At 40.5% G+C, this 288,358-nt stretch overlaps 1 protein-coding gene across 1 annotated transcript; it reads left to right on the forward strand.

Moving 5' to 3' along the window:
- The first annotated feature begins 25,071 nt into the window (after positions 1-25,071).
- On the forward strand, positions 25,072-238,943 carry kctd16b (potassium channel tetramerization domain containing 16b). Its single transcript, XM_060836615.1, has 2 exons — positions 25,072-25,915; positions 238,495-238,943. The coding sequence occupies exons 1-2, from the start codon at positions 25,072-25,074 to the stop codon at positions 238,941-238,943; spliced, it is 1,293 nt and encodes a 430-aa protein (XP_060692598.1).
- The last annotated feature ends 49,415 nt before the right edge of the window (positions 238,944-288,358 follow it).

A 288,358-nucleotide genomic window follows, 5' to 3' on the forward strand; every position in this document is an offset into this window, starting at 1 on the left:
AATCCATATGTGACAGGGAGTGCCCCTTAGCACACAAGATCAAATTGCTGTGAAAACACCAAAATTGCTGACTTTACCATTCAAGAATATAAATAGTATATACAAAGAGAACAGCCACAAGTTCTGATGTTCCGATCTATGAAAAACTTTCATGTCACAACTAACAATCTTAGAGGCAAGATCTGATTTTGAGGGATTCTTATTGCCTTTGAGCATGTACACTTTGAAATTTTACTGATCATCTGCTTTATATAGTCACATAGAAATAACATTACAGTCATAAACAAGATATTAAATTCAACTGAACTGCAATGGTGCTGAAACTTCACAAGTCACCTCTATTTCCAAGTACCTTATCACAGACTTTCAGCATATTTCTCTTCTTCATTTTTTGCCATGTGTTTTCTAACTTCTTTGAACACGTCTAAATTACTTGTCTCAACCACTTCTTGAAGGAGCAAGTATCACATTCTAATTAATCTCATGAGTAAAACTATTTCTTTCCTTATTGGACATAATAGTAATCATATATTTATGGCCTTTTATGCAAAAAAAAAATCATTGAGATCCCCCTCCTTATCTGCTGGTCATTATGATTCTCATGCTGCAGGTGGGGAACAATTGCAAACATGAACGCAGGTGCAAGAGTGATTGGAACAGAATTATTTGTATAGACCTTTTGCTTTACTTTAATCTTAAATCAATAATGGAAAGTAGTTAAACTAACAGCAATTTTGACAATTTAACTGTTTAGTTTGTTAGACCATGGAAGAGTAGTTAACTGTATCTGAAAGATGGACAGTGGTTGTCATGAAGTTAGAATGTAGGTTTTGTATACTAGTTGCTGATCTAATTGGCTGAGGATAATTGCTGCCTTAATTTCATCGTGGGTTTGGAAAGAGAAGCATAGCCTTGTAAGTATTTTTAATTAAATCAACTGATGATTTCTCAGGGAGACTGTGGGAGGAATGAAGTATTCAGTTACTTGGGAAGCAAAATGTGGATGATGTGTAGGCCAACAGTGGGAGGTGTGAACTTATAGTGGGAGATGTCAGCAAGAGTAACAGATGCCAAAAGGCAGATGGGTGCAGGCAGGTGACTGGAGTCAGGAAGAGGAAGACTCTACATAAAACAGATAGATCAAAGATTTTGAATTGTAGATGGTCTGCAGAATAGTAACAGTTGTAATGTAGAAACTGAATACTAAAAATCCTGGTTGTGAAGTTAAAAGTAGCAGATATGAAAGGGCTTGGATCAAAATATCAGTGGGATGGCTTATTTCCAGTGCCAAATTCATAGAACTGGAACAGTTCAGACACAGAGGGTCTTATATAGGCTAAGTGGACTTCACTGGAGCAAAGCTGGGCTGAATGTACTAACTTGCGAGAGTAGCTAGTGCTGCTGATTTTGGGAGGGAGGGGTCAGAACAGAAAAAGGTTTAAATAATATATTGAGGTAAGAGGACACTATTTGTAAATCTGGGGACAAGTTCTCAAAAACCAAACAATTTGGAATGAAGAACTTGAGCTTCTTTTAACATAAACAAATTGTCAATCTCACTAGCAGAATTATTCAACTCTTAATGGTTCAGTGTTCCTTACAAAACCCCTAGGCTGACTATGGTGAGATTTGTGCAAGAATTAGATGTGAAGTTTAACAAGGCTCATCTTGGTGATGGGAACAATTTGCTTAATCTTTTATGCTTTTCACAAGTGGTGAGGCAAGTTTCTAGCTAGACAGTGTTGAGCTGCTAATTAAGATGATTATTGCTTGTTAAATGCATTGATAATGCTACAACTTGCCTTATTCATATTCAATTTTCTATTTTTATCAAACTCACCAACAAGCTAGACATTATGACAATTCGGTATGGATATCTCAGGAATTCAGCTCTCCACGTGCTGTGAAGAACCTCCATGTGCATGTACAACCCGCTGCATCTAAGGGAATGATACACAGGCAGCAGTTGCATGCATTTGACCACAAACATTGGCCATAGAGCATCTGCCAACCCAACACTACCATTATGTCAATTCTCTGATTCACTGGCAGGCTGCTTACAAAGCATAGATTTGCATTGCCAGGAATACCAGCAATTAGTACTAAAAGACTGCTCAGGATGCCTTCAACACATGGACAGTGACCCAGAACAAAGATTAAACAAGGCTGAACTATAGGGCTGCTCTCTTGCTCTCCTAGGGCTTGCACAATTAGAATCTACCTTCTGCTTACACCATCCATACGTTGCATTGTCTTGACTTGCCATGTAATGCCTATTAGCATGTTGGCGCTTCACCAGAGCCAAAGACTGTCAGTACTGCTGTTTTGAAGGCTCCTTTGCATTGACACATGGACAGCCTATTTGTTATGCTTGTCTGCAGGAATCTGCCTGGCTGGGGTCTGCCATGGTTACATATTGGTGAGTAGCATACCAACAAGTCAATGTGACACTTTCACATTTCAGCACCCTGAGCAGCATATACACTGCATTCAACCAACTAGCCTTATCAGGAACAGGTGCTAATCCTCAGTCCAGTCAAAGGGATGGCTGCTGTCAGTCAGGGTGTCCAAGTACCATCAGTCAAGGGCACATTCTGCACAATGTCAGGGTCTCAAAGACAGTTTCTTTCAGCATGCTTATGGTCAGCAGAGCTGTCCAAGTCCGGTCGAGGGAGTGAGTAGTGGTAGTACCAGCACAAACAGTTTGAATCATGTTCCATCAGTCAGGGATCTGGTCTCTTATGTTTAGCGGTATTTTCGAGGTCAGTCAGTGACTTGGGATGAATACTGTCCAGGGTATCCTTCCATTAGCCTTTAAGGAGGATTCAGGAGGGGGCTATAGAGGCAGTGGGGATATCACAGCCAGAAGGGGTGTGGGAGTAAAGGCTGGGAAGCAAAACAGTGACAGTGGTAGAGATGGGAATAAAAATGGTAATGGGGTAAACTCAAGAAGATTGGGGAGATATGCAATATTGCACAGGGCATGTTAGACAACAGGAGGCGAAGTAATTGGAAGTGATCACTACATGGCCTCCACTTGGGAGAGCATAGTGGGCATCATTAAGGTGTAATGCCAAGGTTCAGGGGTCAGGGAGGGCAGTTGTAGACAGAGTTCAATATGATGGGTCTCCATATTGGGAGGATGGGTAGAAATAAGCTGTTGGAGTAGTGCGAGGCAACAGGAGGCAAAGAGGCATTGGGGGTGCATGCCTGGTGGCCAAGTGAAGCCTGGTGCTTAGGGTGTCCTTCACAAGCTGTGTTCCTTGCCATCTCTTTCTATTTTCTAGGTATGAGGTACTACTAGAACAACTCCCAGGGTGGGAGAATTAAATATCAATTTGAAGGGTGAAAGCACAGGATCCAAACTTACTGGATGTTACATCGATATCACAACAAATATGTGAAGCAGCTGCTTGTGAAGTGCAGCTACATTTAAGCTGCAATCATTTCATTGCCCATTTGCTATGCGTGTAGAGCGAAAGTGTTCAGGACGCAGATGCTGGTCAAAGACAATTTGAAAAATGCCATTGGTGATTGCAAGTTGAACTTTGGCATCTCAATAATGTGGAAGATGGCCACAATAATGCTACAAAATGCCAATGCTGGTTGAAGGGGAATTATTAGATTGCAACTTCTAAAGGTCCTGTGTGAGCCATGCACCATTGCTATTTCATTATAATGTAAGTGTAGCAATGATCTACACTGAATGCAGTGATCATTTGACATGCATCTTGAGTAGGTCATGAGTCAGACCGCTGCAGGCACTGCCTTCTTGATAACACTGGGCAGACCATCAATTGCTTCACCACATTCCTGCACACACAGCCTTAAGGTGGCTGGATGAAGGGTACATGTACTTGTTATCACGGTTAGCATATCTCATTATCTAGTGAAATGCTCTCAGCCATTATCTGCAAGCTATGCCATCGATGACAGCACTGAAATCTAAGAAACTCTTTCAACCCTTCTGTTCCCACTTGTGGCCCTTTCCACCAAGAACAATGGATCCTGCTGCTAGTGGAATGTTGCTCACTGTGGCTGTCTGCCTAAGAAGGCAATGAAGGCCAGGACTGAAGAGAAGCAAGGGCAGCAATAGAGCCCTATGGAGGATGAGTGAAAGAGAGAAAAACACCTAGCTCAGAGGCACATGAAGATGCGTCCTTCAGGATTCATGGGGTGCGCAGGAGGCTCAGAGTTTTCTGGCCATTTCCTAGGGATGAGGTAGGCACACTGTCAGCGCAGCCCAATATATCTCAGGACACTGTGATGAAACTTTGTTGGATGCTGGACCAGGACCTGAGGGCTGCATGAATACGAAGCTGTCCCCTCCCAGTGGCTGTGAGGGACACTCCTGCTCTGAACCTCTCTGCTATTGACTCCTTCCAGGCAGTGACAGGCGACCCATGTAGCATCTCTCAATCGTGCACCCACAATCCATCAGGACAGTGAGTGATGCTACTTGTCTTTCTGGTTCATTTCATTCTTCTGTGACAATATTAGTGCTGAGCCTGAGCAGAAGGATTTAGGAAATTCGTTGGCATTCCCCAGGTGCAGATTGCCATTGACTGCACCCACCTGGCACTGAGATGGCCATATCAAACCACTGCAGAATTCATCACAAGAAGGAATTCATTTTGATTAATATTCAGGTGATCATTGTTCCCACTTATTGAAGGTGTGTGCCCACAACCCTACATATTGGAAGAACCTCACATACCTGCTGCATTTGAGCATTCCAATGCATTATAAGGCTAGTTCCTGGGGACAAGGGCTACCCACTGCGACTGTGGATCTTGACACTATTGTGCAACCCCCTGACTGATGCAGTATATGAGTTTAATGTCACCCATGCCTCAAACAGGACCATGATGGAGAGTGTGAAGCCACCTTATTCCAAACCCGCGCAAAATAAAAAAAAAATTCTCTGCTTCCTTTTTATTTTGGGCAAGAATTGTTGGCGGTGAGTCAGGTATCATTCATGGAGAGCAATCTTGCACCTTTACTCAATGAGCAAAGGGTAAAGGACTATAATGAGCAGTTAATGAGGTCTGCTTCTTATAAAACTGAATTTTAAGACAACTTGACTTCTAACTGAACATTTCCTGCAAAAAAATTGCTCCAAAACTTTGTTTATATCTGTAAAGAACATATAAATGAAAAGTTTTCTGATTATTTTACAAACCTTTGCAGGTTACATGAAATCATGTTATATGTTATGGAGTCAATGGAACTGTGCTTTAACAATCGCAGTCACAGCCTCTGCAACCCTCAGGCATGCCAGGATGTTAACTTTTCTTGGTGCCCTACATTGAGTGTTATCAATGTTGTCTCTCTTCTCTTGCCTCTTATGATACCTCTTCCTCTGTTCTGACATTTGTGGTGCCAAAACTTTTGTCTTTCAGGCAGTAAATGTTTTTTTTCCCAAAACCTGCTAATTTTTGTAACTTTGTCATTTTATAGACTGCCCCATGCACATTCTCATTTCTATCAAAGCTTCAAAATTATTTCCACGATTCTACTAACTCCCCAATGTCATTCTTTGAAAGACTGCTTCTAATCCCTCAGCTCTTCTGCATCCAACACATTTCCGCATTGTTTGCTCCTATAGTGCACAGCATAGTACACCAGTGTAATGTAGTACTCTCCGTCCAGCACACACTATACCCCAGGATTTCCCCACTGCAGACTAAGCAAAAGGCCCAAATCTTCAACAGCCCTATACGCTGCACCATTGGGGCCCTATTTGAGGCATGGGTGACATTAAACCAATACACTGCATCAGTCAGGGGGTTGCTCAGGGGAATATTTATTACTCACAATAATGTAGCCTTTGTGAAGGAATGAAGAGTGCCAGACAACTGGTGGGCATGTCTTTGGCAAATGTGGGGGTTAGATCATGGCGTTGCGGAGGACACCAGGGGCAGTGAAGTGGTAGCTGTCACAGACAGGATTTCCTTTTATGCACCCATTTTGTGAGTGATGCTCAGACACAAAATTGGAGGTGTTGGGGGAGGAGGTTTCCTTGCCTTTTGTTTTCCTGTTAGTTATGGTGGCTTTTCTTTATAGATGTGTGAACCATGGGCCACTATTGCCTCCAAGTCACAAAGTTCCCACCCCAGGACTTGAGCACAAAAATCAATGATAACACTCCAATGGCATTTCAAAATACTGCTGCACTGTTGGATGCGCCATCTTTCGGATAAGGTGTTCAACTGAGACTCCATCTTCATGCTTGGATGTATGTAAATGAACTCATACACTGTTTTGAAGAACAGCAACAAGTTACCTTTGGTGTCCAATGTTCATGCTTCAATTAACACAGGGTAAACCCCCCATGCTTAATTTAAACCAACAACACAGAAAAGATTTATCCCATGCAGTAATCTGTGAAAATTCAAGAGGCCAACACCTACTTAAAGTAAAAATTAACAACTTTATTTCTTAAAGTATAACAGAGAATAATTAACTAAGAACTACTTACAACTCCTTCCTCTAACCTATCTTTTACTTTCCCTTCTACAGTCCAAGACCGATAAAACTCTCGATTAAGATTTACGAAAAATTCAAATTTCAAAACCAGCCAGCGGTTGAATCTTCTTTTTACATCTTCCTCTGTAGATGTGCTCTCCAGTTCGGTATTGATGTTTTTCTCTGTGTAAACCCCTTCTTAAACTGATTGGCCTAATTCAAATTTGTTCTTATCTCCAGGCAACCAGCTACCCTAGCTACTGGACCACATGTTACATAGTATCTTGTTCAGAATGCTCGGTGCTGTCAGGTAGATCTGCTAGCTTTTAACTCTCTTAAAGGTACAGTACCCCCAAATCTTCATAACAAACGTCATAAAGAATGTGATTATATGGGCATTGTGACATTACTGCTTGTGGGAACTTGCTATGTACAATTTAGCTCTCACATTTCCTACATTACACAGTGACTAAATATTAGAACTATGCTATTAAGGGAAAATGCTTTGGGGTATCTAATGGCAATGAAACATGCTATATAATGATTGATTGAATCATTTATTGTTATATGTATTCAATATAAAATACAGTGAAAAGTTTATATCGTCACCATGCATCGGCGTCACTCTCAAGAACCTAAAATAAAATAAAAAATAAAGATAACTTAAAGAGAGACCAACTCTTGCTTCTCCACCCACTCCATTCCACTGCCAGAGACCAGGTTTGGGCTTCACCAGACCATGCCATGCCAAAGCAAGAATGCCAGCCTGGGCTTCACAGGTAATCACGCTGCCTCTGAAGTTGCCGCTATGCTGAGCCCACCGAGGCTGCCTTCCAACAAAAGAGCCCTTTTTAGAAGTTAAGTATAAGCAAAAACTAAAAAAACTGAGAAAAGGGAAGGGGAAGAAAGGAAAAGAAAAGAAAAAGTTGACAAAGAGGGCAAGCCCAGGCACAAAAGTCAAACGCTGACTACTCCGCCACCGCCATCTTGAATGTTTTTATTCATTCACTGGATGTGATATCACCAGCATTTGTTGCCCATCCCTGATATCCCTAGACAAAATGGTGCTGAGCTACCTTCTGGAACTGCTGAAGTCCTTCTTTCATTATTTTTATTTGTGTTCTATTCATTAAGTCAAAGGATCAATCCTGGTTCGATAAAACTGCAAGAAGTGATGTCAGGCTTAAAACTGAGGTGTCAAGCTGGTAATGCTACAAACAGGACTATTATATAGCTAAAGTAGGCAAAGTAGTCCTGAAGAAGAGTTATACCTGAAACATTAATTTCTCCACCTTTTGATGCTGCCTGATTTTCTGTATTCTCTCAGTTTCCTGTTTGTCTACTTTGGATTCCAGCATCTACATTTTTTTTTGTCTCTAACTATGATATAGCTAGAACTGGATTCTATACAGAGCTAAGGATCAGATCAATGATCTGTAATCCTGCAACATGACAATTGAACAATTATGAAGAGATGATGGTGGAGTGGTAATGTCATTGGCCTAGTAATCCAGAACAGCAGGCTAATGTTCTGAGGACATGGGTTTCAATATCACAATGATACATGGTGACATTTAAATTCAATAAATAACATTCTTATAACTACTGTTATTTGTTGTGAATACCTATTTGGATCTTTCAGAATGTCCTTTTGGAACTGAAACCTGCCTTAGAGACAAAGGGTTGAACTTAAGAGGGAAATTGAGAGTAACTGCCTTTGACATTAAGGAAACATTTGTGTCCAGATCCATAATAATGTGGTTGATTCTTAACTGCCATCTGAGCAATTAGCATGAGCGAGAAATGCTGGCCTATCCAATGATGCCTGCATCTCATAGACAAACAATTAAAAAACACAGGAGAAGGAGGGTCCACAAATATGTCTATACTCAGTGATAGAGGAGCTCAGCACACTAGTGTGAAAGACTATGTAAAAGACCACATCTTTTTATTTTTGGTACTATTATTTGATAGTTAACTGATTCCTATAGTCCTGGAAAGCCAGGACTGTTTCACAGCTTGAAAATCATTTTTTTCAAATTGTTGAGCTGTGCAACACAATATTACTTCACCTTTTAGAAGCAGGACAAGGGAGAATTTGAGATTGAATAACACCAACAGCCGTTCAAGGTAAGGCAATTCTGCCTGACAACAACTCTGATTGACTGAGCTACAGAGTTTTACATATTTTACATGCCCAGGAGCAGCAGAATGGGAGAAACATCCACAGCTGAGCCTGCAAACAGAAGGCATTCAACTCTTCTGCTTCCTCAATCTGTGTGGGGAAGGGCAGAAAATCCAAGAAAGTTTACAGGAAAGTATTCATACAAGGAAAAAGCATCAACTTACAGAAATCACTAAGCTGTGAGGAAAATAATTTACCAACTTGGTTATAGACCTTTATTCTTCGGAAGTTTGTTTAGCCTGTCTGAATTATTTTTGCAACTGTTGTGCATGTGTAAAACCATTTGTCTTTTCCCGATCTTAATTGTGATTGAATGTGCGTGTGTTGGGGATTTGAAGGGGTATTGTTTACATTACGTGAACTACAAATCCTCTCTTTTCATTTTTGTGGTCAGGTAAAGTGTGTCACAAAACAACAGTTTTTCTTTTCTGTTACTGAAGCAACCTTTGTATGAATAGCTTTTTTTCAGGAATATCAGTCAGTCAATGAAATTGGTCATTTTAGTGTTTTCATTGGGGTTTTCCCACATTTAAACATTCTGTGTTCTGTGATGATTTATGGTACAGTGAGGCATGATGTTTGGTGTACTCTTCCCAGTTAAGTCACAACACTAACCTGAAGTGATTGCAGCAATATTCAACATGAGGTGTTAGGTGTATGATATATCTCTGCCTTTTTCTGAGTTCCACATACACAGATGCCAATCTTTAGCCAAATTGATTTACTCCATGTTTTATATCAAAACATGGCAGGAGGCAGTGGAAACTGCAAAGACTATGGGCACTGACAACATTCTATTGTTAATGAATAATGCTGAATACATGTGTTCCAGAATTAGCTACTCTTCTAGTCAAGCTTTCAAGTACTGACATCTGTCTGGCAGTGTGTCAAAACTTTTCTGGGTACATTGTGTCCACAAAAATCAAGACAAATCTAACATGGATAATTACTGTCCCATCAGTCTACTCTTGATCATCAACAAAGTGATAGAAGCTGTCATTGACTTAGTTATCAAGTTAATTAGTACTAAACTCTTCATTGATGTTTGGACTCTGCCATTTGGCTTCTGATCTCACTACAATATTTGTTCAAATAGAGACAAAGGCTTGAACTTAAGAGAGAAATTGAGAGTGACCGCCTTTGATGTTAAGGAATTATTTGATGAAGTATGATACCAAGGAACTTGAGTAAAATTGGGCGGCACGGTGGCACAGTGGTTAGCACTGCTGCCTCACAGTGCCAGAGACCCGGGTTCAATTCCTGCCTCAGGCTACTGACTGTGTGGAGTTTACATGTTCTCCGTGTCGGTGTGGGTTTCCTCCGGGTGCTCCGGTTTCCTCCCACAGTCCAAAGATGTGCAGTTCAGGTGAATTGGCCATGCTAAATTGCCCACAGTGTTAGATGAAGGGGTAAATAGGGTCTGGGTGGGTGCGCTTCGGTGGTTCGGTGTGGACATGTTGGGCCGAAGGGCCTGTTTCCAGACTGTAAGTAATCTAATCTAATCTAAAATTGAACTCAGCAGGAATTGGGATAAAACTTCCAATATTTGGAGTCATTCCAAACACAAAGGAAGATGATTATGGTTGTCGGAGGTCAATCTTCTCAGTCATAAGACTTTTCTTAGGGTACTGTCTTGGGCCAAACTGTTCTCATTTGCTTCATTAATGATTATCCCAATGTCAGCAGGTCAGAAGTGAGGTGGTTTGCTGATGATTGCTCAATATCTAGAACCGTATGCAACTCTTTAGATACTGAAGCAGTCCACATTCTTTTGCAGAAAACCCCTGATTATCTCCAGGTTTGGTTAAGAGGAGGCAAGTACTACTTGAGCTAAGTAAGTGTCAGGCAATAACCATTTACAACTGGAGAGAATCTAATAATTTCCCCTTGTCATCCAATTATATCACCATTATAGAATCCTGCATATCAATATTGGGCTGGTTCAATTCTTCTGAAAATGAACTGGAAGACAGTGAGAACTGCAGATGCTGGAGATCAGAGTTGAAAAGTGTGGCACTGGAAAAGCACAGCAGGTCAGGCTGCATCCAAGGAGTAGGAGAGTCAATGTTTTGGGCATCAGGAATGCGGTGGGGGCTAAGGGGGCTGAGAGATAAATAGGAGGTGGAGGTGGGGCAGAGGGGAAGGTATCTTGGAAGGCGACAGGTAGATGCAGGTGGGGGGTGGTGGTGATAAGGTTGGAATGGAGGGTGGAGTGAATAGGCGGCAAGGAAGCTGGAGAGGTGGGACAGTTCAAGAGGGTGGTGTTGAGTAGAAGGGTTAGGTCTGGGATGAGGTGGAGAATCCCATGACCTGATCTGCTTGACTGTCTTCATCAAAGTGGAAGCAATATGAAGAGCTGTGATCTGGAGAAAATGGCATCAATAACACCCCAATAACATCCCAGATATTGATTGGGAAATGCAGCACAAGACCCCAGTTCTTCTTTGAAATGAGATGCTGGGCAATAGTGATGATGGTGGTTACCACGATGTGTTTGCCACCCACACCTTTTGAGCACAAGTCCTCCTCCGGCCGATGGTACCTGTTCAGAGATGTATGACTAAAATATCTTGAATCAGCACCTGCACTGTCTTTCTGACAGCTGTTGGAAATTTCAGCAAGGCCTGGTAGATGCATGGCCTTATAAGACACCTCTGTGTTCTTGATAGATTTTCACTTCCTGTTTCTCCTTCTGGAGGCTATGAGGCAGCAGCTGGAGAAAACTGTTCCTGCTTTACTTGCTGACACAGTTGTAATCACAGTATTCTTCTATATTGCCTCCAGAACAGTGCCAAAGCCACAATTACTCCAGTGACTGCATTCTCCATATGAGCTCTGTGTCAGATAGATAACTCAATTTTAATTAAGGAATTTCTGAGCTCTCATATCCATAATAATGTTATATATTACACAGTGTGGTGTAGTGGCTTCCCAGGGAAATCATCATTGTGTCTCAGTAAGGAAATCTGAGGATGGCACATCCATGCCTTCACCACATAAAAGCAAAAATTACGTTGACCCTATCTGAATCTCACTGCTGGAGCTCCCAGTCACCTCCTATTCATTATGACATATCAATTTGCTGACTAAATTGTCCCTCTCACTGTCATGATTCCCTCAGTGAGCCAGTACAATGGTGTCAATCTCAGACTTGTCCATTTTTCCCAGGACTCCTTGAGATCTCCTGGGTAAACCCCATAATCATTAGTGACCAAACCTTCAGGACTGACTATGGTCCACCCCATACACCCTTGTCTCAGCATATGCAAGGGCATGGATCACCAGACTCTAGTAGAATCAAGCTTCTGGACTGGAATAGAACAAGCCCCTTGACTGTGGCAACACCCCTGTCTAACTGTAGGTCTTTTTCACCCCAGTCCCGTGTGACTTTCAGACCTGATTATTCGTTTGCCATGTAAGGTGCTGACTAATGATACGGGTCTTTTGTTGGCATAGCAGGTATTGCATAGTAGTATGTGCACTCCGTATCTGGCTGCTAGACTGGCAGTTCAATGCTTCCTGCTGTTACTCGCTGCATGTCTCTTGCTCTGCTTTAAAAATCAATGCAAGTTATAGATGCGGCAGCCTGAAATGTAGCACTAAAGATCCTATATGCTCAAGAACAACGTGACCCACACAGAGGCTGGCAACACGCAAGTCTGGTCTTCCTGCTACAGGAAAGATGTTGTTCAACTTAAAAAGGTGCAGAAAAGCTTTACAAAGATGCTGCCAGGGTCAGAGGGTTTGAACTATTGGGAGAAGCTGAATAGGTTGGGGCTACTTTCCCTGAAGCATCAGAGCTTGAGGGGGAACCTCATGGAGGTTTATAAAATCACAAGAGGCATGGATAGGGTGAATAGCCAAGGTCTTTTCCCTGGGGTGGGTGAGTCCAAAACTGGAGGGCATAGATTTAAGGTGAGAGGTGAAAGATGTAAAAGGGATCTAAGGGACAATTTTTAAACACAGAGGGTGGTGAGTGTATGGAATGAGCTGCCGGAGGAGGTAGTGAAGACTGGTACAATTACAACATTTAAAAGGTATCTGGATGGGTACATGAATACAAAGGGTTTAGAGGGATGTGGGCCAAAAGCTAGCAAATGGGACTAGATTAATTTATGATATCTGGTCAGCCTGGACGAGTTGGACACAAGGATCTGTTTCCATGCTGTACAACGTAACGGCTCTAAGATACTAAGTCAGTGAGTGTGTATTAAGAAAGCAATGTTAAATATTCAGAGAGTGGTGGTCCCCAAGTAAGTAATGATGTGATTGAGAGCCAAGAAAGCTATGAGGTGCAACCTGTGCACATATATGAAATGTGTGTATCTGTGTCTGTATGCAAAGCAACTTGGCAGAATCATGTAAGTCCTGGATGTTACTGAACTCCAAAGTAAAGTGTTGAAGGGCTGAGGTAGTGTGTGAATTAGTTTGAGAGCAGACACAATGACATAGTAAGGTCGGTGGTTTGCCAATGTGGCTGCTCTGATTTACTTGCTGGGAATTTGCCCCACCCAATTTTTTTGGTGGAGATTGAAAATGACATTTTATCAAGTTGACATTTTAAGGAGCTGCAAATAAGATAGTCTAAACTCAATGGTGAGGTTCTGAAGTTGCCACCCATTTATGGATTAGGGGAGAAATCAGGGAGACTTTTCACAGTCCAAAGATGTGCAGGGCAGGTGGATTGGTGTGTTTAATTGCCCATTGTGTCCAAGGATGTGTAGGTTAGGTAGATTTGCCATGGCAAATACAGGGTTACAGGGATGGGGTGTGGGCAGGGAGGAGGTGGGGGATGTTCTTCGGAGGGGCAGTGCAGTGGGCCAAATGGCCTGTTTCCACACTGTAGGGATTCCATGATTCTATGATTCAAATTGAAGAATCTAATTTTTTTTCATTCACACTGCATTTTACCACCTTTTCAATATTACCCAAGCCACACCAGGAAGGGGAAATTCGGGAGCATTGTTAACCTTTTGAGTTTAATGACTTTTATTCAGAACTAATTTGTAGTTCTTGCTGAAGTCACATCCCTAGCTAAGGGAGGTGAAAAAGCAAATAAAAAATAAGCAAAGAGGGATTACAAAAAAGGATTGACATCTAACAAACAGGGAAATCCCCAAATCTTCAATAAACTCATAAATATAAATGGGTGTTAAAAAGGAATTGTGTTGATTAGGGGACTAAAATGGGACTTGCACATGGATCTAGGAGGTGCAGCATAGTGCTTTTAATTTTATACTTTGTGTCTGCTTTACTTATGAGACAGATATTGCCCAGGATGTGGTATCAAAGGAGGAAATTCAGTCACTAGAATGGTTTAAAACCGATAAGGTAGAATTAGCTGAGTTGTTGTTATAGAGAGCTGGAAAGGACAAAACGTGCCAAATAGTCTCCTGTGCAGTAAAGATTTATGATTTTGGAGAAGGTACATGTCAGAAGCTGTTATCTCAATATAAGTTTTAATCATGCATTTTTCACCATTTGTATTTCAAAACTATAAAATCCAGGCCATAGTAATTCAGGTCAAATTTTGATACTAGTAATAAATTTCCTGCAATTTGTTGACCCATTACTGAACACTTTGCCAATCTGACAATTTGGTTCCATTCGCTTAAACAATTATAAAATATCGTAAACCCTCATCAAAATAGTAAAGGCTTGAATGTAAATTATCCTCTACCATCACTATCCTGGTTAGAACAGACAAGTAAAAGTCCATGTTGCTAAAGTAACTGAGACTACTCTGAGGACTGGTTGGGTCATTTGGCTGGACAGTTTGGTGCCACCACCACAGGGCTTGATTCCTATTCCACTGAAATCCACCTCTTTGTCATGCCCATGGTGGAGTTCATGATGCAGTGGATCCGACCTTCCTTCAGGCATAGAACTGAAGAAGGAAGTGTAAAGCTTGCTTTTTTACTGGCAGAAATTAGTGCAGATATGTAGCCTACCTGTAAGTCAGTACTTGTATCCCAATTAGATGCACTGGGCCCAAACTGCCATAAACTAGACAGAACCCATGTGTGATACTAGAGGAGGTGCATCAGGAATGGGGAGTTGTACCTCATGCATGCTTTTATATTTAAGTTTAGGAATGAAAATACATCAAACTGGACTAAAGAAAAGTCAATTAATTTTAAAGTGAGGATATGAAACCCCATCCCATTCACCTCAAAATAGAGAGTTTATTCATTTACAATAAAAAAAATTTTCTTGGTTGTTTTCCATTTTGTTGTTACAGAATTTTATTTTAATCATTAACCCTCTGTAGTACTTCTCCTTAAGATCTTGAGAGATATTAAACTTACAGACTCCAATGCCTATTCTACCCTTTGGTTCCTGTTTGAGAGAACATCTTCAGTCACAGAAGGAGATATGAGGACAAATGACTTAAATCTTAGTCTAAAAGGAAGCTTAAGGAGTTTTATAAAAAGGTGGAAAGTTTTGTAGAGGAAAGCCTAGAACTTAAAGACTAGCCTAGCTGCCAATGGTGGGAGCGATTAAAATTGCACAGATACACTGGGTAAATAAATAGTCAGATGCAGTCTCCACAACTTGTTCTAAAGTTATATTTTGTATTGAAACATTAATTAATATTGTGCTGGTTAGCTGATGAAAATACATATGCAATTTAAGCCTCTGTCAGTAGCAAATATCAATGTTTAAATATTTTAATATCATAGAGAGTCCAGGTTCAGTGTTGGTTGTATCTCAAATGGGAGAAAGTGAGGACTTCAGATGCTGGAGATCAGAGTTGAAAGGTGCGGCACTGGAAAAGCACAGCAGGTCAGGCAGCATCCAAGGACCAAACGAATTGACGTTTTGGGCATAAGCCGGGCACATTCCTGGTTATGCCCGAAACATCGATTCTCTTGCTATCTCAACTGAGGCTCAGCTCCATTCACCTGAGATTCACAAATGGATTTAAGTGAAGTCAGGCCAGCATCAGCATGGGACACTGCTGGTCACATTGTTGGCAGAAAGCTGTGACAACCACATCTTACAAAGAACTCTGTTAATCTGTGAGAAATTCCTTTTGAATTATGTTGAATTGCGGTGATTCTTCTGATTAACTATTTTGGAACAGTCTGTCTTTATTTCATTTTAAAATAATTCTTAGAAATATAGTTGGTTAAAACATGCATTTGAATAAAATTCTGTGGCCAGAAGGGGGTGGTGTTAACAGCAGTTCAAACACGAAACATGAAAAACATATAGAAATGAGTCAAGGGTGTTAACAACAGTTCAAACATGAAACATGAAAAACATAGAGAAATGAGTCAAGGGTGTGGCAATAGTATTACCATATTGAAGAAAAACAAACCAGATAAAACGAGATTACAATTGAAGGAAAGGGATTACTGTGAAGATGCACTGAGCTTGTAGTGAAGAAAAACTGAAGTTACAGGAATATGGAGTAAGGAATTAGTATGCTGATGGGTGGATAAAGTTAATAGTGCATGCACATTGTTGTGAGGTCTGATATTGTGAAGTGAGAACTTAAATGATGGGATTCATTTAAAATGGGCAAGTCATCAAACTAAGCATTGCTTTTACCATTGAAAATCAGGAAGAATAATCATTTTCAAAGAAGTGGCCACAGCAAGCAGATCACTGAGAATACAGTAATCATTTTAAATTAGCCATTTAATTGAAATTATTTGGTAATTTATATTTTATGCTAAATTTCATTTTCCTAATATATCAAATAGTTAATTCAAACTTTGAATAATCTGCTTTTTTTGGAGGAAAATACACTTTCAATGATCAAATCTAAACTGTGTTCAGAGAAATTGATCCTTCAGGATCAATCAGAAAGAAAATCACAGATTCTGGATCTGTACTAGCAGCATTTAATGTAAATGAAAGGGGATTGAATCATTAACTAGAACGGAACTGCTGAAAATGCAGATTTTGAAAATGTTGTCACACCTTTTCTCTGTTCGTAAAAATGGGATCATACACTGCTACATCTTTCAGACTTGATCCAACAATGAGGAATGACATCCCCTGAGGTGAGTACCAATGCTTTTCAAATTGTTTCCAACTGTAGTATAACATTGGACTGATCGTAGGCTCTTCACACAACAGAATGATATTAGTCATAAGCCTACCAAGTTTTGCAATATGTACATGCTCCCACCTTAATATGTAGGATTCTGCAAGGACTTCAATTTTGCATTTAAAAAGAATGTGCTACATTTAAACTTTGACCAGAAAAAATAACCACTTGTCTATAAAATTTGATTTCAAATAGAAATGGTGGGGGCTTCATCAGCAATCTCATTGAAATTCACTGTTTAAAGTTTGCACACCCAGAATTTAGGTTTCTTTGGTCCAAGCAGATCTGATGGAGACGGAGGAATTGGGAAAACAGGATGGATATTTTACAGGATATTACAGGGAGGAGGTGTAGTCCAGGTAGTTATGGGAATCTGTGGGTTTATTGTAAATGTTGGCCTCTAAACTATCACCAGAGGTGGAAATGGAGAGGTCAAGAAAGGGGAGAGAGGTGTGTCTGAGATAGACCATGTGAATTTGGGGGCAGGGTGGAGGTTGTTGGCGAAATTGATTGACCGCTCCGGTTTAGCCTGGATGCAGGTTGTAGCACTGATGCAGTTATCAATATAACAGTGGAAGAGTCGGGGAATAGTACCTATATATGTACTGAAGAGGGACTGTTTGACATAACCAATAAAGAGGCAGGCATAGCTAGGGCCCATGTGGGTGCCCATGGCCACCCCCTGGATTTGAAGAAAATGGGAAGAATTGAAGATAAAGTTATTGAGGGTGAGGAATAATTTGGCAAGGCCAAGGAGAGTATTGGTGGCTCTGTTGGAGAGTAAACAAGTGAAGCCCTGCAGGTCATCATTGTCGGGGATGGACATAGTGGAGATGAAATGTTGGGGGCCAGGGAAATAGAAGTTCCTGAAGAGCTGGAGGGTGTGGTTCTGCTTCCAGATCTAGGTGGGAAGTGTCTGGACCAATAGGAAGAGAATGGATTCAAGGTAGGAGGAAGTGAGTTCGGTGAGGCAGGAGCATGCAGAGACAATGGGTTGGCCAGGGTAGTTGGACTTGTGGATCTTGGGTAGCAGTTTTAACTTAACTTTTGCAGGTCTGAGGGACTATGAGGGTGCATGCAATGGAGATGAGGTCACTGGAGGTAATGGAGTCATGGACACTGTGGGAGATGGTGACCTGACGGGCCATGGTGGAATCATGGTCGGGGGAGATAAGATGTAATGTGGAGAGCTGGTGTTTGGCCTCTGCAACATAGAGGTTTGTCTTCCAGCCTTTGTCAGCAGATTTAATAGTGAAATCAGGATTGGTGTGGAGAAAGTGGAGTGCTACACATTCAGAGAGGGTGAGGTTGGAGTAGGTGAGGGGGTGGAGAAATTGAGGAGCTTGATGTTGCATTGGTAGTCAGCAATAAAATAGTCTAGGGTGGGTAAGAGACAAGGAGAGGGTGTCCAAGAGGAAGAGGAAGGTTGGAGGCTGGAGAAGGTGGTCCTCTGAGCATGGTTGGGAGTCTGTATCAAAGAAGGCATGGAGGTGGAGGCAGTGGAATAGGAATTACACGTCATGGTGGCTACAGAACTTTGTCTCTAAATTCAACTGTTCAGTGTATGTATGGGGGTTTATGATTTTGTAATAATCTATCATTATGCTGTTATAAATTTCAATTATGGATACGTATGATTTAAGAGTAGAAGGAAGTCATTCAGTCCATCAAGCCGGCACTGACATTCAATAAGATCATGCCTGCTCTAATTGGGTTATAAATTCCACATTCTCAGCTATCTTTGATAACTTTAGATCCGGGGTAGGCAAACTAATCAATCTATTTCTATCTTGAAAATATTAAATAACCCTACTTCCTTGCCTTCTGAATTAGAGAGCTCTGAAGTCATACAAACCTCTGAGAGAAACAAATTCCATCTGCCTCTGTCCTAAAATGGTGACCCCTAAATTTAAAAATGCCCCACAGTTCTGGACTCACCAATGAGAGTAAACATTGTATCCATATCCACCTTATGAACAGTATTCAGCATCTTATGAAATTCAGTCAAATCTCATTATAGTCATCTGAACTCTGGTGAAAACAAAAACAAACTACCCAATCTTTCAAGATAAGCTAACTTGCTTATTCTAGATATCAATCTGGTAAACCTCCTCTGAAATGCCTTCAATACATTTACATCTTCCTTCAATATAAAGGCCAAAAACTATTTATTGCACATCAAATGGGGGTATCATTAATGTCCTGTATAACAGAAACTGAACACTCTTACTTTTATGTTCAATTCTTTTTTAGAACAATAAATTCCACTATCCTTCCTGATTACATGCCGTATTGTGCATGCTAACATTTTTTGATTTCTAAACAAGAACACCTCTGCACCTCAGAATTCTGAAGTCATTCTCCACTTAAGTCATATTCTGCTTTCTTATTCCTCCTGCCTGTGAACACCTTCATATTTTCCCACATTATACTCCCTTTGCCAGATTTTTGCCCACTCATTTAACCTAACTATATTAGTCTGCATCTTTGTTATGACATTTTTGTAAGATTCTTTATTACCTGCCTTTGTGTCATCTGTGAAATTAACCACTATTATTTCAAACTCTTCATCAAAGTCATTGTTATAAATTCGAAAGATTCAAGGGCTCAATATAGTCCCATGGTGGATCCCAGATGTCATGTGTTGACAATGCGAAACAGACCTATTTATAAATATTTTCTGCCAGCGAGTAAATCTTCTAATATGTTAACCCTATACCATTGGCTTCTTCTTTGTGTAATAACTTCTGTGTTATGTTGAAATGCTTGCTATGGGTTTTTACATTTCTAGCTAGCTTCCTCTTACACTCTAATTTTTTGTCCCCATTCTTTGTATTCTGACCAGTCATCAGATCTGCAATTAGTATTTGTAAAATTAATGCATTTTCTTTAAGTTTGAAGGTCCCTTTCATTCCTTAGTTAATTACAGATGGTGGGAGTTCCCCTTGGATTTAAAAAAATATATAGTTGGAATGTACTGATTCTGAGTTTTCTGAAATAACCCCATAAATGTCAGCTACTCCTTCTCAACTGGTTTATTTGCTAACCTAAAATCCCAGTGCACATCAGCTAGCCTGGCTTTCATACATTTCAGCTAGCCTAGCTTTCATGCTTACATAGTTACCCTTTTTTAAGTTTAACAGATTATCTTAAACTCACCTTTCTCTTCAATTAGATGAAAAATTCAATCATTTTATAATAACTGCTCCTAAAGGTACCTTTACTCTGAGGTCATTAATTAATCCTGTCACACGAGACTTGCCAAGTCTAGTTTAGCCTATTCTCAAGTCAACGTAGAATATGCTGCTCTAAGAAATATCTCAAAACCATTCCATATTCTCTCCATTGAAGCCACTAATATAAATTGATTTTTCCAAATTATTTGTAGATTAAAATCATTCATATTTATTGCCATCCCATTATCACAAACATCCAATATTTATTTTTGTATGATTCATCCTACATTATAGCTTGTAGATCTCTCCAGCCAGGGACTCTTTCCCCCTATTATTCCTCATGTCCACCAAAACTAATTCTAATCCATGATCTCCTGAACCAAGATCATCTTTAACTATTGTACTACTTCCACTTTTGATTATCAGAACTAGCCCTCTATCTTCACCTAGATTTTTATTATTCTTGAATGTCAAATACCTCTTAATGTTAAGAATCTAGCCCTTGTCATCCTACGGGAGGCAGGGTGTAGTGGCAAAGTCACTAATAATGATCTAGTCATAGATGGTTAAGTTTGAATTCAATAAAGATCTGGAATTAGAAGTTGGCCTAGTGACGACAACTTAACCATTGTCAATTAAACCATAAAAATAACCCAGCTGGTTCATTAATGTTTTTTTGGGAAGGAAGCCACGTGTCTCTAGACCTACAGAAATGAGAGTAATTCTCTGGGAAGTTAAACATGGGCAATAAATTCGGAGTGGCATAAAGATATGTTAGGTCAGATGGCCAAAGGTATAGTTATAGAGGTAGAGAAATGTCAAGTGAAAACTCCAAAGCTTGCAGCCCAGAGTCATGGCCAACAATTATTGGAACAATTAAAATTGAGGATGCTCCCGTAGCTGGAAGAGATTAGTGTAGATATCTCAGAGGATAGAGGGACAGGTGATTACAGAAATTGAAATGGCCAATCCACAGACAGATTATTTGAAAACAAAAAATGGTAAAATCCAGGTGTTACATGAGTGGGAGTCAAAATAGATTACTTAGCACAGGGATGGACAGGACATGGTATGAATTAGGACACAAGCAGCAGTATTTTGGATCATTTCAAGTTTATGGGACCCAGCATTAACCTAGCTATTGGACAACAGCCCCATGATGTTGGTTTATTTCTACTAGCCATATGTACTGTCTTGAGAAAGTATGTTAATTTATAGATAGTTTATTTTGTGGATTGATAACAACTGGCACTGGTTTTTGACTGACCAAATACTTTTCACACAGGTCCTTATTAATTGCAGAGAGAAACTGTGGCTTTAATTAAACTTTTTGTCCTTTATTATGGCACAAAAATAAAACATGCAAAAGCCATGTTCCTAAGCAATGTACACCATACTCTGATTGTCACAGTGTAGCTAATGTCATAACTTATCAATCCGTTTCCATTCTGAATATGGAATTAAATTTCCTGATAACATTCTGACTTTTTTTTCCCAAAACTGAAAAAATTGATCATTTGTGAAGGTTTGTATCTCAGGTTGAGGTTTAGGGTGTAGGTTTGCTCACTGAGCTGTAGGTTTGATATCCAGACTTTTTCATTACCTGGCTAGGTAACATCATCAGTGGCGACCTCCAAGTGAAGCGAAGCTGTTGTCTCCTGCTTTCTATTTATATCTTTCTCCTGGATGGGGTTCCTGGGGTTTGTGGTGATGTAATTTCCTGTTCGTTTTCTGAGGGGTTGGTAGATGGCATCTAGATCAATGTGCCAGAGAATTCCTAGAGGCCTGGTACTCCAACCACAACGCCATAAACAAGCACATAGATCTAGATGCCATCTATCAACCCCTTAGAAAATGAACAGGAAATGACATCACCACAAACCCTAGGAACCCCTTCCAGGAGAAAGATATAAATAGAAGGCAGGAGACAACAGCTTTGCTTCACTTGGGGGGTCACCACTGATGATGTTACCTAGCCAGGTAATGAAACATCTGGATATCAAACCCACAGCTCAGCGAGCAAACCTACACCCTAAAATTGATCATTTTCAGATGTATTCAGATGCATTGTTAAAAGAAACGCTGAGATGAAAGATTGTCAAAAGATAATGTGTTAAGTAATTATTTGATTTTCTAAAGATGGAAAATGTTGTTATCCAGTTTTGTAATCAGTAAATACCACAGCCCCATTGATTTGGGAAGTTACTGGTTCTAGATCCTTAACCGACATTATCTGGCACAGATCTTCCCTTCAGTGGTGAACACAACCAATAAAGTGATGTTTTAATGTAAAGCCAATAGGCAGGTTATCACTTGGAAGTTAGTAGTTGTCTTGTTTAAGTCAAGTAAGTTGACTTACTGATGGAGCGATGCATAAGTAGAATTACTATTTTGCACTGATTGCATTGTGTTCAGTCATAACTATTGTTTTTACGCTCAGTCTCTATTTGTGAAATAAAACAGCTATAATTATTTGTTGCAGCCTTGACTTACCAAAGTATAAATGGCCCACTGCCCTGAGATGTTGGAAAAGCACACATGAGAGCATGTGTAAAAATATTGTGTCCAGTTCATGTATCAAGGGGGCCACATTCTTACACCCCTAGGGTCACGCCATCCAACAGATATTAAACTGTGAGAGTTCACTTGGTAGTAAGCGTATGGAATCTGCTAATGCTGCCATTGAATCTAATAAGACATCCATGGAAGATCCAAACTGTGATGATATTTATGACATTACTCAATTGACAAGGATAACTGATAGAATGGACAAATAAGAGCTGTTTAACATACAGAATTATAATTAATATGTTTAGAAGGAAGATGGTGAAAGGAAAGTACAGTCTGTATGGTACGATATTAAATGGTATAAAGGAGCAGAATCTCTTGACTTTGAAATATACAAATCAAATTGTATTTTACCTAAACAAAGTTATAAAATGGACAAATAAAATATTTGTTTCAGTATATATAGAAACTGACGTAGGGATTATAAATTTACTCTCGTAGTTCTCTATCACTCATACATTCTGAGCTGACAAATGAGTTTTGATAACAAAAGCGTAGCATCTTGGATGAACAAATACAACGGTGTAAAACATGCACTGACCTGATGATATCTTAAATCCTTATTCCTTGTGACATGTTAATAAAAAACATGTAGGCCAGTAAAGCTAAAAGGTTTGTGTGTCTAAACCGCAGGGTATGTGGAGTCCAAGGGACCTTTGTCTCTAGATTGTGACTATATGACAGTAATTTGCCAAGCTTCTGGCAAGTCGGGATGCAATCATTGCTTCTGTATTATGTTAGAGCTGCTACTTATAAACTTATCTTAAGACTATATTTACTTTTTAAAAGAGCGAACAGAAAATACTAGATCGGGATAGCAGGTCCAATACTACAGAGAGATAGAAGTAAGTTAACATTTAAAACGACTACTGGCAAGTGCTAAACGCAATATTGCGACATGTAGATGACTTTCAACATTTTCTGATTTTATTCCAATTTTGAGTAAGCGTTTTTGGTCTCTTCTGTAATGTCACCTGTGGCAGTATAAATAGCATCACCCTGAAATAGTTCTGTTCCGATAACATAAAGAGCCTCATATGGTGTGTGCGTGTCCCCTCCCACAAAGCTGTTTCACAATAATATAAGAAATGGCACCCATGGAGAATGGTGACTGGCGTTGAATAAAAGGAATATGAAACCTGACTATCCTTTTTACGCACTGACATTAACCACAGCAATCATCACTTATGAATAGGCTATTTTGTTAGTGACATAGTTTGATTCTGTAAGAAGAAATGCCATTTTATTTACATATTTAGTGATGTTATTTTTAGTGACGGCCGTGTGGGATTACTGGTAGGTGTATGTATTAGGCACTGTTTGCAGAATTTTCGGAACCCTTTGCATACCAGTGATGTTCGGTAATAATTCGCTGTTGGTATATTTATCCTCACTATGAAGTACATCCCTGTTTATTGATGCTAATTCGAGTTACGGTGACCGCATATGTCAGCAATAGTCCCCAACTTTTAGTTCATGCATTATAAGCGGTCTCTCCAGACGCCAGCACTCGCCCTCTCTCGTACCGCTGCTGTTTCTCTGAATCGCTGGCAGCAACTGATTCAGATGTGGCTCCGGGACTGTGTGGATTACTGGGTCATCTTATCTGCACACTTCCACTTAATTATTTATTCCACAGTCCTAAAATACTCCATCGCCTCTCGACGGATTTGAGCCCCCGACAACCCCAGAACAGAATGAAATGACAAATGAGGAAGGAGACTGCTTGGAGCTTCGGCGTTTTACCCCAGGGGGAGCCGACTAGCGTCCAATGACAACTTTGTGTCTGTGATTGACCCCCCAGGGGACAATTATTTCCCGTCTCGTAGGTTTCCGCGAAACCGAGGGAGTTGGGGCGGATGGGGAGGGGGACGTGAAAAAGAGAGAGAGAGAAAAAAACACCACACACAGCCCAGAAGCTGGACAGGCGGAGCCTGGAAGTGGTGGAGTCTGAAAGTAGCCGAGAGCGCCACAGATTCTTGGCGAGCTGCAGAAGCGAGTGAGGAGCCCGGGGAAGCGGGAGCTGGCGTTTTGTTTCTCTCTCTGAATCATCCCGCCCCGACTCTCCAAGTTGGAGAAGTGGAGCTCGGCAGGAGGCGGTGTGTGTGTGTGTGTGAGAGAGATTCTTTAGGGGGAAGATGATGTAAGAGACGCTTTGCCAGCTGCTTTCACTCTCCCTCTCCCTCTCTCCCTCTCTCTCTCTGGGAGATGTGACAAACCGTGAGCTGACAGCAGTCTGTCCGGAGCTGGGGACCAGGAGCATCCCCTAGGGCGGAGGCAGGGAGGGAGGGAGGGAGGTAAACCACCGGGGAGGGAGGGTGACTCCATTCCACGGGCAGAGCCCCTCCCTCCTCTCTCCCCCTCCCCTCCTTACCCCCTCTGAGAGGGGGGGTGGTCGGCTTTTGCCCCATTTACCCCCTCCCCCTCAACCCCCCGTGAGTGTGGAGGAGCTGGAGTGGGGGGTAAGCGGAGCTGCTGGCAGCTTGCCGGTGTCCCGGGCTGGCCAGGCTCGGGGAGGCTGCTCTCTGAGCGAGTGCCCTGCCCCTCCGCCCGGGGGAAGGGAGCAGGCGGCCTCGCCCTGCTGGCCCCAGCTTGGCTCGGGGCTCCGGGCCATGGCACTGAACGCGAACTGCAGGCCGCCGGTGCCGCTGGCGGCCCGGGAGAGCGGCAGCGGGGGGCCCCCGGGTCTGCCCGAGGTGGTGGAGCTGAATGTGGGCGGCCAGGTGTACTTCACCCGCCTGTCCACCCTGACCAGCCTCCCGAACTCGGTGCTCGGCAGGATGTTCGGCCACAAGAGGAACTCGGCGGGGCCCGAGCTGGCCCGGGACAACCGCGGGCGCTTCTTCATCGACCGGGACGGCTTCCTATTCCGCTACATCCTGGACTACCTGCGGGACAGGGCGGTGGTGCTGCCCGAGCTCTTCCCGGAGAAGATGCGCCTCCGGCGGGAGGCGGAGTTCTTCCAGCTGCCCGAGCTGGTCCGCATGCTGAGCCCGGAGGAAGGGCAGAGCCCCGGCCTTGAGGAGCCCTCACACAGCGACCTGGACGAGCTGTCCCAGGGCAGTGACCTCCCCCGGGCCGGCAGCCAGGCGGCGGAGCGCCGCGCCGGCTTCATCACGCTGGGTTACCGCGGCTCCTGTGTCCTGGGCCGGGACAGCCTGCAGGGGGACGCCCGCCTCTTCCGCCGGGTCCCCCGCATCCTCGCCTGCGGGCGCATCGGCCTCCTCAAGGAAGTCTTCGGAGACAACGTGAACGAGAGCAGGGACCCGGACCGGACCCCGGACAGGTACACGTCCCGCTTCTACCTCCGCTACCGCCAACTGGAGAGAGCCTTCGACACCCTGGCCGAAGCTGGCTTCACTCTACTGGGCAGCAACTCGTCTCTGACAGGCTCAGTGTGCGGACAGGCGATTGACGACAGGGCATGGAGCAGCTACACCGAATACCTCTTCTACCGTGAGTACTCTCCTGTTTGCACTCGCACATTGCCTACACCACTCTCCAACTCCTGTAAGTGCACACCATCTATTCCCCATGTCCCGATGAGCACTCATTACACAACATCAGCTCCAGTCCCCGATGCCAAAATGCTGCCCATATCTGGTACCAGTGCCGAACCCCAGTCAGCACACACTATCCACTATGCACCCACTGCCCAGCGCCCAACTGCAGTGAGCACCCACTATCCAGCGCCCAATTGCAGTGCGCACCCAATATCCAGTGTCCAATTGCAGTGTGCACTCACTATCCAGCGCCCAATTGCAGTGAGCACCCACTATCCAGTCCCCAACTGCAGTGAGCACCCACTATCCAGCGCCCAATTGCAGTGTGCACCCAATATCCAGTGTTCAATTGCAGTGAGCACCCACTATCCAGCGCCTAATTGCAGTGAGCACCCACTGCCCAGCACCCAACTGCAGTGAGCACCCACTATCCAGTCCCCAACTGCAGTGAGCACCCACTATCCAGCGCCCAATTGCAGTGTGCACCCAATATCCAGTGTCCAATTGCAGTGTGCACCCAATATCCAGTGTCCAATTGCAGTGTGCACTCACTATCCAGCGCCCAATTGCAGTGAGCACCCACTATCCAGTGTCCAATTGCAGTGTGCACCAACTGTGCAGCACCCAACTCCAGTGTGCACCCACTATGCAGCGCCCAGCCACGGTGGAGATCTCCTGTGCAGCGCCCAAGTCCGATCCACATCCACTATCCAACATGTTGCTGTGAGCTGAGACGCATTAGTTTAGTATCGAGTACATTTCCGTCCTCAGGCAACATTGAGCCGCCAGCATGCATTTCGAACCCAAACCGAGCACTGAGCACCCTGGCAGCACCGACTGTGCACTGAAACCCTTTGCTGAGAGGGAGCTCCAAGCCCCCTGCTCCTTTTTATGGAGAGAAACTAAAATAATAATGTTACAGTAAATAATATTCGATGGTGAACAGGACAAACGCTACTGTCACAGGAGCAGGAACAGGAGGTAAGGGTTCAAGTGATCACGGAAGCTGGGCAGGGATGCTGTACTCCGCGCATACACCTAGCGTTTCTGTGTTAATAGCCCAGGGGAAAGAGCCCGGTAGCCGCCCGACGCTGAGTCTGTGTGGAAGGGGAATCATTAGCGGTACAGCCGGTAAAGAGGTACAGTGCAGGAATGAAGTTGTAACAGTCCTTCCCGCTCCGAGAAAGAGCTGTTCAGCACCTGGACAGCGACTACCTGTCACCGTGCGGAATGTAACACGTTCCCTGTAGTAACAACTTGCGAAAGTGTAATCCTGCCCCATGTGTCTTGCTCGCTGCACTTTCCTGCGGCGGGAACGGCTAATTTCTGACTGGGCTGGGAAACCAGCAGTTTCAGCAGCTAGCAACACTTCTCCCAAAGTCACTTTGTGTCCCAGGACTGCGAATGGAGTTCAAAGCCCCGAGTGGCTTTGATCAACAGCCCGGCTCATTAACAGGAGGCAGTAAGGAGCTGTGTTTTCCGCTGGCCAGGGCGGGTCAGGGTCTGTGCAATCCTCGGACTCACAGAAAGCGAAAGCCAGGATGAGATTCCGTTTCGGGAAAGTGATTTATGAGTATGATTATTGCGAATATGGGAAGCTAGTCATGAACAATTGGGACACAGTCCACTGGAAAGATTAGAACTTTAAATCTGAGGGGCATGACTGTAGCGTGAAAAAGAAATACTGCTCCGCAAGTCCTGGTGTTGTCGGGCTGAGGCACGGGTAACACACACTTTTGCAGGCTTACGATTAAAAAAACACAGCGCGCTCAATCATACGCGAGAGTTTCAGATGGCAGCCTTCACAATGTCACTGGCAAACACTTCCTAATTCATCAGGTCTCTTTAATCAGGACATTTTTTTTAAAGCTACAACGTTTATCTAAAGCAGTCGTCATTTACACGTCTTAGAACGCCCTGAAGTATCTGCAATGAAGGAAATAATGAAAAAGCGGTTTCTAGCTGATAAACCAACAAATATCGGAATCGGGCAGGAGGGACAGCTTGTCTATTCAAGGGGTTTACAAATTCGAGTGCACATGGTCTTGTTTAATGTGTGATCCCTTTGGTCCTGCCTTGCTGTATTTTGATAAGGTATTATTGATGATCTAGCGATAAATTGTATGAACCGGGATAGGGTCTGTTGTATTCCTTTTTCGTTTTTATCTTTTATAGTAGAGGATTTACCAAAGGGATTGTAAGGCTTCTCGCTCTTTAAACAATTTGTGTTATGTAGTTACAGGAGCAACAAATTTGGTGCAACAATAGCAGAACAAGGCTAACGTGTTTTCAATGTCAAATATTGATTAACAAATGTCCAGTCATTGCAGTTGAAGATTACATGTTGTACTGAGGGCAAGCTCTATCCTTTATGTTACAAACTTAGAATTGTTCATATTTCTCTCTTGTAAGTGATATCAGCTGATGTTAATTGCTGTATGGAGGCCGTCTCAACCTGAGAGTACTGGGACAATACGATGGCCTCTTAATGGCCCATGTCAGCATGACCTGACTCTTTCCATGAAGTCCAAACTATCTGTTTGAGCCTTTTGAATGTACTTCAGTTTCTTTGTTGCTTAATGCTCCACATTAAAATCGTAATGTCCAATAGACATGATAGTAGTTCTCTTTGTCTACTGCACAGATATTATTAGTTATTCAAGTAAAACAGGTCAGTGAAAGGACTGAAGCTGTCAAATGGGGCAGGGGGCTATAGTCTGGTCTCTACAATTTAATATTATCATGGTGTTTACTTGTAAATTATTCAATGGTTTAATTTTAGAATAAATGTAGGGTGAGTAACCAGCGATTGTATCTTTACAGATGGTTAGTCAAATCAGTATTTGAATCTGTTGATTTAATATACAGAGTAAAATTACAATTGAGTGCAATGTTAATAGAAATACAATTATTAATGAAACAATCTAAAAATAATAATCCCAGGCTGTCAAATCTGAAGACTTTTTAATCATTCCACAAGTACTCATCATTGCTTTTTGTTCACATAGAGACATTTTTATGTTGGACTTTGGTAAGATCTGCTGACAACCTAGCACCACTAGTGATATACCAGTAGTCCAGTAACGTTTGAAGTGTTACAGCTGCTATTTGCACATTCCCCCTTCCATCCTGAACAGTTGTACATAGTCATTGGTTAAGTAAAAAGACAATTTATTCGTTTTGAAAACCCCACTGTGCACCACCAGGAGTCAACAGTAGAAGGCATGCTGAATGATCAGTAAAAAATCAATGTAATCATCTCAACTTAATAACAGAGCTCATTGTGCAATATAAAATAGTTGGGGGGTGCTGTCACCTATTGGCTCTGCCTCAGCCAACAGTTAGTTATTGTGATGGTCATGCTGCAACTAATACAGGACAGTGGCTGGGAGTTTGCAGTTATAATAATGCATCAACATCATTACTCTTCTGAAATTGACAAAAACCTCTGGAGTAAACTCTCATGCAGTTAAATGTGTAAACCTTGTAGGCAGTCTTGTAATGCAATGGGTGGTGTTTCTGCCTCTGAACCAGAGGCTCAGGGTACAAGTCCCATTCTAAGAACTTGATGACAACAGAATTATGTTCATGACACATCTAAAAAGGTTGATTATCAACCTGTAAATTCTTCTACTATCCCCATATTAGATGGTATAAGATCCTCCTGATCAGCCAGAACCATGTTGTAGCTATAACGCAACAGCCTTACTATATTAAAAATGATTGTGTTCACGTTCTTATCATGCAATGTATTTCATGGCAAACATCCTTCTCATTTCAAAGATTTACCAGAAGAAGGAAATCCAGTCGTGATTGTGCATTTTTTCAATGGGTGTGCTTTGGAAGACGGCATCACCCCAGCCCCAACTGTATTAATTACAAATCACTGAGCTAATGAAACTTAGTGTTTTAAACTATTAGTTTAACTGTAATTTTAAAAAAAATGTTGCATATTGTTGCATAAGATGGAGCTGGATTGTGAACAGAGTAGTATGTTTATAATTACTAGTGAGCAAGTACCTGGGGTACTTGTGCATGAAATGCAGATAGCAAGTACACTGGTACAGCAGGTAATCAGGAATTAATGGAATGCAGGTCCTTATTTCAAGGGGGTTGAAGTATAAGAGTAAGAAAGTGTTACTGCAACTGTACAAGGTGCTGGTGAGACTACATCTGGAGTGCTCTGAACACTTTTGGTCCCCTTACTTAAGGAAAGATTTCATATTATTGTAGGCAGTTCACCAAGATGATCCTTGGTATGGAGCGATTGTCATGTGACCAAAGGCTGAACAGGTCAGTGATGAATTCTTTTGTTTTTTTGCTGACCTGAAAATCTGGGCCACTATTTTCCATCAGAAGCAAAATGGGAGTAAGAAACAAGTTCAGTACTGGCATGATGTATTTATATTTTGGCATATCTACTGTGGCTATGACGAAGAGGGAGACATTTCTTCAGACACTGTTGGTAAAAATCCTAGATGATTGCTCCCTATAATTTGGGTGGAAATTCTCTTTGCTTTTCCCATCACAGAAATGATGGATTCAACCCACATCCAAATAATATGTTATGAGTGTTGTGTGGTATAAAATGTTCTTTAATAATTTACTGTCTAGTATCACCTACAATGCTGTTACTTTATGGCATATTTATTGGATATTGGTCTATAGGTTAGATTACTTACAGTGTGGAAACAGGCTCCTCAGCCCAACATGACCCTCCGAAGGGCAACCCACCCAGACTCATTCCCCTACACCTAACACTACAGGCAATTTAGCATGGCCAATTAACCTAACCAGCACATTTTTGGACTGTGGGAGGAAACCGGCGCACACAGAGGAAACCCATGCAGACACGGGGAGAATGTGCAAATTCCACATAGATAGTTGCCTGAGGCAGGAATTGAATCCAGGTCTCTGGTGCTGTGAGGCAGCAGTGCTAACCACTGTGCCACCCACGTAAGATATATTCTTGTATCTTATTCCAGAACAATTGCCCTAGAATGAATGGATGCCTGACTCTGTAATGACTCACTAATGCTTTCTACTCAGCCTTAGAGACCATCCTGATGATCCAATGCAATTCCAACATTTTAAAACTGAGAATGACTTCATAAGTTACTCTAAGATGGAAATTGTAAGTTGAGAGCTGGCTAATATGTTTCAGGACTTTGTATTTATATGTTATAGAAAGGTATTCATAAATTTGATTTAAAAAAATGCTTTCTAGTAATTCAAGCTGCTCATCAACATTAACTAAAATTTGTATCTTACTCTGTGCTGAGAAATGATTAGTTGTATAAGATTACTCTTCAGGTTCTATAAAGTATAGTATTGACATTTGTTCACTGACCTCTAAACACACGGTAATCAATAATCTGCTGTCCATTCTTATTTCAGAGTTGGACAGAGTAGGGTACCATTTATAATTAACAATGTTAAACAAAAAATTTTAAATAATTTTTAAGTGGGATCTTTCATTTATCCTTTCAAAAATTCTGAAATACCAGTACACTGCAACATCTTTTACTTATTTTCAGTGAATGAACATTACTTTCAGTTTATAGACAAATAATAATTCCCTTGAGTGGTTAACAAAAACATTGGCTCACCTGAATGAATTTTACCATTTCAAGGTTCATTGTCAGCTGGCAGTGTTTTACAGAACTGTAGACAGAAGAGGGTGCAGTGGCACAGCTCATGACTTGAAAGTATTATTTTTGTTACAAAGTCAAAATATTGGCTACAAGTTGACCTAAAATCAAGTGCAATCACATTTTTACACAAGATGTGTAACTGTTGATTGCTAAAATACTCCAAAAGCTGTAAACAATACAAAACAAAACATTGTCACCATAGGACAGCATCTCTTTAATACTGCAAAACCAATTGTACCTTTCATGAAAATATTGTATTACCTTTGCCCATTAGCACTTTCTGTATACAAATTTAAATCCTTGACTAAAGAAGATATAGTGATAATATTGTATGGATGTTGTGTAACACTGCATTTATGAGAAAGTCACAAAATATTTCACAAAGAAGAGAAATATAAAGCAGCCAACAATTTCCTGCAAATTATTGACTGGACTATAACTATCCTTCTTCCCTTTCAAAATATAAAAAGCCTGCCGATCCGTGCATTCCACTGCCCCACGTACTCTGATTATTTTACTGTAGCTAAGATTCTAGTTAACTATAAATATTGTTTGTTCACTTCTTCAAGTCTTATGGCTAACAGTTGTCTTGAAGAAGGCAGTGAAACTTCTTGACTAAGAGTGGTTTTTAAGATAATGGTGTTCCCATGATGGTGTTAAATAGGAAATTCCAGCATATTAAATAGTGACAATGACTGTAAGTGAAGGTCTCTTGTAGTGCAGTGGTAGTCTCCCTATTTAAGGATGGTATGAATAAAGAGATCTTGGAGTACAGGTTCATAGCTCCTTGAAAGTGGAGTTGCAGGTAGATAGGATAGTGAAGAAGGTGTTTGGTATGCTTTCCTTTATTGGTCAGAGTATTGAGTACAGGAGTTGGGAGGTCATGTTGTGGCTGTACAGGATATTGGTTAAGCCACTGGATTGGAGGATCTGAGCTACAGGAAGGGGCTGAACAGGCTGGGGCTGTTTTCCCTGGAGTGTTGGAGGCTGAGGGGTGACCTTATAGAGGTTTACAAAATTATGAGGGGTGTGGATAGGATAAATAGACAAAGTCTTTTCCCTGGGGTCGGGGAGTCCAGAACTAGAGGGCATAGGTTTAGGGTGAGAGTGGAAAGATATAAAAGAGACCTAAAGGGCAACCTTTTCACTCAGAGGGTGGTACATTTATGGAATGAGCTGCCAGAGGATATGATGGAGGCTGATACAATTGCAACATTTAAGAGGCATATGGATGGGTATATGAATAGAAAGGGTTTGGAGGGATATTGACCGGTTGCTGGCAGGTGGGAGTAGATTTGGTTGGGATATCTGGTCGGCATGGACGGGTTGGACCGAAGGGTCTGTTTCCATGCTGTACATCTCTATGACTATGACTCTATGTGACTTAGATAAGAACTTGGAAATGTTGGTACTCCTATTACATTTGTAACAAGCACTCAGGTCTACAAAAGTATTTTAAAATGGTACAATTACAATATTTAAAAAGCATATGGATGGGTACATGAATAGGAAGGGTTTATGGGCATACGGGCCAAGAACTGGCAAATGGAACTAGATTAATTTAGATATCTGAACAGCTTGGACAAGTTGGACATAAGGGTCTGTTTCCATGCTGTACACCTCGATGACTCTATGCTGCCAGTCACCTGGGGAATATGGTGGCAGTGTTGTGAAACCCTTGCACAAATATGGGTGTAATTCTGACATTCAATTGTTAGAGCAGATTTGCACTGATCCTTGAAACTAACTGAGATATTCCATTTGAAATACCTATGGTGGAAAATGTTCTGCACTAACTGAATACTTGACAGAAGAGTAAGGGTATGACTGTGCAACAAGAATTACGTTGTCACAGAATTACGTTTCCAATAATTAAAGGTTAGTCTCCAATTACAATTAGAGTTCCTAATGGGCTGAATTTGTGGATTTGCCATGAAGTGTCTTGTCTGACAATCTCCTGCTTTACAAGTGTTCCCTTACTATTTGAGTGACACTGAATTGGGATTAGGTTTTTTAAATAAATTAATGAGGGAATCTGACCTTTTCTTCTCCCATTATTATGCTCACTAGTGTTCAAAAATAAACAAAAGTGATTGTTCAATTGATCGCTCCAACATTTCATCCTCATGCTTAGGAGGATTGTAAAATAAAGCTCTTCTAATGACAGATACAAATAAATCTGAAAATGTTACAATTGCAACATTTGAAAGGCATCTGGAAGGATACATGAATAGGAAGTACATGAATAGAGGGGTATGGGCCAAGAGCTGAGAAGTGAGACTACATTAATTTAGGACATCTAGTCGGCATGGATGAGTTGGACCCAAGGGTCTGTTTCAGTGCTGTCTTCTCACTCAAACCTTCAACCAAAGGCAGTTGTTACTATAATCACTGTTCGCAGATATTCTTCCCATTTTTGGCAAATTCCCTTATGCTGCTGTTTTAGATATCGAGCTGAGACATAACTAGAATTCAGAAGACTCTCCCTCATGTCCATCTTTTTAAATTCTGTCATAAGCTACAACAATCTATGACACCTGTCTGTTATGGTATAGTATTCAAGGAAGTGTGGATGAGTATTACACTGGCACCTTTTTGATTAATATATTTTGTTGGTTCCCTCAGCTCCCTCCCCACAACAAAAACAATTGGTCTAATGTCACAATTGTGGGAGAACTCCACCACTGGCCATTTGATTGGAGCCCTCTTTGGAAAGTCTGTGTTGTCTGGGGCATCTGGCTGGGGGTAGTTAATGCTTTCCTTTATATTACCTATGTGGGTAGAACAGGCTGTAAGACATCAGGCATCCTTTAATCATTTGATTCTTTCCATTTGGTCTGACTGGGAATTGTGGGCATTTCTTATACTGTGATGTTTATATATGTAAGGGGCTTTCTTTGTGGTGATTGTTGGCTTCTTGAGTCCTGTTGTGATCTTTTGTAAGATGGCCTGATGCACCACAGGAAAAGCCAGTTACATTACTGTTTGAATTATGTTTCCAGGGCACCCATATTAACTGATGTTGCCTTGGCTCTTTATACTGCAGGGACTTGTTTTGTCACAGGGGCTGACTCTAGTTTGATTGGGGATTCTGATAAGGATGGCCATTACTGCAGCTCTGGCATTTGATTTAGTTGTATGCTGATGCTCCTCATTTTGGGTTAATTCCCAAAGTTGAGTTAACTTTCTGGTATTAAAAATGTCCTTTTCAAATGAGTTTGGTTCTTTCCTTGTGTGAGGTTTTGGAGTTGTACATGTTGTGAGTCTCATTAGCAAACCATACAAGCAGGTAGCAAATAACACTGGCAGTCTCCCCAAGGCATTGGAGAGTTTCATTCATTTTCCTCTTTCTGAGACCATGCAGCATCTGGGCTATCACTTCTGCAGATGTAGCTCAATCAAAAACTGCAGTGTTGATATTTTCCTTTAACACTCTCGAACAATCAGCCATAAGATTGCTTTAATTCATTGTTCCCCAACTTGCTAATGGTCCGACATTTTGTTTAATTTGAGGAGATCATTTCCTCCACTAATTACATCTATTCTGTATACAAGCTTGGGCGTCATAATGGGAAAGAAGGGTAATCTACTCTACAGTTTGCATCTCCTGTTCAAGCATTTAGTTGTTTGCCATACTCCTGAAATAGGGGCTAATCTTTGTTTTCCTGGTTGTTGGTTATTATGGGGTGGCCCTCCAGTCAATAATGAGGCAGGAACTCTGAGGGTATTAGGGACTGAATGAGGCAGACAGGAACTGCTGCTGGAGAGCTTGTGAGTGTTTGCATTGACGTTCCCAGATTCACTGGGACTGGGGAAGTTGTGTAAGCTGGTGTGGCCAGAGTGACATTGTTCATCACCTGGGGACTTGCTGTGTTTGTAGGCACTGATGGAGCTGCTGCATTACACAGAGCATTACTTTTTTTCTGGTGGAATAGAACCAAGTTCCTCCTGGTTCTGTCAACCTGATTGTGAAGATTCCATTCAAATTCTAATTCTGGTGCCAACATTCCATATAGGCAATAGGCCATTTGGCCCTTTTCACCTGCTCTGCCATTTAATATGATCATTGCTGATTTGACTATAATATCAACTTCCTGCCTAACACTGACAACTTTTCACCAGCCTCACCTCCCCCCCCACAACCCCATGCCCTCACCATTTGCTTAACAAAATTCTGTCCATCTTTGCCTTAAAAGTACTTTAAACTTTTGCTTCCACTACTTTTTAAGGGACAAAGTTCAAACAATTTATGACCATCTGAAGGAAAAACAAAATCAAATCGGGCGAGTCCAGAACTAGAGGGCATAGGTTTAGGGTGAGAGGGGAAAGTATAAAATGGACCCAAGGGGCAACCTTTTCACACTGAGAGTGGTGCGTGTATGGAATGAGCTACCAGAGGAAGTGTTGGGGATTGGTACAATTATAGCATTTAAAAAGCATCTGGATGGGTATATGATTAGGAAGGGTTTAGAGGGATATGGGCCAAGTGCTGGCAAGTGGGACTAAATTAGGTTAGGAATCTGGTCGGCATGGACTAGTTGGACTGAAGGGTAAGTTACTGTGTTGTACGTCTCTATGACTCTGCCTTAAATGGTGACTCCTTATTTTTAAATCCATGATCCTTAGTTCTAGATGCTTTCATAAGAAGAAATATGCATTTTGTATCCACCCTGTCAAGACCACTCAGGATCTCAATTGTTTCAATCAAGTCACCTCTCACTCATCATAACTCCAGATGATATGAATTTAAACTTTCTGAACTTTCCTCATAAAACAACCTGCCTGTTTCAGCTATTAGTTTAATAAACAATTCTCTGAACCATTTCTGATGCATTTATATCTTTATAAGGTGATCAGTACTGTGCACAGTACTCCACATGTTGTTTCTTAAATGCCCAATATTCTCCTCACCACCTGTTCTTTTAAATTGGCTCATTAGTGCTTTCTGATATTTTACTGCTCCTTCTAACTCAAAGAAGTTTCCGTAATGTGAGATATCTGCTTTTGTATCTCCATCATATGCTGTCTCTCTTAAAGCATATCTGATGTCCTCAAACTGATGGAGTAAATAACTTCTCTCTTGCTGCTTTCTTGAAATGCATTTTATAATGATTTACTTCTTGAGCGCATAACCCTGCTTTTCATCTTACCGTATTTTCCTGACAGTATAATATGGGAGCTTTTAATAATTGTTTCATGATTATGGATACAACTCTCTCAACTCCTTCCCTTTATTGGTGGCATTTACATTATCATTTCATTTACAACTCTCCAATGGCCTCACCATCTCTACATACAAAATGATACACAGTATATGTCAAAAGTTCCTGAGCCCATGATGACTTCTAAGTCTTAAGTTTCATCTCATTCTGAACATAAGCAATGATACCCCTATAAAACTAATACTATTCACAACTAGAATGGATCAAGTTCTCAAAACTCCTCTCTGGAGAAGCACTCTGGCTTCTCTGTGTACTGCTTGGAGAGAAAAAAAATGTTAATCCCAGGATTAGGTATAGAAGGTTCTAAGAGCCGTTATTATTTCATCTATCTTGAGGCCATTCCTGCTTCAGACTGAGATTTAGATTGATTTAAGTGAACCTAATTTCTCAGGCAATTCTCATAGGCAGATCCTTCTGTCTGTGAACCACATTCCTGATCTAGCGCTTTCTTTTATCTCAGGGAAGGAAAGATTTCCTGTCTATAAGCTGAATTCTGATTGGCGATACAGTTTAAAGTTTGTTTGGATGCTTCTGATGAGTATAAATTTCTGTACCTGTTAGTCAGTTAAATAGTCCTTAGTTCAGGGCTTCCAATAATGGGGCTTAGTACCTAAGGTGGGGTCCCGAGCTGAGATTTTGGGTTTATGAGCCTCAATGCAGCAATTGAAACGTAGAAACTAAAAGCAGGAGTAAGCCCTTTGGCACTTCGAGCCCTGCCCCACCATTCAATATGATCCTGCAGATCCTCTATCTTAATATCATATTCTTGTTTTCTCTCCATTGTTATCCTTGCTGTTAATATCTTTAAAAAAATCTATCAGTCATTTTCTAAAATGTACTGTGACCCAATCTCCACTCCCTCCTGTGGTATTGAATTATTTTGTTTGACCACCCTGTGTGTGAAAAAATGTTTTCTCATCTCAGTTCTTGAGACTTTAACCTGACTGAGTTTTAATAGCTGCATTCCCACTCAAACAGGTGAGCTTTCTTCACTCTCAAAGGTCTCTCTCCCTCCCCTATCCCTCACAGTTCTCCCTTAAGGGTAGCAACTATTTTCAAGTCTCAAAGTCAGGTCATAGTGAGAAAAGGTTTGGGAAGCACTTCCTCAGTTGTTAGGTGGGTCTATTGATTTATTAGTCTATGCGTAAGACACTGTCCTAATCATGGGGTCAGATTTAAAAACTGAACAAAATGGTTTGGAGGGCTTGCTTTAATACTTTTAATTAGGCCTGTGCAATCAAATTGAATTAATCTCAATTATTTAAGCACCTTCTATCTGGCAACTACAAAATGACAAAAATTAAAAGCGAAAACACTTGAATTTTGAAGTTATCATGAGTTTAAAGTAAATTCCATTGGCTCATTTGAAAAGAAAAAGTTAAATAGTCCAGAGGCAAAGTAGTCATGCAAAAATTCAGCTGGCTGGGACAGCTCTTAGCTTGTTCTCCTTCAATCTATCTAATCCTAACTAGAGAATCACTTTCAAAGGCTTCCCTACCTGCTCCTGCAACATTATCATTTTGAGCTGTTCCTTTGCCAAATCTTCATGCTGCCCTTCAGTCAGATTGTCTGAAAATATTGTGTTAATTTTCAAACATATGCAAGTGACACCCAACTCCACCTCGCCATTACCTCTCATGACCCCTGCATTGTTGCTAAATTATTGGAATGATTGTCCAATATGCAAATCTGGGTGAGCAAAACTTCCTTTCTATTAAATATTGGGAATAACTGTAGCCATGGTTTTTGGTCTTGCTAACAACATGGGTTCCTAGCCACCGACACTGTCTTCTCCCTGGCAATAGTATGACATTAAGACCATGTGTTCACAACCTTAATGTTATGTTTGATCCCAGGATAGGCTACTGATTTCACATTCCTGTATCACTAAGATTGACTTTGTCTACTTCTGTTTCATAGCCCAGTTTCCCCTATCTCAGCTCATCTGCTGCCTGAATGCTTGTTCGTGCCTTTATTTCCCCAAGGAGTGACTATTATGATAGGAAACAGGCCCTTTGGCCCAACCCATCTATGCTGACCAGGTTTCCTAAATTGAACAAGTCCCATTTGCCTCCATTTGGCCCATAGCCCTTCAAACTCTTCCTGTCCATTACCTGTCCAAATGTCTTTTAGATGTTGTCATTGCACTGGCCTCTACCACTTCCTGTGGTAGATCATTCCATACATGCATCATCACTTTCTGAAAAAGTTGCCCCTCAGGTCCCTTTTAAGTCTTTCCCTTGTTAAACCAATGCTATCTAGTTTTTAACTCCCCTACCATGGAGTAAAGACCCTGGCTACTCACTTTATTTATGTCCCTCATGATTTTATGAAACTTTATAAGATCATCCCTCAGTCTTCTATGCTCCAGGGTAAAGGTTGCAGCCTATTTAGCCCCTCCTTATAACTCAAACTCTCCAATGTTGATAACATTCTTGTAAATCCGTTTTACATTCTTTCCAGTTTAACAACATCCTTTCTACAGAAGGGTGAGAGAATTGTATGCAGTACTCCAAATATAGTCTTACCAATGTCCGTGCTCAATGCCCTGGCCGATGAAGGCAAGCATGCCAAATGCCTGCTTCACCACCCTGTCTACCTTTGACACTACTTTCAAGGAACTATGTACCTGCATTCCCAGGTCTCTCTGTTGGACAGCAATCCCCAGGGCTCTACCATTAATTGTCTAAGTCCTGCCCTGGTTTGTCTGACCAAAATGCAACACCTTGCATTTATCTACATTAAACTCCATCTGCCATTCCTTGACCCACTGGTCCATATTTTGCTGCATTCCTGGCTGGTGTCCCACATTTTAGTCTCCATTAAGATGAGGTCATTCAAAACTCTGCTGCTTGTACCCTAACTGTCAGTGATCCAATTCGCATTCAACTTGTGCTTGCTGACCAACATAAACTCCCATGCCGAAAATTCTTGATATCAACATTCTCATTCTTGTTTTCATATCACTATGGCCTTGTGCTTTTCTGCCTCTGTGATTTCCTGTTACTTCAGAATTCTCCAAGATATTTGTACATCTCTAATTCTGGACTTTTATGCATTCCCAAATTTAATTGCATTGGCTGCCATGCCTTCAGTTGCCTAGGTCTCATGTTCTGCAACAACATTCCTACACCTCTCTTCCTCGGAACTTCTTTTTCCTCCTTTAATGCACTCCTTAAAACTGGTCTCTCTGATGAAGCATTTGATCATCTGCCCTTTTACCTACTATGTGGATCAATATCATTCTTTGATTTATAAGATTCCTGGGAGGTGCTTTGAGTCATTCCATTTCTTTAAAGGCACTGTCTAAATATAATTTGTTCTAATTTAGACAAGTCATTCTGCAACCAATGCACTTCTTAACAGTCAGAGAGCCCAGCAGGACCTCAGCAGATCTGGAAACAGGTAATCCATGACCATTTGATCATCCATAAGCCTGGAAGGACCATAATGCAGACTTTTTTTTTAGCAAGACATATAGGTAATTTATGTTCATTTATGATCTGGAAATACTGCAGCCAATTGAAAAGCTCTTACTGTTGTCCAGCTGAGAATAGCCATTTTAACACACATCCAAAGTAAAACTGGAATCTTCCTGGTATGTGGTGCTTAGTAATGATGATGAACTGAAAAAGGGCAGTTCAAGAGACATTCCCAGTTCATTTTATGCTTTCTCTGTTTGATTAATTATATGTTTGAATGTGGCTGTGCTGGTTGTTGGGGATGTTTATTTACAATTAGCTCCCACTTGATAATCTCTAATTAACAATATTGAAGAGAAGGGCATAAATTAATAAAGCCATGTCACCATTTACTTTGCCATTGTTAACTTCCTAGTTACATAAACACTGAAATTAATTTAATCATCCATATTTTTGGCAAGTGCAAATATTTTAGAATAATTACTTGATAGTTTTTTTTGGAAAACCTACAAAACATGCACATTGAGGTGAAATCTGAATCCAAACCCACCATGATCTACAACTTTAGAAAAGCTATACAGAGGAATGCTGTAGTAATCAAGTAAATAGGATTTGGGACGTAATATGGTGATTGATGATTGATAAATGATTCATAGAAAAAGAACCATTCTTTGCATTGTGATGTTATGATATTGCGTATCAATAAATGGCAAGAATATTTTCCATTTTAGTGCTTTAATTTACTTGCAAGTTCACTTTGTTTTTCGTCACCGTATTCAGGGATGTTATGATATATCTCTGAAATAGGTGGTACATGAACTGAGGTATTCTGGCCCAGAGGTAGGGACACTACCACTGTGCTGCCAGAGGGCTCTAAGCCCACTGTTTAAGTGCATGATGTTTTTATAATAATCACAAGGATGTAAAATGGAAGGAACAAACCCATTCAGCTTTCAACCAATTTTCTCTGAGTTGATTGTGCATGGTGATGCAACTAAAGGTGGGAATCTTTTAAGAAAACAATTCTGCAGACCTCTGAGACACTAAATACACTACTGTTTTGAAATTAACTCCAGATTATTTCTCCACAAACTTCTCAAATTTCTATCCATAAATTGTCACTTGGTCACAGAAACTGACATATATCAGAGCAACATAACTGAAATTGCAATTGCCATTCTGGCAGATAAATCAACAAGAAACAAACAAAGCAAAGGCAAATATTGTTAATGAGAGTCTTGTTTGCAGCTTGCTTACCGTGCTTAGCTTCAGGACCAAAAACATAGTTGAATTGTAATTCAAAATGTCCAGTGTTTGATGTACAGCACAAAGTAAAAGAATGATTTTGCAGCCTTAATCTGTTCCTAGCTTTCATTTTCATAGCCTCAAGCTAATCAGAGGTTCTTGATTAGATTACAGCTGAGAATTTTTTCCCTCTCTGCTTTCCTATTATTATGTATATTTTCTTCACCACCAGGAAAACAACCATGTTAACCATGTCAATTGAAGCAAAGCCTGTTTAACAGCAGTGCGAAAAACACAAAGTGAGAGGCAGGGGAGTAGGGAGACGGAGAGGGGGAGGGGACTAAATCAAAATGGAGTTGGAAGAGGAAGTATAGCACTGTATACCCTGCAGGGCCCACCTCTCTCAAAAGGCATTGAGAGTATTTTTGGATACTGTGTGCTCCCTCTCCAGTGACACCCAGGCATTAAAGTAATCACAGAAGAGGGGCCGGTGATTGGCTGAGATGAGCCCCTCACAGCCGCTGCCTGGATCTGTTTATAATCAGTCTGGCCAGGCCCATGAGGATGACATCCTTCCCATCATCGTGCTACATTGTTAGATTATGCACAGCTGTTAAGCCAAATAATTCATTAAGTCGCAAACAGGTTTTACAAGTAATTTTTATTTTGGAATTCTTATCTATAGTTGCTTTCTCAAATACTTAATCTCTCAATACTTAAATGATTGGGGAAAGTTCACAATTATGCAAGCGAATATTGCATTAAATTTTGCTGGACTGAATTATATTTTCTTCTACCACATTTTGATATCTTAGTTTTTCTTAGTTACTATCACATCGTCAGGAAGTCATGGATGGCTATGCATGTATTAGTTTTCCTGATAAGCCTTTTATTTCTTTATTCTTTTCTTATAATGTATCATTGTTTGCTGCCAACCTCTAATTGCCCTTGTACTCAATGGTTTGCTCAACCATTTCAAGGGGTAATTAAAAGTCAACCATATTACTGTGGCTCTGGAGTTATAATAGAAGTAGACCAGGCCAAGTAAGACTGTTGGATTTCCTTCCCTAAGAGATGATCGTGATTATAAGAACTAGTGAAGAATCAGATTGGTTTTTATGCCAAGCAGAGATAGTTTAATGGTCACTAATAATGCAACAAGCTTTTTGTTTCAGAGCGATTGATGTAATTTAAATTCTAGAACTGTCAAGAGTGGAATTTGAGGACATGTCCAGAAAACATTTTTAAAACTATTCTTTCATGGGATGTGGGAATTGCTTCAAAGCCAGTTTTTGCTGTCAGTCCCTGATAGTCCCTGAACTAAGTGGCTTATTAGGCTTTTACAGAGGGCAATTATTAGTCAATTACATTATTATGGTTTGCAGCCTATAGGCCGGGCTGGGTGAACATGGTAGAGTTCCTTCCCTAAAAGGCATTAGAGAACCTGATGGCATTTGTTGATTGTTGTTATGGTCACCATTATGGAGTGTAATTTTATACTTTAGATTTTAATTTGGTGGGATTTGAACAGTCCCCAGTTCATTGGCCTCTGGATTACTAGTCTGGTGACATTGCCATGATGTTATGTCCTATTGTTCCAAAGTCTTTCAAAATTATAGTTTTAAAGGATTTTTTGTATTAGTTGCAGGAAATCTTGTTCTGAGTGCCACATTATTTATTATTTGCAACAATATTCCCATGCTGTAACACCATCGCCTGAACCTAGTGTTTTTGATCATTGTCAGCACTTTCTGGAGTTGTAACACTTTATATCAAAAAACGCTTTTTTTGTTTGGAAAATTTTAAAACAGCGTCAAAACTTGGATATTGGTAAATCATCTTACCTTAGCTGATGTGCATAAACCATAATCTATCTTGTTTCGGTCTGGCTCTGTTGAATGCAGATATACCTGTTCAATGATTCATTTCTTGGGTAGTTGGCATATTGACTGAATATAATTCAAATAATTAGTGAAGTATAATATCACTTTGTACTGTACAAAAGACTGAATGGACTTTTCTCTGTAACTGGAAATTAATTTATGATTCAATTGTGGCTCACTGTCAAACACTGCAGATGATAATCAACTTCCCTCTTGCTAAATGAACTCGTGAGCATCCTTGTTTTCTAAATTAGAAGAATTGGTTTATCTGCCTATGTTCCCCTCACTTCAGACTCAGACCTGTCTCTCTCACCTTCTTGAACTGTTTCCTTTTATTTTCTCAACTGCTTTCCCACATGTGTTTTATCCAAATTCTTCATCTCTGCATATGTTTGTTAACATTGCCATTCTCACATACCTTCAAGTCCTTTTCTCTTGCCTTTGAAGACTTCTTTTATTAGTTTCACCATGCTTTCTGTCCTTGAAAACTTACATTTGAAATACCTTTCTTTCTAGTCTTTGATGACATTGTAGTAACTCACCTAACTACACATCTTCCTTGCTAGCCTTGTTCAATACACTGAAATCTGGGCTTTGACCTTCTTTAGTTCTTCAAATATTCTGATTAATGTCAGTAATTGCATCCTGTATACCTGCAGCCATGGTTTGTGGTTTCGTCTGACTTTTTCAACGTTTCTGTTACTTTTCTGTATCCTGTTAAATATGGCACTACTCTTTCACAGGTCCACCCCAATCTGTTTCAATGCTGACACTACATTTCCACCTCTTACCCTGCCCAAATAGTCATTTCCAGTCAGTCTTAAGATTTCATTCTTGAAACCCTTCTGTTTGATTATCTACAGAGCGCTGCTACTGCAAACACGGTTCATCTTCACATGTACGCAGATGAAATCCACCTTGCATCTTCCTGTTATCACCATTACCCCCAAGACTGTCACTCTGTTATTCAATGCCTTTTTGACATTAAATGGTGGATGCATCAAAACATCTTTCAGCTGACTGTCGGCAAAGCTGAAGCCTCCTGTTTCAGCTGTTGCCAGCTTTGTGCCTTTGTTACTGAAGAAGGGCTTATGCCCGAAACGTCGATTCCCCTGCTCCTTGGATGCTTCCTGACCTGCTGCGCTTTTCCAGCAGCACATTTTTCAGCCTTTGACATACCAACCACTCTGATTTCATGCTGTGGCAAATTTAGTGATATAACTTAGACAGTCAGCGTGACCTGAGCTAACCTCTCTGCCCTACTTCTAGTGTAGCTTTACAGTCACTTTTGTTTCCACTTTAGAACATTGTTAGCTGCTTCATTTTGAAACTTTCAATCATGTGTTCTGAAGCCACTGGACCTGAAATGTTAACTCTGCTTTTTCTGCATGTTTACTGGACCTGCTGAGTTTTTCCAGCAATTTCTGTTTTTCCTTTTGTTTATGCTTTCACAATGTTTGTTCCAAAATGAAACTCTTACCAAATTGCTGTCTCCATTACATTTATGACCCTAGACTATTCAAAATTGTGAACAACAAGTGATCTCCCATGCAAACCACAATTGGCATCATCATCTCTATCGTTTCTTATCCTTCACTAGCCCCAAGCGTATTGACAGTCTCTTTCCTTTTCTCATTGCAGTTCCCCAATGATCATACATCATCCTGTTGAAAAATGTTCTTCTTTGTACATTCCAGTTTTATATTCCCTTAACTTTGGATTACTACTTGCCCTTCCACATTATAGCTGGAGACTGCCATTTATATTCTTATATCTAGTTTTATGAAGCTCTTTTTCAAACAGATTCAACATTGCTGTTTGTTATTTTTGCCTTTTAAGCCTCCTGTTAATTTACTCGTGGCTTCAATCTCCAAACCAAATTCTTTCATCTTCTGCTCAATATCCACCCATTCCTTTGAAGGGTGCTGTGAGATTTCCTTCTTGATGGGAACCATACATTACGAAATACATGATTAAATACAACTTGAGGCAGTTTTATTTTTCAGACAGCCCTCAGGATGTTACTTATTGATGATATCTTCAACAGAGTAACAGTGCATTATATTCTAAAAAAAATCTTTAAAGAAATGAAACAAGCATTGAGGAGCAAAAAAAAAGTGGAAAAAATGACAGAAATCTAGTTATATTTGGGAAAGCGAAGTGTATCTTGTTTTGTAAATTTCCATTAACACATTAAATTTTCTGCCAAATTCTTGAAATTGATTGGCCCTCTTGCTATAGAATGACCCATTACAACACCAGTCTAGCACCAGGAATGCTGTTTCTTTTTCTTTGTGCTATTTAATGTTGTGAAGAGTAACACCAGTGTGGGAGGTCTGTGTTGTTTAGCTTGAATCCAAAATTCTTTATGGAGTAAAATGGAGATCAGCCAAGGTCAAATTGCAGGAAGGTACAGGATCCTGTAGCTCAACCATTTACTCCCTCTTTATGTTGATAAATTTGGAAATGTTCAATTCATAAATAAAAGGGCAACTTGGATTTGCAGAAGTGATGTCGACCTGCCTAGTTCTACTCCTGCTCTTGTATGAAGGAGTAGAAATATTTTCATCTGGGTTCTTCAAAATGCATTGTTCCTGCTAGATTTATCCTTAATTCATCAAAATTCATTTGAGTGTATTTTCATTGCTTGAATAAAGTTGGAATGAATGTTGTCTGACTCTATACAACTGTGTAAATAAGGCAAAGCTATTTTAGATTTCTAATCTTCTGTACCCTGCTTATCTTATAGGAGCTGCAGTGATTTAATAGCAATTAGCCCATTCATTGTATCCATTAATGTTTAGGTTTCTGTAATTTTGACAGTATAGATTCTCAAGTGCATTGGTAGTTCTGGAGATTTATGTTTCTGGATAAGCAGTTCACTTGTGATACAGCACTGTTTGTTGTCTGTTAATTTTAGTAGAGACCTGTGTTAAATTGCAGTGGTATCCATCATTTCCTGTTTTGACAGATAACTTCCTAATTACTTGTCATGCGATTGTTCAGTATTAGGAATGTATATTTTGACTGAGGTGATTTGATAAATTGTTAATCTATTGGCATTACCCAATCTTAGACAGTTTGTTTTTATTCATTCAGGGGATGTGAGCTTCTCTGACTTATCGCCTATCCCTAGTTGTACTTGAGAAGGTGATAATGAGCTACCTTTCTGGATCAGTGGTGCTGGAAGAGCACAGCAGTTCAGGCAGCATCCAACGAGCAGCGAAATCGACATTTCGGGCAAAAACCTTTCGCTACTCGTTGGATGCTGCCTGAACTGCTGTGCTCTTCCAGCACCACTGATCCAGAATCTGGTTTCCGGCATCTGCAGTCATTGTTTTTACCACCTTAATGAGCTACCTTTGTTAACCACTGCAGTCCATTGGTGGACTGAATGTTAGTGGGGGTTTAAAAAGTTAAAAATCACACAACACCAGGTTATAGTTCGACAGGTTTAATTGGAAGCACACTAGCTTTCGGAGCGCTGCTCCTTCATCAGGTGGTAGTGGAGGGCTCAATCCTAACACACAGAATTTATAGCAAAAATTTACAGTGTGATGTAATTGAAGTTATGCATTGAAAAATTGATTGTCTGTTAAGCCTTTCATCTGTTAGAATACAGTGATAGTTTCACTTCTTTCATGTGTAAATCACAAAACCTTTTTTAATATAAAAAGAAGTTGCATTCTCGGGTTAGCTGTTAACAATGGTGATAGCTAGACAATATGTTGAAGGTGTTGGCCCCCTGTGTTCTCTGTCTGTGGGGGTTTACTCATGGTAATGCAATTGAATGACTAGGGCTGATAGTTAGATGCTCTCTTATTGGAAATGTGTATTGTCTGGTACATGCGTGGCATATGATTTACCACTTGCCACTGGATATTGTCAGTTCTTGTTGCACATAGACTGTTTCAGCACTTGAGCAGGTGTGAACATTGTGCAGTTATCAGTAAACGTTCACCCTTCTGATAATCTGATGAAGGTGAGGCCATTGATGAAGCAACTGAATATAAGTGATCTGAGGAAACTACCTTGAGAAACTCCTGCAGAGATGTCCTGGAGCTGAGGTAACTGACATCATCAACTATATCCACCTTTCAGCTGGGTATGAAGAATTTTGTCCCTGTCTCTAATTGACTCCAGTTTTTCTGGGCCACCCTGATGCCATACATAGTCAAATATTGCCTTGATATCAATGGCAGCCACTCTCACCTCCTGTCTGAAAGTTATCTCTTTTGTCCATATTTGAATTAAAGCTGTAATGGGGTCAGGAACTGAGTGGCCCTGGCCAAAACGAAACTGAGCATCAGTGAGCAGGTTGTTCCTAATCAAGTGCTGCTTGATTGCACTCTTAATGACCTTTTCTGTTGTTTTATTGATGAGCCAGAATAGACTGATTGGACAGTAATGGGGAAGCAGTGGATTTAATACATTTGGATTTTCATCAAACATTTGACAAGGTACCACTTGTTAGATTACATGATAAGATAAGAGCCCATGGTGTTGGATAGAGGATTGGCTAACCAATAGAAGAGAGTGAGTGGGGGTGGGGGCATTTTCAGGATGGCAACCTGTAACTAGTGGAGTGCCAGAGGAGTCAGTGCTATGCTCACAATAATTTACAATATATTAATGACTTTGATTAGGAAAATGAATGTACTGTTGCCAAACTTGCAGTTGACATAAAAAAAGACAGGAAGATAAATATTGAGGTTGACACAAAGAGTCTGCAGAGGGATATTGAAAGTTAAGCAATTGGCCATAATCTTGGCAGATGGAAGATATTGTGTGAAAATGTGAAGTAGATTAAATAGCAGAAAGAATAGATGAGCTGAATATTAGTTAAAGGGAGAAAGACTGCAGAGAGCAACAGAACAGTAGGATTTGGGAGTCCTTGTACATCAATCACAAAATACAGGCGCCCAAATTCAGCAGACAATAGGGATCACAAATGGAATGTTGGCCTTTAAGTTTTGCTAACAGCTGGAATTATGTGAACAGCCTTGGACCCCTTCTCTAAGGAAAGAAATACTGGTGTTGGAGGCAGTCTCAAGAAGTTTCACTTGGCTGGAGTCACTTTCTTAAGAGGGGATGATAAATTGGCTGGGTCTATATCCATTGCAGTTTAGAAGAATGAGGTTGCTACCTTATTGAAACATTCAAGGTTCTTAGAATAATTGATCAGCCACATGTGGAAAAGTTGTCTCCCTTGGTAGAATCAGAGTGCATAAATGCAGAATAAGGGGTCACTCATTTAAAACAGAGAAAGGGGGGGGGGGAATTTATTTTCTCTGAGAGTAGTGACGCTGTGAAATTCTTTGCTGCAGAGGGCTATCAAGGCACAGTCATTCAAGGCTGAGATAGGCAGATTTTTAATCAGCAAGGGAAGCAAGGTTTATAGGTAAAAGGTAGGAAAGTGGAGTTGACGAGTTTCAGATTATCATTATCTCATTTGATGGTAGAGCCGACTCTGGGATAAATGGCCATTTCTGCTCCCATATCCTACGGTCTTAAAAGGACTATGTGGAAGTTATTCCTACTGCTTTGGTCAGATTTATCTGTGGTAGGCAGATTGGTGACCATGACTTTGAGTATTGTTTTCAATCTTGTTGCTACCTTCACCAGCTGCTGCCCACCCTGTCTAGCAGCTATCTCCTTTAAGACTCAATCAGCTCAGTGAGTAATGGCACTGATGAGCTGCTCTTGGTGATGGACATTGAAATCTCCTACCCAGTGAATTTTCGGTCCCCTTGACACCCTCAGTACATCTTCCAAATAGTGCCCAATATGGAGCATTGTATCAACTGCTAAGGGGGGTCAGTACACAGTAATCAGCACAAGATTTCTTCTGTCATTTTTTACCTATAACCATGAGGCCTTTTGGGATCCAGAATTGATTTTAAGGACTCCCAGGTCCTTCTTGATTGTATAGCACTGAACCATCACCTCTATTGAGTCTGTCCTGTAATACTGAGGGATTGTGCTGGTGGTCTCTGGGACTTTGTCTGTCAGGTGTGATTGAGTGAGTATGACTATGTTGGGCTATAGCTTGACTAGTCCATGAGACAACTCTCCCAATTTTTTTATTGAATCCCTACAGTGAGGATGCAAGCCATTCAGCCCATCAAGTCCACAATGATCCTTCGAAGAGCGGCCCACCCAGACCCACCACCCCTACCCCTGTAACCCTGTATTTGCCCAGGGCTAATCCACCTAGCCTGCACAGTCCTGGACACTATGTGGTATTTTAGCATGGCCAATCCACTTAACATGCACATTTTGGACTGTGGGAGGAAACCAGAGCACCTGGAGTTAACCTATGCAGACACAGGGAGAGCATGTATATTCCACATAGATAATCCCCAGATGTTAGTAAAGAGAAGCTTGCAAGAGTGACAGGGCTGATATACATTTGTTATTTCTGGTGTCTAAGTTGATGGCAAGTGACCAGTCTGATTTTGTTCATTTTTTGAGACTTTTCAGCAGTTTGATTCAAATGGATAGCTTGCTTGGCCATTCAGAAGGTGGTTCAGAGTTAACCATAAGGCTGTTGGCCTGAAGTCACATTTAGTCATCACCAAGTTACGATGGCAGGTTCACATCCTGTTTGTGAATAGCTGTGTTTTCCTAATGACCGACTGATCATTTCATGGTCATCACTAGACTTTTCATTCCCCAATCTACACCAGAATTTAATCATTCAAGTTCCTGTTTTACAGGAAGTTGGGAACAGATGGAGGTCATTTCTCCATTCAAGCTGTTCAGCCTTACAATTAGATGATGAATGACTCTATCTTAACTCCCACTTACCTGGGGGGAATTAATACTCTTAGTATCCTTTTCGAGCAAAATTCTATTAATGTGACTCTGGTATTTTCAATTAGCCCCTGTCTTCAGCAGGATTTTGATGATGAGTTCCATATTACCACTACCCTTTCATCAAAGTAGAGCAATCTGAAAGGCCTTACTGTAATTTGCAGGTTATGAACCTTTGTTTTCTACTCCCTCTCCAGAGAAAATAGTTTCTCTCTAACAGTCAAATCCTTTGATCACCTTAAACAGCTCAATTATAATTTCAAGTATTCTTTTACCAAAACATATTTAATGACTGTGCTTCTTTGGCAGCAAGGAATTTAACTGAAGAGGTGAAGGCAGACTAGTAGAGTATTTTTCACTTCAAACTGTGTTGCAACATACATGAGGACTCAGTGCGAACTGGGACATCATCTCCAGTAGGAGATGCAGAATTTTATCTGGGTAGAGCTGCAGTGTGGTTTACTGATTGTGATTCTGCCGTAATGTATTGGCAAGCTTTCCTTGGCACCCTTGTGGCTGAAATCTCAATTAGTACAGTTTCCTTGACAACAGTAAAATTGTATAGCAGCATGTAAGGTTTATTCATGCACAGATGGAAACCAAGGTTCAAATAGAACTCTGCACACTCGTGCATCCATAGTAATTGGGAAGTTTGTTCCCAACTAACTTGAGATTTGTCAGAGAAGTGTCAAGTGCTGTTATCAAAGCCATGTTTATGTTACAAGCAACGTGGAAAAAATGATTTATAAGCCGTAACTGTTCAGAGAAAAAAATATGGAAAGCTCAAAATAACAGATCCCAAGTGAATTGGTCTCAGCAATGCTCCGAGGGAAGGAGGCTTTAAAACTCCATGGAGCTTGTACACTTCTGTATAGTATCTTAAAACATGTCAATAATGTTGACCAAGAATGCTATATATTTGTGCCTAGAATTCCTCATTTATATTCCTAGCTGAAAGAATGCTGACTGTGGTGATACTTATGTTTTTTCCTAATTTATGGTATGGGAGTGTTTGAATCTTGGTTTTACTGATACTGTATAGACGTGTTGAAGATTTATGCACTTATTATTATGGCCGAAATAATTTGTATGATATTAATGGCACCAATGAAGTGAAGTCTCAGAAACAAAGGGAGAATATTTATTAAAATAGAAAATTTTGATTTGACGAGTGTGTGCAATGATCAGATTCTAAGTAATTAGTACCATACTTTCATTCTATGATTACCATGGCCCATTACCTGGGGTTGTCAAGGCTGCTTTGTGTTCCAACAACCAACATTGTGTTTTTTCTCCTGTTGGACACTGATAATGCAGTTAAATTTTCTTCATCATGCAAAATACTCCAGCTGGCAGAAGAGATCATGTGAAAAATGTAGAGGAAAGCCTAATTGAGCAGGCACCTTCAGAACTCTATCAAATAACTGTTTAAGGCAGCTGGTGATTCAGGATAAGAGGCATTGAGTTAACAGAGTGAACCTAAAGCCAAATATGTTTACAGATTTAAGAAATGTGTTTGAGGTCAGCTGCCTAATTCAGATACAGTTCAGATTGTTTTTTGTTAATAGTCGATGGTACTGTTGCTATGTTCTCCTTTACACAGACGTTTTTTGAATGCTTTTTTCATCAAGGTGAGAAGCATATATGCAAAGTATTGAAATATTATTGCATTTTCCATTTTTATTATTGTGAGAGGAATACATCCATGCATCAGCGTTGAATTAATATTACAAAATGTTAACTCCAATACATAGAATGTTTGAAAATTAAATTTCACAGTAAGCATAATATTTATTCTTTGCATTCAACTTGATGTTAGACATCCATTAGTGGGATCTATAACATCCTTTAACAAAGGATATATAATATAGACAAACCAACTCAACTTTCTTTTTTGAAATACAATGAAGACAGTAAAACGACTGCAGATTCAATTACTGTGAAAGGAACTGTGATGAACATAATGATTGTACAGCATGCTATGAATGAATCTGAGCTAGCAAAGCAATGGTGTTACAAAGTAAAGCTAAATGTTCATCCAAGCAGTCCAATTTATACTATCTGAAAATTATGTAATTTTTATATAAATTGCTTCTAAATAAAGTGTTCCTCAACTCATAAATCAAAAACTCAAATTTACAAGTTGTATACAAATACAATTATATTGTATTGTACAATTCATCATCTGGCAAGGCAGATTTGGACAGAGAACAAGATTGATTTATTTGTAAGACTTCACAATTATGATCAAATGAAAATAATACCATAGGTTTACAAAGTGTCTCTGTTGTCACTAAACCTCAAAATGGATATATATTTAATTGCATTTACTGATTGATTTCCTTGTGTGATGAGACAGGAACATGCAAATTGCATCAAGCAGTTAATGTTACTTCCACAAATAGATTTAGTGCTACAACATGGTGGCTCTTATTTCCAGTTTGCACGACTGATGTTTTTTGTGTCCATTATTTGTATCCCTTCCATGTGGGATCTTGTCAAAGGCCTTGGTTAAGTCCACATAAACCACATCAACTGCATTACCCTGATCAATATACTTAGTCACCTTAAAAATACTTGATTAGTTTAGTCAGGCAGGATTTCTATCCTTCAAATCCATGATAACAATCTCTGAATATTTTGGCAAGAAAGTAATTATTTTTCTCTGATTTAATACTACATTTAACTTTTCCTGTTAGCTTTTTTGGATAGTTTTTACTTTAGGATTTTTAGTCTTTAAGCAACTATATATTTATTGCAAATTTTGAGTTCATATGCGCTAATGCTTATCATGTTACATACCTTAATTTAGTTTTCCAATTGACATTATCCAACTCATCTCTCATACCTACATAATTTGCTTTCTTCTGATTTAAGATTTTATTTTTTGATATAATGCAATCATTTTATATAAAACTCATTGATCTAGAAACAATTGTGTATGCATTCTGTCAACTCTTTTTTTCATACTATTACTTCAAATTTGATGTGCCCAATCTTTATAAAGTTTAAAGTGTCTCTGATTACTGTATACCATTATTACATATATTTCTATTATTAATCACATCAGCATATGATAGTCAGTTTCTTTGGAAATAAAAATTTTAAAAACATCTAGTTGGTTCCAATAAGCGCCCTTGCATTCAAAGTAAACTGAAAAGACTATTTGAAACCCTGAAAGCACACATGATTAGCAGAATCTTGAGTAGATAACTAACTCGATCAGAATTAGTTACTGATAGTGAATATAGCATTCTGAGAGCATTCTGTTAAACTTGTTTTCATTGAGTAGCTTTGGAGAGTGGAAATATAGTCAAGAGCATTTTTGAAAAGGTGGGACATTGAACGTTTGAGTGTTAGTGGCAGATAGCAACCACATATTAAATAATTTCTGGAAACAAAGCCAACACTGTGAAGTGTGATGGATGGGTTGACATAGAAAGTTAGAATACTCCAAATTTAGCTCCCAAGATTGTGAGGCAACATTAGCACGGCATTCTGGAGTTCTCTCAATTGTTAATCCCTCTCAGCTATCATCTTAGTTACTCCTGACTTTTTGCATTTAAAATGCACTTAATCTGCTCACCACAAAACACTTGAAAAATAAACGTGATATTAACTTATTCCTCTGTAAAAAACAGAAGTCTGGGCATTAAGTTTTTAATTTTAGCCTGAAGGTTTCTAATAATATTCTCAAAGTGTGCAATCTTTCTTCTGCCTCTTTATGAACTCAGCACAGCTGTTGAGAAGTACGGATTTCTAACTCACTGCCCGCTGTCTACTCTCTTCTTTTTGTACCATGAAGTACAGTGATGTATTCTGCAATTGTTGCTATAGCAACAGATGGCATGGAAGAAAACATGTTTCTCTTGAGGATAAGCTGATGAAAATGGAAAATCCTTGAATGGTATTTTGGAGCTAGTGTAGTAAAGGAGGTTAGGACCTGGAGTTCCCATTAGGCTGCACATGTATTTGCCTGAAATTGACAGAACCATTGCACAATGTTGACGAATTTGAAGTGCAAATTGCATCCAGATCAAATTGAGATTTAGTTATTCTTTTGCACTGGTTAAAAAAAAATCTTGTTAAGAACTGCTTCCTCCCACAAGACTGGTCACACTTTCTGATTGAGTTAGTTACCTACTCAAGTTTCTGCTAATTATGTGTGCTTTCAGGGTTTCAAGTAGTCTTTTCAGTTTACCTTTAATGCAAGGGCACCTATTGGAACCTACTAAATGTTTTTAGAATTTTAATTTCTGAAGACACTGACTATTAAATGCTGATGTGATTAATAAAGGGGTCTCTTTTTAAAAGTCAACTTTGTTAAAAATTAAGTTCCTCACAAATGGTGGACAGAATTCTCATATTTCCAAAACTTTGGCTGTATTAATAAAACTAAACCAGGTGACCACACTTAAACTTTTTGTTAAGCAACATGATTTAATGCAGAATTTAAAACATTTGTTGTTAAATGTTAAAAAAAACAGAAATTTCTGCAGAAAGACAGCATTTGTGGAGAGAAAGCTGAGTTAATGTTTTGAGTCAGAGTCATAGAGATGTACAGCACAGACCCTTCGCTCCAACTCATCCATGCTGACCAGATATCCTAAATTAATTTAGTCCCATTTGCCAGCACTTGGTCCATATTCATCAAAACCCTTCCTATTTTTATACCCATCCAAATGCCTTTTAAATATTGTAATTGTACCAGCCTCTACCACTGCCTCTGGCAGCTCATTCTGTATATGCACCACCCTCTGCATGAAAAGGTTGTCCTTTAGGTCCCTTGTCAATCTTTCCCCTCTCACCCTAAAACTGTCCAGTGACCATTGACAAGTGAAGTTCTTTGTTTTATTGTTCTTAAATGTTGAGTGATTGCATTGTTTCCTGGTAGAGTAATATCAGTGCTGTGCAAATGATCTTAAGAAATAAGAGCTGGAGTAGGCCATTTCATAGAGAATCATCGAGATGTACAGCAAGAAAACAGACCTTTCAGTCCAACTCGCCCATGCCGACCAGATATTCTAATTAATCTAGTCCTATTTGCCAGTACTTGGCCCATATCCCTCTAAACCCTTCCTATTCATATACCCATCCAGATGCCTTTTAAATGTTATAATTGTACCAGCCTCCTCCACTTCCACTGGCAACTCATTCCACACATGCAACACCCTCTGTGTGAAAAAGTTGTCTGTTAGGTCCCTTTTAAATCTTTCCCTTCTCAGCCTAAACCTATACCTTCTAGTTCCACCCCAGGGAAAAGACTTTGTCTATTTGCCCTATCCATGCCCCCCATGATTTTATAAACCTCTATAAGGCCACCCCTCAGCCTCCAATGCTCCAGGGAAAACGGCCCCAGCCTATTCAACCTCTCCCTATAGCTCAAGCCCTCCAATTCTGGCAACATCCTTGTAAATCTTTTCTGAACCCTTTCAAGTTTCACAGCATCCTTCCTGTAGGAGGGAGACCAGAATTGCAACCATCAATACTGTTCCACCATACAGTAAGTTCATGGCTAATCTGATTGGGGTCTTATATTTATTTTCCTGCCTGCAGCGTACCCTGTCCCCTTTACTTTCCCATAACTCTAATTCTCTTGAAATAACATCACAGAAGTCTTATGGTGCAGAAAGAGGCATTCAGGCCTACATTGCCTTTGCTGTCTATTCAAACAAGCATCATTCAAATCTCCTACTTATTCTCCACACCTTTCTACATTATCTTTATCCAAGTAATCATTAAATGTGTCTCTGAAAGCTGCAATGAAACCTACTACCACTGCAGTGCATTTCAGATTCTAAATACTCTCTCAGGCAAAATGAACTTTTTCTCATTTCACTCTTGTTTTGTAAATTACTTCAAATCTGTACCCTTTATTACTGCCCCTTTTCCAAATGTGAACAGTTTCTCATTATCTACTGTATCCAGCTGCGGCTGATTTTGAACATCTCTATTAAATCTCCAGTTCGCCATCTTCTTTCCAGGGAGAACAGTCCAATCTTCTTCGATCTATCCTAGTAAATGAAGTTTCTTATCCTGGAACTGTTCATGTAAATCATTTCTACAATCTCTCCAGTGTGTCCACATCATTCATACAATGTGATGCTCAGAACTGTTTTCAGCACACCAGCTGAGTTAGAACAAATTCTACATCACTTCCTTGCTCTTATGCATTATGCTCCTGTTAATAAACCTGAAGATGCTGCATGCTTTGCGTACTGCTCTCTCAACCTGTCCTGTTGCCATCCAGGATCTGTGCACATATACATCAATGTTCCTCTGCTCTTGCACCCTCTTTAGTGTTGTACCCCTTAGGTTACGTTGTCTCTCTGTGTTCTTCTGACCAAAATGCATCACATGGCAACTTCTCTGCATTGAAACTTAACTGCCACCCTATTCACCCACTCCACCCCCAACTTTTGGAATTCCACACAGTCCATCTCATAATTTACAACACTTCCAAGTAGACCAAATACCTGTCTAATTCAATCTTGAATATATTTAATGGCCCAATCACCACTGCTGACTGGGGAAGAGAATTCAGAAGACTTATAATTTTCTGAGAAGAGAAATCTTTCATCTTTGTCTTTAATGAGTGCGTCCTTATTGTTACATTGTGCTTCCATTCCCTCCCCTCCTCCAGTTCTAAGTTCCCCATGAGGGTAAACATCCTATCAGCATCTCTTTATTAAGTGCCCTCTGTATCCAGTAGATTTCAATGAGACTACCTCTCAATCTTTAAAGGCTCAACTTTTCCAACCTTTGCTCATAAACAAACCCTTCATCCAGAATGAACATCAATGAACTGCTTCCAATACAATTGTATCACTCTTTAAGGAGACCAAAATTGTACACAGTGAACCATGTTATGTAGTCTTACCAAAACCCTGTGCAGTTGTAGCAAGATTTCCCTAGTTTTATCTTGCATATCCTTTACAATATAGACCGACATTCCTAATTACTTGATGGGCCCTCATGCTCGCATTTTATAATTCATCTGCAAGGAGTGGCACTCTACTAATTACAATTTGCCAACCAAAATGACTCATTTATCAAGTCTGTCCAATTCCTGTTATTTTGACTAACTTCTATCCACACTTAAAGATCAATTCTAACCCCATGAGCTTTTAGGAACCTACATATTGTATCAAATATATTTTGGAATTCCAAATATGCTACATCTACTGCTTCCCCTTTACCCAACCTGCCTGTTACTTTCTCACACAGCTCTAATGAGTTTGTCAAGCACAGTCGTCTTTCACAAATTCATGTTGACACTACCTGGTTGTATTATGATATTCTAAATGTCTTACTACAACTTTCTTTGCCATGAATTCCAGCATTTTCTCAATGACAGACTTAGGACAACTGGCCTGTAATGCTTTGCTTTCTGTCTCTGACCGTTGTTGTGATTTTCCAACTCACTGGAGCCAGAGGATACTAATATTTTGTATCAGTATTCACAAAGAGTAGGTGTTAGGTGTTTTGAGGAGCGTTAAGATAGATAATGAATTCATGGGATCTGTCCTAGAATGCTGCTGGAGGTAGGTGAGGAAGTTGCTGGTGCCTTGTGCAAAATCTTTATATCCTCTTTAGTCACAGGAGAGGTCCCTGAGGACTGGAGAATAGTCAACATTGTTTCTATATTTAAGAAGGAAATAAGGATAATTTCTGAGATTACAGGCTAGTGAACCTTATGTCAGTGACAGAGGAATTATTGGAGAAAATTCTTATGGATAAGATTTACTCACATTTGGAAAAATAAGTCTTATTAGCAATAGGCAGCATTATTTTGTTTAGGGAAGTTTGTGACTCACAAACCTGATTTAATTTTTGACAAAATGACAAAGATGATTGATAAAGGCAGGGCAGTAGATGTTGTCCATATGGTATTTTGCAAGGCCTGACAATGTTCCTCAGATACAAAATGATCAGGCTGATAGAAAAAAATGGAGTCACATGGAATCTGTGATAAGCTGGTAAGATGGATACAGAACTGACTTAGTCATAAAAGACAGAGTAGTGGTGGAAGGGAGATCTGTGACTGGTGGTATTCTGCAGGGATCAGTATTGTGATTCCGGTTTGTCATACATATATATATATATATATATATATATAAAAGATTTGGAGGAGATTGTAGGTGGCCTGATTAGTAAGTTTACAAGGATACAAAGATTGGGGGAGCTGCAGATAGTGAAGAGAATTGCTAAAGGATACAGTAGGATATAATTAGGCTGGAGACTTGGATGGAGAAGTGAAGTTTAATCCTGACAAATGTGAGGTAATGTATTTTGGAAGATCTAATGCAGGAAGCATGCAGATAGTGAATGGCAGCACTCTTGGTAGCATCAACATAGAGAGGGGTAAAGACACAGAGGTCTACAGATCCCTGAAAGTGGCAACAAAAATGGATAATGTGGTCAAGAAGGCATTTGGTATGCTTGCCTACTTCTGTCAGGGCATAGAGTGAAAAAAGCTGTATAGTGTTTTCATTAGGTGAAAGTGAAGGCTGCAGATGCTGGGTATTAGAGTTGAGAGTGTGGTGCTGGAAAAGCACAGCAGGTCAGGCAGAATCCGAGTTTTAGTTTGGCCACATTTGGAATATTATGTACAGTTCTATTTTCCACATTACCAGAAGGATGTAGAGGCTTTGGAGAAGGCACAGAAAAGGTTTACTAGAATGTTGCCTGATTTGGGGTATTAACTATGAGTGGAGATTGATCAAACTTGGTTTGACTTCACTTAAGCATCGAAGGATGAGGAACAACCTGACAGAAGTTTACAAAATTAGGAAAGGCACAAATAGAATAGATACCCAGGGTAGAAATGTCAATAACTATGGGACATAGGTTTAAAGATGTGAGAAGCACATTTTTTACATAGAGGATGGTAAGTACCTGGAACACATTACCAGAGGGCTTGGTGGTGTTGGATACAATAGCAATGTTTAAAAGGTAATGTATGAAGAGACAAGGAATAGAGAAACATGGACCATGTATAGCCAAAGGGTTTTTCGTTTGGAAAGGTATCACGTGTCAATGCAGTCTTGGTGGACTGAAGGGCCTGTTCCTATGCTGTACTGTTCTTTAATCTTGTTCTATAATCAACTAGTTCATAGAGTCATAGAGACGTACAGCTTGGAAACAGACCCTTCGGTCCAACCCGTCCATGCCGACCAGATATCCCAACCCAATCTAGTCCCACATGCCAGCACCTGGCCCATATCCCTCCAAACCCTTCCTATTCATATACCCATCCAAATGCCTCTTAAATGTTGCAATTGTACCACATCCCCTGGCAGCTCATTCCATACACATACTATCCTCTGCGTGAAAAAGTTGCCCCTTAGGTCTCTTTTATATCTTTCCCCTCTCACCCTAAACCTATGCCGTCTAGTTCTGGACTCCCCGATCCCAGGGAAAAGCTTTTGTCTATTTATCCTATCCATGCCCCTCATAATTTTGTAAACCTCTATAAGGTCACCCCTCAGCCTCCGACCCTCCAGCGAAAACAGCCCCAGCCTCTTCAGCCTCTCTCTGTAGCTCAGATCCTCCAACCCTGGCAACATCCTTGTAAGTCTTTTCTGAACCTTTTCAAGTTTCACAACATCTTTCCGATAGGAAGGAGACCAGAATTGCACGCAATATTCCAACTTTATAGTACTCTCATTTATCCAGATAAATGGATAACTGATAGCTATTCAAAGTTAACATTAACATTAATTGTGTGATCAAGATTGAGTGTTGTTATGTCTAGGATTGACGGTAGGTAGCAATGTCTAAGAACAAAGAGTAGATTGTTCATTTTTAACTGACATCTAAATTTTCCTTTATAATGGTGCAGTATCAAACATGCAGCAATTTCCTGGAGTAGAGCTCATGTATCAGGCACCACAACTCCTGAAATCTGTTGTTGGATTATTGTAAAATTCATAGGTTTGAAAAGTGTACAGCTCCAGGTCCTGATGTGCAGATAATGGACAGGGAGCAGAGACCAGGGATAAATGGAACATTTTCAAGTTGGCAAGCTGCGACTATTGGGTTGCCATAAATGTCAGTGCAGAGATTTCAGCAATTCACAATCTGAATTAATGATTTAATATTGATTGGACAGAGAGACAGAGAATAACATATCCAACATTTGCTAATGACACAAAACCAGATTGGAATGATAGTTGTGTGGAAGACATCAAAGAGGCTGTAAAGAGATGTACACAGGCTAAGTTAATGAGCAACAGCATAGGAGATGGGCTATAATGGGCAGTGGAATGTGAGTTTTGTTCACGTTAGCCATCAGAATAGAAAAGCAAAATAGAACATAGAACATAGAACAATACAGCACAGAACAGGCCCTTCAGCCCACAATGTTGTGCCGACCATTGATCCTCAAGTAAGGTAAACCTAATGTACGAACCCTCAAATTTTTGTGACCATATGGATGTCCAGCAGTCTCTTAAATATCCCCAATGACCTCGCTTCCACAACTGCTGTTGGCAATGCATTCCATGCTCTCACAACTCTCTGTGTAAAGAACCCGTCTCTGACATCCCCTCTATACTTTCCGTCAAACAGCTTAAAACTATGACCCCTTGTGTTAACAATTTCTGCCCTGGGAAAAAGTCCCTAGCTATCAACTCTATCTGTGCCTCTCATTATCTTGTACATCTCAATTAGATCCCCTCTCTTCCTTCTTTTTTCCAACGAAAATCGTCCGAGCTCAGTCAACCTCTCTTCATAAAATAAGTCCTCTATTCCAGGCAGCATCCTGGTAAACCTCCTCTGAACCCTCTCCAAAGCATCCACATCTTTCCTATAAGGGCAACCAGAACTGGTCACAGTATTACAAGTGCGGTCTAACCAAAGTTTTATAGAGTTGCAACAAGATCTCACGACTCTTAAACTCAATCCCCCTGTTAATGAAAGCCAAAACACCATATGCTTTCTTAACAACTCTGTCCACTTGGGTGGCCATTTTAAGGGATCTATGTACCTGCACCAAGAGCCCGCTGTACCTCCACACTGCCAAGAATCCTGTCTTTAATCCTGTACTCAACTTTCAAGTTTGACCTTCCAAAATGCATCACTTCACATTTAACCAGGTTGAACTCCATCTGCCACCTCTCAGCCCTTCTCTGCATCCTGTCAATGTCACGCTGCAGCCTACAACAGTCCTCTATATTGTCAACGACACCTCCAACCTTTGTGTTGTCTGCAAACTTGCTAACCCATCCTTCAATCCCCTCCTCCAAGTCATTAATAAAAATTACAAAGAGTAGAAGCCCAAGAACAGAGCCCTGTGGAACACCACTCACCACTGACTTCCAGGCAGAATACTTTCCTTCCATTACCACTCACTGTCTTCTGTCAACCAGCCAATTCTGTATCCAGACAGCTCCATTTCCCTGTATCCCATTCCTCCTGACCTTCTGAATGAGCCTATCATGGAGAACCTTATCAAATGCCTTGCTGAAGTCCATATACACCACATCCACCGCCCGACCCTCATCAACTTTTCTAGTAACATCCTCAAAGAAGTCAATAAGATTTGTGAGTCATAACCTGCCCCTCACAAAGTCGTGCTGAATGCATTTAATCAAGCCATGCTTTTCCAGATGGTCATAAATCCTATCCCTCAGAATCCTTTCTAACACCTTGCAGACGATAGATGTGAGACTGACTGGTCTATAATTGCTGGGGATTTCCCTATTTCCTTTCTTGAAGAGAGGAATTACATTTGCCTGTCTCCAGTCCACAGGTACGACTCCGATGGAGAGCGAGGATGCAAAGATCTTCGCAAGTGGTGAAGCAATCGCATTTCTTGCTTCCCAAAGCAGCCGAGGGCAAATCTGATCTGACCCTGGGAATTTGCCAATCTTAATGTTTGTCAAAATTTTCAGCACATCAGCTTCCTCAATCTCTATCCATTCCAGCATGTTTACCTGCTCCTCAATGGTTTCATTCACTACAAGGTCCTTTTCTTTAGTAATGACAGAAGCAAAAAACTCATTTAGGGCTTCCCCTACCTCCTCAGACTCTATACACAAGTTCCCTATGCTATCCCTGATCGGCCCTACTCTTTCTTTGATCGTTCTCTTATTCCTCACATATGTGTAAAATGCCTTTGGATTCTCCATATTCCTTCCTGCCAAGCCTTTCTTGTGCCCCCTCCTGGCTCTCCTCAGACCATTTTTGAGCTCCTTCCTCGCTTGCCTGTAATCCTCGAGCTGAGCAAGACCTTTGCTTCCTCCACCTATCGTAAGCTGCCTTCTTTCTTTTGATGAGAAGCTCCTCTGCTCTCATCATCCAAGGTTCCTTTATCTTACCCCTTCTTGCCTGTCTCAGAGGAACACATTTATGCATCACTCGCAACAACAGTTCCTTAAACAGTCTCCACATTCTATAGTGCCCTTTCCATGGAACAATTGCTCCCAGTCCATGCTTCCCAACTCATGTCTGATAGCATCATAGTTTCCTTTTCCCCAATTAAATATCCTCCCATTGTGCCTGCTTCTTTCCTTCTCCATAGTTATGTAGAATGTGAGGCAGTTGTGGTCACTATCACCAAAATGCTCTCCCACCGCAAGATCTGACACCTGCAAAATATTTTTTAAAAGCCGTGGGGTGTGTAAGTATTGATGTTCAAAGAGACTTGGGTGAGCTTAGTCAAAGAATGCTGAAGGTTACCATACAGGTACAGTAGACAATTAGGAATGCAAAATGTGTATTGGCATTTTTAACAAAGGAATTGAGGGACTAGAATAACGATGTCTTGCTAGAATTTTTCTGGCTGTGATGAAACAACAACTAGAATACCCTATGCATTTTGGTCTCCACATTTAATGAAAAGTAGTTATTGAATTAATGCTTTTAACATATTATGACACACCTCTGGGATAGGTGGGACTTAAACCTACAGATAGGGACACTCCCTTTCACAACAAGATTACTAACATCAGTCTGTGATATTGGATTATGTGTCTAGTGACATTACTACTATACTGTCTGAGTTCTTTAGTCAAACTGTTTGGACACATTAGAACAAACCTCCAGGGCAGATGACATGAAGCTAGACTTTCTGGCCCAAAGGGATATTAGTACAAAACCACATGTCCCTCCCTTAAAACTCTGTGAATCAGAACATGTGCATTGAAGGCTGTCTACTGAAAGTTCACTGGATTGATCCCTGGGATTAGTGTTTGTCCAATGATGACAGGCTGAGTAAATAAAATTTATGTTGATAGGTGATTGGTAGGATAGAATTTGTGGATTGCTGAAAAATGACACATTTTGATTAAACTTTTCATCTTGCACTCAACAGGACATTCATAAGAATATAACTTCAGAGGGAAAGCTGACATTTATACTGCATGGGAGGAGAGTGCTGTTGGTTGATGAATGTACTCTGATTAGTAGAGGCGTGAAAGAGAATGTGTCCATTTACTTTGATTGACAGTTAGCTATCAAGCTTTGTTTAAATTTTAAACCTTGCATATTGATTGGGAGGACATTGCTCTGTTAAATGAGCCAGCAATTGGTTGTCACCTGCTTTACTGAGTTGAAACTGGTGCAGTATGCAAAGAATAGGGTCCTGTGTTTTACTATATGTAGTCTCCAGGGCATGCAATGTTGTAAGCCCAGCTGACTACACTTGGTTGAGTGTCAGCGTATTCTTCACATACACAAGATTATCCAGCAACTGTCGTCCAATTTCACTGTTGCGGGTTTTTGTGAGAATGTATTGGTTGGGTATGTTTGGGACTATCTCATTGAGGTAGTCAGTACATTAGTAATCATTTTCCAAGATTCCAGAAATTGTGAAATGATTCCAACAGATTGGAAGCAAATGTCACTCCACTATTTAAGAAAGGAGCAAGGGGAAAAAAAAACAGGGAAAAACAGATCTGCAGATAATATCAGTAATCGGAAAATTGTGAGAAGCTATCATTAGGGATCATGATAAATGGACATTAGGATATTGACAGTTTGGGCATAGACAGTTCGGATTTACAAATGGAAAACTTATTTACAAACTTAATAAAGGGGAGTTGATAGATAGATAGTACATTTCGATTTTCAGAAGGCGTTTGATCAGGTCACCCAGAGGAAGTTATTTATCAAAATTAAAGCGTATGATATACTGGCAATAAAAGATAGTAATGTACTGGCATGGACTGGCTAACAGACAGAAAACAAAGAATATAAACCAATGGGTTATTCTTGCATTGTCAGACTGCGATTAGTGGTTTATGAAAAGGATCAGGGCTTGGGCCTCAACTATTCACAATATCGATCAATGATTTGGTGGTGGGAATGAAATGTGTTTTTCAAATTTGCAGATGATACAAAGCTAAGGATGAATGTGTGTTGTGAGGAAGATTTAAAGCATTTTCAGGAAGATTTGGACAGCTTAGTGATTGGGCAAGAACATGATTGATGGAGTATATCATGAAAAATTGTGAGATTATCCACTTTTATAGGAGAAACAGATGTGCATAGGACAGTGAAAGGCTACAAAGTGTAGACATGCATATGGATTTGGGTGTCCTTGTGAAAATGTCACTGAAAATGAACATGCAGAACACCAATGTGATAGGATGGTGAATGGAATGTTCACTTTTATCATGAGAATTTGAGTACAGGAGAAATGATATCTTGCTTTATTTGTGTTGTTTAGATTATACCTGGAGTGCTGTGCATACAGTTTTTGCAAATAAGTAGCAAGTAACATATGTGCCAAATGCAACCATCTCCAACAAGAGATAACCTAACCATTGCCCTTTGATGTTCAATAAGATTATCATTACTGTATTGCCCCAATCAATATTGTGAAGGTTTTAATGACAACAACAGCAGATCAGGGACTAGGAATTCTGCATTAAATAGTTAATCTCCTGACTCACAAATGTTTTTCCACTACAATGTATGAAATATTTTTTTCCTTTTTGTGGTTTCCTTTTGAGATTTTCTCAAAGCTATTCATTGACGTTTTTGGGAGCTACTTGGTTTTCCTGCCTTATTCTCATTCGTTTCTTTAATAATGATAGTCATGCAGTAATATGACCTTCTGTATTTGTGTTGAAATATGGAATATTTGGACAAACAGATGCAAAATTAGAAGAATTCAACAATATCCTCAAGTATCATTTTTATTCATTTAAACAAAAAGTCATAACACATAAGCAAAGCATAAGTTCAAGTAACAAATTGTCATTAGTTAATACTAATAAATGAGTAGGCATAAGTGAGCATCAATTTATTTTCAAAGTAAAGGATACACACGCCAGTATATAACGAAACCTCACTATAAACATATTGGGAGATCTGCTTTCTAAAGACTGAGAGGATCATAGATAAATTGTTGGAAGTTTGTCTCTCATAAAATCACTGCACTAATTTTAGTATGTGAGTTCCTTTAGATGCAGTATGTTATGAAGATGTGAGTGTATTGTGCTTTCAAGAAAGTTAAAATCTGACAGAACAACTGGATAGCACCAAGTGTTCCCAGCAAAATGCAACATAGCATGTGGTCCAGCAGTTAGTGTAGCTGGTTGCCTGAAGACAAAAACAAATTTGAATTAGGCCAATCTGTTTAAATTATACCCCCCAAAAAACCAACTTGCAATAAAAGTTAAAATGAGTATATTGACAATCTTAAAAGCTAATTACACAATTCAATGCTTTGGGAGTATAAGACTGGGGAAAATTAACAGTTGAGAGGAGAACTGCCATGTCACCAGTATGTAGAGGCTGCACAAAATATTGCTTTCTTAAAGATACCTTTATTGATCCGTGACCGGTGAAACATAATCCCTAAGAAGAAGAAAAGAAGACACAAGGAGGATCAAATAGAAGGTTTGATAGCTGGCTGGTTTTGAAGGCTTGAATTTTTGGTAAACCTTAATTGAGGAGTTTTATTGACTAAGTATTATAGAAGGGAAGATAAAAGAAAGGTTAGAGGAAGGAGTTGTAAATAGTTGTTAGTTAATTATTCTCTGTTATACTTTAAGAAATAAAGTTGTTAAGTTTTACTTTAAATAGTTCTTGGCCTTTTGAATTCTCAAAGCTTATTGCACAGGATAAATCTTTTCTGTGTTGCTCATGAAAATTAAGCAGAAGGGTTTACTCCGTGTCATAACAAGTAAAACTTCGGGCAGTACAGTGGTTCAGTGGTTAGCACTACTGCCTCATAGTATCAGGGTCCCAGGTTCAATTCCAGCCTCAGGCAACAGTCTGTGTGGAGTTTGCATGTTCTCCCTGTGTTTGTGTGGGTTTCCTCTGGGCCCTCCAGTTTCCTCCCACTGTCTAAAGATGAGCAGGCAAGGTGATTTGGCTATGCTAAATTGCCCATAGTAGTAGGTGTGTTAGTCAGAGGGAAATGGGTCTGGGTGGGTTACTCTTCAGAGGGTCAGTGTGGACTGGTTGGGCTGACGGGCCTGTTTCCACACTGTAGAGAATCTAATCTTTAAAAAAACTCTTTCATGGTTAAATTATCCAATTGCAAGTGTTTACTACAAATATTAATGTTTGTACAATATAAGTTCCTTTTGTTGAAATGTTCAAAACTGCTCTCTCCCCATTGCAGCTACATCTGCCCCTTTAAATTCCCTCCCATTTTGCAACTCATCTCATTTCCTCGCTTTGCTGCCCCTCTCTACCTGACCTTTGCTGCCCCCACTCCACCTTTGCCCATCTCTACCCAATCATAAATGGCCCCTCTCTCCCTTTGCAATCTTTTCTGCCTTGCCTTTCAGTCCTTTTCTGCCTCTGTCTCCCCCAACTTTTGCTGAATCTCTCTCTCTCTGTCTCTCTCCCTCCTCTCTCTCCCTCTCTCTCTCCCTCTCTCTCCCTTTGTGAACTGACTTCAGTGTCCACCACTGCCCTCCAGCCCCACTTTTGCTTGGTTGCATGCTCTAGCCTTGCTGTCCTGCCTTGCTCACTGCCAGCACTCGCCCCCTCATTGCATTTCTGCTGAGCAAACTGAGTATCACATCAAACACAAGACAGATCAGACTCTGATTTGATTAACAGCTTTTTGAAGATTCTGTGCATTCCGATACAGGGGGATTTTTCTGTGAGTAAATCTTATGGTCGATTTCGGGGGTTGATCTGTCCAACAACCCACCATGCAATGTCAGTGTTGGTCTACTATCTACAAAATACGAGTCATGTGTGTGGTGGAAAACTGTCCATTTGCTTGGATATGTATGCCTTCAATAACAGGCGAGCTCAACAGCATCCAGGAAAAACCAGACTGCTTGATTGACACCCATCCACCATTTCCATCATTCACTCCCTCCATCACTGATGCACAGAAGCAACAATGCGTCGATGAGTTGCATTGCAGCAACTTAACGATGCTCCTTCGGTAGCACCTTCCAAACCCATGAGCATTACCGTTGATAAGGACAAGGATAGCAGATAGAAACTCACCATTGCTTTCAGTAGGACAATAAGTAATGGGCAATAAATGCTGGCCTAACCAGCAATATCCACATTCCCTGAATGAATAAAAATGGCACAATCATAGTCTACAATATGACATATCCTGCTGTGGCTACTTTCAAACCCAGCACCCTGTCCTTCACTTTGATTCACTGTGTTAATTTGAAATTTCATGAGGACTACAGTGATCTCCTGGCTGACAACTCAGCCTTGACCTGCAGAAACATAAGTGAACTAAACCTGATTGGTAGAAAATTGTGTTCAGGTAATGCTCACCTCTGGCATACTCCAAGGAGTATCTGACCCATTTTTATTTCAGCTTCAACCTGCTGATGCAATCACTTATTCAAAAAAATGTGAAATGTGCTGATGGGTTGGTGTTTTTGAGGTGTTATTAGGGTTGCTGTGAAAATGCCAGAAGGTGTAAAGATTTATTGGAGTCCTGTCAACTGTGATGGCTCTTCGTAGTTGATTTGATAATCCCTTCCAGAGCATTAATATTGTATCAATCTGTCAAATGTAAAACATTTGAAGTCGTGGTTAAAAACAGGTATTAATATTTTAGTATGACATTGAAATTCTTGGAGAATTTATACTTCCTTGGTTTTTTGCAAACATTTTTGGTTTCATTTTGGCCTTGCATAGAATAGCATCACACTCTCAATCACTTACAATATTAATTTCTTTATTTTTTTAATTGGTACTTTTTTATGGCCAATGATATACTCATGACAATTGGTAAATGTCAACACTAGCTCATTGCCTCTCAAGTGCAGCATGGGTTAGATGATTGAAGGAGTTGTGTGATTAAAAAATAGACTGGAAAGACTGGAGCGTAGGAGGTTGAGGAGTGACCTTGTTGAGGTTTATAAAATCATGAGGGGTATAAATAAGATGAATAACAAGGGTCGTTTTTTTCCTGGGGTGTGGGAGGTGAGTTCAAAACTAGTAGTCATATCTTTTAAGGTGAGAAGAGAAAGCTTTTCAAAATAACATGCAGGGAATCTGTTGTACACAGGCAGAATGGTTCATGTGTGGAATGTACTGCCAGAGAAAGTGTTGGACGCAGGTATAGTTACAACATTTAAAAGACATTTTGACAAGTTCATGAATAGAAGAGGGTTGGAAGATTACGGGCCAAGCACAGGGAGGTAGGAGATCTTCAGTGTGGACTGGTTGGACTGAACGGTCTGTTTCCATGCTGTATGACTCCATGATTGGGAATAATGTACAGCAGGATTGGTAGAAAGAGTTGAGTAAACCTGATTGAGACAAGAAAAGTAGAGTAATAAGGACCAAATAAAGGATCATTTAAAATATGAAGGATTTTAAAGTGATGGCTAGCACGTTTTTCAATTTGCTGAAGTTTGTGGAACCCAGTGAAAGAATAATGGGTGGGAAATATTTTACAGATGAATTGTGATAGTCTGTAACCTGTGATGACTGGTCAGGACTGCAAACCTAAAGGCAATTGAAAATTAGTTTATGTAGCAGAAAGAAGAGGTGGTGTTACAAATTTGTGACATTAACAAATCTGCCTTCCTCTATTTTTATAATGGATTTGATGTGGGGACACCTAGCTTGGGAATTCATAAGCTACAAGTGTATTATATCTCTGGGCTATGCCTGGTGCCATTGAGAGAGAAAAGACCCAAGCTACATTGGAGCCCATAGACACCAAAAAGGATTGTCTTAGTTTTCTAATAGACCAGGTGAAGTTTTGGATTTTCTACTTTTCTTTGTCAGATAAGATGTTGGTAAATATGTGAACAGCCTCAGGGTTGATGAGAAGACAGGAGTGTAAAGTTGAGGGTCGCTATATGTTAACCCTATCCTTTCAGATGATATTAGAGAAGTCAAACATTGATAGAATGCTGAGATTGATCATAAATGACTACTTGGGAATTGGAGGAGAAGTCATGCTGGGATGTAATACTTTTAGTATAAGAATGGACCAGAAGAGAGAGTGCTTTAGATTTCGAGTAAGATAGAGAGATCACAGTGTTACAGTGAACAGACATGTCAAGGAGGATCAGAAGAAACAGCCCGGTAGTTAGTAGTTGGTAGTCTCAGTCACATTCACATGGATAGCATTGGTAATTTTAAGTTGTGTGGAGTGAGTGAAAGAGCTACGTTGAAGCTCACCCACGCTCCTTGCACAGCACCTTCCAAACCTTCACTTCCATCTACAAGGACAAGGGCAGCAAATGCATGGGAACATCGTCATCTGCAAGTTTCCCTCCAAGCCACTTACCATCCTGATATGGAAATATAATGCCATTCCTTCAGTGTTGCTAGACAAAATTCTGGAACTCTATGGATCTACTGACAATATATAGACTTGAACATCAGTTCAAAAATGCAGCTCACCATCACCTTCTCAAGACATCTAGGAATGACCCAGCCAGTGACGCTCACGTCCCATGAATGAATAATAAAAAAAAAAGAGTACTTGAATGAGGACTGGTGATAAAGTTAAGCTATTGTTACATTCTAGCAACCTGAAAAGGAAGAGAGGGATGAACATTGGGGATCAAAACTGCTGGGTGTCAAAAAGAAAAGCAAGGAAGGAACCAACAAGGAAAAAGGCATGGTACAAGGACTACAAATGTGGAATAGATTACAGTTCAACTGGGTCTCTATTATAAGATCTTGTTCCTTGTGCCCTCTTCCCCCTGCCCTGATATTGTTCAAAGAGTTGGAACAAACACAGTGATGACAAAGATCATCTTTCCTGCTTATTTCCTATAACCATTGGTTCGCTTACCTGTCTATCTCAGACTTGAATGTTCTTAACGACCTTGCTTCTATGGCCCTTTGTGGTCAAGAATTCCACAGACTCGCTACTCTCTGAGAGATGATCTACTTACTACATTAATGGAATTGGGGGCTCAGTGCTCATTTTCCAGTAGAAGGTCTAACAACTTGGGAAAGTGGTAACTGTGCACTTGAGGCTTATTTCAGCATTAATTTATCAATGATCATGATAGACAACCCATTGTTGCCGCAAAGTGAGAATAGAGACCCAGTGGAATGTGCTCCATTCTGCATTTGCAGCATTTCTGCCATACCTTCTCCTTGTTGTGGCTTCTTCCTGGCCCTTCTAGGCCGAGCAGTTTTGAGTCCCTGATTTTCACCCTTTCCTTTTTTTCTCCAAATTCCTGGAACTTTACCGAACTTACTCATTCAAGGACTCTTTCTATCCATTCACGGTATGTGATCCTTTGTCTTGACATTCCTGCACACTAACCCATAAGCACACCATTCCATTCCCTGTAGGCAGATACTCTATTGGTGTAATGGTTCTAGGTGCCTTTTTATTTTAATCAACTTGTACCTGGAATTCAGAACCAGGTCAACCCGATCACAATGACAGCTGCAAGTATATCTGACAGCAGAATGTGGCTGGAGGAAATTTGTATTTAGAGCTTAATAAGGAGTTTGAGTTTTTTTTAAGTTAAAGGTTATCTTAGTGATGTAAATGGGATTTGAGAACTGAGTTTAGAAAAATATATTGAGGAGAATTCTAAAATTTAGTTTGTGACTGCAATAAAAGGTTAAAATTCCAAAATATTAAGATATGGAGTTGATGCTGAAGAATAAATAATATAAAATATCAAATTAATGTATCCTGAATGTATTCACCATAGATGACACAGTGATTTACCATGCAATTTTTATAGGCTACTGAATATTGTAGAGGATATGGAGCCTGTGTGCCATAAGTTACAAATGGTTAAAAGAAACCTGAAACTTTCTGCTCCAGTGGGTCAGTTGGCTTTTTTGCTTTGGGATCTGGATAATTAGGCAGATGTTCCAGCCCAATTAGCTACCATCAGGAAGGGCCATTATCTGCTGGCAGTGCCACAATCACCGGGAAGACAGAACAAATGCCTCACCGACACTCCCAAGTTCATGTCTTGCTTTTGGTAATGTACTTGTTGTTTGTTTGGAAACTAAGGACAACACTTTCGGAACCAAAACATAAATAAATGTAAAGAGAGTAAGTGAAGCAGGGGAAATAATTATCACCAGAATTTACTGAATTATTCATTATCTAGAAATAGTGTAGATAATGAATTCTGCAAATAAAACTGGCAATGCTATGACAATAAACAATGATAACGGAAAGAAAAAAATCAAATTGATACATTTATGGTGTTTACCTACAGTTGTTGCAATGCAGCATTAATGAGTACTAATTTATGGAGCGAGATTCAGGTGACAAATGTCTGCTCTTTAAAAATAAAACTAAAACCCAACATTCATTGTCAATTGTAATATATGCAGCATGCATAAACAGTATTTGAAGAAAAGTCATTACTACAAATTATTTTTCTGAATCTTAAATGCCGGAATATAAAATCAATCTGCATGTCATACAGATTTAAAATGCAATACACTGTTTTGTAGCATTTGGAAGGTACTAATGTTTATTAACTTAGTCCTTATCTCTGTAATCTGCAACTCCATAACATTTGAAATGACTATGTTTTTTAAATTCTGAATTTCTATATATGATTGTGTAGCCTTGCTGACCATATCTTCAATTGCTTAGATCCCAGCTTCAGACCTTCCCTCTCTATAACTTTCCATCTTCCAGACAAAAGCTAAGTACTGCAAAATTGCTGCAGAATCATACTGGGTTATGAAACATTAATTTTGTTTCTCTCTTCATAGATGCTGTCAGACGTGTTGAATTTCTCCACCTTGCTTTCTTATTCAACTTGCCTAAGACCATAAGGCTATAAGACATTGAAACAGAAATTAGGCCATTCAGCTCATCAAGCCTGCTCAACCCCATTCTCCTACATTCTCCCCATAACCCTTGATCTCCTTGATAATCAAGAACCTATCTATCTTAGTATTAAATACACTCAATGACCTGGCCTCCACAACCTTCTGTTGCAACGAATTCCATAGATTCACCACTCTCTGACTGAAGAAGTTTCCCCTTATTTTCATTCTTAAAGGTCTTCCCTTTACTCTAAGGCTGTGCCCTCAGGTTCTAGTGTCTCCATTGGAAACATCTTCCCAACATCCACTCTGTCCAGGCCATTCAGTATTCTGTAAGTTCCAATTAGATACCCCCTCATCTTTCTAAACACCATCAAGTATAGACCCAGAGTCCTCAAACATTCCTCACATGTGAAGCTTTTCATTCCTGGGACCATTCTCGTGAACCTCCACTGCTCTGCCCCGGAGCTAAAATATCCTTCCTGAAATATGGGACCCAAACTGCCCCAGATATGGCCTGACCAGCCCCTTACAGAGCCTCAGAAGTGCATCCCTGCTTTGATACTCAAGTCTTCTCAAAATAAATGCCATCATTGCATCTGCCTTCCTAACTACTGACTCAACCTGCAGGTTTACCTTGAGAGAATCCTGGACTCGAACTCTCAAGTCTCTTTGCATTCAGACTTCTGAATTTTCTCCCCATTTAGAAAATAGTCCATACCTCTATTCCTCCTACCAAAGTGAATGATCTCACAATTTCCAACGCTGTACTCCATCTGCCACTTCTTTACCCACTCTCCTCACCTGTTCAAATGCTTCTGCAGCCTCCCCACCTCCTCAGTGTTACCTGTCCCTCTACTCATCTTTGTATCATCTGCAAACTTAGCCAGAATGCCCTCAGTTTCTTCATCTAGATAGTTAATGTATAAAGTGAATAGTTGTCCCAACACAGAGCCTTGCGGAATGCCACTTGTCACCGGTTGCCATCCTGAGAAGAACCCTTTTATCTCCACTCGCTGATTTCTGTCAGACAGCCAAGCTTCTATCCATGCTATTACCAGTTTCATCACACTTTTGATGATCTGACTTGATATCTTCTTATGGGATTCGTTGTCATATTTTGACTTATAATGCTCCTGTGAACTGCTTGGAGTCATTTCAATACATCGAATATATGTTACTAGTGTTCATCAAGAAGTCCCTAATTTCAATTAAGTGAGCAGCTTGTGTTTTGATTCTGGTTTGGACTTGGAACATTTTATAACATGGCCAACAATACTCACCTGGAAAGGCTAAGAACATTTTTGTATAATCTAGAGCCAAAAGCAGCCAGGCAGAAACCTTTGTTCAGTACACATTAAGAAGGTTACTTCCATTTAATGAAAGCACATTTCAAAATCATCCCTTTCTACTCAGTATAGGTTATAATTTACAAATTTAATGGAACCATAAACCGAAAGGATGGGAAAAGGCTACATCATCTATCAAGTGTGCCCTTTCTAGAAATAGAACAATCACACATGTTATTGATTGCACCTCCAAACTCCTTTCCTCAGCTTACTGGTTTCTCAAAGAGTCTCTTTGTTGTGAAATCCTGATTGTCCTTCTGAATGGCTGAAAAACTTCTCAGTACTGTATCTCGGGAACAAATTGTGTTTGCCAAGATCCAGAGATAACTGCTTATAGAGCATAAAGCATAGAACATAGCACATTACAGTGCAGTACTGGCACTTCGGCCCTTGATGTTGCACCAGCCTGAGAAACCTTTCTGACGCCCACCTAGCCTACACTATTCCACTTTCATCCATATGTCTATTCAATGACCATTTAAATGCCCTTGAAATTGGCAAGTCTACTACTGTTGCAGGCTACGTTCCATGCTCCTACTACTCTGAGTAAAGAAACTACCTCTGACATCTGTCCTATATGTATCAGCCCTCAATTTAAAACTATGTCCTCTCGTGCTAGCCATCACCATTCAAGGAAAAAGTCTCCCACTGTCCACCCTATCTAACCCTCTGCTAATCTTCTATGTCTCAATTAAGTCAAGTCCCTCAGCCTTTCCTCGTAAGACTTCCCCTCCATACTAGGCAACATCCCAGTAAAGCTCCTCTGAATCCTTTCCAAAGTGTCCACATCCTTTCTGTAATGCGGTGAGGATCGTGCCAGAGTTTTGTACAGTTGCAACATGGCCTTGTGGCACCAAAACTCAATCCCTCTGCCAATAAAAGCTAACAATCTTATGCCTTCTTAACAACCCTATCACCCTGGGTGGCAACTTTCAGGGATCTATGTACACGGGTACTGAGATCTCTCTGCCATCTACCCTACTAAGAATCTTATCATTAACCAAGTACTCTTTATTCCTGTTACTCCTTCCAAAGTGAATCACCTCACACTTGTATGCATTAAGCTCCATTTGCCACCTCTCAGCCCAGTTCTGCAGCTTATCTATGTCCCTCTGTAACCTTCAACATCCTTTGACACTATCCACAACTCCATCGACCTTATTGTCATCCATAAATTTACTAGGAGACAGTGAGGTTTGCAAATGCTGGAGATCATTGAGATTTGTTGCTGGAAAAGCACAATAGGTCAGGCAGCATCCGAGGAGCAGGAAAATTGATGTCCCAGGCTGGAGCCTTTCATCAGGAATCTTTTCTGATGAAGGGCTCTGGCCTGAAATGTCATTTTTCCTGCTCCTCGGATGCTGCCTGACCTGTACTTTTCCAGTGACACACTCCGCAATTTTACTGACCCATCCTTCTATGCCCTCATCCAGGTCATTTATAAAAATAACAAACAGCAGTGGCCTCAAAACAGATTCTTGCAGTACTCTGCTAGTAACTGAATTCCAGGATGAACATTTCCCATCGCCTACCACCCTCTGTCTTCTTTCAGCTAGCCAATTTCTTATCCAAACCACTAAATCATCCTCAAATGCATTCTACTGTATTTTGTCCAATAGCCTACCATGGGGAACCTTATCAAACAGCTTACTGAAATCAATATATACCACATCAACCACTTTACCCTCATTCACCTGTTTGTATCCCTTCTCAAAGAACTTAATAAGGTTTGTGAGGCACAACCTACCAACACATTACTCACAACTAAAGTAAGGCTCACTGGTGTGTAATTACCAGAGTTGTCTCCACTCCCCTTCTTCAACAAGGGGACAATATTTGCTATCCTCCAGTCTTCTGACACTATTCCTGCGGACAATGACAATATAAAGATCAAAGCCAAAGGCTCTGCAATTTCCTCCCTGGCTTCTCAAAGGATCCATTTGGTCCAGGGGGCTTATGTATTTTTACACTTTCCAGAATTGCTAACACTCCCTCCGTGTGAACCTCAAACCCATTTAGTCTAGTAGCCTGTATCTCAATATTCTCCTTGACAGCATCATCTTTTTCCAGTGTGAATTTTGCCAAAAAATATTCATTTAGTGCTTCCCCTATCTCCTCCGACACCTCACACAACTTCCCACTACTATCCTTGATTGGTTCTAATCTTTCTCTAGTCATTCTTTTATTCCTGATATACGTATAGAAAGCTTTAGAGCTTTCCTTGATCCTATCTGCCAACAACTTCTCATGTCCCCTCCTGGCTCTTCTTAGCTCTCTCTTTAGGTCTTTCCTGGCTAACATGTAACTCTCAAGTGCCCTAACTGAGCCTTCGTGTCTCATCCTGACATAAGCCTTCTTCTTACTTTTGATAAGAACTTCAATTTATTTAGTAAATCATGGCTCCCTCGCTCGATAACTTCCTCTCTGCCTTACAGGTACATACTTATCAAAGACATTACACGTGGCAACACCAGAATGTGTCCGTGTGTATGTTTCTCTGATTGTTATGGGTTATTTTAGAAATTAAATGTGTCACCAGTGTTTACATCTTCACTGAATAGGTTTTTTTATTTCATAGTATATCAATAATTTTGTTTACTAAAGAAACCTGGTTGATTAACCTTTTTTTATTTTAATTGTAATGTAAATGAAACATACAAGCTTGTATCAGGGATTTGGTAAAACAATTAAATTCATCATATGACATGTTGGAGTTGGGAACTAGAGAAAGATAATGCACTCTCCATCTGGCTCATAAATTTGGGCAGAAGAAATGTTAAGGTGACTAAAGCTTTTGTCATTGATTCTATAAATGGCTGTAGTTGAATGGCACTTCTGTGAAGTTTAAAGATGAGCAGATCTTTCTGAGCATCCCTGGAATGAGAGGAGGATTCTGGTGTGGAGGTGGATTGGGCAAAAGGCCTGCCTTTGTACATTGACAGTGGATTGAAGTTTCAAAGAAAATGAATAAAAAATAAAACACATCTCCAGACTTCACATTCTGTTGTATCCCTCACAATTCCCTCATGCCAATCCATGCAAACTTCGGCCTTGGATCCACTTTCATAGCTGCTGATACCACCGGTGCCAACCCAAAATTTGTGCCTTCTCCCATATTCATCATCCTTTGTCCTTGCCTCCATCATAGCAGCACACTTAATATCAATCATAAAGTGATCTTATGCTCAGAGTCACGACAGACTCAAAACATTAACACTGTTTCTCTCTCCATAGGTGCTGCCAAAACTGCTGAGTTTCTCCAGCATTCTCTGTGTTCATTTCAGACTTCCTGCATCCCCAATATTTTGCCTTTATTCTTTTTCAAAGATTTAGGGAGCAGTACTTTTAAATTCTTTGGCAGCTTGACACCTCTTCTTAACGCCTTGACAGTCGCGTTTGAAAGTTCCGACACGTTTCACAGTTTTCCAGTTCAGAGTTAATGCACTTTTTACAAACAGTTATGCCTATATTTAACAATTCCAAAGGTCACCTTACCATCCCAAAAGGTCACCTGCTCTCCCTCAAAGGTGGTTCAAGACCATACCAAAAGGGTATCTCACTCCTCCAAAAAGGTAGCCTGACTTTCCAAACAAATCACAAAGAATAGACCTGCTCAGAGCAAGGTACACTGTTTTAAACTAAACATCCATCAGGTTAGACAGTCCCCAGTAGACACTATTACAGAAACAAAATCAAATGGTCAATGGAAGTCAGCAGAACTGGAATGGAAAACTCTCAAAATATCATTACACAGGGTTAAGATGCATCCTAGCCTCTATGATGTTTCTAGAGGCCTCTATTGTAGACATCACATAATCCCTGTTGATGAGCAGACGTAACCACAAATATTCAGGTATTATGAGTCCCTCAACTGTCCACTGCCTGAACCTGTTGATGGGCACTTTGACCAGCACCATGAAAAGGCACACGCAAAACTCTCCAATTTGCCTGCTCCACTCCTCCGCAGTGGGTTGCCCATTGATGATTAACATGGGCCTTAAGTGCAACCAAAAATTTTAAAAGCAGCCTCTTTTAAAAAAGGCTATACAGAGTTGAAGACCGAAATGTGGAATACAATTTAATCCAGGCCCCAAAACTACACGTTATCTGTTAACTTGTGAATCTCCTATTAACCTCCTTTTGATCTTTCTATAACCTCCTATTGCGTGGGATTGCTGCATTCAGCACTTTCCGCTGTGGATAAATAAGGAAAGAACTGTTTCTAGAGGAAACTCCATTGAGGTTCTCTGCCAGTAGTAGGTGAGGTATTGTGCCAGGTTATATGAGAGTGGAGGACAAAGGTGAGGAAGTGGAGAATGTGCAGCTGCGGCATCTGGCCCCTCCAATCAGATCTATTCTGTGCACTTTATGTCTCAGACACTCAGGCCACCAAATTCAGACAGGATGGGAGTCAGCCACTGATTTCCCTGTACAACTCTCTCCATGAAACATGACCAACTCCCCGACTAATCGCCAGCATTTCTCATCTTCTTTCACCAGCACTGGTTCACGTTAACCACATCCAATCAGATCATTTGAAGACGAAGCTGAAGTCCAATAAATATAGTAACAATCAGGAGTACACCCAATCAGAAGCTAAGTGCCTTTTTTTTTGTTGTGCACAAACTTGGAAACTTAAAATGAGCTTGTGGTTTTTAAAGATCCTAACTATTGTAGAGTTAACCAGCACATTTCCTCCAAAAAGGCATGATGCTAAAACACCTCTAAAACCTTTTACTTACTTCATAAGTAACATATAGAATATGTCTGGCTGTCATTAATAATGGCTAACTTTGCTTCCTTTCAGATAAAGTGGATAAGGTGAAATCTGACTTTACTTGACAACCCTGTCACTACATCCATATAGCTGCAACAAGATGTAGAAGTAAAATAGTAGGAATTAGGTTGGGAGTGATATTTAGTTAAGAAAAACATTCTGATAATCTTACTCACATTGCAGGATGCTTAAGAAAAAGAAATTGGAATAATCAGATCTCAAACAAATGGCTAGGGAGTGTTCCTCATTATCCACAGCCCTTTATAAACCTCAACGGCTCCTGTGACTTTATGTACTGCAGTACTTAAAGAAGATAACAGTATATATGCTGCTGAGTTTTAGCATGCTCACACACCAATGCACTTGGGTCTAATTCATTGGGCCAGATCTCCCAGTCAGTGGTGAGTAACAGTGGTCAGGGCATTTCCTACCTTTGTGATTCTGTAACTGGCACCTTCACCCAATGCACATTATTTTGATCTCTATGAAATATAAGCATGCAGACTTCAGCTCTTCTGCTTTCCACAGCAGGCATGAGATGGTGATGAATTGGGTGGGTGTTGAGATGAGATGTTTAGAAGACCCAGCTTGGTTCTCTGAAACATCTACTTCATGTTGTCTAATTTTTTGGCCATTGTGGGTGTTCCCATGCATCTGCTGCCCTTGCCGTTCGAGGTGGTAGATATTTGTGGGTTGTTGGAAGGTGCCATCAAAGGAGCCTTGGTGAGTCACTGCAGTTCATCTGTGATTAATCAATTAGGTTACAGTAGAAATCATTGATTATAATAACAAGCTTGAATGTTAGAAGCAGAATGCAATCTTAAAACATTATCATTTTCAATAAATTGTGTTTAAACCATATTTGATACTTTCTTCCTGGTTTCAGGTAGTTTCTGGGCAGTTGGTAGCATGGTAAAGAGACCAAATATCAGCATTAGGACACTTGTTGGTCAATTATTGTGGGCACTGATTGCCAATGCATCTCCTGTCCTGGACACATGAGAATATTTATACTCGGAGAATAAATTTATAACAGTGATTGCATTACTGAGAAATCTATCTGCTTGTTTGGAATTTCATTAGGCAGCACATATATTGCAATAATCAAAAGATCTCATTTACCATGTTGAGTTACAAGATGTTTCTTCTCAATGAAATTATCTGATCTGCTGGTGTCATATGAAGAACCATATATTTCCAGGGAGACTGCAATGATGTGGGATGTACCTTGTCTTGTTTTCCGTTGTTCTCCTTTCCTTCATTGAATACAGAACCATGTTGAGATATTGAGCTATGACGACAAACAACTGTCATGCACCTAGAGCCCTAACATCATTTTTTTAAAGTGAATGCAACCTTTTAAATAGAACTGAGAAGAGCTTGTAACTTGTGTCTTAGGAGGATGGTGAAAGGGAGGATGTTGCTATCTGATATCATGGAGGTACTTTTTTCTTGAATCAGACGACAATAATGGAGAATTCCTGTTAGTTACTATGGCATGCAGTAGGGACGGGGGCTAAATTCTGGTCCTGAGGGTTGGGAAACAGGAGCTGGGTTCGCATTCAGTTCTGAAATTAGCCTTTGGTGGAAAACTAATTGATGTTTAGTTTTCATGGGGGTGAGCCTTTTAATTAAATCGAGACAGGTTTCCTGTCCACTTTACTTAGTGGGCGGCGCGGTCGCACAGTGGTTAGCACCGTTGCCTCACAGCGCCAGAGACCCGGGTTCAGTTCCCGCCTCAGGCGACTCTGTGTGGAGTTTGCACATTCTCCCCGTGTCTGTGTGGGTTTGCTCTGGTTTCCTCCCACAATCCAAAAATGTGCAGGTTAGGTGAATTGGCCATGCTAAATTGCCCGTAGTGTTAGATGAAGGGGTAAATGTAGGGGAATGGATCTGGGTGGGTTGTGCTTCGGCGGGTTGGTGTGGACTTGTTGGGCCGAAGAGCCCTGTTTCCACACTGTAAGCAATCTAATCTACTCAGTGAGAAGAGATCCAGGACATGTGAAATGTGGGACTTGTACTGGGTGGTCACAGATGGAGTTGGAACATATCAGAGTTCAGGCCAGCTAAAGACTGGATGGTATGGTACAAAATTGAGTGAATGGTCACCTTAATTGTGGACGTAGGTTTGCTCGCTGAGCTGGGAAGGTTCGTTTTCATCGAGCTAACCTACATTCAGAACCTCAACCTGAGCTACAAATTTTCTCAAATCCCAGTTACCTTAATTCTGCAGCTCAATGCAGTGGAGAGTCTCCGTGCTTGGGAACAGCAGGTTGAGACTAAAATGACTGCTGATGAGCTAATTTGAGCCAGTAATAAAGTCCAGGACCAAGTCTCTGTGGATCTGCCCAGAGGGTGAATAATTTCAGTGTGCGAGGCTGGTCAGAAAAGGACAGGCACAGATCCTCACCAGTAATTTGCTGCAACAGTGCGTATAATATGCCACACAGGGATCATTTACATTGTCAATAACCTCAATAAAAATACTGGAATTGAAGGCTAAATCATGTGCTGGAGGCAGACTAGCTGAAAAGCGGACTGTTGGGGTCAAAACCAGGTGAATAACCACCCAACTTGGATGCCCAACTATCACCTTCACTGAGGCTTCTTGGTGATGAGTGAGATATCTGTGGTTTGTGCCAAAGCCATCCATAGTCTTAAATGGAAGTGAGAGGTCCTAGGAAAGCTGGGAGCCTGGCACCAGGGGCAGGGTGATGCCTCACTTCATGGGTGTTCTGGGATCTGATTCTGGAGAGATAAAGGAGGAAAGTCTTATTCCCAGAGAGTGACACCTGCAAACACCTTACATCGCAGCAGGCACATATCATCTCTCCTTGCCTCCAATTGATTTTTTTCTCATCTGTCAACTCCAGCTCCTGCAACTCCTCCAATCAAGTCTGTCCTTAATGGGCCTCTCTGGTCCAAGCCCCTCTGAGGGTGCATGTAATGAGACTACAGCAACAGACCACAATGATCAAGATCCTTACAGGACAGTTATCACTCAACCAATCCAGATACCTGAATCATATCTCCGGAAGAGTAATGGCAATATAACAGTTGTGCTGATAAACAGGAGCTTCAATTGTATTGCTTTTGTGTCTTTAACTGGGTCCAGTGCAAAGGCATCAATAGCTATCTCTTCAAGGTGTCTTCCTTTCCACTTGGATTAATTCAGGTACTTTTGTGATCTAAGACACTGTGGACTGCTAGGGGATGAAGGAGGCTAGACAGCTGCTGGGAAAGTGAGTGCTAATGCACAGGAAGCTGTTGATGTGGCTGGAGACCAGTTGAATATTGAAGGAGTGGAAGCCCATCCTGTTGAAGGATCTCACTGGGTGATCACTTAATGCCTTGATGACCCCATGGTGCAATATATGATTTCTTGCATTTGAGAAAATGCAGGGATGGAGATGAAACCCAATGCTATCTGACTCTGTTGAGACCATGTCTCTCATTAAATTAATGCCCTTGACAGCTTTGGCCAAGGGAGACTGGGGAGATGCAGTGGTGTATTCCTTCCCCATCCCTATCAGCATTCGGGAGAGACCACTCCCTCCGCGACTCCCTTGTCAGGTCCACACCCTCCACCAACCCAACCTCCACTCCCGGCACCTTCCCCTGCAACTGCATGAAGTGCAAAACTTGCGCCCATACCTCCCCCCTCACCTCCCTCCAAGGCCCAATGAATCCTTCCATATCCGTCGCAAATTCACTTGCACCTCCACACACATCATTTACTGTATCCGCTGCACCCGATGTGGTCTCCTCTACATTGGGGAGACAGGCCGCCTACTTGCGGAATGTTTCAGAGAACACCTCTAGGACACCTGCACCAACCAACCCAACCACCCCATGGCTGAACACTTTAACTCCCCCTCCCACTCTGCCAAGGGCATGCAGGTCCTTGGACTCCTCCATCGCCAGATCCTGAGCACATGACGCCTGGAGGAAGAGTGCCTCATCTTCCGCCTCGGAACCCTCCAACCACACAAGATGAATGTAGATTTCTCCAGCTTCCTCATTTCCCCTCCCCCCACCTTATCTCAGTCCCAACCCTTGGATTCAGCACCGCCCTCTTGACCTGCAATCTTCTGCCTGACCTCTCTGCCCCCACCCCCTCTCCAGCCTATCACTCTCACCCTCACCTCCTTCCACCTATCGTATTCCCAGTGCCCCTCCCCCAAATTCCCTCCCCCTACCTTTTATCTTAGCCCGCTTGGCACACCAGCCTCATTCCTGAAGAAAGGCTTATGCCCGAAACGTCGATTCTCCTATTGACTCCTCTTCCCTTGCCAGACATGGTCAGCTCAATACATTTCATGCAAAATAGGTTGTCCGTACATGAGTTTTGAAATAGGCATTACTGCTCCTCCCATCATGATTTGTAGCCTCTATACTGTTATCCTAATGAACTTGTTCACTTTATACCAAATATGACAACCTTCTTTTACTGTCCTTTATCTCAAGTCCATTCCATCCGATAATTTATGGATTCTCTATTTTCCTGTGTTCCTATAAGACATTTTATTTTACAAGTAAACTCAGCTGCTGAGCTTTTAAGCACTTTATTTTGATGGTTAGCATTTATTTGTTGATGTCCAGTGTTATAAATCTTATGAGCCAAATTCAGTCCATATGCCGTTGTGATGTAGCTCAATTTCAATGACAGCAAGTGGGTTAATGCATTGGTTACACTACACCAAAGGTTCCAACGCTTGGTTAGTAGCCAGTGACTCCTGAAAGGTTATGCATTTTTGCAAATGTGACTGACTGATATCTGTTGAACACAGCTAAATAGTCTTGTTTGAAGAGTAGAATTTGTGTGAAATTTTTGCTTGCTCCATCTGAAGTGGACTGACTTTGTGGTAGTTTCTGGGGTTAGCCTAAATGAAATATTGCAGTTAGAATGAAATCTTGGTGACAGCAGGCTATTAGTTCACTGGGTAGGAACAAGGACGCAAAGGTGAATCTTCCTGAATTGCATTTACCACATTAAGATGGAAAATTCTTTCCTGAAGTGGCTTCAAGCTAGTTTGTATTTTCTTTACTTTTAGGAAACCTGGAACAGTTAATCTTTTGTAAATTAAGTTTATGGGATGGGAAAAATTATTTTGTTCAGACATGTCTTGTTCTATAGCAATGATCATATGTTCACAATATGAATTCTTAATGTGTATAGAATAATATTTCTCAATTTTAAATGCCAGTAATGTGTTTGACATTAGCATCAGGTTCAACACAATGGCAGTGCTGTTATCATTAAGAAGGATGTCAGTATAAGCTACCCTGCAGAACCTTCTGTCCAGGATCACTGTGAATTACAATATGTTGTGTAGTTCTGTCAAATGTCCTTAATTAGTATTTAGAATATTCTGTTAGAATGTAATGAAAATCAATCTCACAGATGTGTGATGGAAGTGTGGCAGTGCATTGCGATAGGCAGTCAGTACTCTTCACACTTCCCTTCATTGTTTCTGTTTTGCTCTCACTCACAGATATGTGAAACAAACTGAAAAGTACTTAAGCAGCAGGTATTTCATTATAACTAAATAATTATTGAGATTGTAACTGCAGGATGTTATGTCAATCAACTTACATTCTGATTTAACAACATTCCTCTCTTTATTTTCTCATTTGATTTATTGACCAATGAAATTTTGTCAGCTTATGGAAATAAATGTCCAGTAATCAGTTAACAAGGTTGTTTCACACTAGAAGCAAGAAATCTGGCCCCATCAAATGAATGGTTGCTCGTGTGTGTGAGACAACATACCTAAATATTATAGTGTACCACATCGCTGCATCTGATGACAGAGTTGCAAATATCACTTCATTTAGAAATCTTGAACATTTCAAAGTAGTGAGCATTGCAAAGTTAAATTCAGCATTTTACTCAAATGAGAGAGAGAGAAAGAGACAGGGAATGGGAGAGAAAGAGAGAGAAGAAGGGAATGGGATTAATTAGCTGACATTAAGAGGAATTATCTTCTGAGATTTCTACTGATTGAAGACTAAATAGCGCCCAACTCGATGCCATCTTACCTTACATTAATGCAGTGCATTGCAATGGCTTTGAAATTATGGTCTCAACATTAATCAACGAGCATTGATGTGTTTGTGTAAACTTGCTCCGTCTGGTATTTTAGCAGAGGTATTCACCTAATTAAAGCAAATAATTCTGTGAAAATGATGGAGAAAAGAATTTGAAACAAATTGAATATCATGTATCCACTATTGTCGCATGGTATAACTTCAGGGTATAATGTCACATTGCACCAGTTGACAAAATTACATGAGATCACAGAACAGGAAAAGGCCATTTGCTTCATGCTCTCACAGAGAAAATTAAATGATCTACTTGCTTCAATCCTTATTATCCATTTTTCTAGCACTTTTAACAATTTGGAAAAACATCCTTTTTTAAAAAAAATGTAATTGCTCCCATTAGTCTGTATCATGGGACACTAATAGAAGTGTGCTAACTAATGTATCTTGAAATTTCTCTCGACTGTTTCAATGAGGCATTTCTGCTAATTTGTTTAACATTTCTGTTAAATCTATGGGAAAAAATATTATTTTTTTTAATAACAATCCAGCTCTGCCTCTCAGTTAATATCTATGGTAAAGTGCATTGTAATACTGTGCACTAGCAATAACGATTCTGGTAATCTAGCATTGTTACTGAATATTCTTTGATGTACTAGTGTCTTTTTGTAGATACATATAAAGATTTTCTGATCGTTAAAAGCTTGTATTGCATTGGGGGATTGATGAGTAAAATAACGCACTGTTGCCGTTTTTAATTAATCTTGCAAAAAGCATTTTGACTGACCTGGAGTGGTCTCAAAAAAGAGTAAAAACTTCACTGAACATTAGAACACATCTGCTTGAAATTTAGTATGATTCTCCATCTGTTTAGGCTGAGATTGAACTAGATGCTCACTTCACTGATCTGCAAGGGCCTCAGGGAAACTTAATGAATAATGAAGCTGTTTAAACTCTGGGCTTTTAAGATTTTTCTTTGATTTAAAGTGTATTTTTAATGTTGCATCATTATTTGTTGGCAGTTTTATACAAAGTTCTGTTATATTTTTTGGCGCATTTTTTCTTCCTGTTAACTCTTCACTGTAGAATCTGAACTAAATGAATATTGTCTGTTGTTCTACCATAAAGTTGACTGTAATTGAAATATTCACAAGCAAGACGGGGAGAATGAGGAGAATGACGAAGAGTTATTATACGGTTTCTTGATGAAGCTGAAGAGTTATTAGGAAAACAAATTGAATGTTGTCATTTATTGTAAAGGAGGTGAAATACAAAAGTAGGGAAGTCTTGCAAAAGCAGTGCAGGGTTTTAGTTAGACCCAGTCAATAGATAATAGACAATAGGTGCAGGAGTAGGCCATTCTGCCCTTCGAGCCTGCACCATCATTCAATATGATCATGGCTGATCACCCTTAATCAGTATCCTGCCTTGTCTCCATAACCCTTGATTCCACAATCCTTGAGAGCTCTATCCAACTCTTTCTTAAATGAATCCAGAGACTTGGCCTCCACTGCCCTCTGGGACAGAGCATTCCACACAGCCACCACTCTCTGGGTGAAGAAGTTTCTCCTCATCTCTGTCCTAAATGGTCTACCCCATATTTTTAAGCTGTGTCCTCTGGTTCGGCACTCACCCATCAGCAGAAACATGTTTTCTGCCTCCAGAGTGTCCAATCCTTTAATAATCTTATATGTCTCAATCAGATCCCCTCTCAGTCTTCTAAACTCAAGGGTATACAAGCCCAGTCGCTCCAGTCTTTCAGTGTAAGGTAATCCCGCCATTCCAGGAATTGACCTCGTGAACCTAAGCTGCACTCCCTCAATAGCCAGAATGTCTTTCCTCAAATTTGGAGACCAGAACTGCACACAGAACTCCAGGTGTGGTCTCACCAGGGCCCTGTACAGCTGCAGAAGAACCTCTTTGCCTCTATACTCAATCCCTCTTGTTATGAAGGCCAGCATGCTATTAGCTTTCTTCACTATCAGCTGTACCTGTATGCTTACCTTCATTGACTGGTGTACAAGAACACCCAGATCTCTCTGTACTGCCCCTTTACCTAAATTGATTCCATTTTGGTAGTAATCTGCCTTCCTGTTTTTGCCACCAAAGTGGATAACCATACATTTATCCACATTAAACTGCATCTGCCATGCATCTGACCACTCACCTAACTTGTCCAGGTCGCCCTGTAATCTCCTAACATCCTCATCACATTTCACCCTGCCACCCAGCTTAGTATCATCAGCAAATTTGCTAATGTTATTGCTAATACCATCTTTTATATCATTAACATATATTGTAAAAAGCTGCGGTCCCAGTACTGATCCCTGCGGTACCCCACTGGTCACTGCCTGCCATTCCGAAATGGAGCCGTTTATCACTACTCTTTGCTTCCTGTCAGCCAACCAACTTTCAATCTAAGTTAGCACTTTGCTTCCAGTGCCATGTGCCCTAATTTTGCTCACTATCCTCCTATGTGGGACTTTATCAAAAGCTTTGTGAAAGTCCAGGTACACTACATCTACTGGATCTCTGTCGTCCATCTTCAGAGTTACATTCTCAAAAAATTCCAGAAGATTAGTCAAGCATGATTTCCCCTTCATAAATCAATGCTGACTCTGACCTATCCTGTTACTACTATCCAGATGTGCCGTAATTTCATCCTTTATAATAGACTCCAGCATCTTTCCCACCACTGAGGTCAGACTAACTGGTCTATAATTTCCTGTTTTCTCTCTCCCACCTTTCTTAAAAAATGGTACAACATTAGCCACCCTCCAATCCACAGGAACTGATCCCGAATCTATCGAACTCTGGAAAATAATCACCCTGGGATGTAGACCATCAGGCCCCGGGGACTTATCAACCTTCAGATCTAACAGTCTCTCCAACACCAATTCCTGGCAAATATAAATTCCCTTAAGTTCAGGTCCTTCAGCCACTGTTACCTCAGGGAGATTGCTTGTGTCTTCCCCAGTGAACACAGATCTGAAGTACCAATTCAATTCTTCTGCCATTTCTTTGTTCCCTGTAATATATTTCCCTGTTTCTGTCTTCAAGGGCCCAATTTTAGTCTTAACCATTTTTTTGCCTTTCACATATCTAAAAAAACTTTTACTATCCTCCTTTATATTTTTGGCCAGTTTACCTTCATACCTCATTATTTCTCTGCGTATTTCCTTCTTAGTAATCCTATGTTGTTCTTTAAAAGCTTCCCAGTCCTCAGTTTTCCCACTTATCTTTGCTATGTTATACTTTTTTCTTTTAACTTTATATGTTTCTTAACTTCCCTCGTCAGCCTCGGCTACCCATGCCTCCTCCTAGGATCTTTCTTCCTTTTTGGAATGAACTGATTCTGCAGCTTCTGCAATCCAGAGCTTTGTGTCTCATTTATCATCTCTATACTTAAGAAAAGATAAATTAGGTTATAAACAGTTCAGAGAATGTTCACTCAAATGGTTCCTGAGAGGAAAGGGTTATCTTATGATGAAAGATTGAGAAGGTTAGACCTGTACCCACTGGGGATTACAAGAGTGCCAGATGATCTGGGCGGCATGGTGGCACAGCGGTTAGCACTGCTGTCTCACAGCACCAGAGACCTGGGTTAAATTCCTGCCTCAGGCAACTGCCTGTGTGGAGTTTGCACATTCTCCTTGTGTCTGCATGGGTTTCCTCCCACAGTCCAAAAATATGCAGGTTAGGTGAATTGGCCATGCTAAATTGCCCATTGTGTTAGGTATAGGGGAATGAGTCCGGGTGGGTTGCTGTTCGGAGGGTTGGTGTGGACTTTTGGGCTGAAGGGCCTGTTTCCACACTGTAAGTAATTTCATTGACTCATATAAGATGGTGGAGAGAGGATTTGACAGGGTGGATGCTGAGAGAAAGCTTAACCTTATGAGGAAGTCTAGAACCAGGGACCATAATTTAACAAATAGGACTCTCCAATTTAAGACAGAGGTGAGAAAGATTTCTTTGTGAATTCTGTGGAGTTCTCTTCCCTAAGGAGGAGTGGAGACTGGGTCTTGGAATTTATTCGAGGCTGAGTTGGATGGATTTTTGATTGACAAGGGAATTGAGGAAGATGGAGTTTGGCAGGAAAGCAAAGTTGAGGTAGTAACTCAGTCAAAGCACAGCAGGTTAGGCAGCATCCAAGGAACAGGAAATTTGACGTTTCGGGCCAGAGACCTTCATCAGGAATGTAGCGACGCATGGCTGCAAGGGTGGAGCGGAGGATCCGGAGGGAGGTCTGTTGCTGGAGGCTTCGGATTTGTTGTAGGTACAGGTTGGCCTGATTGGGTCCAAATTTTGTTAGTTGGAATGTAGTCCGGAGTCTGTGTGGGATCAGCCGGTTCAGTAGGCAGGTGCTGAGGAAGGAGATGTGGCTGTGGTAACGATTCTGTTTGAGAACGTGGCTGAAGAGCTTCTGTGCAGAGGAGATGACCTGGGGGGTGCAGTGAGAGAGAGACTCACTGAAATCCTTGTAGAGGGAGGAAGAGAGCTTCTTCAAGGAAGGCATCCTTGCAAGAGGATTCGCAGTAGGTTAAAATCTTCGAGTAAAAAGTGAGATCAGACGTTTCGGGCCAGAGCCAAATTCCTGATGAAGGGCTCTGGCCCGATAAGTCGAATTTCCTGTTCCTTGGATGCTGCCTAACCTGCTGTGCTTTAACCAGCAACACATTTTCAGCTCTGATCTCCAGCATCTGCAGACCTCACTTTTTACTCGTAGTAACTCAGTCAGCCATGATTTTATCAAATTGCGGAGTGGACTGAAGGTGCTGAATGACCTCCCCCTGCCCCTAATTCTTGTGACCAGACTAGATTGGAGGTTGTTTGTGAAGTGCCCAATCTCTGTGTTTTTTAAAGTTTGGATCTATATAGGGTGAAAGCAGGGATCTGGGTTGGATTGCTTGCATGAGCAATTGTGCACCAAACCCATCTGCTGACCCTGGTAAACAATTCGGTGATAAGCAAGGACAGCCACTGGAGACTGCGGGTGAACATCAAGGCAGTTGCAGATCTGTGCTAATTAAAGTAAGGATGTTCCCACACAAGTCACATTGTAATTATAGTGCAGTTTAAGACCATTTCCCCTCTGCCTTTTCACTACCATAATCTGCTTAATGGTGTTCCCAATTTGCACCTCAAATGTGTTAGTACCTTCAGTTCACCAATTATCAAACAGGAAATCAGCAATTGCCAGGGCCACTGAAGCAAATAATTAATTCTGGTGACTAGTTGTGTTCTAACCTGTGGGCCAAAGTGGCACAGTAGCTCAGTGGTTCACACTGCTGCCTGACAGCATCAGGGACCCCAGTTCGCTTCCAGCCTTGGGTGACTCTCTGTGTGGAGTTTGCTCATTCACTCCTGTTCTCTGCAGCTTCTGCTGGGTGCTGTTGTTTCCTCCCACTGTCCAAAATGTACAGGTTGTGTGGATTGGCTACATTGTCCAGGGATGTGCAAGCTAGGTGGATTAGCCATGCTAAATATGGGGATAAGGTTGGGGGCTGGGTGGGATACTTTTCAAAGGGTCAGTGTGGACTTGTTGGGCCAAATTCCAATCCACAGCAAGTGGACTGCAGCAGTTCAAGAAGGCAGCTTACCATCACCTTCTCAAGGGTAACTGGAGACAGGTAATAATGTTGGCCTGCCAGCTATACCCACATCACACAAAAATGAATTTAAAAAATGGCTGTTTCTTCACTGTAAGGATTCTATGACTTGTGTTAGGTTAAACAAAATCTTCTACTTTTCTTTGTAACAAAAATCAGAAAGTACCCCATTTTCAGTTTTATGCTTCTCCAAGCTGTAACTCTTTCTTTGCAAAACTGCTGTCTGAAATACGTATCAAATACCTCTCTGTTTGTGTAATTTATGATGATTCTCTTGATAACACTAATATTGATCCTGATAAGTTTGTGTAAATGTGTTAATTTAGAATGGGGTGTGTACAAAACATAGGTAGATTATAGTCATATACTCAGTGATGATATTATATTGAAACGATGATTATTAGACTAATGTTTGCTGAAGTAGGGATCCGTGGTGCACTTCATTGGTTAGATCATTTTTCTTCCCTTCAGTTTGCAAATACTTTACACCATGAATTGCTGGATGTATGAGCCGATAATAGCACATAATTCTCGCAGATCATCTGGGACTTTAGAGTGTTGATCCACTCTCTTTATCCAGTGACATTTAGAATTGGAGAAATATAGAGGAATGACAGAATGAGTTAGAATTAAAGTGAGTGCAGAAAGAATAATGTATAAAGTGAAGGAAATTGGATTGAGAAAGTGAAGGAAGACAACTTCCAGGCCATTACCTCAATTTTTCTTTTAAAATTGGATTAGATTCCCCTACAGTGGGGAAACAGTCCATTTGGCCCTACAAGTCCACACCAACCCTCTGAAGAGTAACCCACCCACACCCATTCCCCTACATTTACCCCTTACTAATGCACTAGAGGCAATTTAGCATGGCCCATTCACCTGATGTGCACTTCTTTGGATTGTGGGAGGAAACTAGAGCACCTGGAGGAAACTCACACAGGCACGGTGAGAATGTGCAAACTCCACACAGACAGTGGTCCAAGGGTGGAATCGAACCTGAGTACCTGGCACTGTGAGGGAGCAATGATAACCACTGAGCCACCGTGCCATCCATAATGTATTGAAACACAATGTAAAATAATCATTATTGGCAATTACTCGCTAACAAATATGATTTTCCTCCTTGAAAATTCTGCATCACTGGTTATGAGTTCTGTTGGTCTTTGTGTTGCTAATGAGCCTGATCCTAGAGTTACCTCGCTGACTACACATTTGGTCAGTGTTTCTGGGTGGTTGAAATGGTCTTTGACCTCAAAATCATTGACATTCCTTTCTCGCATTCCTTTGCCGCACTTCCTCTTGCCACTGAGTGTTCTCAAAGAATTGTGTATATGCACACAGGAATTTTTTCAAAGTTGGTTACTAATGAGTAAGGGCATCCCATGCATTGAGATCTATGTTGCATTTCTTGAGGTAAGCCTTTAGGGAGTCTTTGAAGTGCTTCCTTTGTCTTCCTCTTGTTTGAGTCCCTTCCTTGAGCTGGGCAAGATTTTTATTAGTAGTTGGAACTCAAGCATCCGAAACACGTGTCTGTTCCAGCGGAGTTGGTTTTCGATGATCATGGCCTCAATGCCTGTGCTATTGGCTCCTTTAAGGATGCTGATATTACTATGCCTTTCCTCCTGTCTGATGTGAGAATCCATCTTGAAACATTGATGGAACTTCTTCAAGACCTGAGGCAGAGGCTATACGTACATCAAGTTTCACAGCCATATAGAAGATTTTGAAAGATAATTGTCTTGTACGTAAGGATCTTGGTATGAGTACAGGTATAAAGGTCATCAAATACTCTCATTCTGAGGTTTCCGAAGGTGGCACTCGTGAATTGGATGTGGTTTTTGATTTCTGCATTGATGCCAGCCTTAGATGAGAGGTGGCTCCCCAGGTAAGGGGCTGCGGGGAGAATGCTGGTGAGTGGAGTTGAAATGCCCATCAGCCATGATTGAATGGCGGAGTGGACTCGATGGGCCGAATGGCCTTACTTCCACTCCTATGTCTTATGGTCTTATTCCATGTTCTGTGGGAGTTTGAATTTCTCTTGGTAGATGCCTTGTGTAGGACATTTTTTAATATGGGAACACTGTTGCACATCATCACACACATGGCCCTTGACAGAAGGTAGATCTAATTCCAATAGCAAGGAAACCTTGCTAATGAGGATTTCCTCACACGGCAGTCATTGATATCACATGAATATCTTCCAACTAAATCCCAGTTAAGGACTTGTTTTGGATTGCACTTTGTCTGGTTCCATTCTCTCCAACCTTGCCATCATGGGTGGCCTTCCAGGAATTGAGAACACTTGACAGCATCGCGCTTAGGATCAATGGAACAACTGAGCCTCTCCACCACAGCAAGGTAGCAATGCACAGAAAAGGTAAGATGATATCAGTCAATCTTTGATATTAATTGGTTAAGCAGTAGGGCCCAATAATTGCAAGAAGCCTAAACAACTGGTGAATCAGGCCTGGATTTCTTGATTGTTTTTTCCCTCTCAGCATACGATCAAATTACAGTGTACATTAATTACACATGCTTCTCCAGTGACTTGAAGGTTCTGAAATAAAATTGGTTTGGATTGTTTAATCTCTTTTTCCAGTGGATATAACAGTTCTTTCCATTACTGCTGGTAAGTCCAATTCATTGACCTGAGTAAAATCAATTCTTTTTTAAAATATAAAAAGCCTTAATAAATTGTCTAAACCTCTAACTGCTGAGGTAAATTGTCTTGGATGGAATTTAAATGCAGTGTGTGTATTTGAAGCAATGTTTCAGCTGAGACACACAGAGGACACAATTAAAATTCCAAAATCAACATTTGAATGGAGTATACTGCTGGATTTACAGCATTGTGTTAACCAAGCACGTTGCTGACATTGATTCAACATAACCTAATTGAACCACATCTCTGCCTCATTAACTCAATTAGAATTTGATTCTACACTTGACCTTCTAAAGCCTAGTAAGGCTCCTCAACCTGATGATGTCTGTCCTGAATCAGAAAAGAACTGGCGCTTGCATTTGTTTGAATCACCATTCTTAAAGCAAGATCTTCATTCCAAAGGTTATCAGGCCACTAGAAGCAGTTAGAAATTTCAGGTTAAATCTTAAAACACTGCAAAATCTTCATTTATGGGAATAATTTCGAAGTTAGAATTTTGCAAACTATTCATTACAATAGTCAAAAAATGCAGGCAGTACATATAAGGAATTTACATGTGTTGCAGACCAGTGAGACATATTCCTCACTGGAAGCATATTTGTAATATTGCTATTATTATTTAGTATCACTGCTTGTAAACCAATTTTATCAGTGGAAAAAATCATCTTTGACATGGCTAGGTGTAAACAAGGGAGGTCAAATTCTCAATAAGTGTTAAGACAAGTTCAGGATATAGAGATTGGCCTTGAATCTAGACTAGAGACAAATCGTTTAGTTATCATTTCCATTTGACAAAGTTGAGATTTATGGATAGTCTCAAGAACTATCCCGATACAAAAATTGCTTTATTTTCTGTTCTTAATTAAAGTCCTTTCAGCTTTTAAAGATGTGGATCATGTGAAATTGTGCTTGTTGCCTTCATATCATGGACTACTTGTGCTTTTGTTTCTTTTTATTCTACTAGAGGGGCGGCACAGTGGCTAGCACTGCTGCCTTACAGTACCAGGGACCTGGGTTCGATTCTCAGCTCGGGCAACTGTCTGTGTGGAGTTTGCATGTTCTCCCTGTGTGTGTGTGTGGGTTTCCTCCCACAGTCCAAAGATGTGTAGGACAGGTGAATTAGCCATGCTAAATTGTCCATAATCTTAGGTGGATTAGTCATGGGTAAATATTGGGGAATGGGTGGGTTGCTATTCGGAAGGTCGGTGTGGACTTGTTGAGCTGAAGGGCATGTTTCCACACTGTAGGGAATCTAAATGTAATCTACTACTGTTATGCTCATTTGCAGGAACAAATCTTAGCTTTTTGACCTCCTTTCTTAATTGAAATGTACCTTTGGCCGATCAAATCATGCCATACATTACAATGTTAAAGGTGCTAAGTAATGATGTTGCCACTGTTGTTGTCTACCGTAGGCCTCCGTAACATCCATACTCAAGTTAACCACTCAAGTTGCCCTGCTGCTTTTGGTTAGGTTTTGGTCCTGGAGACATTTACATTCGGTTTATTTTTGAGAACTGCACAAATTTGGGTGAGGTTGTATATCTAATTCAGCCAGACTCAATTACTTACCACACTGGGAGCGAGGAAAGCTTAGTGAGGTGCTTATTGAGAGAGTGTTGTTTCCCTTTAGTGTTTTAGATTTTGTTCTTGAGGTTTTTCATAACTTTTTCATAGGTTTCCCTGGGAAAAGTTCTATGAAAGCCAGTATCCCGTCACCAAGTGACCCTTTATTTCCATATGCAAAGTACAAGATACTGACCCAGCTAGCTCAGAGCCAGCGCTCAAAGTGAACTGAACCTCTGACACTCCTGTTTATACCTGTCAGCCAGGGCTCCCTGTTTGGATCAGGTTAACAACCCCAGTCAGGAACTCATATTCCATAATATCTGCCTGGCTGACCTCATTCCAATCACTACATCTCTCTCACAATCTCAGAATGCTGATTGTAAAAGCCTTGTGACCAATGTTCAAAAAATATAAATGACAGGAAACACAGTGTGTTCTCATTTGCATTCTCCTTGTCATGTGGCAGTCCAGAAATAGAAGTATGGAATTATACAATGGAGTCCACACTTGAATTGGAAGGAAGGATGCAGGCAGACAGTCAATGGGTGACCACCAGGCAGATAGCACATGAGTGCTCTGAGCTCCTGCTGAAGAATTATTTTTCCATTCTGAATGCTGGTGAGGGCATTGGTTCCTCAGGTGAAAGCAGCAAGAGCAGGACTATGGCATTGCTGGCAAGCCCAGGTATTCAGGGCGGAAGCAAAAGGTGTGGAAGAGCACAAGTGTGAAAGAAGAAAATCTGCAGCATGGTTGATACCCTGAAGTGATATGTTGTCTCCCTAGTGCCAGGTCATATGTCACAGGCTGGCTGCTAGAAATTCTTTGGGGAGAAGCTGATCAGAGTGAACTTGTGGCCCATGTTGCTGTCAGCTTGAAAGGGAAATGCATTTGCAGTCGGAATTTTGGAGCTAGGTAGAAAATGAGAAAACACAGAACCTCAAAAATAGTCACCTCTGATCACTACTAGTAACATGGTAGATTATAGAACTAGGAGGATAAATCAGATTACCGCAGGGCTGGGAAGGTGGTGCAGGAGGGAGAGCTTCAAATACCTGGGACACTCTGGACTTGATCCGGAGGAGATGGCAACTGTATAAACCAAAAAGGTTACACCTGACCAGGGCCAGGATTAGGTTCCTTGTAGGACATTTTGCTCGTGTTGTTGAGGACTCTGCAGGGATGTGCGAATTAGAGAAGAATATTACAGAGTAATACGGGTGTGTGTAAAATTCTGGGAGAGAGATATAACACTAACATAGACAATAGTCAATTAGTGGATGGAGTCAGAGCAATGGAGATATTAAACATTCTTAATCAGGCTTACACATGGAACTACTAAGCCACACTGATAAATTCAGTGAATTGGTGAACTTGTAGTCCCATTCGCCCCCATTATGTACCAACAAAAGGATCAATCTAAGTACTGGTGAGAATGGTGAGAAGCTAGGAATGGAGGACTAAAACTTCTTAAAAGACCAAGTATACAGATCACTAAAATATGTTAAGTACAGCAAAAATCAAGAAGGTGAGTGATATGCTAACATTTATAATTAAAGGGCTAGAATATGAATGGAAAAGACTATTGCAGCAGCTGTGCAAAGTTGGCAACAGTTCTGGGCACTTTACATTAAAGAGTAATGGCTTTGATAAATCTATGCTGCACTCTTTTCAGAATATATCCCGTGTTCCAAAGATTAGGTAATCAGGAGTAATTACATAAACTAAATGTGTAGAATTCTCCAACAAAAGCAGCAAATCTGAGCTTAATTAATAATTTTAAATTCGAGTCTGATAGCTTTTTGCTAGAAGAACATATCAATGGCTTTAGAGTTGTTACAGATCAACCAGACCCTGACTGAATGACACAACAAGTTCCAAAGTGCTGAATAGCTTGGTCCTTTGCCTATGTTGAGAAAGTGAGGACTGCAGATGCTGGAGACAGAGGTGAAAATGTATTTCTGGAAAAGCGCAGCAGGTCAGGCAGCATCCAAGGAACAGGAGAATAGACTTTTCGGGCATAAGCCCTTCTTCAGGAATGAGGAAAGTGTGTCCAGCAGGCTAAGATAAAAGGTAGGGAGGAGGGACTTGGGGGAGGGGCGTTGGACATGTGATAGGTGGAAGGAGGTCAAGGTGAGGGTGATAGGCTGGAGTGGGGTGGGGGCGGAGAGGTTAGGAAGACGATTGCAGGTTAGGAAGGTGGTGCTGAGTTCGAGGGATTTGACTGAGACAAGGTGGGGGGAGGGGAAATGAGGAAACTGGAGAAATCTGAGTTCATCCCTTGTGGTTGGAGGGTTACTAGGCGGAAGATGAGGCGCTCTTCCTCCAACCGTCGTGTTGCTCTGGTTTGGCGATGGAGGAGTCCAAGGACCTGCATGAACGTTTGAGAGAACACCTCTGAGACACCCGGACCAACCAATCCAACCACCCCGTGGCTCAACACTTCAATTCCCCCTCCCACTCCACCAAGGACTTGCAGGTCCTTGGACTCCTCCATCGCCAGGCCAGAGCAACACAACGGTTGGAGGAAGAGCGCCTCATCTTCCGCCTAGTAACCCTCCAACCACAAGGGATGAACTCAGATTTCTCCAGTTTCCTCATTTCCCCTCCCCCCACCTTGTCTCAGTCAAATCCCTCGAACTCAGCATCGCCCTCCTAACCTGCAATCGTCTTCCTGACTTCTCCGCCCCCACCCCACTCCGGCCTATCACCCTCACCTTGACCTCCTTCCACCTATCGCATCTCCAACGCCCCTCCCCCAAGTCCCTCCTCCCTACCTTTTATCTTAGCCTGCTGGACACACTTTCCTCATTCCTGAAGAAGGGCTTATGCCCGAAACGTCGATTCTCCTGCTCCTTGGATGCTGCCTGACCTGCTGCGCTTTTCCAGCAACACATTTTCACCTTTGCCTATTTTCCAAAGAAAACTGTTGTAACTGCTTAAAACATCACACTTCAGCTCTGTGTACCATTTTGTGGAACTGTGATTCTGCAATATAATATGAAAAGATACCAGCTTATTTAGGATGAGAATTAACCATATTTTGACATGTCATCTTTTGGGTCCACTTATAAAGATTACACCAGACAGCCTCTTAAAAAAGCTGGCATCAAAGGACAGTACTAGATGCATATACAGTTACAAAATATTCCAATCTGTGGAGTAGAAGTCATTGTATTAAATTGTTGGATGTTCAATTAAGTTACACTTTCTGCAATTTCTTTATACCCTATCTTGTGTTCTGATTTTATTCCAGATATGTTTTCAGCTTGAGCTTTGTGGGCTAATCTCTTAGGTGAACATTTATTTCATATCATTCAAGTTGTGCTTATTATCCATCCAATATCTAAATCATTTGCAGAAATCCAGGGATGAACAACAAAATGTAATTGCTGTATTTTGATTCAACAATTATATCATGAATCTTCAAGTAATTCTCTTTGGCTTAGGAAGGAGATGGAATAATTACTTCAATAGAGTAGGGCTTATGTTATAAGCTACTCAATGGATTTATAAAAAGATAAATGGATGAGTGAACAGAAACACTGAGGATTTACAGCAGTTACAAGTGTCCTGAATATTAACCTTTATGTGGCATTTTGTTCCCACTTATGTATACAATTTGGGCTGAGTTTTCACTCACAAGTTATGAGTAAAGAGTCAGGACTATTCTTGGCTCCACAAATCTGATCTGGGAAAACGTGCTCAAGGGATTTGAGTTTTCATTCTGTGGCGGAATGGGGTGAAATGTGAATCAGGTGAACCATTGCCTGGAATAGATTGGAAGCAGCCATAAGAACTGGGGTATGGGAAGGTAGACTAATGAAAAGGCCTGCATTAGTGCTCTGACATGCGAAGAAAACACATTCATTTATCTCAAACCCTTCCACATATTCCCCATGCCATTCCTTCAGTTGCCCTATCATGTCAACTTTACCCATTCTCACAGTCCTTCACGCCCTTTATGATATCTATAGCCTCTACTCCTCACATAGCCCTTCATAGCTCCTACACAAACTTGGGGGCAACTCACACTAACCTATGCTTTCCTCACCTGCCATCCTTTGGCCTTATACTCTCCAAGTCAACTCATCTGGCATTCACATTGGCATACCTCAGGATTCATTCTGAAATTAAACAAAGTTTTTACATGTTTTGATGTGTTCTCTATTAAGACCACTTATTTATTTTTAAAAACAGTTAAATTAGCTTCTTTGAAATTTATAATCCCTTATAACAAGCACTAATATTCATAATCCCACTTTAGAGAATTTGTAAGCATTCAGAACTGTGAATCAACTGTAAACAGGCAGGCAGTCCACTGTGATAATGATAAGTTGTGAGATCAGTCATGCAGTGCTTTTCCTTTAATGATTTAGTCCTCACTTTATCTCAACAGACAGAATTGGTGGTTTACGTCAACAGACAGTGGGAAACAATGCCTTTTTAACAGTACACATCATTTTTAAACATATTGAAAGGATGGGTATTTAAATGAAATGAGCTTAATAGTTCTCTTGACAGTTTGAATAATTTTATCTATCTTTTATATACATATAGCTACTTTTAACAATCCCAAAGAATTCCTTATATCTCCTAAATGGCACATGATCTCTTCAATGATATTCCAGACCAGTTGTGAAAGGGTACAGTACCTCACCAAAGTGGTGCATTACCGCTCCAAAGAACTTTGGTTGACTTTTAGATCTTTCCATACATGGTTTAAAATGCAAACTTGTGTTTTGGATATCTCTATAGGCAAAGATCAGATCTGACTAAAGGCAGCTCAGATACAAATAATTTCGTTGGCTGTTTGAGATTGGCTCAAGGTTGTTTTTTCATTCTTATTAACCTCTTTATTAGGTGATACAATTATGTGTATAATATTAATAATAAGGATTCCAAATGAAATCGTGGACAAAATTGCTGGTGGGTTTTGCAGTCAGGAATAGTGCTTCTTCTTCACTACGCTAACTGTTGTCCACACTCATCTTACTAACCTTTGAGCAGTACATTGCCCTCCACAGGGGCATCTGTTGCATCTGTGTACAGAGCAAAGAACAGCAACACCTCTTCAACCAATTTAATTAAAACTGTAGGAAGAATAATTTGGATTTAACTTAACTACAGAAGACAAAATGAAGATTGGAAAAGTAAAATGTATTCAAGAGAAAGGTAAAAATACATAGAAAAGATAAAAATTAAAAATATTTCCACTGTTAATCAAATTCTGAAGGAATGTGAATCCACACTTGTAAAATTATGTATCAGAACCTTAGGATTTTGGCTGTAATTATGTAAATACACCTGGATACACCAGCTCTAGATTTCACTGGTATGTGTATTGGATCAGCAATGGTTAAATGGCAGAAAATCATACCCTTATATAGATTTTAATATTGAGTGCATTGGTGAGACAGAATAAAGACACAACCGATAAAGGATCAGGCTAACTTGGACCGCAATTTCCAGTATCTGCATTTGTCAACATTTGTCTCCATTCTAGGGATGAATGCTCAATAATAGAGTGCCTCACCATTATTCCCATCGAAATGTAATGTCCAGAGGATGTCCTCATTGAAAAGCAGTTAGGTCCCAAAATTAATGATTAAGACATGAAAACTTTTGTATTTAGTACACCATGATAGGTACATAAGTAAAGATTTTTCTTTCTGTGCCAAGGTAACGAGGTGGAACCTTACAAGGATAAATACATAGATTAAATAAATATATCAAATTTTCAGCCAACAAATTTGCAAAACTTTTCTTACTCAAGACTTTTTGGAACAGTGTGTTATTTTTTGAGTTTGGGAAAATACTATACTCAATTTGAGCATCGAATTTTCATTTGTTCTGCATATTCATTTGTTTCTATGAGTATTCAATTCTTAACAATGCCATCGATTTGTTAATTGTGCTCACAGATCACCTTAAATTATTAGTGGGGCTGTAGATATTCACTAACAGTGGCATTCTTTGTCAATACAGTGAAAAGCCCCAGATAGAAAATTGTGAATGTACCTCTGAACATTCAGCAGTCTAAAAGCACACAGAACCTGACAGCTTCTGTGCAAACAGCAGCCCACAGTAAAAGCTGTAGGAGCTGTAGCATGCTTGTAGATGCTCAAATCAGCTGGAAACAGTGAAAAATATTGAAAACGCTGGTGAAGAGCAATCTGAGTCAAAGCTGTAAGGAGAAAAATCAGAATCAGAATCAGAGACCAATATCAAGCATCCATTGTGAATAAAAGTCCAAAAGAGAAAATGCTGGAAAATCTCGGCAGGCCTGGCAGCATCTGTAAGGAGAGAAAAGAGCTGGCATTTCAAGTCTAACTGACCCTTTGTTAAAGCTGCTTTATCGTACAAATACCTGTGAATAAAAGCCCAGTGTGGAAGGTGGAAAAAAATTTGCTTTGAATGGAAAATTCTCACCTCTGAATCTAAAATAAAGTTTAAAATGAAGTAAACAAGAATTGATATAATTCTGTAAAACTTGGATAAAAAACAACTGTGAGGAATAATCTTTGCATAAAAGATATTACTGTTTGGAAAATAGCAGTTATTCAACTGAATGTGGAAAATCTGAAGGAGGAACAGTTTATTATTAGCAATGTTTTGAAGGGAAAATAGATTCTTGTTGTTCAACCATAATTGAGAGATCAACACACTGTTTTTTGCAATGTCAAAGGGCCAAAAAGCTCGAAGAAGCCGAAGGATGTGAATAGAGTCATTGAGTCATATAGCATGGAAACAGACCCTTCGGTCCAACTCGTACATGCCAACTGGGTTTCCTAAACTGAACGAGCCCCATTTGCATGTTTTTGGTCCATATCCCTCTAAATCTTTGCTATCCATGTACCTGTCCAAATGTCTTTTAAATGGTGTAATTGTATCCACCTCTACCACTTCCTTTGACAGCTCATTCCACATGTGCACCACCTTCTGCATGAAAAAAATACCCCTTAGGTCCCTTTTAAATCTTTCACCTCTCACTTTAAACCTATGCCCTTCAGTTTTGGACTCCCCCATCCTGGGGAAAAGACCTTGGCTGTTTACCTTATCTTTGACCCTCATGATTTTATAAGGTCACCTCTCAGTCTCCTACACTGCAGTGAAAATGTATGCACTGTCCCAGAAAAAGTCACAGTGATGAGGTGCAGGAAAGCCATTTGCTTGTGTGTGATAACACTTCCAGATGTAAGAAAGAGGAAAATAAAAGCAGACCCAGGTCTTTTAATACTTGGAATGCCTTTAGAGAGAGATGGGCACTGCAGGGAGTACAGCGCTTTATTTCCCCCTTGAATTTCATTTTGCTTTAGCCTTTTCCCTCTGTCCCTATCTCCCCTCACTCTTGATGGTTTGCATTGCTTTTAATGGGCGTTATTTACAAAGATCCACCTGGCTACATGAGTATTTTCCTAAAGGTGGTTAATAGGTAGTTAATAGTTAAAGACAAAAAAAATGGTGATTTGGCAGTGGGAAAGCTGTGTTAGTTGTGTGTAATAACACTTACGGATATAAATAAATAAAGTGGACCTAGGGATCTTGTGGTGCTCAAATCCCTACTCTGAACGCAGAGGTCTGGTTTCAAGTTCCACTTGTTCCAGAGTAGGGTAGTACTATTTTTGAATATGTTAATCAGAAAGTATAAATAAAGCAGATCCAGGGATTGGTCTACAGAACTGTTTGTCCCAGGTTGTGACTTGCCTTTGCACACCATAAGGATTGGATATTGTGGTGTTCAGCAATAAACAATATTTCTTTCCTGAGTCTTCTGGAAGCCTTGAAATAAGTGAGCCAAGTGTCATTGAAAGGTAGTGGATGCCTCATTAGTCCTTTTAAATCAAGACACAATTACTGCAATTTGACCCTGAAGCAATTTTGAAATGCCATAGTTAGAGCACATGTTGTACATGATGGGCATTTGGTGACCTAACCAGCAGACATTAAAATGGCTGCTTAGAAAGAGTCTTCAAAATGTTCTCAGGATTGTCATGCTCCATGTCTGCAGACCCATGCACTAAGCCTGATGTCTGTGGCTGTTTCCCAGGACTCTTTTTAACTTAAGTGGATTGGCTTGACTCTGTGATGAAACACCAGATATTCTTTCTCTTTAAGCTGGAGAGCAATTCCACATGTCACAACTCACTGGGATGGTGCACTGAAAGTTAAACTCCATAATTCACAGAATTGTCACAAATGTGAAAAGAATTAATCAAACTATCCAAAGTCCCCAGCTCTCTACAGGACTGATAAAGTGAAGTTAAAAGGAAACACTCATTGTGTTTCTGAACTTAGGAAGAAAATGATTATTTATTGCAAATAGATTGCTATTAACCAGTGGCAGAAAAGAAACATGAATTACAGATCCCATAATCCTCGTAACCTAAAGATTAAAGATGACACTCAAATGTTATGGATGGTGAAGAAACAAAAAATATCAGTGAAGCACATTTCAGTTTCTGGTCCCTTCTGGTCCCTTTCAACTTTTTGAGGAGGTCACACTAAACTCATAACCTTTTATTTACCAATTGAGGATTTGCCCTTTCAGTGTGTCTTTTACCTTTCAAGACTCCTTCTACTGAATGAGGAGCAGTCCAAAAGCTTGTGATTTCTGACCCTTTCAAGAAGGGAATTTCAGCAAGAGAGTGGTTAGTGGCTGAGAATTTCATATCTGCACTTGGAGAAGGGAGAGTGAAAGAGACTGAATCTTTCTGCTGCATTGTCTAAACACAAAGCTGTAGCCACTCACCAGGAATCTAGCAAGGAGTTGTCACAATGCTAAGTATCACATGCACACCTGCCTGTCTAGCACTCTCTCCCTCACCTGCCCAACCACTCCCTCCCACACACTCCCACACACACATCAATTCTCACACACCACATACACTCTCCCACACATACTCCCACACATACGCCCACACGCACATCCATGCATACACCCACACTCCCACACCCAAACATACTCGCCCACACATACACCCACACCCACACACTCCCACGCTCCCACATTCCCACAGCTCCAAAATGGGTGCTGATTGAAAAATTGATCGGAATTCTTTTTCTGGACACAACATCCCTGAATACACCCACAGAGCTGAGGTGTTGTACATCAACCCCTATTGCTTGACTATGTTCACCATGTAAGTACAACATACAACAAATTCTGGTAACTTTTTTTTAAGAAATGCAACACCATCGTCCAAAGTTCCTTGGTTCAAAGTATTATTTTTTCCCATTATTAAATCCGCAGTGCAGAAATAAAGTGGCCTTTGCATGAGGTGTCAGCTGCTCACTGACAGAATGGTAATGGAAGTGAGAAACAAAAACAGAAATTGCTGGAAAACTTAGCAGCTCTGGCAGCCTCTGTGGAGAGACAGCAGAATTAATATTTTGGGGTCCAATGTCCATTCTTCAGGACTGATTGTAACTACAACAGTAGCTAACTGATCCAAGCTGCGATTAGTTCTGAAGAAGGATTACTGGATCCGAAATGTTAACTCATTTTTCTCTCCACTGATGCTTCCAGACTGCTGAGTTTTTCCAGCAATTTCCGCTTTTGTTTCTGATTTCCAGCATCTGCAGTTCTTTTTTTTTGTTTTGGTAATAGAAGTGGTTATTTCTGGTCCCAAGCTGCTTCCATTGTAATGGGTGCTCTCTGTAATCGCGTCCCTTGCAGCAGCCCATTTGATAAAAGAGGCACATAAAAATTAATCCCAATGAAAAGAACCTGCAAACACCAAAATACTACAATCTAAACAGAAAGGAATCAAAAAGCACAGGAAGGCTGAGAGCATCTGGAGGACAAAGGACAGATTATCCTTTCACTGCTTCTCCTTATAAACTTCATTTGGACCATTTTCTGTGTTCATTATTTGTAATGCTGTTGTACCTATATTTGGACCTCTGGTCTGAGTGACAAGATCTTTCTGTTTATTTTAGTGGTATGATTCTTTTATTGTCACCTTCAATCACAGTCCCAAAGTTTGGCATCTCTTGAGCTAATCAAATTCAGCTATCATGTTTAATAAAGGTGAGATAGTGCTTAATACCTATTCAAATCTTGTTTTATTTTTCAACTCTTCTTATACTGAATTTGACATTTTCTAACCCAAGGCTGCATCTTCCAAGGAGACTGAGGAGTAACTGGTACTTTAGAAATAACTTTAATAATGCCTTATTACATGCTAAAATATTTTGAAAGCTTATCAGAATAAATTACTTTTGAACTGCACTGACTGTTTTGTATTCAAACGATGCAAGTCTTTATTAGCAGTGTTAAACAAAAATCCAGAGAAACCCAACTGGTCCACCAGCATCTCTGGGGAGTGAAATTGAGTTAATGGTTCAAGCCCAAGTTCTCATTATTGGATCCCCTGAAAACTCATGTTGATTGAAGGTCTTTAGGACTCAAGTTGCTGATTCTTCTTTGGGCTTGAACGAAGGTAGAAATGTGATGGGTTTTGTGCTATTGATAAAAGAGAGGAGCGAATGGAATAAATGGCAAAGGGAAAGGTAATGCTTGTAGTGAAGGCTGTGATTTTCCATTTTGTTGTAATTGGCTTTCCAGCCCCATCACTGAGAACGCCCAGTGATCCAGAGAGTTATCGGCTTGCTGAGACCTGACTAGAGAGCTTCTTAGTTATTGCAGGCCTTGCTAATGGACCCCTGCCTCCCCAGAAGCTGCCAGTCGAATGGAGGCCAGCAACTTCTGAGTCTGAAAGACCTTCAGTCAATGTCTGGTTTTCAGGGGATCCAATAATGAGAAGATGCTGTTTATCAGATGAAGACTGTGTGTAAAGGTGGTTGGAGCCAAGGCAAGAAGGTGTTTTCTAGAGGACAACTCCTGTCCTCACATGTGTCTCTGATAGTCTGCAGACTGGGCCAAACGGAGCCCCACCCTATAATATGGTTGTCAGGTCACCTTAGTTTCCCAGCTGCCTTTTTTGCTTGTCAGGATGATGGGGAACCTGGTCAATGGTGATTTGAGGTCTGCGGTAGCTCATTAAGTAGTATGGACTTCAATTGCTGGTGAATTGAGAAAATCTGTACTTTCTTTCCACCACTTGATTGGTGAGATAGCAAGAAGGAGTCAAATATCTCTCTGGCATCAACTGGCCCAATTATTTTTCCTTCTCCCCAACTTTCTTGCCACCTCCAGGGCTGGGAAAATTCCACTCAAAGAAACAAAGCATTGGTCCACAATATGTGGTCATGGCAGAATAAAGGTCGGCTCTGACGGAAAGCAAATACATGAAAGTAAGCTACAGAGACTGCAGGAGTCTCCCAGATAGGGAAGGGGTGAAATATCAAAAGAGGGGACAAAGGTTCTCTGAAGTTGTAAAACTCGTTGTTGATCCCCGAAGACTGTAGCGCAACAGATCTGAAAATTATGTATGGTTTCTCCAGTTTGTATTAGATTTTGAAGGAAAACTGAAATTATTCAGGGATATGGGCCGGGTGCTAGCAGGTGTGACTAGATTGGGTTAGGATATCCGGTCGGCATGGTCAGATTTGACAGTAGGGTCTGTTTCCGTGCTGTACATCTCTATGACTCTATTCTAGGATGGAAATGTGAGTATGAGAGCTGACTAGTGAATGGAAATGGCAAGAGACCAGAGTGTCAGGGATATGCTTGTTGACTGAACAGAGGTGTTCTGCGACTTTGTCAACCAGTCTGTGCTTGGTCTCCAAATAGAGAGGAGACTCTGTGCTGTGAACAGCAAATGCAGTAGACTAGAATTTTAATTGAATCAGAGTGATGCATTGACTTATCTTTTATATTTGACTTCTTTCATATTCCTAGAACCTAGAACAACCTAAGAAATTGAACTGAGATTCATGGTCAATTTTTAATTCTGTGCTAGTTTTGAAGTAGTAATCCCAGTGATAATATTGCAAGAAAAGTTTGAAGAGACTGCCAAGCTGAGTTTATTATTTGTGCATTCAGCACTCAGAAGGTTTCTGCCTTCATTTCAGTTAATAAGCTTAGCATTTCTTTGGCAAAAGTGAGGACTGCAGATGCTGGAAACCAGAGTTTAGATTAGTGGTGCTGGAAAAGCATAGCAGGTCAGGCAGCATCCGAGGAGCAGGAAAATCTACATTTCGGGCAAAAGCCCTTCATCAGGAATGGAGGCAGGGAGCCTCCAGGGTGCTGTCCACCTTTTCCAGCACCACTCTAATCTAAACACTTAGCACTTCTGTGGTTTGAAAATTACAAACACAATGCAAATATGATTGCATAAGTAAAGCAAGCAATAATTTACCCTGTAACATTATCCTTAGACCAAAGATAGATCTATCCCATTTTCATTATCACAGTGTAGTTTTTAGTTTTTTTTTTACACAGCGTATTGATACTCCACAAAAGAATTACAAAATAAAATATTAAATCACAAGAATCAATTTTCCAGAGCTTCCTGATGGATTTAAGGTTTTGCAATTGAACAGTGCATAATTACTAAAAAACATTTAAACACCAATACAAAAATTGGACCTTTTAATTTTTAATATTGGAGATGGTTTCCAGTACAACTAACCCCTTGGCAGGTGCAGTGTGGCTTTACCATGAGATTGTGATTTTGGTTTTATTGATATTGCGTACTTTGCTGGTGACAATAACTGAAAACTTTCCAAAGAATTTGCAACCATGTGTGTCTGACGATACAAACTAAATCCCTACGCCCTCCATCACCCCAACAAGTATAAACTTGGCTCTTAAATAATGTGTCAGTTATATGAACTGTCTCTTTAACCAAGTAAGGAAACAAAGAGGATGACATTCTAGTTGAATCTGAAAATTGTCAGTCATGGATTGGACAATCATATATCTTAACTAATCTTGCTTCGAATTGACTCTCAGGAGGCTGGAAAAACACAGCAAGCCAGGAGTGAGAGAAGTCAACATTTTGGGTATAACTCTTCTTCAGGGCTGGGGGTGGGTGGAAGGAGAGCAGCAGATAAAGGGGGTGGGGGGGGTGCAGGGTGGTGACGAATGAATAAGTGAAGACAGGTAGAGGTTATGACCTGGTTGGTCGATGGGGGGAATAAATCTGGTTGGTGCCAAGAAGAAAGGGTTGATGAGAGGAATGGAAGGGAGGTGGAGGGCTGAGAAGGCAGTTGAGTGATGGGAAAGGCAGTTATTTGAAATTGGAGAACTCAGTGTTGAGTCCTCCGGCTGTAGGCTGCCCAGGCAGAAGATGAGGTGTTGTTCCTCCAATTTGTAGTCTGATTCATTGTGACTTTGGAGGAGGCCAATGACGGTCATGTTGGAAAGGGAATAGAAAGGGGAATTAAAATGGGCAGTGACTGGGGGGTCTGGTCAGCTCCTGTGGGCCTGGTTGAGATGCTCGGCGAAATGTTCCCTTAATTTACATTTGGTCTGTACGATGCAGACAGGACCACATCAGGAACACTGGATGCTGTAAACTAGGTTGGAGGAGAGGCAGGCGAACCTCTGTCTCACCTGAAAGGACTGTTTGGGGCCCTGGATGGAGGTGAGGGGGCTGTGGTGTGCCGACAGGTTTTACATCTTTTCTGGATGCAAGGGAAGATACCTGCAAGTTTGGGGAGGGTTGGTGGGGTGTGTGGCACAAACCAAGGATCGGTGGAGGGAACGATCCTTGTAGAAGGCAGACAGGAGTGGGGAGGGGAAGATGTTGGTGGTGGGATCTAGTTAGAGCTGGTGGAAGTGTTTAAGAATGATACATTAGATGTGGAGACTGGTGGGGTAGTAGGTGAGGACAAGGGGGACCCTGTCTTTATTGCATTTGGAGGGGGTGGGGTTTGGAGTGGTGGAACAGGAAATGGAGGAGGTGCGGTGGAGGGCTGTCTGGATGATATGGGGAGTGGAAGGAGAGTGGAATTGACTATCGCTATTTTGCACCAGTGCTGAATTAAATTTCATCTTCAAAACTGTTGTCGTCAAGACTAATATGATTTGAAATTATTTTATCACACTAGGTATCCCTGATACATTGTTAGTAGTTTCTTTGATTGGTCTGCAGCATCAGTTCTCTCTGTCATTCTCCAGTCAGTTAGCTTAATTGGCTGGATGGCTGGTTTGCAATGTAGAGTGAATGGGTTCAATTCTTGTACCAGCTAAGGTCACCATGAAAGTTCTGCCTTCTCAAACTTGTCTCTTGCTTAATGTGTGGTGACCCTTTGGTTAAACTCACCACTAGTCATCGATCTCTCATGACAGAGCAGTCCTCTGGGAATATGGTGAATTTATATTAGATTAGATTACTTTTAGATTAGATTACTTACAGTGTGGAAACAGGCCCTTTGGCCCAACAAGTCCACACCGACCCGCCGAAGCGCAACCCACCCATACCCCTACATTTACCCCTTACCTAACATTACGGGCAATTTAGCACGACTAATTCACCTAACCTGTACATCTTTGGACTGTGGGAGGAAACCGGAGCACCCAGAGGAAACCCACGCAGACACGGGGAGAATGTGCAAACTCCACACAGCCAGTCGTCTGAGTCGGGAATTGAACCCAGGTCTCTGGCGCTGTGAGGCAGCAGTGCTAACCACTGTGCCACCGTGCCGCCATGCTGAATGTGTGTCAACTTTGTTTGGTTTATATATTTGGGATCTGTAATTGCAGTTACTTATGTGTCTTTCAGACATTTAGCCCTATACCTATTTGGTACAACCATTATTGCTGCATAATGTCACTTGTACCCACTGTGTTGGCTGTCCTAACTTTGCAAAGGATTGATATCAGCTCATTCCCTTTTAACTGCAGAAGCTATATCAAGAACTAAATCACTGTGAGGATGGTGCAAAGATATTAAAGCTTTCACCTTTTATTCACTTATCTAACTTGCACACTGTAGAAAAACACATGACAAGGGTACATTTTTCATCTTCAGTACAATGAATGCTGACACGCCTGTTCTCTGGAAACTCTGAACCAAAATTGGATTCAGCAGTGCAGGATTATACTCAACATCATGCAAGCTTTCAGTTGGCTACTTGTTCCATGTTGGGTGTAAGCACTGTGTCAGATTCTTGGCCATTATACAGCTTCCAATATCATAGCAACACTTGCTCACCTTTAACTGTGCCAAGTGAACCGTTTCTGATGAGGTGGTAACTTTTTAAAAACTAAATGTTTTGCCTTTTCCCTCACAGAATTAGTATTTCCTTCTTCCCAAATGAAGATAAACAAATTCTGTGATCCTAACTTTAGCACCTGGAACATCCCATGAGTGTATTATAGAGTGATAGTGCAGGCAGAGATCAGTTACATTGGAATTAGATCCAAAATACAAAGGATATAAATTTCAGTGAGTAGAAATGAATGGGTACGTCCAGTAGAAAAGAGCACAGGCTTGTTATTACATGGAACTGCAGCAGAAGTGTTGACATCATTGTCTAATCTTTAGGTTAGAAGTACATTGATTTGTAACTCCTCCATTTAAGTAATATGGCCCAGATTTCTAGGCTGCATTTGATACAAAGCTGTTCAAAGCAAATGGCTGTACTTTCAGTTTTCCCCTTTATTACTTCAAGGTGTTATTCTTCTCTTTCATTAGAAGACACCCAGATCCTACAGTTTTCCTCCTTTGGTGGTAATATCATTAAAAGTGTAACAGGGTGGAAACTCTGCCTGTCCAAGTCATAGGCTGTTAATCACAGTGAATTTCCTGGTGTCTATGCTGTCAACACTTGAAGTGCACCTCCGGAGTAGTTGGTTAATAAGTAACCTTGGGCTTGGAGGTCAGTTGTGGTAAAAAGTTGGCAATACATTGGATAAAGGAGAAGGACTTCTGTATGTACAGTACCCAACTGGATTAATTTGATCATACAACAATCAATTTCACTCATTTGAGAGCATATTTAAAATTGAAATGCTCTTATGTTGCTCTAATGCTGTATGCCAGTAATATCCTGGCATTACCGGCATTCTGTATTAATATTGTGTTAATGGCTGATGATGTGACTTCACTATATCATTGCCAGCTACTTGACTGTGCCGAATTATTCCCTGGTGTCAGTTCAGGGAGAAATTCCTGTAAAGGGTAAGAATGTGTTTGGGAATGAGCATAGTTATTTCTTTTTATCATGGTGGCACAGTAAATGGAAGATTCATCAGGGAAACTGCTGTTCTGTGTAGCAGTACAGGAGCTATTTGTGGGAAAGTGTAGTGCAGTGAAATCCTTTCTGGTGAATAGCCACATTACACCATTTTAGGTTGCGTGTGATTGTTGTGTAGAGGATATCAGTCTTGTTATTCATAAGTAGTAATTTCATTGTATAACATACCTAAGTGAACTCATTGCTGTGTTTGCGACTTGGCCTAAAGAATGATTCTGCTTCTAGTTAGATGGATTGCCACTTCCTGCCATATCTTTTCACCCATCTTGCATGTTCTGCATGGACCACCCTCAGTGAAGACCATCTGAATTTTCTGTTACTGTCAGAAAATTTCTATAGCCCCATCAGAAAACTAGGTTACCTTGCCCGGCTGCTGATTCACATTGCTGCAGGGTGAAAATTGTCAACTTCAGTTTTGCCAAATCCTGCTGTAATGCTCTTTAAAGTACTACTGAACTGATGCAGCAAGCGATTTTTCCCTCACACAGGGAAGGCCTGACAGCCAGATTCATGTAACACATCAAAGGCTGAGGGCATTATTGGCTTAGTGTGACGATGTGATAGAGGGGATTGGCAATTGTTAAGGTGGAAAGATTCCACCCACTGTGAGCCCCCTAAAGTCTGGTGATAGGTGCAGTGGCCTTTGACTTCAGTGGTTGTCACTCATCCCTATTCAATCTAAAAATGATCAATTCTAATGGTATATTAACAGTAAATGTACATATATATTCGGAAAAGAAACATTGTTTTCTCAGGGCTCTTACTTTGTAATAGTTGTAGTGCTCCTACCTCTAGACCAGATGAGGGGCTCTTTTCCGAAGCGTTGACTCTCCTGTTTCTCGGATGGTGCCTGACCTGCTTTGCTTTTCCGACACTACACTTTTCAATACTGACTCTCCAGGATCTGCAGTCCTTACTTTATCTCCAGGCTGAAATGCCAAGCTTCAAGTTCCACCTGCTCCAGAAGGGTGTCATAACATGTAGTTATAGTGGAATGCTTCTGGCACAATTCTTGCTTTCGTTTATTAGGAATGTTAGTCTATTTTTGGTAATTAATTTGTACCTGACCAAGACCTTATAAGGTTGAAGCAAGATTCAAAATAAATCCATGGCAACTAAAATGTAATACTTAATTGCCTTTGTTATTTTCTGGTGATTAATTTTCTAGTAAATTGCCTTCAAACACTCATGTAAATGCAAAGTGAAATATCAGGATATGTAAATATATTCAGCTAAAATTATTGATATTTAATATTACCATCTAGATTCTCATTTCTGGGTGATATCCAAGAACAGGACATTGGTTAGGCCATTTTTGGAATATTGTGTGCAATTCTGGTCTCCTTCCTATCAGAAAGATGTTGTGAAACTTGAAAGGGTTCAGAAAAGATTTACAAGGATGTTGCCAGGGTTGGAGGATTTGAGCTATAGGGAGAGGTTGAATAGGCTAGGACTGTTTTCCATGGAGCGTCGGAGACTCAGGGGTGACCTTATAAAGGTTTATAAAGTTATGATGGGCATGGATCGGATAAATAGACAAAGTTTTTTCCCTGGGGTGGGGGAGTCCAGAACTAGATTTATGGTGAGAGGTGAAAGATATAAAAGAGACCTAAAAGGCAATTTTTTCACACAAAGGGTGGTATGTGTATGGAGTGAGTTGCCGAAGGAAGTGGTGGAGGCTAGTACAATTCCAACATTTAAAAGGTTTCTGGATGAGTATACGAATAGGAAGGGTTTGGAGGGATATGGGCTTGGTGCTGGCAGGTGGGACTAGATTGGGTTGCGATATCTAGTCGGCGTGGACAACTTGGACCGAAGGGTCTGTTTCTGTGCTGTACATCTCTATGACTCTATGAGTCTAAGATCAAAGATTAACATGACTTTGCAACATCAAATGTAAGAACTACATGTTAGATACAAACACCAAACTGATAAAGACCTTGTGGTTATTTCCAAAAATTTAAGCTGTGGAGCACAAAATGAAAGGTTCATATTTCCCATTAACCGAAGGAATATTTTAATGTCAAATGATTGAGCAATAAAGGCTATATTGCTGGCAGATTGGAAATAATTTAATTGTTTTTTTTATATACACACAATGAGGAGTTGACCCTCATTGAGAAATCATTAGTTGTTGGAATTATTCCTTTTTCATTTCTCTTCTGCTCCTTCAAGTGCTTCTGAAATATTTGTTCATTCTAATGGGTATGTAAATATTCATAGAATTAGATGCCAGCAATGATCCTTGAAATTCATCTTCATTTTGAATTACATATCCACATTAGCAGCCTTGAGCACTGCTGTCCTTAGAGATGCGAAGTGCATTGGTCATTGCTTTCTGTTTGTTCTGCTGTTGGTTATGAGTCCTGTGGGATCTACTGCTGTATCCTTGTAAGATAAATGTACTGGGGCAATAAAAAATTCTCTTTATCAAGCAGCCTGACTCATTGTTCAATCATTGCACTCACTCTGAAAGAATTTTGAGTCTATTCTTTGCAATCAGCACTTTCTCTCAAATTCTTTAAGCCAGTGCTTAAGTACCAGGATCAGCCCACAGAGCATGTGAACTTAATATCTTAAGAGTTACTTTTCTATTAACTTAATTGAAAGAACTTAACCGTTTTATGATTGTGGACATGATTTTTATTATGAAGCACAGTATATTCTTTAAGGACAGAAATATTTTGATAGTTTCTAAGTTTAAACTGTAAATGATATTTTGTGATCATTCAATACTTATCAATTAAAACTAAAATAATGAACTTAGTGACTTTAATAAGCCCAGAAATAGATGGAAATTTCTTGCTGAATTGTAATGACCTGTTTTACATGACAGCAAATTGTGGAATAAATGATTGATGCTAATTATCATTAATATTGATCATATCTCCACTTACCTCCACTGAAACCAATGGTAATGAAAAAAACTTCTGAATTGGTACTACTTTTCTCGCAATTGAAACTTGGACCAGGAAACAATGGCTCTGTTGGGCCTCGATGACCTGTTTGCAGCAGGAGTTATTGATTTTATGAGTCTGTGGCTCCATGCTATTTGCTATAAGGATTTTTTTTTATGTAACCCCAAGGCACAAGAAGGAAATGTGCATGCGGTTTTAATTAAGTTTTCAAAATGGAGAACTTGGCATTTGTTCAACATTCTGATGTAACCTCGTTACAGGCCTAAGGGATTGACCACACTGCCCTGTTGTATTGCAGCATATTTGTATTTCAGATAGGTCAAAAAGTATTTTGAGTGGAGTAAATTTTTATATTGTTGTTTAAAATATTACTTTATGATTTGATAAATGCAAACAGATTCATAGACAAGATGTTATGAATAATGCAACAATTTTTAGTAGTTGTAGATTTTAGTTGCATAAATCAATGGAAATTCTTGTAAAATCTAATTTTAACTGAATTGCACTAAGGTAACTGAACAAAATAATGTTAATAAATATCAATTTTCAAAAAAAAATGTTGTTGTATTTTTGGGTAAAATCTATATTTTATGATGACCTGCTGGTCTGAAAGAGAAGCTATTGTAAGGCATGCTGCTTTCAGAACCTCAGCAAGACCAAGATGCCTGGGAGATAATTGATAGAAAAGGGCCAATTGAATGTTATTTATGGGAGTTGTGTGCATTGTGGGTGTCAAACAGATTTTGGTGTCAAACAGTTTTTAGGTTTTAGTTTTAAAACAATCTAGTTAGATTATGGGGAAAATCTCTTTCCAATAGGAAATTGTGTGAATTTGCTAAAACATCAAACTCATGGCAACTGGAGAATTCTACAAAGATTGAGTTGGACTTCTGGGAAAGCCAAACCTGAGAAGAAAAAACTTTAGATGCAAAAATTTCAGTGTTAAAGAATATCAAAACCAGGAGAGTTCTGACATAAAGTGGCTACACTTAAGATGCTCACCATCCCTGTATTAAATGGGGAGTTAACATCCTGAGGATAGTTGGAGAAACATTGAAGAAACATCATTGCCAGAAGGAGCAGAAAGCCCAAGAAATCTCAGCCCTTGTATGAACCTTTAAAACTGTATTTAGACCTAATAGTTAACCTCCCAATTTTTGAGAGATCCTTTAGCCCACATAGCCAGCAAGTTGCAATGGAAGATCCTAAACTAGATGCTAACTAAGTATTGTTTGGTTGTCCTGATCCTTGCATCAGGCAAATCCTATGGCTATTCCAATGGCTCTGTATCCATTTTAGGTGTAAGTTAAGGTTCCACCCCTTCTTCCATAACTGTTTCAAACACATTTCTGAAACCAAGGTGAATCTAGTGTGTAGGATTGAGGCCTTAGGTTTTCCTGCATAGTATTGTAATCAATCACATCATGAGTTGACTCTGAATAAAATATTATGAATATATCTTAATATATAAACTCTTTCAAAGAAGGGAATTTGGTAGAAATCCAACATCGTTTAAATTTGCCTGTTGATAAATTGATTTAAGAATGATTTTGACAGTATTCATTGAAGACATTTGCATGCAAAATTCTCTTATGAATTAGACCACGTTGCCCTGTTAAGTGAAGAAGGTAGTGTTATATGAAGGGAGAACTGGGATGTGCAGGAAAAGGGAATGACAATAACATTTAAATTATCCTAGAAAATTGGCAGAAGCATTATTTGTTGGGAAGAAATATTTTGAATCACAAAACAGAAATGTCACCTTTTAAATGCTATGATTCAAAAAGTGTCACATTGCATCAATTTGTTAATTGAGATATGGCAGAATTCCATTAATATTGTCATGTTTTCATGAAAGTGTAAGATTCTACAACTTGGTAAATGCAATCTATTAGGATCTTGCATAATCGCTCTCGATAGTTCTCTTGTAATTATTAATGAATAACAATTGTTACAATAAGTGAGAAACAAGGTTTGATTCATATACATAAAGTAGAATACATCTTGATTCCTTCTGAAATTATGAAAGCTATAGTCTCAACTTCCAAAGTATATTCATGGCTGACAATCCTGAATTAACCCTGAAAATGAACAAATATTGAATTGAAGCTCAATTTTCTAAATTGAGTGCAAATTTCAATAGCATATGTTTTTAATGTTGATTGCCAAAGTTTCACTACCCAAGTATCTATTGGTATGTATTGCATTGATCAAGAAAATAAATGAGTATTCAATCTATAGATTTTGTGACCACAATGACTGAATGAAGGAAGTTGACTATTTGTAAGAAATTTTCAGGTAGTAAATGAAGTTTACTAAAAAGAAGCAATTTTAGATGCAATACATTATTTAATTAGAAAAAGAAAGGAAATATACGACTCGTGACAGATGGCAACATTTTATTAATCCCAAAGCTGATCGGTAGAATGGAGAGCCAGAGGCAGTGGACCTCTATGGTTTGGGATAGTGAGGTGCTTGTCTCCGTGGTTCAGTTTTTGATGGCAGCAGTCTTTGTTCCTCTCTCAAGCTGATTTAGAGAAACTCCTGGTCTTCCTCCCAAAATGGTGCTAGCTTGTACCCTGAACCCTCTTGAACTCACTTTACCCCCATCCCTATTAATAGTTTTGGACTGGCAATCTATGCTATGAGGGGAAGGAACTGGTGTTGGACCAGGGTGGACAAAGTTGAAAATCACGCTCCAGGTAGCTACCTGATGAAGGAGCAGTGCTTCGAAAACTAGTGCTTCCAAATAAACCTGTTGGAATATAACTTGGTGTTGTGTGATTTTCAAATCTATGCTGTGTCACCTCTTTGAGCTGGTGACTACCAGAAAGTTACTCATGAATTATTGCTGTGTATTTCCATTTGCCCAGCTTCAGGTGAAGGTTAGATGTCATTCTTTCGATGAACAAAACCTTTCTTCCTAAACACCACAATGATAATAAGGTACATATGGCAGCAAGTAAATCTTTGACATCAGTTCAATTGAGCATCATGATCTCAGTGATCCTGGTAATTCTTGTGAGGTTTCTTGTACTTTCCTTTTGTCTTTATTTACCAGAAATTGTTTACACTTTGAGGAAGGCTAGTAATTACCATAATAGCAGTTAAATTAGATCTCATACTACCCAGAGAAACTCAGGTTTAAAGGTACTTCAATATCCAACATTTCTGATCACCAACAATGCAAAGTAAAATATGAAATTCAATCTGTACTTGGTTTGCTTCATATCTTGATTGCAAAATGGTCTGCATAGCAATGAATGAACTGATCTTTAGCATAAAAAAAATTGTCAACCATCATATTTGTATCTGTGTCCAGTGCAAACAATAATTTTAAATGTTAAATTATGATAACCTAGCAAACTCTTATTTGACTTGAATGTTTAATAACAGTGTGATTATAGTTGATTGATTTGTGGTATATTTAGCACCATTAGGAGCTAAACAAAATATTTTTACATTGTTTGAATTAGTTAATTCTCTGATACATTTCTTATTTCGTGGAAAGGTGGTACAGTAGGGGGTGATGGACAGACAAGTGTAGGAGAAGAACCAAGTCAGTAGAGAAGGCAGTGCAGATATAGACAAGTTAAGGTACAAGGGAACCTGGGAAGGTTGATGGTATTTATTTTCATGCAAGGAGCCTTGTGTGAAGGCTGATGAATCAAGGGTGGTGATTAACATTTTAGGATATGACATCATTGCTATCATGGAGTCCTGGTTGATGGAGGGAAAAGACTGGCAGCTCAATATCCCGGGGTATAGAATCCTCAGGCTGGATGGGTGGTGGGATAAAAGAAGAAGTGATGTTGCAATATTGACTAAGGAGTCAGTTCCTGAAGTAAAGAGGGATGACATCTTAGAAGGGGTCTGCAAATTAGGCCACGTAGTTAGAACTTACAAACAAAATGGAGGAATCATTTCATTGGAGACACTGGTTTGTTACATCTCCAAACAGGCAGGGAGAGGTGAAAGGACAAATATGTAGGCAATTCTCAAAGAAGTGTCAAAATGATAGAATAATAATAGGGGATTTCAATTCCCCAATATAAACTGGGATTGGCCAAGTTGGAAAGAGGGAGCATAATTTTTTAAAAGTGTCCAGAAGAGCTTTTGCGTCAGCATATAGAAAGCCCTAAAAGAGAGGGGGGCAATGCTGGACCTAGTTTTAGAGAACAAAGGCAGGCAAGTTGTTCGTGGGGGAGCATTTCAACTATAGTGACCCCAAGTCAGTAAGTTTTAAGGCAGTAATGGATAATGACAAAAAATGGACCAGAAACAAACATTTTGAGTTGGAGGAAGGCTGCTTTTAATAAGATAAGATGGCATCTACCAAAAAGGACTAGAAGCAGCTAGTCGCAGGAAAATCCACATCAGAGGTGTGGAAGAAATTTAAAAGGGTAATAGTGAGAGTACAGGGTCAGCATGTATCTGTAAAGGTGAAGAGTGGATATTCAGGCGTGTGATAGATACCCAAGGTTCAAAATAATGGATGCCCCAGATAAGCGTTGAAAATGCAAGGATTGCTCAAAAGATACATTAGGTGAGCAAAGAGGGGCCATGATAAAACACTAGCTGGTAACACTAAAGAAAATCCAAAGGTGCTTTATAAGTATATTGAGGGTAAGAGAATAACCAGGGAAAAATTAGGGCACATCAGGGACCAAAGTGGTAATCTATGCTTGGAACAAAGTTTCAAATTAATATTCTACATTTAGCAATGGAATTTAATCCTGAAAAGTGTGAATTGCTGCATTTTGGGAAGCCTAATGAGGCAAGGGAGTACACGTTGGATGGTGGGACTGCAGAAAGTACAGTGGAGCAGAGCAAATTTGGTGCGCATTTTCACAGATCCACAAGTCACAGGACACAAAGTTAAGATGTTAGGAAAGCATATGGGATACTTCACTTTGTTAGTCAAGACATTGAATACAAAAACAAGGAGGTTAGAATGGAGCTGTATGTAAGATTACTTAGGTCACAACAGGAATACCATGTGCAGTTTTGGTCACCACACTATAGGAAGGATATGATTATGCAAGAGATGAGGCAGAACATATTTACCAGGATGTTGCCTGGACTGGACTGACTCAGCTTTGAGAAGAGATTTGTTAGTGCAGAAAAGGCTGAGGGGGATGATCTTATTGAAGTGTAGAAAGTTCTGCGGGACATAAACAAGTTAGATCGGGAGAAATGTTTCTCCTTAGTAGATGAATAAATAATGAGGGAGTATAGTTTTAATGTTAGGAGCAGAAGTTTTGAGTGGATTTGAGGAAATTAACTTTCACTGACAGTTGCAGGTATCTGTAACTCACTGTTTAAAAGATTAGTAAAGGCGGGAGCCCTCAAGACATTTCAGAACTGTTTCAATGAGCACTTGAAATACCACAGCATACAAGGCTACCGGCCAAGTCCTGGAAAATAGGATTAGAATAGATGGATGTTTGATGACTGACACAGTGGACTGAAGAACGTTTTTCTGTGCTCCAAAATCTCTGACTCTACTTGCTCTATTACACCACTATCATTAATCATTATCCCAGCTGAAATTTTCAGCAAAATACTTTTCATGTTTAATTTTGCTAATGGATATTTTGTAACAGTGCCCAGAGGGAAAGTTGTGTTCCTGGCAATATTGAACATTGCCTTTGTGTGTGTGATGCTGTTGAATTTCGGAAGGAGAATAGTTGTGGAACCTTGGTTGTCAATATAGTGACAATCACTTCTGAAACTTTGAAGTGCGTTTACATGATGGTGGTTACTATGGAGTGAGTATTGATTCTCCAAAAGTCCAACGGATTGTTGATTTCATATATTGCATCACTTTTATTGTGAATACATTCTTCTTACTCTTGTCCCCAAGTTATGAAATTTGAGCTAATTCCTGAGCTATTCAATTTTTTAAAAAATCCTCATAATAATGAAGCAGATAAAAAGGAACTGAAAAGTTCCTCTGCAAACTAAAATTTGATACAAATATATGTTAGCCCCAATGTTTGGCCCAACACAGTTGCAAGTAACCAACAATGAAAATGTGCTGTGTAGCATTGCAGAACATGTGCAGCATACAAAAAAAACAGTTCATCGTATTCTGCCCAAAGTTTACAGATCCATCCTCTTGTCTTTTGTAGGTCTGCCAACCACTCTGTGTGCACCTCTGTGAAGCAGAACAACTGGACTGTCCTGCTGGTTCAGCCTCTGCCCTAACCACCAGCTCTGGACAAGGAGGAGCTGTCATCTGGGCCACCATCTCCTGCATACTGGCCGCTAGCAGTTTCAGGGGACTCCGGTGGGATGCTACCAGATCGCACATTTCCTCCTTGAGCTCCTTTAATCCTTTCTGAATATTTTTCCTTTGAGTTGCTGAAACTCTTGATGGATGTTTACTCTAAGTGTATACATCTTCTGCATAGTCCCTAGTATCATCTGGTTGGTGGAACTGTTCATATCTGTCCAGTTTACTTTTGGGATTCTTTCTGGTGCCCTGCTCTCCTGAGCAGAATATTTCCTTGAGCAGAGGGAATCTACTTGAAGGGCCAAATGGACTATTCTCGCTGCCTAGGGCTACCATCATTTGGACGACTTCATCATTGTCTCGGTGGGACATGAGTAAAAACTGGAATTGTATTGAAAGTATCATTTGGCAACGGGAAGTGAATCATGTAAAGAGATGTAAAAGAAAAGAGATTATGTAATCTGCAAGATGTTACTGTGATTTATGCATTACATATTTGCCACGTTATGCTTAAAATGCCAAACTATAGATGTCAAGGTGCAAATAGATGCCTTGCAAAAGAAAAAACTGCATGCTGTAGTTATGTTGATCCTAATTGTGAACTTTCACTTGGACAGACTGACCCTATGCTTGCTACTTGTCACAGGTATTGGTTTGGATGAATGAGGTGCAGTACTGCTGATTATGGTTACTCTGGATTTGTTTATATGCTAGTGATTTTATATAGCCTCCTGAGACTTTTGGGTTTGCTACAATGCCTGGATATGACAAAACATAAAGAGTAGTTGCTGCTTGAATCCATGCCACTGGACCACACATGACTGTTATTAGATCTGATATCTGGATCAGGGTTATCAATTTTTGATTGTCCCCTCTCGAATAGTGCCAGGCTACAATAATGATGTGGCGCCTTAAGATTATTTTCTTCCTTGATGCTATCAGCAGCCTGCTCTATAAGCAATGTAAAAGACCTGTAATGGGAATGGGGGAAGAGTTACAATCCATTGATTGATTGCCTTAGTAAGTTTGGCTAGTTTCTCTTTGTGCAGACTTATTCTCTTATTGGGCTGTACTTTTCTCTGGAACTTCATCCAAAAACAGGGTGGATCACAGCAGACAATGTTGGGAAATTTAAGCAGTGAAACTAATCATTACCAAAACTGCATTTCCCTCCCCCAACCAAACCATCTTTGCTGGTGCCGCTGATGGCATTTCCTTGCCTGCTTGCTGCATGCAAATTGCAGTGACCTCTTGTGATGCTGCAGCCTGACTGCTTCAATGGCAATATTTCCCTCAGGGTCAATGGCGAGCTCCCATCTTGATTATGGGAATCCTGGCTGGGAGCCTAGCATATGTGAGAAATCACTTCTTAACGGGCATCTTCCTATACTCTCTCTTTTCTGGGTGAAAACAGACACTTATTTGGATCCCTAGAATGTCTGATCTATAGTGATATTACCTCATTTCTATAATTTAAATTGTTGGGCAACTGGGTTTAAGACATTCCTTTCTTAATGTCAGTCTGTGGTTTGATTCAATCTTAAAAATGTATGTTCTTTCCACTTAGCAGAATGTGTTAACATGACATGGCATTGACTAACTGCTTTTGAAAAGCTTTTATTATTTGTCAACAAAGGTATGGTAATAAAATGGAGAAAACTGATCAGTCTAGGGCATTTAGTTCAGAAATCTAAGCAACAACTATTACACAAGCCCCTCTGACTGATCCTGAATGAAGTAAATTAGGTCCATCAATTCAAGTCTAGCTCATAAAGCATAATGGATTATCTTATTTAGAAATGTAAAGCTGCTGTAATGATTTAGAATTGAAATTTTGAATTAAGTTTCAGGTGCAGGAGTTGCCATATTTCAGAGTTGATCCTGTTTGAATAAATCTAATTGCTTTCTCTATAATTTGTTTTGACAAGTGAGATTTATATGGTTCTATGTTTTCAGAGAAAATATCTAACAGCATGGGATATATGTAAGAGCCATGGAGAGAGTGAACAACATAGATTATGAAAATTTCACATACTGAAAATGGTTTATTTTCTCACACTTCATAGAAAGGGAAGTTTCACTCTGTTCAAAGTATGGTTCTAGGAAACAAAAGTAAAATGTACAATAGTTCATGTTTCATATTTCATGTTTCCCAAATCATCCCATAGACTTACTTGCTTGAGTGAGTTAATGCTTTTAGTGCATTAAAAGATCCATTCTAATCAGCTTCCGTAATTTGAATCTCTTGAGACCATTCAGGTGAAATGATCAATCTTTAAACAAGCCACTTTGACATTCCCGAAACTGGGCATGGAATATGCATATAAGAGTTAAGCTTAAAACATTCAAGAGAATAGTGTTAGGTAAGGGGTAAATGTAGGGGTATGGATGGGTTGCGCTTCGGCGGGTCGGTGTGGACTTGTTGGGCCGAAGGGCCTGTTTCCACACTGTAAGTCTAATCTAAAAAAAAACCTGTTCAAGTAGCACCACTTCTGAAAGTATTTGTAATGATTCCTCAGTGTCAGATAGTACTGCAGCCACTACCTGTAGTTTGTGTGGCTTTCTTCAAAGTTAGCTATGTGCCCCAAGGAATCAACATAAATCCTGAAGCAGTGCTGCACGTTAGACTTCTCCTCAATGTATTGTATTAAGAAAGAAAAGGTATCACTTACAAAGTTAAAAAAGCTACTGCTATATGCTACAAATGCCAGACCTAAATGCCGTTTGCTTTCACAATCAGATTTTGTTTTTGATTAACTGGAAAAATGCTGGCTGTAGAAGTTACCCATAGTCAGAGTGTTTCTGTTGTGCTGTCTGCTTGATAGGTGATAAACCATTGGAAATTCTGTATCAATGTTTCTTGTGCCACAGTTGTTAATGAATGTTCTGTAAAACGATTTTTTGAAAAGTATATAAAAAGATAAGCATAAATTAGTACGTATAGACTGCTGCTTGTGAACACCTCAAATTATCAGAGTTAACAGAATCACTTCATATTTTACAGGGTGGGAAGTGAAAATATTGAGATGATAGATAAATTTTGGTTGATTTGTAATATCAAGTTTGTCTGGTGCATTCATTCTGTTATAATCGAATTTCTTTTTAAATAAATGGTGTGGTTGTTCCACATTAAGGATATCCTGATTTCAGTGCCCTACATTTTTCATGTCATTTTACTGTTTGTTTTTCTTCTGCCATTCACCAAAGAATTGCTATTTGATTCCCTTACCACATTCTTCATTTTACTGTTTATTTCTTTCCTTGCTTTTTTCTCAATTATATTAGTTTCTTTTTTTTTGTTACATTGAGGTGTCCCCCATACCTCTTCCTTCGCTGCCATCCTACTCTGCCTGTTCTAACAATCTGAAGGATTGAAAGGAGCGTGAAAATGAAAATTTTCAAAGGAAAATTAAAAGATAACAGTGAAGAGAAAGGGGGAAACCATCCTTCAAAATAAGTTGAGAAATATTTAAATTGTAAGAAAATAAAATTGAAAAAGAAAGCAAAATGTAAGCACTACAAAAAGAATAATTAAATTCCCTCTCACTCTGTCCCCGTGATGTTGACTTCATGTCTAGTTGTGATGATTCAAATGCAGTTGTGAGCATAAGATATGAAGCAAACTGTATTGTTGCAGCTTTGATATTCAAAGTGCAAATCAAAGTGTCAGGCTGTATAAAAGCATATATCTTAAGAAAGCTGTTTGCATAGGATAGTAAATTTCTCCTAGTTTTGTAATGGATGTTGTGATATGCATAAAATGGTAGAATCTTATTTGAGAAAGCAATACTGTTCACATCCTTGGTTGTACAGTGAGTTCTCATGTAGCTATAGTGAAGCTCAAAAATTAAAGATTTTTGTCACATTTGTTTTGGAAAGGTCTTCAATGCTATAATCTGCACCACAAAAACTCATTATATCACTTGCAGCTCTCTTACATTTACAACCAGATAGATACTGAGAATGGACTGGATACAAATATTTTGTTAACAAAAGATAATTTTCTTTTCACAAATTAACAACTTTGTGAATAGAATAGTCAAACAAAACTGAAGGTGAGGAACTCCACGCTGCTGTAAAATGTATATGAGCATCTAAACATCTAGGGATGTAATGTAGATACCTAAAAATTGCAAAACTCACACGAGACTAATGAAATAGAAATGGACAGACTTTAATAGGTCCATGGATACTGGAAAATTGCTAACATGACACCCCTGTTTAAAAAGGGAGTAAGGCAAAAGATGGAAAATTACAGATTGATTATCCTAACCTCGGTTATTGGTAAGATCCTGGAATCCATTGTGAAGGATGAGATTTCTGAATGCTTGGAAGGGTGTGGTAAAATAGAACAAAATCAGCATGGTTTCATCAAGGGAAGGTCATGCCTGACAAATCTGCTAGAATTCTTTGAGGAAATAATGAGCAGGTTAGACCAAGCAGAGCCAATGGATATTATCCACCTGGACTTCAAGAAGGCCTTTGACAAGGTGCTGCACAGGAGGCTACTGAGTAAGATAAAGACTCATGGTGTCAGAGGCAAAGTGCTCACATGGATAGAAGACTGGCTGTCTGGCAGAAAGCAGAGAGTGGGGATAAAAGGGTCCTTCTCAGGATGGCAGCCGTTGACAAGTGGTGTTCTGCAAGGCTCTGTGTTGGGACCACAACTTTTCACTTTATACATTAACGATCTAGATGAAGAAACTGAGGACATTCTGGCTAAATTTGCAGATGATACAAAGATAGGTAGAGGGACAGGTAGCATTGAGGAGGTGGGGAAGCTGCAGAAGGATTTGGACAGATTGGAAGAGATGGCAAAGAAGTGGCAGATAGAATACAACACGAGAAAGTGTGAGGTCAGGTATTTTGGTAGGAGGAATAGAGGTATGGACTATTTTCTAAATGGGGAGAAATTTCAGAAGTCTGAATGGAAAGAGACTTGGGAGTTCTAGTCCAGAATTCTCCCAAGGTAAACTTGCAGGTTGAGTCAGTAGTTAGGAATGCAAATTATGGCATTTATTTTGAGAGGACTTGAATATAAAATCAGGGTTGTACTTCGGAGGCTATGTAAGGTGCTGGTCAGGCCACATTTGGAATATTGTATGCTGTTTGGGCCCCTTATCTCAGGAAGGATGTACTGGCCCTGGAGTTTATTCAGAGGAGGTTCACGAGAATGGTCCCAGGAATGAAAAGTTTAACATATGAGGAACATTTAAGGACTCTAGGTTTTACACAATGGAGTTCAGAAGGATGAGAGGGAATCTAGTTGAAACTTATAGAATACTGAATAGCCTGGACAGAGTAGTTGTTAGGAAGATGTTTCCTTTGGTAGGAGAGACTAAGACCAGATGGCATTAGAGTAAAGGGAAGACTTTTTAGAACGGAGATAAGGAAAAACTTCTTCAGCCAGAGAGTGGTGAATCTGTAGAATTCATTGCCACAGTGGGCTGTGGAGGCCAGGTCATTGAGTATATTTGAGACTGAGATTGATGGGTTCTTGAGTATCAAGGGGATCAAGGGTTATGGGGAGAAAACAGGAGAGTGGTGTTGTGAAACTTATTAGCCATGATTAAATGGCAGAGCAGACTTGATGGGATGAATGGCCTAATTTCTGCTCCTGTCTCTTTTGATCATATGGTCGAAATTTGTTCTATTACACATTTATTGCAGACATCCCCAACTCCCTATGATGGACAGTTTGGAATTCATTACAACCTGGCTGCTTCACTAGATTTAATAGAGGTGCAGTTCAATACCAGTGGGAAAACCATTTTCCAGTGTCAGAGGTTTAATTATTATATGCAGGTGGGCACTGACAGGCATAATTACCATCCTCAGGAGATGTTGAGGAAGTGCTTTGAAAGTATTTTTTAAATTTTGCTCTGAATTGAACTTGTGCAGCATGTGTTCCTGGAGCATGGGAACTTTCCCTGGGAAACAGAGGTCCGTCTGAGTAGCAATTCAACCTGTCATTGTTATATCTGTGTAAAAAACTTACTCAATGCTGGTGTCTCCATTCCCTTTGGCAGAATATTTGAATAGATACATAGTTTTCCAATCCTGAAGGATTTCAACAAGGAAAGACCAGGATCAGAGGCAGATTAACTGTGTTTAATAGCACAGCAGAAGAGGGAGACTATCACCACTTACAGTGATATGTCGGAGTAGGATCAGCACATGTGTAGGCGAGGAGGTGAGGTTGCAGGGGGCACTATTCAAGTACAGTTTCTCTGGCCTTTTGGAAGAGCTGCAATTCTGCAGACTTAGGTTTCCTTTTCAGATGGAGGCAGTTTCCTGCAGGAAGAGGATGTCCTGAGGGCCATGCATAATTATCAACATCAAAGAGATTACATCTTCTAACATTTCTGCTTCAGTATCTATCCTTTACCCTAATCTGAGTCATGTCAAGGATCTCCCAGTTAAGTAACATCAATCCATGTCTGACTTGTCTCAGGAATTTTTGCCAGGATGACAGATTATTTCCCATATGGTGGCAGTGGAAGGGCAGGGCACTAGAATTCACTCTCTGGTTGGGTACTGGCACATACTGGGTGCCATCAATTGCATCCTGTGTGCAAGCCAAGGACTGCCATGGCAAGCAGGAATTTTTTAACAACCACAAGGCTTATTTGTCCATCAATGTTCAGCTGGTATTCAGCCACAAGAAGAGATTTATGCAGTTAAAATAGGAAATGTTCAAAGGGTTCAGCAGGTTACACAACAGTGGAAACAGAAATAGAGTTAATACTTTGCTTTAATCTGAACTGGTCAGTGAGAATGGATTGGTTGGCCAAATGGCCTTATTCTGTGGCCTATATGCTTTGTAAACTCAGGTGGAAATCAACTTGGAACATGGTGTGGAATTGAATGTTCCCTGATGAACGTGCATGCAATTGGCTGTGGGTGTGGTCTTGAGCTCCTTAATGGGACAGGAAAGCTCAGGGCAAACAAACTGAAGATGAGGAACTCCATGACGCTATAAAATGTATATGAGCTTCTAAATACCACTGCAAGTCCTGTGACTGCCCACTTTTAGAAGGCACATCAATGAAGTGTCACCACTCCACAGAACAATTACTATGTGCTGCTGGCTGAATCTCCCTTCATTCCCTCTCCCAGGCTTCAACTCATCTGTAGTAACTTCCCCCACTTCTTGAAGAGACCGCAATGTAAATAGCATTCACAATGAATATCAGGTAACGTTCTTTTAAAAAGTGCAGTTATCCTTTCCACAATCCATGGCTTTTAAAATGATCCATTTCCCACTTTTGACCACAATCAAAACATATAGAAACTTAAGATGGTCTTTACAAGTGAGAATGAGGAATGATACAATCGAGGAAATTGAGTAGGATAGACTGAAAACAGAGGGGTATTAAAATGAAGAATGCAGTTGAATTTAGAAAGTATGCTTTTATTTTACTTTGTCTTTTCGGATTGAGTTAAGGCATTAATCCACTTTTTACATTGCATTCAAAGTCAAAGGTCTGGATATTATCCTGCTGCTGTTCACCTCCTCAGCTTTCTTCACCAATTAGTCCTTTTTGATGAGAGTTGCAGTTTTCTTCCTTACATTGCTGGGATGTATTTGCCTTTCCTGTTCCTGATTGCACCCAGCAATAAGTCAAATGGTGCGTCATAAAATTAAAACCCTTGCTCTATGTCTGTCAATCATTTCAAACATCTTCAGCTTCTATTTGTGCAGTTTCCTTTTAATTAAGGTTGATATTGCAGAATATGGTGTAAACCAGGTCCAAAATGTAGCTTGAGGATGAAGATCACAGAACTCAAAATTAATTGTCCAACTGAGTTGCAAGGGCTGATTCTGACCAAGCATTGTCCTCGCAATTCCTCTAGCTCATATATCACCATAATATTAATGTCAGGGCTTTTAGCAAGGGGGTCATCTAATTATTTAATGCATTAAAAGATGCAGAATCTGAATTGATATAAAAGCATTGCAACCTTGCATTCACCATCTAACGAAGATTAAAACCATCAGCAATTTTCTAGCCTATAGAGGTTTAATAGTCTGATGGACATTTTTTATGTGTGAAGTAAATAACTCTCTGCCTTTGTCTAATTTAAAATTTGCATGACACTCGGTTTAGAATCTGTAATTGTTTGAAATGGCCATAAGCAAATAAAAAGGAACTTGATTTAAAATGTAATTACTTTCATAAATTGGTTCTGCAGTAATTTTCTTAATTTTTTTTTACTGGGTTACACACTCTCATCCTCTTCTGACAAGATGAATTAAAAATAAAATATAATCATATTTGGAATTGTCTCTGTTATAAAAAAATAAATGTTAATGTCTGGATCTGGAGCCAACAATGTGCCAGGGGTCACATGGATTATTCATTATTCTGAGCAGATCAATACGTCCAGCGCATAATGATGAATTATTCAGGCTGCAGCTAATGTTAGCATTCTCGTCTCGTGAGTTAAAGTGTTGTGATTTCAAGTCCAATGCTGAAACTTGGAGCTGCGCTTTATGTGAGGGGACAGGTCCCTGCCGCAGGGTGCAGAAGTTGATGCTAGGTCCACCTGTGCATTGCACTTTTCGTGGCAACCATTGAATGACCATTAGGCCTTTAATTGGACTGAGGTTAGCCTTCTAGTCACATCGGCGAAGAAGCTGTGCCTCCAAGAGATGATGGACAATCAAATCACTGGGACTTTAGTGGTGCAGCCAGGAGTAGTGGTGCTGGTGGTACTGCAGGTAGTCCTCCCAGACAAACAGCTAGTAGTCTGGATTCTCAGGTAGGCTGGAGTCTATGTCAGTAGGCCCTGTTGAGGGTTGTGAATGTGTAGGAGCAAATATCTTAACTGGGGACAAGATGTTCCAATGGGCATGGGCTGTCTGACCAGATAACAGTCTCCAGCCCAGAAACAAGGCTTGCCTGGATACTTTGTGCTGGTCTCCCATGCTAAAAAAATCACAATATACTGGGAGTAGGCTTTTAATGGCCATTAATTGACCCATAAGGTGATTTGCCCCCAGATTTTTCACCTGAAGCTGTCAAAATCCTCAGTGAGGTGTGTGTGTAGGTGGTAGGTGAGGTGTACTGTTATGGCACGATTGCCCCTCACTGCCAACTTGCACGTAGGCTCAGCTATAACTTGCTCACTGATCTCATTACAGCCTCGGTCCAAATATAGACAAAAGAACTGAACTCCAGAGGTGAGGTGAGAGTGACTGCCCTTGAATCAAGGTATCTTGTGATCAAGTGTGGCATCAAGAGGCCCTGGCAAAATTGGAGCCAATGGAAATTGGGAACGATCTCTCTACTGGTTAATGTCATATCTGGCAGAAAGGAAGATGGTTGTGATTAATAACAAAATCAGAAATTGCTGGAAAAGCTCAGCAGGTCTGGCAGCATCTATGAAGAGAAATCAGTGTAAATGTTTGAGATCCAGTGACCATTACACAGAACTGGACCCCAAACATTAACTTTGCTTTGTCTCCACAAATGCTGCCAGACCTGCTGAGCTTTTCCAGCAATTTCAGTTTATCTTTCTGATTTCCATCATCCACAGTTCTTTTGGTTTTTTATTGAGTTGTGATTAATGGAAGCTAATCTTCTCAGCGTTAGTACATCTCCTCAGCAGTTCCTCAGTAAGTATCCTAGGTCCAGTTGCTTCATCAACAACATTCCCTCCATCATAAGATTAGAAATGAAGATGCTTGCTGATGAATGTGCAATGTTCAGTACCATTCTTGGCTCCTCAGATACTGAAGTAGTCCATGTCCATGTTTAACATGATTTGGAGATGCCGGTGTTGGACTGGGGTGTACAATGTTAAAAATCACACAACACCAGGTTATAGTCCAACAGGTTTAATTGGAAGCACCAGCTTTTGGAGCCCCACTCCTTAATTAGGTGGTTGTGGAGAACACAATTGTAAGACACAGAATTTATAGCAAAAGTTTACAGTGTGATGTAACTGAAATTATACATTGAAAAATACCTCGATTGATCTTTCTAACAGATGAGAGACTCAATAAACAATCAAGGTGATTTTCAATGTATAATTTCAGTTACATCATACTGTAACCTTTTGCTATAAATTCTGTGTCTTACAACTGTGTACTCCACAACCACCTGATGAAGGAGCAGCACTCCAAAAGCTAGTGTTTCCAATTAAACCTGAGACCATAAGACCATAAGACATAGGAGTGGAAGTAAGGCCATTCGGTCCATCGAATCCACTCCGCCATTCAATCATGGCTGATGGGCATTTCAACTCCACTCACCAGCATTCTCCCCGTAGCCCGCAATCAAGGTATTTTTCCTCGTGACATTGTTGGACTATAACCTAGCATTGTGTGATTTTTAACAGATTTAACATAACTTGGATAACATCCAGGTTTAAGCTGATCAACAGCAAGTAACTGTTGCACCACACAAGTGCTAGGCAATAGCCATCCCAAGCAAATTTAGTATCAAACCATCTTCTCATGACATTTAATGGCATTACCATTGCTGCATTCCCCCTCTTTCATCATCCTGGAGATTCCAATTGACCAGAAATTGAGCTGGACCAACCATATAAATACTATGTCGATTTGCCTCTTTATCATTTGTCAGGTGGCACACACACTTCAATATCCAATAGTATGTTTAAGATTCTCTTCCCATGAAATGTTAGTTTGAGGGTAGCTGGCAGGAAATTCAGTTCCTGGAATTTGCACTCCTCCCTCCTAGTATTGAATGAGGCACTCATCTGCAGGTATGTGTGTAAAGCAGAAACTGCAATTAATGCTGATGGCATTGATTCTATTGACCACCTCTCTCCAAAACTGCTGCATAATGTGTTGAAGAAGCTTTGGGAATTGCTGGGCACAGTAACTATCTTCTTGCCCTGACATCTTCTACCAGCATAAGGGAATTATACTTGCAATTTAATTAACTAATTGTGTTAACATTTAAAGGGAAAGCGATCAATTATAGTTAGTATTTAGGCATGACAATGTTCTATTTGCTAACCACTGAGATTCATGTTGACATTCCATTTTGAAATTACCGAGACCACAAAAGGACCTTAGGATCTCAGGATAATTAGTTTTTGAAACTTTGTTTCAAATGTTCATGCCCGTATATCGGAATTGGAGACAAAACATTGGTTTAGACAGCCATCGCCAAAGTATAATTGCTAAACCCATTAACTCTTGATTTTAATTGTATGTCAAGAAGCCATACGGACTTTGTTTGAAATGTTATCTTTGGACACCTAGGACTGCTGACTCAAAAGAACAGCTAAAATTAGTCAATGGACCACATAGGGAAAATGTATGTGGTCATGTACATGGTGCTATCTAAAGTAATTGAATGAGAATATCAGTCACACTGACAGACCCTAAACCAACTTGGATAAATTGCAGAAGTCTTATGTGCCTTCAGAATCAGGTAGAAGCAGATTATGCACAAGGGAATCTTCATTTCCAGTATGGGGACGAAACTCAGCCAAGAATGAGTCTTTATGAAGAAGAAGAAGAGGTCTTTCAACCTTATAAATAGATCAAAGAAAGACAAAGAGAAAAAGAGGCAATGAGATGCAAGTGAAGTTGTGTTTCCTGCGTCCATGATTAACACAGCAAGTTAAGCCTGTAGAGACATGTAAACTGTCACCTTTTCTTACTTGATAAAATTCTCCCGATTGCCTCAACTTGTTCTGTCCCTCGTCAACTTTCTTTGTCAGGTTTAAGAGTTCTTCCACAGGATGTACAGACAATCTGTGCTGCTAGAGTGTTCCAGCTGAAAACAAGGAATACACTCTTGCTTTCAGGTTCATCATTGTTTAACTAATGTGCAAACAATCTTAGTTCACTGAAAATGTATGTGCATCGAGTATCCTCTGGAAATTTAGACAGAAGTTAAAAGTGCTTGGGCCGCATGCTTGCAATAATATTTGAACTTCTTGCTCACCTGGCCCATACATACGTAATTCTCACTTATTGAGTAGCCATGGTTACCTGACATCCTAGCCAAATAAATTACTCTAACTGGGATTTCCACCAATTTAGAATGCTCCCGTTGCTGTTTCAGGTAATTTTTGTCCGTGCACAATGTGCACATGTAACACTTTTACCTTTGCCAACTGCATTATGGTTGATGGTTTAATTACTTTAGTAAGCAGACATGATTGACAGCTTCACAAAGAATGTGTGAACCATGGGGAATCCCAAATCCTGACTGATAAACCAAAAACGAATGGTCACTTGTACCTGGAATCCCTTTGTACTCAGGTTTTGTCAAGGAAAGAGAAAAAAAGAGTACTTTCAGTTGAATGCTTAGATGCTGTATTGAAAGGAAGATGTGTTTTCATGAAGTGACTAATTATGGAGTTATGTTCTGAAAATGTAAGTTAACTGTTACATTGATCAACTGTTGAGATGCATTAGAGCATTTTTCTGATTGGGTCTATTTTGCCATTGTATAATATGTTCTTCCATGCTCAATTCACTGGTCGAATAGTGTGAAGTGAATTAAATGGTCAGATTCATGGCTGAAAGCACTGAATACAGCAGAGGCTTTGGCCTAGCCAGTATTCAAAATTCAGGAATAGTACTGAAGACATGTGCTCTAGAACTAGCTGCGCCCCCAATCAAGCTGTTCCAGTACAAATCTGGTAGCTACCCACAATGTGGAAATTTACCTGGCTATGTGCTGTTTGCAAAAAAAGGTAGGACAAATTACAAACTTGCTAGCCTACTCTTGATTGTGAGAAAAGTGATGCACCATGCTATGATGTGGAATTTACTCAATAATGACCTGTTCACTGGTGTTCACTTTAGGTTTTTCCAACTCTCTTCTCATTATAGTCTTGGAAGAGAGTTGAACTCAAGAGGTGAAATGCCAGTGACTGCTTTTAACAAAAAGACATTGTTTGATCAAGTGTGGCACCAAAGAACCATGGCAAAACTGGAGTCACTGGGAGTTTGATGTTGGTTTGGCAGTTGGGGAGAGTGGAGTTGGAGGGAGAAAATTCACTGGCTGAAGTCACACCAGCGCAAAGGAAGATGGTTGCAATTATTTGAAGTCAATCTTCTCAGTCAGGACAACACAGCAGGGATTCCTTAGGATAGGATCCTAGACCCAATCATTTTTAGTTGTTTCTTTAATGATCTTCCTTCTCCTTTTTATTTAGTCAAAGGTGGGGATATTTACTGATGTTTGTGCAGTGTTCAACATTCACAGCTCATCAGATACTGAAACTGTCCATGTCTAAATGGAGCGTGAACCAGACAACTTTCCAACTTAAGCTGATAAATGGCAAATAACATTTACATCACACAAATGCCAGGCAATGACCATCTCCAACAAGACAGAATTCAACCATCTCCTCTTGACATGGTAATTCAAATTTAACATCTTGGGGTTGAACATTAACGGAAAACTAAACTGGACCAACCCATTACAAATACTGTAGCCACAACAGCAGGTCAGGGACTGGGAATTTTGCAGTGAGTAATTGACCTCCTGTCCTCACCATCTACAAGGTGCAAGGCAGGAGTATGATAGTATATTCTTGATTTGCCTGCATTCGTGCAGCTCCAACAATCCTCAAAAAGCTCAACCTTAGCAAGGCCAAATCAGTCTGTTTGAATGGCAGCTTATCTTCAACATTCAGTCTCTCCACTACTGATACTCAGTGACAGCAGTGGGTATTGTCTATCTGCTGTACTACAACTATTCACCAAAGCTACTTATACAGCACCTTTCAAACTCATAATCTCCACCATCTAGAAGGACAAAGATAGCAGCTACATCTACACATTCCCATTCATCTGACTTTGATAAGTCCCATGCTAACACCACTCTTGACTACCATTAACTACTGTGGTCCAAAAAAAATCTCATCACTGCCTTCTCCAGGGCAATTATGGATTAGCAATAAATGTTGTTCTAACCAGTGAAGCCCATACTGAATGAGTAAGATAACTTTCTACAGCTCTGACTTATAGAAAAGTTAGCCTCAGACATCTCAAGATGGCAGCAATGTTTGATCTGAAAATGCAAGCAGGTTCCTAATGGCTTCCGCTTGTCCAGCCTTCCCCAACACCTCACAGCACAATCCATGGGCAGCGACTCACCTCCATACATGGAGGTTGCCATTGGCAAATCATCAGCCTCTTCATTATCATATCACATTTGTGACTTGTTTGTAATACAGTTCAGCACTTCAGTAATGCACTTTGGATTTCATCAATGTCTTTGTAGCGATTAGGACCAGGTGGACCTTGTTGACTATGAGATCATTGATTGGGGTTGTTAACCTGGGCCGATCAGGAAGGATTCCGATTGGCCTGATGAAGGACTTACGCCCGAAACATCGAATTTCCTGTTCCTTGGATGCTGCCTGACCTGCTGCGCTTTTCCAGCAACACATTTTCAGCTCTGATCTCCAGCATCTGCAGACCTCACTTTCTCCCCAATCAGGAAGCCCTGGCTAACCAATATAAACAGGGGGACCTTGATTTAATCCCTGCCCTCCCCTTCACTGTTTGATCACACAGCATTGCCTCTCTGTGAAGGGCACTGCTTGTCACTGGCCACTCGGGTGTTTTCCTGTCTTCTTGATGGTGGAAATTGAATAAAGATTCGTGCACCTTGTGTCTCTCACTGTGTCTCACACCTGCACGCACACATGGGTGCTGGGGAAAAAAATAAGCACGACCGCAGTTAGGCAGTAGTGTGGGGGTTAGCATTAAAAAAAAGGAGAGTTAGATATCCTGTTAAAAAAAATATAAACAGGGGGACCTTGAGCTTCTCAGGGAGAGGTGGTTCTGCAGTGCAGTGCAGTGCAATGTCTTCCCCAACTTGATTTTGACTTAATCCCTCCCCTTCACTGTTTGATCACACAGCATTGCCCTTTGATGTGAAAGGCACTGCTTGTCACTGGCCACTCGGGTGTTTCCTTTCTTCCTGGTGGTGGAAATTTGAATGGAGATTTGTGCACCTTGTGTCTTTCACTGTGTCTCACACCTGCATACACACAACATGGGTGCTGGGGGATAAAATAAGCACTATCACAGTTAGGCGGTAGTGTGGGGGTTTTAAAAAAAACTAGGAGTGTTAGAGGTTCTGTTCACTCTGAGAGCTGTCACTAAGGGAGCTGGATCAGTGTCAAGGACTCTCTGTATGTAAATAAAGGGTGACTTGGTGATGGGATACCAGCATCTGTGGAGTTATCTCAGCCTGACTTTAAACATTGCATTAGGGGACTGCAGACCTGGATGTGGTCACTGTGAATCTTTCCTCACTGTATTTCTGGTGAACATTTATACTCTGATATTTTAACTTTCCCCTGGCTGCTCATCTATGAAGCTGCATGTGAAGGTAGCACAAGTCAAAGACCCATCTCCCTTTTTACTGCCTCAGGCCAGCCCACACCGGTGAAGCGCTTGTGAAGCGTGTACCTTGGGAATTTTGGAAGCTGATTTGGACACAGCAAGCTCCCACAAATGGCAGTGAGCCCAGAGGAGAAATGAAAAGAGAAGAAAGAAAAAATAAACAGGGGGACCTTGAGCTGTTCAGGGAGAGGTGGGTGCTACAGGGAGTGGAGTGCATTATTTCCCCCTCCAACTTGATTTTGATTTAATCCTTGCCCTGCCCTTCACTATATGGCCATGCAGCATTGCCCTTTGATATCAAGGTCATTGCTTGTCACTTGCCACTTGGGTGTTTCTTTTCTTCCTGGTGGTGGAAACTGAATAAAGATTTGTGCATCTTGTGTCTTTCACTGAGTCTCACACCTAAAAAGAATATAAACAAGGGGATGGGATTTGAGGCTTGTCCTCATTTCCCTGAAAACTGGTTGAACGGTGGGGTTTGGGGTCTGGTTTTGCTGCTCCTCTCCCTTATAAAATTGTTGTTTCTCTGTCTACAGCTGTTAACGTTTATGTTTTGTAAACTGTACTATTTAGTAAAACAAAAAATATATAAATGGGGGATTTAGAAATTCTTCATTTCAGGGGACTGACTCTGAGCTGGCTGGCCACAGCAGGTGTACTATACACAGGTAAATAAAGGGTGACTTGGTGACAGGGTACCGGTCTGTGTGCAGTTATTTCAACCTTGCATTGCAATTATGTTGCCAGGCTACTTTGTGTGAAGGGACAAGCACCCATCTTGTACATTGGAAGAGGACCTTTAGCTGCTTACCCGGTGCTCACTCAGTTTATTCTTCCTTGCAGGTTTAAAACTTCTCTGCCTTAGTGTAGCTAGATAAACAGGCAGCTTGTCATGTTTGGCAACAAAGATCAGTGAAGGGGGACTATGGTCACTCAGCTGGCCAGTCATCAAGGTGGAAGATAGAGAGTTGTTCTGGATGAGTGAGCGGGAGGGTTTGTATTTTGAGAGATGAAGTGAAAAAGAGCTATTGAAGGAAGAGGCTGCATGCAATATTGAGAGTGGTTGACCATGAACCTTGGTGGGAGATAGGTGCAATGGCAGAGTTTGAGTGTGTGTGAGGTAAGATGGTGGCACTTAATCTTGTGGAGCATGGAAGATTGTTAGCCTGTTACAACACTACTGTACATATATCCAGATAGTGGACACTGCACTGACCCCGGTGAATACCGCAGACGAGGCCAGCAGTATTTGACATAGGGTGCAGCTGGAGTTTAAAAAGGACTTGAAGCATGAATATTGAATGGTCCTAACACTGGCAAGCATTTTTCTGCTGGTAAGTACAAGATAACATGTAAGCAGTGCATGAAGGTGTGAGGCATATTCAATGAGGTAAACAGCATAAAATTGCATGATTAAAGGCCTCAAACGGAATCCTCCATGAAAACATCTACAATTTATACTTTTCAAAATTTTGGCTAAGATATCAATGCAACATAGAAAAAGGCCATATATCTTTCAGTTTCAATGAAGTTCATTGTTTAAAATTTCCCAAATTTGCTATTGTAGCTGAGTTCACTATGAATGCTTAGCTGACTTTCTAATGAGAGAAAGCGAGGATGGCAGATGCTGGAGAGTCAGAGTCAAAAAGGATGGTGCTGGAAAAGTACAGCAGGTCAGGCAGCATCTGAGGAGCAGGTGAGTCAAAGTTTTGTGTCATTTTTGATGAAGGACTTATGGCTGAAGTATCGATTCTCCTGTTCCTCGGATGCTGCCTGATCTGTCGTGATTTCCCAGTGCCACAACTTTTGACATTGCCTTTCTAATAATCAAACATCTCTTTGATCTCAGTGGAATCTGCATATACATTTTCATTGATTGCTTTTAATAGTTATTGAAGGATTACCTGCCTTTGTAACTTGCAAAATTGATGTTTATTTTTATAAGAGATTGACCATTTGGAGGGATTTACAATTTGAAAGGATTTGATGAAACAAAAGCAAGTTGGAGATTTATTAGATTGTTAGAAATTTTATTTTACTTCTCATCTTTCAAAGACATGGGTGATACATATATTATGTACATGAAGAGAGCATGGGTGTCACAAAGTAAAGGGGGAACATGGTGCATATGAGAGAGCATGTGGAGTGGATGGGCAGAGGGATGTGAGGAGTGAGCAGTTGAAGATCTGACATTCATCCTTAAAATTGGGACAAAATTTCAGTGAGTGAGATGTACTTACAGAATGGTCACTACTCACATATGTCATCATCTCTGTCTTGGTCTGTACTGGTATGGGCCTGGGTCTATCACACCTCCACTAATCATACATGGAAATAGGGTAGGCAGAGCCTTTTTTAAAGACATGTGTCTGTGAGATTGGGAAGTCTCCCACGTGACTTTCCTGGCTCGTCCGTGAAAACCTGACCCCTATTCGAAACTACACAGACTAGCACTAAAAATAGGAAAGCAAGTGAGAAAGCGACTGGGACAGAGTTACTTGTTGTGATCAAAGGCAAGTCCTGAACCACTATGGAAACACAGTTCAAAGCAGAATTTAAGAAGAGGTTAGAACAGAAGCAGCTTACTTTGTGCTGATTTAGATCCATTTTGTATCAGTTATCAGTACAAGAATGGTGCGGTTAAATTCACCAAATTTTGGTCATCGCTTAAGTACCTATGAAGTGACATAGCAACCATCCAACTACACTCAGTGATTGATTGAAGAAGTAGGTCCACCATCACCAGCTAGTCAGAGAATCTAGAGGTGAACAATATGTGCTGGCCATGATCTAAGATTGAATACTTTTAAAAAATAATCTTGCTAGAGCACCTAGAACTGCTAGGAATTTGTTGGATAGTCTGCAATCACTTGAAAATCAATCAACCCCAAATGGCAAAACCAGGTCAAAACTTGAAATGTTTTAGTTAGAAATTGATTTTCTAGGGAAATGTAAAACATTTCAAATAATTTTGATGTTTGGCCTGTCAGCATTAGAATGATGAGTGTGTTGATGAAGAGTAGAACTTAAAATAGGAATAAGTAGCTAAATCAACATACAACCTGTACAGGAGTGCATAGTGTCGGAAAATACATTTGTGCAAAACAAAGATCAGTATTAATACAAGGCTGTACGTTGGCAATTCATTGTCAGAAGCATCTCATTTAGAAGATAATATCCAGGATTTGGGTCATGCAGAATTGTCCTAAATTAGTGTTTATATGTAACTTATTTCCTTCCAGATCATCTGTCATATGAATATAGCAAATAGAAATTAATGCATCTGATTATGCAGTACACAATTACGTCTACTGTTCTTTTTATTTATTGACTGTTGATTGTTTCAGCAATCCTGACTCTCATTTCTTATTGCTCCCAATTCTACTTTCATGAATCTCTTTTTGCTGCTGCCTCTCCATCATTGCAATTCTCTGTGTTTCTAACTTTCAGCCTTTCTAATTCTCACTGTTCTTGACCTTTCCCTGTCTCCCTGATCTTTGCTGCATTTTCAACCTTCCAAACTCAAACATTTGGACTACCAGCTCTCTCATAGCATTCATTTTTCTCATCCAAAGCTGTAACTTATTTAACTTCTACTGAATTATCATATAATTGCACTTGTGTGTAATTTAGGTTATTGTTTAAGTAAGGAAAATTAACTAGATTAAAAAGATGTGGAGGTGCCGGTGTGGGAGTGGGATGGACAAAGTTAAAAGTCACACAACACCGGGTTATAGTCTAACTGGATTATTTGGAAGTACTAGCTTTCAGAGTGTTGCTCCTTCACAAGGTGGCCTGATGAAGGAACAGTGCTCTGAAAGCTAGTGCTTCCAAAAAAACCTGTTGGACTATAGCCTAGTGTTGTGTGATTTTTAACTAGATTAAATGAGAATAATTAGTGCATCTCCAGCAATACTTAAAGATTTTTATGGATTAAATTTTTATCTCCGTCCTGCAGTTAACAGCCATTGCTCAGTCTTGGAGAAAGCATAATATGAGCAGAAGTAGAGTCATAATAGCCATATCTCTTTCTCAAGTAGGATGCCAGTTCAGTGGACAAGAAATTATCCAGGTGACTGTATGAATTGTTTTTGTGGAATACCATTAAGTAAAATATGAAGTCAACAAGGAGAAAATTTCATGTTGGACAACATGTGATTAATTCTTTAGAATGTAAGTGTTGACATCAGAAAATGAATAAGCAAGGAAAGACTAGACAAAATGTATTAAGGTATAGTCACTAGTATTCATTAAAGTCACAACTAAACCAGTTGCAGATGTCCTGTCCTTGTGGTGGTCATCCAGTTCTTGAACAAGTTGGTCAACTCATAAAATTATGTAGCCAGAGATCTCTACTCAGATACCTGCGATGCTTAAACTTATTTAGGAACATCTGCTGGAGTATCTCACAAGATGTAACAAAATGTGTTTTCTTACATGGTGGTTTAGAAAAACAGGAAATATGTTTGATACTTCTGGCTAAAAGGTTAATGAATTTGATCTTTCAATAATCGTGATTTAAAAATGCTTTTCAAGTAATTTTATTGTCACTGCATAGTTGTTCCTGTGGAGTTTTTTTTCATGTAACTCATTGGCCTCAAACAATCTGTGTCCTTAGGCATTTTGGCATAAAATCTGATGAATGCAGCAGTGGGGATCAGGATTTCCAGTGAGATTGAGAGCTGAAATTTTTAAATTGTAGACTGTGCAATGGCAATGGCCAAGTGATAACAGCTGTATAATGATCTTCCTGCTCTAACAGTTCTCACTGAGGGGGTCACAATTTTCAAGCCTTGAAATGGGGTCACAGAGGGAAAATGTTTGGGAAGGTTCATCTTAATGATCCTGGAACTATATTAAAATTGATCACAGCTGGGATTTTATTTTGTTTCAATTTCCCAACCAAGCCCATCTGTTAAATTATTTCTGCGGATCATGAACAGTTATTTTTTCAAATATGCAGGGGAATTTGTCAGTTGTTTATAGTTTTCTGCATCAAATAATTTAATAAGAATGATGCATAGGTAGTTTTATTTCACTTATGAAGCTGATGAAATAATCCTGATTTTTCATCCTCCTTTATTTTCTGTAATATTTATCCCTTCCCTCCTCTCCTAAAGACAATGGCTCAGATTTTCCACTTGATGTAGGGACCTCCCCTGCATAACTCCAGGGGATTGTAATGGAAACTGCTTCAGGAGCCTGCACCTTTTTCGTTTCAGCTATTGTTGACATTTTCTGTGAGAATTAACATATGGTGTATGGGCTGGGCACAATATAATTACATGCAAATGACAGAAGCATGATTTGTGTCTTAGCAACATTGGGCATGGTAAATGCCTGTGTTTGTCTGACATCTAAAGTTGCTAAGACAAAGCAGAGGGTGATTTCGAAATTAAATCTAACTCACTTAAGTTTCCAAGGATAACATGACGGCCTCCTAAATGAACTCTCTGATGTGCTAAACATTAACACGTTGTTTGAACATAGGGTGTCTCCAAGCCAGCTTAGTGATGGCCTCATCAGTTATCCATGCAAATGTACAGTCAGCTGAAATCATTGGAACTCTCCAGTCTTTCCTTCCTGTTTCTAGAATGCAGAACCCAGAGTGACTGTATCACTTACTACGCTGCCTGGTTGGCTAACTTAGCACAGACGAAACAGTAAATGTAGAAATTATGACTCAGTTGCTTTTTATTTAATCTGATGAGTCTTAAATCTTGAAATGGAAATTTCTTCCTGATCATCCAATACAATTTTGTTGCATGACTGACAGAACCCTAAAGCAAAATGATGGAAGTGGCTAAAGATTTATCAGGGTCTGCGAATTTCCTATTGAAGTTAAAATCAAAGCCAAGCAGAACAAAGATAATGGTGGCATTGTGGTAATCTTATTTGGTAATCAAGAAGCCCAGCTTAATGCTCTGGAGAAATGAATTTAAAACCCACCATGGCACATGTGAAATTTAAATCTAATTGATAAAAAATCTGGAATTAAAAGCTAATAGATTGTTGTGAAAGTCCATTAGTGAAAATTAGTGATATCTGCTGTCCTTACTTGGTCTGGCCTCCCAATGACTCTAAATCCACTGCAATCTGACTTTGAAATAGCCTAGTAAGCCACACAGTTCAATGGTAATTAGGGATGGACAACAGATGCTAACCATACCAGCTGATGTATATTGTGATGTTCTATGTGTTAGTTCACAAAACATATACTGCAGAGAGTCAGCTTCTTGTTGAGACAGATGTCTTGAAGTTTCTTAACAATGCTAGCTATTTACAATATTACAATTGAATACATAACCACAATGTGGTTTCTATGCTTACCAATGTTACTGTACATTACATATACATAGCTAACTGACTAAAGACATGACACTCCCTCCATTACACAGTGAGAGTGGCTGAAGTGACACTGAAGTACATTGGTACCAGAATGCCTCATGTCATGTAACTGCCTTAAAGAAGCAGATCTGTTTGGTTTGGAATCTATGCCACAATACAATACCAGGACTGCATATTATCATGAAAGAATAAAAAAAATCCAGCAAATGTTTAAATTGTCACCTTTGTACCTTTCAGGTGCTTCATAATATATCCAGCATTGTTCAATTTGGTCAAGCTAAAATCATTAGACCATAAGACATAGGAGCAGAAGTTAGGTCAATCAGTCCATTGAGTCTGCTCTGTCATTCAATCATGACTGATAAATTTCTGAAGCCCATTCCCCCGCTTTCTCCCCATAACCCTTGATCCCATTGACAATCAAGACTCTATCTTTCTCAGTCTTAAATACAGTGAAAGCTTGATTATCCGATCAAGATGGGCAGGCACTATTTTGTTTAGATAATCGATTATTTGGAAAATTGATTAAATGCCTTTCCTCTGGGGCTCCAAATTGTGAAGTCTGCTCTCCGTTCAGGAGACTAGCAGCAGCACACAGCGCGCGAGACCCCGCCCCCAAAACCACCGACACCCACACTCCCACCCCCCCCCCCCCATTCAACACCGTCCCCCCCCCAGCCCGACCCCCGTTCAACACCGCTCCCCAACCCGGTCCCCGCACCCCAGCTCAAAGCGCGCGAACCCCCACGGCCAACACCCCCCATCCCGGTCTCCGGGGCATCCGGACTGTACACCAACAACAAGACTGCTGCTGCAGCTGCATTTGTGGGGTAAGTCTCCAAATAGCGTACACACACACACACAGCTTTTAGTGCAAATTTGTGACAGGTTCCACATTCGCTCTGCACAGGACAATGTTGGAGAGATTATTCCTGGGAAGCTGGGGGGAGTGGAGATGGGGTTTAGAGTACACCCCTCTGTAGAACTCCAGGGAAAGTGTGGGGAAAGAGAGGGCAGGAAATCAGTCATTTGGAGATGGTGCTGTTTAAGCACTGTAACAAAAGACGCGATCACTGTTGGAAACACATCTTTGAAGTAATGTTTCCATTGGGACCTCAAGATCTCCTTCGGATAATCTGATTTTTGGATAATTAGTATTCGGATAATCGAGGTTCCCCTGTACATTCTATGACCTAGCCTCCACAGCATTCTGTGGCATTGGATTCCATATATTTACTACTCTCTGGCTGAAGAAGTTTCTCCTTATCTCCGTTCTAAAAATTCTTTCCATTACTCTAAGGCTGACTCATTTTGCTGGTGCCAGTTCATCACTGAACACTAAGGCCTTTTTGCTTTGATTTGTTATCATTAGTGAACACATCTACTTGAAATAACTCTCCCTGTCTGGATGGCCCCTGGTTAATGCAATTCTCTACGACTCACTAGATGGATCTGATTCACGAGTTATATTTGAGTCCACTGGTTTCCCTTTTGAATAAATGAAACACTTGAGGACCATAAATTATTGCATCCTGTAACTTCTTTGATCCATTTTCAATTAAAGCAAAAATGACATCACAACAATAAATTTGAGCTACCACTCTGTTGTTGAGGGGTAAAGTGCACAAATCTTTGAGCTGTCAGGATGATGATTGCAAAAACCTGTAATTGTTCCATTATTATTTCATTGTAACAGTACTGATTTTCTGAAGGACAGAACCTCTACTAGAGTCATAAAGATGTACAGCACGGAATAGATTCTTAGGTCCAACTCATCTATACTGACCAGATATCCCACCCAAATCTAGTCCCACCTGCCAGCACCCAGCCCATATACCTCCAAACCCTTCCTATTCATATACCCATCTAGCTGCCTTTTAAATGTTATAATTGTACCAGCATCCACCACTTCCTCTGGCAGCCCATTCCACACATGCACCACCCTATGTGTGAAAAAGCTGCCCCTTAGGCCTCTTTTATATCTTTCTCCTCTCACCCTAAACCAATGCCCTCTAATTTTGGACTTGCCCAGCCCAGGGAAAAAGCATTGTCTATTTACCCTATCCATGCCCCTCATGGTTTTATAAACTTCCATAAGGTCACCCTCAGCCTCTGACACTCCAGGGAAAATAGCCCCAGCCTATTCAATCTCTCCCAAAACTCAAGTCCTCTAATCCTGACCACATCCTTTCAAGTTTCACAACATTGTTCCAGTAGGAAGGAGACCAGAACGGCATGCAATATTCCAAATTTCTCCATGTCACAGTTTTGTACTTTCTTCTTCAGTTGCTCCTAGTGATGTTCTGTTTTCAATTTTAATGAGTGATGTGTCCAGGGAAAAGAATACATAAGGTGGTTGCCTTCATTGTGCATTTAAGGGAAACACAGTCTGCTTTCTGAAGGATTTTCTGTTGTGAGCAGTTGTAGGCTCTTGAACTTGTAGATCTTCCATTATGATTATTAAAAATTCGCTGGTTCCACAATTGGGTCTGGCTCATAGCATGGGGCACTTTCCAATTTCATAACCCTTTTAGAAAGTGATGTCTTGTTCAAATACTTATTGCATATTATCTATCTGATATATAGATCATCTATAAATTTTGCTTCCTTGTTGAATATGTGGCTGCAGGAATGGGGTAGTGGTGCAAAAGGAGGAGGTATTAGTCTTGATGTAATGGGTATTGTTCTGTGTACAGGTCAGATACTCCATTCCAGCCCATCAACATGTATGTTTCTCTAATGCAGCCATTGTCAAATGACAGGTATCAGTGAAAATTAATATTCAGGTTAATGACAATCAGGGATATTTCATTTAGACCTTTTTGTTGATTGATATTGGTCATGAAAGATAACTCTTGGGGTAATAAATCTGACATATGGCCACTTAATCTGTAGCTGAAAAATATACTCCCAAGACATGGGAGTCTTGGGGTTGAGTGGATGGTCAGCAGTAGTGGGAATAGAGCACCCCATTAAATTCTTCTGATTCAACATGCATTGGAATTTATGAATGGAAATAAAACAAACCATATTTCTATATATATTAAGTAGAATTTTCTTTGATGTTCACAGCTTTCTACTGACATAATGGCCTGAGCCATTAAAGACCTCTGTAAGGTTTTTAATCTCAGGAAACTTTGTGCTTATTCAAGTTGCATTTCTTGGCATTAGATCTCAATCGCTTAAGAAAAGTAATGATACCATTTGGCAGATTAGAAATTTGGATCTTGAGGTGTCTTTTAGATTAATTGCTAATTATTTCATATTCTGAGCCAAGGTTGTTCAGCCCAGTTGTATAAGTACCTACATCTCCAGTTACATTATACATGAAAGGACCACACTTGATCAGTCTTAATGCCAAAGCTCGTCTTTATAAATGTTTATCTGGTTCTATGTGATTTTGCCACCTATGGGAAAGCAGGAGTCCTTTCATTTACCTGTACATTTTCATTATCAGGGACCTTACTGACATATTAGTTATTTACATTAATTTTGACTTTTTTTGGCTCCTTATCTATTGTATGAAACTGGTAGTGAGGGAGAAAAGAAATCATCATGGCATCCTATTCCCTTTTTGGGAGCTGCCGGAGGACACCATAGGGAAGAGACCAATTAACCTGAAACAAAAAAAAATTGTTGGAGATGCTACCTTGCTTTCTGGATCTTGGGCTGCACCAGTGCCTAAATGGAAGCTGTGTTGCTTACACTTGAGTTGCTTTAGACCTTTACCGCTCTTCTAAAGGATCACCATTGCTGGACTAACTGCTTTTTAGCAGCTCAACACTTAACATCTAATTTGCTATTCACTGTGAGAATTCCAGTGGGGGCAAGCTGTGTATCTGACCATGCCCACGCTACGGGAAAGTGGGTCAGGTTGTATGGATTTCATGTCAGAGCTAGGTCATTGAACCTGTGTCTCAAAAAGGAAAACCCAAGTTATAGTCTGCACTTACACGATGAATGAAATCATTTCTGTATACCGTTTTCAATTTTTAAATAAATTGATTTGTCAGCACTGATTTGATCAGCAAGTACAAGATATTATGTTGTCACTTTTAAACTGTCTAGAGTTTCCTGACAATGTCAATGTGATTGTTGATTGCATTATTATACTAATAGTGGCAATCAGATCACTATTAATCTTTTGCATGTCCTAATATTTGACCAGCCATTTTTCTTGCGTGAATGAGCCACAAAGTACAAAGCTGTTGGACATAACCTCATAATCGGTAGTCTAAAAATAAATGCATTGAAGTCACTTATCAGTACATATCACAATTTTTTAAAAAGCAACACAATAACTTCTGCGTGTACTAACAAGAGTCTCCTCAATGAATTATATTGATCCTTTGGGCAGAATCATGTTCGCATTTGAATCAATGAAAGAATTTTTAACCATAGGGTATCATTTTCTGGTTAATATTTGGAAGGAAAGCCTCTCTACCTTGCTAGGTATTTCTTACAGCAGTCGAAAGCTCCAAAGCGAACTTCCACATGACTGGATCCTCTGTCTAGACGTGGCTGCAGAGTACAAATTAAAATCAAGGCTGTTTTTTCAGTTTTCAGCTTTTAAAGTTATGACTTGCATTTGCTAGCTTCTAGATTGCTATCTATGAGTGATTTTAATGTCTCCAAGCCATGCATTTTTTTTATCAGGTTTCTTTTCAGCCATACTGACCCAACTAAGATTGTCAGATCAGAGAAATAAAAAAAATCTTCAGTGAAAAAAAATGCTGCTACATTTTGATTGAACTGAATGGAATATGAAATACTCAGAGGCTAAGAGAGCATGTTTAAAGCATTTGAGTCTGTAGCTAGACCACAAAGCTGTTTGAGCTCTCATTGTGGCATGCTTTAGGGATCTAATGTGTATACACCCCACATCCATATTGAGCTAATTAAAACCAAAGGAAGACAGCACGCATTTGTAGAACCTGACTGCATCATTGTTGAACAGATGTCTGTGCTCCCTTATTACCATTCTCACTCCTATGATAGTGAGACTGTGTCTATCTTCAGGCCCATGATGATAAAACAGTGCAAACTGTGCACTTCCACTGTGGTGGAGAATTGAAACACATTGTTGTCTGTATGCAAAGCTGTTTCTACATAATATGAAATAAATACTTCTGTTACAATATAAAAATGAAGATAGATAATAACATAATGATACATTCACTAAATATGAAAAAAATGCCAGATGCTTTATAATGTGGGAAGAATATAAAAGCGGTTTACTACTTAAACAGAGAGATTGCAGAAGTAGTGATACAATGGGGCTGAATATCCTGGTACAAGAACTACATGCAGATGCACAGCAAATGATTAGGAAGGTAAGTGGAATGTTGTCATTTGTTGCAAGAGAAATGGAATATAAAAGGAGCGACGTTTTACCGTAGCTGTACAGAACCTTTGTAAGACAACAACTAGAAAACTATGTATAGTTTTGTTCTCCTTATCTGAAAGAAATAGAAATGATTCAGAAACAATTCAGAGAAGGTTCACTTGACTCATTCCTAAGATGAAGGTGTTACTTTGGGCAAAAGTTTGAAATGGAAAGGCTTATATCCACTGGAGTTCAGGCAAATGAGAGACAATCTTATTGAAACATATACAGTTTTGTGGGGATTAGATAGGGTTGATTCCCCTCTTGTGGAGGAAGAATCGGACTAAGGGCTGTGTTTTGAAAATAGGTGACCTCCTTTTTAAAACAGGATTGAGGAATAATTTTGCTTTCAACACATTTGTGAATGTGGAATTCTATTCCCCAGAAAGAAGTGAAGACAGAGTTTTAAACTTTATTCAAGGCTGTGTTTGATAAATTTTTGATGGACATGAGAGTCAAGGTTATAGGGCACAGACAGGAAAGTGGAGCTGGAATTACAACTATATCAGTCATGATCTTAATGAATGCCATAGGCTCAAAGGCCCAAACTAGAATCATAGAGAGTCATAAGGTTTTCACAGTATGGAAAAAGGCCCTTCAGCCTATTGTAACTGTGCCAGTTATCAAACATCTGTCTGCCTAATCCCATTTTTGAGCACCTTGTCTCTGGCCTTATATGCAATGGCAAGTGCTCATCAAAATATTTCTTAAATGGTTCCTGCCCCTACTCATCTTTAAGACCATGAGTTTCAGATACCTACCACCCTTGATACAAAACTTTCCTCAATTTCCCCTAAATCTTCTGCTCTTTGCCTTAAAACTGTGTCCCTGGTTATTGATCCATCTAAAAAGGGAAAAAGTTCTCCCTATCTATTCAATGTATGACCCTCATAAATTTATGCACCTCAATCAGATCTCTCCTCAGCCTTCTCTGCTTTAAGGAAAACAATCCCAGCCTATCTAATCTTGATTCATAGATGAATCACTCCAACATCCAGGCAAATCAGCTACCTCTGCTTGAAGGTCCTGTGTTCTGTTCTTGAATGGAGGAATTATATTTGTCATTTCCAATTTGAAAGGGCTAGTCCAGACCCTAAAGAATTTTGGAAAATTACAGCCAGTGCAACTACAACTCTGCAGTTCACAGAATCACAGAATCCCTACCGTGTGGAAGCAGGCCATTCAGCCCATCAATTCACACTGACCCTCCAAAGGGCATTCCACCAGACCCACGCACCCCTGCCCTTACCCTGTAACCCTGCATTTCCCCTGGCTAATCCACCTAACCTGCATATCCCTGGACATTATGGGCAATTTAGTTGTTTCTTTTAAGACCATGGAATGAAGTCCGTAAGGTTTTCGGGACATTTCAGCTTTTTGTCCTCAGCATCGTTCTTTGGTGATTCTATTTTAAGTTCCCCCCTCCCTTTCACTTCTTGATTTACAAATATTATTGTTATTTGTGTCTTCTACAGGGAAGAAAGACCAACGGGGCTAGATATGATTTCTGTGGCTAACTCACCACCTTCTTATCCATCCCTGAACACATTTTTGAAATGTACCAAAATCATCAGCCCAACCAGTATATGTTAAAAAATAGTCAATTAAGCTTGTTAAGGGCTTAGATGTCCCCAGTATTACCCTACGTACAGCTTAGTATGGTTAGTGTGGGCAAGTAAGTTGGAATGGACATCCCTTTTTATTTTAAGTAAGTTTTTTAAATGGCAGGAAGCAGACGGGATTTATATTTGGATGGTGCACTTTATACATCGGGGATGCCTCTCACAAGGTAGGAAGATGCTTCCTACCCAATATTCCTGACTTGCCTCATTCTGGGATTCATCTGGGTCTGTCTGCTGTGCCCACACTTGAGTTCAAGGAAGGGTGGAAGTCTGACACACCAGCACTTCTGACCATCCACAACATGTTATAACTGCAAGGAGGGCTTCTTTCTGGGTCCAGAGAGTTTCCTTCCCTCACCCTCTAATGTTCTGCCCATAATATCTGTTCAATTCTTCCACCATTTCCTTTCTTCCCAAGTTTAATTCCCCAGACTCGCTATCAATTGGGCCCATATTTACTTTCCTTATTGTTTTCCTATTAACCACTTGTTTGTATATTTCTAGCTATCTATCTCACTCTAATTTGCACATCCTTATTAATTTTAGTCATCTATTGCTGTTTTTAGATTTTGTCCAATCTTCTGTTCAAGAACTAATCTTCATAGAATTATATACTTTTTCTTTTAATTTGATGTTATCTTTCACTTCCTCAGTAAGCCACAAATAGTGTATCCTTCATCTGAGTCTTTCCTGTGCACTGGAATATACCTTTGTTGAGCATTACAAAATACCTCCTTAAATGTCTGTCACTGCATCTCTATTGATTCAACCCATGACCTAATTTCCCAGTTCACTTTATTCATCTCTGCTTCGTACCTTTGTACATGGCTTAATTTAAATTTAAAGCATTGCTCTTCTCTCTTACAAGCTGAATGTGAAATTCAAGCATATTATAATTACTATGATCCAATGGCTCCTTTTCTATGAGGTAACTAATTAATCTTGCCTCAATGCACACTGTCAAAAGAAATGATTGCCTTTTTAAATAAGTCCCCTATTTTTTCACTTTCAATTGCCTTTGCAGAAATCCATATAAGTGTTGATCACTCTCGATGGTAAGCTTTGTGAGTCGCATGTACACAGCACCTGGTGGAATATGATGGTGCAATGCCTGTCATTTCAATGGATGGAAAATCCTGGACCATTGAACTACAATTTTCCAATATGCATGTGGCATGAAAGACCACTGACAGGGTCTCCTGTAGTATGTCATTAGAACCTGCCTTGCCCAACAATTATGACCTAATTCCGTGTATTGATCAGAATTTATTGACATATATTTTCCAATTCTACAGCTAGGTTTGAAGAGTGTCATTTCTAAGAATTTGACATTGAGTTCCATTTCTTTTCAGCTCCTAATGTGTAGCCCTTTTTACTTTTGCATTAGCATTTTCAAGGCTTTCTTCACTATACTGTTCATTTTTAGACTTCTGTTTAGATGTAAGCCCAGTTATTTTTGTGTTTACGCTAACACCATCAGGTATCCTGATACTGAAGGCTTTCTAAATCATGGTAAGGTAACAAAACTGTTCCATTGATAATATAATATTTACAGAATATTTGTTCTCTGAGCAATGCATTTGCAGTTTTCAGTATTTCTGCTTATTAATTCATTCAGAGCATTTTTGTGGGGGTAATGTGTGGGCATGTGTTCACTCATTTTCCATCAGAAATGCACCACTTGCCATATTTTATTTATCTCCTTTGACATTTACAGCAGGTGTTTAAAGGAATAAAATGCCTCATGAAACTTTAAACAAAGGTCCTATGCTTATTGTAGTTGTCTTTTGTGAAGTTAATCTGTGCCAGTGCCTATTGGTTAGAAACATGGGATGATACTTTTTGATTTGATTTATTGTTGTCACATATGTCCAGGTACAGTGAAAAGTTTAGTTTTACCTGCAGTGCAAGCAGATTATACTATACAAAGTTCATAAGCGTAATAGAACAGAGCGAGCAATACAATGTTACAGCTGCACAGAAGGTGCACCGAGAATGAGGTCAACATTAAATTTGAAATTTGAGAGGTCCATTCAGAAGTCTAATAACAGCGAGGAAGAAACTGTTCTTGAATCTGTTGGCATGTTCGTTTAAGCTTTTGTATCTTCTGTCAAAGGAAGAAATTAGAAGAGATTATAATTGGGATAAGAGTGGTCTTTGATTATACTGCCTGCCTTTCCGAGGCAGTGAAAAGTATAGATAGGGTCAAAGTTTGGGAGGTTGGCTTGTGTCATGGACTGGGCTGTGTTCACAACTCTCTGTTGTTTGTTATGGTCCAATTCAGAGCAGTTGCCATACCAAGCTGTGATGCATCCGATGGAGTGCTTTCTATGGTGCATCTATAAAAACTTGGCCAAAAAGTGTGGAGAAATGACAATTGAATAGTGAGAGTGAAAGGTACAGGGTATATATGAGGAGATAAAAATGAAATGAAATATGTTGCAATAATTGTTGGAGTGTGAGGGGAAGTGAGAAGTGAGAATATTTGGATAGTAAGGCAGTGAAGCCGTGAGCTGCCATTTAGGATTCTTCACTTGATAATTCTGCTGAATTAGTGGGCAGGCAATGGCCTAGTGGTATTACTCACTAGGCTATTAATCCAGAAACTTAGCTGATGTTTTGGGGACCTGGATTCAAATCTCACCACGGCAGATGGTGGAATTTGAGTGTAATTAAAAGATAAATCTAAAATTAAGAATCTCCTGGTGACCATGAAACCCAATTGGCTCACTAATGCCCTCGGGAAAGGAAGTCTGCCATTCTCACCTCGGCTTGCCTTAATGTGACTCCAGACCCATAGTATTGTGGTTGACTCACAACTGCTGTCTGGCAATTAGGAATGGGCAATGACTACTGGCTCAGTTATTGATGCCAAAGTCCTGTGAATGAAGAATAAAAAAAGGTCATTACATTTTTTTAGTAAAATAGCTATATACTTGGGACCTCTTTTGCAACCTCTTCGACTGGGTGAGCGTGTTTCTGCTGCTAGGGGAAATGGACACATTTCCTCCTGTTCACGGCAATTTCCTTATTTAGAAACATTCCCTGCTTTCATCAGCTGAGTGCTCTATCCCTTCATTAGGCATGTGCTAACTTTACTTGTTGTCAGAGAAGCCGGATTATCTGTCCTCTACCAAACTGGGGCACAGACAATGGACAGTGCAGGGAGCACTGACTTTGTCATCATGAAGACCTTGTTGTAGCCATCTCATGGGATTCCCTGATACCGCATGAAGAGGTATGTACATCATGTATTCTATCATTTGTACCTCCACATTTCTAAGTCTTTTTTTTAACTTAGACAGATCTTAGGATGGAACAAAATATATGGGAACAATTACTTAAAATGAGTTTCCTCCCATAATTATGTATCAAAATTAGTTTTATATCAGATGGATCTTGGACAGTTGTTACCAAGTTGAATGAAAAATAAAGAGCAATAATCAGAACAGGCTTCATTGCTGATGGTTGATATCGGAAACTTCCCACAAACTGAGCAAGATGGTCATTTGATTTTCTACTCGATGACGTGGAGTTATAGAATCCCATTAGAAGCTGTGACTAACTGTGAAATGCTTGCCAAAAGACTACTTTTTGGAGAAGGTGATGAGTATAAAGTATGAGAGAAGAATGTCCTTCCCTACTTTGAAATATAAGTTGCTGATGAAAAGAAAATAGGGTTCAGTCAATTATGTTTTTAAATAATTTGTTGTAGTACAAGCATTAAAATGTGAAATCCTGATTTATCATTCTTTCAGCTATTAACCGAAAGTTTAATTAATTTTAAATATTTTCAGGCTCTCTGGAGATTGTAACATGGTCACGGATTAGATTTGTTGTAAAATCCAATCTTAACAGTTACATCAAACTCTTCCAAGTTAGGTACAGCATAAGTTTAAATGCTTGGTTGAATTTTGCCTAACTCCATTAAAACCATGTCAGATCGCTGTAAAACATGTTAGAGGTAAACTAGTGTTTTTGCTTTCATGATCTATCTTAACCTCCATATCAGCAAAACAGACTGCTCTACTGCACCTCTGTGATGTTAATATTCCCACAGAAACTATGAATGAGCTTGCAAATATAGAACTAATTAATACTGAAAGGAGGGTTGTATAACATTGTAGAACTGGACTGTTAATAAATAGATTTTGATTATCGGAAATTAATTTGCATTGATTCAAACTATTACACAGCTGTCAGAATGCAATGACTTAGAAATTAAAGAATATTGTTGGTGGAACCTTGTGGATGCGGTGGAGGCCTAGTCTGCTGGTTGAAAAGCTAGTGAGAAATCGGTGCTGATTCCTTAAGGGAAGGTACTAGCAATGCCTTCACCTGGAACTAGAACCCCAGAAGCAGAAGTTCTGCTCTGCAAGAGCTGCCAGTCAAACAAAGACAGTGCCACAAAAAAGGTAATGCCTACTGCAGGGCGATCATCCAGAATCATAGATACATAGAAAATAAGAGCAGGCGTAGGTCATTCTGCTCATCAAGCCTGCTGGGTCATTCAGAAAGCTCATGGCTGATCATCCAACACAGTGCCCCGGTTCCCCCTTTCTTCCCATACCCTTGGACCCCTATAGCCCTGAGAACCATATCTCTCTCCATCTTAAAGACTTTTAATGTTTTGGCCTTAACCACTTTCTATGGCAGAGAATTCACCACTCTCTGGCTGAAGAAATTTATCCTCAACTTAGTCCTCAATGGCTTACCCATATCCTTAAACTGTGAGCCCTGATTGTGGGCTGTCCCATCTTCAGGAGCATCCTTCCTGCATTTACCCTGTCCAATCATGTTAGACAGTTACAGGTTTCTGTGACATTACCATCATTCTTCTAAATTCGAGTGAATATAGTCCCAATCGATCAAGGATCCCTTCATACATCAGTCCTGCTATCCCATGGATCATACTCGACTACAATGTAAGAGAAGTGGTATTTGGGCTGGGGCAAGAGATAGCATTCTATTGTTGGGAATTGTTGTGGGAGATGGTCCGGGGACTGGAAACAAAGCTAGGGTGGGGCTGGATGCCCTCTACTATATGTCAAGTCATTTGATCAGGCATTGAGTGCCTTTGATTGAGGAACTCACTCCTAGGTTTAATAGGACATATGACTTTCAATGGGGTTAATCCCAGTGGCAGTGTGTTGAAGCTGTAAATTATAGAATCATAGAATTCCTACAGTGTGGAAACAGGCCATTCAGCCCAACAAGTCCACACTGACCCTCTGAAAAGTATCCCACCCAGACCTATTCCCTTAACCTATTGCTCTACATTTCCCATGACTAATGCACCTAACCTACACATCCCTGAACACTACGGGCAATTTAGCATGGCCAATTCACGTGACCTGCACATCTTTGGACTGTGGGAGGAAACCGGAGCACCTGGAAGAAACCCATGCAGATACAGGGAGAATGTGCAAACTCCACACAGACAGTTGCTCAAGGTTGAGTTTGAATCCGGGTCCCTGACGCTGTGAGGTAGCATTGCTAACCACTGAGCCACCATGCTATCCTAAATAGACCATTCACGACCTCAGTTAGTAGCAGAGACAGAAGATCGACCTGTCCACCCTGATCACGATTCCAGCAGAGGTGAGAAGGTAGTGGGGTATCAGTGCACCATCACCCTGCCTAACTGAATGGTCTTAGCACCACTTCGAGTGAACCAGATTTCACTCAGTCTTGAAAAGTAATTTCTTAAATGCAGTTAATTGATGTTATAAAAAGGACAGTGCCCCCTTGCAGTAACATGCTCATTTACTTGCAAACAATTTTATTCTCTGTACCGACTTCAAAATAGCTCAGAATGGTTGTTATCAAATTTGAATCCCTTGTTCCAAATAGACTGGCATTAAACAAGGTCACTCCAGATGGACTTAAGCTGATGAGAGTGGGAGAATTGCCCCTCAGTGGGATGGTGAATCATGCCCAAGAGTTGCCATCCAGTCTGACAGGCTGGCAGCTTTAACAGTACCAGTGGTGGAAGAAGCTGAAAATGTGTTGCTGGAAAAGCGCAGCAGGTCAGGCAGCATCCAAGGAACAGGAGATTCGACGTTTCGGGCATAAGCCCTTCAAAGAACTCAGTTGTAGGTGTTACTGGGACTGCATGGAAGTCCACAAAGATCAATAATGGACCTCAGACTCAGGAAAAATGCCCCAGGCCTCATTTGAGTGAGGGGTGGGGTGAACTGGTGGTTAGGTGAGAAGTGACAAAGCAGAGCTAACATCTTGAGGTGCACAGGCATCCTGAAAGGACACTCCTTCCCTTCCAGTCTCTTAATCAATTTTGTTTAGTAAAATAAAGAGTCACCAGACCTGAAACGTTAACTCTGCTTTCTCTCCTCTGATGCTGCCAGACCTGCTGAGTTTTTCCAGCAATTTTTGTTTATATTTAATAAAAGGCTTTCTGACTCCCTCTTGCCTGCTCATGCCAACCATGTTACAGCACAAGTTATGTAATATTTGGGTCAATTGGCATGTTAGCAAACTCCATTGCTCATTTTCTCTTAAAATGGCAGTAAGCTGTCTTTTTTGGCACCTGTCCCCTACCGTTTGAGTCAAGGGTGTGTGGGCTTAGTATTTTCCATGCCTATCTTTCACTGAATACACTCTTAATGGGGCTCCATAAAATCTAGCCCTTATGTCATTCACTTTAAGATGAGGTGGCCTCTTTTGATAAAAAAAAATGTTATTTCCTTGATTGCTTGAGATTATCCATGTGAAAAGAATTAACACGATTTGAGTTGGTAAATGATTAAAGGCTGGAGGTGGGAAGGAAGCAAAACTTCTTGCAAGTTTATGTATTGATTCAATGAACTCCTCTAGTTTTCTTAAGCAAAATATAGCATAATACAGAACTATTTAAGAAAATATACATTGAATTTCTATGTCGGAATCCTAAATTTTACTTATTGGAGCTATCACAACTTTCATATTTCATTTGAATTCTGACAGATGCGTTTGTGATTTCAGCAACAACTTGGGTTTAAATACAGGGGTGCTTGCATTATTTTGTCAAATCCCTAAACTGTATGATTAGATTACAGTGTGGAAACAGGCCCTTCGGCCCAACAAGTCCACACCAACCCATCACTGTGGGCAATTCAGCATGGCCAATTCACCTAAACTGTACATTTTTGGACTGTGGGAGGAAATCCACGTAGACACGGAGAGAATGTGCAAACTCCACACAATCAGACGTCCGAGCTGGGAATTTGAACCCCGGTCTCTGGCGCTGTGAGGCATCAGTACTAACCACTCTGCCACTGTGCCACCCACATTTAGAATTCGCCACATTAACGAGTTTGGTAGGCTTTATTTAATTTAGTAAAGACATTAACTTGAACATAGGTCATTGTTAATCCTTTGGAATTATATATTTCTGTGATGGCAAAACAGAAAATGGACAGATTCCAGGCATAATAATTGCAGTCTATTGGCAGGGTAAAATTTTCTTAAAGTAGCAAATTCTTGGATATGTGCAGAAGTTTTGAACCTGAGTGGTAGAACCTAACTGTGACAAAGGCAGAAGCAAAATTTAAGGGCAAAACAGATGATTGCATACATGATTATGGCTTGTGTCAAATACCATAGGGTGTAACATAAAGTCACAGTTCAGGTAATGAGTTCACTCTCACTGTTCCTGACACTATTTGAATCCCTTGAGTGGATCACAGATGCAAGGCAAATGCCAAGCTAATTATTACATATAGGAAAATACTTTGCTGCAGAGTGTGTTAGAAGACAGAAACACTGTGGCCAATGACAGAGTCAAATGTAGGGTTTGCACTGACTCAAATTCATGACAATAGATTCAACAGCAAATGTCTTTGTTGCTGGGTTATTCCATGATTTGTAATTCAACTGTCTGTGTCAAAGGCAGGAAATATTGTTATTCATTGTAGAAAACTGTTGTTCATGATTGTAATACATTTTCGTGATTGTAATGCTCCCCACTAAATGTGAGAGGTTAAATTTGAGCTTTTATCCAGTTTGGCTACACTATACATTTGGGTAGTTGCAACCCCTTAGCAATCAAATATATGCTAATAAGTAGACTATGACATTTTATAAAGAAAACTTGCAGGAAGGCTTGTCATGGCTACCAGTTATAGTAAGAGAGAAAATATTTCTGACACTGGGAAAGATTAAAAATAATTTCAAGTTACCAAGCAGTAGATGAACTTCTACTAGTGAATATTAGGAGGAAATATAGTGATTCTGTGCTGTCAGTGCTGGGACTCATCGATAAGAGTGCAGCTTGGATTTTAAAAAAATCCCCTCTAACACCAAAATCTTGATCCATTCCAATAAAACAGGGTTAAAAAAATGAAAGAGACTGCAATTTCTGTTGATTCTTTGGAGGTTCAGTCATTTTCTCATCAGAATTACAAGGGGACTGATTGAAAATCCCACTGAGTTTCAATACCAAAGTTACTAAGTTTATACAGATCACTGCTATCGCTATATATTTAATATTGAATTTGTAATTCATTATACAAAGACTATTATATACAAACACAATTATTTTGTCTGTATTAATGGAAGTATTTTAATTACTGTATTTACTTGATGCTGGGCTTTCAAACTGATATCATATGTATCACAAAGATTGTTTAATTCTAGCTCCAAAATCTCACCTGTATATGTCCCGCCTCAACAGGCTTGCTGCTGAAATCTTTATGCATACTTTTGTTGTCTCCTGACTCACCCTTTGCAATGTTTCTTTGGTTAGCTGCATAGCCTTTTTTCTTTCATTAATTATAAGCTCATCTAAAACAGTTTTGCACTGCCTTAAATTTTACAAACCCGTCCTTGCATTACTCATGTCCTATATTGCTTGCCGGTTTATAAAATACTAAAAGTCTCACTTCACACTGAAATCCATTCATTATCTTTCTTCTGTCCAACTCTGTAACATCCACTAGCCTTACAGCTCTTCAAGAACTGTGATGCTCTAAATCTTTTCTTCTGTGCATCTTCATCTACTTTGCCCCACCACTGGTGATCATGCTGTCTAGGTCCTATGTCCACATTAAATATGCTATAAAAATACAATTTGTTATGATAACAGAGTAAAAATCCCCTATGAAAATAGTTCAGAAGTGACTTTTTTCCATGCATACATTAATGTGCTCATATTTATTTTAAAGGTTTGTATGCAGTTGGAGATATTATAAATTTAAAAGAATTGCAATACAGTGAAGAAGGTTCAAAAATAATAAAGATATTTACTTTAGTGCTGGAATCACAAGAAAACAGATTGAGAAGAACTCTGAGCTATAATCCAGATTCTCACAAAGCGAAAGACATGAACCAAATGTAAATTGGTAGTGTAACATATACTCAAAGCCAGTGGTTATGAGTAGATAAATCGAAAACAAGATGAAAGGTTAGATGATGAGCTGTCTCCTTTTCTGCTCCCCCTTCCCAACCCCACCATAACCCACCCAAAGAGTGTGCATATGTTAAACAAATTTGAATCAGAAGTTAAAACAAATTGCTCAAGGCAAGTTGGATAAGCACATTACTGAAAGGAGTGACCTTGAATTTTATTTTTTTGCTCTAACTTTTTATCCTTGAATATAATAACATTTGGAATTTGACTCTGTGAAAGGAGAGGGAATGCTATGTAAATCAAAAATGTTTGAAGTCAACTATATCTGTTTCAGTTGTGATATTCCAATGAATCAAACCGTTTCCATTCACTCTCATTGTGTTATATTCCTGGCCAGAACATGTAAACGTAAAATTGTTCTCTAAGCATGCACTGTTCTTCAATTATCCATTTGTTCATGCTTGACATATTGGATACAATCAACCTTGCTGTGATCACCGAACACTTCAAAACCAAATCATGTCTGTGTAAAATCTATTTTTGTTCAGCATTTTGGATTAGCTTTTAGAATGAATGGCTATAAATAATTCTGCCAGTTATGATATGAAGGTTTGTAGGTAGGTTCCAAAATTTCCTAATTTGACAGAAATTCTGTTTGAAGTCAAAATTCTTTGGCAAACTTGCAAATCCATTTTTGCAAGTTCATCTGTTTACCACTTTAAACTCCAGAAGTGGTATAAGTTGGCCAAGTTGATTATAAAATTGGGTATCAATCCATATCATCCACTTTATGGATTATGTACATTTCTGCTAATGGGAAAATGAACCAGGCAGATTCTGTTTGAAACAGGCAGGAAATTCACTACAGTTCGCTGATGAATGTTGGGTGATTAAATCAGATCTTTAAATTGTCAATGTGCCATCATGCATTGCAATATAGAAAAGATTATTTTCCCTGTCAACATGTCACACATTACCTCCTCTATCCAGCAATGCTGAGCTGCTCAATCTCTTCCACATAGAAGCTATTTTGTACCTCTGCATGGCTTTCCATTCACTTCATTTTTGTTGTTGCTCATTGCACCTCTATTTTAGCCTTAACAAAGACAACCAAAAGCTTGAATATTTCCAAGGGTTGTAAAATGTTGGCTCTTTATTCTAATGCCTTTCTTTCATCCACTGCACTCAAAACTCACCCAATCCCAATTTCCAGTCTTCACACTAACCCGTTTGGTTTTTGATGTGCAAAGCTACATCTAGAACATTTAATTGCTCTAACAGTGATCTGATCAAGAAGCATCAAGATTTGAGTTAAGTTAGATGCTATTCAGTGTGAAGTGATATCCCCAATCATGTCCTTCAGAATTCCTCCTCTTTCTTAATTCCTTTTCACTGTCTTGATACACCATGTTAAAATCTACAAGCAGCACAACAGTAGACTTTGTGGATACTTATAAAGATGCATGTCCAAATTCAACAAAGCCTGGCCAATGTTCAGGCTGCAAATCCCAAACACAAATGTATTTCTGTGCTGCTCTGTGCGATAACATTCTAAGACCACACTCCACTTTATTTTCATATTTCCACAGACTAGTGATGCTGCCCCTGTCCCCATGTGCTTCAACTCAAAGTAAAGGCCTGGCATGAGGCTTAACTTCCAACCAGTAAATGGTGTTAAACCTGAAATCACTTTTGGTTCACCTAAGCAGTATAAACTTCTTTCTTGACTCTCAGCTTTATACTGAGCCTACTTAACTAAGAATTTCCTCCCTCCCATCCAATGCATTTAGACAAGGGTTTGCTTCTCCGCTGAAAGAGAACTGAGCTCCACTTGCACCTGTCTGCTTCTCCCACTGAAATCTGAATGTGCACCTTTATTATTTCAAACATTATTTCTTTAAAGCTCGGATTAATTTCCTCATCAGGACTCTCACATTACAACTTGCATATTTATTGCATTAATTATCCATTACCTGTTGTTCTCTGGCTGAGTTTCCCAGGTTTCCCATGCCTGAGAATTGATTTTAAGATTCTTGATGTCAGCCTTAAATCAATCTGTAACCTCAACGGTCCCTATTTCGCCCATTCCTTCCAGATCTACATCCTTCACTACAGCCTCTGCTCCAATAAACTCAACCCGTTTCTCAGTTTCCATACTTTCTGGCCCACAATCAGTAACTACTCTTCCAAATATTATATCCCTGTCCTTTGGAGATTCCTCTTCTAGAGCCTTTACTTCAGCTCACTACCAGCTTTCAAAATTCTCCTGAAGTCTTCTTTTTGACTCAGCTTTTGCCCCTTCATGTCCTCTTTTTCACTCCTCCCACTTTCTTTGTTGTAAAATTCCTGCACGTTAAGTTGTAATTGTATCTTGTTGTGAATTGAAATATAAATTGCACTATTCTGATTTAATTTCCTGATCTTAGTGTTGACTCCGTCCCTTCTATAAGCAGTTTTTTGAACAAGCATTATTTTTCATTTTGGGAGCATCATTAAATCTATGATCTATTAATTAATTTATACTTCCCAGCTCAGTTAGATTTCACCACCTCCAGCTCAATATAATCTGAATTATTTCTTCAGGGTAGAAGGAATAAAAGCCTGGGTTGAATGAAGCTGTGGGAGTATGAAATTACCAAGCGGATGCATAGACCAACCTTCGATCTCCAGTTTAAATGAGCAAGGATTCATACAGCTGTTTCTACCAACCTGATATGTAGATCCTATTTCATAGCAGCACACAAAGCACTAAAGAGCAAAAAATAACCGAGCACTGCAAGATGTATTGTGTTTTATTAATGCTGAGAATAATATCATATTTTAACTTTTGGATGTGATTTCTGTAGATTGAACCTGTTGTTTTAGTGTGTGCTCTCCTGAGTGAGCTAGACTTTTACAGGATTGAATCGTTTGTCAAGTCTGAAACTGAACAAGTTGTAATTGTCCTTTAATGCTATTAATAAAATAAATGGAATTGCTGAACATTTATAAATAGAAATGTGGAGATTAGATTTGGATAGAGTATCCAGGATGTTATTTGTTAATTATTCAAGTATAAATAATTAAAGTGCAAGTAGTCAATTATTTTGACTATTTCAATTCAGGTTTACTGTCCATCAAAACGGTTAGCTCTAGATTTTCATCATGATGGAGACCCTCTTGCTGTGAGGAAAATGCCGGAAATGTAGATGAGGAAAGATATTAGCTCATGTAATGTAGAATCTTTGTGGCTTTGTGGTTCAATATGCCAAGAATAAATTGAAGAAATACCAAGGACCAAACAACACTAATAGGGATAGTATATAGTCCACCAAATTTTAGTGGTGACATTGGGAATGGCATTCAACAGGAAATCAGAGATGCACGTGATAAAAGAATGTCTGTAATTATGGTGACTTTAATATGAATATGGATTGAGTGAATCAAATTAGTCACAATACAATAGAGGAGGATTTCCTAGCATGTAAATGGTTTTCTGGACCAATATGACGAGGAACTATCTAGAGAACAGGCCATCTTAGAATTTGTGTTATGTAATAAGAAGCTAATAATTGGTAATGTAATTGTGAGAGACTCCTTAGGGATATGTGGCCATAATATGATAGAATTATTCATCAAATAAGATGGAGAGTGATGTAGTTAATTTGAGACTCGAGTCCTGAATCTTAATAAGGGAAACTACAATGATGTGAGGTGTGAATTGGCTATGATGGACTGGGAAATGTTACTGAAAGGAATAACAATGAATAGGAAATGGAAAACATTCAAAGAGTGAATGGGTAAACTACAAGAATTGTTTATTTCTGTCTGGCACAAGAGTGCAAATACAACAGTGGCCAAACCATGGCTTATGAGTGAAGTTAGAGATAGTATTAGATGCAAAAAAGAGGCATACAGATTGGCAAGAAAAACCATAGACCTGAGAATAGGGAATAGTTTAGAAGTCAGCAAAAGAGGACCAAGGGACTGATTAAAAAGGAGAAAATAGGAATATGAGAGTAAGCTTGTGGAGAACATAAGAACTCTAGTTTTGACAGGTACGTGAAGAAAGGAAGATTAGTGAAAACTAATGTAGGTCCCTTACAGTCAGAAGTGGTGACATTTATATTGGGGAGCAAAGACATGACTGATAGACTGAATTCATATTTCACTTCTGTCTTCACACAGGAGGACAAGAATAAACTATCAGAAATGATAGAGAACACAAGTGAGAGGGAGGAACTGAAGCAAATCTGTATTAATAGAAAATTGGTGTTGGAGAAATTGATGGGGTTGAAGGCTGATAAATCTCCAGGGCCTGATAATGTACATCCCAGAATACTTAAAGAAGTGACCTGAGAGATAGTGGATGCATGAGTTGTCATCTCCCAAGATTCTTTAGATTCTGGAACAGTTTTACAGACTGGAGGATAGCTAACGTAACACCACTATTTGAAAAGGGAGGCAAAGTGAAAATGGGGAAGTGTAGACTAGTGAGTCTGATGTAATGGAGATGATGATAGAGTCCATAATCAAGGATTTTATGGCAGAACACTTGGAAAACAGTGGTAGAAACAGACAACCAGGATTTGCACACCCAAATCCTCCCAGGGTTAAAAATATCTCCAGGCCATACAATGTTCCTTGGACTGCTGATCCGGCTGGATCCTGTGATCTGTGATGCGCCGCCGTATGAGTACACTTGACTCAACTCTGCAGCAACATCGACTCATTCTCTCTCAAAGCTATGCCGGTTCCCAATTTCACTTCATCCTTCGCCTCATCTCTTGCCTCAACAAAAGACTTTTTCTCTTTCTTACAGACATCAAATGTACAAGCACCAGCAATTTATAGGCTCCAAAATCCATCCTGCAGACTGTTCCTTAGCATCCATCCCTTTCCAGCCCTCAGATGCCATGACCTTCTGTCCTCCTGAGGTCACTCCCCCACCCCAGCCCTTGCCATGTGGTCACCATACCTCCTTACCTTCCCCTCTCTGAGACTGAGCGTACTGTCCTTGGCAAAGAACTCAGCTTCATACCCTCACACTCCCATCTTAAATGATGTTTGGAATTGTCAGGATGTTGAACTGTCTTTCTGCTGTCTCTGTCTCTGCGCTCACTTCTTCGTGCAGGATTCCTCTCACCCACTCTAACCAGTCCCCTTCTGAAATTGCTGCACTTCACTACCTTAGGTGCAACCCTAACTTTGTTGTCAAACCAGCCCACAAAAGTGGTGCTGTTGTAGTTTGGGTGAGAGAGACACCCTGGACTCACTACCCCACCCACTTGTCCTGCCCCACAAACTATAGCATAAATACTATCCCCTCCACACTTCACTTCAGCTCTGATGAAGAGTCACTTAGACTCAAAACAGTAGCTTGCTCTCTCTCCATGAATGCTGTCTGACCTGCTGTGATCTCTGGCATTTGTTGTTTTCAATAGAAACAGACACAGACAACATGGATTCACAAAGGGAAAAATCATGCTTAACAAATCTACTGGAAGTGCATGTCATTGGGGTTTATTGAGGTGGATAGAAAATTGATTAGCAGGCAGGAAACAAAGAGTTTTCTGAAAGGCAGGAGTGACAATAGGGGTACTACAGGGATTGGAATGAGGCCTCGCTACTCACAATATATGTTAATGATTTAGATGAGCGAACTAAACGTAATATCTCAAAATTTGCAAATGACACAAAGGCTGGGTGGAAGGGTGAGCTGATGCAGAGATGTTGCAGTGTGATTTGGACAGGCGGCATGAGTGGCAAAGGCATGGCAGAATAGTAAAATGTGGATGAAGTTGGATTATTATTTCAATGGCTGTAAATTGAGAGAGGGGATTGCTCAATGAGACCTGAGTTTCTTGCGCACCATTCGGTGAAAGTAAACAGGCAGTTGCAGCAGGGAGTAAAGAAGACAAGTTGTATGTTGGCCTTTATAATGAGAGGACTCAAGTACAGGAACAAGGATAACTTGCTGCAGTTATACAGGACATTGGTGCGGTCACGCCTGGAATATTGTATGCAATTAGGAAGCAGATTTGGCCTCCTTATCTGAGGAAGGATGTTCTTGCTATAGAGGGACAGTAGCAAAGGTTTACCAAATTGATTTCTGGGATGGCAGGACTGAAATATGAGGAGATTGAGTCTGTTAGAATTGTATTCACTGGAGGTTAGAAGAAGGAATCTCACGGGAGCCTATAGAATTCTAACAGGACCAGGCAGATTAGATGCAGGAAGGATGTTTCCAAATGGTCAGGGAGACCAGAACGGGGGAGGGGGGGGGGGGGTCCTAGTTTAAAGATAAGAAGTAAACTTTTAAGGATTGAGATGCGGAGAAATGCAGTAATGAGTTGTGAGCCTGTGGAATTCACTCTCACAGAAAGTAGTTGAAGCCAAAACATTGGTTCTATACTGTCCACAGTACAGAACTTTAGCAAAAGAACTATTTGTTCTCCTATGTGCCTGAGCCCTAGTGGATTCTAGTTCAGTTAGCTTAATAGCTAAAGGAACTAAGAGTGGTGTTTCAAAGCAGGCAGTAAATTGGCAGCAGGTGTCTGAAGGTCCAAAGCAGATGTGTAGAAGTTTTTGGGTGATAAGTTTGGCATTAATGGGGCATGGAGAGTCAATAGGGTTTAGGAAAATTGAAGTCCGGGCTAGAGGTATATTTATAGTTTTTTTTTTAATTTTCTGGCCATTGCTGGAGCTCCAAAGCAGATGTCTTGCCCAGACTACCACAGGAGCTGACAGCCTCCTGAGCTTTATGTTGAGTCAGATGGCCCAACTTCCAACCCAACATACCAGACACACTTTCCAAAAATGGGAAACCAATGAGTAGCTGTTTTTAAAAGTCAGGTTCACAGAGCTGGTTGCAGTGTCACCCATCTCTGTGTACTCAATGCAGGAAAGTGAATCAGGGCCTGCAGGCACACTATTGAGTATACTGGTGGGACAACTCGTGAAGCTATAGATTCAAGATTAGTGTGGTAGGTGAGCGAGGGTGGGTATTTGATGTTTGGCATGAGTCCTTGCTGGGAGAAATTGTGGACTGCAGATGCTGGAGATCAGAGTTAAAAAATGTGGCACTGGAAAAGCACAGCTGGTCAGGCAGCATCCGAAGAGCAGGAGTATCAATGTTTCGGGCATAAGCTCTTCATCAGGAAGTCCTAGCTGCCAAGGTGTACTGCTGGTTGAGTGAAAGTTTGGTGTATTGAGCAGTGTAATGTTGTGCTGCACTCATGATGTGAAATAAAGATGCATTTGTTGATACAGAAACAAAAATTACTGGAAAAACTCAGCACCTGGCAGCAATGGGTCACTAGACCTGAAACATTAACACTGCTTTCGCTCCTCAGGTCCTGCCAGACCTACTGAGTTTTTCTGTTTGTTTCTGATTTCCAGCATCTGGAGTACTTTATTTTTCCTGTATTTGTTGATGTTGACCACCATAACTGAAATTTCTCATCCTTGGAAGCATTTTCAGAAACGTCTTCTGCACTTTCTCTAATATCTTCACATCTGAATGCAGTTCTCCAACAGAGTTTAACTAGTGTCTTAAACAATTTCAATGTCTTTGATCTTTTACTCTGTGCTGTATTTACTCTCTCAGTCCTGCCAGTTTTAATAACTTGTGCAAACATATATTTAGATTGCTCTTGGTGAGCTGCCTTTTGAATTGCTGCCGTCCTTGCGAATGGGGACACTAATAGTGCAGTTAGGAAAATATTTCCAGGATTTTGACTGAGCAACAGTGAAGGAAAAGCAATATATTTCCAAGTCAGGATGCTATCTGGCTTTGAGATAAAATTATAGGGGGTAGTGTGCCTATACATTTGCTGCCTTTATCTTTTAATGTGGTAGAGGTATGCCTTACACTCCCTTTAGTGTTGTACTCTTTATATTAACTCCAAGTCCTCTCATCACACATTTCCCTATCTGCCACTCCTTTGCCTACTCCTCCAACTTGTCTCTGTTCTCTTGAAGTTTTGCAATATTCTCCTCAGAATTTATAACGCCTCCAAATTATTATTAAAGGTAATCAATAATGATATGAAGAAGCATGTTGTGAAACTTGAAAGGGTTCAGAAAAGATTTACAAGGATGTTGCCAGGGTTGGAGGATTTGAGCTATAAAGAGAGGCTGAATAGGCTGGAGCATTGGAGGCTGAAGGGTGACCTTATAGAGTTTTATAAAACATGAATGGCATGGATAAGATAAATAGACAAAGTCTCTTCCCTGGGGTGGGGAAGTCCAGACCTAGAGGGCAAAGGTTTAGGGTGAAAAGGGAAAGATATAAAAGAGACCTAAAGTGCAACTTTTTCACGCAGAGGGTGGTGCGTGTGTGGAATGGGCTGCCAGAGGAAGTGATGGAGGCTCGTATAATCGCAACATTTAAAAGGCATCTGGATTGGTATATGAATAGGAAGGGTTTGGAGAGATGTGGGCTGGGTGCAGGTGCTAGCAGGTGGGACTAGATTGGGTTGGGATATCTGGTCAGCATGGACGAGTTGGACCGAAGGGTCTATTTCCATGCTGTACATCTCTATAACTCTATGACTCTAAGTGTATGAGCCAAGATTTTTGTGATATGACGAGAACTGTTAACAGTTTATGTATATACACTCTCCTGTCTGGCGTGTTCACTGAAGAAAATAGTCATTGCATGCTGAGATTTTGAAAGTGAACATAAAAATACGTCCATGTGGCATTGGATATCAGAAGAGGAACTGTATTTGTTAAATGGTTGGAAACGGAGTTGTCACCACTGCTTCAGGATAGAACATGAATTCATAATGGCTTGGGGAAATGGAAAATTACATATTTGTGTTGATAAACACAATAAATTGATCATTTTGCTCAAGTGTTAATATTTTTTATATATTCCTGTTAGGAGCCTTCGTGGTAGTTTCTGAAATGTAAAATGCCGATGATCGTACAGAGAACTGGAAAGGTTGGTAATTTGGGTTTTGGAACAGTTTAGCTTTCTGAGCCTTAATATTTTAATAACTGGGACTTGGAAAGAGTTTTCCTTGTTTAAGAGGACTAACTGGGAAATCACACAAACAGTGGTCAACTTATCATCTTGACAACTCAGAGGCACTTTAGAGTATTGACTGACACTGAAAAGGATCAAAGATTATTTGATCCATTTGGGTAGTGGAAACTGAACAGTTTAATCCACTAAAAGAATGTGAAGATATATTGGTTCTTGTGATCTCCTACTGGAAATCTGTATATGGAAAGTTGACTCTAATGTCTGACTTGTCAATGTTCTCGTGATATTTCTGTTATAGTGGATGTTGAAAACAGTTTGTGGCTAATATTTTCGACAGTTAATGTACCTACAGATGGCATTATAACAAATTTTGTTATATGACTCTTAAGTACAATGGCCTCAAATTATGAGACTGACTCCCTATTTTCAACAATTCTTACTGGCTAGTTGCAGCAGGTAAATGCAGTGCAGCTGTGCATGAATTTGAAAGTTAAATGACACTTAGCTGGATTGCCAGTATAATGTTTTGCATCAATACCCAGTATAATGACAAGGGAAATGTTAAAGCATTAACCTGTTTTTCAGATGGTTAACACCAGCAGAAACAACCAGAGTGAGCATGTCTCTCTCTGGTTGCAACAAAAGCCATATATGATCGATATAGTAAGGTTAGTGGTGATGTTCACTGTAAGTTGGTAACTTGGTATCAAATTGAATCCCAACATGAGAAATGAACCACTGAAGAAAATCAAAATCCCATAAGTGTAAAATAAACTCAAATAAAACAAAAAAAACTTAGCAATTTGACAACTGGTGGCATTATCTGTGGAGGGGGAAGAGATGGCTAAGTTTCCACAAATGCTGCCTGACCCGCTATCATTCCCAACATTTTCTGTTTTTATTCCAGCAAAGGAAATAGTTTTCTCCTTGGATGAACTTAAAGTGACCTGATCCATTGTAGAATAATAAATACATTAAATCTTAGCTGCTCTGGCCTCAACCATTCAGCAACATTAATAAAACATGTCTCTCTCCCCACTTCACCTTTCCTGAGGATAACAAATTGGTCCTGTCTCCCCTGCCCCCACAACCACTATACGCCCCCACAACCACTATACCCCCCCAACACACACACACACACATCCCCTGTAACTAGAAAGAGTTGTGACCCATGACCCCTCCTCCCACCTGTGCTTTAACTATTAACCATAAGACCATGAGATTTAGGAGGAGACTCAGGCCATTCAGCCCATCAAGTCTGCTCCATCGTTTGATCATGGCTGAAACCTTTCTCAATCTACTTCTCTTGCCTTCTCCCAATAACCCTAGATTCCTTACCAATCAAGAACCTATCTACCTCTGTCTTAAAGACAGTCAATAACTTGGCCTCCACAACCTTCTGTGGCAATGCCTTCTTGTAGATTCATCACCTTTTGGCTGAATAAATTCCTCCTCATCTCAGTTCTAAAGTGCCATCCCTTCACTCTGGGGCTGTACCCTTAGGTCTTATTCCTCCAACCAGTCACTCAATAAACTTGCTGAGTCATCAAATTATTTTCCACATTCCAGTTTTAACATTGTATTTCAGTCAGTGGCAGTCTATTACTTCAAAGCATCGCTCTTTCAATACCACCTTGGTTTTGATAAATCATCAACGGGATTGAGTTCAGTGTTGTCACCAATAATGCGTGAAATTCCCCTGTATTTTTTCATGGTCCAAATGACTAAATTTGAATGAGTTTGTTGTTGGTTATTGACCAAGTAACACAATGTGCATGTATCCATGATTCTAAAACATGCATGGGTTGATAGTGTTTTAAACAGTTCCCAGTTTAGGAACATAGGAACAGGAGTAGGCCATTAAATCCTTTGAGCCTGTTCAATCTTCCAACGAGATTATAGTTGATCTGTCACCTGACTATATGTATTTTTATCTTATCCCTTAAAATTTTTTTAACCTAATGTAATATTAATCTCAGATGTAATTTTAAATTCAGTGACAAGCTACATTAGAAGAACTGAGGAAACTGCTGGTTACGTAGATGGGTTGTGTGGAAGTGTCCAAAGTGTAAACGTAAAAATTAAAACATGAAATATTCCTCAAGCCCTTACTCAGACCTTCTCATCTATCAAACGTTACCCATGGCCTTTCTATGACAACACTTCCTGTCATGCCCCTACCAACTTCCATGATCCCACATTCCCCTAACACATAGCTATGCCCCCTAAATATGCTATGGCCCATCACACGATATGGCTCTCCATGCATACAATGACATAAAGAAAACTCATTCATGAAACCCATTTGCTATATTTACATCTTATAGAGAGAATCCCTGCAGTGAGGAAGCAGGCCATTCAGTACATACATGTCCGAACAGCATCCCATCTAAACTCACCATCCCTACCCTATCCCTATAATCCTGCATTTCCCATGGCTAATCCACTTAACCTACACATCTTTGTGGACTATGTGATGAAAGTGGAGCACCGGGAGGAAAGCCCTGCAGACATGGGGAGAATATGCAAAATCCACACAGACAGTGGAATTGAACCTGGGTCCATGGCGCTATGAGGCAGCAGTGCGAACCACTGAACCACAATGCCACCCCTTTCCTCAACTAAGTAAAACCTTGTAACAACAGACATATCATTCAAGTGCACAATTTCTTCTAATAAGGAACAATAGAATTCAGACTCTCACAGCAGTAGATAAACATCTACAGCTGTCAATCAAACAGTGAAATGCCAGGCACCTTGATGTGAAAATAGATGCTTGTGAAATCAGCAATGCAGTGCTAATCCAGAAGTGGAAATTCACAGGCTTAAGTCAACAGAGTGAAGTAGCAAGTATTTGCTCCAACACTACAGTTATTTTTCTCAAAGATTTGAAGGGCAGGACCCTTAAATGGCTTGACAGCTTGACAGTTGCCTTTGACAGGTCCTCTTGACAATTCCATTTGGCAGGTCGTCTTGATAGATTGTGACGAGAATCCAGCCGTAGGTAAAATGCTCCTTCAGAGACCCAGCACACTTACAAAGGCTTGACTATCCTGCTTTTGGTTTAACAAATTGTCTAACCTACACTCTAGTGTTTACTGCTTCCCAGAAGTCAAAATATGTTTGGACAATACAAGGACAAAAGCAACCAAATATTATTTTAGCCTAATTAGCTCATGAAAAGCCTAGTAAATATGGTAGGTTTAAGTTGCATTCTAAACTTTTACCTTAAGGCATTGGAATAATTAGATTTCAGAGATGATCTATAATCACATGGGGAGCAATCTTAACTTTTCTTGTCAGGGGATGATGAATTTATCACTGCAATTTACACCTCCTTTCATTTTTGTTTCTATTTGACATAATGAAAAAAAAAAGAACTGTGGATGCTGGAAACCTGAGCCTCAACAGAAATTACTGGTGAAACTCAACATGTCTGGCAACATCTGTGGAGAGAAAGCAGACAAGAAGGGTCACTGGATCCAAGATGTTAACTGCTTTCTCTCACAGATGCTGCTTGGCCTGCTGATTTTCTGGCAAAGTAAAGAGGAGTGGACAGTGTGTAAACCAGGAAGCTGATTCAGTATCCTGAGTTTGGTTGGTGGAATTAATTCAAATTACTCAAACATAATCATTTGATCATTTGCTCTGTATAACTAGTAAGCTTCGTGATCAGACAACCTGCATTTGTTTTCTCCCTGCTGAATGAATCTGCACCATGAACAGCAAGTACAAAATACTGGGCTGGAATAAATATAAACCATGAGGCAGAGCTTGAGGCTCTGAGAAGTGATGTGGTAGAGGTAAATGAGATCGTAACTTGCATTAAGGTAGCTGTATATGTTTGCTGAACACAACAGCCTGTAAGCAGGACCCTGTAGACTCCGTCATTTGCCATTGTAATTCTCCACCACACTCTTACCTCTGGTCTTTGGTCTTTTACAGTTTTTCGATGAAGCATAAGTTCATACCTCTGCTTTCAGTTTCTTCCTGCTGTTCATTGCCTGATGGGTGTGACTGCATGTCTGGGATGGTGAGTTACCAGTTGGAGTAGGGCAATTCTCCGACCTCTCCCCCTCTCCACCCGTGTTCTATCTCTTTAATCTGGGTTTAATGGCGTCATATACATTTTTGGTAACGTCGACCTGCTTTTCTTCTTCCTATAAGACTTTTAAGCTGCTGTAACCTGCTCAACTTAGCAGCATTCCAATGCCTTCTACTATTTGATCCATTTCGCCTTCTCCACGGCTTAGATACATAGAAAATGGGAGCTGAAGTAAACCACTCAGTCCATTGAGCCTGTTCCACCATATAGTATAATCATGGCTGATCCTTTATTTCAACATCACATGTGCATGCTCTTCCTATACCTATTGGTACATTTAATTTCTAGAAAACTATTTCTTAATTATATTCAGTGACTTAGCTTCCACGGCATGCTGTGGTAGATAATTCTGCGTATTGACTGTCCTCTTCGTGAAGAACTCTATCCTCGTATCTATCCAAAATGGCCCAGCTACATATCCAATGACCCTAATCTCGTGTACTGCATGCACCAAACAGGGGAAACTTCATCTCTGCATGTACTCTGCCCGGTCCTATCAGAATTTTATGTTTCAGTGAGATCCCTTCTCATCTAAACTCAGGGAATTACAGACCCAGTTGGTTCAATTTCTCCTCATAAGTCAAACCTGCCATTCCAGGAATCAATCTGGTAAACTGTTACTGCACTTCCTCTTTGGAAAAATATATATTTTCTTTCGAATCAAAACTGCGCATTAATTTCCAGGTGTGGTCTCACCAAGGTTCTGTGGAGCTGCAATAAAAGATTCTTGCTCCTGTATTCACACCTTCTTGCAATGAAGACCAATTTATCATTTGCCTTTCTAACTGCCTGCTTTTAATGACAGTTACAAGGATGCCCATGTCATTTTGTGCATTGGCATGTCCCAAAGTATCACTGTTTAAATCATACTTTGCCATTCACTTTCCAACTGAAGTGGATCATTTTATATTTATCCATGTTATATTGAATCTGCCATGCATATGCCCACTCAGTCAACTTGTCTAAATTGCCTTGAAGACTCTTTCTATCTTCCTCACCACACACACTTGCCTGCTTTGTGTCCCCCTGCCACCCTAGTTTAAACCCTACTCCATGGTATGAGTGAATGTCCCTGCATGGATATTAGTCTCAGTCCTCCTGGGGTATAACCTGTCCATCTTGTAGAGGTCCCATCTTCTGCAGAATCTGTCCCAGTGCCTCCAGTAGTGAAATCTCTCCCTCCTACACCACCGCTTCAGCTGCACATTCATTTAGTCCATTCTCCTGAGTATGGCAGCTCGCAGCACTGGGAATAATCCTGAAATTACTTTTTTTTGAGGTTCTGCTTTTTAATTTATTTCTTGTCTCCCTATGTTCTACTTTCAGGGCCTCATCCCTGTTTAACTGGTTGGTACTAACATGAGCTCTGAAGAAGGGCTCATGCCCGAAACGTCGATTCTCCTGCTCCTTGGATGCTGCCTGACCTGCTGCGCTTTTCCAGCAACACATTTTCAGCTCTGATCTCCAGCATCTGCAGTCCTCACTTTCTCCTGGTACTGACATAGACCATATTCTCTGTTCTCCCTTACCCTTCAGACCATCCTGCAGCCACACAGTAACATTCTTGACCCTGGCACCAGGGAGACAATATTCCATTTTGGGGCCATGTTTGGAGCCACAGAAACATCGCTGTTCATCTTACAACAGAATCCACTACTAGTATTACCCTTAAACTCTTTATCTCTGCCCCCCTGTGCAGTTGAGCCTGTCCTGGTCCCACAGACTCAACTCTTGCCACATTCCCCTGAAAAACCATCTCCCCCAGGTGTTCATTCATTCCTTTCTACTTGTGCACTCTATTCTTGGAGGTTGACCACCTCATTATATGTGATCTCCATGAAGATCTCAGTCTTGTGATTCCAGCCACTGCTGCAGATTTGAAATGTGGATTTCCAGTTCCTGCCAATGGATACATGACTGCGCACGTGGTCATCCTGGACACTGGAAATGTTCTAACCTTTCAACAGTGTGATGAACAGTTTGTTGTTTGCAACAGTGGTGCCTTGGAGTGGCATTGGCATACTAAATACTTTGGATACCAAATATTTCACTCTTGATCCTTTCTTCATTTTCTAAGGCGCTGATGAACAAAACGAGAAAGTGAGGATTGCAAGTGCTGGAGATTAGAGCCAAGATTTGAGTGGTTCTGGAAAAGCACTGCAGGTCAGGCAGCATCCGAGGAGCAGGAGAATCAACATTTTGGACATAAGCCCTTCATCAGGAAAAATAGACAATATACAGGGCTATGTATTTCTGTGTTACAGGAAGTAGGGCAAGTGCAGTATTTATTATACCGTGCCAACCAAGTGAGGGCCAGCATTTATTACCCGTCCCTAGTTGCACTTGAGAAGGTGGTGGTGAGCTGCCCACTTTTGAACCATTGCGGTACCCTTGCTGTGTGTTGACCCACAATGCCCTTCAGTAGGGAATTCCAGGATTTAGACCCAGCGACAGTGAAGGAATGGTGATGTATTTCCGAATCAGGATGGTTTCATGTTAGAGGTGAAAACTGGGAGTCAGGAAATTTCCTGGGTAATTCCATCTCTGATGCATGCATGCTTGGTGACGGAATTTTCATTTGATGCAGATAGGAACAGCCAATGGCAGAGATGGAGACAGGCTGAGGTTAAGAATCTAAAGGCTAACTTTCATTAACAAACATCAACCCCATTCTACAGATTAGTGTTAGGTTTCCCCCTATTCTTCCCTTCAACCACCTCCACTCCCTCATACCTATGCCTCTTACATGGCAACTCCAAGCAATCACTGAATTCCATCTTACCACTCAATTGCCTTAACACCCTCAAATCCTCAATACCTCCTTACCACCCTCCCCCATCTCGTCATTCCTCTTAATGTCCTAATAACCTCTATCTTCCCAATTCCCCTTTACCCCTTATTTCTCTACTCCCATGCCCCTCAACACTCCAGTATTCCCTATAAACATCTCCCCCTCCCCACTTAATGCTTCTAATGTCCATTATAGGAAAGTCACAAGCCCTATAGTAACATTGTAAATTCTGTAGAAAGCATATAATCTGTTGAAGTAAACAAAGGCTAAATGAATAACCTACTCGAATAGCCACTTGAAATCCATTATTACCCTTCAGAAGTTCATATATCTGTCAAAAGAAACAATCTCACATCTTCCTGGACAGCTATGTAAACAAGCTCAGAAGTATCGGATCCATTAATAGTCGAGAAGGAAGCCAAACATTCAGTTTAACATTGTGTAGACGGACACTATTGAACAAAATCCATTGAAACCTTTAGCAGCAAAATCAAAGCTCAGGCAGATGTTTGAATCTTGTGAATGAGCCAAACAGATAGCTGAGTAGGGCCTCCTGGGAAAAAATTAAACATTGTGAGAATGTGTCACATAATTAGATCTGTATTTCAGGCTAGTTTTGTCTTTCAATATTGTACAAGGCAAAATAGTATGGGTAAATTGATCACTGGACAATGTTGGTGATACTTAATATATCTGAAAACTTTCTCATTTCACATTGCTGTTCTTTCTTTGATCCTGACCTTGTTTTTTTTTCTTGTTCTTGGCCTTTTATGAGTTGTCAGAAATAATAATCTGGTGCAGACTACTGCTCACATACTATCTTAAAATCAAAACAGGATCATCACTCACTTTGTTGATACCAGATATAACTTGGGCTACACCATCATAGTGCCAGGTGATGCAGGCGGTATCTTTTATATTGTCATTTCACATTGTGCTTACCTTTGAGCCAGGCTGACAACACCTCTCTGCTAAAATAAATTGGGATCACTCAGCTTCCTCCATCCAAATTGTAGGAATTCCAATTCTCAAAGAACATCACCTCCTTTTCCACTTAGGAACTCTACAACCTTCCAGACTCGATATTGAGTTCAACCATTTTAGGGCTTGAGGCACCTGATCCTATGTCCTTACCCCAACCCCATACACCAGGCCTAATGATCACATGGTCTGCTATTACACACAGCCCATTGTTAGCCATTAATTGCCCCCATTAGTAACTATTCATTCCCCCAGGCCAATCATTACCCACTCCTTTGTCTGTCCAACTCTTCTCTCTCTTTAGACTCTATCTCCAGCTATCATTTACTCCTTACCCCCTCCCTCCACCCTATCTTCTGCATAAAAAATACAACTTTTTCCCAGCCACCATCAGTGCTGAGGAAAGGTCATTGGACCTGAAACATTAACTCTGACTTCTCTCCACAGCTGCCAGACCTGCTGAGCTTTTCCAGCAGCTTGTTTTTATTTCTGACTTCCGGTATCCAAAGTTCTTTTGGTTTTTAGTTTGCAAAAGTCCTGAATGGCCGCTTCGGTACTGGTGCTGTGTGTTCAAAAAGAAACATGACAACCTCCAACAACCTTTTCCTGTGTGACTGAAAATTGATATCATCAGAAATAGGAGTTTGTATCTCAGACCTGGGACCCACCCACTATTTTTAAAGCCTGCTTGAAACACTTTGGCCCTACGCCAAGGTGGAATAACTAATCCATGTGTCAGGTTGATGAACTCCTCGTGTCGTGATTTTTAAGCAAGTGCAAGGGTGGGAGAGAGAGATAATAAACAAAGGAAATGTTTTGTGATGGAATAGAAGGCAGGGGAAATTAAAAAAAAGGTTAATGGCATAAGGCTAGAGGAAGTGATAACGAGACAAGTAAAGAAACAAAAGCTGTGTTCAGAGGGAAGTGTGGATGGCAGAATCGTGAACAGCTGCCATCTAAAACCACAAGCATAGAGAAAAAGAGAACAATCAATATCAGCAAAGAAACAAAATAGGAGCAGATGCAGTGATCAAAAATTCTTATGTCTCATGTGAATTTCAGAAACCTTTTAGCAATTTCTGTTTTTATTTAAAATTCTCATCCACGCTTGCAAATTCCTTCTTCTTTATCTCAGTAATCCCTTTCAACTCCAAAGGTCTCCAAGAGATTTGTGCTCCTCTATCTCTGGCCTATAAATATCTTCGATTTTAATTGCTTTTAATTGCTTAAGTTATGTATTCCATCAGGAAACATGGTGAGATTGGAAGCTTGACATTATGAAGTTGTTGGTGCAAACTTATAGTGTACCACTTTGTCTTCGGTTTTGTGGCCCAACCCTCAGCTATAAAACACCAAGTCAAACCTAAATTGTGAAGTGATAATCCGAGTATTAAATTGTTTGATTTGAGAGATAATTTACCATAGGCATTATGAATATTGCTGTGGGTCTAGTGCAGTGGTGTGTGGTTAGACTACCAGTTTAAGTGTTATGCATTGCAGTACGTTAAAATATTGTTATGAAGGTGGTTGTAGTGATTGGAATCAGGGCTAGTTAGATCTCATTGATATGAGATCCTTGATTGGGATTGTTAACCTGGGGCAATCAGGGAGTCCTAGCTGACAGATAGAAACAGGAGGTTCAGGAAGTTTCCTCAGTCTAGGGACTGGCTTTAAGCTGGCTGTACACATATAAATAAAGAGTGAGTGTTGGCATACCAGCCTCTGCACAGTTAGTACCTGTGTCTATATTAGAGTGGTGCTGGAAAGGCACAGCAGGTCAGGCAGCATCTGAGGAGCAGGAAAATCGATGTTTGGGGCAAAAGCCCTTCATCAGGAATAGAGAGCAGTTTTGGTCAGTAACTGTGTTTTATGACATTAGAGTGATATTTGTGCATTTGCAAATCTGGCTTATCACAGAAACTTTCAAATACATGTTTTAAAATTATTCTTTTGAAAGAGTCTTTGTGGGATGAAGGAATCATCGATCAAAGGAACATCAATGGAAATGTATAATGATGATAGTGTCATGTGATCACATAGAGAGAAGTAGAAAGGAGTGGTAGCTGTGCCGTAGCATTGAGAGAATGTGTGTTTCTACTGAGCTATAACCAATGAGTTCTTATAGAAAGTATCACGCACTTTAGAATTAGTACTTATGAGACTAATTAGAGTGAGACCCCAGACATACTATGAAATGGGACTGAGCAACATCCACTTCTGATTATTTACTTTGAATATATATTTGCAGTGCTATTCAATGGACGTGACATTTATTTAATCTTATCTTCATACCAGATGTCCCTTGTGGTCAAGTGACCATAGGCTCAAAATTAGCCATTCTAAATGGACCTACAGCCAGAAAAAATAGGCTGGACAGAAAATTGGCCAAATTAAATCAAACTGTAGGCAGCAGCCATCGACTACAGAGAACAGTGGGAAACAAAGTGAAAGAGGTCACAAAGGTTCAAGGGGAATCAGCTACAACCAGCCCGAGGGGTGTGTATAAGGTAGAGTATCAATCAGACTTTCTGGAACCTTGACTTCCTGTCAGTGCCTGAGGATGTGCATTTTACACTTCGGCAGCATGGTAACAGTGAAGGGAATTGACACAACCCCATTGGATGCTTTGAACCCTGCTCATTTAGCCAAAGGCCACAGAACATTTGGAAAGGTCTGGGACAAGGAGGATAAAAACATATACCTGGTTGCCCACCTCAGCAAAGAGTTGCAGTCAGATTCGTAGCAGAAGATCCACCCTGACCTGCAAAGCCCATCTTTGTGGAAGAGAGTCAGCCCTATGTTAGAATGTAAGGAGATTCTAGTGATCTGGTTCAATCATGTGGATTGTTGTGGGTAATATCCTTTCTCATATGTGTGAAAGCTGCTCCTTTAACAAGGTTATGCTGTCTGGCTTTTTTTCAGAGAGGTCGTAAATGACACAGACTCTGAAAAGCTTGGCGTTGAGAGGTTTTAGGGCCAATTTGAGGATTGAAACAGATACTGCCTCAGGCAGAAGGCTTTCAAGTTTTAAAAGGCAAACACTTGTACAATGAAAGGGGCACGACAAGTTCTCTCAGTTCAGCTTTACTCTGGTTTGATTTGGCTTTTAACAGCAGTGGAGAAAAAGATAAGTTCTAAGCTGGTACTCTTCTCTGACATCTCTCCTGTAAGGCCCTGCATTTGATTTTACCTTTTGTGCCAAGGGTTGTTTATGGGGATTGTTGTGAGTATTTGGAACAGTATCATTATATTGGTATATCTGTTGGGTTTTCAGAGAGGTTAGGTTATTCTGTATTCTGTTCTCTTTTGTTTGTGTTTCATTCAGCAATCTTGTAAATAATTCAGTTTTGTTTAAAACTAAGTTGTTTGACCAGCAGCATTTTCTCCTGGAATATCCACTTTACACCTGCTTAAAACAATTATCAAAATGAGGGTTGGGCTACCTTCTTGAAATATTTTGAGGGGTCTGGCCCTGGATTGGGGGCACATCCAGGATTTGTTATGTAGTTCCAAATTAGGATTAGGGTTGTTGGACTTGAAGGCAGTGAGCGGTGGGTATTAATGTCTTTCGTTGTGGATGTTGATTCTGGTTGGTTTAAGCAGTGCTTCAGATAGCAATGGCTCTTTCAGTCACCAAGTGTTTTCTGGGGGTAGAAGAAGTGACCATGGGGATTCAGCAAAAGGTGGTTAAGGCCAAGTTGCTGGAATTAGCAGACAAGTTGGACTTGCCTCCTTCCATGAGGAAAGATAATTACAGCAATAGCTCAGCATTTAACTTTGCTGGAAACACCATCAGAACCTTTTGAGATGGTTAAACTTCAATTGAAAATGAAGCCGTTTGAGATGGAGGGAAAAGACATGGAATTATGATTTAAAGCAGAGGAAAGAGAAAAAGAACGAATTGCTTTAGCAGAAGAGAGAAATAAAGAGAGAGAGTTTGTACTTCAGACATTGGCACTTAGACAGGAAAGTCAGCTTGAAAGGATGGAGATGAAGGTGGAAGGTAAGCTTACTGAGGAACAGGGTGAGAATGAGGAAACCCATGGTAGCCAAAGGCCTGGTGAGAAACTGTTTAAATATATTCAAGCATTGCCTAAATTTGATGAGAAGGATATGGAAGTCTTTTTAATTTCATTTGAAAAAGTGGCTAAACAAATGCAGTGGATTTTGTTGATCCTAACAAAACTTGTAGGTAGATGGGAATTATGAGGAGGCGAAGAAAGCTATCTTAAGTACATATGAGCTTGTGCCAGAAACTTACAGTCAACATTTCAGGAATCTCAGGAGGGACCCTGCTCAAACCTACATTGAGTTTGAAAGGATCAAACAAAGCAATTTTGATTGGTGGATAAGGGCATTAAAAATAAAGCAAACCTATGACACTGTCAGAGAGACAATTGTTTTGGAGGAGTTCAAAAATTCACTTCCTGAAGTAATGAGAACTCATGTGGAAGAGCAGAGAGTTAAAACAGCAAGATTAGCAGCTAAAATGGCTGGTGATTATGAGTTGGTCCATAAACCAAAGTTTGGCTTCCAAATTCAATTTCAATCCATGAGGGATAGAAACTGGGGAAAAGAGAAATCCTCACATGGAAAGGGAAAGGTAGATCTCGGTGAAGATCATTAGGATAACTTACCACAGGGTAAAACGGAAACCCTTGAAGGAGATAGAGAAGTTGAAAAGTTCCGGTGTTTTCACTGCAATAAGGCAGGCCACATGAAATCACATGGGCGGTTAGGAGAAGCACTGGAAAGCCAGATGTAGGAAAACAGGATAAGCCAGTGAATTGTGTTGGAGTTGTAATGGAAATCACAGTGGAGGATAGAAAGCTGCACCAGCATGTACAAGCTGGTCGGAGGTTGGTTAAGGAGGAAGTGCCAGATCTTCTTAAACCGCATAGTTGCTAAGGTCAAGTTTATTCGCCTAGGCCAGGAATAACAAGTAAAGAGGTTATAATATTAACAGACACAGGACCCTCTCAGTCTGTGATGCTGAAATATGAGGACTGGACTATTGCCAGAAAAGGTACTGGTAATGGGAATTCACAGTGAGACCAGAAGCACTCAATTATGTAAAGTAAGCTTAGTGTTCAGAGAAGAGTGAAGAAGTTGTGGTAGGAATACTGGACAAACTCTCAGCTCCAGGAATACAATTTGTCCTTTGATGTAGCTGATTCACCGGTAGGAGTGCTGCCTACTGTGGTTGAGAAGCCAGTGGAAACTCAGGCAGCTGAACTATTGCAGGACACGCATCCTGGGATTTTTCCTGACTATGTGGTAACGAGGTCACAAAGTCACCAGTTGAAACAGGAGAGATCAAAGAGTACAGATAAAAAAAAGTTGAAGAGGAATTAACAGAGACCCTGTTTGATCAGATAGTTCAGACAAGCCAAGAGGAGATAGATGACACAGCAGACATCTTTAGCTCAGATAAATTAACTGAGTTACAGCAGAAAGATGAAAACTTAAAGCAATTGTATCAAAAGACATACACAGAAAAGGAATCTGAATGTATCCCTGAATGTTATTATCTTAAAAATAATGTCTTAATGAGGAAATGGAGACCATCACATATTCAAACAGATGCAAAATGGGCAGAGTTTGTCATATCATATTGCCAGTGGGGTCTGGGAAGGAGCTGTTACGGGTGGCGCATGAGGTACCACTATCTGGTCATTTAGGAATGAGAAAGACACAAGCTAAAATACAAAAACATTTTTTTACTGGCCTGGACTGCACAAGGGTGTAGTTGAATTTTGCCAGATGTGTCATACATGTAAGGTAATTGAAAAACCATGGTAATAAAACCTGTACCTTTAATATCTATTCCTGCATTTGAAGAACCTTTTACAAGAGTCTTAATTGATTGCTTGGGTCCCCTATCTAAAATACAAAGTGAGAATCAGTATTTGTTAATAATAATGGATATGTCGACTAGATTTCCTGAGGCTTCTCCAATTTGCAATATTGCAACTAAAAGGATTGTAGAGGAATTACTCAATGTTTTCACCAGATACGGACTACCGATTGAGATACAATTAGATCCAGGGTCAAAATTTACATAGAAATTATTCAAAGAAATTATGGACAGTTTAGGATTAAAACAATTCAAATGTCCTGCATACCATCCAGAATTACAGGGAGTGCTAGAAAGATGGCGTCAGATATTAAAGGCCATGTTGAAGGTTTATAGTCAAGATGATCCAGATGATTGGGATAAGGGAATTCCGTTTGTGCTTTTTGCGATTAGAGACACACCAAATAAATCAACCAAACTCAGTCTATTTGAATTAATTTTTGAGCATGAAGTGAAAGGACCATTAAAATTGATTGAGGAGAATTTTAAAAAGTAGGAAATTAAAGTTGAATGGCCTCTTCTGCTTTGGATCTTCTTTTTACTTCATATTTTCTGCTGGAAAATTTCCCACATAGGCTGGGGTTAAAATGGACAGTCAATGTTGTGATCAAACAACAATCTTCATCCTTAAATAAGGACCCCATGTGAAGAAGGATAAGCTACAATTGATGAGGCATAAGATTTAGTTGTGACATTAATCATTTCTGTCAGGCTGCAGTTTCACTTGGAAAACTGGGTATCAATTAGCAGTTCCTTGGATATAGTCAACTTTGGGCGTGACAAAGGTTTCAGCAGCAAGTGGGCTAAGAATTCAATATTATGGAAGCAAAAGCCAATAATCTGTGGGGTGGAAAGGATATGGGATCATAAATCAAGCTTAGTTAGCTAGTACACCAAAAGATTCCATTTTGCCTTACATCATCTTTGATTTCTCCTGACCCCACAAGGAAAGCATAGGTTTACCTTTTCTTAGACTTCTCATCTCTCCTGCACTGACATCCCACTACCCACTGCCCCCATCTGCCTCCATCTTCCTCCATAAATTGGAAAACCCTAGAACTTCAATTGGCACACGTACCTGTATCACAATGGCCTCAATCTGACCTGAGGTTTAAAAGTCAAGACAAGCTAGTGGTTTTCCATCTGATGTACTCTGGCAATTAAAGTTAACCCCACATTATAGACTGTTGTCAGAATAGGCAACTATAACACAGTTCTCAATGAATATCTATTCACAGATTATGTTTATTCACAATTTAATTTCAGCCTTACATCTGAAGTTGTCTTGACTATGTGCTCATGCCTTACCTCAAATCTGTTGCGATGAAGTGTGTCTGTGAGTCCAAAACCTCATGGGTGAATTCACACACTCGCATCATACCATTTATTCAGCACAATCGTGAAAAGATTCTTCCAGTACCATAAGGGTAGAAAGCCATTAAAGAACTTAGAGTGATGCATAAGAATAGCTGTCAAATGATTGAGGAGAGAATGATTATAATAACTGAATGAATGTTTTCTAGATGTATTTATATATGAGAATAATACTAATTTGCTACCTAATCTTTGACATCAAAATACACTCGGCTGATCAGTTTATGTCATGCAGGAGAACCACACTCCAATCGGATTAAAATAGTGTTAAAATTTTGGGGTTGAAGGATATTAGTGAGCAAATATATAAATTAAAATCTCATCAGGGCAATTGGAGAAATAACATTTAGATAACAAATGTTTCTGAAAATCTAGCAACAATCATGGTGACTGTGCAACTGTTAGATTGTCACTTAAATAAAAAGAATAATTTCAAAGGATATGTACAGATCTTACTGATTGTGGTCTGCATTTGACTTCAGAATCACAGGAATGTGGTTGGCTTTTAATTGCCCTCTGATGTGGCCTAGCAAGTCACTTAGTGAAGGGCAACTAAAGATGGATAATAAATTCTGATCTTATCAATGATATGCGCATTCCTTGAATGAATACAAAATAAAAGTCAATGATGATATCTTGAAAATGATCAGTAGATACTGGGGAGGATTTGCAGGTGCAGAAATAGGATAATTTAGAATCTATAGTTTGAAAATTAATTAATTAAATCCAATGTAGTAGAGGTCCAGCAAGCTAGCATCAATTTTGTATTACATCAATTCTCTAGCCTGGATGTCCTTCCATAGCAATTACATGAGAAGCATCCAAAACTTCAAAGTAAAGGACTTGTCAGATAAATCTCTGTTGAGATCATGATGTGTAAAATAGATATGGTTATGAGTTCTTTCAAGGTGCAGAAAGTTGTTGGCAAAATTTCAAATGAGAGACCTCTAATTGTACTAAAAACCATATGGATATAGAGCGGAACATGAACTGGGTGACAACTTGGTTTCCTGCTTCTCTTTTTAACCTTACATCAATTTGGGAGTGTTGCTGCACCAGACAGAGTAAAAAGCGTAATGTGGAGTCCTGTAGAAGTCGGTATTCAGATCTGTTGGAAATAACCAACGCAAATGATTAGCATGCCAGAACCAAGCTTATGAAATATGCTGACAGTTCCAAAAGGACAGCTATAGAGACAGAAGGAGGAATTTCAATGTACGTTGTGCAGGCAACCTGCCTGAGAGATTCTGTAAGAGCATGATCTATTTTAACAGTCCAGTCTTATATAAATGGGATGCCTGCTGAAATGGGAATGCAGAGACACCTTACCTGGTTCTGACCATCAAACATCTGGTGCTCCAGGGATCAACTGGCCAAAAATTCCTCTGAGACCAAAAAGCTTTTCTGTGCCCTATTATGATAGATTTTACTTTTTCCAGCCTCAGTCTCTTTTGCACGTGCCCCTAGTGGCCAGCTACATAGATCATTTAAATTACTTGAGGAGCACTTGAACAGCTTATATTTATGAACAAGGTGAAAGTGAGGACTGTCGATGCTGGAGATTAGAGTCAAGATTAAAGTGGCGCTGGAAAAACATAGCAGATCAGGCAGCATCTGAGGAGCAGGATGAAGGGCTTTTGCCTGAAATGCTGATTTTCCTGCTCCTCGGATGCACCTGACCTGCAGTGCTTTTCCAGCACCACTCTAATCTTGACTATATTTATGAACAGTTGCCTAAGTCGGGTGGTGGTGTGGTGATTAACGTTGCTGGACTAGTAATCCAGACTAATGTTTTGGGAACATAGTTCAAATTCCAACATTTGATAGTGAAACTTGAAATCAATTTTAAAAATCTGGAATTAAAAATAAGCCTAATGGTAACAATGTAACCAGTGCCAATCGTTAAAAAATATCTGATTCACTGATTTTCAGGGAAGAAAATCTGTCGTCATTACATGATCTGGCCTATATGGGGCGCCAGGCACACAGCAATGTTAACTGCCCTCTGAAAAGGTGTGGTAAGCCATTCAATTGTGTTAAATTGCAACAAAATCTACAAAATGAATTGGAACAGTAAGGATCACCCAGCATGAACCTAGACACCAGAAACAATAATGGTGAACACAACCCTGTCGATCCTACAAAGACCGTCTTCTTGTCAAAGCCTAAGGTCTTGTGCCAGAAATGGGAGAGTTTTCTCACAGATTGGTCAAGCAAAAGACTGATGTTCCAGAATAATACCTTACACACAATGTCCTAGTCACTACTCTCAGTATCCCTGGATATATCTTGACCTACCAGAGGTGGTAGCCTAGTGGAATGTGGTTAGGAAGTTTTGCCCTGAGATTTAGAAGGGGAACCTCCTGTCTATTTTTGGAATAATGTGTGCAGTTCTGGTCTCCCTCTTACAGGAAGAATGTTGGGAAACCTGAAAGGGTTTAGAAAAGATTTACAAGAATATTGCCAGGGTTGGAGGATTTGACCAATAAGGAGAGGCTGAATAGACTAGGGCTGTTTTCCCTGGAGCATCGGAGGCTGAGGGGTGACCCTGTCTATTTAACCTATAGGTTAAATAGACAAGGTCTTTTCCCTGGGCTTGGGGAGTCCAGAACTGGAGGGCCACTGGCTGGTTTGAAGATTTGAATTTTTCGCTAAATCTTAATTGGGACCTTTCTTGGACTAGTATTGTAGAAGGAAAGATAAAAGACGGGCTAGAGGAAGAAATTGTAAATAGTTGTTAATTAATTATTCTCTGTTATATTTTAAGAAATAAAGTTGTTAATTTTTACTTTAAATAGTTCTTGACCACTTGAATATTTACAGATTACTGCATGGGATAAATCTTTTTTTTTGTTGCTGGTATTAAATTAAGCAGGAGGGTTTACTCCGTGTCATAATAGTTTGGGGCTTGTCTGGGATTGAACTGGTTTAGACAGATTTGAATAGATTTGGGGGAAAGAAAGATCCCAACAAATTTACACATTTGCAGGTTAGTGTCATAGATCTTTAAATGAAACATAGGTGAGATAATTTGGTGACTTGTAGTTGATTAAATTAAAAGTGAGAGAAATGGCTCTTAAAATCGCTAAAGAGGTTCTGGGATTTGAAGATGTTTCTCAAATTTGCCAAGAAAGTTTAGAAGGAGAGAAAAAGGCCATACTTTTAGAAATAGCAAATAAATTAGATTTGGGTTTAGCCAAGGACAAAAGTAAAACTGAAATTGTAAGGGAATTACTCAAACACTTCTTAGGTGTTTCAGAGAAACAGGCAAGAGTAATAGAGATAGAAAAACTTAAATAATAATTGAGGAAAACGGAGTTCGAAGGTAAACAAAGAAAAAGAGAGGAAAAAGAGAGGTTCTTGGCTGAGCAAAGAGAGAAAGAAAGGGAGAGAGAAAGAGAGAGAGGAGAGAGAGGAAAAAGAAAAAGAGAGAAAGTTCTTAGCTGAGCAAAAAGAGAGAGAATTTGAACTTGAGAAGTTGTGACTTAGTCAGCAAAGTCAAGTTAACAGGATGGAGATTAAAAGACAAGGTAGCGATATGTATAAATATGTCAAAACACTGTCACATTTTGATGAGAAAGATGTTGAAGCATTATTTGTTTCATTTGAAATATTGGCTAGGCAGATGGAGTGGTCCAAGGATTTATGAGTAATGCTAATTCAGACTAAACTGGAAGGCAGAGCAGATGATGTATCAAGAGATTATGAAGAGGTTAAAAAGGCTATTTTAAATGCTTATGAATTGGTACCAGAAGCATATAGACAGCGGTTCAGAACCACAAAGAAGTAACCAGGTCGAACAGTTCAAAAGAATTAAACATAGCCATTTTGATCGAAGGATGCATGCTTTGAAAACAGATAAGACATTTGAGGCTCTGCGAGAGATTGTTCTGCAGGAGGAGTTTAAAAACTCACTTCCAGAGATGGTAAGATTTCATGTGGAGGAAGAGAAAGTTCAGGAAGTGAGAAGGGCTGCCAAATTAGCAGATGAGTACATATTGGTGCGTAAGACAAGCTTCCAGCTGGAATTTCATCCTGTAAAATCGAAGTTGGGAGGAAGGGAAATCCCACACTATGGAACCAAGAGTCGAGCGCACCGTTAAGGTTTTACCATAGGTTAAAGAAGCCCAAGAGGGTGGACAGGAGATGAAAAGCCTCAGGTATTTTCATTGTAGTGGGGTGGGACACAGAAAATTACAGTTCTGGTTGTTTCAGAAGGGCACTGGGAAAAGGTGTTTTCATGCTAGAAAGTGGGACCCATAAAGTCACAGTGCTGGCTGTTAAAGAAAGGCACTGTGGGAAAACATGTGGTAAAAGAAGCTAAGCCAGTGGCATTAGTGAAAATAATAAAAGAAACCACAAGAAAAGCTGAGGAGCTGCAGGAGAGTGCACAGCTTAGGCAGGGGCTGGGTATGGAGTTAGTACCTGATTTCTACAAAGAATTCTCCTCTGTGGGTAAAGTTTACTCAGAATTAACAGGGGGAGAAGGACGAGAAGTTATAATTTTGAGAGATACAGGATCGAACCAGTCGCTGATAGTAAGGGATGAGCGAATATGCACTCTTTCTGATCTGTTACCTGAGAGTATGATAATATGGGGGGTAGATAGACAGAAAAATTTAGCATTCCCCGATGTAAGATCAGGTTGGAGTGCCAACTCAATACTGGGGAAGTTACAGTGGGATTGACAGAGTGTCAGTTCCAGGAACTCAGTTTGTTTTTGGAAATGATGTGGCAGGATCCAAGGTGGGAGTGACACCTCTTGTTGTGGAGAAGCTCAAGGAAGACCAAGAAACTGAGGAGTTAAAACAGAAATATCCTGGTATTTTCCCGGACTGTGTGTTAACTATATCCCATTATCAAAAGTCACAGCATGAAACAAATAGTAAAGAGAAAGATGAAGGAGTTGAGGTTCAGTCAGCAGACACCCTGTTTGATATAATGGTGCAGGAAAAACCTGAACAGGCAGAGGGTCAGACAGATGTGTTTAGTCCTGAAAGGCTAAGCACTTGCAACTGGCAGACAAGATGATAAAAGATATATATGTGGATGCGTACTCTGAAAAGGAGGCAGAGAATATTCCGGAGAATTATTACCTGAAAGATAGAATCCTAGATGGAAATGGAGACCATGGTAGTTTAGTGCAGAGGAGAAATGGGCCGAAGTGCACCAGGTTAGGTTGCCAGTCACATACAGACTGGAGGTGTTACAGGTAGCACATGAACAACCTGTAAGAGGTCACCTGGGTATATGAAAGACTCAGGCTAAGGTACAAAAACAGTTTCATTGGCCTGGAATGCACAAGGATGAGGTTAACCTTTGCTGTATGTATCATACATGCCAAATGGTAGGTACGCCACAGGCGGTAATAAAACCAACACCTTTGTTGCCAATTGCCGCATTTGAAGAACCTTTCACATGCATTATAATAAATTGTGTAGATCCCCTTCCAAGAACTAAAACATGTTAACCATATTGGATGTGTCGACCAGATTTCCGGAGGCAATTCCATTCCAGTATCTAGGCAAAAAAGATGGTAGACAAGTTAGTAGTGTTTGGTATGGGCTGCCCAGAGAGATTCAGTCAGACCAAGGATCAAATTTTACTGCTAGATTGTTGAAGAAGGTTATGGATAGCTTAGGTTTACAACACTTTAAATCCAGTGTGTATCATCCTGAATCCCAGGGAGCTTTAGCAAGGTGGCATCAGACCTTGAAGACCATGTTGAGAGCATTCTGTCAGGACCACTCAAATGATTGGGATAAAGATACCCCATTCATATTGTTTGTGATTAGGGATGCCCCCAATGAATCTACTCAGTTTACTCCCTTTGAGTTTAATTAAAGAAAAATTGACAGGACCAAAGTCAGAGATCTCACACTTAGATTATGTATCAGACATGAGGGAGAGATTAAATCGAGTAGGGGAAATTAGCAAAACAGCACCTAAAAAGGGCACAGTATAGAATGAAGCAGGTGGCCAATAAAAGCTCGGAGACGTGGACGCTTTCCAGAGGGGATAATGCGTTAGTACTGTTACCAGTGATAGGAGATTCCTTCAAAGCAAGGTTTAGTGGTGCCTATCAAATTGAGAAAAGGTTGAGTCAGATGACTAAAGATGCCAGATAGAAAAAAAGTATCAAGTATGTCATGTAAACATGTTGAAACCCATATTACACTAGAGAGAAAGAACTGGAGAAACAGGTGTTAGTTACTGCCCCACAGTGTGAGGAATCAAATCCAGATGATGTGGATTTTGATGTGCCTCAAAATAGATTAAAAACTGAAGAAGTCCTTGTGGATTGGGATAGGTTAGTAAACTATCTGTCTCAGGAGCATAGAACGCAGTTGAAAGAGTTATTACTGTAGTATAAGGACATCTATAAGAATCAGATGGGGAGGACTGTTTCACATGAAGTAGACATAGGGAATACTGCTCCGATAAAACAATACCTCTATCGGCTTAAGCCTTTCAAAGCCAGACAGGTCCAGATGGAGGTGGAGGCCAAGCTCGACGAGGACATCATCCAACCAACTCACAGCGAGTAGAGCTTGCCGATCGTCTTAGTTTCCAAACCGGACAGGACTCAACTATTCTGCGTAGATTATTGTAAGGTCAATACCATTACCTTTCCTAGATTGGAGGATTGTATTGAGCAAATCAGACAAGCCAGATACATCACCAAGTTAGACTTAATGCGTGATTACTACCAGGTACCTTAATGAGAGTCGGCGAAAGAAATTTCCGCGTTTTTAACTCCAAATGGGCTATATCAGTTTAAAGTAATGCCCTTTGGAATGAAGAATGCACCCATCACATTCCAAAGACTCATGAACAGAGTTTTGGCTGGATTATCAAACTATGCAGTCTATTTGGATGACATAGTGATCTTTAGTAATCCTGGAAAGATCATATAGTACAGCTGGCAGAGCTCTTTGAATGACTATGAGAAGCAAAACTGGTGGTAAACTTAAAACAGAATTTGCGAAAGCAGAGGTGACATTCATGGGACATAACATCGGTCATAAATGGTTGACCCCACAGAATGCAAAGACGAAGGCCTTCAAGGAATTTCCAAGACCAACCTCGAAGAAAGAGTTGATTTGATTCTTAGGACAAAGAAGTTTGTTCCCACCTTCAGCAGTCTTATGATATTCAGTCATGAATGGGAGAGAACAATTAAACAATTAACAGTCTTTGAACGTTTCATAAATATCACCATCTTCATTGATGGGGAACCCAGGGCTAAAGTATTTGCATTCCAGCAATTTTACTGAAGGCTTGTTCTCCAGAACTAGCTGTACCCCTAAACAAGCTGTTCCAATCCAGTTACTGACAATACGGAAATTTGCCCAAGTATGTCCTGTATACAAAAAGCAGAACAAATTCCATCCAACTAATTATTGCCGCATTAATCTACTCTCGATCTTCAAAGTGATGGAAGGGGTTGAATTCCAGAGGTGAATTCAGAGTGACTGCTCTTGCTATCAAGTAGCATTTGATTTCAAGAAATCCTTGTGAAGCTGCAGTCAATGGATCTTGGGGAAATCTCTGCTGCTTATAGTCTTACCTAACACAAAGAAATGTTTGGTTATGATGGTTGGAGGTCTGTCGTCTACCAGCTAAAAGGACAAAAGCAGTAAGTGCATCGGAGCATCGTGATCAGTAAGTTTCCCTTTGAGTGACACACCATCCTGGCTTGGAACTATATCACTGTTCCTTCACTGTCGCTGGATCGAAAATCCTGGCACTCCCTTCTTAACAGTACTGTGGGTGTCCCTACACCCTAAGGACGGCAGCATTTCAAGAAGACAGATGACCACCACCTTTTTCAGGGCAATTGAACAAAAAATGCTGACCTAGCCAACTTGGAGAAAGTGAGGACTGCAGATGTTGGAGATCAGAGTCAAAGAGTGTGGTGTTGGAAAAACATAGCTGGTCAGGCAGCATCTGAGGAGCAGGAGAGTCAACGTTTCAAGCTTACGCCTAAAAATGTCAATTCTCCTGCTCCTTAGATATTGCTTGACCGGCTGTGCTTTTCCAGCACCACACTCTTCAACTCTAGCCAACTATGCCCATTTCCCATGAGTGAACAAAAAAAGATATTCTAGCGGTCCAGGAAAATAGCAGAGTCAAAAAGACCCATGGCAGAGCCCAAGCAGTATTATTCTTTCATTTCAACTTCTGCTGGGTAGAATAAGTGAGTCCCTCCCGTGATTCGGATAGACATTTCCAGAAGGATTTAGATCAGTTAGACAATTGGAAACACAAATGAAATTTAATATTCACATGTAAAGCATTGAGCCTTAGGTGAAAAAAATGAAATAAGCATGCAATGAATGGAATATAATTAGTAGAGAGAGACTTGAAATGGATCTGGGATTATAATCACTTTCAGTGTTGAGGCACTGTGTCAAAGTAATTAAAATGCAAATGCAATGTTGGGTTATGCAGCAAGATTAATCTACAGAGGTTGTGCTAAGGCATAAAAGGACTGATCTTATCCCATGCAGAATTTTGATGGTCTGGTCATCATGTTACAAAAAAGGATAAGTGTACATCAAAGGAGGATGTGGAAAAAGCAAATCCTTGAGGGCAATGAGCAAATATTAGGAATGTTTAACACAAACAAGTTTTGGAAGGGCCATTATAAAATAGCAAATTTTCTTAAATGTTATCAGTCAGATAAACTTTGAATTTGTGGAAATCAAACAAATAGGATAAAAAAAAAGTTTCATCAAGCAAAAAAAAAATCAAAAACAATTATTAGGATGAATGTACTTACCAAAAGAGCATGACTTCAGTTTTGCTGCCTTTTATGTGCATCAATCGAGTATACTATGGTTTAATATATAGTTAAGCTTCTTTAATGCATATGCAAAAGTGTGACAATGAATGGAGCATTTTTAGAATATAAGACATACATTTCATTAAAACACTGGAATGTACAGGTTTGGAAAAGGCTATAGCACTTATTTGGCCATTACTATCTTCTATCTCAACATTTTCTCTTGCACAATTCTTCATTTTCACACAGCTCACCATTGCTGCTTGTGCCAGAAAAGTGAAGTTATTTTCATGGCACATCTCTTTTGACTGTTGTAATCCTCCTCAACCTGGTAGCACAAAGCAGGAATCAATCTGGCTACTCTGGAGGATGCCTGCTTTTACTGCTCTCTCTGAAGAAGAAGTGCCTTTCTTATTATACAGCACTTAATTAATTTGCCAGAGCTTCTGTGGGCTGATCGAATTCTTCTAACTGAAGCAAGAGAGTTCAAGTGATGGGCAGCTCTGGGATTTGAATTTGGCACTTTCTGGGTAAGACTGATGAGCTATTTGAATACTTAAATATCACCTTGCTATTTTTCTTCATTTATAATATACTAGACATGCATAATTATTTCACATAATAAATAGAGTTCCATTGCTCCAATCCACATTGAAGAAACAAGAAACTGAATGCATTTTGGAACATTAGACTAATAAAGGACTTAAGGGGTTGATATTGAAGTATTCAGTGTTTCTCTCTGAGATTTAATTTATTTCATGCTAAACTTTGCCTGCAGCAGTGCACCTTTAATCACAGAGAAATCACTGATGAATTCTTTCCAGATAAGTAACCCACAGAAGCATAGACAACACAGATGGAGAAAACAGGAGTATAATTGACCATTGGGTAAATGCAAGTGCCCATCAACTCAGTTTCAGCATTTACTGTGTAACAATGACCTATTAAACTAGCAAAACTAGAGAGATATAGATTCCAAGGACTTTTTGTCAATCACAGTAATGTTACAAACATCTTTTGTTGCCTCAGAACTAAAAGTAGCAGACATGCTATTTTCCATCAACACACTGATTACCTCCAGCTTACACAATAAATAAGGCTTAGTTTGAGAGGCTTTGATTGCATATGCCCTTCTCTACTTTTATTTCCACTCTTTCCCATCAGGTCAGTTGGTCAATTGATTGGTTAAATTCGATTCAGAATCTGGCAGTGCAGTGCAAAGACTAGGATTTCATTTTCTCACCTTGGAGATTTACCCAAGAGCTGAGAGAGTTACCCAGCTAACCTGTTATCTCCTCAGAAAAGTTTACAATATCATGCTGGCTAGATAGTCAATGAAAGTGCACTAAACTGAGAATATAGAAGTAGGAACAGCCATTTAGTCTCATGAAACTGTTCTGCCATCCAATTAGATTTATATCTTAATTAATCCTTTTCTACCTGTCTTAGTTCCATAACCCAAAACTATAATAATCCCTCAAGGAGATGGATGAATCTCTAAAATTAATTTCAACTGTTCCTAAATTAAATTGCTGGATGACAATGTATTACACCATATTTACTGCATGAAAATAGGCTATTCAGCCTAACAGATCCTTGCCATAGTTCATAGTATGTGAGATTCCCTTATCCTTCTTCATCTGACCTCATCAATATGTCTTTCTATTCTTTGTCACGTGTTTATCTGTATTCATCTTTAATGTGTGCAGAGTAGCCGTAGTCTCGGAGGACCATAGGGATGCTCTCTCATTAAAGAGATGATTGGTGAGGAATTTAACCTGAGGGTCACAACATCTCAGGTAAGGGACAAGGTTGAGAAAGCAGGACCTTCATGGTGACCTCAGCAATTGTAGAAATTGACCCATGCAAACAAGCCATTCAGCTAATTGAACTAACCAACAATCGTATTCTAGTTGCCTCCATTGTTTCGAGTCCACATCCTAATCACTTAACATAATCATGTTTCATTCAAGCACACAGATTAGGAACAAGAGTTAGCCAGTTGGTAGTACTCCTCTCCCTGAATCAGACAGTTCCAATTTCATTGACATCCCAGGGATTTCAGTACAAACATCAAGGCTCCAGTGCAATATCGAAGGAGTTTTCTACAAGAGTCCTAGAGTCATAAACATGTACAGCACAGAAACAGACCCTTCAGTCCAACTCATCAATGCCGACCAGATATCCTAATCTAATCTAGTCCCATTTGCCACCACTTGGCCCATATCCCTCGAAACCCTTCCTATTCAGATATCCATCCAGAGCCTTTTAAATGTTGTAACTGTACCAACCTCCACATTTGCTCTGGTAGCTCATTCCATACACGCACCATCCTCTGCATGAAAAAGTTGCCCCTTAGGTCCCTTTTAAATTTTTCCCCTCTCACCCTAAACATATGCCTTTGAATTCTAGGCTCCCCACTCCAGGGAAAAGACCATGTCTATTTACTCTATCCATGCCCCTCATGATTTTAAAAGCCTCCATAAGGTCACCCCTCAGCCTCCGACACTCCAGGAAAAAAGCCCCAGCCTATTCAGCTTCTCCTAATAGCTCAAATCCTCCAACCCTGGCAACATTCTTGTAAATCTTTTCTGAACCCTTTCAAGTTTATCAACAACATTCCGATAGGAAGGAGACCAGAATTGCTCACAATATTCCAAAAGTGGCCTAACTGATGTTCTGAACAACTGCAACATGATCTCCCTACTCCTTGGCCATGCTAAATTGCCCATAGTGTTAATGGTATTCATAAATATAGGATAGGGGAATGGGTCTGGGTGGGTTACCCTTCGGAGGATTGGTGTGCACATGTTGGCCCGAAGGGCCTGTTTTCATACTGTAGGGAATCTAATCTAACCTAATCTATATTCAATGCTCTGACCAGTAAAGCAAAGTATACCAAACCCCTTCTTCACTATTTTATCCACCTGAAACTCCATTTTCAAGGAACTATGAACCCACACTCCAAGGTGTCTTTGTTTAGGAACATTCCCCAGGACCTTACTATTAAGAGTATAAGTCCTGCTCTGATTTTCCTTTCCAAAATGCAGCAAACTCTCAATGAGCCACTCCTCAGCCCATTGGCCCACCTGATCAAGATCTGGTTGTCATCTGAGATAACCTTCTTCACTGTCCACTACACCTCTAATTTTGGTGTCATGTGCAACTTACTAACTATACCTCCTGTGTTCACATCCAAATCATTTGCATAAATGACCCAGCATCGATCCTTGTGGCACACCATTGATCATAGGCCTCCAGTCTGAAAAGCAACTCTTCACCACTACCCTCTGTCTTCTACCTTTAAGCCAGTTCTGTATCCAAATGGCTAGTTCTCCCTGTATTCCATGAGAGCTAACCTTGCTGACCAGTCTCCCATGAGGAATCTTGTCGGACGCCTTACTGCAGTTCATGTTGGAGATGTTAATGTTTGTGTGAGGTCTTCAACTGAGGCTTATTTGCCTGCTTATCCAGATGCAGAAAAGCAGGAGACTTATTCATTGTATTTGAGCCAATATTGATATCACAATCAACATCCCTGAAACAGAGTATCTAATCATTATCACTCTGCCATTTGTGTTTGCTTGTTGTACATAAATTGGCTACCATTCTTCTGACTTTGCAATAGTGACTACAATTCAAACCTACTTCATTGACTTTAATGAACTTTAACGTGTTTACTGGCTTTGCGGTGCACTGTATAAATGTGAGGCTTTTTATGTCCTTTGGCTAACAAAGGGTCTTCTGAAATTTCTATCAAATTTATTAATTATCATCTTATATTTATGACCCAATGTTTGGTTTCACTCACAAGTGCATACATCTCTCTTTTTATCCTATCAAACCATTTTGCAGTTTACCCACAGTCTTCTCTTTTTTAGCGAAAAGAGCTCAATCTATTTGATTGATCTTAGATTCCAACAAATCTTACGATGAAGAAGCAGTGCTTTGAAAGCTAGTGTTTCTAAATAATAAGCTGGTGTTGTGTGATTTTGAACTTTGTCCACCCTAGTCCAACATTGGCACCGCCAAATCACAACAAATCTTTATTTCATCTTCTCTAGTGCCTCAACATTATTTATGTATTTTTAAATTTAATTAATGAAACCTGGGAGAGATATAAAATAATTTAAATATTTTCATTAATTATTTAATTTCTGAAGTGTCCCTCTTCTCTGCAACATGTTTAATTTCAATTTCTACTGCTTGGGAAAAAAAAATATTCAAAACAAGAAAAAGTCCGTTCATCAAGCTTGTTTATTCAACTTGCATTGGGCAGTTTGCTGAATCTGCTAATGCAAATTCATTTCACTTATCCATGTTCTGGGGGTAAGAGGTGTGTGGTGTGTCATGTTTGAACTGAGGCAAAAATGACATCTGGAATTCCAAACAGAGAGCCACTTCTTGAGAGTAAATGTTGCTTGAGAGCATTGTCAATGGCACATTCCACTAATTTGCTGGTGTTTGAAAGATTTCACTAATGATGGATAACTGCTGGCAGTTCAGTATTTGGCCACTCCTTGTAGCCAGTTAACCTGTTGCACACTCAGCAGTCAGCAACAGCATTAACTGGAGGGACCACTCTATAGTTCTTGTGAAGACTAGGTCCTATCTTCACACTGAGGACAGCATGAGGTACTGGATGTTATTAGCAGCAGTAGAACTGTGATCCAACATAAACTATTATTTCATGGGCTCCTTCACCACTGAATGTAACAGAACTGTAAGAAATTTGATCTGATTACTTAGCTCTGTCTATAGCAAATTGCCTTTTGTTTTACATGCATCCAATCCAGAGCTTTACCAGATTGTTACCTTCTTCAGTTGGCTTGCTGCTGCTTTTGTTTTGCTGTTCTGCAGTCCTGTTAGAATCAAGGTTACTCAATGGTACAATGAAGGATATGTCAAAACATAAGATTCCAGTTTGTGGTTGGATGCAACAATATCACTGACAGATGCATCTGCACCAGGTAGACTCATGATGAGGGCAGAGCAGTAGACGTTGTCTATGTGGACTTTAGTAAAGCCTTTGATAAGGTTCTGCATTAATAAAGTTAGATGATGTGGGATTCAGGGAGAGCTTGCCAGTTGGATATAAAATTGGCTTGACAGAGTGTGGAGGTGAAGGATTGTTTTTCTCACTGAAGGTCTGTGACCAGCACAGTGTTCTGCAGGGATCAGTACTGGGCACACTTTGTTTGCCATTTGTATAAATGATTTGGATGAGAATTTAGGAGACGTGGTTAGTATGCTCGCAGATTACATCAAAATTGGTGATATAGTGGACAGTGAAGAAGGTCTAAGATCATAAAGAGATCTTGATCAATTTGGCCAATGGACTGAGGAATGGCAAATGGAACTTAATTTGGATAATTGCAAGGTAATACATTTTGGTAAAACGAACAAAGTCAGGACTTATATAGTTAATGGTAGAAGCCTGGGTAGTTTTGGAGAACACAGAGATCTAGGGGTTCAGGTACTTAGTTCTTTGAACATTTCATCTCAGGTAGACAGGGTGGTTAAGAAGGTGTTTAGCAAACTTGCCTTTATTCCTCAGACCATTAAGTATAAGATTTGGGAAGTCATGTTGATGTTGGTGAGGCCACTTTTGAAGTCTGGTTGTCCTGCTATAGGAGGGATATTGTTAAATTGGAGAGGATTCAAAAAAGATTTATCAGAATGTTGCCGGACTGGAGGGCTTAAGTTATAAGGAGAGGCTGGGACTTCTTTCACTGAACCATAGGAGGTTGAGGGGTGACCTTATAGAGGGTTATAATTTCATGAGGGGTATAGAAAAGGTGAATAGCAAAGATCTTTTCCCTCGGGTGGGGAGTTCAAAGCTAGGTGGCATATTTTTAAAGTGAGAGGAGAAAGGTTAAAAGGGACCTCAGCGGCAACGTTTTCACATAGAGGGTGGTTCAAATGTAAAATAAACTGCAAGAGGAAGTGGTAGATGCATAGTTACAATATTTAAAAGACATTTGAACAAGTACAAGAATAGGAAAGGGTTACAGAGTTAAATGTACACAAATGAGACTAGTTTAGTTTGGGAAACTTGATTGGCGTGGACGACTTGGACTGAATGGTCTGTTTCAATGCTGTATCATTCTGTATTTATTGTGTTGGTTTGCTTGCTGTTTGCTGTTTGTTGTAAACTCAGTCTGGCAGATACATCCTTGAGGAACAAAAAAAAAATTGCTGGAGAATTATTAGGAATTGCTGTAGGCCGATATATCATCTATAGATGGAAAGCAGAGTTAATATCTTCTGAAGAGATTTCGGAAGAAGGGTCATTGGACCTGAAAAATCAACAGTTTTCTCTCCATAGATGCTGTCGGACCTGCTGAGTTTCTCCAGCAATCTCTGTTTTCAGCATTCACAGATTTTTGTTTTATTACATCTTTGAGGAGTTGGCCAGTTTGTTCAGTATCGAATCTTCTAAACCAGTCCTGGTGGGTGACATTGAAGTCCATTAGCTGCTATATATTTTGTGGCTTTGCTTCCTCAGTACTTCTTTGAGGTGGTGTTCTGCACAGGGAGAAATTATTCATGTTCTAAGATAGAGTGGTAGTTGGTAAACAGGTTTCTTCACCTATAGGGAGAGGCTGAATAGGCTGGGGCTGTTTTCTGTCGGAGGCTGAGGGGTGACCTTATAGAGGTTTATAAAAGCATGAGTGGCATGGATAGGGTAAATAGACAAGGTCTTTTCCCTGAGGTGGGGGAGTCCAGAACTAGAGGGCATTGGTTTAGGGTGAGAGGGGAAAGATATAAAAGGAACCTAAGGGACAATCTTTTCATGCAGAGAGTGGTGCGTGTTTGGAATGAGCTGCCAGAGGAAGTGGTGGAGGCTGGTACAGTTATAACATTCTAAAAGCATCTGGATGGGTATGAATAGGACGGGTTCAGAGGGATACGGGCCAAGTGCTTGTAATTAGGACTAAATGAGATTAGGATATCTGGTCAGTATGGATGAGTTGGACTGAAGGGTCTGTGTCTGTGCTCTACATCTCTATGACTCTATGATGACATGAATCTTCATGCGTTTTCAATTCAATTTCAGGAACTCAGAGGGGTACTCCTTCTGAACGGTTTCCTGCTTTGCCATCATAATGTCTGGTACATCAGTCTTGCTGGCCAGACAAAACATTCCAAGAGATGATTACAGAGAAGTCTAGAATATTGGCTGAAAGATATGGTTTTGTGAACTTAACTATGTTTGAGTAGACTGTGAGAGAATTCATGCAATTTTGCACAGGCCCCCACATTTTAACGAGGAGGACTTTGCGAGGTTGACTGAGCTGGATATGCCTTTGTTGTTTTTGCTATGCCATCGAAATTCTGTCTACGACCTGTCACATTTTAGAAACTTACAACTCATCATTGTAAATTTATTATTCAATTTACAAGGAGTTGCTTAACTAATTAGTGATGTTGAAGTGTGTTGACAAAGAACACAAGGGAAAAAAATTCCAGAATCTTTTATCAAAACAGTAAATATTGTGAGTACATTCAAAGATTGTGTAGATTGTACATAGCTGACAAGCTTAATTGCCTATGCCTTATTTTCTTTCTTTATGTTTTACTATTACCTATTTTTATCTGCATTCAGGTACTTTAACTCTTGGGTACTGCTAAGCCATTAATTTAATGGTACTTTGACTAAGTGTTAAGAAGATAACTGCTGCTTATTGATAGAGTGATTAATTTAAATGCAATGTTGTCATTTTGTGATAAAATGTAATGGGCAATCTTATTCAGAACACATTGCTGGTGATCATTTTAATATACTGTGTTACCAAGGAACAGAAAGTCTTTAAGAAAAGCCTTACAGATTAAATTTACTTATTCATAACTCCACAATCTCAGCAAATTTATTGACCCAAATGAACATTAAGGCTGCATTCATCAATGAATGATTTTAATTCCTGCACTGTTCACTCTGTCTTGCTCATTTTATTTCACACTCTGCTCTCAAGGTCTTTAGTACATAACAAAGTTTTACTTGCCATTCATCTGCAAAAATAAATGCATGATTGAAATAAATTGTTGCAGAACTTTTCTGGTTTATTTTGCTTCAAACTGTGGACCTTTAATATCTTACATGACATTTTACAATAAGACCTTAGACCAAATATTCCCATATCTGGAATCATAGAATCATGGAATCATGGAATCCCTACTGTGTGGAAGCAGGCCATTCAGCTCAACGGGTCCACACTGACCCTCTGAAGATCAGCACACCCAGATCCACCCCCTCTATACTGTCGCTGTAACCCTGCATTCCCCACAGTTCATCCTCAGAACCTGCACATCCCTGGGCACAATGGACAATTTAGTATGGCCAATTTGCCTAACCTGCAATCTTTGGACTGGATTGTCAGAGATTGGATCCAACTTGGGATATCAGAACCCCATAGAAGCCTTCACTCAGACCTCTAAATTGTCTGGTGAGTTTAAACTTCAAATGAACTTTTTTTTGTATAGCCCAGATCATCCCCAAACTTCTTGTGTACTGAGTTCAATCTCAGAGACTTAGCCAGATACATAGGCCTAGCTGCATACTACCCTGGAAATGCTTCACTGGCTAATACTCGTTTAATGCAACAACAGATCTGACAACCGTCCACTACCCCCTACCAATTATTTGCCAACCCGATTGCTGCTTAACCTGACTACCCCTCCCACCCTGGCTACCCCACTGACAATTCGACTACTCTTTAACCCTACACCCATCCAATCTGACAATGTCCTGACCCAATCAACCCTCAACCCCTAACTGACTGTCTCCCTGACCTGACACAACCCAACTAATACCGGCTTCAACTATTACCCCTAACCCAACTACACCTAGCTGGTGCCTAATTTCCTCCCCATGCTGACATGACCAGACTAACCCCAACACAAATACTACCCAACATGACCACTGTCCAACTTGACAACACCAGTGCCCCTGACCCTCACACTGTCTCCCTACCAGCAGCAGCAGAACCACTCCAGTGCCCAAGTGCCACCCAACTGCCTCCCCAATCTGACCCAAAATGAATTTCCTCCATATCACCTGTCTACCCCACGACCCAAAAACACCCTCCCCAACCTTTATTCATCTTAACGTGGCCTCATCCTGAATTTCCAATAGCACCACTGACTTGACCAGCACCTCAAATCCCCACTGCATCTCCCCCTGGCCGCAAGCATCTGATTACTCCACTGACCCACCCAAGCTACTTTCTGACTACCAGCATAGCAGTTCTCTGGAGATACCAAAGTGCCTACACCCCTACAAACTACCTCCTGACCATACCCAGCCACAGACTCAGTCAACCATCCATTTAACCATTCATCTAATCATCAAAAGTCTCAAGACCTTTACATACATGCCTCAAATGGCAACTAGGCTCATTAAAAATAAGTCGTGTCTTGTCTTCATCTGTCTGTGCTGGTGTCCAGTGTTTTGTGATTTTCATGTGTTGTCTGTGTTGAACAATTCACCTTTCAGCTGTAGTCAGGGATCCCAGCTGAAACATTGCAAAATAGTTGAGATGCATAAATCTTCATGGGCAACACCACTGTGTGAACGCTGATTGGAAGATCTGGTTTATTTTGGTACGCTGCAGCATTGAGGTAAATAAAATATTTCATTGCAGTTTGAGACCTTGGGGAAGTTAGTCCCTCCCTGACCTAAATATGATTCAGAGTCAGGATGAAGTGGTTGACTTTGAGCTGCCCAGCAAGCCACTCAAATATTTTAAAAAGCTGACAGAAATTTGAAGCTGAATAAAATTAGGTGGAACACCCAACATCAACCTTTCCAATGGCAACAAACTAAGACACACATTGCCCTGTTGATTCTGCAAAATTCTGTTCCATAACTTCTGGGGAAATTGGGAAAGTAGTCTCATGGAGTCACAATTGTCAAATTATGTCTTTTAATGAATGTTTCAGGCTCCTCCATTACTATCCAGGATATGTCCTGTCTTCAGTCAAAAGATAGCCCTTCCTGATGAAGGGCTTTTGCCCGAAACATCAATTTTATTGCTCCTTGCATACTGCCTGAACTGCTGTGCTCTTCCAGCACCACTAATCCAGAATTCAGTCAAAAGATACACAGCCTTCATCCTCTTCAGAGGTGATGGCACAGTGGTGTACAGCCAGTATGGAGTGATCCTGCTACATAAACTCATGACATCACGTCAAAAATGGATCAGGAAAGTGCCTGCTGATTATTACCTACCCCCTAAATCCAACTGCCCTTGCCTAACAAGTCACCTGAAAAACAAAGACTTGTAATGTGTGCCAGAACTGACGGCATTTGTAAATGGTAGTTTCTGTCAGAACCATCTGAGATATCTTTAGTAGATTCACCGTCACCAATTTTTGCTGGTAAGGCGGAGGCAATGGCCGAGTGGTATTATCACCAGACTACTAATTCGGAGACCCCAGGAATGATCTGGAGATTCTGGTTTAAATGCTTAATGGAATTAAGAGTCCAAAGATGACCATGAAACCAATGTCAATTGTCAGGAAAATCTCATCCGGTTCACTTCAGGGAAGGACACTGCCATTCTTACCTGGTCTGTGCTACATTTGATTCCAGACACACAGCAATGTGGTTGACTGTTAATTGCCCTCTGGGATATATGCTGGCCCAGCCAGTAACACCCACATCTGCGAATGAATAATAAAAAAAATTAGTTGAGCAACAGATCACGTGGAGAAGGATTCCTACATCAGGCACAATTTAAGAGTAAATATATATGAATGCTTCAGCTACATGCTATTAACAGTAAGACCACTCATTCTTTAACTCTCTGCAACTCTGATGAACATATGGAGAGCTCGTAGGACACAATGCAAAACTCTAGTCAGCTCTTGCTTGAAAAAATACTATTTATCTTGATTGGTAGAAGTTATCTTCTGTTGTCAGTTAATAGTTAAGCCTTTCAGGTATTAGCTGTGAGACATCACTGAGCACCACGTGGAAAACAGTAAAGGTAGCAAATGCACCTAATATGTCTTGGATGTGGGACTTCAATGTAAATAAACAAAAGGAGCTTTGTAGGACCATTACTGACTGAGCTGCTTGAGTTCTGAAGACCATGTTTACTCAAATGGACCTACAGCACACGTTGAAAGAACCACCAAGAGGGAAAATCTAGTTGACATCAACTTACTGACTCAGCTGTTTGTCAGCATCTATGTCCAGCGCAGATTCATGGAGCTGGCAATGGAAGAGGTTTGGGCCCAGTATGAGACCCTGTGGTATCAGCAGCAGCTGCATCAGCAAGGTGGGCCCAAAGCGGACTCACTGCAGAGTCGAGTTTGGGCTGGTTTGGTACCCAGCACTAGCGGTGGCGTCTGTGTTGGTGAAGTTCAGAGAGGACTCATAGTGGTGAGGGTGTTGATGGAGGTGAGATGGTGTTGAAGAGTGGTGACTTTAATTCCAGAAGCGATGGTGTAGTGAAGAGGACTCATACCTGACCACCAGCCCATGATCCATGATGAGCACTTTACAAGATGTAAAGTTGGGAGACTTTCTTTATTTTTCTGCCTTTATATTCTTTTTTTGTTTTACTTTTCTGTGTCTTAAGATGGCATCAGAGATTGCTGACAAAATGTAACACTTTTTACTCTATTTGAAACAAGGTAGAAATGGCAATAAATAAATCAAACCAAATAAAATCAAATCTCTGCAGTCCTGCCATGTCCAATTGTGAATAAAAAGGAAGAATTTTACCGAAATGATGAGAGATTGCAGAGTTCTGGGATGAAGAGGGATCTGGGCGTCAAAGATGTAAATGTGCTGGAAGCAGTTCAGAGAAGATTTATTTGACTAACATCTGGAATGAGTGGGCTGACATATGAGGAAAGAGTGGACAGGCTCAGCTTATATCTGCTGAAGTTTAGAAGATTAAGAGGTGACGTTTTGCAAGATGTAAGATTCTGAGGGGTGTTGGCAGATTGGATGTGGAAAGATGTCTCCTCTTGGGATTATTTATAGAACTAAGAGTTGCCATTAAAAAATAGGGGGGCAACTATTTTAGACACAGAAGAGACAAAATGTTTTCTCTGAGGTTGTGAGTCTTTGAAACTCTCTTCTTTAAAATGTGGTCGGATTCCCATCTTTGAATATGTTTAAGGTGGCGGTAGCTGATTTCTTGGTAATTAAGCGAGTGAAAGGTTATTGGGATTAGGTGGCAATGTGGTGTTGAGGTAACAATCAGATTGGCCATGAAGCTATTAAATAGTGGAGAAGGCTTAAGGATCAAAATGGACAATCCCTGCTTCTTGTTCTTATGTTTGTACATTTGCAAATAGACCCCACAGAACTTTTGCAGGAGGGGGATAATCCTTTCAAACAAGAGCAATTCCATGTTTCAACATTCCCAAGCAACAGAACTAATGTTAGTAGCCAAATGGCATAGATAGTGCATGAGAAGGGTGAATTAACAGACACAAGTAGCCAGATAATATGCGAATACACTGGAACTATTGGAAGTTATTTCCTAGCATGAAAATGAGGTATTGAGGTGTCTGCCACCAGTCCCACCTGTTCAAGCTGCCACGTGCTATCTGAAGGGAACAGAACTTGTATGTGTACAAGTACAGGTACATTAAGCAGCGCATTTGAGAATCATGCTGGTTTTATCTTCAAAATGTTGTTCCCCAGAAACCCTAAGTTTTCACAGAGATAAATAACAGTCCCACTTTAAAAATGCAATCATGTTTTAAATGGGTGGTAAACAATGCTCAAAATGCTTGGGGGATGGCGGGTGGTGGGTGAAAGTGGCCCCCAAAACCCCAAACATCATGAAAATTGCAATCACAGAGGTGACCATTTGGAAAAATGTCGCTCCTGTAGTGGGAAACTAGGAACTCCTCAAGTGCATACAGTTGCTCCAGCTTCACCAATCACACCTTTCCTATCTTTCACACTTGCTGTTCCTCTGAGACAGAACCTGCAATTGGTGGAGCAGCCAATGACAGAATGAGGAATGTGTGCTGGCCAATCTGATAGAGCTAACCCGGCCTATCTCTTGACGACCTTGCAGGATATTTTCACAAACACTAAGCCAAGGGAGGGTTGGGACGATGGGGAAAGTAGGTAACACAACCTTCATGTATTGCCTAGCTTTATCCATCATTTACTAAATTTATAATCAATCATGCTGAGAGTAGAGTGCACACAAAAGAACTTTGTGTAAAGGGAAAGCAATCAGTATGGTTGAGGCCTTACATATTTTTAAAATACAGGAACAGAATACAAGTTGGTAGCTAATCAGCAAATGTTAACCTAGATTATAGTCTGTACTCTCCATTGAATTTTTATGAAGGTTTTCAGAAAGTTAGTTACAAATTTTATTGTTCCTGATTACATAAGTAAGAACTCCTAGAAAATCAACATGAATATTGCATCATTTTTAAATAACATATACATTAAACTATTTATTTTGGTGTATGCATAAAAAGATATGGGGTGAGAGCATTATTTGTAATAAATTAATTAAAACAATTTATTTGTAAACTTCAACTTAAAAAAAATTAATAATACATATATTTTTGTACTCAATGTTTAGTATTTATGCTGATTTATCTTTCTAAAGAAGCAAACTCCTCCTTCAAAAGAAAACACATATACAGAAGGGAATTCTTGCTACTACGTGCGTCATCTAATAAAGAATGAAAATATGCTCCTGAACATGAAAAAGTAACTCCTTAAAGCAGCCCTCTAAGGAATCTTGCAAAGATCCTTCATAAAATGTAAATTATTTTAACTGCTGATGGTCAGGAACTTTTCACTTTTCAAATTGTGGGGGGCGGTGGGTGGTGGGAGGGGGAGCTTGTCACTGCTATTGACAATAGTTGAACAACCTAACAATGGAATGTAAAGGAGGCTTTACTATCAACCTTTGAACCTATACTTTGATATTGCATTGTAAGTTCATAAGATATAGGAGCAGAATTAGGCCCATCACGTCTGCTCTGCCATTCGAACATGTCGGATATGCTCCTCACCCCCATTTTACTGCCTTCTCTCCATACCCTTCAACCATTACCAATTAAAAATATGTCCAACTCTTCCTTAAAATTATTCACTGTCCCAGCATCCACAGCACTTTGGGGTAGCAAATTCCACAGATTCACAACTCTTTGGGAGAAGTAGTTTCTCCTCAACTCTGTTTTAAATTTGCTAACCCTTTTCCTAAGACAATCTCTTATCCTAGGATGCCCCACAAGAGGAAGCATCCACTCCAATCTTTATCCAGGCCTTTATCATCTTGAATTCCTTAATTTGATTTCCCCTCATTCTTCTAAATTTCAAAGGGTATAGGCCTAAACTGTTCAATCTCTCTTCGTAGGGCAAACAAAATAAATTAGAATTTATTTTTATTAATCTCACAGTACAGTGAGCTCCAAAGTCATTTCCCAGTACTAACCATGCTAACTAGTTTCATCATCCGGTTTAGATCAATTTAGACTAAACTTTGCAACTTCATTCTGATGGCTAGATATAAAATTGGTAATTTTATATTAGGAATGCAAACTCTGCTCAACTCACTGGCTATAATTTGTACCACAATTATCGTCAAGTGAATTGTAATATTGTTATTAACAGTTAAATGGGTCCGTACAATTAGTGTGAGATATTACATCATAAGTAAGTGGTGTTGGCTAATGAATGTATTAGCAGGTTGCAGCAAATGAATGCCGCTATTTAATGTGCTGGGTAATCTGCATGTACCTGTTAATGGAAGTGCAGAGTTAGTGGGCAGAGAATTAGGTGAATTAATTAGTGTTGGCAATACCACATGAGGAGATGCCATTTTACTTTAGTACTATCTGCATTATAGACTCTGAATAGAATGTTGTCTTTGCCTTATGAAATATCTGTTGGGGGAATAGTAATGGATTTACATAGCATGTTTCATACCCAGAGGTCAGCCCCAAGCTGTCTGCAGCCAGCAAATTATGTTTCAAGTTGCTGTGTAGGCAAATGCTGCAGCTAATTTGCACATAGCAAGGTCCCATAAACAGAAAGTGAGATAAATAATCAGTTAATCTATTTTGTTTGAGGGGTGGACATTAGCCAGGATATCAAGTTAACACTTTGTTTATTCATAAAATCATGCTATGGGGTCTTTTATCTATACAGACAAGGCTCAGTATAATGTCTCATCCAAATGACAGATTTATGGATAATTCAGCACTCCCTCAGTACCAGTCTGTCTGCTGAAACTGAGTGATTGAAGGTCACACATACACCCAGTGGGGTGGAACCCACAACAACTTAAATCAACTGCTGCAGTTTAGTTGATATATTTGCCTCAGTGTTTTCATATTGATGGAGTAAGGGGAGGATTCTGGAAATCACAGAGATGCTGCCAATTTTGACATCAGGACCTTATTGTTATTCCTTTATTCTGTTACCTACAAGCTGCCAGCCTGATGGACCATGCAGACAGCTGCCAGGTCAGGAACACAAATGGTCAGATTTTGTGGGTGGTGACAGTCCTCAGCAACTGGAAAAGACTTGGGGCATGGAGCAGGATTTGCCGCTTCAGATTAGAAGGGGGAAGGTTCAAGGTAGAGAAGGGTTCAGGAGGGATTGCAGGCTAAAAGGTAGGTCCAAGCATGGCAGTTGAGGGAGTGAGGGAAGGTGGGATCACAGGACAGAGCTGTCAAGGGTGAGAGCATGGCAAATGAGAAAGAAAATTAGCTTGGTGGATGACAGTGGTGATGACGGGTGGTGGTCTTTCCACCCCAGCAGTTGAGAGCATGGGGTAAGGGAGTGGGGACAGGAAGGTAAAGTTCGGAGCTGCTGAACCCAAAAATTGATAGTGAGGCAATGATTGGAATACTGTATAATCTATCATTTATCAATTTCATATCGGCCAATCTGACCCAATAATGCTTAATGAAATTCAGCAACTATTCCAAGCTGAGCAGAATTTGAAAAGCATTTCCTGGCCCTATGCATGCCCATATGAATTCCTTCCACCAGTGTCTGCTCGTACTCATTTGTGAGATGTGAATCACCAGGTTGTAACCTAATCAGCTATCTCACTGGACCCACTTGAAATGTAAGCATCATAACTGGTGTATGACTCTACATCCTGTGATGGCGTATTCTTTTCCTCAGTGCATGGTCCTCTGAGAATTCAAACTCAGTCATCTCCGGTCATTCTTGATTTAAGCATGAAGGTCCTACAAGACTATGAATTAGTTGTGATAAAGTAACATTCTTGGCAATCACTATCCTTGGTTTTGAGTTGCTGTTGATAAAACAAAGTAGAAGGGCAGGAGGCTGGAAGAATCAGCTAGCTAGGAGTTCTCAGTCCAGCCATCTCTGATGGAGAGGGTTAGGAGGTGTCATTGATTTTCAGGTTCTCCTGATCTGCATCTGCAAGTTGTAAAACTTGTGATGAACCACATCTCGCCATAGAGTCATAGAGATGTACAGCATGGAGACAGACCTTTTGGTCCAACACTCCATGCCGACCAGATATCCTAACCTAATCTAGTCCCATTTGCCAGCACCCGGCCCATATCCCTCCAAACCCTTCCTATTCATATACCCATCCAGATGCCTTTTAAATGTTGTGATTGTACCAGCCTCCACCACTTCCTCTGGCAGCTCAGTACATACACACGCCACCCTCTGAGTGAGAAAGTTGCCCCTTAGGTCTCTTTTAAATTTTTACCCTTTCACCTTAAACCTATGCCATCTAGTTTTTGATTCCCCTACCCTGGGGAAAAGACTTTGGCTATTCATTCTATCCATGCCCTTTATGGTTTTATAAACTTCTATACACCCCTCAGCCTCCGATACTCCAGAGAAAATTTAATCCCAGCATTTTCAGCCTCTCCCTATAGCTCAAAACCCCTGGCAACATCCTTATAAATCTTTTCTGTACCCTTTCATGTTTCACAACGTCCTTCCTATAGGAGGGAGACCAGAATTGCATGCAATGTTCCAAAAGAGATATAACCAATGTCCTGAAAAGCTACAACATGACCTGTTAACTTCTATACTCAATGCACCTACCAATAAAGGAAAACATACCAAACACCTTATTCACTATGTTGTCTACCTATGACTCTACTTTCAAGGAACTATGAACCTGCACCCCAAGATCTCTTTGTTCAGCAGCACTCACCAAGACCTTCCCTTTAACTGTAAAAGTCATGTCCTGATTTGCCTTTCCAAAATCCAGCAACTCACATTTATCTACATTAAACTCTACTTCAGTAATGTTTTTAAAGCTAAGATAGTTATTTTTTGGACAATGAAGGAGTTAAGGGTTATGGTGAGAGAGTGGGTAAGTGGAACTGAAGCCATGAAAAAGTCAGCCATGATCTAATTGAATGGCAAAGGAGGATGGAAGGTCTAGATGGCCTACTGCTCCTAGCTCTTATGTTCTTAAGTAACTCCATCTGTCAGTCCTTGACCCATCGATCCTATCTAATCAAGTTCCCATTGTACTCTGAGGTAACCTTCTTCGCTGTTGACTATACCTCCCATTTTGGTGTCATCTGCAAACTTACTAACTGTACCTTCTATGTTCACATCCAACTCATTGATAAAAATGATGAAAAGTAGTGAACTCAGCACCAATCTTTGTGACACACTGTTGGTCACATGCCTCCAGTCTGAAAAGCCACCCTCCACCACCACCCTCTATCTCCAACCTTTGAGCCAGTTCTGTATCCAAGTGGCTATTTGACTATCCCATGTGATCTAAACCTTGCTAATCAGTCTACCATGAGGAACCTTGTTGATCGCCTTACTGAAGTCCATATAGATCATGTTCACTGCTCTGCCTTTATCACTCCTCTTTGTCACTTCTTCAAAAAACTCAGTCAGGTTCGTGAGCCATGATTTCCCATGCATACAACCATGTTGACTATCCATAATCAGTCCTTGCCTTTCCAAATACATGTAACTCCTGTCCCTCAGGATCCTTCCAACAACTTGCCCTCCACTGAAGTCAGGCTCACTGGTCTATAGTTCCTTAGCTTTTCCTTACCACCTTTCTTAAATAGTGGCACCACGTTAGCCAACCTCCAGTCTTCCGGCACCTCACCTGTGACCATCGATGATACAAATTTCTCAGCAAGGGGCCCAGCAATCACTTCCCTAGTTTTCCATAGTAGTCTAGGCTATATCTGATCAAGTCCCAGGGATTTATCCACCTTTATGCTTTTTAAGACATCCAGTACCGCCTCCTCTGTAAGCTGGACAAATTTGATTTTATTTATTTCTCCAACTTCCATATCCTTCTCCACAGTAAACACTGATGCAAAATATGGGTTGAATATCTCCCCCATCTCCTGCGATCCCACACATAGGTGGCGTTGCTGATCTTTAATGGGCTCCATTCTCTCTCTAGTTACTCTTTTATCCTTAACGTATATGTAGAATCCCTTTAGATTCTCCTTTACCCTATTTGCCAAAGTTATCTCACGTCCCCCTTCTTGCCCACCTGTCTTCTCTCTTAAGTATACTTCTACTGCCCTTATACCCCTCTAGGCATTCACTCAATCCCTGCTGTCTGTACCTGACATATGCTTTCTTCTATCTCTTGACCAAAATATAAATTTCTCTTAGTCATCTAGCATTCCCTACATTATCTGCCTTGCCCTTCAACCTAACAGGAGCATACTGTCTCTGGACTGTAATGATCTCATTTTTGAAGGCTTCCCACTGTCCCTTTACTTGCCCATTTCCTTTCCCTGTGTTTTGCACTTGCTTCCGCCACAAATGGTGAAATAACCAACCAGGTGTATGAAGGTCACATACATACCCAGTGGATGCAGTACATTCAATGACAGGGACAATTAGACAGATGCATCACATTGTGGAAGAGTTGAGGTGTGTGTCTGTCATAGAAAGCTGCATGCAAGGGTGGAAAGTGCATTGAATATGAATGGTGGCTGGTGCTGACACTTAGTGAGGAGTGAAGTTGATAAAGTACACTTGGTAAGGAAGAAAGGCGTGTTTTGTTTTAAAACCCCATAATATGACCCAATGTATGTGCAAGTGTCCTCACTTTTCTTGACCTGGTTCGATGAGTAATCTGTTTTCTCCACTGCAAAAATGCAATGCTTCTGCCACTCATGTCCTCAGCAATCCTAACTTTATCTTCTTGCAGCAGGTTTCTTTCATCCAGTGCTGAGGAAAGGTTTGTCCTTCCTGCTGATGAGTGTACTTTGGAGGGTTTCAAGGGGAGCATCCCTGACTCTGGATGTGCACCCCCCCCTCCCCCCCCCCCCACCCACCCCCGACCCTTCTTGAATCTATTCATAGCACTATAGCACTTCCTGGAGATCTTCCAAATTCTAGTTCTGCCCAGGCCCTCTGCATTGTTGACTGCAGATGCAGAGTAATATGTTTGGAAATTCAAGTTTAGCAGGCTAAATATAATCATTTAGTCAATTCAAAATTGAACAATCTGACCAAATAAACTTCTCTCATCCCCTATTCCAAATTGCACTTTTTATTAACTGTTTATCGTGTTTGAAGAGGATATGGATATGGACATAGAATGAAGTGTAATATGCAATATAGGGCAAAACATTCTTCCAAATTGAATTATGTATTTTACCATTTAGAAATGAAATCTGCATAATTCGATGCATAGATATAATATATTAGCAAAATAGAAAGTGAACTGATACTTCAAATGAAAAATATTGCTATTTTACACAACAATTGATTGTGCTGCATCTGAACCTGAATGACATGTAGTGATACTACAGCAACGTCAATCAGAATATAACCCAACTGAGTCTCTGTATTAAAGTGACAGGTGTTACAACAGATAAGAACAGAAGCTGCCATATAAGCCTGATTGAAGTACTACGGCATTCCAAAATCTACTTTGCTCAGCCTCATATACTCTCTCCAAATGTCAACTATGTTGGCAAGACACTCGATTCATATCAGAGTTGGACAGGCAGTGAAAAATTAGGATCCGTTGTGCTTGTGTTTCAATCGCTACAGGTGTTCTTAGAGTTTTAAAGTTTCACCTGTGGTTTTGCACACACTTTTGATGGATCCCAAACTGGTGGGAATGTTAGACAATCATAGGGTCATTATAACTTAAACCAAAAGGCCATTTGGGCCACTGACTCTCTGCTGGTTTTTTTGTAGTCAATCCAATTGGTGCCATTTCCAGGTTTTATCCCGGAAGCTATACAAGTTGATGTCCTTTGAATGCCTATCCAATTGCCATTTGACATCATTCTGCAGAATACTGAGAGTGCTGTACCAATTTGTAAAGGAGTTTTTACTCACTTCAGTACTTCTTCATACACCTGACAAAGGTGTGGGTATAAAAATGTCTGAGATTATGTATGAATGAACAGATGCCACACAAACTTTAGAAATTGGGAGATAAGCATATGAAGGAGAAGGGAGGGTCTTGTGCAGTGGTAGTTTCCCTACCTCTGTGCTAGGAGGTCTGGGTTCAGGACGCAGCTACTCCAGCAGTGTATTCCAACATTTTGATTTAAAATATCGGGGCGGCACAGTGGCACAGTAGTTAGCACTGCTGCCTCACAGCGCCAGAGACCCGGGTTCAATTCCTGCCTCAGGCGACTGACTGTGTGGAGTTTGCACGTTCTCCCCGTGTCTGCGTGGGTTTCCTCCGGGTGCTCCGGTTTCCTCCCACAGTCCAAAGATGTGCGGGTCAGGTGAATTGGCCATGCTAAATTGCCCGTAGTGTTAGGTAAGGGGTAAATGTAGGGGTATGGGTTGGTTGCGCTTCGGCGGGTCAGTGTGGATTTGTTGGGCCGAAGGGCCTGTTTCCACACTGTAAATAATCTAATCTAATCTAATCTAATATCAATGAGGGAGAAGGGAATATAAGGTTATGATGATAGATTTAAGTGAGCAAGAGAGGGTAAAGGACTGTCAGCAAATTTCTCCTCTAAATTCCATGTGTTGTCTGAGGTAATGATTCTGAGGGAGTTCATGTTCATGTGACATTGGCTCAACCATTCTCCTGTTATCATGTACGATCTCTGAATGGAGACGAGGAGACTTAATCTAGCTTTTGGAAGGAACAGATGTATGTGTATCAGCTTCTAAATGCAGTTGAACTTACTGTTTTCATGTAACAAGTAATTTTTGTTATCTAAGAACAGTGCCTCTCCTGTAGATGTGCTACAGTCGTGTATCCTGACTAGTAATCACTTGATAGGCCCAACATTATATCAAACAACCTCACCCAGTATGAACAACTGGTAGAGGTGGCAAACAATAGCCACAAGGCAGCAGTAGTCATCTATTTGTTTACATGCATAGTACCTTTCGACATTTCAAGGCAATTTTATGTTATCTTGAAAGGACCAACTTGTGTAGTACCTACTGGTCAATGCCTAACTGCATGTACAATATACATACGCAATCTACAAGAAACATTGCTCTCAGCAGTTGGTAGTATGTGATATTTAAATATGCATTCATTGACCTTGCATACTTGTGTAGGTATTTGAATATCCTGTGCTTTCTAAATGCCTCAGGGCTCAAATCATGGCTCTCTGCCCACAATGCATTCTGAGTCTGTTTCTGGAGGGTATCCTGGCCTTCTGTGAATAGCATTATATCACCTCTTGCCTACCACCTAATCTAAGGATTCCACTGCAATTAATCCGTTGTGTCGTTCTGCAGCAATGTTTCCTGGGTCAGAGCTGTTGTGTAGATATACCAGCACATTACACTGAGTGAGTTCTTGTATTGATATGTCAGCTTGCTATATTGTATGGTAGCTACCATAAATCTTGAAGTGTAGGAAACTAAAGTGTCTGCTTAGTTTAGAGTGACAGAGGAAAAGGTTTTCCTGATCTAACAAGTGGAGTCTCTTGTAGTTAATAAAATGCAGTTTATTGTGTGTTAGCAACTAGTTACAGATCACATTGATGTGATAGATATTATTACAGAGACTTTGAGGAGGTCTAGGTGTTAGGTTTCACTTCCTCATGGCCCTAAGCTGCTCTGCACACAAGTCCAGATAATATTGTCATAGTGGGTGACAATAATGACATTGCAAAGTATTAACTGTTTCAGATACATATACAATATCTCTCAGCTTTCTTTCTCATTATATACATGGAAATGTAATATCAATGCTCTCCTTTATCACTGTCCCACCTCCTCCCAAATCTCTGACCTTAACATTCAGGCCATCTGGCAGTTTCACGAGTCTCCCAGAACACATTCTCTTCAAACTCGAGAAACTAGCACTTTTTTTTGCCTTTGCTCTTCTTTCAGGCAGTCTGAAGTCTGTAGGTCCATTTAAATTGGACGGCTCTGAAACTCTGCAGTTTGTTTCAGGGAGAATGCTGAAGCATGCATTTTCTTCTCTCCATAACAGAAAATTTCTTCTTTGCGGCATCTTGAATTGTTGGACTAGGCGTTATATGTACCACATCTTCAATCTACATCAGTAGATTTTTATTCTCAATCCACCTGCAGATTTGTGTTGAAACCTGTAAATCTTTTCCTTGAATTTGCTGGCTGTTTTGGGCTTTCCCCTTCACTCTCAGCAATTGTGTTATTGATTAAACTAACATATTCATTTCCTTAGCTCTGCTCATTGAAGTTTGCTTCTGGCTTGACATAATCTCTGCCACAGTTACTGAAGATAAGAAATCATTCCTGGGAAGATAAGAAAGTCAAATATTCTGATGAGACTTGCCTCTTCTAAACTTCGAGCGTCAGACTTGAATCTGTCATTTCTACATCTTCACCAACATGTGCTACACCCTGACTTGCTTCAGTTATAGATTCATCAAGTGGTTCAAATTGGGTATGCTGCTCATTAGTAGCTCATTGAATGTTTTCCTCACAAACCTTGCTGTCTCTTGCAATCTAAGCATACTTAAGTGTGGGTAGCAGTGGAAAACCTTTGTTCCCACTGAGTGCAGTCACAGGTTGCCATCTCATTGACACTATAAAACCAAGCTCTTCTACCAACAAAACTAATCTCAATGTTTTTTGTTTAGGTTCTGCCATACGTCTGGGGAGTCTTCTGAAATCTTCTACCAACTGTCCTGAGACGAGTTGTTCTTTGGCCACCTGTTCCTTGACTGGCTGTTCCTTAATTTTATGTAGTTTAACCCTGACACAATTTTAAGAAGATTAAAGTCAAGAAATGTTTTCACACTCAAGGAGAATTTATGATTGTGAAGTATTTATGGGCTTTCTAATGTTTGACATTCCCGATAATAGAGATTTGCTTGTAGCATTCCTCTAATCTTAAATGTATTCCCAGGCCATATTGTTGCAATATTGTTATCTGTAAACATTTTCTTTAACCATGGCTCACTCTCTGATATAATAGTGATATTCAGCCTGGTGTCTCACTTGAAATTTGTGAGATCACAGTGACATATATCCGCTTGCCAAAATATGAGATCTGGATCAATAAATTTTCCAGGAACACTTTAGGTTTTCCTTCTGTTGTAGACAGTTCCACCCATTAACCTCTTAGTGTTGGTAACTATCTGATTTCTTGCTTTTCTGAAACTATCCCACTTACACGCTTTGTTTTTCTGAAAGTGACCCCTATCAGACTAATCAAGTATTCATTTTTAAAATGATTTCTAAGGGTACTCTCTGTGCTTGTGAGTTTTCTTTCCTCCACAACTTTGATAAAAAGACTTTAACGTCTGGTGCTTCTCCTACTTGCTGTATTTGTTTTTCACTTGTCATTTTTGGTTTTCCATCTTGAGAATTGAATGGACTTTGCTAATTTCTAGTGCCAAGGTTGATCTTCTCTCCTTAGAATTGATCATTGCTTCTGGATGTCTGCTTCATTTCTGATCTGAATGGCTTCTCAAGAGTCATGTCTTCTTCAGTCAGTAATACATCTGAGAAAGACGCATCTGCAATTCATAAAAAAATTCTGTTTCTTCTGCATTTTGACTTGAAGTCACCGTAACTATATTTTTCCACAGATCTGCAGAGATCATTGATCCAGTCATTTATGGTTTTCCCCGAATGTCGACTTTTCTCAGTAAATATTGTTCTTTCAAAAGTTGTATAGTTCTGATGTTACAATATTTGTCAAACGCTTTTGGTACTTATTCAAAAATAGCTATTGCTTTTATCCTTTAGCAAGTTACAATATCAACTGCATTCTAATTCTGTATAGAAGTGTATTTGCTTGTTCAACTTCTGATTTAATATCTGATGTAAAATCTATCTCAGACATTGTTTTAGAGTCATACAGTCATAGAGATGCACAACCCGGAAACAGACCCTTCAGTTCAACTCGTCTATGCTGACCAGATATCCTAAATTAATCTAGTCCCATTTGCCAGCACTTGACCCATGTCCCTCGAAACCCTTCCTATTCATAATATGCATTCAGATGCATTTTAAATGTTGTAATTGTACCAGACTCCACCACTTCCTCTGGAAGCTCATTCTCCAAGATGTCCAATTATATGCTCTACTCAGTACATCTCTGAAATTAAATCTTCAGGATATTATTTCTGATGCCATATCTTCCAAATGTGATTATATGTTTTACTTGCTTGAAGACCTTTATTTCACAGTAATGCAATTGTATTGATCTTTGCTGATATATTGGAGGTATGTTTGTTAACTCAAATGGAACATTCCCACTATCTTGTGCCTAGAATGATAGATTCCTGCCTAACCCATCTAAAATGGAGGATGCCTGAATTTCATGGGTAAATGGAACATTCCACTTTTATCACCACTTTATCGTAGGAATTCACTGTTTGTGGCTTTAACAATAATTCTTTCTTTAATCGCAGCTTTTTCTGAATAATTCCTGCTCTTCGTGGTAAAAAGTTCCCCCATTAATCGAAACTCTGATGAAAGTATCTCCCACTTCTTCTGTAGCCTGAGTATGATTTAACAGACTTTCTTTCACTGTTAGACAGTCTGCTTTGTCTTTTACTCTGCCCAGCCTTATGATCTCAGTTACTGACTTTGTGATCTGCCCAGGCCTGTGACCTCAGATAAATATTTCTTTCACTTCTTTTTCTGTTACTGTGCGTGGTATGCCCACTCATCATGATGGTGATGCTCAACTTGTGCTACCAGTAATTTTCTAACATCACATTTTATTCAGCCTGGATTACTATGCCTTTTTAAAGTTTTTCCTGGCCCAGCAGAGATTTTCATACTTTACTCACAGATTCCCAATGTCTGTTTGCTCATTGCTAAACTCTGACTTAAGTCCATTCCCAGAGTTCATGGTATGCATAGTGCAGCCTGTAACTGCTTTGGAGTTGCTAATTCACCTTCTCCAGGGAGATGCTAACTTTCATGTTTCCCTGAAAAGGCCTGAAATGCATTTACCATTCACTAACCCACTATTCTGTTTGAGCTGCTGCTCATAATGAAGGTTACTGCCATCATCTAACTACAGGTCTTGCTTGGTCTAAAATGTAGAAGAATTCTCTGATATAACTAGAAGGTTTTCTTATGGTTAACAAGATATTGTTTTATTGTATTTTAGCAACTAATTATAGGTTAAATTGATAGACTTTGCTGCAGCGATTTTGTTAGGTCTCACTCCTTTGAGATCTTGCCTATAGAGATAATGGCATTGTCGTAGTTGATATTGCTGAATGGAACTGCCCAATTTAACCCTTTAAGACCCATATTCAATAAGATTCATTTTCATAGTGGCTGCATGCATCTTCTTCGGCAAAAATGTCCCTTTTGTTTATAAGGTGCAGGCTAGATTTAAGTGGTGTAACCAGTCTCAGTATTGGCTTGCAGTTGCTACATTCAGTCTATCAACAGGAGTTGGCTGAACGCTGAAATGATTAAAATGGGTAGGCTGAACTTTGCCTGTATTCCAATCAACAGACTCTGATTACCCAATATCATGATTCTCAAATCAGTTATCAGGAGCTATCAACTGTATCTGTCAGAAAGTCAGTGTTATAGGTGAGTGCTAAGAAAACATGTATTCTCAGTTTTACTTATGTGTTTATATTCTGAGTCAATGATTTGGTTCCATATAGCATCGTACATGTGCTGAATGATAGATTTCAAACTTATTTCCCTTGGCATCATATAATAGATGAGCACATCCATGGTCTGTAATCTTTAAAGGAAACTACCTTGCAGTATTAAGTCTGAAAGACTTACAGCAATTCAGTTTTGAAAGCAAATGCTAATTATAGCAAATCAAAGTTTTTGAGTTTATTCAGAAGAATTATCATTCTGTATTTTCTTTTAAATTTATGTTAATTGCTCTACGGAAGTCATCCTTCAATGAGTTGCAGCTGAAAATCTGAAAGCACAGAATGTTCATGGAGGAGACAGCTTTATGTTAGAACTTGCAGCACCAAAACCTCTTAAACATAGCAAGTCTTTTTGAACATAAAAGGAACCTCCTGATTTGAGCACATAGAGTCATGGAGTTATACTGCATGGAAACAACCCTTTTGTCTAACCCGTCTGCATTGACCCAACATCCTAAACTGATCTAGTCTCAATTCATAGAATCATAGAATCCCTACAATGTGGAAACAAACCATTCAGCCCATTATGTCCTTTCTGATTCTCCGAAGGGAATCCTATCCTAATGTACCCTCAGCCCTATCCTGTAACTCTGCATTCTCCATGGCTAATCCACCAAGCCCGCACATCCCTGGACACTATGGGCAATTTAGCATGGTCAATCCATCTAAACTGCACATCTTTGGTTTGTGGGAGGAAACCAAAGCATCTGGAAGAACCTCACATAAACGGAGAGAATGTGCAAACTGCACACAGACAGTCAGTCGAGAGTGGAATTGAACCCAGATCCACAGTGCTGTGAGGCAGCAGTGCATACCCCTTAGCCCATACCTCTCTAAATCCTTCCTATTCATGTACCATCCAGATGCCTTTTAAATGTTGTTGTTGTACTTACGTCCACCACCTTCTCTGGCAACACATTCCATACATACACCATCTCTGTGTGAAAAAGTTGCCCCTTATGTTCCTTTTAAATCTTTCTTTTCTCACCTTAAACCTATGCCCTCAAGTTTTGGACCTTTCTATCCTGGGAAAAAAAGTCCTTGGTTATTCATCCTATCTATGCACCTCTTGATTTTATAAACATCTACAAGGTCACCCCTCAGCTTCCAACCCTCCAGGGATAATAGCCCCAGCCTATTCAAACTCTCCCTATAGCTCAAACTATGCAAAGTAAGTAATGTCTTTATAAATCTTTTCTAAACCCTTTCAAATTTAACAACATCTTTCCTATAGCATGGACACCAGAATTGAATGCAGTAATTGTTTCATAGTTCGTCTTAATCCTTTGAAAATAGGATATTTTGGACTCTATCCTCTCCAGAGAGCTGTTCAGATGACTTCAGCCATATACATAGGGAATATAAGCATTAACAATCAGGCTGTAACATTTTGCAACTAATTGAGAACTCTAGTTACTTGGTGGGTTGCTACAGTATTATTCGATAAATTTGATTGATGAACTCAATACAATCACCTTTAAGCAGCTCCGACCTGGAAGAATTGATAGAGTCAGACATCCTCCATTATAACTAATACACATTGCACAGCGTTTGCAGAGAACTCACCTCAGCCGTAATAAATGGGTACAATGTTATTCTCTTTAGACACCAAATTTATACTAATCATAAGTATAATCTTTCCTGTTTTGCAGTAATGGATTTATGATCACTACTGAGCATTTGTTCTTAAAATTGTATATTTCAATTTAAATTTATAACCAAATCACTTTGATGCACAAATTAGCAGATAGCTAGTGTTTCTGACAGGGCAAGATGATACAGTGTATTGTTGTCAGACAGTGTTCTAATTATCCTGTGAGCTTATTAAATTCAGCAGTTTCTTGAGCTGTGCTCGTGAGTTCAGCTTTTTGTCTTAAGGAACAGTTGATTTTCTAAAATAGCTCTAAGTGCTGTCATCAGCTTAAAATCTTTAAGATATATCCTCAAGTTCATTTTGGACAGCTAATTGGCCCTTTGTTAAAGCCCAGCATTTAACATTACAAATGCAGAATCTCATCCTGCATTCTATTGCTGGTATTATAGTGCAGCCGTACCTTCCAAGGGAACTGTTTCAATGAGCGATTTTATAAGCATAACTAATTGTACCAAAAAGCTGTTTAGAAAAACTCACTAGAATCTTAACATTTACAGCACTTTTTTTTATTTATCATACAATTAAGTGGAGTGAATGGTGATGCTTCAAATTCTGAAAAAAATGATAGCTTTCTATTTTTTGACGTTAGTATTTTGTCAGAAAAAAATTATCAATCTGTTAATATTTATTAGTGGATAGCTGAGGCTTCGGCCTAGGATATGGCCCAAATTTACAGCACGATGAAGAGAATGCAGCTTCTGTCTGGCTGAATAGCCTTCTGATTGCTCTCTGATTACTGCGAACGATAAACAAATTTCTGGGATGGAAATACAAACCAAGCCCAAGGTTCTTTAAAATGAGGAACCATTTGAAACAAAACGCACTGGGATGAAAAGGTAAATACTGTTATGACCTGGTGAGGAGGGGTGAATCAGCTTCACTCTTTTAGGGTTGGCTGCTGTCATGCTTTTTAATTCTTTTTCGCATACAGCTGCATCACACTTCAATATTTTAACAAACACATTCGGTAAAATATGAAGGCATTTACCAGCTTCTTTTGAGTCAAATAAAGAGGAAACACACACACACACACACACACACACACACACACACACACACACACACACACCATTTTAATCCATGAAAGATCTCCTTAGTGGAAATTAAAAATTGATTATCCATTTTTATCACTATCATAATGTTTTGATACATAATTCTCCAATTGTCTGGCCAATTAATATTCTAATTTCAAGAATTTGGAAGGGAAAATCAGGACCGTTTGCTTATTGGTTCATTTTAAGGAATGGCATGCAAAATTAAGCAAAAAGAGAGAACATGTGTCATATCAGAAAGATTTCTTGATTGCATTTCATGCTGCAAATCCAATTAATTATCTTTTTTTTGAATTATAATCATTATTTTTATGTAAGTACCAAGTAAAATCCCACTAACAGCAGGTTAAATTAATAACCAGGTAAACTATCTTTGGTGTCGTAGGTTAAGGAAGGAATGTCAGCCAAGAATCCAGGAGAGTTTCATTGTTTTCAATGAATAGTGCTGTGAGGGTTTTTACAGTTGACCAGAACAGTTAGTCATGACCTTTGTTCAATATCTTAACTAAAAAGGTGAACCTCTGATGATGCACCTATACCTTGGAATTACACTGAACTCTGAATTATGTGCTGAGATATCAAAGTGCATTTTACCCCATAGCCTTCTGATTTGGTGGTAAAGGCATTCCCTGTGGGAACAATGGCACTTCAATAAGGGCAGAGGTGTGTAAGTATAGTGGGTTTTTCCAGTGGATTTTCCGAGACCACCCTTTAAATTTCTCTGTGGTAGACCAGTGGAACATCTGCATGCTGAGTGCATATGTGAATATTCTTTCTGAGCCTCTTGTGAAGGGCGCATCTGCAATGCGATCAAGAATGTATCGTTGATGATAATGATGGGTGGGGGGTGTGGAGTCAATAGAGTACATGGAGATGGAGCCCAGATAAAGAGGGTTAAAAGTGATCGATGAACAAAGCAATAGCTACTAGTAGTCCAAAGTAGTGATAAATGTTAAGTGGGGTGCTAACAAGAAGGGTGACTAACTAAAAATGGATTGTTTGGGTAGGGAGCAATGCATCCAATGCAAGACCTTGGGATGTGTGGAGAGGATAAAGGACATGGAGGAGGGTAATTACATTCTGAAGTTGTTAAACTCAATGTTGAGTCTTGAGGACTGCAAGGTATCCAGGCGGAAGATGAGGTTTTGATCCTCTAGCTAGTGTTGAGTTTCACTTCACTAATACAGGAGGCCTGAGATAGAAATGTTGGCATGGCAACATGGTGGTGTGTTGAAGTGGCAGGCAACTGGAAGCTTGGGGTTAACACTGCTTTCTCTCTACAGATGTTGCCATGTCTGTACTTTCTGGTTTTGATTCTGAATTCCAGCATCTGCCTTTCTTTGTATTTATTATTATATTTATTCATTGATTCATTTTGGTGAATGGAGAGAAAAATAATGAAAAAAAGAGAACATGCGCCCTGTCAGAAGGAAAAGTTTCTGAGCGTATTGCATGCTTCACATTCAATAAGATTATTTTTGATTTATGGTCATTGTGAGATTTTGCAAGATACCTCCATAATAACAAACATCAAATTAAATAAATATTTATCATATTCCTTCTCAGAATTTAAAGCAGGAAAATGACAGGCCCTTGCGGCAGGAGGAGATCATGTTCCATCCCAATTGGCAAATACTTACCATTTTTAAAAAAATGTTCATGGGATGTGGGCATCATTGACAATGCTAGCAACTATTATGACAGGAAAGGAAATGCTATATACTTCTTTTTCTGGGTGGTTTGAGAATTAAGGGAGGATTTGGAAGTGGGGGTGTTCTAATGCAACTACTGCCCCTATCCCTCTAGTTGGTCGATGTCATCAGTTTGGAAGGTGCTGTTAAGGAGCCTTAGATATTCACTGCAGAGCACCTTGTGGGTGCTTCAAACTGCTGCACCCCACCTTTGGTAGTGGATGGGTTGCTAATCAAGTGGATGGTGTCATGTTTAGAGCCACACTTACCAGACAAGGGGAAGACGTGTCATCACAGTCATATCTTCTGCTTTGTGAGTGGTGGTCAGATCTTGGATAGTCAGGAGATGAGTCACTTGTTGCAAAGCATCTGACCTACTCTTGAAGGAAGTTTTTGCTGGTGAATTCAGTAATGGTGATGCTATTCAATATCAAGGAGGGATGGTTATATTCTTTCATGTTGAAGCTGGCTATTGCTTGTCTGGAAGCAATTGTTAATTATCAGTCAGACCTGGTTTCTTTTTTTCTTGTAAAGTGAGTATTGCTGGCTAGGTCAGCCTGTCTTTCCCATTCCTAATAATTTTTGTAGGATGGTGAGGAGCTGCCACTTTGAAAGGCTGAAGTCGACTCAGCTAGGTAAACCCACATTGTTGTTAGAGAAGGAGTTCCAGGACTTTGATCCAATGACAATGAAGGAATGATGATGTAGCTCTAAGTCAGGATAATGTGTGACTTGGTGAAGAACTTGCAGCTGATGGTGTTCCCATGTCTCTGCTGCCCTTGTCCTTCTAGGTGATAGCAATTGCAAGTTTGGGAGATATTATCATAAATGGCTTGATGAGTCAATGCAGTTCATCTTGTATAGTATTACATCTTGCTCTGGCTTCATTGAGTTGCCATGTTATTTTAAGGTATACCTGCTGCTACTCTTGAAGTGTTATTCCCTAATCTTCATTGAGCTAGGGCTGGTTCCATGACGTAATATTCTGAGTAGAGTTAGAGATATGCAAGCATGAGATAACAGTTTGTGGGGAACTCAATTCTGATGTTGCTGATGACTGACAGAAATCCCTGGATGAGCAGTTTTGGAATAGGGAATTGATACAGGGCATAGGTTTAGGGTGAGAGGGGAAAGATATAAAAGGGACCTAAGGGGCAACTTTTCATGCAGAGGGTGGTATTGAATGAGCTGCCAGAGGAAGTAGTGGAGGCTGGTATAATTGCAACATTTAAAAGGCATCTGGATGGGTATATAGGTATTTCAGCAAGGCGTTCGAAAAGGTTCCCCACAATAGGCTATTGTACAAAATGCGGAGGAATGGGATTGTGGGAGATATAGCAATTTGGATCAATAATTGGCTTGCTGAAAGATGACAGAGGGTGGTGGTTGATGGGAAATGTTCATCCTGGAGTCCAGTTACTAGTGGTGTACCGTAAGGGTTGGTATTGGGTCCACTGCTGTTCATCATTTTTATAAACGACCTGGATGAGGGCGTAGAAGGCTGGGTTAGTAAATTTGCAGACGACACTAAGGTCGGTGGAGTTGTGGATAGTGACGTCATAGGTTACAGAGAGACATAGAGAAGCTGCAGAGCTGGGCTGAGAGGTGGCAAATGGAGTTTAATGCGGACATGTGTGAGGTGATTCACTTTGGTCAGGGTAACCGGGATGCAAAGTACTGGGCTAATGGTAAGATTCTTGATAGTGTAGATGAGCAGATAGATCTCGGTGTCCAGGTACACAGATCCTTGAAAGTTGCCACCGAGGTTGACAGGGTTGTTAAGAAGGCATACAGTGTTTTAGCTTTTATTAATAGAGGGATCGAGTTCCGGAACCATGAGGTTATGCTACAGCTGAACAAAACTCTGGGGCAGCCGCACTTGGAGTATTGTGTACAGTTCTGGTTACCGCATTATAAGAAGGATGTGGAAGCTTTGGAAAGGCTGCTGAGGAGAATTAGATTAGATTAGTTTACTTACAGTGTGGAAACAGGCCCTTCGGCCCAACAAGTCCACACCGACCCACCGAAGTGCAACCCACCCATACCCCTACATTTACCCCTTACCTAACACTACGGGCAATTTAGCATGGCCAATTCACCTGACCCGCACATCTTTGGACTGTGGGAGGAAACCGGAGCACCCGGAGGAAACCCACGCAGACACGGGGAGAATGTGCAAATTCCACACAGTCAGTCGCCTGAGTTGGGAATTGAACCCGGGTCTCAGGCACTGTGAGGCAGCAGTGCTAACCACTGTGCCACCGTGCCGCCCTACTAGGATGTTGCCTGGTATGGAGGGAAGGTCTTATGAAGAAAGGCTGAGGGACTTGAGGCTGTTTCATTGGAGAGAACAAGGTTGAGAGGTGACTTAATAGAGACATATAAGATAATCAGAGGGTTAGATAGGGTGGACAGGGAGAGCCTTCTTCCAAGTATGGTGACGACGAGCACGAGGGGGCATAGCTTTAAATTGAGGGGTGATAGATATAGGACAGATGTCAGAGGTAGTTTCTTTACTCAGAGAGTAGTAAGGGTATGGAATACTTTGCCTGCAACGGAAGTAGATTCGCCAGCTTTAAATACATTTAAGTCGTAATTGGACAAGCATATGGACAAACTTGGAATAGTGTAGGTTAGATGGGCTTCAGATTGATATGACAGGTCGGCGTAACAACGAGGGCAGAAGGGCATGTACTGCGCTGTAAATTTCTATGTTCTATGTACTATGAACAGGAAGGGTTTGGAGGGATATGAGCTGGATGCTGGCAGGTGGGACTAGATTGGGTTGGGATATCCGGTCGGCATGGACGGGTTGGACCGGAAGGGTCTGTTTCCATGCTGTGCATCTCCATGACTCTATGACTGTGTAAATAAAATTAGGGAAATCAACTAAACAGATTGGAAAATGAAGAAACAACTTAGATGATAAATTATAGATTTTCTTTTTGACTGTCTTGTATGTAGAAGTGGGGAATTGCAATTCAGAATATTTCTTCAGATTTTAAAATGGTAGTTAATCTAATGATAAAGCAAATTTGTCGAAGCGATACATTTGTTGCACTCGCAAGGTTTGTGAAGGTTTGTAGCTCAGGTTGAGGTTTAGGGTGTAGGTTTGCTCGCTGAGCTGTAGATTTGATATCCAGACGTTTCATGACCTGGCTAGGTAACATCATCAGTGGTGACCTCCAAGTGAAGTGAAGCTGTTGTCTCCTGCTTTCCATTTATATCTTTCTCCTGGAAGGGGCACCTGGGGTTTGTGGTGATGCCATTTTCTTTTCTTTTTTTGAGGGGTTGATTAATGGCATCTAGATCTATGTGTTTGTTTATGGCATTGTGGTTGGAGTGCCAGGCCTCTAGGAATTCTCTGGCATGTCTTTGCTTAGCCTGTCCCAGGATAGATGTGTTGTCCCAGTCGAAATGGTGGTTTTTTTCATCCGTGTGTAGGGCTATGAAATATAACAGAACAAAACGGCTGCAGAATGCTCCGAGAACTAATCAATGACGCCCACCACAGAGTCTGAAAATACAACCAGGAAATTGCGTGCCAAAAACCGTTATTCAAACAAGCAACAAATCAAGAATGGACAGACGCGGTAGAACGAGCCATAAACACCAAACAACAACAAACGCAGATAAAGAAAAATTGGGACCTGAAGAAAAAAACTTGACAAACTCACAAAAAAAGACAAAGCTGATAATACAGGGGCATGGATAAAGAACTATCAGACCGGACCCTATCAGACACAGAAGAAGCGGTACAAGTCAAAGGATTAAATTTCAATTACCGAGACGCTGACAAGAAGGATTTCCTAGCGGCATTAGAAACCACATTGAAGGACAACAATCTCACAGAAGAAACACAACAAATGATCAGACAGACAGTTGCACCTACTCTGAGCCGGAAAAGGGAAGGAAACAAACAGAACACACAAGAAAAGAAAGCCCTAGAAAACCTCAAAAAAGACAAAAACATTGTTATATTACCTGCAGACAAAGGTCGGCTCACAGTCATCCTGAACAGAAAGGACTACATAGAGAAAGCCAATGTACTACTCGCAGACACCAACACCCACCAAAAGGTGGCGCTAGACCCGACCCTACAATTTGGAAACCAAATTACATATCTCCTAAGAAAATTACACAGTTCCGGACAATTAAACAAGACAGAATTCCATTAAATGAAACCCGACAGGACCAACACCCCATGATTCTTCGGACTGCCAAAAATCCATAAACCAGGAGCCCCCCTCAGACCCATAGTCTCACGACCCAGAACACCAACTTACAGACTGGCCAAAGAACTACACGCAAGACTGAAATACCTAGTAGAAGAGTCACAGCACTCCATCCACTCCACCCAGGAATTCCTAAAAATCATCAAAAACACCAAAATAGAGGAAGACGAAGCAATGATCTCATTCGACGTAACAGCACTGTTCACCTCCATCAACATCGACCTGGCAAAGGAAACACTCGCCACACTTTTAGAACAGACCATCACACACACACCAACCACCATCAATCACATTTCCAACGAAAACATCATGAAGCTAGTGGACCTGTGCCTCACCACCCACTTCACTTTCAACAACATAGTCTACAAACAAACCAACGGCACACCCATGGGATCTCCACTATCAGGATTCATAGCAGAAGCGGTAATGCAAAGGCTAGAACAAACAGCCCTACCAATCATCAAACCAAAAATCTGGGTCATCACAACGTCGAATTTCCTGTTCCTTGGATGCTGCCTAACCTGCTGTGCTTAAACCAGCAACACATTTTCAGCTCTGATCTCTAGCATCTGCAGACCTCACTTTTTACTTGAACGTATTCAAGAAGAATGGATACTCAAAAAAACAGTGCACAGATTCCTCAAGAACAAACCACGACAAGCAGACCAAAGACAGCCAGAAACCCTAACCACCTTACCATATATCAAAGAACTTTCAGAAATAACAGCCAGACTACTAAGACCCCTCGGAATCCTAGTAGCACACAAACCCACCAACACTCTCAAACAAAAACTAACAAACTTAAAAGACCCAGTACAATCCATGGACAAAACCAACGTCATCTACAAAATTCCATGCAAGGACTGCCACAAACACTATGTAGGACAAACCGGAAGAAAGTTAGGCACCAGGATACACAAACACCAGCTAGCCACAAAAAGACACGACCCTCTCTCCCTCGTAGCCCTACACACGGATGAAAAAACCACCATTTCGACTGGGACAACACATCTATCCTGGGACAGGCTAAGCAAAGATATGCCAGAGAATTCCTAGAGGTCTGGCATTTCAACCACAACACCATAAACAAACGCATAGATCTAAATGCCAGCTATCAACCCCTCAGAAAATGAACAGGAAATGACATCACACAAACTCCAGGAATCCCATCCAGGAGAAAGATATAAATAGAAAGCAGGAGACAACAGCTTTGCTTCACTTGGGGGCTGCCACTGATGATGTTACCTAGCCAGGTAATGAAATGTCTGGATATCAAACCTACAGCTCAGCGAGCAAATCTACACTCTAACTTTGTTACACTTTCTATTCTAGATTGTCTTATAGTTGTGGGGAAGAATATTGTTTAGGCTTTTACTGTAGATGCTTTGTGGTTTGTGTATATGCATCAATTGCATTGATGTTTGTAATTACTGAGGATATTTTCCATCAGTAAAGAAATCAAGAGTGGTGAAGATTTCTTTCTCTAGTTCATATAAACAGAAAGAAAACCAGGTTTTTTTTTTCAAATGTTAGTTCAGGCCTTGCATAGATTTGATAAAGTATTTTTTGTCTGAACAAGACTAAAAGCCATTGAGTTAACTCTAACCATTTGGGATGGATGAAGATATACTTTGGAAAGTGTATTGGAGTGTAGGAAGTGTACTGATTTATCAAACTTGAATTAGATTAAGAGGAGCAAATTTTGTAATTAATGTCTTCTTTGTGACCCTTTATCTTATTAGACACAGATGGGGCAGCTCAATTTGTACAAATCATAATTTCTGGGCAGCTGGAATTGACGTGAGAACTGCTTGATGTTGAGAACCTTTTGTCAGTTTATAGTCGTCAGTTAAAACAGCAACATTAAAAAGTACACATTTAATATAAAACAAATATACTCAGTATCTCTCTGTAATGGTATTGTGAAAGGTATAGATTACTTATTAACATGTCAAGTATTAACTCATTTAGCTATCACTTTGCTATATTTAACTAGTCTATACTTGTTTATATACAGGGAGAGTTGGATAGATTAAAAGAGTAAAAAGTTATTGGAGATTGTTAGGATTATGGGGGAGTCAGACTCGGATTGATTTTATTGAATCATGGAGCAGGGACAAGAGGCTGTGGGCCTTTCTTATGCATACATTGTGTACAAACCACAACCACAGCAAGCAGCAAAATAACAAAGTGTTTTTGCTATCATTTGTTGAAAAAAAAGATATTTTTTATAGAATATGCATGTTTGAATTGCCAAAAAAATTAAGGAAAAGGAGTAAACCATTGTTCCCCTGTCTTTTATTGTACCTTGTAAATCATTGTGTTAATAAATCTTGTTGGCATTCACACATGTGAGCGTGAACTGCACTTTTCTACACTATCTACCTACCCTAGCTTCATATCCCTTTTACCCCAGGCTGAAAGAAAACCTGTCAGTTCCAGATTCAGTTTATTGTTTGAGCTCACATCTGCTTTTTGGAGGAAACAGCCTCACCTTTCTATCACTGCCTGCTCTAATTTTAATGTTAGGTGCCCGTATCCTCAAGAGAGGGAAGTGTTTCTGTCATCTACCCTATCAATTCCTTTGAAAGACCGAAAATAAAATGGAATTATATCACCTCTTAACCATCTCTATTCCAAGAGACTAGTTTATGTAATTTCTTATCATTTTCTGACCTTGGCCCCCTAGTAGATCAAACTACACTACATTCTTTCCAAGAGAAAAATATGCTTTCTAAGGTGCTGAGCCTTGACATGAAGACATTACTCCGAATGGGTTCTGATGTAGCTGTCCCAAAATATCCTTGCATTTATATTCAACCCTGTAGTTGTTTTAATTCTTTAGGAGATGTGGGCATGATTGGCAACACCAGCATTTATTGCTCACCTCTAATTGCTATAAAGAATGCAGTGATGGGCTGACTCTTGGATCATTGCAATTCATGTGGTGAGGGACATCCATAGTGCTATTAGGAAAACCATTTCAGGACTGGGAAGCAGCAACAAAAGAGCTGTTCATATATTTCCAAGTCAGTTTGGTGTATGGTTTGGGAACATGTAAGTGGTGGTACTCCCATTCGTCAGTCCTTGTGCTTTATGTGGTCATGAGTTTGGTAGGAACTGCCAAAAAAAGCTTGGAATGTCACTGCAGTGCTTCTGGTAATGATGCATGCAGCTGGTCACCCGGTATCAGTGGTGGAGGGACGGAATATTTATGGTGGTGGATAGAATGCCAGTCAGGTGGCTACTTTTTCCTGGATGGTGTCGAGCTTCAGACTGTTGATGAAGTTGCATATACAGAGACAAGTGGCCATCCAGATAGGTGGAGAGCATTCCGTCACACTTCTGATTTGTACCTTATGTGGCAGTACAATGGATTTAAGAAATATATTTTGTTCCTTTTAATGAAGAGAGATTGGGACAGAGGTCCAGGCAGTCTGCTCAAAGCCAATAAAGTAAACAGCTTGTGAGACCTTGGAGTATTTTTAAGAGTTGGAATAATAGAAACAGCCTGAATGGGTACGGTCAAGCTCCCACAGAACAGGATTTTTAATTTAGCTTTCAGTAATTGTTGGGGTTGTGAAAGCTGTTACATCTCTTTCTCTCTTTGCTCCAGTTTTCAGCTCGGGTTCTCTTCCTGCTACTAGAATTGTATGTGAGACAGTCTATTTTATTGACTTTGCCTTTGCCAAGGGTGTGTTTATAGGATGTTACTATATGAGTTAATGAGTATTTTATTATTTTAAGTATTTCAATAGCGTTCCAGTTAAGCCAATTCTCTTTGTTTCTTTTTATGTTGTCTGTATTTTAACTATAGTGTATCAACAAAGTGTCTTATGCTTCAAGTCTGATAGTTTGACCAATTGAATTGTATCTGGAATGCAAGGCTTGGCACTTGCCTTTAAAATAAGAAACAGTCAGGATCCAGGCTATCTCCTTGTCATGTCTTGAGAGGGTTTGGTCTGATCCATAACCATTTATAGATAAAGGGGATTTAGGGAGTTAAATTGTAATTTTCAGAATTAGCCACAGGATTCCCTGTCTCTGAACTGTTGTTATAGCATGGTATTTATGTGGTAAATGAAGTTCAGTTTCTGGTCACTGGTAACCTCAGGATATTGATAGTGGCGAATTCTATGATGGTAATGCTTTTGCATGTCAAGGGGCACTGGTTAGAGATTAGATAATCAGCTGCGTTTTTAAAATAGTCGACAATGATCACCATCATCGAGACTAACTTTTAAACTCCAAATTTATCATTTCAACCCAAATTCCATTATATGTCAGATTTTAATCTGTGTCCTAGAGTATTATCCTGGGTCTTTAGCTTGCTAGTCCAATGACATTACCTTGATACCAGAAAGATATAAAGGCTCTGATGATACATGGCTTTAAGTAGTGTATTTTGTCCTTTTTTTTTAAATGAAGAAAGGTTGAGACAGAGCTGTTGAGCAGTCTGCTCCAAGCCAATAAAATAAACAGCTTCTGAGGCCTTGGGTTTTATTTTATGTTGGAACAATAGAAGCAGCCTGAGTAGGTGGAGTCAAACTCCCACAGAACCAGAATCTTTAGTTTTAGCTTTCTTCAGTTACTGGGATCTTGAAATTGGATGTGGAAGTTTTAATTCCTCTCTCTGTTACAGCTAAAAGCTGGGATTCTCCTTCTGCTGCTAGAATTACATTTGAGACAATATATTTTCCTGAATTTGCCTTTGCTACGTTATGTTTATAAGATGTTACTGTATTGGAACAATTAATTAGTTGTAGTTAATTTATATATTATTTTGTTAAGCATTTTGATAGAATTATAGTTAAGTCAATATTTTAATTTCATTTTTTTTTGTCTGCATTTTAACTATGGTGTAAAAAAAAGGGTGTTTTGTTTAAAGTTGAGTAGTTTGACCAATTGATATACATTTGGAATGTAATGCTTTACACTTACATTCAAAATGAAAAAGAATTTGCATCTAGGATAACTTCCTAATGTATTTTGAGGAGGTTTTGGTCTGGTTCATAAGAAGACCAACATTCTGATACTCCCTTTCATTACTCTTTTGTACTTGACTACAATATTTTTGTGTGTGGACACATAAAACTCTTTGGATTAGCAATGCCCAAGCTATTCCTGACTTTAAAAATATCATTTAAATGTATATTTGGATTACAATCTAGAGATCAAAGTGTACTTTTGTGGCCAGCATGAGTCAAGGGGTTGTTTCTAACTGTCCATTGTACTTTTACAATTGCATATTTGTAGTAATCTTAGAGAAAATTAAACAGTATGTTCCCAATGATGTGGAAATAACTTTCAATAAAACCTCCATGCTTGCTTTGCATTAACACACGACATTGTTCCGTAGCCAACATCTCTGTCTCAGGCTTGCTGCAGTGCTCCAGCACAGCTCAGTACAATTTGGATAAACAACATCTGTGGCACGGTGGCTCAGTGGTTAGCACTGCTACCTCACAGCATCAGGGCCCCAGGTTTGATTCCAGCCTTGGGCAACTGTCTGTGTGGAGTTTGCATATTCTCCCCTTGTCTGCATGGGTTTCCTCCAGGTGCTCCGGTTTCCTCCCACAGTCCAAAGATGTGCAGGTTAGGTGAACTGGCCATGCTAAACTGCCCGTAGTGTTCAAGGATGTACAGGTTAGGTGCATTAGTCATGGGAAATGTAGTGTAATAGGGTAGGGAAATGGTAATGGGCAAGTTACTCTTCGGAGGGTCGGTATGGACTTGTTGGGCCAAGTGACCTGTTTCCACACTGTAGGGATTCTATGATCATCTATGAACATCTCATTTTCTGCTTGGGGACTCTACAGCCTTTTGGACTCAATATTGAGTTCAATAACTTGGGGCGAGTAGCACCTTTTTCTTTGTCCTTACCACAACCCCACAACTAGGCCTTGTTATCACATAGAGGGCTCATGCCCGAAATGTCGATTCTCCTGCTCCTTGGATGCTGCCTGACCTGCTGCGCTTTTCCAGCAACACATTTTCAGCTCTGATCTCCAGCATCTGCAGTCCTCACTTTCTCCTGTCACATAGAGTCATAGAGATGTACAGCATGGAAACAGACCCTTCAGTCCAACTCATCCATGCCAACCAGATATCCCAACCCAATGTAGTCCCACCTGCCAGCAATCAGTCCATATCTCTCCAAACCCTTCCTATTCATATACCCATCCAGATCCCTTTTAAATGTTGCAATTGTACCAGCCTCCACCATTTCCTCTGGCAGCTCATTCCAGACACGTACCACCCTCTGCATGAAAAAGCTGTCCCTTAGGTCACCCTAAACCTCTACCCGCTAGTTCTGGACTCCCCAATGCCAGGGAAGAGACTTTGTCTATTTATCCTATCTATGCTCCTCATGATTTTATAAATCTCCAAAAATGGTCTGCTCGGCTCAGGCTTGGAGGGCCGAAAGGCCTGTTTCTGGGCTGTAAATTTTTCTTTGTTCTCTTTGTTCTATTACACACCACCCATTGTTAGCTACTAATTGTCCCCATTAGTTGCTATTCATTCTCCCAGGCTGATTGTTATCCACTCCTTTGTCTGATTTAGCTAGTCTTCTCTCTCTTTGGTCTCTATCTCCACCTATCATTTACTCCCAACGCCCTCTCTCCACCCCATCTTCTGCATAAAAAGCAACTTTTTCCCAGCTCTCATCAGTTCTGAGGAAGCATCACTGGACCCAAATGCTAACTCTCATTTCTCTTCACAGATGCTGCCAGACCTGCTGAGCTTTTCCAGCAACTTCTGTTGTTGTTTCTGATTTCCAATATCTGTAGTTTTTTTTTGGTTTTGAATTTGCAGTAACAACTTCATCATTTTGAAATTATGTTTTACTCGGTAAAAGTTAGTTGATTTTGTTGAAGTGCACGAGTACACAAATAGGTTAATACAGGAATTTCAGTGCCACATACTTTCAGTGACTTTCAAGGGTAGATTATCACTGCATTACTTTTATCACTGGAATCACAATATGAAGATTTTAAAATGTAGAATCCTTTTTTGGTGATGTAACTAAAATGCAGAAATCCACCAAAACGGTTATGAGCAGTATCATTCTGCTAATATACTTGATTGTTATCTTATTGAGGAACCATTGACATTGAAGAGCTGTGCAGATTCCAAAGGAGAGTGAGGAATGTATCAAGCCATTAAAGCTATTACTGCAGGTTTCAATAGAAACAACTGTCACTGATAAACAGACAGCAGTCTAAAAGCATATCGGTGGAATATTGTACAACTCTGGTGATTAAAATGAATGGAAAAATCACAGGAAGAACCCACGGAAGTGACTGCAGGCTGTAGAATCCCAAATGAATGATAATTTTGCAATAAATATAGTCAGTCAATAGAAACGTATCAGTGGACTACAACAGCTGTTATAGAAATTTGTAACAATCCAAAGCTTCAAGAGTCTGACATCAACTGTAAAGGAATAAAAGATGGTTTTAAATGCTCTGCAAAGTCTTTCTCAAGAGTGTATTAAAAAGGCCAGATGGATGTATTACAGGCTAAATTCATCTATCATACATTCCCTGTGGTGAAATGTACTCAAAGGACATGCAGATCAAAGACAGGGTTACAACAACCTATGCTCCCTTCAAGTGCAGCTCCCACTAAAAACATGGATTTATTGAATTTACTGTAGTACATGAAAGAGATGCTCCGGGGAAGAGCTGAAAAAATTGCATTTGTGAATCTTATTCCAATCTGCTGTTTGGATTTTTTAAAAATAGAATGGCAATGATTACAACTGCCTCTTATTAAAATTGCCCATGTCCAATCTTCTCTCCATCATACTCTCCATCATCTTCATCTTAGCCTAAACCCTTGCTGACATATATTGATGGCACTATGGCAAAAATAACATTAATTCATTCTGCTTTTACTGTATATTTATGTTCAGACAGAGGCACATAAGAGTGACAACATAATCCCTGCTGATTTGTTTCCGCTAATCTGCAATATGACATTAGTATAGTAGAACTGTAGCATTACCCCAACATCATCTGAGGTGGGCTGTGAGCTGTATTCTTAGATAAATTTATGCATTTAGATAGCCACAAGAGGCTAACCTGTCCCTTTTTATATTAATGACTTAAATTGGAGCCTTTTCTATTAGAATAATTGAACAGAAAAACAATAGTCATGATTTAATTCTTTTGAAGATGTCTAGACCTATTGATTGATGAATCACTACATAGCAAGTTTTGAGAAGATTTGTAGCTTTTTAGGTTGAGGCTCTGGATGTAGGTTTGCTCGCTGAGCTGGAAGGTTCATTTCCAGGCATTTTGTCACCCAACTAGGTAACAGCTTCAGTGGGCTTCAGGTGAAACACTGCTGATGATTCCTGCTTTCTATTTATATGTTTGGTTTTCTTTGGGTTGGTGATATCATTTCCTGTGATGATATCATTTCCTATTCTTTTTCTCAGGGGGTGGTAGATGGGATCTAACTCATTGTGTTTGTCGATAGAGTTCCAGTTGGAATGCCATGCTTCTAGGAATTGTCGTGCGTGTTTCTGTTTGGCTTGATGGATATGTTATCTCAGTCGAAATGGTGTCCTTCCATATTAGTATGTAATGATACTAGTGAGAGAGGGTTGTGTTATTTTGTGGCTAGTTAGTGTTAATGTATCCTGGTGGCTAGTTTTCTGCCTGTTTGTCCAATGTAGTGTTTGTTACAGTTCTTGGACAGTATTTTGTAAATGGCATTAATTTTACTTGTTGTCTGTATCGGGTCTTTCAAGATCATTAGCTGCTGTTTCAGTGTGGTTGGTGGGTTTGTGGGCTACAATGATGCCAAGGGGTCTGAGTAGTCTGGCAGTCATTTCCAAGATATCTTTGATGTAGGGGAGAGTGGCTAGGGTTTTGTCTGCTTGTTTGGGTTTGTTGCTGAGAAATCGGCGGATGTGTTCATTGGGTACCCATTCTTTTTGAATACATGGTATAGGTGATTTTCCTCTGCTCTGCATAGTTCCTCTGTGCTGCAGTGTGTGTTGGCTCATTGAAATAATGTTCTGATACAGCATCATTTGTGTATGTCGGGACGATTGCTTCTGTAGTTCAATATTTAGTTCATGTGTTGCTTTCCTGTAGATGCTGGTTTGAAGTTCCCCATTGGCTGTTTGCTCTACTGTGACATCTAGGAATGGCAGTTTGTTGTTGTTTCCCTCCTCTTTAGTAAATTTTATGCCAGTAAGGGTATTATTGATGGTCTTGAAGGCTTCCTCTAATTTGTCTCGTTTAGTGATGACAAAGGTGTCATCCATGCAGCAGACCCAAAGTTTGGGTTGGGTGGTTGGTAGAGCTGTTTGTTCAAGTCTCTGCATAACTGCCTCTGCTAAGAACCCTGATATCGGAGATCCCTAGACTTCCTAGAAGGATGGCATTTCAATCGGAACTCTATTAACAAACACATCGAGTTAGACCCCATTTACCATCCTCTGAGAAAAAGAACAGGAAATGATATCACCACAGAAAATGACATCACCGACCCCAAGAAACCCAAACATTTAAATAGAAAGCAGGAATTATCAGCAGTGCTTCACCCGGAGGCCTACTGAAGATGTTACCTAGTAGGGTGACGAAACGTCTGGAAATGAACCTTCTAGCTCAGCGAGCAAACCTACATGAATCACTGCTGTTGTGGTTCTGTTCGCCGAGCTGGGAATTTGTGTTGCAGACGTTTCATCCCCTGTCTAGGTGACATCCTCAGTGCTTGGGAGCCTCCTGTGAAGCACTTCTGTGATGTTTCCGCCGGCATTCACAGGAGGCTCCCAAGCACTGAGGATGTCCCCTAGATAGGGGACAAAATGTCTGCAACACAAATTCCCAGCTCGGCCAACAGAACCACAACAATGAGCACCCGAGCTACAAATCTTCTCTCAAACTGTGAATCACTACATTTTGCATTGACAATCCAAAGTCAGATTTGATCAGATTGCAGGTTCAATCTGAGCTCCAAACACCACTGATCCAGATTTGGAGTATTTGGTCTCCAAATATTGATCACCACCTTCTGTCCTGCTGCATTTCCCACTATGGGAAAGATACCATTACCCATGGGATGATTTTGGGGTGCTGGTGTTGGACTGGGGTGTGCAAAGTTAAAATTCACACAAAACCAGGTTATAGTCCAACAGGTTGATTTGGAAGCACTAGCTTTCAGAGCGCTGCTCCGTCATCAATTGTTTCTGGAGTATACCGATGGGAGAGTAAGGTTCACTGAACTTCAGCAGTAAGGATACCAAAACCACATCTGCAGATCTTTATGCAAATACAAAATATAAGAAACAAATTAAATGAGCTGCAGGTACAGATTCAAATAGGAAACTATGATGTAGGAACCATTGCGGGGGCATAGCTGCAACAATGGTCAGGATTTGGAACTAAACATACCAGGTTATACAGAAAGGACAGAGAAAACAGCAGAGAGGATGGATTAGTATGACTGATTAGAAACAGAACCATTTCTATGGTGAGAGAGGATGCAATGAGGGAAAAGCGCAGAGTGGAGACCTTATGGGTGTAAATGAGGAGCCATAAAGGAACTAACAACAACATTAGGTTTCATATATATGGACCACCTGGCAGCAACTCAGAAGTGTCATGATTCCTGCTGCTAGCACCATTTCCAAAAGGTCATTGTGCACCAGGAGAATGGAGCTGCCCTACTTGGTTCCTGTTATTTGCCCCAGATATGGCTCATAAGGAGAAATTAGCACCCCACTTTGTGACCAGGGAACTGGAAGTCCTGGTGGAGGGGAGATACTGAGGATGAATATCCTTTACCCATAACCAGCAGAAGAGGCCACAACACCAGATCCTGCCAGCCTGATCCGAGGTTGCTTTTGGGTTAGTGTGGTCTTGACCATCAGCAGAATCATCTAGCAGTGTAGCAAGAAGATCATTATTCGTCTTCATTCCTCCAGGATAAGTGCCAACATCTTCCCTCTCCTACCTTCCACTCTATGTCTGCTATTGCGCAATCCTCCCATCAAGGCTCATGCTCTACCAGTCTGACTGTTGCATGTGACATCAACCCTTACTCACTTTGAGCCATCCAATTTCCCCACATCACCAACTCTGACTGGCCCCAGTACTGCCTAACTACTCACCATTTGCACTAGCACTATCAGCTGTGCATTTTACATCTCAATCTTTACCTCTCTAATTCCAGCAGAAAACAGCCCACAGGAGGGCAGAAAAGACCAAGATGGGTGGTGGAGCACCTGACAGTGGCTCCTCATCTGCAATGAAAAGGTGATCCTAGCACTGACTGCCCATACCAGCTAAACAACTAGCCAAGCCCGTGAAATGATATTGAAGATTGTCATCAATTCACTGTGCTGGGACTCTTTGATTGGAGAGTATCTTGCTAGATTTGACTGAGACTAATCCTCTTAGACTTATCTTCCACTACCTAAACTGCAACAACATTCCACTCTTTTTATTTTGTTCATCACTGACAAGGCTAGCATTGTTGACCTTCTTTAACGGGCGTTGAACTCACTTGCTAGTCCATTTAAGAATCAACCATATTGCTATAGGTCTTGAGATTTGTTTAATCCAGACTGAATAAGAGTGGCATATTTCCTTTCTTAAGCAATGTTAGTAAACCAAATATTTTTTTACAACAGTTGATGATAGACTCCAAAGGTCATCATAACTAGATACAGTATATATTTATATTCATTAAACTTAAATTTCACCAACTGCCTTGTAGGATTCAAATCCATGTCCCTAGTGCTTTTGCTAGGTCTCTCATTTGCTAGGCCAGTGACATTAGAATTACACTACTGTCTTCCAAATATGCTGCAAATGACACAGACACCTGCCAATGATATACAAATGCCTGGTCCTTAGGTGCCCCTCCCAACTATTTCCCAGCCTAACTGAATTGACTAAAGATGGATTCTCTTGATCGGGTTTTCCATCCAGGAGAATGTAGCTCCAAGATCAAGAGCCTTGGAAATAGCTGGTACACAGGCAAAATGTTTTTTAAAAAGTTACAGCTCTGTAAAGTTTGAAGTCTCACTCCACTTATCCAGGTCAAGCTTAATGTCCCTGGATCAGCTGTTAGATGTTGGAATTTAATCAATGGTTCCATCATCAGGCATTCTAGTTTTTCATTTGATATGAAACAGAATGGAAGCCATTGTTCTCTTATTTGCAATTTGTTGACTTATGTATTGTAGGCATATACTCCCATATTACAATCGACACACAGCAGGGTGCTTTCCAAACACTGGCAATGAAGACAGTTAAGACAACTCCTGTTACTAGATTCCTGTAAATGCTGGGACCTGGAATGGTGCTGCCCAACTTTAGATTCAGATTTAGTTTAGTATTTGTTTGATTTAAGGGGACAAAACAGGATAACATTAACAATATTTAGATACAGTTATTCTTTCACTGCAGAATGGAGTTTGGAATTACTTTTTTTTATGCCAGTCTGTGATTCTTAAATCTAAGAGAGAAACAGACAATATTATTGTGATACAAAAGCAAAATATTCTAAATGCTAGGAATCTGAAATAAAAACAGACAATGCTGGAACTACTCAGCAGGATAGGCAACATCCATAGTTCTACAGAGGGGTGATTGATGTGAAACATTAATTCTGTTTCTATCCACAAAAATGCCTGATCTGCTGAATGTTTCTCACGTTTCCTGTTTTTATTTGTTTTTCTGGAATATGTTAAAGAATATACAAATTTAAAATTTCTTGAGGGCAGTGTATTAAAGGTGTCTCTGATACCTTTTGGTACGTTGATCATTCTTCCCTCTGAGCAAAGAAGAGAAAGGTGAGACTGAATAGACAGTGGCAATAAAATACATTACAATATGGAACATTTCATTTACTTAGTTTTCTGTAAACAATTGAATAAGTACACACCAAGAACAGTTTGGATGAAGTCGAAACAAAAAAAAGTCTGGTTAGTATTTGGAACGGTGACATTTTTCATAAAAAGATACCTTCTCTGAAGGGATAGGGTCTTCCTGGAAACAGGCAATCCCATTGCTTGTTGGGAAAACAATATAGTGATGTAAATTATATTGAAATCCATCGTCATGGCACTTGAATGTGATATTATTACATTTAAAATGCATCTGTTATCCATTTTAAGGAGAAAAGGTTTGGAAAAATAATCAACAAGTGAATATCCCTCCAAGTTGATGGCACTTTGTAGAAATCACACAATATTCTGAAAGTGTTCTTTTTTTTTGCTTCTCCAGGTGGTTCTTCCCGATGGCCCTCACCCCAGTGTGAATGTGGCTGCAGAAATGATAAAAGTGAAAAGGATGGCGAGAGCATTACGTCCTGCAATGAACTATCCACTTCAAGCTGTGATAGCCAGTCTGAGGCCAGCTCTCCACAGGAGACAGTGATCTGTGGTCCAGTAACCCGGCAATCCAATATCCAGACCCTGGACCGACCAGCCAAAAAAGGGCCAGTGCAACAAGTGCAGCAAAGTGAATTCCGAAGGAAAAGTGATCTGCTAAGGACACTCACCAGTGGATCCCGTGAATCCAATGCATGCAAAAAGAAAATCAAAGAGAAACTGACAATTGAGGAAGAGTTAGAGAAATGCATTCAAGATTTTCTAAAAATTAAGATACCTGACAGGTTCCCAGAGCAAAAATACCCATGGCAATTAGAACTGTTGCGGAAGTACCATCTATAGAATAAGTTAGGTCCTTGCAAGGACTCTTCTCTAGCTCAGGCTACCCTCGCATCTATGCTTCTGGACTGTCCTGGCTTCAGACTCTTACCTGTTCCAAGGTTACGACTATTCCCTGCTCTGCAGTGCTCCTGACTGCTCACTGCTCTCTGTTCCTGCTTTGGGCTCTGGCAGTTCTTGAATACAGTTCCCGGATACGTTTGAAATTTGACTGCTTCATCTTCAACTGTTTCTGGGTGGTCTTTATCCCATTTATTAAGACTTGAACCAAACAAGGGCAAACAGTGGATGGGAAAATGGCTTGAGCTCTAATCAGTTATTTGCTGCTGATAAAAAAAATGGGAACTGTTAATGTCTCCAGATCAACGGCGTACCGAGAAAGTGAGAAAATAGGACTTGTGGTGTCAGCGCCACGTTTTACAAACTTTCAGACACCCTTTTCAAAGAAAAAGCAGATTGTCTGGCCAATAAAATGGTCAGACATGTAGCACTGCTGCTTCTGGTTACACTGATCTGATAACCTATTACTCCCTTCTCTGGTTCCTGCATGTAATACGTGTGCAGATTGTCAATCAGACTTCAGTTTCTGTACTGTTGAGTGTAAAGACTTTGGTGTTTGTGATGAAAAGACATCTATCTTCTCACATATGGAAGTTCTCTCAAAAATCTTCCATTTACTACACATTTCCTGACTGAAATATCTTGACGCTGCACCACAATCAGACACCTTTAGCTTGCTTGGTTTAACAAAAAGTATAGGCACTTACTGTTTTTTCCCATTTTAAAAGAAAAAGCACATTGAAGTTTGCTTATGTTGTGTTGTCAGTAATGCGGGTTGAAGCAGAGATTTCTTGCACTGACTGTAAAGTGATGGATACAATATTCTTGAATCTAGTTGAAGTTGACAATGACCTTGTCTTTTCAAATTATACAGGATAGGTTTGATGTAAAGTGGACTTGCACTGATTTAACTAACAAAGTGTGACTCTGAAATTCAGTATTCACTGTGTGATGTTTTAATTGGATCATTATTAACGGTCTATTGATGACTTGTGTTCTTTCCTTGGAGATTTGTGTAACTCTCTTGCAGTGTGTGACTTTTTTCCCAGTAAGTTTGTGGTACATGTTTCCCTCTTGGGATGTTGAAGCACAAGTTTGTCTCTTCCATGAAATAATGCCACAATGGTGGTCTGTACTTTGATGATTGGTTGTTAGTTTCAAGTTAAGTTAATCAATTAAACCCTTTGAGGGCTGCAGTAGTATCTCTACACTGTGCCTGAACTTGATAGGATGTTTATATTTTGACTGACTGATACAGAAAGCTGTTTTTGTGTGTTTTACATGGTCTCTTTGTGGTCTGTGCCCCTCGCTATTATGTTAGTGCAAAATTTAGAAATTAATTTATCAGTCCTCAGAGGGTTAATTCACTAAGAAGCAGAGTACCTTCCTTTTTCCATATGTTTAGTTGGTTATTTAAAAAAAAGGAACCTTATATCTTACAAATTTCTCTACAAAGTGAACAAGTCCAATGACCAGCTGAACAATGACACCTTCACTGAGCTGAGTAGTTCTATGGTCACTTTTTGCTGACTGCCTTTTAAATGTGCAATAAGATGTTGTAATTTTGTGTTGTTTGAAAATATCAATTTTCTCGTGATGTCGTTGTGACAAATTTGAGTTGAGTTTTCTGGATTCTTGCCTCTCAGCCCTTCCGTCCCCAAACAATGAGAATCCTTTTTGATGACGATGTCTCACATTCCTTTTTTTTTTTGTTTTCCTTAATAGCCAGAAGAGCAATTGTTCCTCACTTTGGTGTAATTTTGCTGAGGATTGACATCCAAAATATCAACTTTCAGCAAGCAAGCCCAGCCTGGATTGAACCACTGTCTTTGCATTTGACTTGTCAGTGCCAAGCTAATGACAGAAAGATATTGCTAACTAGGCTATTTTGGCTCTTTTCACTGTGGAATATGTATGTCCTTTAAAATAACTTTAAGTGATAAAGATAATGATCACATCAGAATTATATCAGACTGTTAGCTAAATGCAAAGGCTGCCAGGACACTATCTTTGGCTACTGGGCTTAATTTGATTCAGTAGTAAGTTGTTTTTTTGTGAATTAAGGTGATATACTGCACCGTGTTCTTGAATATCTCCATATAACTGGTTGATACTTCTGTGGTACTGCACTGTTTTGTTTAATAAATTACAGACACAAAAGAAACATGTGACTGACAGCTTGTAATGGTTGAAAATGTAAACAGTTTAAATATACAGTATAAGGAAATGCACAATATTTATAAATAAAAATATACACAAACCATTCAGATTGCTGATGTACTACAATATGAAGCAAAACATTAGTCAAATGTTATTAATAAATCTGATGATATTATCTTGTTGGCTAAGATCAAGTCATTCAGCACGGACTGAGCGTTAACCCTGTGACTTCTCATTAACAAAATAAATATAATTTAACACAATACTTGTATGAGTTGAATGATGAGAGATGCTTGGAGCAGAAATGCTTTTGCTGAGTTTTGCAACAATTTTGTTTGGTTTTTGTCTAGCAGCTAAGAGACTGAGAGAATTTTGTTTACTTCTGACTGACTTCAAATCTGATTTTCTGGATAAAAGCAGGGATATTCTAGAGGTAAAAGTATGAGTTAAAGGAATAATTTCTCTTGAAATAGCCACAATGTTTGAGAGCAGAGGAAACTGAGATGAGAAAAAAAACTACATGATCATAAAGAACTCCTGCTGAATTTCCTCTCCACTGATTTGAAAGACCAATTGTTTTGTCTCTGTCTCCACATTCAAATTTACCATTTTCAGTGGTAAAGAAAAGCCAGAGAACTATAGACTGGTGAGCCAAACACCAGTTGGAGAGAATGCTGAGGGACAGGATTTACATGCATTTGGAAAGACGAGGACTGATTAAGGATAGTCAACATGGCTTTGTGCGTGGGAAATCATGTCTCACTAACTTGTTTGGGTTTTTTGAAGAAGTAACAGAGAGGAGTAATGAAGGTAGAGCAGTGGTCATGATCTATATGGACTTCATTCAGGTTTCTCATGGTAGACTGGTTAGCAAGGTTAGATCACATGAAATACAGAGAGAAATAGCCAGATGGATAAAGAACTGACTTGAAGGTAGAAGACAGAGAATGGTGGTGGAGAGTTGCTTTTCAGACTGGAGGCCTGTGACTAGCAGTGTGCCACAAGGATTGGTGCTGGGTCCACTGCTTTTTGTCATTTATATCTATAATTTGGATATAAACGTAAAAGGAATGCATAATAAGTTTGCCGATGACACCAAATTGGAGGTGTAGTGGACAGTGAAGAAGATTACCTCAGATTACAATGGGATCTTGATCAGATTGGCCAATGGGCAGAGGAGTGGCAGATGGAGTTTAATTCATATAGATCTGACATGCTGCATTTCGGAAAGACAAATCAGGGCAAGACTTATACACTTAATGGTAAAGTTCTGGAGAGTGTTGCTGAACAAAGAGACATTCGAGTGTAGATTCATAGTTCGTTGAAAGTGGAGTTGTAGGTAGATAGGATAGTGAAGAAGGTGTTTGGTATTGGTCAGTGCATTGAGTATAGGAGTTGGGAGATCATATTGTGCTGTACAAGACATTGGTTAGGCCACTTTATGAATACTGCATTCAATTCTGGTTTCCCTGCTGTAGGAAGGATATTGTGAAACTTGAAAGAGTACAGAAAAGATTTAGAAAGATGCTGCCAGAATTGAAGGGTTTGAGCTATAAGGAGAGGCAGATTAGGCTGGGGCTGTTTTCCTTGGAACATCAAAGTCTGATTGGTGACCTTACAGAGGGGCATGGAGAGGGTGAATAACCAAGATCTTTTCCCCACGTTGGGGAAGTCCAAAACTAGAGGGCATAGGTTTAAGGTGAAAGGGGAAAGATTTAAAAGGGACTCTAAGGGACAACTTTTTCACACAGAAGGTGTTGTGTATATGGAATGAGCTGCCAGAGGAAATGGTGGAGACTTGTACATTTACAACATTTAAAAGGCACCTGGATGGGTATACGAAGAGGAAGGGTTTAGAGGGATATAGGCAAAGTGCTGGCAAATGGGACTAAATTAATTTAGGATATCTGGTCGGTACGGACAAGTGAAGGGTCTGTCTGTTCCTCTGCTGTGCAGCTCTACAATTATAACTTTCACCATTTTTATGCCAAGGTGATATTTTATGTCTAAGTGCAATACTGTCAGAAAATAATTCGTAATTGAGCACCATTTTTAGGATGAGTGATGTTACTGACTGCATGTTGCAGAATCATAAAATGGATACAGCACAGAATGTTTCTTCAGCTAATCTCTATTTTCCTGCAAGTATTTTTCTCTTCAGACAGATTTCGAATTCTCTGTTGAAAGCCATGATTGAAACTGTCTCCACCACAGTCTCATGCAGCATCAGGAGGTGCAGAAGTCGACTATTCGGGTGTAACCCTTCTTCAGGAAGAGGGGGGGTGGGGGTGGGGGGAGCTGCAGGTGTAGGAGGAGGGTTTTGAGTGGGGAGAGGGGCAGACTGGTGAGGTAGGAATAGTTTCACACAGATAGAGAGTACGACCTGGTTGGTCAAAGGGAGGAATGAATCTGGTTGGTGGCTGGAAGGAAGGGTCAGTCAAAGGAATGGAAGGGAAGGAGAAGATCTGAAAAGGCAGTAGGACGATGAGAAGGGAGCTTATTCAAAATTGGAGAACTCAATATTGAATCCTCAGGCACATTTCACTGATGTAAACTCAGGGTATGTTTAGCAGAACATAAACTTAAGGCATGTTTTGCTGAGCATCTCAAACCAGCCCACTGAGGCTGACCTGACCTCCCAGTCACCACCCATTTTAATTTCCCTTCAAACTCCTTTTCTGACATAACCACCCTCGGCCTCCTTCGTTGCCACAGCGAACCGGACGGCAAGTTGGAGGAACAACACCTCATCTTCCACTTGAGTAGCCTACAACCCAGAGGACTCAACACAGAGTTCTCCAATTTCAAATAACCTCCCCCCCCAATCCTCCAACTCCCTTTCTAGCTCCTCCCCTCCCTTCCATTCCTCTGATCGACCCATCTTTCCAGTTATCAACCAGATCCATTCCTCCCACCGACCAACCAGGTCATACTCTACCTGTGTTCACCTATCCCCACCACACCACCCTGCCCCCCCCCACCCTCATACCCACCCCCAATCCTGAAGAAGGGTTACACCCAAAATATTGACTTCTCCACCTCCTGATGCTGCCTGGTTTGCTGTGTTCTCCCAGCCTCCTGCTTGTCTACTTTGGATTCCAGCATCTGCAGTTTTTTTTGTCTTCACCACAGTCTCAGGCACTGCCTTTCAGATCTCAAAATATGTTTCTTTCATATACTCTATGTTCATTTGGCACTTGTGTTAAATCAGTGTTCTCCACCTTTTCCTGAAATCTGGTAAATGAAGCAGTGTGTTCCAAATTCTCTGACTTTAATGGCTACTTTTGGAGGATTCATGTTGTAAAGGGATTGCCCATCAGAATCTTCAGTTTCCCAGGAAATTCTGATAGAGTCTGCCGCATCTATGATTTCACATTGTCCTAATATGCTGCTTCTACAAACCTCAGCCTATCTGTATATCTGGACCATTGCAATGGCTAGTTGTTTATTTTGAGGATCACCATACCTCAGGTATAGGATGAGAGTGAGAAGGTGGGACCTTCATGCTAGCCTCAGTTTGTGTGAGAATTGAATCCATGCTGTTGGCACCAGTCTGTATCACAAACCAGCTGTCCAACCAACTGAGATAACAGACCACTGTGACATTGTTAGGATTGTTTGGGTTGCCTTTCATGCCCATAGCCTCTCAGAGCCATGGAACTATTAGCTCTAATCATCAGCCTCACCCTACACCAGTTGCTGCAGCAAAGCCACCTCCATGGTGTTAGCCTAATGAAGGTTAATTAGCCAGGAGTAGTAGGAATTTCACTTATTCTAATGTTGGCTGGTGTAACAGATACATCATTCTTAACATGTACTCAGAAGAATGTTTTAACCAATGTTTAGCAAGTTTAATAAGTAAAGGGACAGAGTTTCCAGGGAAGAAGTTAGGCCGGTGAACGGAGAATTGGTAAGAGAGAATTTTATTTTCGTTATTTTAATTTAGTAGTTATTTAGTGGTAGTTATTTTAATTTAGTTAGTTAGTGGCATAGTGGGTGGCATGGTGGCACAGTGGTTAGCACTGCTGCCTCACAGTGCCAGAGACCTGGGTTCAATTCCCGCCTCAGGCAACTGTGTGGAGTTTGCACATTCTCCCTGTGTCTGCGTGGGCTTCCTCCGGGTGCTCCGGCTTCCTCCCATGCTAATGTGAATTGGCCATGCTAAATTGCCCATAGTGTTAGGTGAAGGGGAATGGGTCTGGGTGGGTTGTGCTTTGGCGGGTTGGTGTGGACTTGTTGGGCCTGTTTCCATACTGTAAGTAATCGAATCTAAAACATAAATAGGTCAAGTGTAAAGTTTTCCAATTAAGGAAAGGCCAGTTTTATTAATCTCATTTACAAATTGATAAAAATAATCAGGAAGTAGCTGCTTAAAGGTAAATCGATGTCCGAGCAGGGGTGAGGCCGTGAGGTATTTAAGGAGGCGAATATTTTGGATTTATCTTCATGAATGAGGAGTAGCATTCAGATATTGTAGTTAGCTGTGTGAAATATAGCTTATCTATTTTGTTCTGTATGATTTGGCTCCATTAAACATGGTCTGACTCAATATGATGTTCTGTGTCTTAACTCACATTAAATCCCATTCCCTTATCACCCGGGCGTGGCTCCCACAAAATAATGTCTTAATTTTAAAACTCTCATCCTTGTTTTCAAGTCCCTGTATAGTTTCTCCTCCTTATCTCTGTGATCCCACTCAGTCCCACAAACAATTTTCCTCTAATTCTGGCCTATTGACCATTCCCAATTGCGGTTGCTTTACCAATAGCTGTTGTATCTTCAGACTCCAATCTGTGGAAGACCCTCTCTACACGTCTCACATCTCTTCCTTAAAGACTTTCCTTAGAACCTGGCTCTTTCATCAAATCTTTTGCCTAATAGTCTCTTTAAAATGCTTTTTTTTGTTCCAAGATTCTGTATAAACTTAGGTTGCTGTTTTTGTAGTGGTTAAAATTTATTTAATCTTACGGATTTTGTTACAGCCCCCATGGAGGCAAATAGTTTGGAAAAAATTACAGAGTTGATATTCACCAACAGAAAGAATGGAAAGATGAGATTTAACTATTCAAGACTTCTTACTGTAATAAATAATCTTAAATCATGATGGATAAAGCATTAATTTACAGGCAACTAATATATAATATATATATAATGTAAAGATATTTTTACATTAACTAATGTAACTAAAATATACCTTATAACATCATTTTCCTGTATATCAACCTTCTGGCCAGCATGTAGCATTGAAGAAACTGCCACAACATCATTTCCAGCTCTTCAGTGGAAGTTCACTTTTTTCCCACACACCAGGTTGAAAGATATAACATCCTTCAAAAATCACTCAATTCTGTTTGCATGTCCCTGGCTATGATTATCAATAGTTCAACATACTATGATGATGCTTTATTCTTTAATAAAACATTGGTTTGAGAGAAGGCTGTAATGAGGGAACTCCTGCATTGTGTGCCTGGTTGCTCTTGTCAAGGTGATATTCACCCTTTGCTTCCTTGCTCGCACATTCGGAAGTTGCACAGCGACCACTTGCTGAAACATGCTATCCATGCAGGTGCATGCAGATCTCACTTATGCAGATAAATGGTAATAGCTCCTGCTCAAGCTCCAAAGTCCAGAGCTCAAGCTCCCTCACATGATACTTCCTGCACAAGTGGTTGTTTGTTGCACAGTTTCTAAATGGCACAGGTTGTGTATTCATTGAGATTGGAAAGCCCTGTCCTATTATGCCCTCTATTTATTTTGGTGCTATTTAAACTAAGCAGAAATAAAACTTAAGACTGAAAAACATAAAGCTTAAAATCTCTTCTTTATTTTTAACTGTATATCTAAAGAGACCCAGAAGAGCAGTCACGAAGAAAATAGCTTAAGGGAAATTTCTCTCCCAGTGCTATTAATCAGCACAGACAATACTTTTCTTCAGAATGTGTAGTTCCCAGTGAGACAAATGATAAGCAATAATACAAAACAGTGTGAGTTTGTTACAGCAGGTACTGGGGTCCAGAGGCTATCACAATAACATGGATGTTAAGTGTATTTCATAGGGCTTCTCATAAAGTTCAGACAAAGTGCACCATGATCATATGGGCACTAGCAGGTGCTGGACATGTCAGTACCAACTGCTTATGGAGTGTTCCGATTGTGATGTCAAACTAATGTAACTATTGTGGGGTGGCACAGTGGTTCAATGGTTAGCACTGCTGCCTCACAGCACCAGGGACGTGGGTTTGATTCCAGTCTTGGGTGACTGTCTAGGTGGAGTTTGCATATTTTCGCTGTGTCTCTGTGGGTTTGGCTATGGTAAATTACTGCATAGCTTCCAGGGATGTGCAGGATATGTGGATTAACCATGGGGAATGCAGAGTTACAGGGGGTGGGCTGGTCTTCAGAGGGTCGGTGTGGACTCAATGGGCCAAATGGCCTGCTTTCAGACTGTAGGGGTTCTATGGATCAACATCTGAATATAGATTTGGTAAACAAGATGCTACTTTGGACCTCACAGATTCTGTCAACACTCTGTCTTCATGGATTACAGTTGAACATATATTCAAGAACACAAGGGACATGGCCCACACACCCTGTCAACACTACACAATATGTGCAATACTGAGGGATGGCTATGGGACTTTCTGGTGAGGCACATTTGACTTTTTCTTTCTGTTATAGAGAGCGCAAATACCACAATGAATATTTTTGAAGGCATTCAGAAATAAAATATTTGGATCTACAGTAACTGAATTTTGACAAGGAGATCATAGAAAACAGAAAGTCTGGCAGGAGAAGGTATGCTCATGGTCAGGGGGATCATAATTCTCTGGGACTGCCACACAGCAGGTTACAGAGCTGCGAGCAAAGAAAGGATGAGGGCTCTCTAAAGAAGGCCTAACTTACTCGAGTCTTCAAGGGGCATTCTCCTAACAGCACTTCAGCCAGAAGCAGCATCTGAGCAGTCTACCTGTCTCTAGAGAGGTGGTTATTAAACTGTGCCATCCCACTCACTGAGCCTGCAGCTGCACAGCAAGGTGAAGACAATATTACCAGGTGGGAACACCTGACAGGAGCAACATTTTACAGTTTGCTCAACATTACCAAGTTAATTGACCCTTCATGCCAGGAGAAAGACTTTTATTGTTCTCTCCCTATTCAAAGAGAAGTAGGAGGAGTGAACATCCAGGGAAAATACATTTGCTGGATTTCCAGTGCTTCAGAAAACTATTGACATCACATATATGGTTCCAAGGGCCTTACATCTTAACAGGGAGATGCACACAACATCTGTAATGTCTACCCCTCCCAGAATGTGCAATTGGTGTGCCACCACACCCAGAGAATCCTGTCAGTGAATGCTCACTATCCTGGCAGCAGTCACAATACATTCAACACCTTCCCATCAGGGTCATGACAAATGCTTGGGGGCTCGGTTTGGGATCTTTGAATACATTAGATTGCCCATGCAGTAAAAAGGCTTGTTAAAGGTTGAAAAAAAACATCTCTCATGCTGCAAAATAAGATGGCATTAGAAAGGAAAGCTATTCTGCAGCTGGAGCGGTTATCTTAGATTTATAAGATTAAGATTATTAAATTTGAAAAGGTGTTAAAGGTGGAATTTCTTGCAACACCTGGGAAAGCAGAGATAACTAAATATTAGCATATTATTTGAGTTTAGTGGAAATGGAGGAGAGATTGGGCAGTTAAGCAGTGAGGTAAAAACAATGACTGCAGATGCTGGAAACCAGATTCTGGATCAGTGGTGCTGAAAGAGCACAGCAGTTCAGACAGCATACAAAGTGTAGCGAAATCGACGTTTCGGGCAAAAGCCCTTTATCAGTTAAGCAGTGAGTCATTTGAGGTAGTTTTGACTGAGTTACAGTGAAAACAGCTTGAATATGAAAGAAAATGGTACAAGTTGAGACAGTGAAGAAAAGAATCTGGACTAAAAAGAATGAATATGGAGATGCAAATTTAAAAAACTGAATTTAATGAAAAAAGGCTGAAACTAAACTTAGGAGAGAGAAAAGGAAGAAGAGAGAGAATTGAGAAGATAATATTGGGTTAACAAGCTGCAAGTTAAAAAAGAAAACTCAGATACAGATGAAAGTTTTTTTTATGAGAAAACCATTCATTGTTTAAGCTTGAGTTATGGCCAGTGGGACCTGAGACGCCTGAGGTCTCATAATTGAGTCTTATGTTCACATTGATTTCCTACTGGGAAGGCACTTTTTGTAGTCATGGTAAAGCTGTGTTTGAAATTGTTCCCTTGAAAGAGTAAGTTTCATTTAAATTAAAGACCATCATTCCATATGCCTTCCCTGTTACCTACTGAACTTGTGTACTAGTTTGTTGTGATTCATGCACAAGAACTCCAAAATCTGTCTGTGCCACAGCTTTCTGCAGACTTCCTCAATTTAAATAATATTCAGCTCCTCATTTCTTTCTGCCAAAACTCTTAATTTTGTTTTTTTAACACATTGTATTTCAGTTGCCAAATATTTGTCCACCACATAACCTATTACATCCCTCTGCAGACTCTTTACATCATCACCTTCTTATTTATGTGTTATCTACAAATGTGGCAATAGTATGTTAACTTTCATCATCAAATTCATTTTATATACTCTATGAATGTTAATTACTGCCCCCAAAATTATGTTGCCTAATTACGTCACTTAATATGTGGTACCTTATCAAACATGTCTGGAAATCCAGATATATTGCATGTACAAGTTCCTCTTTATCTATCCTGCATGTTAAGTCTTCAAAGAATTCTAATACATTTTTAGACATGATTTTCCCTCATAAAGCTACATTGTTTCTGCTCAATTAGATATGTATGTCTAAAAGCTCTGCTTTTACAATCTTTATGGACTTTAACATTTCACAACAACATACTTAAAACCAACTGGTCTATAATTACCTGCTTTTCATGTTCTCTTTTTGAATAAGGGTGTTATATTAGCAATTTTCATTCCTTTGGCATCTTTCCAGATTCTAAGGATTTTTGGAAGATTGCTCCTAGTGCATCCATTATCTAGTGTGCCCATTATCTCTGTAGCTACTTCCTTAATATCCCCGGATGTGTTCTATCAAGTCCAGAGATTTATTGCCTCTTAGCTCCATTAGTTTCTCTAGTACTTATTCTCTAGCAATATTAATGTTTTCATTTCCTCTCCCCTTTTTACGCCTTGGTTATTTAGTATTTTGGATATCCTACCTTGAAAACTGATGCAAGTTGTTTATTAAACTCCTCTGGTATTTCCTGCTTTCCCCAGTATTATTTCTCCAACCTTAAACTCTAAGGAACCTATGTTCACTTTGGCATCTTTTCTCCTTTTCATGCATTTAAAGAAACGCTTCATGTCTAACTCGATATGACGTGCAAGTTTACATTGAAAGTTTATTTTCTCCATCTTCATTATTTTTTGGTTATCTTTTGTTAGTTTTTAAAACTTTCCCAGTCTACTTCAATGAATTCTAGCCTCATCCCTTTGTAATTTCCCTTAATTAAGTTTAGCACAGTTGTTTCCAACCCATGTTTCCCACTCTTGAACCAAGTGCTTAATTTTACCATGTTGTGATCATTGTTTTCGAGGAGAGTAATAATTCTGATATAATTTATTAAACTTGACTCATTACACATTACTAGATCCAAAATAGCCTGATCCCTGCTTGGATCCACAGCATGTTGTTTTAGGAAACTTTCCCAACTGCATGCTGAAATCTTCCTTGTGGTTACCTCTGGCAATATGACTTTCACAAGCTATGTCAAGATTAAAGTTTCCCACAATTAAAGTACTCCCTTTGTTGCATTCCCTGATTATTTTCTGATTTACTTTCTGTCTTACAGAAAGACTACTCTTCACAGACTTATAGACTGCTGTTTGCAATGATTTCTTTCTTCTGTTATCGTTTACTGCCATGAATGGATTCTACAGCTTCAATCCAAGATCATTTCTTGCTATTGTACTTATTCTATCTCTTATTAACAAAGCAACTCAACCAACCTTTACTCCCTCCCCATCCTTTCAAAGAGTCACATGCCCCCAAATATTTAAATTCCAGCTTTGATGTCCGTGTAATCATGTCTCCATAATGGCTACAAGATCAGACCCATTAAACCTTCTTGGAGTCATTATTTCATTTATTTTATTGTGAATACTACATGCTTTCAAATAAATAACTTAAAGTTTTGCTTTTTTTATCATCTTTCCCCCCTTTGATCATATTTTCTGCTGTTTATTGTACACTCTGTCCCTTTGTCGCCCACTCCGGTATTATTAACCAAGTAGCTTCTCTGCAGTGCTGCATATGCTTTTGCTGTGTAAGCATATGTTTCGCTTCTTCCACCCTCTACCTCCTTCTTATTAGTATAAAACACCTCTACAGCCCTAAATGTTCGGTTTATTAGGATATTGATCCCAGCACAGTTCAAGTGAAGCCCATCCTACCAAAGCAATTCGCTTCTCCCCACTGGTGCTAGCACTTATTCTACCCATATTAATCTTTGAGCCACATTTAACTCATTGACTTTATTTGCCCTCTGCCAGTTTGCTGTAAAATAAATACAATTATTATTAGGCATTTGTAATCCATGTTCTAATTTCTATGCTTATAATTAGAACATTTGTGGGGAAAGTCATTTATGTATTTCAATCTGCACAAGAAAATGAACGTTTTATTTAGAAGTAATTATTGTCTATTGTTCCATTTTAATTAGCTGTAAAAATCATCATGCTTAACATCTGCTTAGTGTGTCGTAATATATGCATGTTTCACCACAAGGGAAAAAAGTTCATACAGCATGGACAAAAAGTGGTTCATAACTCTCCATATTCCTTTTCCCCAGTGGCTGACTTTTCAAGTGAGTCAAGAGCTGGAGAGAAATGTTTTAGGTAAATATTTCCTACACCCACCATTTCATACACACTTCTGACACACACATATATATATAGTCACAAAGATGAAGTTATATTATGTAATTTGTAAACTGAACCAATCTGTTCTTGAAATGGACGCAAGAAGTCTTACTAAGTTGTTGCCAGAAGTCACATGATTTATCCTATGTATTCAACTGGTGTTGGAAACTGGCTGTAGCTATATAAAGAAGAATTCAAGAGAGCCTTTAGACATTTAATGGATGGTAAACAGTCCAACAGCTTTCCTGTGCAACAAACTCTTTCTGTTTCACCAAAAATCTGCAAGAATGAAAACTGTTTAAGTTACTACTGATTCACTTAGTTACCTCAGCTTCAGAAAAGGCTTCAAATGGCTGAATTGTTCCAGATCTGGGCTAACTCTGTACCTACTATGGAAACATAATTCAAATGACCAGGATTCAGCCATTTTTTAAATTTTGAACTGCATAAAAGTCTAGCTATGAACAGCCATTTTGTGCAGAGATCTCAGGAGAAACATCTCACCACCATGAGAAGCTCACTTTGAAACAGCTCCTGATTCTCAGCGTGGAGACTGATAGAGGCATCCAGGTTAGCAGCACAAAACCAGGTTTCCAAGAGCCACAATCTGCAATAGAACAAAGAAATTGGACCATCCGTAGCAATGCTATGGCTGCAAGAGTATATCAGAGGTCATAACATTCTGCAGCAAGTAACTTGCCTTCTGTCTCTCCAGTGCTAATTCACCATCTACAAGCACAAGTCTGGAGTGTGATAGAATACTCCTCATTTGCCTGTATGAATGCAGGTCCAATACTCAGGGAGCTTTACATAATCCAGAACAAGGCAGTCCACTTGATTGTTCTCCACCAGCTTCGATATTCACTCCCTTCACCATCAATCAGGACCAGGAACAGAATTCATGGGATCTGGTGCTCCTCCTGGCCTAGACCTCTGATCTTTAACCTCGAGGACAGTGGTCTTGACCCTCCCTCCTGAGCATAGGGGTTGTCTCCAGGACCATCCCACCCACATCACACTCAATCCCAGAACCTCAATCCCCATTATGAGCACAGTGACATCCCTCTTGTTGGCTCTTGTTAGAACCCTGCACCCTAGTTGCAGCACCTTGATGTACCTTCGGTCCCAGACTCAACACAATGACAGCAGTTCAGACCTTCTGCAAAATGCACTACCATAATTCACAGAGATGCTTCGACGGTGCCTTTAAAGTCTACAGCCTTTAGCATTTAGAAGGACCAGGGTAGTAGATTCATGGAAACACCACCACCTGCAGGTTCCCCTCCCAGCCACAAATCTTCTTGACTTAGTACTGCATCATCATTCCTTCACTGTCACGGAATGAAAATCCTGGAATTCCCTTCCTAATGCACTTTGGAAAACTAAACTCCAAGCTCACCACTGCCTTCTCCAGCCTAGTTAGGAATGGACAATAAATGTTGGGTTTTTGGAAAAGGAGCACTGTCAGTCCCAGGGCCTGGTTGCTTAGTTCACTTATGGGAACAACCTCCAATTACTCAACTACAGAAACCATCACAGATACCACTTCACTCCAGAAAGAGAATCTTTAAGTCAACCAGATCTGCAATTTTAGTAGTAACTGATATAGAACATAGAAAAGTACAGCAGAGAACTGGCCCTTCAGCCCACAATCCTTGTGCCGAGGATTATTCCTAATCTAAAATAAAATAAAATAAAATAACCTAACCTTCGCAACCCTCAATTCACTGCTGTCCATGTGCATGTCCAGCAGTCGCTTAAATGTCTCTAATGACTCTGCATCCACCATCATCGCTGGCAACGCATTCCATGCATTCACAACTCTCTGCATATAGAACCTTACCTCTGACGTCTCCTCCATACCTTTCTCCTAATATCTTAAAACTGTGACCCCTCATGCCAGTCAATCCTGCCCTGGGGCAAAGTCTCTGGCTATTGACTCTATCCATGCCTTTCAATCCTTGTGTACCTCGATCAGGTCATCTCTCTTCCTCCTTCTCTCCAGAGAGAAAAGTCCAAGCTTAGTCAACCTCGCTTCATAAGACAAGTCCTCCAGTCCAGACTGCATCCTGGTAAACCTACTTTGCACTCTCTCCAAAGCCTCTGTACCTTTCCTATAATGGGGCAACCAGAACTGGACACAATATTCTCACCAGGGTCTTGTAGAGCTGCAACAAAATCTCACGACCCTTAAACTTGAGCCTTCTCATGTAACTTCCATCCTTACGAACTTTAAACCTTGGTGTCTGTATTTTGGCTGATAACTTTATATTTTGTTATGTACATAATAACTAATGTTTTAGCCTGTTTAAAGGAAATATGCTATTGTTAATTTTTAAATTGTAACATTCTAAAACTAAACTGAGGCTATGTATGAGTTCATAGAAATTCTTAGTTCATGGGTCACACTGAGGATTTATCTAGTGTGAAAACATGACAATATACACATACAATATACATATGCATGACAACATATATATGCACATACAATGTATGTGAACCAGACTGAAGACGTTCCTAGCATGTAGTTGTGACAATTTATACATTCTCACACTTAAAGCCCTACCTATCTAGTGGATAGATCAAAGCTGGATTTAAAAATGCTTTTATAAAATGTTTTTATATATACGTTGACGATGTAATATGAATGTCATATTTGACAAGATGCTTACAGCAATGGAGTCTCATGCTTCAGACACCTATTGAAGACAAGTGATTCTTCAGCAGCACCGTACACTTATTTTCATAGAAATAAAATCTTGAAAAGAATAAGACCCTTTGAACCTATTAGTCCACCCTTTTCTGTATAAAGAGCTCTATATTAAGCTCAGCCTTAATCTTATTAGGACTAATGCTGAAGATAAATTGGCAACCTGCAGAGATGGTTTAATAGCTATGTCCATTACTGAGAGAACATTGCCACTGGTGATGGAAACAGAATTGTAACAAAATGCACTGTTTTTTTGAAAAGTCATTTTTCTATTCCTTCATGGGATGAGGGTGTCACTGGTCCAGCCAGCATTTATTGCCTATTCCCTAACAGCCCAGAGGGCAATTAAGTGTTAGCTACAATGCTATGGGCTTGGAGCCAAATGTAGGCCAGAGAAGTAAAATGGAACTTTCCTTCCCAAAAAGGCATTAATGAACAAGAAGGATTTTTCCAACAATCTGGCAACAGTTTCATGATCATCATTAGACTCCTAATTCCAGATACTTACTAAATTCAAATTCCACATTCTGCCATGGCAGGATTTGAACCTCTGACCCGAGAACATTTGCTGACTTTCTGTATTAATAGTCTAGCAATAATACCACTAAGACATCACCTGTCGGTTTATATTTAGTGTTACAATATGATACAGAAATATAATTTGCAAGTGGTTTCCATCACGTTAAACTCAGACTCTTTTGGTGCTCATATTTTCATAATTTAGTTATAGCTACTTGCAATTAGTCAAATGAAAATACTTCCAGCAACCGTTTGAAGCTATCTAAAGCATTTTCTAAACAAAAGCTGATTTTGTTTGTTTTTAGAAGTATAAGTTGGACAGGAAGAAGTGCAAATCATCTTGACATTGGGCAGTCCTGCACCAGCATGGCCTTCTCTCTGTTTTAATACATTCAAGAAACATTTTGCTACTTACAGAAGCAAGGAGGCAAATTAGATTCTTGTATCTTTATTACATTTTTAGACATTTTTAAAATTCATTTTTGAAATGTGGGCATCACTGGCTGGCCAGTATTATTGCCTGTCCCCAGTTTCCTTTTGAGAAGGTGGTGCTGAGCTTCCTTCTTGAACCGCTGCAGTCCACCTACCGTGGGTCGACCCGTAATGCCATTAGGGAGGGAATTCCAAGGCAATGAAGGAATGGCAATATATTTCTAAGTCAGGATGATGAGTGGCTTGAAGGGAAATTGAAGGTGGTGGCATTCCTGTATGTCTGCTGCCCTTGTCCTTCTAGATGGAAGTAGTTGTGTGTTTGGAAGGTGCTGTATGAGGTTCTTTGTGGTGAATTTCTGCAGTGCATCTTGTAGATAGTATAGACTGTTACTACTGGGTGTCAGTGGTGGAGGGAGTGAATGCTTTGGGATGAGTGCCAGCATTTCTCAATATTTAATTGCATGCTCCATGGAATGTGCCTACCTCTCCCCTTCATCCACGGAAGTTATCATCAGTGAAACACCAGACCGCACCCCGCAACCCACCCCTCCCGCCCCACCACATCATCTTCATGGTTGATCTTGAACTAACATATGACAATTCATTGCTGCACCTTGGAGCTATTGACATCTTACATTTCAATGCTCCTACTGGACCAGTCTGCATGAAGTAACACACATCCATTTCATGCTTCTCCACTAGGTGCATTTCATGGCTCTTATTGGTCTCTTAGCTCTCACTTAATTTGCACTTACTTGGATGTTTATTGCACTTCTACCTCACCTTGCCTTTTGGTGCAGGTAGAAAACCAGGTAGCTTGCCATGGTTGTTGACTCTGAACAGTCAATATTAGAGAAATAAGATCGATTGCATAAACCTAGTTAGTTGTCAGATGGGTCACTAAAGAATGTGGAGTATTTTGTTCAAAGCTCAGTTGACAACTTTCTTAGAGACTTCAGTGCAACTCAACCCAATGGGTGACTTGTTTACGGCTAGGGACGTAGCAACTTCTCCAAAGTATCAGGACAATAAAATAGTGACAAAATGTTCTGCATTTGTCCAACACATCATGGTTATTACACTGCAAGATGTCTACAATGCACCTGACGTAATGTCCCTTGGGTGGTGCTTTGTTTGCAAATGCCATTAAATACTTGGAACTTTGTAGTGATCTTTCTCTATCTCTGAGGAATATTGCTTTTAAACAATGGCTAAATAGAGTCATAGAATCATAAAGAGGTACAGAACCTTCTGTCTAACTCGTCCATGCTATGTGATATTTTTCTAATAGGTAAACTTTGTATCTGAAGCTTGTTAAACAGTTCTGCAAAACAGAAGACACCCAACTGCCCTTAGAAAAGACTTTGGTGCACGGGATGGATGTGTGTTTCTGAGACAGTCTAATTTGATGCACTGTAGGATTTCTGCATGATTTTAGGCAAAAAATCAGTAGGGAAACTGCTGCTATGCTGGCCTCCTGCTAATTGTCACTACTTACTGCGAGAATATTCAGCTTAAAATTACAGCAGCTGCTGAGTACACCTGCCTATATGTAGATGAGCCTAGGAAACTCATGCAGTAATGACAGAGTGACCTTAGGTGATGTATTTGCTTTTACTGTCACTACAAAAGTCCTAGTTACAACTTGCAGCAGCATATTCTTGCTGAGTAATGATCATTTGGCACATAGGAGGGGATTTAAATTTTAACAGTCCCCCAAGGAACTGCAATCAATTACTGTGAGATAAATTTCATTGCACAACCCAATGGAATATAGAATATTTCCTTACAAAGATTTGCCTTTCTCTTCACTTGCCCTACAGATAGCTTGCTTGATCTGTTACTCTAAGGTCAATACTGTAACCATTTTACTTTCACTGGCACCAATAGCAATCTTATCAGCATCCCTCAAAAGTGTTACAAATTTATCTGACCTCTGGAAAATTTGCGACCCTCAGCAACAGATATGTCAGATAGGGTGCAAGGCCCGCCCTGTTATATTACACCGGATGTCAGCTGCAATAAAATATCTGAACGCCTCCAGCAAGCAGCATAAAGTTAACATTAGGCATCAGCTATCAATGTCCAATGTAAATTAAAATATGAGCCCAGGGAAGACTGGCTGCTGCAATGGGTTAAATAATGACCTTGTACTTCTGTGACAATGATGCAAATCCAGCCTGGGGTTCTGGGAATGAAACTTTCTCCAGTTTATTGGCTGTGTAGGTAGATTGAAAGCAGTTCTTCATTGACATGGAACTCCACTGTATAATGCTTTGAATTTGACATGATTTGTCAATCTCCGACAGAAAGGCCGCAAAATACATTTTGAATATGACAATTGCAAATTGCCATACTGGTATGGTATTGAGTGGTCTTCGAAGGTCAGAATTGAGGAAGATTACTGCAAAACAGTAAAAGCATTGTTTGGAGTCTGGATGTGTGGTAATTGATTTCCCAGAGCTATATAGGTTGGTTGTTGTAATGCAGCCCATATCCTAACTCACATCTAGTCCCGTTTGTCAATTACCCCAGTGCTTTTGGAACTGTATTGGTTTTGTGTTAAGTGACTCTGTGACCTTGTTCCCTCTTCCTCGGTAACCGAGTCCAGTGTACACTCTTCTGATTCTGACCTCTTCAGCATCCTCAATTTTAATTGCTCTACCATTGGGAGCCATGTTTTCAGCTGCTTGTAAAGTGAACTGTCAAAGACTGCAGTATTGAAGAACTCTGAAGGACAGGTTACTAAACCTCATAGTATGTTTAAATATTAAACGATTACCACGTATTAGTCTTCAAACTTGAATTTGATGCCAGACTATGCTACACAGACAAAATGAATTTATTTCATGTTTCAAGGACATATCTGGAATCATTCCATTAAAAAAAGTCACTGAAAGTTCACTGCAAGCATTGGGGATTCTTTTTTAGCAAGGTTTCTTTTACATCACATGCCTGGTAGTAACTGCTTTTGCTTTATGACCAGCTCTGACCAGTGACTGGCTTGGAAATGCTCTTGAATTGTCTAACTGAGTTGGAGGGAAGCCTTCTAACAACCAGTTGAGTTGGAGGAAAGCTTGCCATGAACAAGCTGTCCAACTGATCTCTCATGCTTCTGAAAAGAAAACACTCTGCATCAGTTCAGGGTGAAAACTATTTCTTTTAAAACTATGATTTAAAGAACATTTCTGGAATGCATTTCTCGAGCAAGCTGTGTCAGCAAGACTTCAGAAGCAACTGTGTGTGATTAGTGACTTGACCACAAATGCCAGAACAACGGAGCAACAAACTTAGGAACATTTTATGCTTGTGCTTCAATGAATTATTCTTTTGTCAAAATGTATTTGTTTTGTTCATTTCGCCAATCTGTTTCTTTTTCTCTCATTTTCCTAAATGGTGAGGTTTTTTGTGTTCTTGGGGTTATTTATAGGGCGAAGCATTTATACTTCTATATCACTGACTCTGTATGCTAACCAATTATTGGATCTTTACTGAATAAATATTGATTTGATAACCATCCTGTAATTGTGTTAATTAAGAAACCAGTTGATAGGTCTTTGCGTTTAAAATCTGAAACAGATTAGGCAATTAATTGGTTGTCTTGGTAACTGAAAAAAGTACTTTAATTTTATGTTGTGACCAGTGGGGTTATGGGACTAGACTAACAAAACATTCCTTCAGACTTAGTCATAAAACTATTAGGAATAAATGATTTTATTAATAAAACTAGTAGCATTAAATTTAATTAGCAATTTATTTTAGACAGAATTAGAAGCATTAAAAGAGATAAAGCATTCAGACAATGTGATATTCTCGGGAGAGTCCCCAGGATGATAGAATGTGTGCAATGTGAGCCCCTAACTCTAATTTTTTATAGGTTACAGCAGCCTGGGGTGATTTTGGTGACAAACAGACCAGGATAACTTATGGCTCATTCATTTAACATCAGTAGTAGGGAAAGTGTTTGAGGGTGTTGTGGATAATTCTCCTTACCTATATCAAAGGAAGACTTAGCTATGTAGATTAGCTTTGGTTTATTCAAACAACCTCAACCTTAGAATTCCTAATCTGTTCCACATCTGTCTGAACCGGGTACAGAAAATCATCAACCTTTATATCTCCACGACCCCCAATATATACATTGTTTATTTTTCCTTCTTGTACAATAAACAGAAATCTTGATTCTGAAGTGTTTCTCTTATCCTGTCTATAGGAATTTCTCCAGTCTGCTGTCAAGCTGATCTTATGGTTTATAAGGTTTCTGTCTAGTTACACCAGCTGATTTGGATGCTTACCCGTGACAATAAAAGGATACTCTATTCTATATTCTGTTCTTGTGGTGTTAGAGGTTCACGCCTGTTAGTCGTCTTACTGCTGTTGGAACACATTTTTCTCAAAAGAATTCATCGATATGGGCCAGCATTTGTTGCCCATTTCTAATGGCCCAAAGGGGAGTTAAGTGTCAACCACATTGCTGTGGGTCTGACATCACATGTAGGCCACACCAGATAGGGACACTGTTTCCTTCCCTTTAGGTCATTAACTATACAGTCATAGAGCATACAGCATGGAAACAGACCCTTCAGATTAACTCATCCATACAGATCAAGTTTTCCAAACTAAACCAGTTCCATTTGCCTGCATTTGGCACATGTTCTTCTAAACATTTCCTATTCATGTACCTGTCCAAATGTCTTTTACGTGTTGTAACTATATCTGTATCAATTACTTCTTCTGGCAGTTTATTGCAAAATCTTCCCTACCCTAAGGAAAGGACCTTTGCTATTCACTTAATGTACCCCTCATGATTTTATAAATCTCTATAAGGTCACCCCTTAACATCCTACATGCCAGTGAAAGAGCTCCCTGCCTATACAACCTATCCTTGTAACTCAAACCCTTCCAATCTGGCAATCTCCTTGTAAATCTTTTCTGTAGCCTCTCCAATTTATTAATATAGCAGGGCAGTCATAACTATATGCAATACTACAAAAGTGGCCTCACTAATGTCCTACACAATTCTAAATGACATCCCAACTCCTATACTCAATGGCTTGAGCAATGAAGGCAAGTGTGCTAGATGCCTTCTTAACCATTCTGACTATCATGACACATCTTTCAAAGAACTATGTACCTGAATCCCTACATCTTTCTGTTTGACAATGCAATCCAGGAGGTAAAAACAATGACTGCAGATGCTGGAAACCAGAATCTGGATCAGTGGTGCTGGAAGAGCACAGCAGTTCAGGCAGCATCCGAGGAGCAGCAAAATCGCGTTTCGGGCAAAAGCCCTTCATCAGGAATAAAAGCAGAGAGCCTGAAGTGTGGAGAGATAAGCTAGGGGAGAGTGGGGGTGGGGAGAGTAGCATAGAGTACAATAGGTGAGTGGGGGAGGGGATAAAGGTGATAGGTCAGGGAGGAGAGGGTGGAGTGGATTGGTGGAAAAGGAGATTGGCAGGTAGGACAAGTCCGGACAAGTCATGGGGACAGTGCTGAGCTGCAAGTTTGGAACTAGGGTGAGGTGGGGGAAGGGGAAATGAGGAAACTGTTGAAGTCCACATTGATGCCCTGGGGCTGAAGTGTTCCGAGGCGGAAGATGAGGCGTTCTTCCTCCAGGCGCCTGGTGGTGAGGGAGCGGCAGTGAAGGAGGCCCAGAACCTCCATATCCTCGGCAGAGTGGGAGGGGGAGTTGAAATGTTGGGCCATGGGGCGGTGTGGTTGATTGGTGCGGGTGTCCCGGAGATGTTCCCTAAAGCGCTCTGCGAAGAGGCGCCCAGTCTCCCCAATGTAGAGGAGACCGCATCGGGAGCAACGGATACAATAAATGATATTAGTGGATGTGCAGGTGAAACTTTGATGGATGTGCAATCCAGGCCCTACCATTAAGTGTATACATCCTGCCCTTGTTCAAAATACAATACCTTGTATTCATCAAAATTAAACTCCATTTTCCAGTCCTCAGCCCATTAGCCCAATTGATCAAGATCCCTTTGTAATCTTAGATAACCTTCTGAACTATCCATTAACTAGATGGGTTTTTCCTGACAACTGTTTCTGGCCATCATTAGACTCTTAATTGCAGATTTTTATTGAATTTAAATGCCATGGTGGGATTCAAACCTGAGCCTCCAGAATATTACCTGAGTATCTGGATTAATAATCAAGCAATAATATCACTAGACTATCACCTTTCCATTTAAAAAAAAATCTTAGTTAATTCCTGCTACAAAGGTATTATCAGTTGTGCAATTGCTTGGATAAATAGTGACACATTACCGACACCTATCAGGACTGGTCCTGGGCATACCTAAAAATGAGGCGTCAGCCTAATGCAGCAACAACGCATGATTATTTGCATGCCAAACACTGGAAGCAACATGCAATAGACTGGGCTAAGCAATCCTACAACCAATAGATCCGATGTAACCTCTGTATTCCTACTGCATTCTGTTGTGAATCATGCTGGACAATTAATCAACTAACAAGAGGTGAAGGCTTCACAAATATCACTATCTTCCACAATATGGGAGCCGAGCACATTAGTGTAAAATCCAAGGCTAAAACATTTGTATCCATCTTCAGCTAGAAGTATTAAGATTCCCAACATCACAGATGAGAGGCTTTAATAAAGTCAATTCACTCCAAGTGGCGTTCCAATGGTGTCTTGACGTCTCAAGTCATTTCAATACGATGGCTGCAGGAGCTTGTCAGAGGCCAGGTTAGCACTACTGACTCACAGCTCCAGGAACCAGGTCTCTGTGGGGTTTATTCGCAAATCCTCTGCCTCTGCTGCGTCTGCTCCCAGGAGGACCAATTCCACCATTGATAATCCCAGATGGCCTCCTTCTTCAAAGACTGCAATTTCTTCTCCCACATGGTCAATGATGTTGTCCAGTGCATCTCCCACACCTCTGCCCTTGAACCTCACTCCTCCAATCGTGACAAGAACAGATCCCCCCACCTTGGTCCTCACCTTCCATCCCACAACAGTCCGGATACACCTCATCATTCTCCGACATTTGCGCCACTACCAGAGATATATTCTCCTCCCAACTCCTATCTGCGTTCTGCAGAGACCATTCCCTCCGTGATTCCCCTGTCAGGTCCACGCCCCACCACGAACCTACCCTCCCCTCGCGGCCCCTTCCCTTGCCATCGCAAGAAGAGCAAAAACTGTGCCTACTCCTCTCCCCTCACCTCTGTCCAAGGTCTCAAAGGATCCTTTCACATCCATTAGGAACTTACCTGTACTTACACATACGCCATCTACTGCATTTGTTGCTCCTGATGTTGTCTCCTCTGCATTGCGGATCATTTCTAAGAACACGTCTGGGACCCATGTGCACCAACCACCCCCACCACCCCGTGGCTGTACACTTTAACTCCCTCTCCCATTCCACCAAGGACATGCAGGACGTCCACTGCCAAACCCTAATCATCCAATGCCTGGAGGAAGAACGTCTCATCTTCTGCCTTGGGACCTTCCAACCACACAGGATAAATGTGGATTTCACCAGGTTCCCCATTTCCCTTCCCCCCACCTTATACCAGTCCCACTTTTCCAAATCGGCATCGCCCCCGTGAATGGGCCTACCTGTTCATCTTCCTTCCCACCTACCTGTTCCACCTTCCTCTCCAACCTATCACCATCACCCCCCCCTCAGCTACATATCACTTTCCCAGCTACCACCCCTTCCATTTATTTCCCAGCCCCCTTGGCCCACAAGCCTCATTCCTGATGAAGGGCTTATGCCCGAAATGTTGACTCTCCTGCTCCTCGGATGCCGCCTGACCGGCTGTGCTTTTCCAGCATCACACACTTCAACCCTGTGAAGTTTGCACATTCAACCCACCAATACCCTAGCACACCAGCATTCTAAGACATTCCAGCATGTCAGCGTACTTGTTTTTTACAAGAGCAACATTCTACCACAACAACAAGTAAGCCTGTGAGAATGATAGAATGCAAATACTCCAGCCCACTAGCAATAGGATCAGGGCCGAAAGAACAGGAATTTTGAGGGAGATAGTGAAAAGGCTGTTAGGGGGAGTTTGGAGAAGGACAGCTTGGATGCTGGGAAAATAAGGTCAAATAGAAGAGTGAAGGTAGAGAATGAACAATTGAAATGAAGAGTTTTCAACCATCATCTTTCACCTAATCAGTTTCCAAAATAAAGCCTCTCAGAGAATATGTTGTGCTAATGGGAAGGCACCTGTTTTATTTACACTTTGGCACAGGCCAAAAATACTCAACTGAGAGAATCAAGAATCAAAATAAAATTGAAAAATACGATTGTTCAAATACTTTGTCAAGGACTTTTCACTGAAGAGAAGCATTCACTACAGAATAAACCTCGTATAGTTCAAACACCAACAGCCAAACAATGACCCATCATTCATTAATCTTTGACAAGAAGAGTACCCAAGAATCACCAACAGTGGAGATGGCACTTGGGGTGTTCCACATTCAGCTGAGCAGGAGCATTTGCAGGTCTGGGTATATAAAAGAGGAGATACATTAAAGTAACCGTAGTAAAGGCGATAGATTCAGATGTTGTAGGGCTGTATCACAGGCAATAAGGAAGAGCCAAATTGAGCTAAGTGCCATGTTCATGAAAAGCAATGTAAAGATCAAGGCTACAAAGATTTTAAATATGGTAACATCATGAAAGGAAAACCAATCCTGCATCACAGAAGATGCACTTACCCATGTAGGGCAGGCTTCCATCCAACACACATGCAGCCTGATAATGACACAGAACGATAAACTGATAAGTTAAGCTTTTAAATGGAAACATAAACACTTGTCCCTGATATTTCTTTACAGATCAGTCCTCAGATGAGCATCCTCTGGTAGTCTGGGCCCTAGATGGCTCTGGCCTGTTAAAACTGTTCTGCACAGAAATAGATGCACCATCCTCAGCCTGTCCTATGGATGTGTTCAGGTCCCTGTCAGAGCACCCCTGGATTGTCCTAAGATGGCATTCCATGGATAACCGTCTGTAGGAGAAAGTGAGGACTGCAGATGCAGAGACCAGAGCTTAAAAATGTGTTGCTGGAAAAGCACAGCAGGTCAGACAGCATCAAAGGAACAGGAGAATCGAAGTTTCGGGCATAAGCCCTTCTTCAGGAATGAGGAGGGTGTGCCAAGCAGGCTAAAATAAAAGGTAGGGAGGAGGGACTTGGGGGAGGGGGGTTGGGAATACGATAGGTGGAAGGAGGTTAAGGTGAGGGTGATATGCCAGAGAGGGGGTGGGGGTGGAGAGGTCAGGAAGAAGATTGCAGGTTAGGAAGGCGGTGCTGAGTCTGAGGGTTGAGACTGAGAAAAGGTGGGGGGAGGGGAAATGAGAAAGCTGGAGAAATCTGCATTCATCCCTTGCGGTTGGAGGGTTCTTAGGCGGAAGATGAGGCGCTCTTCCTCCAGGTGTCGTGTTGCCATGGTCTGGCGATGGAGGAGACCAAGGACCTGCATGTTCTTTGCAGAGTGGGAGGGGGAGTTAAAGTGTTCAGCCACGGGGCGGTTGGGTTAGTTGGTGCGGGTGTCTCAGAGGTGTTCTCTGAAATGTTCCGCAAGTAGGTGGCCTGTCTCCCCAATGTATAGGAGGCCACATTGGGTGCAGTGGATGCAGTAAATGATGTGTGTGGAGGTGCAGGTGAATTTCTGATGGATATGGAAGGATCCCTTGGGGCCTTGGAGGGAAGTTAGGGGGAGGTGTGGGCGCAAGTTTTGCATTTCTTGCGGTTGCAGGGGAAGTGCCAGGAATGGAGGTTGGGTTGATGGGGGGTGTGGATCTGACGAGGGAGTGGCAGAGGGAGTAGTCTTTCCGGAACCGTCTGTACTCCTCTTGCCTGCCAGTTCACAGTGGTATCACTTTCACACTTTCAGGGCAATGGGGAATTCAGGAGATGGTCAAGGTCCCTCAGCCCCCTCCTCCCTTCATATCCATGGCTTGAGCACTGGAGTCAAATCTGCACACATATATCCAGCAGGAACTGATTGTAGGACTGGACCTGATCCTCCATGGCAGCTGACACCCATTTTGTGAAGTCAGCTATGCACTTGGACATAGAAGCTACAAAATCAAACAGAACTTAGACAGACTCCTTTGCCCTTTAATCCAATATCTGCCTGATCTCTGGCATCTCGGTCAGATCATTCATTTGCATCTGAGTCTGGACAAGTCCATCTTCTGTAGTGAGGCTCAGCAGAAGCCTGATTCCCCAGCAATCCTCTGAGTGTCACTGTCCTTAGCTATTTCATCTTCCTCTAGCTGTGCTCACCAGAATCTGCCCCTCAGCATACTCTCGATACATTATCCACTGTGACATGTTTGTACTGGTGGAGACTGGGGAGGACAGCCTTGTCTGTGTATCCCCTGAGGCTTGTGACTATTCCTCCTCAGATGTATGTTGTGAGGTTCCGATAGAGATGGTTGGGGTTAACGCTCCTCTTGTTAGGAGTGGGATCCTGAGTTAGGAGTGGGATCTAGAAGCTGGAAAGAAAAATATAAAGATTTGTTAGTCATGAGTCATCTGTCTTATTTTCTGTCTAAGTTCATGCTGGTTGGGCATGTTCACCTACTCCAGAAGGAGAAAGAGTATGGGCACGTGAACACACTGCCAGCATTGTCAGAGAGATAAAGATGTTAGTCCCTAGGGCTGTGATTGTCTACATGCATAATAATTAAGATGAATGTGTTACAGGTGAATGTCAGGAATAAAGGATTCTGATTGAAACATCATTCTACACCATCAAAAAGTTAGAGTTGATGCAAATTCATAAAGCATTGTGTGATGTGCATGCTTGAGATGCCTGGAAAGTCTTTATCCTGAAGCCACGATTAGTGGTGATGCCTTTGTCTCATGCAAGTATTTGGTGAAAAGCTATCAGATGTGTATGTTTGTGTAATTGTTTGTCTGTTTCTCTCTTCAAAGATGCTGCCAGACCTGCTGGGTTTCTCCAACATTCTCTAGGTTTGTTTCAGATTTCCAGCATCCACAATATTTTGTCTTTAATCATACATGTTTTCCTTTTTGAGATGGAAGGTCAGTGAGCTGGTAGTGAGCATGCTGCTGTGTGTTTTAGCTCATTTTAGTTTTGATGTCGTAACGCGTAGGTGTGTGAGAGGCAGTAGCATTGTGGTGCCAGTAGTGCGACATTGCTGATTGCAATAAAGTTTCAAGCATTGATTGCACAACAGGCAGCTGACTGAAATATCTGGATAAAAGCTTGCCACTTCAACACACAATCCTGCTCCCATACCCACATGTCTGTCCTTGGCCTGCTGCAATGTTCCAGTGAAGCTCAACACAAACTGGAGGAACAGCATCTCATCTTCTGACTAGGCACTTTACAGCCTGCCGGTCTCAACATTGAATTCAACAACTTCAGATGATTATCCCATCTCGACTCTTCTGTTTTCATTCTGCTCCATAATTTATTTCATTTATTTTATTTATCTCTTTTTTTTCACTGTTCTGTAACTCTTACTTCTTGATTGCCTCTCTTTCTCTCACTCCCCACTCTTTCTTCACCTTTTTCTTTCCTCTTCCCCCTTTGCTACCCTTCTCCCCTGTTTTCCATTTTTGCCTCGGCTTCATCCATCCCCCCATCCCCCACATATTTTATCACATAGCACTGGCTTCAGCCTTGGTCATTCACAGTTCCTAATCTCCCTATAATCTCTCGATGCACTGCCATGATCACCTCTTTATTGCTACCTTTGCTTCTGGAGCCATGACTCACCTTCTCTTAGCCTAGTATAAATACCTCCCTATTTTTCCCTTTTTTTAGCTTTGAACAAGGGTCAGTTTGACTCGAAACGTCAGCTCTTTACTCTTCTTACAGATGCTGCCAGACCTGCTGAGATTTTCCAGCATTTTCTCTTTTGGAAATATCTGGAACCCAACCTTGCGTGTGATAGTCCTGTGCAGTAACACAACTCCAATGCTAACTCACAGTCAAAGGGGCATGAAGCATTGAGAAGACACTGAGAAGACACCCAAGCAGGGTACCTAAAGAGAGATGATGTTTCGAGTCTAACTGACCCTTTGACAAAGCTTATCAAAAACAGCTTTGACAAAGGGTCAGTTAGACTCGAAATGTCAGCTTTTTTCTCTCCTTACAGCTGCTGCCAGACGTGCTGAGATTTTCCAGCATTTTCTCTTTTGGTTTCAGATTCCAGCATCTGCAGTAATTTGCTTTTACCCTAGCAGGGTACAGCTGATTGTTCATTTTCTTCTGGTACTGGAGTCAAGTTCTCTTCTTGCCCACAGACCCGACCATCATGACTGTCTAGGCTGCTTTCATCTGTCAGGATGGCCACTTGTTGCTATCCCTAAGGGAAAAGCACTTCCTTTCTCTCTTAGACAGTCTTCAAGAATATGTTAATTGCTGTGATACCATGTTTTTGCAGGTGTCTGACATCTCCAGCTTAGGTGATGATCAGATGTTGAGCTACTGTTTTGCTGAAAGTGGAGTGCTGTCTGGGTGTGTTTTAAGTATGGCTGTTGGAAGTTGATATCCAGAAAACCCCAGAACTTTCAACTTGCCTGCCCATATAATTTGACAATTACCCTCTATGGATATGTGATGAGCTATGAAGAACATAATTGTGAGCAAAAATTTGACCTTAAGTGCAATTATCACCTGCATTGAGGCCTGCTCCACATTTAATCTCAATAAGACAAGAATCTGACCTATTCATGTGCAGGGAGTAGAGATGATGCTTGATTGCTTTAGGTGGGTTCTGGATTAGTGGTGCTGGTAGAGCACAGCAGTTCAGGCAGCATCCGAGGAGCAGTAAAATCGACGTTTTGGGCAAAAGCCCTTCATCAGGAGTACAGGTGGGCCCTAATATATTGGAGGTACTTCTGGAGCCATGACACACCTTCTCTCAGCCTAGTGTAAGTACATCCCTATTTCTCCCTTATTTTAGCTTTGACAAAGGGTCAGTTAGACTCGAAATGTCAGCTCTTTTCTCTCCTTACAGATGCTGCTGAGATTTTCCAGCATTTTTTCTTTTGGTCCGAGTATATTGGAGTTTGGGCTCATGAGAAGCAAGTCATGTTTAACATTGAAAAGTACAATATAGTGTGTAGGCATCAACATTCACACAGCCTTCAGGGAAAAAAAATAAACCAAATTAAGTAAGAAAAAGATCTGGGTATTTCCATCTATAGATTTCTAAAGGTGAAAGAGGAATACTAGAAATTTTAGCTAGAGCAACTAGGCTATTGGAGTGATAAAATGAGGCAAACTATCTTGTTCTTTTGCAAACCTCTGGTCAGGCTTCACTTAGAATAATGTGTTCAGCTTTAATCTGCTCACGTTGTTGGTTAGATTGAGTGGTGGAAAGGATGCAAGGTGTCAGGTGATTAATTCCCATTGTAAAACGTCTTAGTTAACCATGCTGAAAGATTTGAAACTCTAATACATACACAAGTGTAGATTTAGAGGTAAGATGATTAAGATTTAATAGATGATGAATCAAATATGTTCCAGGTGACAGTTTGTTCTAATTAAATAAGTGAGGGAGGATTGAGGGTCACATTGCTAAGTTGTTTAACCTAATATAGGTTAGCTGGCAGAAGATGATTTCTATCCCAAGCTTTGTGGATGTTTAATTTAGGCTGTCATCTCATGCAATGTTTGCCATTCAGTGAATTCCATCACCTATTTCTGATGGCCCATTAGACATACTTCATACAAACGTTAGATCAAATCTCCTAGATTAGTGACCCTAGTGAGACAGTGGTGACCTTTAACTGGTGATTTGGAATTTACAGTGTGCTTAGGGCAACATAATTCGCAGGGATTGTTTTAAAGATTGTTTCAAGGGGTATAACTCTTCCAAGCTCAGCTCATGGACACTAAACTCATACTGAACTCTGGGGTCACCGATGGAAAAGTAAATGAGCAATGTGCATCTGAATCCTTGTAGGTATTACTGTCTCTAACAATGGAGAGGATATAATATTCCAACTTAAACGTGATGAATAGGTGGCGTGGGGAAATGGGAAACTGTCTAATATGGAGAGAATGGCTCTTTCTGCAATCCTTTGAACCCCACTCACAAATAAATCCATGCAGGTCATGATCACAGCCATGTAGAATTTAAGCACCAACGTGCTTGTCTCCTGAATCTGATGGCAAGTCCACATGGTGTACAACACCAAAGCTGTTTATTTGACCAACAAGGTCTATTCTAGTGATTACTACCCACAATCCCAACTTGCTTTGCCTCGCTTGATGAGCTTACATTTATATTCATTACTTTATTGACTGTATCTAACCTTACTTTCAGTGCATTTAAACCTTTATTTTCAATTTCTCCTTGCGGTAGCAAAGTCCACACTTCACTGTTTCTTATTTTTGTCGTCTAGTTGTAGCTTCTATGACAGGCAAGTAGAAATTGGCCCAGCAGTTCTTGTGACAAAGTGGTAACCCCCATATATTACCGAGAGTTAGATTCATACCCTATGTTAGAATTGGAGTTGTCCTGTTCTCTTGATGCTTTGATTGGAGCACCGTGCTCTTGTTCACTTTAATTGAGTTCACCAGTTTGAACTTTCTTGCTCTTGGTAGATTTATTTGAGATTGCTTGTTTTCTTTTGCTGCTTTTAATTTGCTTGTGACAGATCCATTTGTGCAGTCTTGCTCTGTTGGTGGCATTGTTCCACCTTATTTGCTCTCAAGTCTTGGTGTTAGCTCACCTTTCCTCCTGCTACTATTTGAGTTTGCCGAGTCTTCAGCTCCTGTGCTCCCATTCCTGCATTTAATGGATCCATTAAGATTAATTTCTTTGGTAATGAATCTGAGCTTATATTCTTGTTTGTGTAAACTCATTGACTTACATTTGTCTATGTCACTGCAGATGACTTTTTGTTGATTGGTTCTATCTACCCATTGTAAGTTGGAATATATATTATATATATGAAACCACAGAGAGCTAATATCTGATGCAAATAAATCTTCAACTGTGCTATGTGAGCAATTGTAAATTTTGTGCACAATCATATGTAGAACATTCGTTGGCAAGTCTGTACAAATAGGAGAAAGTGAGGACTGCAGATGCTGGAGATCAGAGCTGAAAATGTGTTGCTGGAAAGGCGCAGCAGGTCAGGCAGCATCCAAGGAGCAGGAGAAGCTCTTAAGAAGGGCTCATGCCTGAAATGTCGATTCTCCTGCTCCTTGGATGTTGCCTGACCTGCTGCGCTTTTCCAGCAACACATTTTCAAGTCTGTATAAATAGCCTGTTGAATTGTTTTGAAAACTGGCCACCTGGAGAGCTTTGACCAAGTTATACAGTGAAGAAATTAACATTGCTGATTCAATTGATACTGGACTCCCTCCAGCCTTGCTCAGAAGCCACATAAAGGTCAGACGAATATATTCCTGTATATAATCCGCAACTCTGCCTATGCCATTTTAAGAGAACCGGGAGTTAATGAAGAAACTACTAAAAACCTTCGATTTCTACTCTGGTTTTCAAAGCAAGAAAGCTCTCTTTGTCTTGGAAATATTTGGCAGGAACAGTCAGGAGTCTCCCAAAAATATTGATTCTCTTGGCAATGACCTATTTCAGATGTTAGATAACTGTGGATATAGGAAGGTCCCCAGAGTGACTACAACGATATTGCTCAATATTCTTACTGTGGTGGGGAACACCACGTATCTACTAAGTCCGTCCAGCCATTAACGTAGAATGCCACACATGAGGGATAATGTCAAAACAACATACCATGTCAGTAAGCTTTCAGATCCAAGTTGAAAATTTTAAAGCTGACCCCTTCCAACGACAGGTTCTCAAGAATTACAGGAATGCTCTGACTTTCAACTACTTCTTAAGGTGCAGTTATGGAAATGAAAGAGTGTTTTTGGACTTTGATTATAACATGATAAATCTTAAACTGGACCCAGGTGCATGAGTTTCCATTCTCTCTAATATCAACCCTAATTTCTCCAACCATCTGCTACTTAACTTCATTCCATTCAGGGTGCAAGGGTGGAATGCATACCACTGTATTGATATAATGAGAGACAGTCACAGATAATGATAGTCTGTGTAACATTCCTGATTAGCATTGTTTTTATTAAATGGAGAAGCTCATGTGACTTTGAATCTTCTTTGCTCACCAGTTACAGAAGAAATTCAAGTTGTCTCAATTGGATATCAGTGTTTATTGAAGAGATCTTATCTCTTGGACCACAGGATGATATTGTAGATCTTTCATTTCTCTTTGAAGAAAGGTCAGAATAAGCAGGAAAGAAGTGAACTGAGGATGAAGGCAATCAGTTGCAAGAGAACATTCTAGAACTTAATCTGCTCTTTCAGGATAGAATGGGGGAGACCAATAATCAAAATGCCACAGATAATAATGATTTATCATCCTGACCCTTACTTTACTGAAGACAGCACTAACAATCTCAACCCTGGTGCATTTCCTTCAAGAGATCATCATTAGTTTCATAAAAACTACAAAGATGCAAATCAGTCAGTTCATTCTGCTGAAGACTCTAACAACTAGTGGCAAATACAACTTGATGTAACAACTCCTTCATATGAATGAGTATTAAAATTAGAAGTTCATCCTATTGGCAAAGGAGCTATAGGAAAACAATTGCCTGATTCTGTTAGATCTACATTCATGGCTGGAGATCAGCAGAGCTTATTACAGATCTTAATAGTGCTATAAATGTAGAAGAAGGAATAATTTCTCTGAATCTACAAATTCACTGCTGAGGTGGTGACACACACATATCCTGAAGAAATTTCAGTAATGTTATTGTCTGCTGAAGAGCAAACACACTGAACAGTGCGTTCAAGTAGAATTGTGACCTAAAGAAAGAGAAATTCTACACTACTAGCAGAAAAATCATCCTCTCTTCTTCAGAATATTTTTCATTCTTCTTTTTGTTTACCTGATTCAATTATAAACGAGCCAATATATTGTTCTTTGCTTGTTGCAGCAGTAGAAGATGCAACTGGACAATTCTTCACAAGAGCAAATCAAGCTTCATTCTTTCAAGCAGGAACAGTTAACAGCTTAACCTTTCTAGAGTGCAATAGGAATAAGAAGATACAGAGAACATGAAAACCTCCATTCATCATCCTTTTAGAAGCAGAAATTTCAGTCTGCTGTTATCAGTGCATTCCAAGGAGAACGCTGAAGAGAGCAGGCATCCTACATATCCTCCATGACAGCTGAGAACATAATTGGAGGTTGATGCCTCAAAGACAAGAGATTGTGAGGAGAATGGGTGAGTAAAAGGATAAAAATGTAAATTCTTTACTGTAGAATGAAATACTTGAAAATTTGAGGAATAAATGATTTATACCTGTTATGTTAATTGTTACAGTGATGTCAGATGAGATAAGATTACTTGTAGCTAGTACTTGGGGGAGAAAGCTTTGAATGGCATCTGCTAAGTCTGCCTCTGTAAATAATCAATAAATGTTTATAAATCTGCACCAGCATTGTTTTTAACTCTCTTCTATTGTAGGTATTCAGAGGCCTATCATAATAAGACCACAAGACATAGGAGTGGAAGCAAGGCCATTTGGCCCATTGTGTCCACTCCTCCATTTAATCATGGCTGATGGGTGTTTCAATTCCACTTACCCACACTCTCCCCATATCCCTTAATTCCTTGCGAGATCAACAATTTATCAATCTCTGCCTTGAAGACACCCAACATCTCGGCCTCCACTATGCTCCATGGCAATGAATTCCACAGGCCCACCACTCTCTGGCTGAAGAAATGTCTCCCTCATTTCCATTTTAAATTGACCCCCTCTAATTTTAAGGCTATGCCCCTGGGCCCTAGTCTCCCCACCTAACAGAAACAACTTCCAAGCATCCACCCTTTTTAAGCCATGCATTATGAGATTAGATTAAATTCCCTACAGTGCGGAAACATGCCCTTTGGCCCAACAAGTCCACACCGACCCTCCGAAGAGTAACCCATCCAGACTCATTTACCTCTAACTAATGCACCTAACACTACAGGCAATTTAGCATGGCCAATTCACCTAACCTGCACATTTTTGGATTGTGGGAGGAAACCGGAGCACCCGGAGGAAACCCACAGACACAGGGAGAATGTGCGAACTCCACAAAGACAGCTGCCCAAGGCTGGAATTGAACCTGGGTCCCTGATGCTGTGAGGCAGCCATGCTAACCACTGAGCCACAGTGCCGCCCCTTACATTATTTTGTAAGTTTCTATTAGATCTCCCCTCAACCTTCTAAAATCTAATTAATATAATCCCTGGATCCTCAGGCTATCATTATATGTTAGGCCTACCATTCCAGGAATCATCCATGTGAATTTCTGCTGGACATGCTCCAGTGCCAGAATGTCCTTCCTGAGGTGTGGGGCCCAAAATTGGACACAGTATTCTAAATGGGGCCTAACTAGAGCTTTATAAAGTGAACAGCTGCAGCCCCAACACTGAACACTGCGGGACACCACTTGTCACTAGCTGCCATTCCGAAAAATAATCTTTTATCCCAACTCTCTGCCTTCTGTCAGACAGCCAATCCCCAATCCATGCCAGTAACTCACCTTGAACACCATGGGCCCTCACCTTACTCAGCAGTCTCCTGTGAGGCACCTTATCAAAGGCCTTTTAGAAGTCTATATAGATGGCATCCTCTGGGGTTCCCTGGTCTAACCTACTTGTTACCTATTCAAAGGATTCTAATAGGTTTGTCAGGCATGACCTCCCCTTACGAAATCCATGCTGACTTGTTCTAATCCGACCCTGCACTCCCAAGAATTTAGAAATTTCATCCTTAACAATGAATTCTAGAATTTTACCTGCAACCGAGGTTAGGCTAATCAGCCTATAATTTTCCATCTTTTGTTTTGATCCTTCCTTGAATAAAGGGGTTACAACAGCAATTTTCCAATCATCTGGGACTTTCTCTGACTCCATTGATTTTTGAAAGATCACAGTCAGTGCCTCTGCTATTTCCTCAGCCACCTCCCTCAGAACTCTAGGATGTAGCCCATTGGGACTAGGAGATTTATTGATTTTTAGTTTTAATGATATTAGTGTGACATTGGTCCAGCTTGTGATGTTTGCAATCAGTCAGGAGGTGAACCATTGAGAGGTGGAACTATCATCAGTTGGTGGGTTATGCAATGTGATCCGGTAGGGACTATGGGATTTCAGTCTGGTGCATGGCTTTTATGCGGGGCTGTGTCAATGGGAGTATTTTATTAGCACTCAGATAGAGATGTTCTTTGAGAAGACTTTTTTCACCGTGGACATTAGGAGATTTAACATGTGCCAGACACAGTATTGTGTGCAGAGGTAGCTGCAGGAAGTAACTAGCAAGCCAGTAGATGGTTGATTCCACTCTCTGCAATAAGATCTACTGTTGAATGGTTATGAAATGATGTTTGTGATTAAACTGTCTCACTTTTGAGGTTAAGGGGTTATGAAACTAGGAATTTAGCAGACAAAAGGGAATGTTGGTTGGCATAGATGAAGCCAAGGAATTTTATGGTTGATACAGCTCTATACTTATTCCTTTAGCATAATTATAAGTTATTTGAAGTTTTCATATTTCTCTGCAATTTAAGTAATGGTTATGTCATAATGTTACCTGGTTTGCAGAAGTACCTTCTTTTTAACCAATGGGCACCTAATTTAAAATCAATTCAGTGCAGGGTTCAACGTTGGCACAAACCGTAAAAGGGTAAAATGTGTAGTGTGCTGTTTTCATGAACAATTCTGTCTGTCATTAACTACCTATAGATGCTTTGTTCTTTCTATAAACCTACTTAGCCAGCTCCTGTGGTCCCTTTCATTTGGATTTGATTGTAATCAATTTAACATCAGCAGGAGTCTGTCGAAAATGATCCACCCGCTCAGAACACACTGAAATTTTTCACCTGAGGAGCCCGAACATATACTGCCTGACTGCAGATGCAGAGATTACAACGGTTTCTTCTGTATACCTCTGAGATCAGCTAGCTGTAGGAAGTCCAAATGAAATCCATTTTACAACCTCTGTTGGGCTTCACTCACTGAATAATTGCATGTGATACTTTTCAAGCTCAACCAACATCAAACAACGAAAAACACTCACATTCTGAAGAAATATGTGTTGAATGACTTCTTGCTGATTTAATTAAAATTGCGAATTAGGTGCAATGGGCCCGACCTTTTTAGGAAAAGAATAGCACAATTGTATCATTAGAAATGCACATGGTGGCCAGCAAATCCAGGGGATTAAGAGATATGCACTGAACTGCAAATCTTCAGGACTTGCTAGTTGCTTTGTACAGGTGACATTTTGCCCTTCGCCTCCCCATTATTTCTGAGAGCTTTTTGCATTTGCACATTAATTGACCATTAAACATGCCCCTTAAAGTTGGGGTTGGAACTTAACTGCATAAATATCTATTTAATGATGGAATCGTTGTCAAAGCAATGTCAATCAATCTCAAGAGGTCAGAGGGAACAAATTAAATTGTTCCATCTCATTCCTGCATTGAGTCAGTTATTACCAGAAACTTTAAAAATGTCAAATTTAAGTTTTCAAAATGTTTTCTGTACTATTTTTTTGTTTCTCATTGTTGTCTCCCCCTTAATCCATTTGTTCTTCCCTGTTCTTTATTTTTCTTTCTGTATTTAATTTAACTCCAAGTCATGCAAAAAATACTGAGAATACTCATCAGGTAATATCTGAGGAGAATTAACATTTCAGTTTGATGACCATTTATCAGAAAAGATCTTCTCTCCATAGATACTACCAAACAGCTGAATAACTTATTTCAGATTTCCATTTTTGCATTTTATGTTAACTGTAATTCACTTTACTTCGACTTTGTGTTCCTACTTTTCTTTCTCAAACTTTAAATCACGAGTTAGGGATATACAATGTATGCAGATGCTGAAATCTGTACTGATAACAACAAATGCTGGAGGTAACAGTGGGTCAGGCAGTATCCATGGAGAGAGAGCAAGCAAGCGTATTGAGCCTAGATGACTCTTCATCAGAGCTGACGTGAAGTGTAGAGGAACAGCATTTATGCAATAGTTGTGGGGGAGTAGAGTATTGGGGGAGAAAGGATATATAATGTTTATTTTACTCTACACTAAGAGCCAAGATACCTTAAAGTGTTTAAGATATCATTATCAGCTGTAATGTCATTATAGTGCAAGCTATAATGCAAAACATTTTTAGAGCTTAATGAAGGATATGGGAAAGTGCCGAACTAATACTGCTAACCATGACCTACCTTATAAAGGCAAAGGCGGTTCCTGGACTGTTCTATGATGCATGGCTGAACAAACTTCACCTATATTACTCAGTTAGTAGAAAGAGGATCTCATTGAAATATACAATATTCTAAAACAGTACAGGACTTAAATGCTGTTAAAAAGAGGCATGAAATTCAAGCTTTTCATCTGGCACACCTCAGGAAAAATGCAAGAATACCAAATTAGCAAGGAAGTCTAAAATTGTTGCTTCCTGAAGTTGGTTTAGATTAGATTCCCTGCATTGTGGAAACAGGCCCTTCCACCCACACCAACCCTCCGAAGAGTAACCCACCCAGACCCATTTCCCTCCAATACACCTAACACTATGGGCAATTTAGCATGACCAATTCACCTGACATCTTTGTGACTGTGGGAGGAAACCCACACAGACACAGGGAGAATGTGCAAACTCCACATAGTCACCCGAGGCTGGAATCAAACCTGGGACCGTGGTGCTGTGAGGCAGCAGTACTAACCACTGTGCCACCATGCCACCCCTACTTGCCTTTCAGTCCTAATGTGTGCTTGACAAAATGCTTGTCTTCATGTCTTTTTTTATGGCAATACTGTATCCTGAGGAAGTCGACTGGCGAGATAATAGTTTTCTCTGGCTGAAGAATCTGGCTAATTAGGGCACAGCCTAGGAGAAGGGACTGAGCATTTAAAACTGAAATGAGGAAAAATATTTTCACTCAAAGAGTTGTGAATCATTGGAATTCTCTACCTCACAGGGTTGAAGATGCTCCATTGTTTAATATATTTAAGACAGAGATACACATATTTTTGCTTAGAAATCGTGGGATTTAGGGAGTAGATGGGATATTGGAGACAAGACCAATGATCAGCAGTAATTGTATTGAATGGTTAAGCATGTTCAGGGGCTATATGATTACTCCTACCATTGTTTCTTATTAAGATTTCCATTGTATTGCTCAATTTTCTTTTTAACTTCACATAACTTTTTCGCCAAAGATGTTCAGTTAAGGATGTCCCCTTTACCATGTTATTTTCCAGTCATCCATAAAGCAGCCCAATTTGTTCTTCCCTGACAGGGAATAGCTGTGATCTTATTTCTGAGTACATGTGCCTGAGATGACATGACCTACAAATGCATGGCGTAGCCTTTGCCCCAAGCAGCCAGCTTCTCACCCAGAGTCCTGGATAAAAGAGAAGGGATGCTAAAGACAGAAGCAAGATAAAAGCAGGATGATGGGGGAAAGACCACTGTCTAGGTCTTCCTGCTGACGTTAAATGGGGGTCTGTTCGATTATTGGACTCTCCCCGTGCCTCAAATATATGTAAATGTAGTTTGCTTCACATAAGTGCTGCTTTTGTTTGTTTGGATAGAATCAAACTCCAATGTTTGCTTGTTTTCTTCATGTGCTATTGTGCAGAACTAAATTGTGTTTGTCACAATGTATATATGTAAAGATATTTTTATGAATAAACTATAGTTTTGAAATTTAAAAGGAAGATAAAAAGCAGGATACCAGCAGCCAGGATACCAGCATTGATCTGACGATGTTCTGCATGTCATCACACACCAGTTGCTTAGTCAGTGACTGGAACCGGCTTGTGTATGCTCCAGGGAGTATTGTGGTGGAGAATGCAAGGCTACATGTATACAATTGATGAGGCTTGATATCACAGTCCTGGTGAATCTGTTAACATTGCCTTCATGCATTGTTTCTTCCACAAGCAAGGGTAGTACATCCATCACCTGCACAACAGATTGATCAATTTTGCTAACGCCATCTGCTGCAGTCTACAATAACACTGAGCCATAAATCTTTAAGACTATGGTCACCTTCTAAGCAACAGCAGAGAATGAGTGCAACTTGATGATGGTTATGCTTGATGCCAGCGAGAATGATATCGACCTTCATGCCTCCTCCTGAATTGCAGGCATGATGTTCTTTGCCTAGTGGGTAAAACCTCCAGTGAACCCCCCTCCATATCTCCCTTCAATCTTTGCAGGACTCTTCCCTGCTCGTCTTCCTCCTCATGCCCTCATAGCTGCAAGTGGCAATCATATGCAGTTTGCCACAGAAGACTTCAGTTCGACCCCTCAGTGAAAAGTTCAGTCTTGTTAAAAAGTAAATTTTCACCAAGTTTCAAATCTGAATCATCCATCCTGCCAGACAAATTAACCAGTAAGGAAAATACCTTGCCCTGTGAGAACCGAGAACAGCTGAGAATGTCTTCAAATAGCACTGCAAAAGCATCCGCCGAATCAATCCCACCCATGATTTGTGAACATGTCAGCAAATTGCTGAATTCTGCACTAAAAAGGTTGAAAACTTCATGTATTTTTATATTTTTATTCGGAACCTGTTAGTTTCAGTTGTCATAACGGATGACTGAAAAAGAAGCCTGATTGAAAATAGAGTGTAGAATGGGTGAAGGAATGAAGGTGCAATTTGAATGAATGAATGATTTATTTATTGCCACATATACCGAGGGGGCTTCTGTCACCACAGTCCAGATCCATTTTCAGGTAGAAAGGAACAAAAAGAAAGCACTTAAATAGAATTCGTCTTCTTCGGCCAGGGTCCCAAACACGGCTCCAGGACTTATGCAAGGTCTCTGCAAAGCCCCTGGTCTGGGCCTACTGCTGCCAGGAGTCCCCGCTCCATCATTGCTGCAGCCGATGTCTCACCACCAATTCCAGGAGTCCAGTCAAAATGCCGACAAAGTCAGGAATCCCTGTTCTGGTTACTGCTGACATTCTGGCCTGCCTGCAATGTCAGGAAGGTGAAAAAAAAAGTGGAAATGAAAAAAAGATGTAAAGTAGAGAGGAAAAACAGAATGTGACTGGCCTGGAACGGAGAGGTCGACCATGCCGGTATGGCCTTCTACAATAGCTAAGCGTGCTCTTCGCTCCATGCTGTAGGACACACTCACACTCTCCTCGGCACTGTAGGGCAGGATCACTCTCTCCTCTGCGCTGTAGGGAAGGATCACTCTCTCCTCTGCACTGTACGGAAGGATCACTCTCTCCTCTGCACTGTAGGGCAGGATCACTCTATCCTCTGCACTGGAGTACAGGATCACTCTCTCCTCTGCACTGTAGGGCAGGATCACTCTCTCCTCTGCACTGTAGGGCAGGATAACTCTATCCTCTGCGCTGTAGGGAAGGATCACTCTCTCCTCTGCGCTGTAGGGAAGGATCACTCTCTCCTCTGCACTGTACGGAAGGATCACTCTCTCCTCTGCACTGTAGGGCAGGATCACTCTATCCTCTGCACTGGAGTACAGGATCACTCTCTCCTCTGCACTGTAGGGCAGGATTGCTCTATCCTCTGTGCTGTAGGGCAAGATCACTCTCTCCTCTGTGCTGTAAGGCAGGATCATTCTATCCTCTGCACTATAGGGCAGGATTGCTCTCTCCTCTGCACTATAGGGCAGGATCACTCTATCCTCTGCACTGTAGGGCAGGATCACTCTCTCCTCTGCACTATAGGGCAAGATCGCTCTCTCCTCTGCACTATAGGGCAGGATCTCTCTATCTTCTGTACTGTAGGGCAGGATCACATTCTCCTCTGCGCTGGAGGGCTTGCCCTTTCCTCTGCTGCATGCATCTATGTCTCTTTCTCCTGTTGCTGCCAGCACTGCATGTGCTTGGGACCCTAAATCTGCTCTCGCTGCACCAAGTCTTCTGGAAAAGACCTTCAAAAAATGAAAAAGAAACTAAGAGAAACATAAACAGAGAAAAAGATCAAAAGTAAAAAAAAATTCAAAGAAAGCAGACAGAGGCGGATGAGCTCTGGACCAGGTGTTTGTTGTGATGTTACTCTGCCACCATCACCGATCAAGGGGAAGTTCTTGGGTCTATGACTCATACATCAGGAAAGGTTAAAAATCATCCTCTATACATTCAAATTAAAACAAAGTCCTCTGAATGCTGGAGATTTGAAATTAAAACAGCAAGTGTTGAAGAAACACAACATGTCTGGCACCATCTTGGAGAGAGAAAAACAAAATTAATTTTGATTTTAATATGACTGTTTTTTTTTAAATAAGGGTGGTTGGAAAATGTTTTTTTAAATGTTTTATCTTCATGACTCCCACACTGTGAGTTAAGGCCCTTGGGACAGCAAAAATGGAGTCTGTTCCAACTCAGCACTAAATTCAGTTGGGTCTTCTTTGTTTGGGCTTCTGACCTGTCTAATTGACATTGAAATGGCTGCACAAAGGCCAATATCCCATCACCACATCAACCCCTTATTTATTTGTGCAATGATTTGATTTTATGCTGTTGTTAAAGGTGCAAGTGGAACTGATAGTGAGTGGTCCCAGATCAAAAAATACAGTAAGTGCTAGTTGTAATGGAGGAGGGACGTGGTGTGGAAGCTTACAGTGTTTTGGCTAAGTCTAAGCTGCATTGACATTTTGGTGGGTTTTACGCAGCAAGGCCTATTGAGTTTTCTTACCAAATTTGCCAGGTTAACTACCTACCCTGCCTCATTTCTAACTTTGGTCCCATCTTACCATGTGCCCTTCCCACAGCAACTCACTGCTCAACATCTATCAGCCGAAAGACAGGCATTTCTTGTGTTGATGGCATCTTTAAAAGGCCACTGTGCACTAGGGCAAGGATTGTTGGTCTGAACATTGATGGACTGAATCTGAAGCTAGCACCATGATTCATCAGCAGGGACCTGGAGCTTGGGTTGACGACCTGTTGCACAGGGATGGCAGAGGAGACCGTGCCACCAGCTCCTGGCAGACTGGTCCAAGTTCTGCCAATGCTATCTTCACAGGCAGGGGAAATAGCCTGTGGTGCCACAAGACAATGACTTTCTCTGCTCTACCAGGGTAAATGCTATTTTCTTGTCATTGCTTCTTCACATTCATTTGTTCTCTGCTACTCCACCCACCCCCTATCATTCTCAATGTTGCCTGCAAAATCTTCCCTCACTTGTCGTCACTAATCTGCAAGGCCTCTGTGCTGCCTCCTTATTTCCTCAGAACACCTTGCCACCTCTCATCCACCTGAACCTGGACTAAAAGCTATTTCATCTCTCTCTCTCTCTCTACAGAGCAGTGCTCATGATCTGTATGGACTTTAGTAAGGCGTTCAACAAGGATCGTCATGGTAGACTGGTTAGCAAGGTTAGATCATATGGAATACAGGGAGAATTAGGCATTTGAGTTCAGAACTGGCTTGAAGGTAGAAAACAAAGGATGGTGGTGGAGGGTTGCACTGGAGGCCTGTGACCGGTGATGTGTCACAAGGATTGGTGTTGTGTCCACTGCTTTTCATCATTTATATAAATGGTTTGGATGAGAACATAAGAGGTATAGGTATTAAGTTTGCAGATTACACCAAAATTGGATGTGTAGTGGACAGCGAAGAAGGTTACCACAGATTACAATGCAATCTTGATCAGATGGGCCAATGGGCTGAGGAGTAGCAGATGGAGGTTAATTCAGATAAATCTGATGTGCTGCATTTTGGAAAGGCAAATCACAGCAGGACTTATACACTTAATGGTAAGGTTCTGGGGAGTGTTGCAGAACAAAGAGACCTTGGAATGCCAGTTCATAGTGCCTTGAAAGTGGAGTTGCAGGTCGATAGGATAGTGAAGAAGGCGTTTGGTATTCTTTACTGGTCAGAGCATTGAGTACAGGAGTTGGGAGGTCATGTTGCGGCTGTTCAGGACACCAGTTAGACCACTTTTGGAATTTTATGCGTAATTCTGGTCTTCCTCCTATATGAAGAATTCAGAAGGGTTCAGAAAAGATTTACAAGGATGTTGTCAGGATTGGAGGGTTTGAGCTATAGGGAGAAGCTGAACAGGCTGGAGCTATTTTCCCTGGAGCTTGGAGGCTGAGGGGTGACCTCATAGGGGTTTATAAAATCATGAGGGGCATGCATAGAATAAGAAGATAAGGTCTTTTCCCTGAGATGGGAGAGTCCATAGATTTAGTGTGAGAGGGAATAGATTTAAAAGGGACGTAAGGGGCAACCTTTTCATGCAGAGGATGGAGCGTGAATGAAATAAGATTCCAGAGGAAGTGATGGAAGCTGGTACAATTACAACTTTTAAAAGGCATCCAGATGGGTATATGAATAGGAAGTATTTACATGGTTATAGGCCAAATACTGGCAAATGGTACTTGATTTGGGGTGGCACAGTGGCTCAGTGGTTAGCACTGCTGCCTCACAGCACCAGGCACCTGGGTTCAATTCCAGCCTCAGGCAACTGTGTGGCGTTTGCACATTCTCCCCGTGACTGTATGAGTTTCCTCTGAGTGCTCTGGTTTCCTCCCACAGTCCAAAGATGTGCAGGTCAGGTGAATTGGCCATGCTAAATTGCCTATATTGTTGGGTGCAATAGTCAGAGAGAAATGCATCTGGATGGGGTTACTCTTTGGAGTATCAGTGTAGACTTGTTGGACTAAAGGGCCTGTTTCCATACTATAGGGGAAGCTAATCTAATCAATAAAAAGGTTAGAATATTTGGTCAGGGTGGACAAGTTGGTCTGAAAGGTCTGTTTTCATGCTGTACATTTTTGTGACTCAATGACACTAATAGACCTAGATGCTCCTGTAGCCAAAATGTGTCTCACCAGACTTTCATCTAATTTTGCCATAAATCTTGCCAAAGCCCATGTCTCCTTGACCCGCTTAAAGTTTCATTGATCAATACAGAATAGGTGAGTGTAAGAATTGCCCCAGCCTTCAGGTTACTTGCCATTTCCATGCACCATCTTGCTCTCATACCAAGATTTCTGTCTTCAGGTGTTCCAGTGTACCCCAACACAGCTGGAGGAATTTTCCCCTGACTTTCTGCCTAGACATTTTATAGTCTGCAGGACACAGCATTGAGTTCACCAACTTTAAACCACGAACTTTATCCCCCGTTATGGTTAAACCACACAGTGTTTTGCAGCTTGTATGCATGAGATTGTTTCACCAGAGTTGACCTATTTCTCCTTCTGACCTATTCTGCATCGAATTCCAACCCTCTTCAGTTCCAAAGTTGTATTAGAGTGGAAATTTTAACTCTGTCTCTACAGGTGCTGCCAGACTTGACATTTTGCAGCATTGTCTGTTTTTATTTACTCAGCTGATCCCTGAGAAATTCTGGAAATTATAAGAACACTTCTTTAAAAACATTAACCAGCAGCTGTCATTCGGAACTATAAGCCCCAGTGGGTTTCTGTAGTGCACTGTTATCTTTCATGCCAGACATAAAATTGCGCTAACATTCTCTGCTGTAATAAAGAATAAACTCTCATCAAATAGAGCTAATCTTTAGGCTTGTGAAAAAGTTACTATCTGTGCTGCTCTTTCTCTGAACTTTGTTCTGCAAGGATTTTGTTTTGTAAAGAAAGAGACACTTCATAATGCATTATGGAATCATAGAATCATTATGGTGTCAAAACTAGTCATTTGGTCCATCAGGTCCATACCAACCCTCCGAAGAGCAGGATACCCAGACCAACCCCCTACCCTATCCTTGTAACCCTGCATCTCCCATAGTTAATCCACCTCACCAATGCATCCCTGTACACTATGGAGCAATTTAGCATGGCCAACCTGCCTAAACTGCTCATATTCAGATTGTGAAAGCAAACTGGAACACCCGGAGGAAACCCACACAGACACAGACATGGGGACGATGTGCACACATCACACAGACAGTCGCCCGAGGTGTGAACCAGGGTTCATGACGCTGTGAGCCACTGTGTGCCCCTTAGGGCCTTCTTGCTGCAGCAAGTTGAACTTTCTTGGCTTGAACTTCTAAATTTTTGATGGGGGGTGTGACTTGGTGGAGGTGGAGGGCTGTGTTATCTCTGCAGTGCCCAGAATGCAATCACCGTAGGGCCATGAGGTTCAAATTCCAATTGTTTCCTTGTGAGGAGGAAGCACCTGGACTGGGAGCGAGGTTTCCCCATAATGCCAACACCTTGTCTTCAGTCCCAGGGACCAGTAGGGGAAGCTTTGAACTGAAGGTCTGTGTGCCTTTCCAGTAGCCTCTGAGGGTGCTACATCTGGCATTCCATGAACACTGCCAAATTGTCCATGGTGGAAGACAGACCATCACAGGAGTCACTACATTGCTGCCAATGCTCCATCCTGGGCAATTGGTCCCTGATTGCAGTCACTGCAGGGTCATCTCCTGCCTGGGCTTGAATAGGTGCCTGATCTCCATCTGTCCACTGCTAAATGCAGAGCTATCACTGTGAGCAGCTCACTCAATTGTGAATCCACCCCACCTAAGCCTACAGTGGCCACCAGGGTGAGCTGGTGAGGGTGCAGGAGGCAGCCTTGTCAATGAGACCTCGGAGACCATGGTACTGTTGTTTCCAAAAATCCAGCAGGTGGTTCTGCCATAAATGTCATAAGGAGGTTTGTGAAACCTGTGAGCCTGAATGGAAATGAGGCAGTGCAACCACTGGTTAGAAGTAATGAGCAATGATTAAGGCAAAAGTGAGGTTACTGTGAGCATAGCCGTGACATGCAGAGTCTCAGAATCACTGCAGGAGTGCTCTGGGTCTTCTCCTGTGAGAGATCGGATTCTCTTCTTGTGGGGCAGGAGGGGGTTGGTGAGGACTTGAATATTGGGCACACCCCCACCTAAATGGGCACTCTCTCTCCCATTATGGGCTGCACCTTGGTGGAGTGGAGAATGTCACTGACCCTATTGCAATGCTGTCTATTCCTCTGCACCTTGAAAAGGAGACTGAGCCATGGGGTAACCTCAGACCAGGCTGGCAGGGACTGCTGGTACAATCTTCTTTGCCAGTCCTTCAGGAAGAGGGCAAACCTCCTTTGCACCAGTCCATGTCTAAGGAAGGCCAAGACCTGGTCAGGGAAACATGGTGCCATCTTTCCCTTCTGTACCATGTTCAAATTCTGCCAATGAGCAGGGCACCTTTGGAATGCCAGTGCCTTTAAATACAACGTGAGTGCGAAGCAGATATCTGATGTTGGCGAGTTGTTCAGGGCACAATGGATCATACGATAGGGCACAAATTGGACAATGGAGACACCAGAGGGGCTGGTAGGCTTTCTCACACACTCCAAATTCTCACTCTCGCAAACCTTAGCCCTCTACTCCCTCTGTGGGGGTGGGGGTGGAAGGGTGGCGAGGGGGGTGTAGTGCAGTGGTAGGTTGGTGCACGGAATTCTACATCGCTGAAGCCAGGTGCCAACTCGTAGACACCTCCTCCTACTACCCTCTCGATCATGACTTCACCTCCCATCAGCAAACTATCATTTCCAGACCATCCACAACCTCATCACCTCAGAGGATCTTCCATCCATAGCCTCTAACCTCATAGTTTCCTAAACCCGCACCATCTGGTTCTACGTCTTACCCAAAATCCACAAACCTGACTGTCCTGGTTGACCTATTGTCTCCACCTGCTTCTGCCTCACCAAATGTCTTGGCTACGTCCTGTCCAGAAACTACCCATATACATTTGGAACACCACCCATGCCCTCCACCTCCTCCATGACATTTGTTTCCCTGACCCTCAATGCCTCATCTTCACTATGGACATCCAGTCCCTGTACACATCCATCAGCCATGGAGAAGGACTCCAAGCCGTCCGTTTCTTCCTCTCCTGCCAATTCCAGTATCCTTCCACCGACATACTCATTCAATTGGCTGATTGGTCTTCACCGTCATCAACCTCTCCTTCGAATCGTCCCACTTCCTTCAGAACAAAAGGGTAGCCAAGGGCACTCGCATGGGCCCAGCTATTCCTGCCTCTTCATAGGATACATGGAACAGTCCATCTTCTGCAGTTACACCAGAAGCATCCCTCACCTCTTCCTCTGCTACATCAATGACTATATCGGCACCACCTTGTGCTCCCATGAGGAGGTGGAACAGTTCATCAATTTCACTAACACCTTCCACCCTGATGTTTAAGTTCACCTGGACCATCTAGGACACCTCCCTTCCCATCCTAGACCTCTCCAGCAACCGACTCAACATAAACATCTATTTCAAACCTATCAACTCCCACAGCTACCTGGATTACACCTGTTCCCACCTCCATCCCTCCACTCCCCTCCATCCCAGTAAAAATGTGATCCCTTACTCTCAATTCCTCCACCTCCGCCTCTGCCATATCTGGTCCCAGCAGGAGCAATTCCATTCCAGGACATCCCAGATGACCTTCTATTTCAAGGACCATAATTTCCCCTCCCACATGATCAACAAATGCCCTCCAGGGCATCGCTTCCAATTCCTGCACCTCTGCCCTTGAAACTCATTTCTCCAACCGCAACAAGGACAGAACATCCCAGTCCTCACCTTCCACTCCACCAATCTTTGTGCATCATTCTCCACCATTTCTGCCAGCCACAATCAGACCCTACCACCAGAAATATATTTCCCTCCCCACCCCTATCTGCATCCTGCAGAGACTATTCCTTCTGTGACTCCCTCATTAGGTGTACACCTCCCACTCACCCACCATCCACTCCCGGCAGCTTCCCATGCCTTCCCAAGAAGTGTAATACCTGTGCTCACACCTTCCCCCTCACCTCCATCCAAAGCTCAAAAGGATCTTTTCACATCTGGCAGAGATTTTCCTATACATCCAAACACCTCATCTACTGTGTCTGTTGCTCTCGATGTGGTCTCCTCTATGTTGAGGAGACAGGATGCCAGCTCGCGGAACATTTCAGGGAACACCTCTGGGACACATGTCTGTGGCCGACGACTTCAATTTCCCCTCCCACTCCACCAAGAACATGCAAGTCCTGGGCATCCTTCACCGCCAAATCCAAGCCACTTAACGACTGGAGGAAGAATGTCTTGGGATCCTTCAACCACACGGCATTTACATGGACTTCACTAGTTTCCAAATCTCTCCTCTATCCACCTCATCCCAGATCCAACCCTCCAACTTGGCACCATCCTCCTGAACTTTCTTACCTATCCATCTTCCTTCCCACTGATCCACTCCACCCTCCCCATTAACCTATCACAATCACCCCCCCACCTGCATCCACTTGTTGCCTTTCCAGCCACCTACCCCTAGCTCCACTCCCACCCTCCCATTTATCTCTGTCCCCTTCCCCATCCCCGCCGCCAGCCCCCCACATTCCTGAAGAAGGGCTTATGCCTGAAACATTGACTATCCTGCTCCTTGAATGCTGCCTGACCTGCTGTGCTTTTCCAGCACCACATTTTTCAACTCTGAATCTCCAGCATCTGCAGCCCTCACTTTCTCTCGATTAATGAGGTGAGTTTGATAAGCTACAGCAGGAGAAACCATTAGGCCTCATGGAGAAAAACCCAGCGAAACAAAAAACTGAACACAACCCAGACATAGCCAAAAAATGGAAGGTTCAGCT

Source organism: Hemiscyllium ocellatum, chromosome 16 (assembly GCF_020745735.1).
Source record: "Hemiscyllium ocellatum isolate sHemOce1 chromosome 16, sHemOce1.pat.X.cur, whole genome shotgun sequence".
Lineage (NCBI taxonomy): Eukaryota > Metazoa > Chordata > Chondrichthyes > Orectolobiformes > Hemiscylliidae > Hemiscyllium > Hemiscyllium ocellatum.

What these genes read in the sequence shown, in the direction of transcription:
- kctd16b (XM_060836615.1), top strand. Translation starts at nt 25,072, where the DNA reads ATGGCACTGAACGCGAACTGCAGGCCGCCGGTGCCGCTGGCGGCCCGG. An exon ending in CACCGAATACCTCTTCTACC is followed by an intron (nt 25,916 to 238,494) that starts GTGAGTACTCTC and finishes TTGCTTCTCCAG; the next exon opens with GTGGTTCTTCCCGATGGCCC.